The following is a 288358-nucleotide window of genomic DNA, read 5'->3' on the forward strand; positions in this document are numbered from 1 at the left end:
AAGCCTTTTGGTCAATTATTTTTTCCCTACATAATTTTTGACAGCTTAATGACTAAATATCTGGGCTGTTAAACGATTCAGCATGAGACTTAAAATAACATGGAATAAGCTATTTAATCCCAGTGGCAAGATTTGTGAGATTTGCTAGGCCTATATTCATTTAATTAAGGAATTTTTTTTTATTTTTTTATTAGTTATTACTTATTATCGTATAATTAGTTATCTTATTTTTAATTCATTTTAGTATAAAATATTTGTATTCACTTCTTTAACTCAAAAAACTCAAAAAGCAAACAAAAAAACCCACATGGCAATAGAGATGTTCTATAGAAGTTTCTAGAAATTGGGAAATAAAAATCAATTCTTTAATCAATTAAACATTTTCACACACAAATGCAATATGGAAAGAACATGACTACACACAGATCACATACAGTAGGCCTGCACACAGAGACACATTCAAACAAACAGGTGTGACTGAAAAAGAAATATTTTTTTAATTGGCAAATAAAATCAATAATTCCAGCATGAATCTAAAAATGTTCACACATAAATGAAGGCCTGGCACTAAAGCAAAAAAAACAAAACAAAAAAAAAACAACAACAACAATGCATGATTACACACACACACACACACACACATGCACGCACACAAACACACAGGTGAGATCTTCTCCCCAGTTGTTCCATGAAAAACCCTCAAAACACGAAAAGCGGTGAAGTGATAAATATGGTTGTTTCTTCTTTGGTTTGAAACATTAAAAGGTATGCAACAGGACGGACCGATTTTAATCTCGGCATTTGTCCTCCGACTGCAATTGCTTGCGCTTTCACCGGAAAAGGTTTTACACTACTTCCGGTCTCGGCGGCCATTTTTGTGAAATAGGCGCAAAGAGAAGAAGGAAGTGAATAGTTGAATTAAAGTCATTTATGTTTGTTTTTGTGCACAAAAAGTATTCTCGTCGCTTGATAAAGTTAAGATTGAGCCACTGTAGTCAATTGGACTATTTTAACGATGTCTAGTTTAATAACTTTTCGAGGCCGGCAAGTTTTAATCCCTCAAGAAGCCTAACTTAGATGAACTATGGAGGAGTGATCCAGCTTTCAGATTTCATCAAAAATATCTCAATTCGTGTTCCGAAGATGAACGAAGGTCTTACGGCGTTTGAACTACATGAGGGTGAGTAAATACTGACAGAATTTTCATTTTTGGGTGAACTAACCCTTAAGTGAATAATACTGTGTGAAAATAACATTGTGTCAATGGTATGGTCACAATAGACCGATCATATTGTACTGCTAATTATGTTTACAGTTTTGAGAATGTGACTAGATTGGACAAACGAGTAGCAGTTGTAAAAAAACTAATAAACAGATCTAATATAAACATGCGATGTGCAGTCTGACATCCTGCTTTCTGTGTGTGTGCTTGTATTCTCTGAAAACCATATATATGAACTATTGACTGATGTCATTAAAAGGCATGCACATAAGTTATGTGACGCTATAGAGATGATAAACAAAACAAATAAACAGATGTTTAATTTTTGGCAGAGAATCTAAGGCTCCGCCCTCTTCTGGAATGCACGAAAAAAGCATGTTTTTCCTTCCACTCAAAAATGTGGCATTTACTACATGGGACAATAAATCTGTGGTGTGTTTTGAGCTAAAACTTCACATTCTGGGGATGCCTACATCTTGTAAAGATGGTCATAATAATAGTATAAAAGTTCCCCTTCAAGTATAACAGTTTTGAAAAAAAAGTATGTAAACGTGTACAAATTGTTGTCTAGGTGCAGAGTAATTGAGAAACAAATTATTGTAAAGTGAAATATGTGGTCAGTAAATGCATTTTAAGCTAAAGCAATGCTAAGTAATGCTCAGTTTAGCCCAAATAGACTAATGTTAAGTCGAGAAATGTGTCCTATAGCGAAAAAAAATGTTGTATGTTGTTATACAATGCTGCCATCTGCTGTTCTAAACTGTCTCTTGCATGATCTTCCATCAAACATTCAGAATCTCTAGCTGTTATTTGAATTTATTAGTATATTTACCGTTACTTTTATTCCCAATTCATTTTTCTTTTATTGTACAAACAGGCTTTTAATCATGGGCTTACATGAAACTCCCCTAACACATAGGAAGCTACATTGTGCTTTACTTTCATACAACCATGATGCCTCTCGATTCTGTTGTTGTTGTTACTTTAATTCTCCACTAGGAGGGTTGTTGTGTTTGAAATGCATTTAAAGTAAAGATTTAACTCCACTCAGCCAAAGAGATTTGATTTAGGCTACCTTTTACTACACGTACTACAATCATTTTGTAGCCATAAGTATCACAAAAACTAACCATTTAAATAATTTGAAGACCTGAGCTATGATTCCCCTTTTATGTGGTCAGCTTTTGCTACAGGATTACCTCCGTGGTGTTGATTTTTAATAGAACACTTTGACAGCTCGATTGAAGAAGTGTGTGTGTGTGTGTGTGTGAGGGGTGGGCTGGTCTGGTAAAGCCTACATTATGGTGACAAAATGTCCCCACAAAAAAATGTCAACATCCGAAATCCTTGTGAGGATTTTTGTTGCTCCCCATGAGAAAACCAGCTCATAAATCAAGTGTCTTGAAAATATAAAAATGCAGAAAGTTTTGTGTGATGGGTAGATTTAGTGTAAGGAGATAGAATACAGTTTTAAAATCGGAGAGTACCCATAAAACATGAAAACGTGTGTGTGTGTGTGTGCATGTGTGTCAAAAACATTAATAAATGGCCCCAATTTCAGAATTGTCTTATTCTCAGTCTTATTTTTTCCCGCTCAATCTTTGGCTCATTGCTTAAAGCTAATTTAATTATGGCTTCCTATCAGCTTTCTGTTCATACAGTGGGATTTTTGCGTTAGGGGAGACAAAAAATATATGTCCCAGAATGGAGCCAATGAAGCAGCCTTTGGCAAGAAAACCCCTTAGCTACACAGGGGAGAAACAGAACTAAATAATGACCTGCATGTGGTTATAGTTAAGAGATTAAGCTGAAATAGCTTACACTTGAGAAATTCTATAACACAGTGGGGAAAAATGCTTTCCTTTTAATATTCCTTTAAAATAATACCATGGTGGGCCTATGCGTAGTTAATTTTTCTTGTGCTGAATATCAGAGAAGAAAAATGAATACATTTATATTACAAAAATAATTTCAGAGTGCCTAATTAGAGGTGTCATAATATGCAGCGAACAAAAGGGTTTGATTGTGTTGCTGTAAGGAGAAAATTGCAGGTAATTTTACAGATTTCCTTTATCACATGTATGCAATACTGCACTGTTCAATGAATCAAAGCACTTGGTGTCTTTAAGCATGTCAGCTGTATTAATCTTTCACAAGGGTGATACACCACGATTGAGTAATGGGAAAATTGTGGTGCATTTCATTGTTTATAATTGACTGAATAGCAGTAATAGCTCATCCCTTTAGATCGTCTTGTGTTATGCAAATACTTGTGTGTGTGTATTCTGGCTTATGTCTCGAAATGAGGAAGGAGTTGGTGTTTCCCGGTGGATGGCAGGTCTGAAGCTCTGACAGCACTGAGTCTTTCATTACGCCTGAAGTGCTGCTGCTCTTCACTGCATATTTAATGACTCTTTTTCTGCCTTTTTCTTGTCTCCTGTTCCTGTCTAGTGTAGGTACAAGAGGGAGAAGAAAGAAAAAGACTGATTACACGCTGTTAAATAACGGGAAAACAATGCATGTTTCAATGTAATTAAACTGTGATCTAAACCTTTTGTCTTAGGCACAGTCTCATCAGTAAGGCCCTTTCATCAACACCAAACCAGACATGCGTTTATTTAAAAAAACAAAACTGGTTTTATACTTGATATAATTTAGCATTATCACCAATAGGATTAAAATGCCCATTTACAAGATTCACTATTTAAATAAAAACATTGGGAGAAAAATAGACTCATCAAGTGGCTTCTTTAAAATTGAAGTAATTCACACTTGCTGCGTTCCAATTCATCCGACCTAAATAGTATTCAATTTTTCAAAATGATAAATTAGTGTCCCAAATCATACTATGTTAAAAATGAGTATTCCAAAGATACTCGGATGGTGTACCTTTTCCCGCTAGAATCCAAAGTGCAATTTATGCAACTGGGCAGAGATCCATGCACACTCTAATGGCAAATATTGGCCTCAACCCATTGCACGTTGGACTAGGATTCAAATTAGAACTACAAACATGAAAAAAAAAACAAATATTGTGGATGTGCAAGACTGAAAATTAAGTAGGCCTAGACAGGTTTAGATAAAGGGGGTTGAATCAGTATCTAACCTGATGGAAATATATGTTATCCACATTATGTTTAATCTGCAACAGCATTGTGAACTTTTATAAAGATCAATTTGGTCATTAACTGATGAGAGTTCTCTGCTTGAAAGACCCAGAACGTGGCAGATCAAACATGCTACTACATTTCTCTGATAGCAACGGTAGGAAATTAAGTTAACTGGATGTGGAGGATTTTCACTGAGACAAGATGATTGACATGGCAGTTTCACCCATGGTCACCCAATGACATCATTACATCATTGATTTAGCAGCAAATCGACTTGTCTCTAGCAACTACTGCAAATTTGTTGGCAACAGTGGGCAGTTTAAACGATGTAAATAGGCGACAGTGTGGTCTGAAGCTTGGCTACACTTGTAGGTATGTAATATGCTTCGCAAAAACAGTAAATACTTTTAGAGCATAGCATAAGAAGGCGAATTGGGACGCAGAAAAGTTTGAGTTGCAACTGTATCTGCGAATATGCCAGCGTGGAGCTCTGTCCAGTCCAAGTTTGTCATGGAGCTGTCGGCATTTAGTGTGTGATGCGAATCACACATGCCAATTACATTGTCTCGTAATACTCGAAGAACATAGGCTCTCTGACGCGATCCCCATTCAGTCGACCATCGACTTTGTCCAACGTCATTGACTGAAAGGGAACCAGGGAAAACGCGGATATTACATCATTGACAAGTGACGAGCACTATTTAAAAGTGTGAATATTTCTGAATTTACAAATTCTTGAAAACATTTAGGACAATATAAGTACACAATTGAAAGAAATATATAACACTGCGTATACAAGTGGTTTTTGGATATTTTGATACAACATTCTTACATATTGAACTTTTAAGTGTTCACAGGTCATTCTGGAGTGAACTAGTCACCATTATTCTTGTTCATTTGCTCATTTGGAAATTAAGATAAGACTCACCTTAGAATGAGAGAACTTGACAGTGCAGATGTAGTCTTTGGTGTCAGTGCTGTTCTGAATGGTGTTGTACCAGATCAAGGACCAGTGCGTTAAAGCTCTATATTTAGAAATAATGGTCCTCTTAAACCCAGCTCTGTTCTAGAAAGGGGTACAGAGAAGTAAATGGCAGACGCCTGCAGCATGCATGTAAAGATGCTCTCAGTGTAGCCTTTGATGAAGCAAACAGAACTGAAAGATGACTGAAGAATAAGTGATGGGTTGTTGTGAGTAGTTCTTCTGATCAATAAGACCTGAGGACCTGTATTACCTATGATTATAGAGCTAAAAGTCTGCATAGACGTACATGAAGGTTCCTTCATCATACTTGTATACAAGTGTCCTTTTCATCAGATTTTTTTCTTATGAACGTGGAAAGAAAACAGTGGCTGAGGGAGAAAAAGGCAGAGACTTGGAGTGTTTTAATATTTTAGATAGCTTTTCGACTAGCTGTAAGCATTGACCCACTGACATGTCACACACCTTGTCATTTTCCCACTCTGCCTTGTATTTTCACATTCTGAGTCTGAACAGACACACCACATTGTTCAATTATGTCACATGGTGAAGAAGAAAGGCTGGGCTTTTTTAGATGTTCTGTACTCCATGACATTAGAGTTTTTTGGGTTAAAGCAACACCAAGTAAGATTTTTTACCTTAAAATAATCTTTTCAAAATAATTTCAGTGGTTCGTCAAGTCGTGACATGGTGAAATGCACTTATGCCTCCACTTTGCGTCCCTATATCTGCTATAACCACACTATGTGAGATTGCCAGATCAGGTCGCGTTTCTGTAGTCCGAATGAGACGTAAGAAAACTACAAATTTGACTTGCTTTATGGCAAACATTGCAATTGTCGATAGGTGGAGCGTACTCAACATAGACTACAACTACATTAAGATACCTAGCAGCCGGGTAGATTTTGAATTGTCATCATGATTCCAAAGCTGGTGCTGGATAAATGGAGAGCATGTGTGTGCGTGCACGTGAGACAGTAGGATGCGGTAGGCTAAATTATTCACAACAGCAGTAATGGACAATTCCGCTTCCAACCTGTAGGGCAAACGCAGAGGAAAAGTTACTTGGTGTTGTTTTAAAGAAAACATGAAATGGCTTGAAGAGTGCAGAATTCTTTCTCGTATTGATGTATTTCCTATTGAAAATGGAAGATGTGGGCAGGGAGGGCATAGATGGAAAATAGCCAATAGGTTTACTTGATATTTGGTTGCTATATCTATCTGTTACTTAAAGGGGATACTCCACCCAAAAATGAAAATTCTGTCATCATTTACTCACCCTCAACCTGTATGTGTTTCTTTCTTCTGCTGAACACAAAGGAAGATATTTTGAAGAATGATTGGAACCAAACAGTTGTTTGGCACCATTGACTTAGCAGAAAAAAAAATACTATGTAAGTCAAATGTGCCAAAGTTCCTATTTGTTCTTCAAAATATCTTCCTTTGTGTTCAGCAGAAAAAGAAACTCATACAGGTTTGCAACAACTTGAGGGTGAGTAAATGATGACAGAATTTTCATTTTTGGGTGGAGTATCCCTTTAAGTAATAGTATGCGCCCCTATGTGCAAGATATCAATATTTTTCTGCTTTCCTGAAGAGTGAAAACTGAGATGTTTGAGACTGTAACATCTTTGACAATCTATTTGTCAATACATGTGCATATGTTCACTGTTTAAAATCCATCATCTGGGATGGGGTGGGGGGTACTTGATGAATATGCAAATTATGGTTGTTCAATTGATTGATTACGAGAACAGTGCACCTCTCCCCACACTCTCCCCTCTCTGTTGTTTCATTTCAGATCAGTATAATTGCATTACACAGAGTGAGTAAACAATGTTTATAAGGAGATGTTTGTAGAATGAACGTGTCTGGGATGTCTGATTCTTGTACACAGATGTGTTTACACTTTGGAAATTTGTTTTTTGTTGTAAGGGCAGAAATAGGGAATATGCAGCATTGATATCCTATTAAAATTAAGGACTTCACACTTAAAGAATGTAATGAATTACCCAGATCTGCTACAGTCTAAAAAAGCATATTTTCACTGAAGCAGTTATATTTCTTCATGACTGGGAGCTTTTCATTTGATTATTATTTGTATTGTTAGTTTCATTAGGTTGTTTTAAAAATAGTATGATTTTTTTTTTTTTTACACTTGAATTATTTCCTTGACCAATTTTAACACATTTTAACTGTTTATTTATATATTTATTTTAAACTGAACATTATTATTTTTATTATAAAAAGTTTCCAACTTAAAGGGATAGTTCACCCAAAAATAGTAATTTCACTTATTACTGAACTTAAATATACAAGCTTGATAAAAATGATCATTTTAGAAGAAAATTTCAAATGGCATTTAGAGGCTTTTGCATCTGAACTCTTCATATATATATATATATATATATATATATATATATATTTCAATTAGAAGTCATATTCAACATCCACATGCCACAAAAAAATCTGATGGGTCATGTGATTAAGCATGACACTTCTCAATGCTCAGCATTAATTACAGCGTTATTTTATGTATAGAGAGCAAGAGGAGGGACGAGGACTTGTAAAAAAAAATACTGAAAATACAGCAAATATGGAATTTAAGATATTAAAGTCAAAGTAGACTGATGGGAAAAAGAAAAGGAGAGGGAATTAAAAAATGGCAGAGTTAAGGCCAGCTCAAATCATTCAGTTAATAACCACATTTATTAAAACAACATTTGAAGAGAACTAAATGAACTGCTTCTGCATCTGATGTGAATTAATCACTGACATATTGTCAAATTTTAATATCTGAAAACATGTAACATGCACACACATGCACATACTAAATAAATAATAATAATAAAAAAACATTACACACAGCACCCTCTTTGACTTTATATTATTTATTACTGTACATAGACAAAAATGTTTAATGCATTAGACAAGTCAATATAACGGCATAGCACAAGCTAACCTTACAAATATAATATAAATGCTGGAACAACTAAAGAATAAAAAACATCTCCAGAAATGTATTATTCTTCAGCTTCCAAGTCAAAAACACTGTAAGCCAATATTAGCTTTACCATACAACTTCAACCTACAGAGAAATTGGCGAAACATACATTGAAGCTGAAGTAAAGCAGGGCAGAGAGAAACTCAATCAATTATTGATGGTTAAGACGCAGAGAGTGCTGCTGCAGATGGAGCAAGGGTGGGTGTTAAGGGGGATCTGGAGAACCATTTGTGCCAACATCCACCTAAAAAAAGCCTGAACCGGAAGTGCTAATTGGTTTTTGGTTTGATCAATTAAAAACACAGTGACAAGTGTTGGTGAAACTAAAATATTTATTTACAGTACTTGGTGAGCTGGTGATTGTTTGGTAGGAAACTTTGGTGTGTTGTTGTGTGTTCTGGTATAAGTGCTTTTTTCTGTAGCAAGATATTTTCATATCGGTTAGGTTCATCGCCACATTCAAGAAGTGTGATTATTCTAAAATAAACCAAGCACTTAGCTATTTAGCAAATGTGTGAACATGCAGACGTGTTTTTGGAGAGCACCACTTTTACTGAACATCTGGTGTGAGAGTCTGAACCCTTGGGACTTTGTATTTATAGTCTTAACTGCTAATTCTCCGGCAAGCCCCGTAAAACAATATGCGTGTTACTGTTGAAGGGCTGGGGTATTTCTGTTTGGCCATTTTTTTAGATTAGGATATATTCTTTCCCCTCTCTCTTCCTCCATTTCCTCCATCCTCTATAATTATTATGCAACACAGTATATAGCTTTAATTATGATTTCACACTAGGTAAATAATCCTAATGAATGATTAAAGGTCCCATGACATGAAGGTTTTTTTTATCAGTAATATGAGGCCCCTTGCCTGTAGATGGTCCCCCAGTGGCAAGAAATTTAAATCGGTGTAAACGATCTTTAGCTATCTTTCTCTGCTTTTGAGAAAATTAAAACTCAGATGGGCTGATCTTGAATCTCCCCTGTACGACGTCATACGGAGGAAAGGTAACCTCCTCTTTCTCTGCTTTGCCCGTTCAGAGAATTTGGCTCGCCCATGAGAAAATTAGTACAAACGAGTTTTTCCTCGAGACAAACAACAGATATCATGGCTTGCAAACGAGCGAAGCATGGCAGTTGATCAGTGTTCGGATGTAAAAATGAACTCAAAAGTATTTTTTTAGCTCCTTTATCCGAGTCTGAAGAAACAATGGGTTTTGTATGGTCCAAACATTTCATCGACGACTGTTTCCTCAACTTTGACCAATCCTATGGTGGACAAGAGAGCTCAATGTGCTGCACCTAAAGCAAACACATGCAAATAGAAAAAAAACCACTTGCAAATAAAAAAAAAAAAACATAGTGGGAACATAGCTATTTCCTTGTGCAGTGTCTTTGATAGCTTTCTGTATATAATTTGTTCACAATTTAAATAAGATTATTTTCATATACAAAAAGAAACGATGTGAAGTTGATATTTTAGTCACTGAACAATTCGGCTACACATCAGAAATTGTTGCTTGGTGGCTCGATCGTCAAATATACAGGAATGATAATCGGCCTGTTCACATCAGCACTATTTTGACATCGGAACGATACCGATGTGTAAAAAATTTACCATATCGACAATATTATATCGGTGGCCAATATATCGTGCACCACTACCTTTTATTTCTAAATGATGACTATTTTTGATCTAAAAAAAATACTAATATTATAAGCGCAACCCAGGAAATATTATAAAATATTAAAATAACCTCATGTCACGGGACCTTTAAAATGCATTCAATATGACTGGAGTACATTTCTCTTATCCATCAGAAAAATTGACATAAGCCTTGGGATATATAGTCAGGGGCTAATTCTGTAGTGTGAAGATGAAATTTATCATAGGCACGCGACTATCACTGGTCGCGAGAATGCAAGCCAATAATGTTAAAAAATGATATGCTGTCAAAATAACTGAAATATGTATTTGTTTTATAAGACAACAGATCCTAAATCTTTTACCGTGAATGTTATTCGACGTGTCAAATAGTTGAGAAAGAGCAGGCCTCGCATAAGGGAGGGGATCGTCATAAATCTGACTGTCCTTTTACCAGCGGCCACTGTAATTTATCCGATTTTCTTTCTTTGTGTCTGCTGATTATTGATTTTGTCTCTGGCTACAATTGGAAACACCTTATGTTGTGGTTTTGTTAGGACTAAGCAGTCTGCTCCTTTGCTGCTCCTTCAGAAATACCCCCAAAACGACCTTAAGACTTGCTACTTTCAGGAAGAAAACTACGAACAAAACCCCCTCCCACCCATGTGGCCTTGAGTCAAACACTTAACCTCAGGTCGCTCCAAAGGGACTGTTGCCATAGTAAGGGAACTCACATTGGATAGAAAAGCTTCAGCTAAATGGCAAATAGCTTGTGAGGACTATATGTCTTTCTGTGGAGTCAAAGTTTTCCATTTTTTGCCAACTGTGCACAAACTGCTGGAGGATGTCATATCTATTAAATATTAAAGGGTTAGTTCACCCAAAAATGAAAATTATGTCATTAATGACTCACCCTCATGCCGTTCCAAGCCCGTAAGACCTTGTTCATCTTCAGAGTTCACAGTTTAAGATATTTTAGTTTTCTTTTCCTCCATTGAAAATGTGGACGGTAAACTGTCCTTATCCGGAAAGGAAATAAAGACATCATCAAAGTAGTCCATGTGACACCAGTGGGTTAGTTGGAATGTTTTGAAGCATCGGAAAAACATTTTGGTCCAAAAATAACAAAAACTACGACTTTATTCAGCATTGTATTATTTTCCAGTTCTGTTGTCAAGCCACGTTCAATGATGCTGATGACGTAAGATGCTACTGACGTGTTCTCTGGTGACTGACTCAAGATGTTTTTTTTAATTTTTTTTATTTGCTGGTGTGTTTTTTTTTTCTATTTGCACGTGTTGTTTTCTATTTTTGTAAAAATATCTTAAACTGAGGTCTTACAGGCTTGGGACAACATGAGAGTGAGTCAATAATGACATCATTTTCATTTTTGGGTGAACTAACCCTTTAATGTCACAGTTACGCTCAGTTTTGGTTTTCTGTCTTTGCTTTCTCCCTGCCTGTGTGTTTCCTTTGATTAGTCATTCAGTTCAGTTTGTTCCTTGTATTTAAGGCATCGTGTTTCATTTGAGGTTTGTCTGGTCTCGTCAGGTTATCACGGTTGTTACCTTGCCAGCTTTCTACCGAGTTTCGTGTTGTGGATTATTTATTAAAGAATTTTTCAATCATATTATCATCTTCGTTGTGTGTGTGTGTGTGTGTGGTCAATAATCAGTAAATCCTTCTGGAGCCTTTTCTATCTGATGTTTAAAATCCTTTTCATTGGTGTAACCTAATATTCAGGTTGATATAGCCACACCAAATAATCATATTTTGTAAATAAAAAGAGTTAGCAAGAAGCACATTTAAATAAAACCAAGATCACACAATACATATTTTAAATCTTCTACTCTGCATGTGTGATTTTGGTTTTATGGTGTTTAATTAAATAAAACAATCATGTTGGTTTGTTGTCTATATAGTTCAATTATATGGTAACACTTTGCAATAAAGTTTCAATTAATAACATTAGTTAACAACATAATTAACATGAACTAAGAAATAACAATACATATACAACATTTAATATTATTAATGTTAATTTAGACATTTACTTATACATTATTCAATCGAAAGTTGTAATTGTTAACATTAGTTAATGCACTTTGAATTATACTTTTATTAACTAATTTTACCAAAGATTAATAAATACTGTAAATGTATTGTCCATTGTTAGTTCATGTTAGTTAATATATTAGCTAATGTTAACAAATGAGACCTTAGTGTAAAGTTTTACCATATATAGGCTATGTTTTATGGTTTTACGGAAAGTCAAATAATTAGGCTATATTTCAGATATTTGATAATGACTTCTGGAATGACAGTTAAATGAAGCAAACATTAGGCTACATGTAATATGGTAGGCTAATGTCCTATGGCAAGTCCCTGTTTTGCGAGTGAAACACTAGAGGTCAGATGAAATAACAGCACATTCTCGGTGTCAACCATCCTCACCATTTTTGCGACCGAAAGGACCCGCTCTCTCTCATCCAGCACCGCGGACAGCGCCTGCGTCTCACGCGAGCCTCAGCAGGAAGTGGCCATCATTCGCTCTTTTCATCGCGCGCGCCCCTCCCACCCCCTTTTCTCTCGAGTCCCTCGCAATGACTGGCGAACGGAGGCACAGCACAGAACACGTATGCAGCAGCAGTATCTTTACTCTGGGCTAGTGAAGAGAAAGAGATTGCAGTGTCTGCTTCCGCACCCGAAGTGTGTCCGGATATTCAAAATTCACCAACAGTCGAGCAGCCCATCTGAATGCCGATCACTACGTCAACAAACTGATTGCCTACCTTTCCACGCCGTAAATACCCCATCGTGCGTTTAATTCGCTTGTACGGTTAAGGCGAGAGCAAAAAAAAAAAAAAATGTTGGATCCATCCTCCAGTGAAGAGGAATCGGACGGGATAGTGGAGGAGGAAAGCCGAGAGGTGATGGCTCCTCAGTCCGGATCCATTCGCATCTCCCCCAGCAGGACCAGCGAGAGCTCCGATAGGCTCCAACCCGCCAGTCGAGGCTCCAGCGCGCGACCATCCAGCCCGAGTCCGTCGGCCGTCAGCGAGCCAGAAAAGGAGGACGTAGAGAAACTGCAGAGGGAAGAAGATGAACGAAAGAAGAAGCTTCAACTCTATGTCTTTGTAATGCGATGCGTCGCCTATCCTTTCAACGCCAAGCAGCCTACCGACATGGCAAGGCGACAGCTGAAGGTAAGAGCACGAGGTGTCCGGGTCTCACCTTGAGAAAAACGTTATGGATCATAATGTTGTTTTTATGTCATGATATTATAAGCAAACATTAGATTTAATACTCTTTCATAATGTAGGCGATATTACTCATAAAGTGAGGGAACATTTGGGGAAAAAAAAAAACAGCCTTCATGGGACACCCATAAAATCACAGTCTTCATTGTCAGTCTGTTTTTTATTTCTAAGCTCGGAAGGTCCTGTCGCGAGCCCCCCATATTCGTGCACACTCGGTCAAATTCGCCCGCACGAGACGAGCTCTAATTATAGATATTCTTCAAGAGGCTGATGGACCAAAATAAAGCGGTGTCATTGCCGTAGTACAGTCATGTGACTCGTTTACATTGGAAGTCTGGTTGTGTGCTGTCTTGCGGCTATAGGATATTCAGTTCCTTTTGCGCCATCTCTCGCGACACTCGTTCATTTTCCAAGGTGACTTTTGGCGTTACAGATGCGAACGTTGTATCCGCTGTTCAGAAGGTCAAAAAGCATAACGAACGTATTTGTCATGTCACCTGATTTATGTAAATACTTAATCGTATTATTACGCAATTATTTTATTAAGGCATTTTTACTCAAAAGCCTGTTGATAAAAAACAAGTCTAATTGAAAGGCAACGATTCTAAGGTGCATGTGTTTAGAAATGATCCCGAAGGTTTTATTTACAGACTTGACCTGAGACTGGAAGAAACGAAAGAAACCTGTTTCACTTACTAACATACAAATGGTTCCTCGTTCAGAGGTATATCTTTAAGAGGTCCCAACCAATCCCCTCAGTTATTGATCCACGATATTTACAACATGCTCTGAAACCACAGTTAAGTAACACTCCAGTCTTGTACTTACATTCCTATTTGCTTCAATACCCTTTAAAATCGTTTAAGAAAAAGCTAAAATATTTCGATAATTAAACATTACATGTCTAGAAAGACTGACGTCAGTGTATGGATTTGACTGGACATTATGTTAGTGTTATTTTCATAGTATATGTAAAGAAAAGAAACAAGTATATGGAAATTTAATTTCAGGCATATACATGTAGCTAATGTGTAAATATCTTGTTCTTAAATAAAAAAGCTATTTGACATTGTTTGTCAACGTGGCTGTAGATTTGGTTATGCAATGTGGCTTCATCAGATGAGAACACAATAGACTCGTATGAACGAATGGGTCCCAAATTATTATTCAGTGCAGCATTACGTGAGTTCGAAGAGGTCTTGATAGATGTAAAAGCTGCGATCAATAACATTGCATGGAATACCTGCTGCTGTTTGTCATTACAAGATGTCAACCCTCTGATCTTCACAATGTGTGCTGGTTCAATCAAGTAAGTCAGGGCTGGTGGCTTTTGGGTCGCTGAGTTGAGTCACTGTTGAGGTCCTTTAGGTTCAATAAAATCACTCCAGTCAATCACCTCAGTGACTCAGAATCATCCATGTGAATCATCGACATGAAGAATGTCTATCAAGAATAGGGTTGAATGAATTTTATAACTCTGTTTGTGTTTGACAGCATTTGAGACAGCACTAACATCCTTGAGATGAACATTGGTGAATGGTAAAGATCAGTGTTTATTAAAAAAAAAACTTCTACATAATTTAGATTCATGCACCATCAAACTGGAGGTAAAGGGTTCCAAGATTAAACAAAGTGAGGCTGAAGCACTCTTTTGTGTTGAATTACACTTCAAATGAAAAATCAAGAGTATAAGCGAAGGTGTTGTAGTGTTGTAATTGTATAAGCTTATTGGAGTTGAAGGGAGTGTAATGTATAGTTTTGTGTTGATGTAAACATAGATACTGTCATGCAAGAAAGTATTATATCATACAATAAAATATTATATTCAGTGTAATAAAGTAAGTATTCATTCAGTGAATTCAGTTAAAAAATAAAATGTGATTCAAAGTTGCTATATGATGGCTTGATGTTTACTTGTTTAGTAAATATAAATCTGAACAAACTCCTTGCATATGGGCCTATTGATAACGGAAAATAAAAAATACCAACATTAATTCCAATTATTACTATACAAAATAACATACTAAAGATAAAAACAATAAGATTCAAACTATCAATAACACTATTGTAGTTTTTTTAACAAAAAATAATTTCTTGTTAAAAAATAGCAAAAATTAGATACACACATTAGCATTTTGGGTTTAAGATATCATATTTTTTAATCTCTTCAGGCTGCAGTAATTTATTTGCTGACAAGTAGTTGTATGAGTGCTTATTCAGCTAATGTGATATCAGAGGAGTTCAGGGAATTGAAGGTAATGGCTGTAGCATATGTCTCATTAAGTAATCAAATTTTTTCTATCAAAGAATATCCAATCCTTTATGCATTATTTCTTATGTGCATGTGGCAGCTTCATGTTCTTTCTCTGCTATTTGACTGCGAAAGCAGGTAAACAATATATGTCCTTTATCAGGTTAATGCTCACATGTTGATGATGTTACCTAAAATATAATGTTGTACTATAAAGACAATTTGGTCATGCAGGTGATTTTGTTGAACAACTTGAGGGTGAGTAAATAATTTTTTGGGTGAATTATTCCTTTAAAGGGGCTATATGTAGAATTCAGAAAGCCTTGTCATTAGCGCACCAGTGGCCGTTAAGTGAACTGTAGCCAGCAACTTATTTCTCATGCTTATGGTGAACGTGATTCAAGGCCCCGATATACCCACAGCGAAGTTAATTTTGGTTCTTCTTCACTTAGAAGTTATGTGCCCTTTCCTCTCAATAACAGAATAATCGCACAACAAAAATGACAGCAGTGCGATATGGATATATTGTTTTACATTTTTGGTATAAGCTGTTCATGCATGGACAATAAAAATGTGATTAATATAAAAATACATGAGAATTCTTACAGCCCCTTTAAATGTTAACTAAAGCCATATGCATTGGACATTATAATCTATTATGATATAATATTTTCTCCTTTAGTTATAAATCACATCATATGTTGGGGATATAATTAAATTTGTTGTCAATTTTACATCCATACTCTTGGGCTGTACTCTTACATCCATCCTCTAGTGTAGCTGTTGGCTAATGACAAAACTTATTCGATTTTTGCTCATTCGCAAAATACCTAGTGTGCAGTGAGTGTTTACTGTGGAAAGCAATCAAATCCAGAATTAGATTTAAAATCTTTGCTCTTCTAAAAGTTTGTTTGGGTTTTTTTTTTTTTTTTTTAAGTTTGGTGCATCTGAAGGGCTTATCATGGTTTATGTCTCCAGCAAACTGCTCATTAGTTAGCTGTCCTCTGCTCCACCAGTCCATTATACAATTCAATAATGTTGAATGAAAGCCTCATTGTTTCTATAGCATGTGAATCACTTTTCATTCTCTTAGTTTTTAGTCCTGGAGGTCACTTTACTGTTGATTTTGGCTTAGACTAATTTGTATGCTGTCAGCAGCATCTCCTGTACTCACCCTGGATCTGCTCTCGTGAGCCTCTGGTCTGGGCCGACAGCCCTTGCTTGAACCCCAGATGATACTGGCACATGATAGAGATCTCTCAGCAGTTTTGTTCATGGGCCTTGGGGGAGGGTAGAATTTCAATTATCTGTATCCTTCCCGTCTTTGATTTCATCACTGATAGATGGTAGATGTCCCCCCATTTCAGCAGATAAGGTGGTCTCATAACAAGGACACACCATATACGGATGAGGCTCTTACAGACTCCTGACCCATTAGCCTTTTGTTACACCTATAAACTGAAACATTAAGATTTTCATCAGATCACTACACAGTGTGTACATCCCGCTGAGGTATCACTCCTCGGAGAGTAATACTGATGGTGACAGCTCGTTGTCTTTTACTTAGCTCGCTAAGCAAATCTTTCTGTCATTTCAGATGAATTTATCTGCAGATGAGGTCTTCTTTCCTGCCCTTTTCTCCTTCAGCTTTATTTCCATCTTTCTCTTCTAATGTGTTTTTCCTAATTACCTGCTATTTTAGATCGCAATTACATGTTTGCGTAATAGGATCCGCTTTTAAAAGATATTAAGGTAGGAATCTGTAGCTATTATCAAATTTCATTAGGCCTGTACTAATTTCAACTGAGATGTAAAGTAAAAATATGGCATCATATATTATATTTTGAAAATCTCTTATAAAACATATCTATAAATAAAATATAATACATATGAATTATTCAATTTATTATAAATATACAACAGTTGTGCCTCTTGTATTTGATACTTTTTTTCAGAGACTACTTCTGCAAGTTATATAGTTACACCAGTAGGTGGCGACAAGTGATTTTAAGTGTTTTTTTAGGGGTAATTTGAATCATTTTCACTCAAACAATTCGTGATTCATTTAGGAACCAGCCAAGTACGAGTGAGTCATTCAATTGTTCACTCAAACAATTTGGAATTATGCAACTGTATTTTTACTGTGGCTTTGTTCATAACTTTTTGTTGGCGAAGCAAAAAATAAACAAAGTAACTGCCAATGTTGTATCTAAAATGAAAGTTTGAGTGGAATAGTATTAATGTCTTGTTTATAAAACTGGTGTATTAAAGCACAAAGTGGTATTAGTGTAGAGAAGATGTATTTTGTAGAATAAAATAGTTTAATAAAATATTTGCAATATAGTTTTGCAGACCTGCATTATTAGGTTTATTATACATTGCTTTATTATACAACCCTAAATTAAGTCAGGATAAGGCTTTTATGCTCAGATTAAGAGATTCACGGCAGTCTTGAGGTCATCCGTTGGCGTGTACATGTGCATGTGATATCACACGTTGACAGGTTTAGCTTGACTATTGTTTGTATTGCACTGTCACACCTTTGTAAAGGCTTTTGACCTTGTGGAAAACAGCATAAAGGGACTGCTGTGTAAAGGTGTTGTACTGTCACTCACAGCTAGGCTTTTTTTTATCCATGTACAAGCCTTTAGTGGATGCCTATTTGCAATCTAAAACCAATGGCTTTATTTAGATGTGCAGTGGGTCTGCTGTTGCATTGCAAGGACACATATAATTAATGGAAATATACTGAAATGCTGGTTTCAAATGAGATGCGTCACCTTGAGTCTTTTATTAATGCAATGTCTGGTGTTCACACATTAAAATGTGCCTATCTAGGAGAAATAATGCCTGCCCCATTTAAAAGGCTTTACAAACCAGTTAAATGTCTGCATTGCTCTAGGGCTTGCAAAAGGAGATAGTGAAAGTTTTTTTCCCCTTTATTGCAAGAGGCAAGCAAATGAAAGATTAGCGAATGGGGAATGAACTCAATCAAACACTGTGTTTCAGAGTATTTAGCACAATCAGACTCAATGAGAATGACCCTACAGGCCTTCTCTATGGTCTGAGAGCCCCTCTGGTTTGGCCTGCTGGCCACATGATTTTTTTTCTTGTTCAGACAGGAAGGCAAATCAGAGCAGCTTTGTGTGATTGATGAAGTTACCATGCCTGTATCGAGTTGCCAGGCTCAAAATTTCATTCTCCACTGATTTCCAATTGAGGTCTTTTACGGAACGACACTACCAACATGTATTGTGTGCTGTGCGTGTGTATAAAACCTCTGCCGCAATCCCACACTCACGTGTTGAAAGACAGGCAAAAGGAACAAGAGGAGAGGACAAGACTGGAAAGAGAAAAATCAAGATAAGGATAGACAAATGTGTAATTGGTAATAAAATCAAATGTATAAATAAATTAAATGACATATTGAGGATTTTCATTGCAACAACATATTTAAGAAAACCTCTTGCCATTTACTGACTGAAGCATAGGATGAAGTAAGAAACCAACCATAAATCAAATTTGTAGAGCAGTGAAAGCTGAAAAATATGAGGGAAGAAAAACATACAAATCACTCAAAAAACAACAACAACCACCAATCCCTTTTGGTCTTGTCTGTGATTGGCTTTGAAATGAAAAACAATATGTAAAACTGCATTTGCATCAATAAGCCCAAATACATATATTAATATAAATTATAATTCGAGTGATGCTTTGTTTCGTAGCAAAAATAAAAATTCCAGGCAAATGTTGCACACATGACATGGTCTGTATGTAACATCAGTAATGCAGTGTGGGTTGTGATTTTCATTTAAAACAGGTCAGTGAGAATGGGAGAAATTAATGGATCCACATTATATTTGCTATTTTGGTTTCTGTGTCAAATCACTGACAACTGACATTTATAGAATAGTTATACAGGTATGCATAGCTGATATATATAAAACTGGATTAACTAGCAATTTCCAATTCCAAATACTTAATTCTAAACAGAGATTCTAATTATTGGACAAAAAAAAATTCCTCACATAATAACCTAGAATACTGTCTAACACTTGGCTGCTCTGTCAAGTCCTCGTCGTCGGTTAGAAACCTGGGTGTGCTCTTTGATACCAATCTTTCATTTGAAAGTCACATGTCTAGTAAATGTAAAATATGTTTTTTTCCATCTAAAAATATATATCTAAATGACGTCAAATGCTCTCAATTAAAAATGCAACAACACAATTAGTTAATATGTTCATGACATAAATGCTAAATTATTATAATGCTCTTATGGGTGGTTGCCCTGTACGCTTAATAAACAAACTACAGCTGGTCCAAAATGCATCCGTTACAGTTCTTACTAGAACCAGGAAGTATGACCATATTATCCCGGTTCGATTACAACACTGCATTAGCTCCCTATTAAACATGGTATACATTTTTAAATATTGCTGATTACTTACAAAGCATTAAATGGTTTAGCCAGTACTTGAGCGAGCTCTTAACGCATTATAGTTCTTCACGTCTATTGTGATCTCAAAATTCCAGCCAGTTGATAATACCTAGAATATCAAAATCAACTGCAGGCGGTAAATCCTTTTCCTATTTTGCACCAAAACGTTGTAACAATCTTCCTAACATTGTCCAGGAAGCAGACACACTCCAGACTAAAACAAGCTTTGGCACTTTGGAAAAAAAAAAAAAAAAAACCCTTTGGCCTAGCACACTCATTGTAGACTTCTAATAATAATATAATAATTAAGTTAAGTCAATAACTAATGATCTTCGCAATGGAAGTGAATCAATCAAAACTAACTTTAGTTGGACAATAACTTTACAACTAAGGCTGTTGTAAAGCCTAAACAATCTATTATAGTAATTTCTATTATAACTGTAAACCTACTTTGAAACAATCCATACTGAGTGTTAAAATTGCTTTATAAGTTAATGTGACTTGACTTGTGTAAGCAAACGTTTTTGCCAAAATGCTTGAAACAAGGCTTTTACAGTAAAAGATGGCCAATTTTTGAACAGAGACGCCCCCATCTTTTCTTAACCACACCCTCAAAGATTAATTTGAGATGGAGCAGGACAGCACATCTCCTAAACAACAGGAGGAAAACAGCATTCTCGCATGGTAAAATAACAACTGACAACGGCTTATGAAAACAAATATGGCATTTAATGAGAATGATCTGCTTCAACTATCACACAGTCGCTTCTCTTTTATGGACTGCCTGATCAATCACTCAGAATGATTGACAGGCAGAAAGCACCTCAATGTCTTCGGATTGACTCAGAAAAGTATTTGACCTCAGAGTCAGTAGTTTTTTTTTTAAATTAAATTCAAAGGTGTGATGATTTTGTCCATTAAAAAACATTATATTAAAAACACCTATAGGTTCGACTTCCCTATTGTGACTTATCTGAGTGAAATAGCCTATAAAAAATGTAGGGCGGGACTTTTTTTTGTCCATAGGGAATTGATTGGATCATTGTGGTTTGCTATTGCTGTGATCTCATGTGAGTGACAGGTGAGTGTCCTCGCACCTGTGCATCATCAGAGAACAGATGTCGCTGCGAGAGGGAGGGGGAAGTTATTTTGATGAAATATCAGGAGTACATATTCATTTTTTTAAAACAATGTTGTGAACGGATAATACTACATGGACTATTGATGTTTGCTGGTTGTTTACAGGGATTCTAATACTTCAGGAAAAATGTATTTGTTTTTATTTAACATAATAATAAAAAAAAACATTTAAAAAACATACGGAAATCATAGAAACGAATGTTTAATTCGAAAGGGGGATATTAAGGTTGAGGCGAGACATAAGGGTCTGTAGTGAAGGGAACAAGTTGAGGACACAACAGACAGCGACACTAATAGAAAGAGAGTGGAGGTCAGACAGCAGATTAGAGCTTGAGAGACTGCAGCGGTTATGGCAGCTGGATGGAGAAGGAGTTAGTTATGAGAGAGGTTCCTGTGGAGATAAGAGGATGGTTGATTGAAAGGCGGAGCTGGATCTCCTCTGATAAGATTTGGAGATTCTGAAATTACCTTATTAATATAACAGGGTGATAGGGATGAAATATATCGGTTCATTAAGCACACTGAGAGAAAAGGACAGGTGAGGAGAGGAAGAGAACGCGAGAGACTGGCAGATTCGTTTTGTCAGAAGTAATAAACATCCAGCTGAAAGGTTCTTAAACCTCTTTTTAGCAGGTCATACACATTTGAGCGTGAATTATTAATTAGTGGAATAAATGGTGGCTATTTTTAGTGCTGCTTTAATTAACTTATGACCCAGAGAGTAAATTTAGCCTAGCACTCTTGAATATTAAAAATTCGGATATATTAATATTGATTTATCAATACATTGATAAATGGACGCATGCACATCATTTTAATAATATACATAGATGAGTAGCATGATATTTCAAGGACTTTATGCATCCACATTCATTAATCAAAGCTCGTTCTGAAGGCGGTGATTGAACTTTTGAAACAGTATTTTTTGCATTCCTAAAGAGCCAGATGTGTGTTTGAAAATGTTTGCTTTTGCTGAAAAAGGGTTTAGTTTTTTTATGGTCATATTTTTAGGAGCATTGCAGTATGTGTGGAAGTCTGTATTTGTATACATATTCTTCAAGGCTTTTTAAATAAATGTTGCTTCGAGGGAAGTCTGAGAAAGACGCTGATCTGCTCAAGCTTTGAGCACTTTTCTGTAAAGATTAAGAACAATAATAGACTCAATAAAGTGCATTTACACTACAGAGATCAGACAGAATTAGGGAGAGGTGATGTGAGTTTGTCTTTATTTTGGGTAATGAAGATTATACCTAATTTCTAAAAGTTGTTGACAGTATATTAATTATGCAGCTGTTGATCATGAATGTGCGTTCACACACTTACCATATTTCAGGCACTATGGGTAACTTACGTCTGCCCTAATAAAGCTCCTAATGAGACTTCTAATATTCATGGAAATAAAGTGTCCTGCCTATGATGATAAATTAGAAGCAAAACTTATGTGTAATTTATTTTGCTATTCAGCACTAATTGGCTTCTCATATTTATGCACTTTGAAGATAGATGGCTCAATTAACAATGAGAGAAATAACAACAACCCTCTCTAGTGCAGAAGCAACCCAAAAAAACACAACTAAACTTTGATTGGGTGCACGAAGGAATATATTTAATTTTTTTTATGGTTTTATTCTGTTTTAATGCCCAACTAAAAGCCCACATTTTTACCCAGAGCTGAAAAACAGAACATCACAAAACAACAAGGCAACTAAAATTGTGTTCCCCATATTGTAATTTTTGAATTATAAATTGTAGGACGTTTGCGTGTAATCTGCGAATGTGCTACATTTGAAATAAAATGTATTTTTGTATTTTAATTAACATTTCAAATATTTAGAGATTTTATTATTATTATTAATATTAAAGGATGTTTGTAGATTTTGGACACAACTGACAAGGGAGAGTTAATTAGTCAAGTGGGAACAGTTATTGGCTGTCTGATGCTGATAATCTCAAAACAGTCTGGCAAATATTTATGTCCACTAGCCTTGAGTCAGACCATGGTTTCGATAAGTCTGCAGGTTTTTTTTTTTTTTTTTGCCTAAAGGCATGGAGAGTAGGATGGAAGGAAGTAGTATTAGCCAGAGTGGAGGAAGATTGTGTCACACAATATAGTGTGATGAACAGCAGTAGCTAGTTGTTGTGGCACTACAGCCGTGTCGCTCTAGGAGAGCTGCCTGAACCCTTATTCTAAAGCATGTGAAAGATTTTTCTCATGCCATCGCTGCCACACACCCACTCTCCCCCTTGTGAACTAGAACACACTCTCTCTCTCTCTCTTTCTCTTTCTCTCTCCCTCCCACCGATCCAGCCTTTTCCATATCCTATAATCCATTAAGCAGCACTAGCACTCACTCCCTATCTCTCCCTCTCCCTCTATTTCCTGGCAGACCGGCATGACCTTCTGTTTTTCTCAAGGTCTCTATTTCGACATTGAGTGCGTGAAGAGAGCATCTATTACATTTAAGCATGAAAGATACCTCTAACCGCCTTTCATCCCATAATTTTTAAGGGGTTGGGGAACACTTTTTAGCAATTTAAGATTATAAGAGCATAGCTATTGTTTTGCATGCAAATATGACCTGGATTCATATCCTGACTTATGTATACACTCACCTACAGGATTTTTAGGAACACCTGTTCAATATCTCATTAATGCAATTATCTAATCAACCAATAACATGGCAGTTGCTTCAATGCATTTAGGGGAGTGGTTCTGGTCAAGACAATCTCCTGAAGTCCAAACTGAATGTCCAAATGGGAAAGAAAGGTGATTTAATCAATTTTGAGCGTGGCATGGTTGTTGGTGCCAGATGGGCCTGGTCTGAGTATTTCACAATCTGTTCAGTTACTGGGATTTTCACGCTCAAACATTTCTAGGGTTTACAAAGAATGGTGTGTAAAGGGAACAACATCCAGTATGTGGCAGTCCTGTGGGCGAAAATGCCTTGTTGATGATAGAGGTCAGAGGAGAATGGGTCGACTGATTCAAGCTGATAGTAGAGCAACTTTGACTGAAATAACCTCTTGTTACAACCGAAGTGTGCAGCAAAGCATTTGTGAAGCCACAACATGGACAACCTTGAGGCGGATGGGCTACAACAGTAGAAGACCCCACTGGGTACCACTCATCTCAACTACAAAAAGGAAAAAGAGGCAACAATTTGCAAAAGCTCACCCAAAATTGGACAGCTGAAGACTGGAAAAATGTTTCCTGGTTTGATGAGTCTTGATTTCTATTGAGACATTCAGATGGTAGATTCAGAATTGTACGTAAACAGAATGAGAAGATGGATCCATCATGCCTTGTTACTACTGTGCAGGCTGCTGGTGGTGGTGTAATGGTGTCGGAGATGTTTTCTTGGCACACTTTAGTACCCTTAGTGCCAATTGGGCATCGTTTAAATCCCACGGCCTACCTGAGCATTGTTTCTGACCATGTACATCGCTTTATGGCCACCATGTACCCATCCTCTGATGGATACTTCCAGCAGGATAATTTACCACGTCACAAAGCTTGAATCATTTCAAATTGGTTTCTTGAACATGACAATGAGTTCACTGTACTAAAATGGCCCCCAGAGTCACCAAATCTCAACCCAATAGAGCATCTTTGGGATGTGGTGGAATGGGAGCTTTGTGCCCTGGATGTGCAGCCCACAAAACTCCATCAACTGCAAGATGCTCTCCCATCAATATGGGTCAACATTTCTAAAGAATGCTTTCAGCACCTTGTTGAATCAATGCCGCGTAGAATTAATGCAGTTCTGAAGGCGAAAGGGGGTTAAGCACAGTATTAGTATGGTGTTCCTAATAATCCTTTAGGCGAGTGTCTGTATATGTATATATATATATATACACTTTTTTCCTTCAGCCTGATGTTATTCTTACATCAGTAATATATACATTTTTCTATATTTTTGGATATCTGGATAAAAAGCACAATATTGACATATTGGCACCATCGAATACCAATATATATACACGTGCACACTGCTTTAGAAATGTATAAAACCTTTATACTGATATTCTAAATATATTTACAAGGCACATTGGATTATTATAGAAACATTTTTGATCCCCTAATAACACATGTACCTCTAAACCTCTAACCATAAAATATAATGGATAAATGCACAGTGAACACTAAACATATTTAAAAAATAATAATAATAATTTATTAAATACAATAAATCAAGTTATTAATTGCAGTTATTCAGTATTATTTGATCCTAAAAGGATTCGTGAACATTTGTACATCTTTATGTCGATACATAAATTAAGTGTTTCATTGACTATTCAAACATATAAAAATGTGTGTTCTACAGTAGCACTTTACGTACAAATACTTAGAATTACGAATTTTTTTAAAATATATTTTAAATAAATTTAAATTGTTACATTCAATATCCATTTAGCTAAAGAGGAACATGCGTGTCGTTTTTGTCATCGATTGTCTGATCTGACTGCATCTTTTCTGTCAGTGTAGCATTAATTCTTCACAGGAGGAAGCCATCTTACAGAGGCTGTGTGTCACATGGCACAAGTTCTTATTTTTAGCTGGATTAGTGGAGTTTCAGGCAAGTGCTTTCACCCATACACACACACACACACACACACACACGTTAGCTCTCTCTGAGACAGACACACACATGCCCATTAACTCTAATACTGAGCACGCTGTAGCTTTTTTCTGTCACACACACACTGTCTCATACTTCCTCTCAGCTCACACTGAAGCACCAAAAACCTTCTAAAGGCACTCTGTCTTTCCATCACACAAGACTTTTTACTTTTCCCATCATTTCCCACACTTTACTCCCTTACTCATTCTGAACGTGTCTTTTTATTCTCATGCGCATAAAGAAAAAAAGCTGGCTGTGGGCTCTGTGATTAAAATGCTACGGTTTCACAATCCATTGAAGCGCTACAGTATATTCTGTTCTGCCGAAATCCTACTACGCATAGTCTTATTGTGCTGTCAATATGCTGATAGAATGTGAGTAAGACAAAGTGCACACAAAGAGACACATACACACACTAGTAAAGGTCTGGGGATTGAATTTAACATATTTTAAGAAGGCATTTTGGTGTGTGGTAAAGTTTTGTGTAAGCAAATGCAAAGTATTCCTTTCGCATTTCTTCTAACACTACTGCTCTGAGATGAGCTTCTCTTGCTTAAGGCTTTCTGTTTATTCTACAATTCTGTATATGCTAGAGGTTGTTTCGAAGGAATGTTTTACAGCAGTGTTTTACAGCAGCAAGAGAGCTGTTACTGAATGCCAGCACAGCTGTTGCTGAAAGTCATTTTTAACAGTTTTATAAACAACAGATTCTGCATTATTTTTTCCTGTAATTCTTAAAATTGTTTTAGCAAGACTTTCAGACAGTAGAGCAACATTATATATATATCCTATTATTATATAAAGGTTAAAAAAACATTTACATTACATATTTACATATTTACATTAAACATTTACATTTACATATTTACATTAAACATATGTGGCCTACATACTTTTTAAAATATTTAATATAAATTTTTTTTTTAAAGGGACAATGCACATCAATTGACATTTTTTTTGTTTACACTCAAAATGTAAATGCACCAGAGTTGGCAGAAAAGCAAATTTTCATCTGTAGTCCCTTGGATTCGATATGATCCTTAAATATTCCTGAACATCTGTCTTCAAAATTTAAAAGCAATTGCTAATTTCTCCATATTTACATTTATGTACTAAATTCAGATGATAGCAGTAGCAAATGATAATATTCAGACTGTGAACACACTATTTCATTCAAAAACGAAACATTCAATCATTTACTCAACTGATTCATTCAAAGCGCTGTTGTTAGAATGAGTCATGAATCATTCGCTCATGATTCATTTAGGAACAAAACTCACCGCCGTGATAACGCTGTGACGTGTCTATGTTTGGAAATATGTTCGTTGTCAGAGCAAAAAACGACTAGCCTGCTTAAAACCAGACTATTCTCAGTTGTTATTGAGTTATGGTCTGGCAAAGCGTCATAGACAAATCATTTCCAGAGGGCGCGTCACCAGCGGACAAATCAAAACGATGAAGGAGATGACGTATGCAAAGCGGCGGCTGGGGGAGAAACATCTCTGAGTGTTGTTAACAAAAACAAAAAGGAAACGTTCAAATCGCTTAAAACAGACGCGATAGCTGATCCGAACGAGTGATGTTCGACGGCAGCATCCATCTTTGTAATGTAGGCTACAAAATCTGCTTCAAAATCCCAGCGCTGTCGTCATTGTGTAAAGCCCGCCTCATCGTTTCTGATTGGTGCCGCGATTTCGACGGATTGGAAATGGGCTTGAATGAGCTCTTTTCCAGACTAACTTTCAGAGGCTAAAACCACCAGACCAATTAACTGTAAATATTGTGTCTAAAATGTTTTTTTGAACTGGTATATAAATGCAATGTTAAACTCACAAGGGTGCTCTTTTTCTGAATAGCTGTTTGGATTTTTCTTCCGTGACCTCAGTCCTCCTCTTACTTTAATAATGCTTGCTTGACTCAATCATCCTAAGCAGAGTTGATGTGAAGTTCAGTTATGCTGAAGGACACGCATTTAAATGGTATCCAAAACGGAGATATTAGCATGCCTTTCAAACAGCACTGATGAGGTGCGGTTATTCATTCATTTTCGAACTAATGTGCTACTGGGTACTGCACAGCAGAGGGCCGGTCTCTGCCTTGTGGCTCAGAGACACCACAACTAACCAGCTGCTATCTTCAGCACTGGCCTTGTGGGCCCATAACACTTCTGCGCTCCGAGCATCATGCTAAACATAGAAAATGGCATGAAGGGACGCAGGGAGGGGAGTGGAGGAAAAGCGTTTCGGGCTCCAGGACAATGCAGAACATTCTGTTCCCCATTGGCAGATCAGTATCCCTGACTTTCAGTGGTTCGTTAGGGCAGTTTTGCAATGCTGATGTTGCTTTAATGATTGAAGCCTGTATTCAGAGCGCTCGTATCATTTGATGCCATATGTGTTTTGTATTACTGCAGTGCTGCGTGTTTTGTTTTCTTTTATTTGTTCAAGGATAGTGTTTCTGTAATGTGGTGTGGGGTTTGTGTGTAGATGGTTTTCTATGTGCTTGTTTGCTTATTGTCCTGATTTTTAATTGCATCCACTGTACAGGAAGCATTATGAAAGTACATGACTCTTTTGGTATTTGATGTCTGGATATTCTCAATGGCACACCATATCATTACAAACAAATGAGTTTGTGTATGCATTATCCTAACTACACAATCTCATTTATTCAGTATTTCATCTTATATAATATGTGTGATTCTATGATACAAAGTATGTCTTATGCCATCAAATTGACATACTGTATTTTTATTTAATATTATATTAAAATGATATGTCATATTTTTGCAGACTATAAAAGTGAAAATGACTGTTAATTAGGCTGTTCATGTTACATAATGTGTTTGCATTGTGGGTAACGCCTACGCACATAATTACTCTTTATTAAGTAGAATTTATATAATTCATATAATATAATACTTTGTCTCTACAACAGGACAGTGTAATCAAACATGGAAATAGCATGTTGTCTTTCAAGTTGTTTTAAGAACTCTATAATACTGTTCAAAAGTTTAAAGTCTTTTTTTATTAAATTAATTATTTTATTCAGCAATGGTGCATTAAATTGATCAGAAATCACAGACTTTATTACACCGTTACAAAAAAATCTTTATTAATAAGTACTTTCTTTTAAACTATCCATTTATCAAAGAGTTCTGGAAAAAAACTGTATCATGCTTTTTACAAAAATGTTTAGCAGCACAAAATATATTAAAATAGAAAACCGGTATTTGAAATTGTAATAATGTTTTATAATATTGATTTTACTGTATTTTTAATCAAATAAATACAGACAAAAATGGTAACTTTAAAAAAAAAAAAAATTTGTCAAAATGCATAAATATAATTAATTTTGTTTCTTTTGTCTCATACAAACTTAACATTAAATTTAGAATTTAGATTTCGAACAGAGATGGTGACAAAGAGGAAAACCTGCGGACTGCAGCTTTAAGTAACACTTTTTTCCCCCCATCTACCCAGTTTTCGGTGCCGATGCTTGCAAGTAAGAAATTAAAACCCCAAATCCAAAAACAAATTTACATAGAGATAGCTTAAAATTAAATTAGGTTGATTAAATACAATTAGGTTAAATTAAACATTATTTTCTTTTTTTTCACGGAAATAATTAAGATGCGCAATTAAGACTGGATGCAAACGTGATACTTCCCCCTCTGTGGATTAACATTGAAATCCCCGTCCACATTTCCTATCTTTTCCTCATGCATCATCTCTGGCCCACAGCTAAAGCTGCTGCACTCATGCAATTATCATAATTACTAACGACTCTGCAGTCTGCTGCTGAGTGTGCACATGCACACACTGAAAGCTGCTTCTTCATTCACACAAAAGAAAAGGAACACTTTTGTTTTTCCCACGAATGAAATGTAAATGGCTCTATAAATAAGATACTGCTGCTGAAATGATAACGTTATTGCAGGAGAATGGATTCATCAGGAGAGGTTGAAGTAAAAAGCACTGTTGTTGATGGTATATCCAAAGAAAGAGTGTCTAGTCTGATTAGGTGAAGCTGAAAAAGACAGCAAGTCAACAATGTTCAAGGCAGATGAACCATTTTTTAAGTCTTGTTAAGTGATTCTGTCGAATTGCTCATTGGAGAAATCACGTGACTAGTGCAGTTTTTCGTCCTGTGTTGACATATGTCCTATTGAAATAGGAAGTTAGGGCTTGATACATTGGTTTTTGCCTGTTGGTTGCAGAGGAGGGACATTCTTATAATAATAGGACATGGCAACATTGTTTCACAATTCTGGGGGAAAAAAATGTGATTGTGATTTTAAAATGCACTATATATATTTTTAAGAGATCCAGGTTTGCTGTGCTTGTTTGTTGGGCAGCATTACTTAAATCTTGAACTTGCATTATCCCCTGGTAGTGACATTTAGAGGTTGAAATATGTGTTTGACTGAGTGTGTATAAATGAATCATGCTGTTACAGGGTAATCATGATAAGAGGGAATCTATGGGACTTCTACTTGGGAGACTGGGGGTGGATGTACCATTAAAGTATTAATGGATATTGGTCACTTTGTTATGAGAACTATAGGGGTGCTTTCTACAGACTAATGCAGTTATGAAAGTAAAAAAGGTGATAATCTGTACTGCTACACCTTTAAACAAAAAATCACAATTGCTATTTTAGTATCATTTATATACTATTGTAGTATTTGTTCATATTTTGAATTAGCTTTGTATATTTCAACTATATAACAATGATTTAATAATATCTGGATAAAAATAATGCAAATACACGTGTCAACAAAATAAAATATAAAAAAAATTGAGATTAATTTTTTTCGAGAAATTCTTTATTTCTACATTTTTATTTCAGATTTACGTTTATTAGTATGGAGGAGCTAAGGTTGATGATATATATAAAAAAATATGCGATGGGATGAAAAAACAATCAAATTTATTAGCTGTTTTCCTCATGGGGACCAAAAATGTTTCCCTCAAGGACAAGGATTTTGGATATTGCCATCTTTGTTGGGCATTTTGTCCCCATAATGTAGGATTTACCTGGACTACAGCTGTCAAGTTTGTGTTAACATGCATCACCTCCTGTATGCCTGTACCCAGCCTTCATAAAAACTATTCTTGAAATAAGAAAGAGAAAAGCACACTCAGAAATATTGAGGGCTGCAAGCTGTTCTTCAGGGTTATAGTATTCTTTGTACAGACAGTTCAGAAGGCAGATAAAGTCAACTGCTCTATGTGTATGTGAAGTAGAGAGGACAGTAGCAGAGAGATGAACACAGATGGTGCTGTGATGCCTCACAGGCACATGCTACTTTGTACTTTTCCACCTTCCTCCTACACACTTGCTCACAGAAAACCCTGTTTTCTTTAGATTTTGTCACACTAGTGGTTTCAAGATGAACGGACACAAAACATCTTGCTAAACTTTTTTATGTTGGTATGCTTAGCAAGCCACCATATGCATGACAGCACAGTAGAGCACAATTAAAACAGGGATATTAGCTAGAAAAAAGGAATACAATAATGCATATCATTGTCCCATTCATTGTATAATTACACACACTTTACAATATATTTAATAATATAGTCTATGTTCTGGATAATGGCCTGTCAGCCAGTCATGGGGGGATGGGGGGTGTTATATTTTGTGATAATGACTGGCTCACTGAAAAGTCTTCTGCTTATTACACTGGTACTTACCAAATGAATAAATAAAAAGTCATGAAATATTGATTTGATCTTATTTTATTGTGTAAGAACTAGAACGAGTTGAGGAATACGAGAGACGTGAAACTAGCATAGCTGTGTAGAACAAAAGTTACTGATAATATGGTCTTATTGACATTATATGAAAATGTTTGACCACAGGATGATCAGAATGATCAGATCATGTATTGCAGTGAGCCATAGTACATGCAACGCTTTTAGTGGTGCACAATATAGCTAATATAGATATAATATCGCCAATATAGCACATTTTTTACACGTCCGATGTAAAAATAGTGCCGATGTGAACAGGCCGATAATCATTCCTCAGTTCAAACATCAAGCACAAGAAGACTGGAACTTGCATGCTGTTTTCTGTCAGCCTTACTAAGGCGTATTTTTGTCCCACGTATAGTGGTTAAGATGTAAAAAATAGTGGTTTTCTTGTAGTGAACCTAGTCTGAGGACATGGATAAGCAGTACTAAATGCAAATAATAAAATTCAATTAACCATATACAATTGTGTTTTTAAAACTTTTCAAAAGATCAACCCTTAAAAAACAAGGGAAAAATATTGAAATGTTGATGTCAAATGTAGTGTGTCCAAACGAAAAGAAAACACGACCCAGGCTAGATTAAATACTGGTTTAGCAAGGATTGTGTGTGCAACCACAATGTTAGGTATTGCCTCTGTTGTAGGTATAGCACTGACATTACATTACAGCCATTAAGTGCATCTCAATGGCTGTTCCCTTCACATATTCGGCAGCCTAATACAATATTTGGCCCAATGTTTGCTCCATGTGTGGTAGGCTGATAAATCACACTTTGCTGTTTGTAAGTTTACAGTATTGATATTTTCCTATTTAACCTGATTTCACATTTTCTTCTATTGGTCGACCGATATGGGTTTTTTGATGGCCGATGCCGATATCTGAGAGAGCAGGGTGGCCGATGGCTGATATAAAGCCGAGATATATATATATATAAATCAATATTTAATAAATTAGATAAATTTAATAAACTTATATTTTAAAAAAACGCGTCTCCTGTGAAGCTGATCTTCTATTCTCATTCACTCACTGCACAAAAATTAATCGGCCGATGCCGATATTTAAAAAAAATGCCAAATATCAGCTGATATATCGGTAGATATATCGACCGTGACAATACAAATTTTAAAAAATACAAATTACTCTAATCCTAAAATGTATATTGTAAAATGTAAATTAGGCTATTATGTTAAATAAAATTTTGTGGATTTTTCATTTTTGAGTGAGGTTTTTTATTTTATTTTTTATTTTGTTTGCTTTTTTAATAATAAAAAATAAATAATAATCCATTTTATTGTGTTGGGGTACCGCATTTTATCTATTGTAAAATCTGGGTCCTGAAGCAAAAGCGGTTTATATCCACCACTGCCATAAAACACAGTGGCACTGTAACTGTCAGGGCTTTGCTCTTCTGCTTTTTATGAGGAGGAGGAGGATACTGTTTGGCCTGCTCTTTTTCTCCTTCACAACACTTCTCTCATTCTGTTGCTTACTCGTTCGTCACTCTGTCATCTTGTGCCCTGATGACATTCAGGGAGAGTGATGAATCACATCGGGAGAGAGAGAGAGAGAGAGAGAGAGAGAGGGAGAGGGAGAGGGAAGTTGAAGAGGCGTTCAGTGAAATACAAGATGTATTATGCATGAAAAATCAACATATTTAAGAAGTATGAAGGACTTAAGTACACAATTTCTGCGAGGGAAAGTTAAAATTAGAGCGTTCAAGTGAGAGAACTAGTGTGAGAAAAATGTAGCTAGAGATATCTGGCTGTGAGAATAGAGATAATGTGTGTTATTGAGTTTGAAGGTGGGTGTTTTTTTTTTTTTTTAAAGCAGAAAGAGTATTTTTAAGTGTAGACTTGAGAAGAGACTACTTGTGGGAGTGTTTTGGTAAAAACAAGGATGTATTATCTCTTGCTAATAAAAAAAACCCCACTGTCCTTTGTCATTTCTTCCTGAAAAATCCCTTTTGTGGCGCGGCAGCACTTAATTTACTTTACTCTTAAACCACTATAGATCTGGATCCATACCTGAATGTGCAAAAATCTGATTACAGATTAAACGGAAACCATTTAAGATTAAGTCACTGATTAAAAAGATCTCATTTATAATGTTGTATTATCTATAATAACAACAAATAAATGCATTGTCTTGTGAAATATTTCTGCGTTTTCACAAATTATCTGAATTTTGACTATTTTTCCTTTCATTTCCCCTTGTAGATCACCAAGCAGCAGCTGCAGACCACTAAGGACCGCTTTGAGTCTTTTCTCAAAGGAGACACACAGATTGTGGCAGATGAGGCCTTCATCAACGCTGTTCAGAGCTATTTTGAGGTGAATTCATTGCAACAATAGAATGATATTGACTCTTGTCTTGCTCAATTCTTGCCCAAAATATTGGTTTGCATTAGTTTTTTTTTAAACATCTACCCTTAAACATTTAAACCAGCCTCAAACTAGTTTGAGAACATATCAGACTTTTTTTAATAAAAAGTACCAACCCCAAACTTTTGAATGGTAGTGTTTTAATAAATGATTTTTTATAAACAAAGTTGAGGAGGAGCACGTTCCAATAATTGATCCAATTATCACATCATTCCAACCAGCTGTCGACAATCTGTAATCAACATGTCTATCCAATCAGCTTGAGTTGGAGATCTATATATATACTCATTTGACTCACCAATGTTCCTCAACAGTTTTTCAGCATCCCTCCACCATCCCATCTCCTCACACTCGCCTGGTTACTTCTTAACCAGCAATATGCAATATGGAGGGAGTACTCTGGGTTCGGGCCAAATACCGAGCCTGGATCTAACAATCTAACAGTTAGCATCTGGTTTAAGACGTGCATATTTTGGGCGGTAAATTGCGCCGCAAACAATAGTAAATTGACTTGCAAACATTAGTAAATCACCTTGTATGATTCATTTAAATATTCTCCTCCGATAAATGTTGCATCTGAAAGGGAAACTCCTACAAATGCATATGCAATAAGGTCAGTCTCAAAATTTACTGTCCACACCTTTTCAGCGCTAATTTTTCACTGCGTGTCTTTAGTAAATCGGTAGTTATTTGACAATGGTAGTTTTTTTAAAGGATTTGTGCTGACACAAGCTGTTAGTAAATCTGTTAGCAATAAGTGCTTTGCCATTAACATTTTTCCCGTGAATTCACCAAAGTGCCCTCTATAGAATAGGGCGCTGAATGAATGAAAATGAGTTTGGTGTCTCTGTCCGTGTGAGGTTGTGGCATGTTAACCTCTCCTTTAGGCGATTAGCTCGGACTAATGATGCCAAACAACAATATCACGAACCCGTCCCTTGATTATTGAACTGTGTGTCTTGAAATGTTTCATAGCCAGTCAAAACATTTAAATGATCACATGCCTTCGTAAGTGAATTATCATGGAGATGAGAGTGCCTAAATAGCCCTTCAGGGCTCTCCTTAGCTAAAACGCATCTCAAATACAAGTGTTTACTTGTGCTCTGTTAAGAGATTGCTATTCTAATGGATTCAAGTATTGTGGTAAGGTCACTACATTACTACATCCTGTTGCTGCGCTTTGAGCTTCTGTGCATGCTAATTACTTGTGCACTATGGCTGAAAGTGGCTATTAGAACACTTTAGACCGCTTCGCATATGAAATTGTTAATACAAATGCTTTGTTTAATTGTAAATAATTATTTCATGTGGCCAGAAGCAATTTCAAGATTTTTAAGAATGTGTATGAGTGAGAAATATTGATTTATTGTACTGTATAAACATGTATAGCACATCTGAAATGTTTTCTTTAGTGCTAACAAGTCTCAGCTTTAACAGGCAATTAGTTATGAAATGGGTAAATTGTGAACTGCTTGTAATATTCCTCTGAAATCAGACTCCGGTTTCTGCAACGTTTCAACTAGAAGAGTCATTGCAGGGCCTGCTTGCATAACTGTTGATTTCCAAATCAGTGTCATAGCAGGCCAAAGAAAGAGAAGCTCACTGTAAACTGCAGTCTGGATTGGGACCAGACAGCAATTTAAAGCTCTATTTGTCTTCTTGAATGGAGAACGGTAGAAGGCTTTTAAATGGAACGAAGAAAAGCAGCTGGCAAGAACACCAATTGTTCAGAAAAACATAAATCATGTTTTACTCTCACTTCTATTAAACCGGATTTGAAACGAATAGGAAACGAGGTGGCAGTTGGAACTCAATAACCATTTCGTGTGGACTAAAGAATAAAATCACAAATGTTCTCTTTACTCTGGTTTGAATTAGGAAATATCTTCTGAATAATTCAGAAAGAGAGAGAGAGAGAGAGAGAGATGGCCCACTGCAATATTTTTGCCCACACTGATCCCATCATTTCAAAGCCGTGAAATTTTACAGTTACCATTGCTTTCCATGGCTTTAATGGCATTGGTTATATTACTGCAGTATATCACGTTAGATGATGTTGTATCTATCACAGCATAGAATATTAAAGCAAAGCACTGAGACATAATTTTCTCTAGCAGATTGGAATGATTGAAACGCAGTTAATGTTTTAAAGTCACCCAAGAGAAACTTTTTTTAGGACAAATTGTTTTTCTGGCTTTATCACCACCTCACATTTAAAGGTCCAATGAAATGTTTTGGCGATTGCAAACATTTTCCTTATGTTAATTATATTTCTTGTAGAAACAGGAAGTCTTGATGGGACTTATCTATTGACCCCTCTCTTTTTTTAATTGCCTGGAGTCTTTAGTTATTTAGCCTACTTACATTACAGCCATAAACTATACTTGGTAGTCACAGTCGCCTATATATTGTTTTTTATATTTGGAAGAGAATAAACTTTAAATGTGCATATTTAAAGGTGGGGAAGGTAGAAATTTTCTACCTTTTTAAAAGTGAATTAGGTCAATGTTTAGGTACTGTAGCATATAGATGACTAGCACTCCAATTTTGAATATGTCTTGAATTATTTGTTGCCTTCCCTTTGTCTGTATGACCTGCAGGTTTTTCTAAAGAGCGACCGTGTCGCTAAAATGGTCCAAACAGGAGGTTTATCCGCTCTAGACTGTCGTGAGGTGTTCAAGCGCCATATCGAGAAACGTGTGCGGAGCCTGCCAGAGATAGATGGTCTGAGCAAGGAGACTGTGCTGAGTTCCTGGATGGCTAAGTTTGACACCATCTACCGCGGAGACGAGGACCCGAGGAAGGCGCAGCAGCGCATGACAGCCAGCGCCGCTTCCGAGCTCATCCTGAGCAAAGACCAGCTCTACGAGATGTTCCAGCAGATCCTGGGGATCAAGAAGTTTGAGCACCAGCTGTTGTACCAGGCTTGCCAGGTGAGTGGGAAACAAAGGAGCGAGCAAAAGAGCTTTTTGAGCCAGTAGACACAATTTGACCATAAAATGCTAGGAAAATTATTACAGTATTTTGGTTAGATCAAATATTTTGGTTATACATACACTAAGAGGTCTGACACTGATTTTCCTTCTTATTTCCGTTGTTTTGCATGAAGTTGTTTTGCATGAAGTTGTCTCTTCACATTAAACTGGTGTAACAAATTACAGTTTAAAATGTTTATATATTTTTAATTATGATTTCCATTACATGAGAGTAGATGTTAAAACTTCATGCTGATTTGTACTTTGCTTTCGCCATATACGAATTATGATTAATTAAAGATATTTAAATGTTTTAGAATTGACTGTTGCAGAATTAATAGTATAATTATTTAATGAACAGAAAGCATGTCTAGAAAATTTGGTATATTCCTGGCCAAGAAAGTATAACCTTCTTCCAGCTAAAGTAAATCAAGTACTAGCAGGGTAATAGTATAGGTAGCTAGGTCAAACTTTTTAATTGACTTTGATATTTTTGTGAGTCAAGTCATCTTCATTTATATAGCGCTTTTTACAATGGAGATTGCTTAAAAGCAGCTTTACAGCTGTGCGCTGAAGCGTTCGTTTGGGTTCTTGGGGTGGTTCCTAAGAAGGTGTTGAATCCTAAGACGTTAACTTGCAGTTGGCAGAGGTGAGTGGGAGAGCAGAGTGCTGGGGAGAGGGAATGTTTTCTGGGGACTAGGGCATTTGATTAAGGCCATTCGCTACTATGGGTTATGAGAATGTATTTTACATAAAAACTGCACACTTCACCTTGAGATAGCATCGTTAAAAGGTGCTAAGCCAAAAGGTACAGCCGTACAAAAACACTTATTAAGCACTGGGCTTAAAAAATGGCAGACTCTTATAGTCTTATTCATTTTTTAGCTATTTTTCCCTCAGCTATAGAGATTTCATCTGTGCCTCTACCATTAAATCTCTCTCTTTCATTTGTGCTTTGAAGATGGCTAACCCACTTTTCCTAGTCTACTTTTCCTGCTAGCTCAGACTTCAGGGTGGGGAATTAGTATACAGCCTCTCCATGTTTTGTCACTCAGAAACCCTCCCAAAAAAACCCACACAGCTAAATGACAGAAAGTCAGTGTTTGTCTATTCTGTTTTTAATGGATTTTATATTGCTCGGATGGGATGCCTCCAAGCATTTACTTGGAGACTAAGTTTATTTCCTAATTAAACGTCCTCAATTTGTAAAAATTGGCGAATAAGCTTTTGTTGAAAGCACTTAAGGGATCTATAACACGTTGAAAAATGCCTTCAGGGAAATGTGATGTAGGAAATTGTTAATATATTAACTGGTCTTCTCGATGGATGGACAAATAGTCAGAGAGTGGATGAGAGAAGTTCAGCATAAAATATAGTCCTGACAGTGTTCGTGCCAGTGTAGTCAAAACATCACAGTGCCGTCAGGGGCAAAATTGCTGCATCTGCCTGTAAATAAGCCCAGAACCAGCATTTTTCACCACTTCTGTGACAAGTATACCTGCAAGCACTGTTTCCATGACAAACACTCAACCATCACTTGATTTTCCCCCAGTTTCATAGGTACTTTTTTATGCTGTTAAATGCAGATTGTACATACTTTTAAAGGAATAGTTGAAAGTTCTGTCATCATTTCGTTAGACTCATGTGCTCATCACTGTGTTATCAGACCCATCTTCTTATCTTTTTTCCTTTTTCTTCTGGGGAATGAAAAGCAGAAGTCTACCATGTTCATGCCCGATTTTTTCCATACAATGTCAATGTCATACAAAGTCATAGGATGTCAAGTTACAAATCTGCCAATAAGTTACTTATGACTTATGGTGAGTAAATATTCTTTAACAGTTTGGGTTCAATAAGGTTTTTAAAATAAATTAATAGGGGTGTAACAATATATCGTGCCACAATATATCGCAATATATACCAGTATTGGTATATATTATATATCGTAACAATAACAATATATCGTGCAATAACAATATATATCGTGACAATATAACAATATATCAGTATATCAATATAACAATATTATATAGTGTAACAATATATCGTGCCACAATATATCACAATATATACCAGTATTGTGGATAGTGACAATATGTATCGTGGACAGTTCCCCCACTATAAAAATTACTGTGTGAGGAAAAAATTCAAGTTTTCAGAGTTTTACTGTCAGTACTACATTAAACTACTATATATAATGTTGAATATAATGTATAATAATGCAATGGGGGAATATTTGTGGGTCCAAATGTCTTATGCTACCTGACATTTATTTAAAAAATGTCTAGTCAGTGACAGAGTGCAAGCATATTCATCTAAAATTATTCTGTATTTTCAGCTTCAGAATCATGAATATTGTTATTCTGTAGTCACCATTGTCCTTTTTTCCCCCGCAATAATATAGTATCGTGAGTTCAGTATCGTAACATGTATCGAATTGTGACACAAGGGTATTGTTACACCCCTAGAAATTAATACTTTTATTCAGCATGAATGCATTAAATTGATCACAAGTGATGATAAAGCCGTTTTACATTGTTGCAAAAACAAAATTGTATTTCAAATAAATGCTGAACTTTTGAACTTTCTATTAATCAAAGAATCTTGAAAAAAGATTACTTTTTTCCACAAAAATATTAAACTATTTTGTACATTGATAATAACAAGAAATGTCCTTGAGTAGCAAATCAACATATTAGGCCGTGTGTCCACCAAAGCGTTTTTAGCCAGCTGAAAACGCTAGACGCTCTGCTGAAGACGCCGTGCATTGGGCGCTTGAGAGCGTTTTGGCAGCGCAGCGTTTTTTCCGTTGAGACGTTTCGTTGCTATGATACAGAATACCCGCAGCACAGTTTGAATGTTGACAGTTGGTCGGTGTGGTATTAGTCCCGCCCCTCCTCCACTGTGATTGGACGGCTGGGTAAAATGTGACAGTGATGAGCGCTGCGTTTTATCCAAAGTTGAACATTTTTCAACTTCAAGCGCAGCGCCTCGGTACGCTCATGGCGTTTAAAAAACGCGGCGCTCCCATTGAAAACAATTGAAAACATACGCCAGGCGCGTGGAAAAACGCTTTGGTGGACACACGGCCTTACAGTGATTTCTGAAGGATCATATTAAAATAAAAAGCAGTTTTAAATTGTAATATTAATTCACAGTATCACAGTTTTGCTGTATTTTTGATCAAATTAATGCAGCCTTGTTGAGCATAGGAGACTTTCCCCCCCCCCCAAAAAAAACATTTAAAATGAACCCAAACGGTTGAATGGTAGAGTACCCTGGGACCTTATTTAATGATTCAAATTCATAGGCTTAGTGGATACAAAAAGAAAGGGTCATAAATCTATAGCTTCAGGATTTTGCAACATCCTCCAAGGCATATGCTTTCTGGTGTAGATGGAGAACTCAGTGACACAGCTAAAAGAGCTATTTCAAACCCACATTGAATATATCACAGGCGTACATTTGGGATGACTCAGAGGCTTGGGTGTCATATCATCCTGTTGGATAGTTCTTTTATGATCAATAAGCCCTTGTAATTGCTTTGGGAGATCATCAATTAGCTGGTAAATCACTGCTTTATACTAGCTTTGAAAAACTAATTTGATGAAAGGTTAAAAATAATTTGATGATTTCCGAAATGTTACAACTTGAACTCTCAGCTGATCTCAAAGCAGCCATTTCCGAGCCAGAAACGCGTCTACCATGAGTTTGTTTACACATTAAACAAGAATCGATTGGTCCACTCCATATAAAACCAAACATATTTTGCTTTTGTAGAGTTACGTTACGAAAAGCCTCTCTCTTGCTCTTTCCCTTTATCCTCAGGAAGGACTCTGTTGTGTGGGTCGCAAGGCCATGTGTGGGAGGCGTTTTCTCTTGGCTGCCAAAAGATGCTTCATACACCACCTGCAGTGTATTTAATGAAAGCACAATCACACGTAATTGGCAAAAATTGTCTGGCGCTCTGTGCATTCAGCTGGAGCAACTGCGCTGTTGACTGCCCTGAACATACAAATAGCCAACATCGCAAACAAAAATAAGCAATCCATTGCATTTACTTCATAATCAGCCTCTCCTCTGGCTCTGTTTTACATTTTTCAGACCTGAAATCATACATACAGATACCAAAAACATATTTGCACACTTAAACACTTACATTAAATAGCAAAAGTTAAATCTAAACAAATTATGCTTGGTTTTACTTTTATCATTTAAAACCTTTAAACAACTTTTGGTAACACTTTATTATAGTAATTTAAATTATACTAAAGTAATAAAAACTATACATTATGCATAATTACATGCAACTAACCCTAAATCAAACTGCAATCCTAACCCTATAGTAAGTACATGTAGTTAATTAATATTACTCAGTAGCCTATTTAAACCAATTTCTTCAATTTGTCTTTGATGGGTTTGATACTATCTTGTCTTACACAGTGGCAGACACACAAATATTCAAACATTTTTGGGGTTACTATGTGTTCAGATTTGCTGCAGCAAACATTGCAAGCCATTTGAATTTAGAGGTACTGAACCATCTCTAAAAGAGTGTTATTATCAGCCATTTGTGCATTAATAAACAGAAACCTTTTACAGGAAACCTGTCAAATCAGGTTGGATGAGTATGAGTTTAGGATTCCTTTCTGATTATTTCCCCACACAAAGGTTAATGAACCGTGGTGGGCAGTTGTGGCGGGAGTGTTTTGTCTAATAGTATTTGCAAACAAAGCAGCAGAGATGGCGTATTTAATGTTTGCTAGTGCCATAGCGACTGAAAGCAAAGTCCACATGTCTTTCTTTAATGCAGCCTTTGAATTCAGCTTGAATCACTTCTAAGTGAAGTTAAATTTCTTCGAGATTAGTTTTGGAAAATAGTGAATGTCTTCTGCGCTGTAGTTAGTGCTAGCTCATAAACTGGTCCATTCACGCTTGTCTCCAGGCTGTCAAAAATAGATTTTCTTTGTGATGCTCACCTCTGGTGCGCTCAGAGCCTCCTTATTGAATTACTGAACAGATTCATTCAGCCTTTCCTGTTTCTTCTCTCTCCTTGTTGTCTGTTTTTTGTTGTTTAGGGGACATGTATAACTTTGAATGCTGGCTTCTCTGACAGCTTAGAAAACCTATGTAACGTTGCTGTCTGATGGTATTTACACTCATCAGTTCAAAGATAATCAATACAAAATATCAAATGTTCTGGAATAAAAAAAGAATGATGAACTCGACATGGGGAAAACAGGCTCATCTGAGGTACAGAAAAGGCCCTGATCCTTCTGCTGTATTTCATTATTTAGTCAGACCTCAGGGAGCACAAGTTCAATCCCTAGTTTAACGGTGTGCGTCTGTGGAGGGAAAAGTCCACTTTTTGCACGGATGCAAAATACGAATGATACATGCGTCGGTGTACAAAGTCAATTGCGCTGGATCCAAGATAGGGCCCTTGAAGTGCATATAACAAAGCCTTAACATAGGTTTATACAATAACAGTGTGCTGTCTGCCTACATAGAGTAATTGATGTGTACATATGTAAACAGGCAGTGATATTGAGCTGTCAGACTTATTCTTTGTGTTCTTTCTCTCTCTGAAAGCTCCTTTAATTTGTCAGGCCCACTGCTTTGCATTTAAAGCTCCTGTTCATTTCCTCAAAAGCAATTGGAAAAAGTTGATACAACTCATAGCAGTCCAGCTGACCCAACATCAAATGCAGTTTCTTAATGTGTGTTGGAAACAGTAACAGTGGAGGAATAGAGAAAAAGAGAGGTTTTTTCATTGCAGCCGGTGACAGGAGCTGATTATGTGCTCCACTAATCAACAGCTCAGAATGAACCAGCAGGGTTACAGCATACGCACACACACACACACACTGCAAATTATCATTCATATTTCTATGCTATCATGCACCGAAACGGTGCATTTGTTCTATATAATAATGTGCATAATTGGCTGTCTTTTTTTTCTCATTGTCCCTCAAAAGAATGTGTCTGCCTCTGCCCTTTTTAAAAGAACAGTTCTGATGTTCTGTCCTTTCATTATTGTACAGGACATGACAAACCGTGGCATATTTGACTCTTAACTATTAAAATGAAAACCATCAGTCAGCGTATCTGTCTACGTGTCTCTTTTTCTCTCTCTCACTTACTTTTCTTTCTGTCCTATGGGCATTTTACACAGTACATGCTAGGCAGTAAACTTTTTTCTATTTTTTGGGATTTTCAATAGACAGGAAATGCACACGGCTATTAAATACTAGCACACAAAAACATTGTGCAATTATAAATGAGGCAAATGCTCTAAACAGTTTATTCCAAGTTGCATGTTAGTGATAGCCGATTAAAAAACACTTTTCACAACTAAATCGTTCCCATTATAATCATTGAAGTGGTTTACACTGGAAGCGAAACGTTTAAGTAGTCTACTTGGAGTTACTACAGCTATCATTGACAAACAATGTTTCGTATAAACAAATTATGAATGAACGTGCCGATGTTTGTCACACTGTCATTCTTATATTCATCGTTTTCAGTAAAGTGAGTACTTTACATATCAGTCTATCTGTAACAGAAAAAGCAAAATTGACACATGGTATTTTATCTTTTAATGAAAAGTGTCTTACTAATAGGATCTAAACCTATGTTAAAAATAAAGTTTATCCAAGCTTTCTTTAATCACAAGAAAGGCAATGCAATGGAAAGACTGCAATGGAATGTCTTGCTATCGATATCGATTTGTTTCTTGAGTAATCCTATGTTTGCGTCTCACTCATATTTACTCACCTTTTTCTACTAGTGTGAATCAGTGGGTGGGGCTAAAAGGTAATGATATCGGCATTGATCCTCAACAGAGGCGGTCTTTCGTCTCACTATGATGTCATACGGAGACAATATCCGAAACGAGTCGTTTTTGGCAGTTTGGTTTCTATAAAAGTTGTTTTTGGACTAGCAAGGAAGTTTTTAATGGAAACTTAAATGACATTTTATAGTACAAGGAAATTGTGATAATTTCACACAAACAACAAATCAGTAGGATTTTTGAGCAGAAGCATGCCAACCACTGTGGCTTTCAGCGCCGCCTCCGTTCTGCCGCCTCTGTCTCATTGAAAATGAAATGTAAACCCTTTGTAATTGTGTACTGTGTAAAATGCCTTTTTACATGGCACACCAAATCCTTCCCTTTCTTCCTTTTTTGTGTGTTCTTTTGCCTGTCTTAATACCCCTGCCTGCTTTTGCTGACCACTGCAACATGTTATCTAATCTACCACACACCCACACTAACACTAAACCTCTGTCTCTTCCTATCTGCCAGACTGACCAGTAGATCAATAATATAGTAGCCAAGATGTTCAGTCTTTCGAATATATCAGTGGACAGCCAAAGGTCACGCTGTAGGGTTTAGTCACATGACTCGATCTTGTGCTGTCTGTCCTATTACACACAATGTCATTCTCCCACACGCAGCAGAGGAACCTTGAAGGGAAGAGAGAGAATCAAGGCAGGTGGAGAGGTGGTTGAGAGAGGTGCCATGATGGTGATAGCAGAAAACAGTGTGAAAGAGAGCGAGGAGGAAGAAACGAGCGAGGCTGCCATCAGCAAATCTAAATGTGAATGCATTATTGATGCAGCGAGTCTCTGAGTTGTGCTTGCCTTTCGGTGAGGAGCAAGAAATCGGGGTGACAGCTGTTGGGAGCTCCCTCTGCTGAGATGCCGTCTAACTCCATCAGATCACATCACTGAAGCGAACATTGGCTTTCAAACCTTGTGCCTGTTGTGTTGGATGGGTGTGTGCTGTACTTAAAACTAAGAGGGATTCAGTGTCTTTTGAATTAAAGGGTACACACTAACCCAATAACAATGCACTTTATGCTGCTTTATAACAGTAATAATCCACTTACGGCTGCGCATTACAGTGATTTTAGCAAGGTTAAGATTGACTGCTTTAACATGACCCTTTTTTCGGTGGTAAATATATATATATTATTCGTGACTTCTCATGGCTTGTTGCTTTAACATGCTTTGATGTGAAATGTTTTAATGTTAAACATAGACTACAACACCAGAGCTACCGCTGTTAAATGAAGAACTGCGGTAAATAGACGAATGCTGACCTCTATGCAGACACCCAACCTCAATGTTTTGTTTTCCATCTATTATTAAGGCCAGGCTTTTTGATGAAAGAGACGTTTACCTCCAAACAGAACAAGAGCGTGCAGAATAAAGACAGACATTGAGCTGGTTTGTACTCGGATCTACCAGGTGATTCCTGACCAGCATTTCAGCTGTGTTTGCAGATGTCTCCTGTAAATTATTTATAACGGCTTATTTGTTAGCTACGTGCATAAAATGCTCAAGAACTGTGGAGAGATTATAGTCGTTTAGCATAAACTGAGGGCAGAGGTTGCCTGTTTCCATTTATTATGGCACGCCCTTCCACAGCTACTCTGACCCGAGCAGCCCGGGGAACAATGCGATCATGAAACTGGTCATTAGGTCATTGTAGAGCTCTCAGTGTGTCATTAAAGTTCATTCTGGTATTTTTAGCTTTAAAACAACCCACGTGAGAGAGTCAACATTTTGAACACCAAGGGGCTTATGATCAATAATTTAAACAAAAGCTTTTAGTCGAACACAATGCAGCTGAGAATTCTTCTCTGTAAAAGTGGAAATACGCTTCCTCTTTTCATTGGTATCGCAATGCCATCTTTGATGCTGTTCTGGGCACAATTGCACACACAAGAGGGTTCCCGTATTTGCTGAGCCATGCTTAATTAGAACACAGCCACTGGAGAGCAGGGCGGGAGATAAACAGGGCTCTGGGGACGAGGACTCAACTCTGCCCCGTGCGACAAGGTTTCCCACTCTAGACAGACTGTCGCCATGGCAAGGGTTGCCGTGGTGCTGTCGCCCATGGATTCTGTGTGGACAGGAGCAGGAGAGTGACAAAGACAGGATGTGATGGCTTTGGATGGGGAGGCTTCAGATGTCATAACACACAAACAGACAGTGACACGCTCGCACACCCACACACTCGCAACAGAGTTATCAGGGTTGAAGCGATTATTTCCTATTCCATCACATCAGATTTTCCTCCATAGTAGGGCTGCAACAACTAATCGATAAAATCGATTATAATCGATTATGAAAATCGTTGTCAACGAATGTCATTATCGATTAGTTGGTCTGATTACGTCACGGGGATTGTTTACATGGAACATGCGCTTCTTACATGCGCTTCATGAGGCGCACATGCAGTCTCTCTCCCTCGCCGCTCTTGTATCGCGCGCGCCACACCGACTGTTTGAACGGAGCACATTATCTTCTGTCTCGCGCGCGCAACACGGACGGTTTGGAGCACATTATATTCTGTCTCGCATGCGCACTCTTGATTCCGTGAGTTTGAACTAATTTGCGGGCATCAGGAAACCGCTATCGCAGCATACACGAAAATCATTCACCTTTCGGTAAATTCGCCGTTTTAAAACCAAAATAGGTGACCTGCGTTAATCGTGTATACTTTATGAAGCCATACTATAGTATAATGTGACGTGAGATAGAAATGTATATTTAAGTCATTAAATTCAAGTTAACCTAAGCTTTTCCCTCCACTGCGGCTGTCAGTCATTCTCTATTCGGTGTTCAAACAGGCGTTGCGTTACAACAGTTAACATGATGAAACTCTTTCCAAGATGATTCAATGTTATTATTATAATTGATCCGTAGATAAAGGTCTATGATGGTTTTTCTATCTTGCTAGACTTTTATTGCTGTAACTTAATCACTTTCTACTGAGTGTCTGTTAGATCACAACACTATAGAGTCGGCGCAGTAATAATTGTTCTTCACGTGCACAGTAGCCTAACTGAAATTTAAAACTGTTAAAAGAAAAGGCTTAATAAACTATTGCATAGATACTGTATAATACACAGTCAGTATGTCTTTCTCTTTCCTTGGTGCTTTGAACTTTAATGCGGCGGACACTGAAGAGCTGCGCGCCGCCCTGTGACTCCGTGTTGCTTCAAGCGCATCATTCAGCGCTCGCGATGCGCATAAGCACTTTGTGCAGCTCTTTCATGATCATGTCATAATACTTTTGCGCAATGAAAGCTTATTAATAGCCTTTCTTGTTCTGTCCTATTTATTATATTTTGCTTCCTCACTAAACAGCTGTGCTTTACATTTAAAACAGTTGTGCAAGTTCTGATTTTTACGATGTTTTTCATGAATGTATAACAATACAAAGAGCAATGTGTACGTTTTACCAGAGTTAGTGCTACACTTATTGTCTCTTATTTGTTCCCCACTAAGGAATGTTTTTTTCACTAAATGTTCAGATTTTATAAAATTATTGTGCACTTGTGATATTTGTAGGCTAAGTTTTGCTGAGTTATCCACTAATCTAGTTTACAATAGCATTTTTGTCATAGGTTATGGTCATATACATTTTTTTTTACTTGTTGTTTTTCTTTATAATGAAGTTGTCTGTATTAAGTAGATTGTTTAACACACAAAAGAGTGTGGTTTTTAGGGTTTTATTTTGTTATAATAAACAAAAAAAGGAATATAATTTTTTATCCGATTAATCGAAAAAATAATCGTCCGATTAATCGATTATCAAAATAATCGTTAGTTGCAGCCCTACTCCATAGGGGTTCTTCATCTTTCCGGGGGTCCTTGTGGATGTGATATAGTTTATGCTTTACAACAGGATTTATGTCCATGTATTTATGTATGAGAGGCTGTATATACGAGCAGTGCAAAAATTGGTTACAGATGGAATATATTAGATGTTTTATTGATGCTGTGTGGGTTGGAAATTCGGGCACAAAAAATAAAAATGGATGTACATTTTGACATGTCAGTTGTAAAAATGAAAAATATTATTTTAATTTATTTTATTTTAATTAATTGAAACAATTTTGTTATTCAGCTCTTATTTTAATGAAATGAAATGAAATTATTAAGTCCATAGCTTTTTTTGGGGGTAAAAATTTTAAAAATAACCAGCAGTGTTCAAAACTATCTGCTTGCCTTAGCTCGATTCAAAGCGGTAAGCTTGTAATAATGTTTTTAATTCCAGTGATACTGGTGGATTTCCGCAGGAGATTCGAGCATGTCTTTGCCTCATTACGTCACATCTGTACACATAAAGATGGAGTCTCGGCTGTTGGAGGTGGAGATTTATAGCCTTTTTTCACAGCACTTGACATAATTAAACTTATCAATTTGATGGTGCAGGCGGATCCAGAAAGTTTCAACAATCACCAGTGAAACGACAATCACCAGTGATCACCAGTCTTCTCTTCCCTTCTCTTCTCTTCTCTTCTCTTCTCTGTTGAGTTTACTGGTGTGAGGGCAGGACAACTTTTCACTCAGGCCCTGTTTATACCTGGGATTAAAACACGTTTTCGTCATTAGGATCACAAGTGGACAATACAGGTGTAGATGGGGTCTAAAACATTTTGAGCTTATCCACTTTCACACGTCCTGATTCTATAGAGTTAGACACGTTGGGTCAATATATTTTGTATTATGTTGATCCTAGGTGAATAACACTGATGTCGAAGCACCTAGCCCTGGTTTTAAGCCTAAACTTGACATAAACCCTCAAATCTTGCAATTGTTTTCAGAATGCGTGACCATTAATCTTTTCAAAGTGTGACCCCGGTGACCCCAGCTATGCCACATGGGATGCAGGGAAGCGTTAACATGGATCAGAACTAATTAACTGCCTTCTGGAGATGTATTGGTTGGTGTTAGAGTGTTGAGTTGTGAGGAATGATGGTAACCAATGTATCTTTGTGTGTATATGTGGTTGCAGTTGGATAATCTGGACGAGCAAGCAGCTCAGATCAGGAGAGAACTGGATGGCCGTCTGCAGATGGCTGATCAGATTGCCCGGGTAAGTCTCATCATTTGATCACTTACACATGGACAGAGATGCTCAGGAGGTGCTGTAAACAGAACTGGGATCCGTTCCACTGCAACTCTGTCAATTCAGTTTATGTATCTACTTTCAATTCATAATTTAAACCGGGATTTACCTTCGACTAGACCTGTTCGCCTCATACATAGTTCAGTGGTTGTAGCGTTTTCTATAGGGACCCCATTTGTCAGTCGACATAACGTTGTAGTGACCGACTAGTACTGATGTAACCCTCATACCCTGATGGAGAGTCGTTATGTCCCCCCTGCCACAACCCTGAATTTCCAGCTGAATGGCCGTGACACCAGTCTCGGCTCCTCAGCATAACCCTGAACGAGTGGATGCGTGCCGCCATCTTATAAGTACATATGTTCGGGGGAGGGGCTCAGCATGCAAATTCCACTTGCCAATTCCATTGGCCGTTTTTCTAAAACTCAGAGGTGATTGGGGCTCCCAAGTGAGACCCATTTGGCAGTCAACACAACCATCAGGGAACAAGGGTTACATCAGGAACCAAGACGTTTTCAATTTAAAGTTTTAGTCATTTTGTTATACGCTTTTTATTTTATTTTTGGTTTTGTTAGCTATATTTTTTTATTTTTATTTGAGTTTGAGTTTCAGCTAGTTGCAACATTACTTTTTTTTTTTTCATCTTTTATTTATATTTTATGTTTATTTTATTATAACCCCAGTAACAATTTCTCATAAAATAGAGTCATAAATATTATCTCGAACACACACACACAGTGTGATCAGACTAAAATCATAACGTTATACCAGTAAGTACATTTTGTGAAGTGAATTTTGTGTGTACAAACAATGACATAAAAGATTACTTTAAATACTTTGTCAATATGATTCCATCCAACACCATGTAATCTATAATAACCTCTTCCTCTAAGCTTTGAGCTTGAAAGTACTTTTTTTTTCATAAAAAATAAACGAAAAATAATTAAACATAAAATATAACACCAATGATAATTTAAAAATAAAGTTAATAACATTAAGTTCACATTAATAACATATTAAAAATGTTATGCTTTCTTTTTTGTTATTCTAAACTTCAGGCTGGCAAATTCCCCAAGTTTGTGTCGAAGGAGATGGAGGCTATGTATATAGAGGAGCTGAAAAGCTCAGTCAACCAGCTGATGGCTAACCTGGAGAGCATGCCGGTTTCAAAGGGAGGAGAGTTCAAACTGCAGAAGCTAAAGAGGGGACACAACACCTCCATCATTGATATGGGGCAGGAAGATGAAAACCAGCTGTCCAAGTCTGATGTTGTCCTGTCTTTCTCACTTGAGGTAAGAAGGCTGTTCTAGCCTACAGGCAGTGTATTAGTTGTGTGCTCAAGGCCAGGGTTCAGTATAGTGTGCCTTTTCATCGGGCCCAGGGGAGAAAGAGTGATTTTTATTGGTGGCCCTGCTCAAGGCTTCCATTTTTGAATTTCTTTGGTGAACGTTTGTGGCATTTCGCCTTACTTAGACATTCTTGATGTTTCGCACACAATTAACTATTAAGTGTAAAACATATAACCAAGATTGTGAGATAATAGCAGATGCAGAAGGGGTGGCAGAGGTGCTTGAGAAGCCCTTTTGGGAAACATTAAGCATTTTTTATGTTAGTGGAATAGAAATTACAAACATTAACAAGTACTTTCTTAAGGATTTAGATTTTTTTTTAATCATTTTAACCATTGAAACCATTGAAAAGTGCCGATTTAAACATTAAGTATTCAGTAGCCTGTGTTATATAGTCGAAAACAAATTGCATTTTTTTTAAATCTTTTTGGAGTCTAAGGGTTTGCCTCTCTTCATTTCGAATTAATGAACACCCCTTAGTTTTGATAGAGAATTTAAATGAGAAGTAATGATAAATTTAGCAACATCAGCAGCTGCAGTGTTAGTTTAACACATGCGTCTGTGAGATTTGAACCTTTACTGAATTTCCAGCCTTTCCTATTGCATAAATTATAGACAGAATGGGCTGCAGCATATTAGAAAAAGGTTATAGAGCATTTTTGATAAATGATTCCCGAGGATATTGAATGCCTCTGAGAAATCTCCCCTCTCAAGTCTGAGGTTTTGCTATAATTATACTATCTTGAGCTAGCTCATTTTCAGGGCAGTTGATAATAACTTGGCATGGCTTTAGTAGTCACAGAGGCTGACAGAGCAGTGTTTTTTGTATTTGATAGCCTGACTTGTGTCTTTGGAGTCTATTTTGTTTTGACGAGCTACGAGCTGGCAAATTTTATAGGTGCTCTGGGTGCGTGTGGATTGATTTTCGGTCCAGACGTAAACAATGCTTATTCAGTGAGTGTCAAGAGCAAGAAAGTTGAGTGATAATAAAAGTTTATAATGTGGTCAAAAGGTTGAGCTGAATCCTGATTGGTTAACGGCATGGTAAATGACATCATTCTGTGAGTATTACACACATACCTGCATATGAAAAAAAAAAAAATGTTCTTTCTGTGTAGGTGGTGATTATGGAAGTTCAGGGGTTGAAGTCGCTGGCTCCCAACCGCATTGTGTACTGCACGATGGAGGTGGAGGGTGGAGAGAAGCTACAAACTGACCAGGCTGAAGCATCCAAACCAACGTAGGCCATTAATGTCAAGTTTCAAACAATTTTGATGATCATAATTAACATCTGCACTGCTCTTTCAAAAGATTGGGGCTGTCAAGCTTGTTTTTGTTTTTTTGTTTTTGCAAGAAGTCTCACCAAGGCTGCATTTATTTACCAAAAATACAGTAAAAACTTGTGAAATATAATTACAATTAAGCATAACTGTTTTCTAATTTAATACGTTTTAAAATGTAATTTATTCCTGGGATGGCAAAGTGGAATTTTCAGTATACTTCAGTGTCACATGATCCTTCAGAAATCATTCTAATATCCTGATTTGCTGCTCAAGAAACTTTTCTTATTATTATCAATGTTTAAAAAAACTATTAAAACATGTTTTTGTGGAAAGATTTATTTAAGGAATAGAACTTTTTTTAACATTATAAATATCTTTTCTGTCACTTTTGATCAATTAATGCACCATTATTAAATTCTTTTAATCTTACTGACCCCAAATTTTTGAATAGTAGTGTGTATTGTTATAATGTTGCATCCATGTGTTAAATTGCCTTTAAAATATGTGTAAATGAATGCAGATACAGGTCTTTCATGGGCTAGCGTCGATATCTGGGGAGCAAGTTTGACGGCGTTAGCTTACTACCTAGTATTATAAAACAGTTAGTTTCAATCCTTGATTCTGATTGGTCAATAGCTGTGCTTTATTCATGATAAAACACGGCTATGACCGCTTCAACCAACGGTTCTCTTTATCACTGCGCAACACTGCAGTTCCTATGTTGTTTTTATTTGAGCTTTCGTGCATATTACACATTGTTGCGGTTCACAGTCAGGCACTTTTTCTTTTCAGCGGAAGGAAGGTTTTTAGTGATTTTACTTCATGAAAGATGCTCTAATACACATTTTTGGTACTTTCATATTGTTATTGTGTGGTAACCGTTTTATAAAAGCAATAAGGTACTCGAGGCAAGTGCTGTACCGTGAATAAGTAACGGCTGAAGGGCCTAACAACGCCCTTCAGCCGTTACTTATTCACGATACGGCACAGCCTCTCGTACCTTATTACTTACATAAGCTATATTTTAGTTATATGCTCTACAGATTTCATTAAATCCATAATATGGGACAGTTTTCGAATGGCAGTGCAGTTTCAGGTGTTGTGTCCTCTAACTAGAAGTCTCTTATTTGACCAGAGGTAGTTTCTCAAGGGATGAGCACATGATTTGGTGCTATTTTTGGGCCCTACGTTCCATCATTGGATCGGATGCCAATTTATAACGAGATAAAGAGCAAGAGGGAGCCTGGTAGAGTGAGAGAGAGAGTGAGAAAGAATCAGGAATACAAGACACAGCCTCCATGTCCCCTCAGAAAAGTAATCAGCTGTGGAGAAACTGATTAGGAGTGCGCATCCCAGCGGAGGGTGGAGAAGGAAAGAGAGAGAGCGAGCGAGCCTCCGGCACTGCTGAAGAATAATGACGTAACGTGAGAATTAGCATTTCAATTCTGTCATCACACACAACAACCTTGTGTGTGTGTAAGTGAGAACTTACACACACACCGTATAGCACACTTTTGACAGGAATAAAATCTGTTTGATATACAAGGTCACCTTCTTTCCCCTCATAGGGAGGAAAACCTACAACGAGGAATCGTCTTCTAGGACATTTTATTCCCCCTGTTTTATCCCTTTCTCCTTTCAAGCCTTTCCTTATAAGGCTATCTCAATATATTTTTAACAATATTCAGTATACATGTTTTCACTATTTGATCACAAGGAAGAATTCATCTATTCATTTATTTATTTTTCACCAATACATATTTAAAGAGTAATATACTGTATTTTTTTAATCATATGAATAATACCATGCAGAGACGTTTTAAATGCAAATGAATCAGTTTGGAGTTGATATATTAACACAGATTCATTTGGTTTCATTTATTCACTAAATTAATCACAAATGAACGTTTTTGCTTCTGAAGTTCGAATGAAAGATGCTATTAAAACATTCACAATGTTTCATTTTACGTGAACAGCAAAATCATAAATGTATCTCCCAGCTCTATTTCTCTTATCAGAGCTTTTATTCTGCATTCTTTCCCTATTTTCGTAACTTAATTTTTGCTTCTCGCTCTCTCTCTCTCTCTTCTTCTTTCAACTGTAAAGCACTTAGCTCTTATAAAAGCCTTATGATTATGAGTCATAGAACTCTGTCTATATTCATGTATTCATGCTGTCACTGGCGGTAGGAAACGGAGAGAATTGGCTCATTTTGGCAAAGCATAACAGCGCTAATGGACACACAAGAATGTGTCGCATCGAACAGACATGCTGAAGGAGAGAGATTAAGAGGAGGAGGAGATCAAGGAGAGCGAACGAGGCAGAATGGAAGAGAAATTTGACATTCAGAAGTTCTCAGAAAATGTCATTCAGTCAGCTGTTCAAGAATAAACCTGTCTTGCGCTGTCCCAAAGGCGATCTCACACATACACACGGTTCAGTCATGCTTGGCCTTGTGCAGTGTCAGCAACCTCCCTGACACACCGTTAGCACTGTTAGAATGCTAACCCATCCGTATCCATGGAAGCCATACAAATACTTGCCCAGAAACTAAACATGTTTCGTTCATTAACATAAGGCTTCACTATTATTTGTGTTTTATCTGTGCAGAAACCTGCTGCTTATTGACTAAGCATCTGCAAGGTCAACCAGATGCTAACTTCACTGGTATAGAGCTGCAGTGTATTTAAATTAAGTGTTTGTGATTAGTTTCAGTGATAACAAGTCTTTTTTTTTTCTATATAAAAAAAATAAGTTCACCCTCTATTTATATTAATTGTAGATTGGGCCTAATTCACAATATTTATATTTAACATTGGGCTGTTACTCTCTGCAGAAAGTACAGTTTTTAGGATGTTTTGCGCCATTCCCTTCAGTAACTTGCATAGTTATTTTTTTGTGAATCTGGTGCTACAACAATGGAGACAGAATGTGAAAATGATCAGCAAGTACAAATCATTCTCAGTGAATTCTTCCCTCTGTATTTTAAAATATTGAATATCCCTTGTATGCCCTTAGAAAAATATGGTGGCAAACATTTGGCCTACAAAATTTTCCATATAGCTCATATTTTCACATGCAAATTATGCATTTGCTGATTGCTGTTGATTTCTATCCATCCTTAACCGCCCAGCCGTTACATGATTATCGCCCCCTGGTGGTCATCAAGCAGATTGACGATTGTGTTCTCCCATCTTTCAGTCTGCATTTGCCACTTCTCTAAGTGATAAATCACACTTCCCACCACACACACATCAGTTTTTTTTTCTCCCTTTTTTTTCCCTCTTGCGCTAGATTCCCCTTTTTGCCCTCTTTTTCATTTCTTTTTCTCTCCCCCTTTTTCTTTCCGTCTCATTTGTCTGCTGCCTCTGAAACGTGCAGCCTGTTTCCACGGCAGCAGATCATGTCACGTGTTCCGGTTTTACTAGGCCAACTCTACCAATCACCGTGTGTGTGCAGGAGAGAGTGTATCCGTGTTTTCTATACTGTTGCGTCATATTGTTCTGAGATAGTGTCCATTTATTATTTATAATATCAATACCGATCATATAAGGCATGGTGTGAGCCCTGCTACAGTGCGATCTCTCATACCTGCATGAGTTATAATATTTCTCCCTTTATGACAGCTTTATACTACATGCATATGGATTAGTGGGTGGAGTGTAGAGAGATTAGCCTATAGCAGGTGTGTTTTCTTCAAGCAAGAAAACGAGGCTGCGCTTCCTTAGATAAATTTGGATGAAAAAATAATCAATCTTAAAATATAATGAAATATGAGATCTAAGACAGTGACAGATAAAGTGCACCACCATGATGCACCATCTCTAGTCTGATACTAAGGCGCAGTGTTTGGGGGGGGTAGTGCATTACAAGTAATGCGAGTTATTATGTAATCAGATTCCTTTTTGTGATGGAACTAGTAAACATTACTTTTAAATTTACATCAAAATATCTAAATTAAGTAATGCAAGTTACTTTGTTTTCCCAATTATTAATGGACCCCTCTCTTGTCCCCATGTTGAGAGAAATTGGGAATTAGGTGCAGTTTGTACGCTATAAAACAATCATAATCAATGTAGTTCTAGAGTAAATGTGAGCATGCATTTACTTGCTCATCTCACTTGCACAAAAAAAAAATCTGAAATCCTCAAAATGAATAAAAACAGTGAAATGCAAACCTATAGTAATTAAATGTAATTGTTAAACACAAATATATTTAATCTTACTTTATGACCTTAGATGATCCAATTCAACCATACTAAGCAAAAATGACTGTAGTTAAACATCATATCTGTGTTTTTATTTTTTTGTTTTTATTGCTGAAGTAAGAGTGTTGAACTTTCTTCTCATGCTCTTCTGCGTAGCATGAATTTGAACACTGTAATTTCAATTAAGCTGAATTTAGTTTAAGAAAAAAGTTGCCTTATTTTTGCCAATCAATCCTAATGAGAAATTCGAAAACTAAAAAGCAAAGAAAGCAAACTCTTCCTGAGTAAATTGGTAAATTAATGAATATCAGTTTAATTTAATGTTCCAGATTCAGTTAATATACTCAAGAATGTATTAATTTAATTTAACATTGTAAGAATCTATACTGCAAACATTCTAAATACTTATTACTCTTTCTGACTTCTCAATTTGGATTTATTACAAATCTGTGCAATCATTTTCCAACTTTACTCCTAAAAGACTCCAAAGTAAAGTGAACTTGTTTTAGTGCAGAACGCACTAAAGTTTGACATGCCGAACTGCAATAAACTTTTTTGTAATAAACAGCTTGACAACTGTTTAAGAATATTAAAATAATAAAACTATGCTTCTAGAACTTTGCCTCGGGTCTGCCACACGCCATTGGACTCTGATAATGATTGGGTAGAGAAAGAGTAAATAATGGTGGTCTGCGAATGTGAACTCTCAAAATCTTCTTTAGGTTTTTCATTTATTTATTATTTTCCAAATGTCAGACTTGTCTGATGTGGGCGAATCTCGCCCCAGTAATCACCAGAGAATATCCTCGACTGAATGCGTTATGCAGAAAACGTCAGATGATACACTTTACCCACTGGTCTGTCTCTCATGCACTTGACTTTCGGTATTAGATTTTTACGACCTTATCAAATGATTTGTTGGCAAACTATTTCATCAGCCCTGCCGTGTAGCCGAATAGGACTGCAGAGATTGTTTTCCATGCTGATTAAAGTAATACAATGAAAACAAGGGTTGCGAGATGTCTCTGTGCTCAGCAGTTAGGCAGTGATAAAGTAATAAAGAGTGGCCGAGTGTCAAGGAGATCTATTATACCTGGAGAAAGCCATACATTCCAGAGCCCCAGGAAGTATAACCCTTGGTGGCTGTACTTTTTGTGGGGTTTTTTTCTGTGTGTTTTGTGTGTGAGATGGATAAAAATGAGTGTTAAAGTACATAGAAGCCTACCATCAAAGACATGAATGGTGTTTTTGTGTATGTGTGTTCTCAGTTGGGGAACCCAAGGAGACTTCAACACCACACACCCTCTACCCGCGGTCAAAGTGAAGCTCTTCACAGAGAGCACAGGGGTTCTGGCCCTGGAGGACAAGGAGCTGGGCCGGGTAACACTCAATCCTTCTTTTCTTTCTGGTGGCTTTGAACATCAGTCATTCTGTTTTGTTTTTTTTTTGAGTTTGTATTAGGTTGTTATGGTGGAGTTGTATAAGTGATGTCTTACTTTGTAATCCTCGTTTTGCTTCATTGATGCCTGTGAATCTCCAGTTTTGAAAATCCCCTTAACAGGCTTCCTGAGTTAGAATTAGAATTGAATTAACCATGCCACTCTGGGCGTTGAATTGTTGTAATAAAACAAATATTTTTACCGAATGACAACTGATTCATGCCATAATAAGAACAGAACTGTCAAAACAATTAAACAATGGCATCAAAACTCTTAAAACTAACCCTAACTCTTTATACATATCGAGTAAATTATAGCATTCTGGCAAATGGCATGCTTTCCTACATACAATTAATACCAAAAAGCTATGTTATTAAACAAAATGGATACATTTACTACTGTTAAAAATTTGAGTCACATTCAATGGCACTTCAAGGGCACATTCAATTGATCAAAAATGACAGTAAATGTTAAAATGTTTTTATTCAGAGTAAAAATTCAATTATATTTAATAATAATATTTCAGAATATTACTTTTTTAAATGTATTTTTAATCAAATCAATGCGGCCTTGGTGAGCATTTTTTCATTCAAACTTGAATTTCAATTGGAATTCATGTTAATATAACCTTAATAAGAAATCACGTATTGGAATTTAAAAAGCATTACATTCAAGGAATCAGAGGTCCTCTAATTATGAAATTATTAACATGGTTTTTCATCTTGACTGATGCCCGATGTTTGGTACATGGTTAATAAATGTGTCTTCATCAAGACTGAGGTTGGCAGGCATCTCTAAGCATTCAACTCTAGCTAAGAAATAGATTGAGCCAACTTATCAGAGAGAGAGAAGAGAGCAAATAAAAAAGCACAGGAGAGAATAGAGAGAAACTGGCTCTTCTCTGATAAGGTGCCAAGAGAAGAGCTGCACATCCCAACTCTCAGTGCACAGAGGCATGAGCCAAAATTAATTGAACGTTGAGAATTTCACTAAAAGCGCTGACTGGCAAAGTAATATGTCATTATCAGCTCACACCCAGACTCAGGGAAATTTTCCCACACCCACACAACCTGTTTATCCGTTTACTGAATCCTTCATGTGTGAAAATGTCTTAGCGTTTCTAGGGCAGACACTGGCTATAGGATTGCCTGTTAAAGGGATAGTTCACCCAAAAATGAAAGTTCTGTCATTCCATCATGAAAGAAGGTCATATGGGTTCGGAAAGACATTTGGGTAAGTAAATAATGACAGAATTTTCATTTTGGGTGTGCTGTTTTTAATGAATTGTGACCATATGGACGGATAATAATCATGGTTCTCTAATGTTGAATGATTAGGTGGTTCTTCACCCAACTCCAAACAGCCCAAAGCAGGCAGAACTCCACAAGATGACCGTGACCAAGGCTTGCCCTGATCAAGATCTGAAGATCAAACTTGCCGTCCGTATGGACAAGCCTCAGAACATGAAGGCTTGTGGGTGAGTGCTTTTGAGGGTACAGAAATACTTCTCTGTAAAAGTTTTCTGTTCATATGGAGATTATATTCTAAAACAGTATAATCCTCTCATATCAATTTTCTCATGTCATTCTGCTTAATGTTTCGGTGGAAACCAATACTTTTTTTTCAGGATTCTCCAATGAACAGAAAGTTCAAAAGAGCAATATTTATTTAAAATAGAATTTTTTTTATTATAAATTATTTTATAAATGTCTTTAATATCATTTTGATCAATTTAATGCATCCTTGTTGAATAAAAGTAAATTTTTTTTTGACCACACACTTTTGAATGGTGGTCTATCAGTTAAATTAATAAAGGAAAATACTGATGAAGCGTGTGATTATTCCATCAGGTATTTATGGGCTGTTGGCAAAAATGTTTGGAAACGCTGGAAAAAGCGCTTCTTTGTCCTGGTCCAGGTATATCTTTTTATACATTCAAATTTTGAGTGGAGAATAGTTTGACTCTGAAGTTTATTGTTTTCATTGTCTTGATGATCCATGTACAATTTTAGGTAGTGCATATGGCATTGATTTAACCTCAGAACCTAAAGCCAAGTATTTTAAAGGATTAGTTCACTTTTGAAAAAACTTTTGCTGATAATTTACTCACCCCCATGTCATCCAAGATGTCCATGTTTTTCTTTCCTCAGTCGAAAAGAAATTAAGGTTTTTGATGAAAACATTCCAGGATTTTTCTCCTTATAATGGACTTCCATGGGAACCAGGTCCAACCGAGGTCCAAACGACAGTTATAACAGTTACAGATGCAGCTTCAAATGTCTTTAAACGACACCAGACGATGAATAAGGGTCTTATCATGCGAAACGATCGGTTATTTCAAAGCTTATTCCAAAAATGTAACTTTTCTAAGGACGAGGCGCTCCATTTGTCCTTAGAAAAGTTACATTTTTGGAATAAGCTTTGAAATAACCGATCGTTTCGCATGATAAGACCCTTATTCATCGTCTGGTGTCGTTTAAAGACATTTGAAGCTGCATCTGAAACTGTTATTAACTGTCGTTTGGACCTCGGTTGGACCTGGTTCCCATTGAAGTCCATTATAAGGAGAAAAATCCTGGAATGTTTTCATCAAAAACCTTAATTTCTTTTCGACTTGGACATCTTGGATGACATGGGGGTGAGTAAATTATCAGCAAAAGTTTTTTCAAAAGTGAACTAATCCTTTAATACTATTTGTTTCTCTTCTGCTATAGGTAAGTCAGTATACGTTTGCCATGTGCAGCTATCGAGAGAAGAAGTCAGAACCGCAGGAGCTGCTGCAGTTAGATGGCTATACTGTGGACTACACCGACCCACAGCCAGGTAAAGCTCTCACATTCACAGATTACTCTTATGTACCACTCCTTTATGGAACTACTATTACTTTCTGGTTGTCAAAACGTTCCAAAGTGTCCATTGTAGATGCTATTTGAAATTTTGTTTATAATGCAGCAAAAGTGCATTTTCAATGTCTCTTTTTTTTCTGTGTGTGCAGGTCTGGATGGAGGACGGGCTTTTTTCAATGCAGTGAAGGAGGGTGACACTGTGATCTTTGCCAGTGATGACGAGCAGGACCGCATCCTATGGGTGCAGGCCATGTATCGAGCTACTGGCCAATCACACAAACCCGTCCCGCCCACCCAGGTCCAGAAACTGAATTCTAAGAGTGGAGCTGCGGCACAGATGGATGCCCCCATCTCTCAGTTCTGTAAGTAAACATACCAGTAAAGCATTTCATTACAATGTCAATCAGGACAAAAATTTACCGAAGATGAGATGGCGAGTAAATTAATAAATAGCTAGGCTTGTTAATCACCATCTTTTATAAACCGCTCTGTTATTCAGGTTAGAGCCCACTTATGGACAGTGACATTGTTCCCATGACAACATGTCACAAAGTGGATAGTAATTAATAAATGAATTCAGGTTGTTGTCAGGTTGAGTTAATAACTCATAATGTCATAGTGATGTCACCTTGCACTCTCAGCACACTGCACAAGTAGCAGGAAAAGGTAAGAGCGAGTGTGTATAGTGGAGCAATGTGTTTATTTCAATGTCCATGTCTTCGTTTCTGCTCGCACGCACTCCTGATTAGCTTTAACATTTGCGTGTAAGAATTTTCAGCCAATTTACAATAAAATGGTCAGTTTAAAATAGGCCTTTCTTTTTTCTATAAAGATATCAACCAAAAAATGAAAATTATTACACCTTTTACTCACCCTCATGTTGTAAAAAAAAAAAAAAAAAAAAAACTCTTTCTTCTGCAGAACACATACATTTGGGTCAGTTTTTCACACAAAGTTATTATATAGCTTTAGAAGATTTGGAAATTAAGCTTGAACCCTGTTCATTTGCATGCAAAAACTCATATTTTGTCCTTTTGTTTTCCGCAGAAGAAAGAACATTCTAGGTGTTTGGAATGACATGAGAATCAGTAAATAATGACAGAATTTGACACCCATTTTTGGGTGTACTGTCCCTTTAAGACGGAAATGGCACCTTTCGTTGCATTACGATTCTGCCACAAATGTTCTCACCAACGATTGAAGCATCTAAATAATAATAGATCCTGCTATTCAGAACCTTGTCTTTTGGTGTGCATCTACTTCAGCATCTGTCCATAGCTATGTCTTATATCATAAAATGTCTCTTAACAGAATTGATACACTGTTAAAATAAGTTCAATCAAATATAGCTCACGGTTTAACCTCATACAAAATCTAAAGGTAGAGGTTCTGTGTTGTTTTTCCATTGATTTATTTGTCTTGTTTGTGAATGTTTCTTGTGGTCAGATGATTCCCTCACAAGTTCAGATGCCATTCAATTTCCTCATTATAAGACAGACCCTCTCCCCTCTGAAACATTATTACACTGTGTAAATGTTTCACCCACCACCTTAACACACCCCAGGTGGTCTTGAATGGCACAGAGTAGTGGAATATAACATGCTGTACACACACCCACGAGCAAACATTCCTTTGCTGCAGAAGGTTTTCACAGATTCTGGAATACTATGAAGGTTCTGGCAACAGTGTATATATTAAATATACATTAATTACTCTGATTGAATACAGAGTATTGAATACAGTATACAGAATACGTTTATTCTGAATACAGAATACATTGAATACAGTACCTGTATCACAATAACATACAATGATTAAGGTAATATTAAAAGGGAAATGGACACCCTGTAGAGTTTTGGGAACACTTTACAATAAGGTTCACTTTGTTAAATATAAAATTCTGTCCTGAAACTCTTGATGGCGCAGGCTAATAGGTCCTTTAACTTAACCTGCTCGTTATCACATTATCTATATGGCACAGCTGATTGGTTCCTGCTGTATTAGTAGCCAATGAGCTTCCATGCTCAACCTTCAAATACTTGTGTAGCATTTGCCTTAGTAATGCAGTGCGCTTTTAGAAAGGCTAACTTTATTTGCTCAACTTCCAACAACACTTTTTTCCAAGGCTGATGTTTTCATTTAATCGTGGCTTTCAGGCTGGGTTCAGCTGAATGCGTGTTAGGGGGCTCACACACTGGCAGTTTTTTTTAAGGACGGTGCATAGTTTGCATGAAAAATCGCTAATGTGAACGCTGTCATGGGACCCGGGTGCGCACTGGGGTACTGAACCTGAGACTACCAGGAGTAGGTGGTCTGAGTTCGGTGGCTGCTGAACCGTGCATGTGATAGCAGCACCGACTTGGGGGCGCACATGTTCAGGAAGTAAAGTGACCTGTGAATACGTTTTAGCTTACTGTGATGTATTCAGTTAAATAAAACACTTCTGGACCGCAGCAAACGAGCCCAGTGTAAAAGGCTCTTTTGAGAGCTTTTGCTACGTTTGTAACTCCCGTCCAGACTAAAAGGAAAAAAACGAAGTCCTAAAACGGAGAAGTTTCGAAACGCTGCAGCTCTGTTTTGAATCTCCGGAGGGCGTTTTAGTGAAGACGGGACAAAACCTCGACAAAACGGAGGACTTTTGAGACGATGATGCAGAAGCTCATGCTCGGCTCTATGATTGGGTGTCATCAGTCATGATGTGTCCTTCCCTGATTCGTCAGCCACCCATTACATGTCAGTCGTTTTAATGTGGAAGGAAATGAATTCTAATAAGCAGATAAAACGCTGGTGTGGATTAGAGCCCAACCGATAAAGGATTTTGAAGGCCGATTTTAAAATCCGATATATCGGCCGATATTTTATTTATTTATTTATTTATTTTTTTCAAATTGGACATGATAGTCACACATTTTTCCATGCTTATTTGAGTTAAGAGAACTGATGGGGATGATCTTAATTGTTATTCAAGCAATGTATGTATCGTGATTCGTGCCCAATTCAATGAGTGTTGCCAACAGGAACGGTGTAGAGTGCCCTCTGGTGGACAAACTATACAACTCCAACACTCATGACATGGTTCAAGCGTGTTTCGTCCGTTTTTATTTTATTTTTGAAATATTCATTTATCGGCCATTATAACTGCCGATACCGATAGTTTGGAAAATGCCTAACATCGGCCGATAATATCGGTCTGCCGATATATCGGTCTGGCTATGAGATCGTATTTGTTTTAATTCTCCATTTTTAAACGAAAACGCAGTAGTGTGGACGGGGCCTTAGAGTCATGCTCCATTATTCATCCGTTGTCCAAATGACCTCCACATTTACAAAGAGGAGTATAGAGAGTTTTGACAATGACGATTATAAAATTATGCTAAATCATCATACTATTAGGCTCTATTAGCCTGCAACGTGTATTTCATTCGTTAAAGCCACACATAATGCACATTCTAATTGGATAGGTTTGAGCCTTTTGGCTCAAGCAGACATAGTTATAGGCCACTTGAGTTAAGCCATTCGGCATGGTAGCCCAGGCACACAGTTATGTGATAGGCCAATAGAGTTAAGCCATTTGTTGTGATAGGCCAGGAACACAGTCATAGACCAATAGAGTTAAGCTATTCGGCAAAGCAGGCTCAGGCGCACACAGTCTAATAAGCCACTAGAGCCAAGCCTTACGGCCCCCCTTACGGCATGTCTGTTTTTAATAACAAATTAATAAAAGTTTAAACGTGCTAAGTGCCTTTATATAGTTCTACTGTGTTCATTTTATGTTTGTTCTGAGAATAGAAATGAATTTCTTTTCCACAGCGGAATTCTTCAACAACTTCTAAAGCAACATTCGGAGGCAATAAACACTACATTAAGGCAATGTGCCTGTCAATCAACATTAGTGCACCACCCTCAGATCTCACGATTAGAATACAAAGCTTACACAATGTTTATCGTAAACTAGCACTACCTAAATTTACGGTCAGGAGCCCCCACTGCTAACTGGATTTATTTTCTAAGCAGTTTATTTGCTCAATTGTTTTTACCGGATTCAGTACCTTCATAGAATCAATTTAGAAACTGATACTGGCATCAAATACACATTTGGCCAACTTTCAAATATACTGTCTAATGTCTGAAGGTAAGTGTATTTGCCAGTACAGTGTTAGTATATGTTTCAGTGATCTTGAGTCTGATCTAGATTGTATCCTGTGAGAATCTTGTCAAAATCATCTGCAGCAGAGAACAACGTAATACACCGAAATATAGTCTTTCTTTCTTTCTTTCTTTCTTTCTTTCTTTCTTTCTTTCTTTCTTTCTTTCTTTTTTTCTTTCTTTCTTTCGATCTTTCTTCCTTTCGATCTTTCTTTCACTCGATCTGACCACCCACCAGTTCAAACTGCACTATCATGTCGGTACAGGTTGTTGTATTTTACGTTGTGTTTTTTCTTCGTTCATGCTTTGCTTGTACCCTTCTTTAGTCCTGCAGCTGTAGTGGAGTCAGGGTTTTCGTGTCTGCTTTCTCCTTCAGCCTTGTTGCTAGTCTTTATGTTATTCTGGTTTGTCCCTTCTTACCCTGCTGTCTTCTAGCTGGACTCAAGGGTAAGTGCTAACCTGTTAGCTAGCACCAGTCAGATAATCATAAAACCATTATCTGACCTATGCAACGTGCTCTCTTTATCCTTTTTCTCTCGTTCTTTTTCTCCTCCTTTCAAATCTCACTCCTCATGCTTTAGACCTAAGTAGATTATTTTACTTTTCCGTTGAACTTTTATTTTGATGATGGCTAAAACTACAAACCTTCATTATTCTTGCCAGTTTAGGTTGCATGTAAATTAGTGCGTTTGTACTTTATTATTTAGCTAAGTTAATATGGTTTATGATTTATTTGCATAATTGCCTTCTCTACATAAACATCACTAGCATCACAAGACCCCTCAGAGTAAAGTAAAAGATGGGATTTGACTTGTTTTGGTGGCAGTTCATTCTAAAAATGTGATTGCTAAACTTATCGGACAGTTATGAGGATGACTGACTAAGTCAAATTTGGCCATTCCTAAGTTGGACCATTAAATCTGTCTACAGTAACAGTGAAGCACTGTACGCGTTTGACCACTTGGACTTTACTCTCGAGGGTTCAGTTGCCTTTCAACTGATTTCTTTATTTTTGAACTTGAGCTTTACAAGAGTTGGCAAATATGTAAGTGGAGTATTCTGAATGCCAATGTGAAGGAGCAGGCACTGCCGTCCCTCCTCACCAAGAAATACTCCTAATAATCTTTCGTCTGGAGGAAATGGGCCTCTTTGAAGTAGTCCCTAAACCCAATGTAGAACTTAGCAAAGATATAGTTCATTATTTGTGTGTGTTTGCCCTTATACTGCTTGAGTAGGTGAGCATTTTGATGTCATTTTATCCATTCAGATGCTGATGGAAAGACAAGTTCATGTTCTTCCTTTTTGATTATTCTCCATTTTTTTTTTACAGAGAATGAATGAATTACTTTTTAGACTCTGTTGGCTTCCCGTTAAAGTCGTGTATCTGCAATAGAACAGTAATGCTAGCCTGTTGGCACGCCACTGAAGTGGCTTGCTTGTCAGTGTGCTCAGCAACCCTTATGAAAACACTGAACATTTCTCCAGTATTGTCAACTTGCAAATGCTAAGAGAAAAATGCGGAATGCTAAAAGATAGGCAAGCGGAAAATTCCTTTTACTTGCATGACATTGGAAAGCACAGTGGAGTGTCTGTGTTCCTGCATGTAAAATACCTTCATTTTCAATGAAATATCATATATAACCATTAAAAAAAACATCAGGAGTTATTTTTTAGTAGTAAAATATTATTAATAACAGGGTAGGAAATGGTTCCTAGTTTATTAGTATCCCCATAAGTCCTAGTCTTATTTGAAAATAGCACGGCGGTTTTTGCACAAGCCGATTTAAAACTGTGGAATGTGGAAGCACATTATTTTAATTCATGTATAATTATGAAATATAAAAATGCAAATGAACAAGGCACATCCTTTAATCCTGTAATTAGGACAACTTTGCTTATTTCTTCCCTTTAATTCCACGGTTCATATAGCTCATATAGTCTGTTATGCATTTTTACACTTTCTTTTTCTCATTACTTAATTATTCCGAGTTTCTCAGTTATAAGGCTTCTTTGCCATTCATTCTGATGTTGAACTTTTCTCAGTTTGTCTATTGTCTATCCTAGCTCATTTCCTCACTGAGTTCTTCATCCCTACAATCCCGTGTCTTTTCCTGTGGCTCTATTCTTTCTTTTTTTTTTTTGTCCTCTCTTTTAGTTTAGTCTACGTTTCTATAATTGTAGCAATATTTTACTTGGCCAAAGGATAACATAACTTTATCCAAGTTCTTCTAATTAAGCAGATCTTTTTTTGTTTGTTTTTGCACTTTATTTTTAGCCATATGTATTCACATATTCACATGGTTATTGTTGTTATCTACACACACTCACCCTGATCATTGGTGTAACACGATGCACATTCTTTCCTCACATTTTCTCTCATTGGACCACCTCATCACTGCACAGAATTAGATTATTATTCTATTGCTAATAAAGTAAGTCATTAGGGGGTCAGTTTCTTTTTTAGAAATAACTTACCTTTTCTTTTACTATTTTCTCAAGCATGTGCATAGAACTTAAAATACATAGACTGTTTAGAGATGATTTTGGTTCCAGTTTTTCAGTTTATGTCTTTTAGCATTGAGTACATCTACACTACCAAAAGTTTGAGGTCATTGAGGTTTTTTTAAATTTGCTTTAAAAAATGTGTTTATTAAGTAATTAATGTTTATTATAATTAATGTTTAAGTAATTAATGTTTATTATTCTGATAATTATTTATTAGAAACTATGCTTTAAAGGGCAAGTTCGGTATTTTACACTTAAAGCCCTGTTTTAAGATTGTCTCTGATGAAATAGAACGGTTAAGATTGAAATTTGGACACATGCACATTTCGGTATTTTTACATTAGAAAATACCTGGTTAGTTAATTATTAATTATATATCAAAAATGGCAAACATATCTCACCTAGTTTCTTTATTCGGCATTTGCACTTTTATGAGCACACAATCCATCTTCTCTCTTAAAATGAATGACACAGAAACCGAAAATTCTCGGACCAGGCAGCATGTGTCCTAATTTTAATCTTAACTGTTATATTTCATCAGAAAAGGATCTTAAAACAGGGCTTTAAGTGTAAAATACCGAACTCTTGTCTTTTAAATGGATCAAGTGACAGTAAAGGCATTTTTAGATAAATGAATCCTGATTTTTTTTTTATCATGGTTTCCCCAAAAATATTAAGCTACACAACTGTTCAATATTAATAATTAATTTATTGGGTGGGTCTAAATAAATCGAACTTCTTCCCACTCAGTTTCAAGCAATTGACTGATTTTATGCCTTTTTTATATGTCAATAAAATAAAATAAATTCATTCATTTATAATAATAAAAAGTATTTTTGAGATGATTTCTGAAGGATCATGTGACCCTGAAGACTGGAGTAAAATTCTGAAAATTCACCTTTGTGTCAAAGGAATAAATTACATTTTAAAATAATATTACATTAGAAAATGGTTATTTTAAATTGTAATATTTCACAGTGTTGCTGTTTGAACTGTTTTTTTATCAAATAAATGCAGCTTTGGTAAGCATAAGGTATTTTTTTTATAAAACCCAAACTTTTGAACAATAGTGTATATGCTTGTAAATATTTACAAAAAACAACACTTTTAACAGTTTTTTTTTCTTTTAAAGGAAAACAGAGCAAAAATATTCATGTCCCACTCATATATTTGTCAATTGAAAACTGTGCTTGTCAAGCCATTTCATGGGATCTTTAAATATTATCTTAGAGATTTAGTTGATGCTGTTGTACTATTAAATTACATTAAAAATAAAAAATATAAAATACCTGATTAGTTAATTATTCTATATCCAAAAGGCAAACAAATCTCCCCTAATTTCTTTTTTTTCGGCATTTGCACTTTTATGAGCACACAATCCATCTTCTCTCTTAAAATGAGTGACATTAATCAATCGCGAATGGCAGAATCTATTGTATTCATGTGAAAGAAACTACATTTGGAATTACGCCACTTCCTCAAGGCCATCGGTGGCCTTTTACTTACAAAAGCTTTTGATTGATAGAACAGGAAGAGACCAGGCCCTGATCAGCTCATGCATGCACGTCCAGAATGAATGTGAGCTGAGAGATATCCCTCAGTTCCACATTTGCTAGGTCCGATTGAACTGCTTGACTTTTCCTGCAAGTTGACAATGTGAAAGCTCAATGTCCTTGATTCGCCATAGAGGGCTCATTCTAGGGGGTTAGTTTTTTTTGTGGTGAGAGGAGAACAAATCATTCTCCTTGCTGTTTGCTAATTTCATCTTCCTTGAACCCACCCCCTCTCCCTTCCTCTCCCATGATTGGCTGGAATAGATGCTGACAGAGCACAGAAGCACGGCATGGATGAGTTTATCTCAGCTAACCCATGTAGCTTTGATCATGCCTCGTTGTTCGAGATGGTGCAGAGGCTCACGTTGGACCACAGGCTAAATGACAACTTTGCATGTCTGGTAAGTATTTTTTCTGTAATAATGGTGACCTAAATGCAAAGCAACTAAATTCAACATGGTTTCCACAGAATGTTAAGCAGCTCAACTTTTTCTTTTTTTTTTTCTAGGGATGGTTTAGCCCAGGTCAGGTGTTTGTCCTGGATGAGTACTGCGCTCGGAACGGGGTGAGAGGATGCCATAGACATCTGTGTTATCTTGGCGACCTACTGGAGAGGGCAGATGCCGGGCACATGATTGACCCGACGCTGTTGCACTACAGCTTCGCGTTTTGTGCCTCCCATGTTCACGGTAACAGGTACAGGCTTGCGTAAAGATACACTGCGTTATTGTGAGGTTAAATGTCGGGAGAGATACAATCATGGAAGCAGGGTGAACGAGAGTGCAGAACCAAGGGCGCTTTGCAAGTCATCAGCATATTTTAGTGTTTTTTTTCTTTAGCGTTTATTATATTTTCCCCTGTGAATGCTCTTTATAATTTTGCCAAATTTTGTTTGATTTGTTGTCTTTTGTTCTCAATCATTTTTTCATTTCTTTTCCACTTTCCAAAGCTCAGCAGTATTCTTTCAGCCACTATACTTTTTCCATTCTCCCCTTTTTTGTGTGTTATTTTCATTTCCAAATCTCATTGTGTTGCTCATTCATTACATGTTCCTGATAGTCAGAAGGGGTCTGAGTTACAGGGGGCTGGCTCAATGTCAGGAGGGAAAAAGGAGTCTAAAAAAAAGAGGAAATGTAAAACACAGCTGGCCCCTGAGAGCGCAAGGTAAGAGGGCTTATCAAGGATATATTCATATCAGCATCATATTTTATATTGTGCGATAGCAGCAAATGTATCTCACACAGGGTGACATTGTTTATACAGCTTAGGATATCCTAAAAGTATACTGTAGCTTACCCCAAACTAATTGTTTTTATTTCAGTTGAACATTACAGTTGAAACCTTAACATACATTTTTTTTTGGTCAACTATTACTTTAAAGTCATTAGGATATTTCATAATGTGACATATTTATCTTGATAATAAGACCAAGATCCTGCATCAAGAAGATTTTGATTTCATTGAATTCATCCCTTCGAAGCCTGTATGCACTTGTACAGCACGTTTAGTTCAGCTTTCTCTTCCCACTGACTTGTTGAAAGCATATTTATTATTGTGCTGTAGCTAGGTGTGTATTACATATATTTTAATGAAATATGGTGCCCAATTGGAGTTTTGTGACATCAATAGCTGTAAATTTAAAAAATGGGTTGGAAAGAATGTCCCCCATGTGTATCACAACAGGGTCCCATCTGCTGGGTACAAATACATTTAGAGCCAGTGTATTAGATTTAAAAAAGCCAGACATTGCTTCTGGTTAGATGTTCTTTTTGGGCTGTTGTTCTTATTTTATTGTTACAAGTGTGATATAGAGCATACTGAAATGTTAATGTGGTTTGATTAGCTTTCGCTGAGAATATACAGGGCTTTATAAAACAATTATGTTGTATCATAAATCAGTAATAAATCAGAACAAGGCTTTCTTTTGATTTTATTGCTTTCGTCTTGGCTCAAAATTGATCTTCCTAATCAATTTGCAAATAATGGCATGTTTTGCTTGTAAAATAGGCCGGATGGTCTTGGAACAGTAACGGTGGAAGAAAAAGAGCGCTTTGAGGAAATCAAAGAACGATTACGTGTCCTTCTGGAGAATCAGATCACAAACTTTAGGTGAGTATGTAGACGTAAGGCATTTATTGAACATTTCACAGCCTGTACTATAGCAAGAAGACTGTGTACACCAGTGGTTCTCTTGGTTTTGTTTCAAGACACATATTTTATATTGAACATTGAGTGCCTTCCAACATCTCATTACATTTTTAGTGTACGAAAGTTGACAAAAATGTTCTTTAAAATCGTACATTAAAATTTATATCACCGCTGGCTGCGTAGTCCCAACAATATCCAAATTATTTGGCAGCGCAGGGAAATTGACAATTTTGTAAACACATAAATAACAGCAGAAGTGATTTATCAGCTTAATGCATGCAACAAATGCTGGGACAGATATTGTATTAGGCTGAACATGAGAGATGCACAGCCATTATGTGCATAAACATGTCAATGTTATTTCAACAACAGAGCTCAAATTATAGCCTGTGCAAATCAAGCGAAACACTCGCATGTGGTTTTATTTTTCTCAGTGCGTCTATACAGTTTTGTTTGTGGTTTTCAGCATTTGATGTCAGCCACAAAAGATATGGGAAGCATTTTCTTTAAAAGAGTTGCATTGTTTTTCCCCCCTTACTGTCCATAACCCATTTTTGGTTCTCTTCCCACCAGTCAAGAATCACTGATGTACACCGTTCTGGGTTTTTTTCTCAACGCTGCATCCAAAAATATGTGTATTGTATATAGGATTTTCTACAGACACAATGTAATTTTCGTTGTTGTAGGTATTGCTTTCCGTTTGGTCGCCCTGAGGGAGCATTGAAAGCCACTCTGTCTTTGCTGGAGAGGGTAATGACAACATTGCTTATATTGATTCAGAGTAGCAGCAGTAGAAGGAAAAGAGAAGCAATTGATGGTATTTTGTTCAGTACCGCCTGCCTCTGTTTACTTGCTCTGCCATGCATCATTATTTCAAATAAATAAATAAAAAGTTTTAAAAAGTATGACTCATTCATACCTGGACATTTATGTCACTAGATAAAAAAGTGACAAGTGTTTTTTCACAGGTGCTTATGAAGGACATTGTGACCCCAGTGCCGCAGGAGGAAGTCAAGGCTGTGATTCGTAAATGCTTAGAGCAAGCAGCTCAAATTAACTACCAGCGCATCACTGAATACGCCAGAGTAGAAGGTGACTAGCGTTACGCTTTTCTTTCACAGCATTATGATTTTAAAGCACTTAACCATATGATGATTTGAACCAGAAGGGAACCTCAGTGCTTTTAACTTTTTTAAAACTCTGTTTACTTTCATTTGAATCAATTTAATGCATAAACTGTGGTCCATATTTGAATAATGTGCTTTGAGTAAATTATCTGTTCTTCTACTTTCAGTTTGTGCAAAGAAAAGAAATTTAGGTTTGGTTAATTAAGATTTTGTTTGAATTGTAGATGAATTAGTAAGTACAAGGGCTTTTTTATTTATTTAAAAAAAAAAAAACATATATAAAATGAATTGCCTGCATTTTTATTTGATTTGATTTGATTATTTGATTTCATTTTACACCAGAGCACATTCTTGAATTACGTAGCATCTGTCTTGTTTGAAATAATATACTTGTTTCTTCTACGGTCAATTACTGCTTTTGTTTCTTTCTCTGTTTTCAAGAAAAGTTTCAATGTCTTCTTGTCCATTCTCCTTTTGTGGACTTGTGTGTAAAAATGCATTCAAATCCACACAAAGAAGAGCTTCTGACCATTTCATATGTGTTGCGATAACATAGAAGATTGGATATTGGACATTTTTCAGATGCTCTCCACACATTCTCTTTTCTATTATAATGGCTGAGAACAGGTTGATAAATGACATCAGGGTAGATAAATGGTTACAGAGGAGGAAAATGCAAAATGAGTCTGTGAACAGAAAGGAATGCAGGAATGGGGAATAATCTTGCAGTGAAATAAATTAAGTATGTGGGAAGGAGCGGTTGAACGGTGGAAGAGTCCATTAGAGGAAAATAGTTTGAGGGAAAGAGCAATGAGATGAAGAGGAAGCATCCACATGAAACAATGCCAGGCTGGGCAGCAAGTGTGAAAGAGGATTAAAAATAAGCAAAAGATTGGCAATAGCGATGGGTTTCTGTTTGTACAGATGTAGGAGGCATTGAGAGCTGGTTTTGAGGAGGATGTTTGTATTTAGATGTTCGAAGATATTTTTAAATCATCGCTCTGAATAAATGCTCAAATATTTGGTTCTGACGCCTATTTCAAACAAGGTGATAAACCAATGATACAAATGCCACAAATGGCTGAAAGTCTTTTAGAACACAGTATCAGTTTACAATTGTGCGTCTCTAATAGGCCTTAACTGCTTCTTTCCTGATTAAATAAAGTGACACTGTTTCCTTAAGTATTTATTTTAACAGTTTTTATCAATTATTCATTCTCGTGTCAATTGAATTGATTTTCTTTTCTTTAGTGGACTATTTCGCTCTTTGTCTGCTGCCCTTTTCCATACAACAACAGTGTCTGAAAAATAGTATAAAATCAGTCAAATTTTGAAACAAGAGCTTGTTTTGGCATATTAGAGCTTAGTGGTTTGCTATTGGCTAACCTCAGCCTATCGGATGCTTGCTTTCCGGGAGGCGGTGTCGGTATTGGGTCTGTCGTCAGTGGAGTGTTATGCTTTAAGGTGGGATTTTATACAGTTCCCATGGCATATACGACATTCGTAATGTCAAAGTTCCGTAGCCTTGATAGGGAACGTCTCCGGTTACTTTCGTAACCTTGGTTCGGCAAGGAACGAGACATTACGCTCGCCGCCGTGTTCGCTACTTATTTTAGCATTTGTTCGATTCTGATGATTATCGAGGCTGCATCTGCTTTAATAGAGAGCCTAAGTCCCGCCCCTCCGCTTCCGGCTCATGGGACCTTATTTCGGAAAAAATATGAATGGTAGTCAATGGCGAGAGACAACTTATCTTTTTATTCCGTCTGAACTGTGCCCTCAATTACACATATGATGTTTGTGAATTTAAAAGATAATTCTGAAAGTCAAAAACGTCGCAGTTTGTCATACAACAGAAGAGTAACATTTAGTTTTATGTGAAAATCGCTATGTGAACTACATCTCCCGGGAAGCGAAACGAGATCCGCTGCTCGTGTGTGTGCAGTCTGGTACAAAACACTTAGGTAGGACGGCGTAACGTTACGATTATAACATAGAAACAATGACAGACAGCCTCAGTAAAGTTAGCTTCATTCATTGAGAGAAAATGTGCGCCTTTGGGGTTTGTAGTCTTTGTAATTACGTATTTATACCTCAACGATTTACATCAAACTGCGACTTTCTTTACTTTAAAATGTATCTTTTAAATTGACAAACATCATATGTGTAATTCAGGGCACAATTCAAACGAGATCAAAATATTTGTTGTCTCTCGCCATTGACTACTATTCAATTTTTTCCGAATAAGGTCCCATGGTGGTCGACCGGAATGGGAGGGACTTAGGCTCTCTATAGACGAATCCGGCGAAACTACCGGAAATAAGCGGGGCGCCATTACTGAGCTGTTGCTGGGTAGCGTTGCGCCATTGCCTCCTATTGTTTTAGTTGCAACTTGCGTCCACTGGAATAAACAGCCCGCGATTTACGACTGTCACTAACGTTACAACGTTATCCCTTGTATAATGTCGAGTGGGTAAACAGTTTCCGTTATAAATTGTTTCAATGGTGGCAGTAAAATTTCAATTTTGAAGAGGAAACACTGTGAATACCCCGGGTCGACTGGCCCTGTCTGGTGCCGTACGGTTTACAGATTTCCTGGGCGAGTACAAGACGTGGACATTCGCGTATAATAACAATTATTTAATGACATAAGTAAAAAAATATAATAAATATGTGATATAGTGATCAGCAAAATCTCCTCTCTTGCTATTTTTTCTATTAAACTAACATGCTATGGTCATTAAATGGCTTTCCTGAGCTAAATGTAACGTTATGTGACATAATTGTTCTCCCGCTGTTATATTGACCTCTTTCCATGGTTTAAAAACACTAATTGGTCGATATTATGTATACTTTCTATCTGTAACGTTACCTTACCCTTGCCTGTTGCAATGTGAAAATGAGATAAATAATGGACACAAATGAAAAACATGAATTTGTTTATTTGATTTCATTTATTTATTTATTGTTGCCAAATGGACAGATCTTTTTATAGTTTCCTCGTTAGCAAACGTTAGCCTAGCTAGCTTGCCAAGCTATTTTCATAAATAACGTTAATCTGTAAGATCGTTTGTACCTTCATCTATGACTGGAGGCCACTGCAGTCACAGATCAAACCAACAAGTCATTCTGCCTGGCTGTAGCTGTCATCGAGGGTGAGTTCGCGTTATCACAGAGGTTTGTTTACATACCGGTGCATATGTCTATATGCCTGTGTAACAGCTCAGTAATGGCGTCGCCACAAGATGGCAGCCTACACAGAACGCTCGTCGGATTCGTCTATACTGCAACGTTGTCAGTATTTGCATATTTGCGTCAGTTGGCCAGCTTGGCTGGCGTTAGCCTATACGATTTCAGCAGAAGTGGAGAAGGAGAGGAGTTCCCATATACGACATTCGTAATGTCTCGTTCCTTGCCTCTCAGACGTTTTCCACATCTACTTTATTATTAATTTTTGAATTTAGAATTCAAGGGTGATTGTGGTTTAAGGGTGATTGAAGGTTTTAACCATCAAATCATGTTGTATTATCGAACGTTTTCCAAAAACAGTTTTTATTATTCTTAATGAGAACTTCCCTTAACACAAGACATCCCTTCACCATAACCGACCCTTCACCCCCTTTCCTCTGACCCCAAACTCTTGCATGCCGAAATCCTCTTTTTCTTTAGGAAAAAAGAGGGAAATGTATGATCATCCTGTCTACTCCTTGGCAACACAAGTTATGGATTTAACCATCCGTGAGTAACAACTCCTCACCCCTCGTTCTTTACCTCTCTTCCATCAAATCAACCCTCCACCTCGCATCCTTCTCTGAACTTTTCTGTTTTGCCATTGTCATACAGATGACAGACACTGAGTAGGCAACGATACGTAATGTTGCGATTCAAATTTCTTTGGCAGAGATGTTCCATCTGTTTGTAATACGACATGACTGATGCATCCGTTCTGCTTTCTCGTGTTCATTTTTGGTTGAAGCTCCTGTTTGTGACTTGAATGCATTTTTACTTTGCTCGCTATTTTACTTTGTCTGAGTGTATATCGTTACTGTGGTGTGGTAGGTGATTACACTGGGGGGTTCCAGACACATCAACAGGTGACTGAGCTACCGGGAGAGCAGGAGTTAGTAAACGCGTACGAGCTATAACTTACGTGTTCCAACATCACAAGTTTGTCTTGTTTGTGATTACTACAGCTGTGTCCAATTTGTCATGCAATCGAACAATGGCTATTGTCTCTTTGTACAGTATGTCCTTCAGTTGCTACTGTGCTATGTGTTTTTGTTCTTGTCGTTCCAGGTAAATATCTACATGTGTGTTTATTTGCCTTTTTATTATTTGTATTATTCTACATGAAATATATACTAATTCTCTGGAGAGCAACCAAGAGTGAAATGACCAGGGATCCTGCAGTGACTTTTGGCTAAAACATGCCACCTTGAGGAATAATTTTTTTCCCTCCAGTTTTCCCTTCTCTCTCTCCCTTATTTCTTCCTCTCCTTATGTTGCTCTGACTCTCTTTTATTTCTTTCTCTCTCTCTCTTGCTCTCTCGCTCTCTCTCAAGTTGAGAAAACTCTAAAGGATCAGAAGGATCCAGGTGAAGCTATGTTTGACGTCATCCCCTGTCCCCTTCAACACATCCTGGCACATGACACAATTACAGAGAACTTTTTTTAGTCTGAAAGTCCTGTATTCACCATGACACAAGGTCCACTCTTGTGCAATTTTTTGTGAAGATAGTATTCTTCTATCAATATATGCACAAAATTTGGGTAAAAGCTTATTTTGTGTTATTATGCCTTTAGAAAATGAGAAGAAACACAGTCTGCCTAATGGTGTTTCATTATGCAGACTTACAAGAAGTAATTCTATCTTTCACAAATGTTTCAGTGGCATTTTTTTCAATGTGTTAAAATGTGAACGGAGAATGATTTGCAAATATTTCTCTCTAAAGCACTGGGAATAAGATAATTAAAGTATATCTGAATCTTGACATCAGTGGATTTTCTAAATAAATGGTTCTCAATTAGTTTTGCTTCAGAACTTAGATGTTTCATTGGGCACCAAGTGCTAAACCCACATCATATCAAAATGTTTTGTAAAAGTAAAAAAAAAAAAAAATAGAATTTTATTATTATTACTCCAAACTTAATAATACTGTATTTAGTTATTTTATTTTATGTTAGGTTGAAAATATGCCAAATGGTTTGTCTAATTTTTCTACATTTTATCCACTGACAGATGAATTAGCTCTAAAGTTTGATTTTACACTCTACATTTGACATCATCAACAAAATGGAATGCCAGTTTGTTGCATTTAGATTTGTTGCAAACTGTTTTTGAGTCAAAACCCACCAGTTGAGAACTACTTTTCTAAATCACCATCCATTTAAGAGATATTTTGCTTCTTTAATTCCCAGTCCTGGTTTTAGAAATGTGACATTTTGGACACATTGAAAATAGATAAAGTATGAAATTTGGATAATGGTAATCATAGATTATCATTAGATCCATTGTCATTACTTTATCATGTTGTGTTGATGACATCATGGCCTTAGGAAGAGTTAGAATGAGCTTCTATCAGATATTAATGGTTCAGAGTGTAGTAAATTTCAGTACAGTGCCCCACAACTCCATTAATAACCCACAAATTTAACAGACCAATAAACCATTGCCATAAAAGTGAACATTTCACACTCTAGACACCAAGATTAAAGAGTCAGACGAGATGATTAATAAGTAATGTCCTTCATGTCTGAAGTAGCATTTCGCTCAATAAATGAAAGATTTTTTTTTTCTCCTTCAGTGGAGAACTCGGCATTGCTGAGTTGGTCGGTATTTCTTTATTTCTTTAGCTTTTTTGGTTTTCTGTCTTATTCATTTCATCTTGTTCAGACAAAAGTTGATTATATGTTAAAATCAGAAACACTATTGTGTGTCCTGATGTCCTCATTTCATCAAAGCGTTGCATATGTCTGAGAATCTGGTCTACTCTTTCTCTCATGTGTTGGCCTTAAATGAGAAGTCCTACTAATTAATAGTAATATACTGAGATAGATTAAAAATACAGTTTAAAGATTAAATGTATATAGCGTACAGTGGGGTCTAAACGTCTGTGTCCGCATTCAATATTTAGAATTAAAATCCGGAATTAAAGTTTTAGGCTTTAGGAAATGTTATGGCGTAAAATAAATAAGGTATAATAATGATTTTGCATTTCTTCTGCAAGATTCTGAAATTTGTGAGTGACATTGATCAATTTTGTACAACTCTAAGCGTCAAATGTTTTTACTTCATGGAAGAAGCAAAAGATAAACACTAAGACACTTTATGTTGATTTTTATTTTATTTTTTCATTTAAATGATCGTTGATAATATTTGTGATGACGAAATACAAGACTCAAGACTTCTCAAGACTTTTGAACCCCAATTTAGCTGCAAACATTTTTGCCTCAAAGATTACTAGGAGCATTCTAGTGTCTCTGACATCAGTTAGGCATCTTTTCTTGAAGTGTTATGAGTGTCATCAACAGTGTTGTCATTTCTGCATGCTCAGTTAGGTATTTATGACCTTAGTTTCTTTAGACTGCATTGTAGTCCTCATGACATCACAGATTCATAGAATAAATATATTTATCAACAACTGTAATATTAACCATCCCTCTTCTCCCCACAATTCTGCTCCAGAGAATGTAGCTAACCTAGCTACGCCTGCTAAAAAACTGGAGCATGCCATCCGCCTTGCGGAATTAGTCATTGAGGTTCTACATCAGAACCAGGACCACCACGCAGAGGTGAGTCTGGACTCGCTCTCTCTTTCCCTTACGTTCCCTCTCTTTTTTCTTTATCTAGTACAAAATAAGGTTGATTTAAAGTGCCAGTGGCTCCTCTCTTATAACGAAAAAGGCAGCTGTGCAGTTTGCAATGTGCAGTTTGTATTAGTGTAAATTAGTGAAGTTCACTCTCCCATGAGATCCAGGTCTCTAAACCACTTTCCCTGGATCTATACTCAAAGAAAGCCTCAGAATACAGATTGATTCTGTGTTCTAAATGTTAGACAGATTCCTTTGGAATGCCTATGAAAAAGAAAACTGAAGATGCATTATAAATAGTGAGCCAAGTACAGGTTTCAACTGTTATTATAATAATTGGCCTGTTTCAACAGTTACTACTCTAAGAACAAATGCATTTTTGGCATTATTCCGAGATGCAATTTGAAGTATTAGGTAATCCATGGTCTTCCTGAGATTTATAGATTTACTGTATCTTTCTGAATATGCTTAACAGGCTGCGGTCACAAGTACAGGAGACCAGTCGGTACAGTATCATGTTTCTTTTTTTCTTAAGTTGTCATCACATAGTGTACCTTTTCCCTCAAGCATGTCGATTCACGCAGCTAAGGGCTTTTCTGTTATGTCTGGGTGGATGGGGCAAGGCGATGCTTAAAGAACATGATGGAATTGACATAAAGTGTTTAGCTTTGGTCTCTTGGATTTCTGGGAAATGAAATACCTCCCCCTCACACACACACACACACATACATGCACGCACTGAATATTTGAGTTTAAGCACTTTATCTTCAAGACATTATGATAGAACCATCTGTAAATCATTCTGTTAACATGTGTGAAACTACAATGCTAGAGCTTTGTTGCTGCCCAACTGGTGGCATCATACTATATAACTATTTGAAGGCCATTTCAACCTTAGAGTAAAAATATCCCCCAATTGTGACTTCAAATCTCACCATTGCGACTTCGCTTCTCATTATTGCGAGTTTATGACTCACAAATTTCGCAATTGTGACTTTTTGTCCAAATGTTTTGGAAGAAAATTGTCTATTACCAACACTTTGCACATACATCACTCTCTACATGTTCATGTTTTTCTTCACCATTCACTCCATGGTGTTGTTGCAGGGAAAAGAGGTATGTGGCTAAAATGAATGCAATGAAAAAAAGGCCCTTACTGGCTTGTGCATGAGCTATGAAGAGTTCCCTTCCCCTGTAATGTCCCATTCCTCACAACGTGAGGGAATGTATTGCCGTGTCCGACATGGGTTTGTCTTAATTCCTCAGCATTGTGCCTGTCAAGTCTCACTTCAAACTCCTTGAAAGGCTTGCATCCCCCATTGGCGCAAAGTCAATGCTCAATAATTCCTTTGCTTCCAGGGAATATGTTTACATATTTACGCACCCGCAACACTATGTTAACCTTTCCCAATTTGACGTGTTCCCTTCTGCTAGTGTATTTGAACTAGAGGTCTTCTCAGGTCCTACCCAAACTGAAACAATTCTTTCTTGAACCCGACGTGCATAAATAAAAAAAAAAGAAACAGAAACCCGAAACAGACCATATAAAATTTGAGTACGGCCATACCTTTTTTAGACAATTTTACTCTGTTACCAGGCAGAAACGTCTGCACATGCCTGCAGCCCAGCATGCCAGTGGCAAGCGGTTCATTTTTCTACCTGGATTTACACAGGTTTTAATTAGAGACGACAAATGAAACACCACAGCAGGTGTAGATTTAAAAGTTTTACCATCTTCCGACCTTATTTGTTGATAAACATTAATTATCCGATTTATATACATTAGATGCATTGGTATATACAGTATATATAACACATATTGATTGATAAATCTATATTTGTTTTAAATAATATATTGATAAACGCATGAAATAAATAATGGAAAGTTGGCCATTTTTTAAACAAACGCAGGCACATTTATTTCGGCTACTACTTTCTGATGTGACCCATTTCCCAGGCACTCGTCAAAGTTTTGGACCCGCTCTGTCGGAAGTCGTGTTATCTGATTGAAGTGGATCCGTGAAGACCTCTAACTTGGACTTAACAATCCCTCGAAATGACCAAATCAATGCCATAACATAGCCCTCTTCCCAGGACCACTCTTGCTGATTTTAATTTACAGTAAAGTTTTTGCATTCAATCAGTATGTCAATGTAACACCTATCCAGCGCTCCCAGATTAGCAAGAAGGGCCTTGGGGAAGGATTCATGGGTTTCTTGGATTTGGTGTCTCTTATCGCTCTTTACCACACTTTACTTGTCTGTCTGGTTAAGCTCAGCCATATGCATTGCCCTGCTACGCTAGCAATTTTTATATTAAGTGCTAACATTATGAACCAAGTAGCTTTTTCAAGATTTAAATATGAAGTATGCAGGTAAGTGCTATGGTAAGTCTGGTCTTAGAGCTTGCTATCCCTTTGTAGCAGAGCGGATTTGTGTGGGGAAAAAGTTTCAGCGCTCTTTGAAGCTGTGGGTATAAAGGGGTAAAAAAAGGAGGTAGCATGCAACCAAAAGGGAAGGATTAAGCCTCTGATCAGATCCCTGAATGGGTTTATCACTGGTCGGTTGTTTTAATTAGAAGAAAAGGGTTTTATGCCAAGACTGCAAGTAAGCTTGATTGATTTAAGAAACTCCTGCTCAATACCCCACTTCAGGCCCAAAATTTATGGTCACTTTAAGAAATTAAAGAAGAAATATTCATCAAACCATATGCTTCGCCAAGTAAAGAAGCCTGCTGCTTGCAGTCTTTGGCGTATCAGGGACAGCAATGTTGCATGATCGCAAGACACATCCCCATCCCGACGGTAGGGATGGAGTGATGTGAACGGTTGAACTACATCTTCCATTTGGAGGGCAAAAGCATGCAGGAATTTCTACCTCACTTGCATGAGAACTACACCTCCTCTGGCATCTTGACTCCACTGGGAATTGAGCTTGATATAGGAAAAATGGAATGACCTCAGGTCACAAATATACAAACATTTGCAACACAAGATTTAAGGTGTATCGTCATTTTTTAGATTTGAAGGACAGGCCCTCTTATTAACAGAGTTTTAGTTTAATTACTCTTATTTTGATTAAAATGGTTACTTTAGAGGGCCTCATAATTCTTGAGATATGCAATTTTATATAGAATATTCATATATTTCTTATGGTGAAATGTTTTTTCACAATATTTAGACTTTGTTTTGAAAGCTATGTAGTAGAATTTTCTGTGTTGCAAATTTATAAATGGTTTAATGTAAGTCCAGTTTTAAAGTCCATAATGCTTAACTTTTATAATGCATAAAGGGGAGGTTCAGAATTTTGGACATTGGGCCTCATTTCCAAGTTAGCCTTAGTGTTACCTGGTGTTATTTATCAGTGGAGACAGTTTTCATCTGAAAAAAAATTAATGTGCGATTAAAACGTTCCACCAAGTCGTCTGTTTGTGGGTTCAGTTCGCGAATGGTGCGTAACGTCGTGCCTTGATATTTCTGCTCTTAGCGGAAATATTGCGAAGCGGCACTGCTTCTGGGTATCTCGTTGCATAATCCACTAGGATTAATGCAAAGCAATGTCCCCGTGCAGATCGTTCTAATGGCTCGATGAGATCCATGCCAATTCTCTCGAAGGGGACCTCCATTAAGGGAAGAGGGCACAAAGGTGCTTTTGGGTTGGCCGTGGGTTCACCAACTGACATTCGCGACAAGACGCGAATGTCATCAAACGATTTAGTGTAGCTGCCTGCCCTAAATGCCCAGCCATCGGATTACAGTGAGCCGCCTGGAAAAGCATTTCCCGGCGGCTCTTCAGAACTAATAACTGAGTTGTATCTTGCATTGTCTGGGTGTCCTGGGTCACCCGATACACCTTATCTTTTATAATTGCAAAATAAGGATATGTGAGCGGCCGGTCAGTCAGGGTGGAGGGGCTGCCCGTCGATTGTACGGATCTTTTAAGTGTCTCCCTCGACGTTGTGTCCGTCGGCCATCAGCCACTTGCGGCACGCATCCCAGAGCTGCTGCGCAAAGACGAAGGGTCGGCTGGATTCCCCTAGCGCAGTCGCATCGGCCAGTCCACAGGTGGCCAGCCCCAGGCCTCGGCCAACCTCTCGAACAGGTTCAGGAAGCCCTTCGGGTCGTCCTTTGGACCCATTTTGTGGAGGGACGTGGGCGGGCCGAGGCTGGAACTGGTGATGGTGGGGTCCGAACCTCTCGAGTACACTTTAATATACTCAAAAACAATAAAACAGTGGCTTTTACATAAACTCAGATCACGTTCAAAGGACACTCTTTCCACTTTATAAAAACTATCACTCTTCCTGCTGCATCAGCTACTCTTTCCACTTCAGCTTTCTCCGCTCTGACGGCGCGTTGTGTACGAGTTCCCAGGCAGGCTCTGCTCTCTCGCACCAGTCTGCTTTTATGTGGTCTCCTCATGCCAATTACTGCAATCAGTGGGTGGTGATGGCACATTGGATAAGACACATGCCTTTGGTGTGAGAGACCCGGGTTCGAATCCACTGTGAGACACCAATGTATGTATCCCTGAGCAAGACACTTAACCCCTAGTTGCTCCAGAGACGTGCGACCTCTGACATATATAGCAATTGTAATTCGCTTTGGATAAAAGCGTCAGCTAAATGTAAATGCTCTCCTGTTTCATATTTCGCTGAACCACGCCCCCCTCGCCACAGCGGCATAATACAGGGAACAAAGTATTACTATTACAATGCGATGAAAGGGTAGTTTTATTTCTAACATTATTCTCTCAACAGACATTTACATCGATAGTCTGGGGTTATAATTTATTTGCTTTGGTGTACTGTGGACCATACTGTGTATCCTGCCATTAACTTTTTTAATGGCAGGATAGCAGTTACCGTTGACTCATGCTAGCCTAGCACTAGCGAACTATGCAACTGGAAGGACTGGATGAAAATTTTTGAAAACTGTCTCCACTGATAAATAACACTAAGGCTAACTTGGAAATGAGGCCCAATGTCCAAAATTCTGAACCACCCCTTTAACCCTTTAGCTGTGTAAACTGGTTATTTGAATGCCTTATCTATTTAATACACATTATGACCTCAAACAATAAAGCAAAACATGAATCCCTCAGAACAAAACTCTTACTTCAACCTTATGGCTCAAATGAAGGGCTATTTACTTTACAAATAGATTTACAAAGTGAACGAGTGAAATATTATATGGCGGACACTTAACCAGTTTACAATGTTTTTCTTGACAAAGATTACGTTTTACACTTGCGATTTCTAACTTTCTGCTTCTTTCTCCATTCTTTCTTCCTTTACTGGACTATCAAGGCCTTTGCATGGTGGTCAGACCTGATGGTGGAGCACGCTGAGAACTTCCTGTCGCTCTACGCTGTTGAAATGGACGCGGCTCTTGAGATCCAGTCTCCTGAGAGCTGGGACAGTTTCCCGCTCTTTCAACTTCTAAATGACTTCCTCCGTACTGACTGTAAGCACTTCTTCCATCACTTGGTTAAGGGTTCTGAAAGTAAAAGTGTTATAACTCTGGATAAAATAGCTATTTTAATGTAAAGGTTGGGTATGTTGTAATTGTCACAACCTGATATTTTTTTTTGTTTTTATAGATCACCTGTGTAATGGAAAGTTCCACAAACATCTGCAGGACCTGTATGCACCTCTTGTGGTGCGATATGTGGATCTTATGGAGTCCTCCATCGCTCAGTCCATTCACAGGGGTTTTGAGCGGGAGTCATGGGAGCCTGTAAAGTAAGACACCACTTTCTCAACAATGTGCGGTGACCGGGAGCCAGGGCCTTTTAGGGCAAAACCATCACCAAAAAAATGTAAAAATCAAATATACATGAGATAGCAGGTGCAGGCATATCCTCATCCTTTGATGGATATTGTTCTCTGAAAAATCTATGCAGCTAATTGAATGAAACCCTTTAGGATCCACTTAGATTTTGTCAGGTAAAATCTAAAACCAGTTTGTTTACGCCATTGGAACCATTAGAATCGTTAACTAAATAGAGTGACCTTAACCCTGCGTTACATGAGAAAGCTGCCAAACATCAGAGGAAGTTCACCAAGTCCACAATCTATCAGTCTTCAGTCAGTGTCTTGCCGGTTTCCATCTTTTTTTTTGTGATCTAACCCTCATATTGTGCGCTTTAAACAAAATGCTTTTTATCTCCTAATCAATTGTTCTGTCATGCTTGATTTTGGTTTGCATGTTCATTTTAATAATTTTGAACCAGATCCCAACGAACAGATAACAATGTTTAGATGACCTGCTATCTTTAGAAAAGATACAACCTACTCAAATATTCCCAGCCTAACACAATACTATTCTGTCAATTAAGTTGATGCCCCTTGAGAAATATGTCAGTATGGTTTTCTTCATTTGTTTGCTGTCTGTTTGTATGTATGTGTAAAACCCGATCACCGTCCTCTAATCTTTCAAGCTGCTGTTTGTACTCGCCATGGAGAAATTCTGCTTTTACTTCCTTTTTATACAAGTGTGCTGTTTTGTCTATATTATTGACCACAAGTTTCTACTCTGTTTAAATGTGCCGTAGATTCTCTCCTTACATTTAATGACCAGTTTTATGTGTCTGCTCTTTATGTGTAAAGATGGTCTTTTCCATTTCTCAGTTTCTATTCTTTTGTATTGTATGTCTTACATTGCATTATTTGCAGCATTCCACACTGCCACTGTTATGGATTTTTTTGTTTCTTTTTTTTGTCTGTTTCTGCAGGAGTTTAACAAGTAATCTGCCCAATGTGAATCTACCAAATGTGAACCTTCAAATTCCCAAAGTACCAAATCTTCCCGTGCCAGTAGCAGGACTATCTGTTAACCTTCCACAAATGCCTAGCTTTTCCACTCCGTCCTGGATGGCTGCTATTTATGACTCTGAGTGTGTATTCAATGCATTTACCTGAGATCTGATGCATTCAAAAGGCTTCTTGGCATGAAAATGTTTTGAGTGGCTTTAGTTAACTTATCTGCAGTTGAGTATTATTGCGTTGCAAGATATTTGCTACATTTGTCAATAGATAAATAACATTCGGATTATGGCTATACACAAGATAGCTACTTGACTTGCCTCTAGAATCATTCTCATGTCAAGTAGCCTGCAAAGGGTTCCAGACAGGCTCATGTGATTTTGTTAATTGAAATGAGAACTGAAAAGCTCCTCATTTTCCTCAATGTGCATGCCATTGAGGTTAAACTGTGGTGTTGAGATCTGGATTGCAACCCAAACCTACAGTCAAGACAATAGTTTTTTATTCAAATACAATTCTATACAATCCATACAATATATCAAGTAGTATAGATGGCTTTAAAGCCAAGAAAAACCACAAGTAAACAACTCATAATGGAATAAAGCTCTTTTTGATATTATGGGGTCTTTAAGTTTAGTCATTCCTCTCATTTCTTCTCTAAGTAATTAGTTATTTGAAAAAAGTCATTCCCTATTTCTGACCAATGCCATTGTAATCAATATTTAGCTACTGTTTCGTTCTCTTTTGCAAGTGATTTCTAAAAGTGGGACATTAGGCTTCGTTGATTCTAGATTCAGAAGTACTGGTAGAATCATGTCAATGGTAAGAACAGATGTTCCCTGAGAATAGCGAGGCAGTGAGGTGTTCTAAAACAGTAAAAGACATTGGGTTTTTTTGTGTGGAAGGTACCAGTGGGTATGGGTTGGTAGAACTCCCTGCCTGGTCATAGCTCTGTCACTGTGTTGGTAGCTGATGCTCTGAAGTAGAGGTTACTTCAGTGTAGCTGGCATCCAAGGCAGTAGAAACTAACACCCAAAGAGTTTAAACATCAGAGTGGGCTTTTTTTCAACAAATACACTAGAACGCCATCACATTTACAGTTAATCACTGAATCACACTTACAAATTTCAAACTCAGTTCATACTGTACATTTCTTGAACCTAACCAATTCCAAGATTGCAGCATGATTGATTCACTCTTATGTTTTTACTCTAACCTGGCCCTTACGACACATCTGTCTACTCACGATGGCAGCGTCCACAGAGTCGACTGCATGGTGTGTTTTGATCTTGGGACCTCCAAGTCTTGATATAGTCTTGGTGGGCATGGGTGGTGAGAGAAAGCCTTTACACATTTTAATTATTTGGCTTAATTGTATAGTTCGCACAAAAGTAAAAAAAATAATTTACTCCATGTCATTCCAAATCTGACTTTTATTTCCTTCTATGAAGCACAGAATGTAATACAATGAAACTCAATATTTTGGACCCCATTGACTTTCAATATATTGACATATATAGAGATATATAAAAATATTCTTTTGTGTTCCAAGGAATACATGAATTTGGAATGACACGAGGTTGAACTCTTTAAGAATTATATTGTGTATATATTGAGACGTCTTTAACATTTACTCCAAGGAGGATTGATTCTCCTACAAGGTAACCAACATGTCATTAAGAGCATTGGCTTCATCTTAAAGCACCATCTTGGTTAACGTCTGTAACTATACTTTTGCAAGCCTTCTCTCACCATGACATACCTAGACCCCTGTCCTTTAGAGCAAGTTGACAGAGCAAACTATGCATGAATTTAGGCCAGTCCTACAGGGTTTAATAACCACGCAAAAATGCAAGTTTATTGATGTGTTTTGTAAACACACCAATCTTTTATTTTGCCATGCACTGATTGTGCAATCACATTCCCTATCAAGTACTCAATCCATTTCTGAGGGTCAAACTTTAGGACTGCCAGTTGGTGTATGGCTAAAATAAAGCAATATTAAAGTCTTAGATACTCTGCATCTTCCTTAATACCTGAATATCTTGAGCTCTTGACATCTAACATCTTACTATACCTGGCAGTAATGGCTCGGGAACATCAGAAGATTTGTTCTGGAAGTTGGATGCCCTACAGACCTTCATCAGGGACCTACATTGGCCGGAAGAAGAGTTTGCCAAACACCTGGATAACCGTATGAAGCTCATGTCTAGTGACATGATTGAGACGAGCGTTAAACGGTAAAATAGTGTCTCGTAACTAAACAGACTCAAAATGATTGATGGCACACATGAAGATTTGAAACGTCTGTTAAAAACGAATGATATTTAATGCAAGATGACTCATCTATTTCACACACTTTGCTGGTCAACAGCACCAAGGGAGCGTTTGAATCGAAGCTGACCAAAAGCAGCCGTTCCACAGACTTTCGCATCCCACTGTCCTTATGCACCATGTTCAATGTGATGGTGGACGCCAAGGACCAGTCTGCAAAACTATGTGCCATGGAAATGGGCCAGGAGGTAATTGGCAGAACTTTTTCTGATTGTTGTGACTGACAAAAGCTTGATCTATGTTGGTACTTTGACATATCACATCATCCTCGGGAATGCCAGAAACTTTATGCAGTTGTTTATGAGAGTTATATATAACAAACTGTGAGTGAAATCATATTATATACATAATTTGGTTTCCATTAATTATAATTTTCATGTTTGGTCAACCTCATTAGTTATTAAAACATGCAGCCTTGCAAAATAAATACTGTGTAAACCAGTATATTTAGTGACATCCACACTCTCTACAGCTGTCTTTATATATGCACTGAGTATTTACTATATCTGTCTTCACCTTTTAGAAACAGTACCACTCTCAAATCGATGAGCTTATTGAAGAGAGTGTAAAAGAGATGATTTCTCTTTTGGTGGCAAAGGTACGTTTTTGAGAAAATGGCTGATATTACTGGATTGTTATGAGTCTAGTTGAATTGTTTGGTCAATAAGTTATTGGTTTTGTGCCGCCTGAACAGTTTGTGGTCATTCTGGAGAGCGTACTTGCCAAGATCTCCAGGTATGATGAGGGAACCCTCTTCTCCTCCTTCCTCTCCTTCACAGTAAGAATCTCTTTTATATTTTAGTACAAATTTTGGACAAGTAATTGTTGTTTATCTATTTCCGTATTTCAATATGACAGCAGTGCTGCTGAGCTTTACTGTAAATGCTCGAAAATGTCTTTAGGTGTTAAACATATTTGAGAGCAGCACAAAATTCTTATTGTACCTTGAAGGAACTTTTTATTAATTTCAGGTGAAAGCCGCATCAAAATACGTGGATGTCCCTGTGAGTATTAAAAATTCACTGATATTTCTCCTTATTTTCAAATCTATTTTATGCAAAACTAACATTTTCTCTTTACTTCCCCCTTCTACAGAAACCAGGGATGGACGTCGCGGATGGCTATGTGACCTTTGTCCGTCACTCTCAGGACATTCTGAGAGATAAGGTCAATGAGGAGGTGTATATAGAGAGATTATTTGATGTAAGTAAGATGCCGTAGCCGCCTAACAAAGGAGGGCCCATCCAAAATGTGGCAAAACAATGGGGCATACGAGGGATAAGTCACATTTTGAGTGCCGAGCCTGGAGACCTTACATCCAGACACATAAGGCCAATCATGACCTGAAGCTTTCAGTCAGCTCCCTAATGTCTCATTGCTGTGACTTCCTGTTCCAGCTCTCTGTGCTCTGGTGTTTCATTAGCCAAAATGCATTGGACCTTTGTGCTCTGGTGTTGTCTTAGCTAACGTTCGTTGGACTTTATGCTCACAGCAGTTTCTTGTTTAAGAGGCAAAGTGTCACCAAGTGGATTATTTACAAGACAGTGCTCTCAAAAGTGTGAAATGTGTTTAAAACCCCAAAATGACATTACACACTATTTTTTACATTTATTTTTGAATACTAGCAACATCGCTGACACAAAAACGGCTTCATATGCTTTTTTTTTTTTTTGGTTATACATTTTTTTATGAAAAACAAATATGTAATATGGCAATAAGGGAATTTCAAAAAACCAAAGCAATTCAAGCGTATAATATCGTTTCATGTTTTTTGCAAGTCCAAAAAAATAATTCCTAATTGCTTTATTAATAATTCCTTTATTTGGCGAGTTTTCTCAGCAAATATTAAAATACAGCTAAATCAATGCCCTAATTTTAAAATATCAACTATCGAAGGGTATAAGAGAGCACTGTTCAATTTAGAAAAATAATCCTTTGTGATTTTGTGAACATGTGTCTTCGTTACACAATGGCATATATGTGTGTTTATATATTTTGATAAGAAATGTAACAGATGTGTGGACCAGTGGTTGTATTGGATAAGTGAGTGTGTGTGTGAGGGGTTCGTCAGCGTTTTTTATTATTATTATTATTATTATTTCGTTTTCTGTTTTTGTTTCCAGTATAAATGTGCATCTGAACATTTAGTTGTGTATCACACCATACTGTAATCAGATGTGTGTATCAGAATATTGTGGGGGGGAAAGCGTGTGTGTGACTGTTAGGAAGAGTATTGCGTAACGTTTTGCAGCTTTACTTGCTTGTGTTTGAAGCATTTGTGACACACATCTTATGCATGCCTGTTGGATCTGCCTTTTTATTTAAAATTCAGTGCTTGTTATGTGCATTGTGTGTTTTTTTTGTGTGCAAGTTTGCAATAATGCAGCTAACATCCAACCTCAAAGACCCACAATGAATCTAGCATGTTTTTGCTCTATACTTTCAGTCTGGTGCTGTAAAAATGTCTTAAGAATTCTGTCCTAACTAGTCATCATCAGTGAAAGGCTTAGAGGCATGAAATCATAAGCCATTATTAAAATAGTAAAATTTAGAATGGCAGCTGCCATGTAGTAACAATTGATATTGTACATTTTGTACAAGCCAAGAACAGAACAGCATATATAAAGTTAATGATTCCCTGAGTCATTCCGGTTCGAATTCTTGCTTGGACATTTGCGTCAAAACAGACTGAAATTGTGGAACTTCGTAAGGTTCAGTGTGGTCTTATGAGGTCAATTGTCAAAAGGGATATTCAGCTGAGGGGAGGGCTGTACGTCACTGTTAATTGCCAATTCAACTATTACAACAACTAACTTTTTTAAAACCGCTCACCCAAAGGGTTTAATTTTGTAAACATAATTTGTAATACATAGTAAAACATATTTTACAGATTTTTTTTTTTACAAGAAAATACTATTTTAAGTCTGTCTATGCTTAATTCAGTGTGTTACTTACCGTTTCTTTGTAATTATTTGTGAAATTAGCAATTTCTGAGTGAAACGTTTCAATGTAAATCCTACACTACATTTTTTTTTCGGTTTTCAGTGCATGGACATGAATGATACTTCAAATTGAATGGCTTGATGGGGAATAATATCTTGGGACTAGAGCATCAAGGGGATCTACAACCCTCTATCTTACAAGCTGGATATGTCTCTCTCAGTATCATGGTTTGAATGGGGAACCATTTTATTTGTAATAAGCAATTTGTTTTACAGATTTTGGCTGCATGCAACTATTTTCTGTATGTCTGTGATCTCATTTTCATTACATTCTCCCTCTCTAAACACTTTGTACTCACGTTATCCTAACCCTAAGATAGCATCCTGACTCATTCTGCATTCCTTCTAGGACAAAGTGGAACTTATCTCTAAATGTCCTGATGTTTGATCACATTCTGTCGAGTGGCATGAGTTCTAATCAAATAATCTTCCTGTGTACATCTTCTAGCATGACCCACCTCCTAAAAATCCCACCTCATGCACAAACACACACACACAGCTCTCAGCCCCGTGCACTCACCTGCACTCTTTGCATGCACTGCACGCTCCGACCAGTCACCTCTTTGAAGAGGACAGGCCAAAACAGAAATCAAACCATCGAATGACTCTAATAATACAGCAAGAAATCTGATTTAATCCAGTCGCATATCAAGCAATCATTTGTATAAACTTAAACATGAATTGGCAAGCCTTCAGTTTAATAGGAAAGGCTATTTGTACCTCTTGAGAACTGATAATAGCCCACTTCAAAACTCCCAGATTGACCTGTTCACACAGAGTAGGAAACAGCAGTTCCTCTTCGAGATGATAGTTTACCTCATTCATTGAACCACACATGTGCTGTTCTCTTTGAACTACAAAGCATTTAGGTCATTCTGAATAGGCATGGTTCTAAGATTTAGAGATTTGCATAAAGATAAATACTTTCGAGATTTACATAAATATAAATATGGTTTAAGATAACAGTACAACACTTTTGCCTGCAAGTGCCGTATTCTCACTTTTCTTTATTTTATTAGTTTGTTTCTGAGAATTCTGATTGTGATTGCATTAATTTGTTTTTGCATTAATCTTGGGGAGGTGCTTTTGGGTGATTTTTATTCATACACGAGTGCTATTTCATAACATTAAGTATGGTTAATTATTGGGCATTCTCGTTTGGCTTTTAAAATCAAAATCCTTATTCAAATCATATGTTACATAACCAGAATTGTTGAAGTTGTTTGAACCTTAGGTTATGGGCTAAGCTGTTAACGTAGGGCATTGTTTTGTTATTAATTATGCAGTTTTTTCTAATGCATGATTTATTTTTTCAGATGGTCGTACTGCTGGCTCTTGAAATTAATTTCAGATTCTCTGACTAACCTTGGTTCTAAGTGAGGGTGTGATCTTGTAAATGTTGGTGTGTGTGTATATGAATGGTGTGCGTCGGTTCGTGTTGTGTAAGATTACTTTATGTCTGTTACGTCTTACACATGCTGGTCTTTTGCCTGCGTTTGTTTGTCTGTCTGTGTTTTGCTGGAGAATGCTGTGTTTTTGTGCTTTGCAGCAATGGTACACAGCCACTATGAATCTGCTGGCGACCTGGCTGACTGAGCGCATGGAACAACAGCTTCATGTCTATCAACTCAAAATCCTCATCAGGGTTGTAAAGGTATTTTTTTTTCTAACTTACATGGAAGTGTTAATGCTCTGAAGCTGATATGATTCTAGTCAAGGTAAAACCACACAGTCTAGATTTCATTATGTGATTCGGGTTTCGCTCAGGGATGCGCAATATTGGTCCCATATCGTTTATTAAATTTAGGTCTACTGGATATTCGCTATATTGTATTAGATATTAAATTATGCATGCTCATTTCCCTTACCTTTGCTGCCATCTCTCTAAAGTTAATCTTTAACTCTCAACATGGCAAATCTCAACAGTAACATTCATTTTTCTTCATACTGTACATCGTATTATTGTACTTCCTTAGTATTACTTCCTATGTGTGCTTTCTAAATTCACTGGCAGCATTTAAAATGACTGATTTGAAATTAATTTAGACACAATATTTGTACCATATTGGCTAAATTTAGGTCTATTAAATATCAAATTATGCATGCTCATTTCCTCCATTTTTAGATTACCTTTGTCTGACTTAAAGTTCAGCTTAACAGTAATTCAGTAACAATGCAAATCCATTTTAATTTTAATATCATCTATTTATTGATATTGTCTAGAATTTTAATATCTTGCATCCCTAGTCTTGCTATTGACATATGGGTATTATTTACCATTCAGGGGCTGAATGAATAAGTCTGATAGTATGTACTGAAACAAAAGAAATACAGTGCTTGAGGAGGTACAAAGCCGGCTGATATCTCTCATTCTTATAGAAAAAGTACCGAGATTTTAGGCTGCAAGGCGTTCTTGACTCCACACTGAACAGCAAGTCGTACGATACGGTACGGAACCGGCTGACCCTGGAGGAAGCCACTGCCTCTGTCAGGGAGGGGGGTATGCAGGGCATCTCGATGAAGGACAGCGACGAGGAAGACGAGGACGACGATTAGAGCATCGAGCCATCCGGTGCCACCCACCACCCTGAACCTGACCCATCTATCCAACCCAACCCTACCCTACCCCAACACTTTAAACTTAGCCTGATAACGTAAGATGCATGTAACAACTCTGATTACCCAGTTAGCCACTCTAGGATTTCCCCCCCATCAGCTCGAATTGCCCACAAACGAAGCTATAAAAAAAACAACAATAAAAATCAAATAATTGTACTAAAGAGTAAAAAGAATGTTGCAAAGACCATGATTGGCAATTTTAGCTGTGTCATATCATAATAAAGAACAACTAGCACCAGTTTTTCCAACTCATTTATTTGAGGAATTTGTTTCTATGTGTTCCTAAGCAATATGGAGTACCATTTGTTTGATAATGTCGAGTGAGATTATTAGGTGTGTCCCTGTCCAATGCGATAACATATATGGCGCTTCTTTGACGTACTCTTACATACATTAATGGTACATTGTTGTGGAGATGAGTGTATGGACCCTTTTCTTTGTCTTGTCTGTTTTTAAAGTGGATGTCAACTGCTTCGAAACTAAAAATGAACCACTGTATTTAAGTTCAAAACTGTTAACTGTAAATGTCTTCTGTGTCTGCTCACTTCCATTGTACTTTTTTCCTTATTTGTGTCGAGGCTCTGTTGCCCTATGTTGCAAATATCCAACTAGCCATTGTCTCACAGGCATCTTAAAATGAAAATGAATTGGTATTCTAGAAATGCAATATTGTCATACCTCCATTTTGATATCTCTTGGAGACGTCTTTTAATTCGATGTCAGAAATGACAACAAAAACGGCTATATTTTTGGGTTTGTTTCACTTTTACAGAGGATCTCTCTCTCTTATCTCTCTCCTTTTTTTTAAGTTTGAATGTCCAATTAAAGCCATTCTATTTATGTAGATCTGTTGAAATTGCTATGTGCCATTTTTTGGGGTCTCACTATTATTTTTGTAAATACAATGCTGTACATTGCATTCTGAGCCATTGCTGCATGCCTGTGGGATCCACCTTCTCCAAAAGCTTTTTTTGTTTTGTTTTTCTGTGTCAATTAGCTGGTGGATTCATTCTTGCGTTTGCCTTATCAAAGCCAACAGTTGTAATATGCAAGAGCTGTGGCCTCTCAATAAAGATAACATGATGTACTAATTTAACTGTAGATTTTGTTTCTTCGTTTTCAGAAGTGGCCCTTAAATTCAGGCTGGAGAGTATTTAATGACCCATATTTAGTTAATAGTATTCTCTTAATTGGCCTTAACCTTTTATTGACTTTTTTTTTCATAGAACATATTTTTATTCCCAAGCTTAAACACTCAGAATTCATCATGTGAAATCCGTTTTGTAATCGGACTGTGCATTATGTTTTATAGCCTTTACATAATTTAAGCTACTGCCCTTTTATAGTCAGTAGCTTATATATTTATATATATACTTTTATATTTATATATACTTATATATTTTATAGTCTTTTAATGTTTAATCTTGATCAAACATATCGTTGGAAAGCTCTGAGAATGTTAAATTTAGTGAATATTCAGTGATAAGTACATGGATAAAAGTGACAATTTGTGACAGGAGAACGCATTTAAAGAAAATCAATGGAATGTGGGTGTCACTCGGTGGATAGCTCCATGAAAGTGAGGCTCTGAGGGGGAGACTATTTCATTGGCATCCACAGAAAAATGTTGTAAAGCTTAGAACATGTCTGGAGTTTTTATAGGCTACTGAAATTTCTTGGAAAGATACTTTTGCAGTGTTTCGTAAGCCAAAAACATTAAATAACAGAACAACCCACAGTGAGGGATATAGATGCTTCAGTGCCTCGCTTTAATTTCCATAAAACCCTGTGAAAATCTATATAGTGTAAAGAAAATCTAATACGAACCTCAGTTGTTTTTTACATCTTACATCAAACTTAAAATTTGGAACACAGCTTGGTATTGCTTTGATTTTACAGTAATTTTATAGTAAAAATTTTATTTTTTAAAAATAGATATATTTTCAATTTCTATTTCTAAACTTGAACGTTTTTAAACTCTTTTTCCTCCACGTTTTCTTTAAAAAGAGACCACTGTATTCCAATGTCACGAGTAACTATTTAAAGTACAGCAGTTATCAGGTTTTTCCTCGTTGGATAATGGACTTTTATTTTGACGTATTTTATATTGGCGTTTAACCTAGTCGGCTTCACGGTCGCCCAGGATAATATAAAACCTATGTATAAAACACAATGGTCTCTTCATTTATATAAATAATAATGTCTATCCCACCTGGATCCATAATCGTGTCGGACTGGTTCCACTGTGCAGACAGCAGAGAGTTTTTCAGCAAAATACTGCATAAGAAGACACGGCGAAAGTTTGGTACGGATGATTACCATGGAGACAGAAGTTAGGTGTCACCATGTACTTTGGGTCTGGTATTTCTTATTGTGGATTATCTAAATGAAAAGAAAAAGAACAACTAAATGATTATAACCAACGTATTAAGTTCTTAATAAATTATATGATTTTATATATTGTGAAGGGCTCTTGGAGGCACCGATGATGCCTCCTCATATGAATGTGGACATCGTTCGCTACAAGGTTCTTATCTCTGGTAAAAGTGGAGTTGGGAAGAGCGCTCTTGCTTCCCGTCTCGCTGGCCTCGAACTACCCAAAATGCATTATGAAACCACAGGTAATTTTAACAAGCCAACATATATATATATATATATATATATATATATATATATATATATATATATATATATATATATATATATATTTAAATTCATAGGAGCCTTCTCAATTCGTTTGAATTGACATTGATCCATAAAAAGTTATTCTTTTGACCTTGGGGCGGGTTGCCCACGGGTCATTCCTTTAATATTACAATTGTTTGTAACATATTTTTTAATTCATTTTCTGAATGCCCCATATCATTAGGCACATATCAAACCTCAAACAATTCACATTTTCCCACCTCTGGCATAAAGACCTTGTATTATTATTATTTCATATTTTAACTCATTGTATTCTCAACTCCATAACAGACCAAATTTAAATGTTTTTAAAAGATTTTACACAAAACTTGTTAAAAACAAACATATTGCTCATGCGTCATATCCCTCATAATAATTTTTATAAATTTATTGTGTTAGTCCTTAACATATCAGGTGTCAATCAGCAAGAAATCGCTTAAATTTGAATCGCCTTTCAGATTATTTTCCAAAAATATTAATGTGACAAGGTTGAGAATAGTGTGATGGCGGTTGAAGACTATAACAGGTTTGAGGGGACATCCGCCATTGCCTTCAATTTTTATATTTTTCTCTCTCTCTCTTTAATATTGTGCCCTTCTGTCTGCTTCAACATATTTGCATATACATATAGACCCTGTGCACATTTTGTAAAATATTTTCTAAACAAGTTAAGTGTCTCATGGACATGTCAAAATGCCTAGTGTAAGGTAGAAATAATATTGGAGTTAGAAATAAGTAGATATTATGATTAAAATGGTTTTAAAGCAAATAATTATTTTTCTTCATAATAATGAACATATCAAAGTAATGTGAAAAGCTTTTAAAATTTAATTTGTTAAATTATTGAATCCCAGGAATTTCTCATATACATAATATGGGTCACTATAGCTGAGCTGTACAATGGCATTGGTAATAGAGGGTTATGCTGCTTTCCATCCACACCAATAGGTGTCAGTATGTATCTGTCAGTGATCATTGCCTGTCATTGATTCCTCTAGGCATAGAGACAACTGTGGTCTTCTGGCCTGTGAGACTAAAGGACAGTGGCCGTGTGCTGTTTTTCCGCTTTGAGCTTTGGGACTGTGGGGAAAGTGCCATGCGAAGATTTGACCACATGTTACCAGTGAGCATCTCCAGCACTTACATTCCTTTAAAGCTACAAATTCTGTTTCACATTTAAATATAGGCTGTGATGTTTATGTCAATCTTCTCTCTTCAGTCATGTAAGGAACAGGTGGATGGCATCCTTTTCCTGTTCTCCTTCACTGATCGTGGCTCCTTCGATGATCTTTCAAATCAGATATCACGGATCACAGAATCTTCAGATCGAGTGGTTAAATTGGTGGTTGGCACCAAGTATCCTTCAGCTTTAGCATCTATTTACAATCAAATAAATATGTTGCAGGACTTATATATATATATATATATATATATACACACATTCATAAAAGCTACTTCAATGTCCAAACTGAACTAAGGCCTAATCTTGGCTTAATATAAGCCCTGTCTGTGAAAGCACGACTAAGTTGAAAATGGAAAATATAGAAATAAAAACTAATTAAAAATATTAATAAAAGCTATTATTGTATCTTAATTATACCAAAGCTAACATTGATATGTTGTTATAACATCATAGAGGTATATTGTTATGTGACATTGTCTTGGCCCTTAACAGTGAAGATTTGACTTATTTATGCACACAGACGTGACAGAGAGTGACGTAGCACATTTTCAAGAGGTGTGGGGTCTTCCGGTCTTCCGAGTGGGAGGTGATGTTAGTGCGGGGCTTGGTGAAGTAGCACCTCTCCTAAATGCTCTTGCAGAAAATCTGTGGCACCAGGACTGCATTGCTGCTTCAACTGTCTCCATCTCCCCACAGGCTGCTCTTAGAGAAACAGGCTCAGAGATCATTGTATAGCTTGTATAGATAGATCAATTTCACATGTATTGGTCAGTATAAGGTAAAATTCATGGATGGACTATGCTGCTGAAATACCCCGAATACCCAATTACTTGAAATAATTTTTGCTTTCTAAATGCCTACAAGTTTATTAGCCATTTCAGTCCAGTGACAAGTGCAAATATCTGTGAGACAAAAAATAGTCTTGTAAATGGTGATAAAAAATGTCACAAAATTAGTCTGCTGGTGTTTCACGACAGCTGCAAGAAATAAATTGTTATATGCATATATTCATTGACCTCAGATCACATATATTGAAGTCAAAAAACATTTATGTTTTTGTTTGTTCACCCAAATTATGACATTTAGTAAATCAATTTAAAGAAGAAAAGAGATTCAAGTTCCTAAAATGCTCAAACATAGACTCATGCATTAGGTCTTCACTTCTTTTATTGAATCCATGATTACCGGGCCCTTTGCTGTGTGTTTTTGGGCTTTAATACTCAACAAGCCACCTTTCCCAATGGAAGATGTGACTGACATCGGATCCACATCAGCAGGGAATTGGCACTTCTGACAAACAGCGTCCACAATTGTGCCATCTGATGCCAACTGATTCATCAGGTAGGAAAAATGGAAAAGAAATTGATTTTAGTTTCATTATTAAGTAATTTAAGAAATGAAATCAAGCATAAGAACTTAGGAAAAAAATAAAAACATGCCTAGAGATTTCAATCCTATCCAATATTAAATTACCTATTGAGCCATTAGTTTATTTTGCTTACCTTTTCTGCACATACTTGTATAGAATTATTGGTGGAGGTTACGATAACTTCTTCTGGTGCAAACTCACTGACATTTACTGTGAATATATAAATATCTCCAACAGTGGAAATCCCCCCCTTTGAAAAACAGATATTCATGGTTAATTCTTTATGTAGTTCACATGAATATGATTATTGTGTTAGACGTTAGAATACATTATTTGCAGAGGCCGTCTACAACACAATATTTAAAATAATTTTTTTTTCTTTACAACACTTACCTTTGAAGCACCACTTTCCATTGTAGATTTGTTTGGCAGAAAGGAAACAGGACACTTAATCCAGCTCTTTATTTCATTTAAGATTTTGTCTGAACAATGAACAATGAAAGAACAATGTGATGCTTTTATACCACAGGCTGGTTTTGGGTGAGGCTTGTATGATGTCTATGTGCAGAATGTATCATATAATAGAGAGAAGATATTTATCTTGTAGGATGAAAATAATATCCTCTGTCTGGTCAGCACTGCATTAAAATGGTCTTTTAGAGAATACCTTAGAATTTTGGAATAAAAAATATATATTTTTTAAAAACGGTAAACGATATATTGATTGATTTCAAATGTGAGATTTGATAATGACTAAATAAAAATGTGTCTCTCAACCTAGTAACTAATACAAACAACGGAGGGCTGATGTGAAATTCCACATCCACATTAAAGCTGTCATATCAGTACTAAATAACCAGAAGGGCCCTTTTTCGTGTACGTGATGGAAAGTTAATATAAAAGGGTAGAGTAAACGGACACAGATCCCTAAATAACTTAAAAATATTCTCTTCGCTCCTACATTCAACTCAACTCGACATGGGACTTTTATTCTAAAACGCTCGCAGGTATGGTGGCCATTTTGAAAACAGCCTTACTACCTCTTGCTTCATCTCGTCTTCCGTGATCCAGTTCATTGACGAATTTTGTCGGCGGGCTTTTTTAACGTGACAGAAATGCACATCTGAAAACTATTTTCATTTAAAAATAACAATTTTACGATACACTCGTAGCCCACACAGCTGATTAACCAGATCCAGACTCGCTGTTTTTAACTAGACGACCCCTAACGCCTGGCCAGGCAGAAAGGCCACCATGAAACTCACAGACAATGTGCTGCGGAGTTTTAGGGTTGCGAAGGTTTTCCGAGAGAATTCGGACAAAATCAACTGTTTTGACTTCAGTTCAAACGGTGAAACAGTAATATCGAGTAGCGATGATGACTCTATTGTCCTATACGACTGCCAGGAGGGAAAGTAAGTCGCTTATAAATTACTCAATGTGATTCTACTACAAATGCGGTGTTGTACTGATTCGGTCTTTCAAAACTGGAGTTTTAAAACACTTAAGTTACAGGCGCATTACTGTTAGGTATGGGGAAAATCAAAATCGTCGACTACCTCAGTAATAAAGGAGACATATTAAGTTTACTGTTCATAGAGAATGCTATGTTTTGAATGTGTTTTTGCACACTAGAGATGTCCGATTCGTGAAGGATCATTTTATTTGAGTCGGATCTTTTCAATGAATCATTTGGACCGGTTCACTGATTCTCCATTTTTATCCACATACCAAAACCAATTCTCTTAAATATCAATTTAGTATTGTTTATTACAAATGCATATTATAGTTTAGTTCCAAGTTAACTTTTTAAATAAAATGACACGTTCGGACGTCAATGACCACGTCATGACATAAAAGAATTGCTGATCCTTTAACCGGATATATTTGAAAGAACCGATTCGCGTAAACGAGTCGAATGTACAGTGTAGGTCGCGTGCTAAGCATCCACGCCTTCTTCTGAGATAAATGCCCGCCTTCTGACTGTAGTAAAATGTATTATTTTAAGGTGAAGTGTTCCGTGTATATATACAGATATTTTATCTATCTAAATAAGACCATATTAACATTTTGTTCCTCTTCTGTTCTCTAAATCAGACCCAAACGGACGCTTTACAGTAAGAAGTATGGTGTGGACCTCATCAGATACACCCATGCCGCCAATACTGTCGTCTACAGCTCTAACAAGATTGATGGTAGGACTCTTTATAAAATCTCATTATGATGTTGTTTTTCTGTGCCTATGCAGTTTGTTACGATGTTTTTGCAGAAGTATGTTATTGTTTGTTTAGTATAATTATTATTTTCATATGATAGCACTGTCCTGAAACGTGATATGTTTGTATCACGTCATATGTAATTATGTGCAGTTGTATGACTCTATTAAATTAGAAATATTTATATTATATATTTGGCATATTTGTAACTTTTTGTTGTTGTATTAGTGGTTTCCACCAGATGTTTGTTTGAGGCTGTCTACTTGTGCCTGCTCTGGGTTGAGGTAGTTGTTTGTACAGTTTTTAGGGTCTGTTATTCTGCCCTGTTAAGGAGTTAACTGTACACACTACTGCCTTGCCCAGGGTTGAGCCCATTCATCCTACAGTATATACCATACATTTTACATATTCACTTATAAAGTCTTGTTTTTGTAGCTTTACTTTGATATTTGATATTTTCTTCTCACTACCAATGTGGTTCTACAGATACTATACGATACCTGTCTCTACATGACAATAAGTACATTCGCTACTTTCCTGGACACAGTAAGAGGTGAGTTGGTTTCATACTATTTTCTATTTGCTTATTGGCTTTTGAGTTATAGTGCTTATTATATTATAATGCTATTTCAGGGTTGTCGCTCTGTCTATGTCTCCTGTTGATGACACATTCATTTCTGGCTCGCTTGATAAAACTATTCGCCTGTGGGACCTTCGCTCACCTAACTGTCAGGTAAGTAGTATTTTTATTTTGGGTTGGTGTTTTTCTTGATGGTTTATCTTTGATTCTAATCTTGGATGTGTTCACAGGGCCTCATGCACCTCCAAGGGAAACCTGTGTGTTCTTTCGATCCTGAGGGGTTGATTTTTGCTGCGGGAGTGAACTCGGAGATGGTCAAACTTTACGATCTACGGTCCTTTGATAAGGTAGCACTGTATAAAACTGCATTCAAGAAGCTGTAATGATATCCGACTTTAAATGGTAAATATTAATACATTTGTATCCTTCCTCAGGGCCCATTCGCCACATTTAAACTACAATATGAGCGAACATGCGAGTGGACTGGTCTCAAGTTCAGCAATGATGGAAAGCTCATTCTGGTCTCCACCAATGGAGGAACGCTCAGAGTGCTGGATGCTTTCAAAGGAGTTGTGCTCCACTCGTTTGGGGTGAGAAAATAGTTCCTTTTTGAATAAGTTTCGTCCAAGTTTGTGTTTTAGTGTTTAATGGAGTGTGTCTCTTCCTCTCTGCAGGGCTATAACAACAGTAAAGGTGTCATTCTAGAGGCTTCTTTCACACCAGATTCTCAGTTTGTCATGATTGGTAAGTCTTCACCAAGGCTCCTCAACAGATTGAGAAGGACTAGAAAATAGTTTACAGATAGTGATGCCTGTCTCCTCAACATTTGGATTTTCAGGATCCGAGGATGGGAAGATCCATGTGTGGAATGCTGAGAGCGGGATGAAAGTAGCACTTCTTGATGGGAAGCACACTGGTCCGGTCACCTGTCTGCAGTTTAACCCCAAATTCATGACCTTTGCCAGTGCCTGCTCTAACATGGTAAGGCTTAACCATAAGGTAGAAACTTATCTGATATAATGGTTATAGCCCGGCACAAATGGAATACTGTGCACTTTTTCCATATATTCTGCACTGGTTTTGAAGCAAATTTGTAAAGGTTTAATATATTTAGAGGGAGTTATGCATTACCATTCCTATTTATCTCCATAAATTAAAGTGATTCATAATTTTTATCGATTTTTAGAATTTATTTTTTAGATAGGGCTGCACAATTAATCAAATTTTTAATTCCGATTACGTATGCCACGATTACGTGCAAATTCGGCGGTGCGCGCTGTATATTGCTTTACTATATATAAAGCGTAAAATACCAATAAATCACATTACTGGTACGTCATGTGTTGTCTGAGAAGGATTTGCATGCACGTATGATGCTTATTCTCTACATCAGGAGCAGTTACCATGTTTCATTAACAGTCTTTGTTAGTGCTGTGTAGTCATACTCTTACAATTTATGTGTATGTTAAGTAAAGGGAGACATTACTTGTGTGTATGTCAACCATTTTTGTATAAACAATTTTTTTTTATAATAGGCCTATATAATTCCTAAAAAAGTAGTTTGTGGCCGCTTGATGACCATGGGAAAATGTAGGTCCCATGGCCAAACGAGAACCACTTAAGCTATTCAAAACATCATTCAGTGGAAATTGTGATTATCTTAATTAATCGGCATTACAATTTCAAGGGAATAGTCGACAATTACGATTTTTTTTGTCATAATCGTGCATCCCTATTTTGAGAATTCTTTTCCATCATCCGGTTAAAATTTATCATTTAGGGCTGGAATGACACGCCTTATCTCCCGATTCGATACCATCACGATACTTGGGTGCCGATGCGATATTTAGGGTATTGCGAATTTAATCGAAGAATTGCAATATTTTTTTTTACACTAGACCATCAGGAATAGTTAAATCACACTCTTATTCAGACTGTACATGATGTCATATTTACAAAACAAATCATCACATCTTTCTGACTTTATTTCAGAAGCATCTGTACAACACTATGTTCTCTTGAATAAATGATTCAATAACAAATACATTTAAGTCACTTGTCGCCGCTTAGTGTTGAATAATGTAATTTATAAATGCGTTATTTTAAGCGGCAAGTTATTGTAGACATCAGTGTTCATTTAGAACTTTAACCTTTTATCCAAGTACTTCTTTGATCATTTTAACTATTGCATCACAGAAATAATGAGGTTGAAGATTGTTTGTGAGTCTGTTTCATGACAACTCTCTCCGGGTCAGCGGCAAGCGCCAACACAAATTTGACAACACATTTTTTTCTGTAGATTAATTTGCACGAAAGAACAAATATTATAGAATGAACACAAACAAGTGAAAAGAGGTTCCAAAGCATTGCAGTATATAAATATGAGGAAAAAAATACTTGAATTGAAATTTTCTCACAATTTTCTGTGCCATATTCCACTGGAGGCCTGGGTAACTAACAATGCAGTAGTCACCGTGCGCCACCAGTCGACTATAACTTGTCCATTAAATTCTCTCTACCACAGGCGTTCTGGTTACCCACGATTGATGACTGATGGGCAGCGGTCAGTGTCGTGTTCTTCCAGCAGGTGGCAGCATTCACTCTTCTCTTGGCACACATGGGTTTGCTCACCCTAGGACTTTTGAACTGTAAATAGATTGGCCTTGATGCCAAGTTGTATTTCCTTGTTGTTTATTTTATATCTGTATTAAAACCTTTTTTGTAAAACATTGTAAAGTAATTTGTTAACATTTTTGTTTGAGGTTGCAATAGTCCTCGATAAAATTGACTTGTGTGAGAGGTGATCTTAGCTAATCAAAATAAAACAGAACTCTGCATATGTAGATTTAGTATCTTGTGCAGTCTGAAGAAATGGCAATGAAACTTGTTTTTTTAAATAAACGTGTTTATACAAATGTCCAAAGATATGATTTTGAAGCGTTTCCAACATTAAATAATCATAGCTTGATGATTGTACCTGTCTGTGAGTGAAAATTGCTTGTATGCAATTCTTTTACATTCTTTTCTTTTATACCAGCATTCTTGTGAATTGCTTATAAAACAGAAATCAGATAACCAATATCCAGTGATCAACCTACTCTCAAGTTTGATTTTATTTAATTAAAGTTACTTTGCACTTATCGAGGCAACAGTAGTGTTTCCTTTAGTTGTGTGGGGGAAAGGGGAGAATGTGAGTTAATTCAATACTTCAAATGAAGATTGTGCAGTTGTAGCTATCTGTTTCCTTTTTAAATTTGTTCAATATTTCCAGAGGTTATTTTGCATCCAAATGGGTATATTTCATTAGTTGTCAGAATTACCAACATGGGCACTTTAGGGTTAAGTTTTATTAACAGGCTTCGACTTTTTTCTTTTAAGAAAGTCACATTTAAAAACCCTTCCGAACGGTTTAAAATGACTGCATTATTGTTGTTTTCTGTTCTTTTTCAAATTCCAGCCTTTTAGTCTTAAACTATGAAATCTATTATATAATTTTTGTTTTTAAAACTGAAAATATACACGAAGAGTGATTTAAACTGTTATTTTATTTTATATGAATAATATTTGCCCCAATAAAGAGTTTTAAAAAGTGTGAGAAAACAGTTATTAAAGTACCAGCTGTGTCAGTGAATAATTTTTGAAATATAATATATTTTGTGAAATATTCTGTCCATAAAGAAACATTTGACATGGCAAGATGAGGATTTGGCCATGTTATTGAAAAGCACAATACTTAATTTGAAATGTAAGCTGTCAAATTTATTGTTATTCCCTCAGCCTTTGTGTTAGAAACACCCTCGCAGTGCTAACTAGGTTTTGTTTGTAATTTAATGCTAAGGTAATATAATTAAGTATAGTTTCAGAAACGTTTATCAGTTTTAAAAGGGAAATGTATAGATATTAATAATGTGAAGCAGGTAAATCACATAACGTTCGATAACTTTACATGCAGTGATACCAGAAAAGAGAGTTGTTATTGAGTAAAATTTACGAATTACGTCAGCACATGAGTTTGTAATCTCGCTGAATAAAAGACGACTTTTGAGCACTTTTGAGTATCATGCCGTCTATTAACAATCAAAAAAATGTTGCCTCGTTTTATATATATATAACGTTTATAAAATATTAGAAACAAAGTCTCTCCATGAATGAGTGTGTGATATAGTGTCGTTATGGTGGGAAGATGCTAAGCAATGACGTCACAACAAAGTGACACATTCAGTTATGCAGTTCCTTACCTGTCCAATAGAGGGTGGTATGAGATTTGAAATGAGTCTAGTTGTGGTTTTGGTGAATGAATGGGCTCTATGCACGGCGTTATTTCCGGTGAAGGATTAAGGATGCTCGATAACTTCCGCCGATCATAGAGTCCAATGCAATACCGAGAATTTATATTGAATTTTATACTCCATGGTTATACTAATGAAACGTTAGTCACAAAAACGGATAAAACAGACACCCCTCGTTGTGTTTATGCTTCTTTTTAAAATTATATTAAATAAACATAACTATATATAAAATGACATCTAAACGTATGTACGTTTCGTTTCAAAGACGGGAGGACAGTAAATATTGAAGACTCTGCCATAATCCCGTTTTCTCCGGTTTTCCTCCGCTTTAATCTACACAACCGGAAATGGACGAGCATCCTTACGTCAAATGCGGAACGTATGCGTGCATATAGCCCATTGATCCTTAATGCATTATTTTCAAATCCAAATCAAAGGATTTAAACGACTGGCCCCAGGGCTGCGCTGGGGGATGGTCGGGCTGTTACCCGAGGCCAGACAGTGTGCCTGCTAAATTTGGGGCAAGAGGGATCGGGTTCCTTCTGCAAGCACACACGATCCTGTCCTAGTTACAGGAGCCTTCTCTCACTCATTTGCTGCTCTCACATGCCCTCTCACTTGGATAGCAGACAGTCTCTCAAACACCAAACTCTTACATCACTCTTACTGCTGCTTGTATAGGCCAATATCGTTTAGTTTCTGATAGGTTAACGTACAAATCTGGCACTGACCATCCCTTGAAGATAGCTTGTAAAAAGAAGATCTTCCAGGTGACCTGACCTGTCCAGCTTCAATCAACTTCAGAAGGATCCTTGGCGGGTAGGAATAAAGGCACCACACTGACCCGCCATGTTTCTGGTTCTGGTGGTTACAGAGGAGCTGAGGGAGTTCCTGTCCCGGGCACGAAGTGGAACCGGCCGCCTCATCCAGGTGTTGATCAGAGACGGTGAGTGAGAAGGAGGTCAAGGGAATTTAATGAATCAGAAAGGTGAAGGTGCCAATATTGCTGAGGACTCGGACAAAACAAAAATGTTGACCAATAAATCAAATTTACTCTTTTAATTTATATATTTAAAAGAGTACTACCTGCTTGTAGATTAACTCTTAATGAATCTAAACCATCTTAATCTTAATTACTGTCAACACATTAACACGCTATTGTATCACTGTGGGTGTCAGAGACTTAGCTAATATTGGTTCTTAATGATTACCATATTAATGTGTCATTTACTTAGTAGCCTAGTCCAAGGTTGACTTCAACAAATAGCCTTTATTTTTCTAGTACTGCCATGGTACCTTGTCCAAAAATCGTGGTTGTACCACTTTTTAATACCTTTTGTTAGTGGAAGATCAATATTCACTTATTTAATGGCCTTAATTTTCACTACATGTTCAAGAGCCATACAGGAATATTAAAATGGTCATCAATCAAAATTGTGTAAATATGTAACAATATTTCCCCATGTAGCCTATGATTCAACTAAAATCTGTAGGCTACTTTAGCAATAATTAGGCTGTTGAAAATAGAAATATGTTCAAACCATTAAATCAATTAATGGTAAACTAAAATTATGCCAATAAAAAAGCTACTTTACTGATATTTACTGATATAGCCAACATAAATGGGTGATTTTCCTATTTTAATTTAATATTATTTGGTTTGTATTTGTTGAACTAGATTTTTTTTTATCTAGGCTATGTATTGTTGTTTTACCGCCCAGGTATCAGCTGACGTGAGGAAATAGGACCAAAACACATTTCACAATGTATTTTGATTCTGCATTCACATGTTGACAGTAGGTCGGTCGGATGACGCGTCAATTGACGTGGAAACTGAATGGTTCTGGAGGGATTAAAACTGTGCAGAGGTCACGGAACTATAAACGGTTTCTCTGTTGCAATAAAAGCGCTTGTGTGAGAGCGTGCGTTTGCGTACGAGGCCGAGTGTCAGGTAGGCTACTGTTGAAATATTAGCTCACTATCAGATGACAAGATCCAGTTGCTGGGAAGGAAAGGGCAAAACACTATCAAATTTGAGTGAAGTCACTCTGCCATTACCCAGCATGCATGACGTATTGGTGCACGTAGCCTACTCAGCTCCGAGCGTTTGACTGCAGTAGGCTACTCCGATCAAAAGTTCGAGGTCAGCATTATTATTTTTTTTCAAAGAAAGAAAGGGACGCATTAAGCTGATCAAAAGTGACGGTAAAAACATTATAATGTTACAAAATATTTGTATTTCAAATACATGCTAACTTTCTATTCATAAAGAAATCCTGAAAAATCTCTATCACGATTTCCTCAAATACTAAGCAGTAGCCTACAACTGTTTTCAACATTGATAACAACAATAGGCTAAACGTTTCTTGAGCCACAAATCAGCATTTTAGAATGATTTCTGAAGGATCATGTGACAATTAAGACTGGAGTTAATAGCTGCTAACCAAATTCAGCCTTGCCACCACAGGAATAAATTAGGCCAGTTTTTAGAATATATTAAAAATAGGAAACAGTTATTTTAAATCGTAATAATATTTCTGGTCACACTTTACAATAACTGTTTTGTTAAGTTAGTGCATTAAATAACATAAATGGTACAACAATAGATTGCTATTGTTAGTTTGATAACCTTTCTCAATGTTAGTTAATAAAAAAAAAAATCATATTCATGTTCCTATTAGTTCACAGTGCATTAACCAATGTTAAGATATATAATGTATTAATAAATGTTGAAATTAATATGAACTAAGATTAATAAATGCTTTAGAAGTATTGGTCATTTTTAGTTCATTTTAAAACTATAGTAGTCATCTAGTTACCAAGTAAAATCTTATTGTAAAGTGTTACCATTTTTCACAATATTACTATTTTACTGTATTTTTGATCAAATAAATGCAGCATTGGTGAGCAGAAGAGACGTCTTGCGAAAACATTCAAAAATCTTACTGACCCCAAACTTCAGAAGAGTGTAAATTTCTAGAAGCTAATTATTTGGAGATTTTACCTTTGAGTTTACATTAGCTTCAAACTAATTGTGATAGTAAGGTTACTTTGTTAAATTAAACTAATGCAGGACAGTTTTGTCTAGGAAAGATGATGGCTGCTAATAGATTTCTAATCAGGTAGACTGTGTGGCCATATTAGACCGCTCCAGCCATTCCGACATCTAATGGATAGAATTTAGGCTGGTTGTTGATATGGCTCTTCCACTGTCTGTTTGACGCCTGGGATGCATGAAGACGTCTGGATCTGAATAGATCGGCTTGTTTTGGGTTCACATGTTGCCTTTGAGTCTCACAGAGATGATATTTCAGGAAACATAAAGCAGGTCAACACAGTTTTGGATCTTGTGTATCCCAACCCTTATTGGTGGGTAGATCAGACCACATGGTCAAATGCTAGTTAGTGTTCATGGTGATCGAAGCCATAGCTTTCTTGGCAGTGCACCGTCTTACGGTTCAGACACATTTATTTAGCCTGATTGTGTTTATGTGTGATATTTTTTGGTATGAATGGACTTGTATGACAGAACTCAGGGAGGTAGACATATGGAGGTAGACCTTTTCAAATTGGCACATATGTGTGTGGCTGTGCAAACAGCTTTCTGTACGTGTGTTTTAGGGGTGAGTAAAAGGCTGATGGAAAGTATGTGTCTGTGCTGATAGCTGGAATGTGTGCGACCTCAGAATAGCAGCTGCTGCAAAAAGACCATCAGGAAATCCCCCTCCAAGGTCATTCAGACTATGTATGTGGATGATGTTTGCATTAGATGTGGTTATTGACGCACTGGCTGTTTTGATGGTGTGCTCATTAATGCTTTATTTCAGTTAGGTGTCAAATCTTTCACTCACTCTGCCCAACCTTTAGATACTTTAATCCACTATTGACGAAACTGTTGTTTGGACTGCTGCATAAGACTGAATGAAACAACATTCCAGCCATAGCAGGTTAGACGAGTGCTATCAAGGCCATTGGATTAAAAAATGGCGGGGAAGCGTTTTCCCAAAAATGACGGAAATTTGTCAATGACGAGGAAAGAGTTAATAGCGAGAATCAGACTCTAAACTCAAGTGTTACCATTTGGGGTTAGTAAGATTTATTTACATGTTTTTAGTATCTTATGTTCCCCAAGGATGAACTTGGATATATATACATATATATATATATATATGAAGAGTTCAGATGCAAAAGCCTCTAAATGCCATTTGAAATTTTCTTCTTTAATGATGATTTTTATCAAACTTGTATATTTAAGTTCAGTAATTTCACTTAAATAACAATTAATAGGTAATTATCAATGCCATTTAAGTGAAATCACTGAACTTAAATTTACAAGTTTGATAAAAATCATCATTAAAGAAGAACATTTCAAATGGCATTTAGAGGCTTTTGCATATAAACTCTTCATATATATATATATATATATATATATATATATATATATACTCAAATCAAATTTTACATTTTTGTCTTTTTTTTTTGGAGTGAACTGTCATCTTTTAACATAGCATGACTGACTGTCTATTTTTTATGTCCAGGAAAATTAAATTTAAAAAAATTATTTAAAAAAAAGAAGTGAAATATACTTATATCCTACATTTAAAATTGAAATATAATCATTACGTTTTAAACAAAAACAGAATTTTTACGTCTGTGTACAAAGAAAATCTGAGGACAGCAGGGAGTGAAGTGAACAGATGTACTAGTAAGTAGATTATTGATGTGATAAGCGATGCGTACTGAGAACATCGCTGTTAATCTGAGTGTTGACGCCTGAAAGCAGAGGGTGGATGAGAAAAGATGAAGCCTATACCCATTAGAAAAGATGAAGCCTATAAACGTGCTTCAGTACAGGGTGTACTGGTCACACTCTTCAGGAATTCTTCTATATCTCACAAGTGTTACAATGGTCTCCATTAAACAGTGCACTGTATATAACAGAGCATTTATAAAGACCAAAGTCTCATAAATATGGCCACTTCTTTTCATATGGGGATGAATTGCTTCTAAGAACAGTTGTAATGAGCACTTTATGATGGCAATTTCAGCTTTTCATAGCAAAAGGCCCACGGTATCATTCTCGGGTGGAACTATTTCATATAATTTGTCCTCCCAAGTCATTTTTATTATATTATATAACATCAGCAGTCAAAGTCACCATTATACCATTGAGCAATTTGATCAAAAACAAAGTGTTAACAAAAAGATACACTAAATATGGTTCAATTCAGTAAAGACGATATGATTATCAAGAATATATTGTGATATTAGACATTCCCCAGTAGTGGATTGTTTAATACAATTGTCTAGATAACTGAAGATTAAACTGATGTGTATTATTGTGAATGTGTCTCTAGGTGAACTAAGCATCATGTGCTATATTGGGTGTAAGATACAAGGTGTGTCATGCTCTTTTTATAGCATGATGTTGATAATGGATAATATTTCACTTATTTGTTATCAGCAGTAGGCCATTAACCAAGTCTAGCCTTGTAAACACATATAGATTGATCTATTTGATGCAATATAAAATTACGCGTTACGCAACAGGTTTTTGGAATCGTGTGCAATGTCGGTTGCACCAGGTTTGTAATGAGAAAACTTTTTTTTATGTGTGTTTCAGAGCAGCTGGTGCTGGGGGCATATAGAGAGCCACGCCAGACCTGGGACAAAGACTATGACCACTTCCTGCTCCCCCTGCTGGACCCTCTCGAGCCCTGCTACATTTTATACCGGTTGGACTCTAAGAACGCTCAAGGCTATGAGTGGCTCTTCATCTCCTGGTCACCTGACCAGTCTCCTGTAGGTTTTAACATCCAGACATGAAGATGTAAAGCTTGACCTGGTTAGCTGGAACAGCTAAAAACATGCATTTAAATAAGTAAAGGTGATATATATATATATATATATATATATATATATATATATATATATATATATATATATATATATATATATATATATAAAAGAACCATTGGAGAACATTTAACCTATTCATTTTAAATTGAACAATCGAAACATCGAAATCAAAACAATCTTTCTATTACCAATTAGAACACCCCTGGACCACTCTTAAACAAAAGGTTCAATGGGTTATAATAGATCCCTAGGGTTCTTGGGCCTCATATATAAAATGTTGCTTAGAAACTGTACATAAGATCATTTCTCAAAAGTGTGTACGAGTGATTCAGAGAAAACAAACATAGCCTACACATAAAAAACGAACATGCTCTCACAAAAACGTGCGTATGCATCTCATCCAGATGTGGAACACAATTTGGCCAACACAATTTACAAGTGTCGTTACGCTAACAGGGTTTTATTATTATTCGCGCTTAGATTTCCAAATACCTGCAGTACTCCAACTCTGCCACAAGGAAAAAGTCCCGTACGGCTGCTTAGAACCTGACGTGGCGCTAAGAACATTTTCACGTCAAAGACTGACTATTTTTTAAACCAGCGCAGATTTTAGCACATGTACACTCTATGATCAAATCTTTTATAAATGAGGCCCCAGGACTAAATTTTAAAGAAACTTTTATGTCAAAAAGGTTCTAAATAAGCAGAAATGTCTTGAATTACTTTTTTTTCTTGTGACAATGTTTTTTTTTCCCATACAATTTGTAAAAAAACTAATAAAAAACAAATAAAAAACTAATTAAAACTAAATGATTTAAAATTAAATCTATAAAATGATGGGAACCCCTAAAAGGTTATACATGAAACGCCTGAAAGGAACCCTTTAATGTTCTATATAGAAACTTTTCTGAAGAATGTAGCATCCACAAAACGCTAGCAACTGCATAAATGTATTTAAAACACTCATAAGCATAATCATTATTTATTTTTATTTTTTTCAGAAAATGTAAAAATCAAATTCATTGTAATAGGGTACGCTTTATTGTGGTTAGAAGCTGTGAGTATTTGTTTTGTTACTGTTTATTTATTTCATACACTGTAAAAAAATATTTTCAAGATTTATCAAAACATTTTTTCTTTTGTCAAATCAACTTAAATAATTTATTTAGTTGAGATAACTTATTATTTTGAGTTTCTGATGAATAAATTAATCTCCTTCATTGTATTAACTCACTTTTTCCAGTTCAATCAACTTCAAATTTTAAGGCAACCAGGTTACTTACTTTTGTAAGTTAAACCAACAATATTTTTTTAGAGTGTAAAGTGAGCATTTGCTTTTGCTACAGGTCAGACAAAAGATGCTGTATGCTGCCACTCGTGCCACAGTTAAGAAAGAGTTTGGCGGTGGACACGTCAAAGATGAAATTTTCGGCACAATTGAGGTACTATACACAGCAATATCAAGAACAAATAATAGTGGTAGTACAACTGGTAAATGGTTTACGTTAAACTCTCTCTGTATGGACCACAATTAATTTGGTAATTAATTTGTTCAAACAATTTTGCCTTTGTGAATAGTTATAATGATCTGCTGATAAATGGACTCGGTCAATCTGTCATGTCTTCAACTGTCAGTCAAATACCCTTAAGCGGTATTATTTTACAGTTGAAAAAGTTTGAGTGGACCACCATGTTCCTTAATTTAGAAACTGGACAACTTGTGGCTGTTGGCAGTGTTCTTGGAAATGCTTACCAGGCATGGTCAACACAGAGAGGAGTCAGACTAAATATATACTCCAAAAATTGAACTAACAACAACAAAGTTTAATGGGAGGAAGTCTACTTATATTTTTACATATTGAAATGACTACTTGGTTGTGTGGGAATTAATAAACTATATTTATTTCATTTTTGATGAATTAATAATGAACTACATTATAATAATGGCTAAATACTAATGAAATTTGTGAGTACATTTTTTATTTATTTTTTCCCCATCACCAGGAGGACCTTTGTCTTCAGGGCTACCTGCGACATGTGACTTCATGTTCTGCACCAGCTCCCCTGACTGCGGCCGAGCAGGAGCTACAGCGAATCAGAATCACGGAGGTGAGAAACGACTGACAGCATAATTATAGTATACGTCCATGAAGTACTTCAGCTCTTTGTTTTATATTTCTTCATTAAGATATAATGAATATAATGAAGATATATATTTTCATAACAATAATCACATTTGACATTTGTCTTTAATGTAAGGCATCTGGATATTTTACTTTAGTTTTTTGATTGTTTGTTTGTTTTTGTAATTCTCAATTATGATTTTCACTCATTTCTCACGTTTTAAATCAGGATAATATAAATAAAATTAAATGTCATGAACATAATTAGGATCTTAAGGGTCTTAAAAATAAGCCTTTTCTTTAACATATATATATATTTATATTTATTATGGTTAGTCTAATATGGAGTGGATATTTTCATGACTGGTTTTGTGTGATCCACGCATATGGACATTGTCATCTACACTCATACTCTTATCCACCATCTCTCACCCTCATAAACAAACAACAGAACAGTCTTCCATGACATTCTAGGGTAGCTCAAAGGAATTGTTTAGGAAAATGTTTTTAATAGATTGACAGGAACTGTTTAGGTCATAATTTACAGTGCTGGAATACAAAATTGGCTGTGTTTGTGTCTGTAGGTGAAAACTGAGATCAGTGTGGACCCCAAACATCAGACTCTACAGGGTCTTGCCTTCCCGTTACAAGCCGAGGCCAAACGTGCTTTACAGCAGCTCGCAGAGAGACGCATTAACTACATTCAACTAGTACGACGCAGACATACACATTTATACTTCAGTGTGTTCTTACCAGATACTTTCTCACCAAACTGACTAGAAATGTTTGGTTTCTATTTAGAAGTTAGATACGGAGAAGGAAACAATTGAACTAGTGCACACCAGCCCGACAGACATCCGTGATCTACCCTGCCGGATCCCCTTGGATACACCCAGATACCACTTCTTTCTTTACAAACATTCACATGAAGGAGACTACCTCGAGTCTGTGGGTTAGTCACTCCGTCCACCATTCCTTATCAGTATCTCATCTATATCAATCTGTGTAACAGTTATGTAAAACTTTTTCACATGTCTTCCTCTATCACTCTCCATAGTGTTCATATACTCCATGCCAGGATACAGCTGCAGCATCAAGGAAAGGATGCTGTATTCCAGCTGTAAGAGTCGTCTTCTGGAAGGAGTAGAGAGGGACTTCCACCTAGAAGTGGCTAAAAAGGTAAAACACGCTCTATCACACTTCTCACATGATTTAACCCCTTAGCTGTCACCCCCCTTTTTGAGAATGGGGGTTAAAATGCACTATTCAAACTTAAATGGTTGTAATTTAAGAATGCTTTAGAATATATACCCAAGTTTGGTCTTGTTTTAAAGAAAACACTCAGCAGAATATTGCTGAAGTGAAAACACTTCAAAAAATGGAAGTATGAAAAAGTTATGGAAGCTTAAATTTACAGTAAATTAAATATACTGTACTATATATTTTTTATTTTATATAAAATAGATATTTTATAAAATATTTTTTACTCTAAAATTTCTATAAAATCAAAGCCATACCTCTTATCAAGTTATGTTGCAAATTTGAAGTTGATAGCACAAAAATTTAAGTTCCCATGAGATTTTGTTTAGGCGTAGTACCACAAATAGCCACCGGGTGCCATTGAATTCCATTGAATTTAGTTGTATACATTCTGCCTTAACAAATTAATACATTTCTGTCCAAATATCAATTCTGTCACAAAATTTGGAACCTTGAGACTCTGACCTTTCTGACAATATCAGTTTTGTCAAGATTACAAAAGGTTTTGATCATAAATTATGAAATATAATGATGCCCAAAAGGGGAGGAGCCTGATAAAATAAGTACCGTTTCTATGGTAACCCAACTTTCAATTATAAAACAGTTTTCACACGATGAATTCTGAGTTTATAAGCTTTCAAATGATACCTAATTTATGATAACTACTAAAATATGTGATATAATAAAAAAAGGCGATAAAAAATAATATTATATTTTAGAGGATAATAAACTTAAATATGATCATTTTTAGAGGATAATATTGTACTATAATTTTTTATTTTTTATTGAAAAATACTAGATTATATGTTTATTATGAACTTTTAGCATAAAAACCAGAAGTTTCAATGATTAAAAGTGGGTTCATCGACTTTTTGTGACAAAGGCCAAAGGGCTCCTCTTATGATGCAGATTTTTTGAGGTGCACTCTTGTCATAAATTCATCAATTACTCTTCCTACATAATTTTTAACACAAAACAGGAGTAGAATATATATTTAGAAGTCTTAGACCTTTCCAACAATATATAATATGTCATAATTAGATTAGGATTTAATAGAAATATAGTGAAATAAAGTTAGGCGTCCCGGTACCAGTTAAGGGGTTAAAATCACAACACTTTGGTTAAAGTAAACATGCAAATAAAGGTAAAAGAGCAACCACCGCTTTCATGTTGACTTTAACAAATAAGAGACAATTTATATACACACTGACATTTATTCTGATTTTTTTGTGTGTGTGTGTGTTCTTGTTAATATGTTCATTTAGTTGGAGATAGATAGTGGAGAGGAGCTGACAGATGAATATCTGTATGATGAGGTCCATCCTAAGCAGCAAGCCCACAAGCAAGCATTCGCCAAACCTCGTGGCCCTGCTGGGAAGAGGGGAAACAAACGTCTAATAAAGGGAGGTGGAGAGAATGGTGACAACCGCTAGGAAGGACATAAAGTGGGAGGAGGAGATAAATGAACTTCAGTGGTACCCTAAATTTTCCACAGTTCCCTATTTCCACCTGTTTTCAGGCTAATTTGCTGGTATAGTAATGGAAAAATTGGGATTCTGTGCTCAGTTGTTGTTAAAAACGTTCTTTCTTTGGCTTGTATTTACTCAGTGTTATCAGATGCGTATTCATTTGGTGTGTTAATGTGCTTATATTTAAGAGAAAAACTCAGGAATTAATTTTATCTCAGTAAATTTTCTGAGCATATTTTTGTTACATAATCTCGTACATGCATACACACTCAACTCAACAAAATTTTAAGCATATTAAAAGTGTTTATTGTGAAAGGTGGTGGATCGCTCTTATTTTGAAAGTGTTTTTTAAAAGTCTAGAAAAGAAGTTAGAAGAACCCACAGCCATTTCATAGAAAAAGGCACGCTTATATACACGTAATCACCAGAGCTAAATGTGACATGCAGACAGAATGTTATACTGCGTGAGAACCAATCAAGTTACTGTTAAGTAAAAGATATGTATGCAGGTTTAGACTTGATTCAGATTCATATTTAAACATTTTATATGATGATAACCTTTTGTGTTTTTATAGCTGCAGTTGAGTGTCTTCATTTTTTTTCTTACAAAACACAAATATGTCTCATAAATCCGTTCTTTGATTTACATGGCCCCATACTGTGAAACACATACGATATACTATGTGTATAAGCTTCTATTAGTAATCAGAACATTTCCAAATGAAATATTTTTGTATGTTAAATATTTAAAAACAAAATCAGGATTGAAAATATAATTGTCTAATTAAGTGAATACTTCAGCTAGTGAAATGTTTAAAATCATCATGGTTAGCATAAACAATCTAATGCTAATATCTAAACAAAAACATGATTTAATTTGTTTCATGTATGTTATTGATGGTTGCCCCGGACTATGTTGACATGGATCATTTATATTATTATATCCTCCCCGCCTTTTTTTTCTTAGAATTTTTGTCTGTCAGTGATTAGAGTCAAAGGTCATACACAAAAGATAATCATACCTTATAAAAATGAATTGTAATTAACAGTAAATTAAAATCAACAGCCCTCTCTTGCATTGTTTATGAACATATTGTTGCATAAATAAATAAAAAACTTTCACTGAGTGTTTGGTGGTAATTATTATTTGGCAAATCGATAAATGAATGTAAAATCACAGATGAAAGGAGGGCATCCCTGCAAAAATACTGCAATTTACAATGGGATACACCAGATAGCCTCTAGATGGCAGTCAAAAACAACCGTTTAGAATAAACTCGGTTAGAAGCGCCAATAAATCAAGTGGCTACTAAAATAAAAAATTGAGGAAGTTCCATATTAGCCTGACTTCCTCATACTCATATTCAAGAAAGAATATTCAAATTCAAAAAATATTGTGGGCGGAGTTCGGGCTGGCATCCAGGCTAGAAGTTCCACAGACATACATAAGAAGAAATGGTCAAGCCAAATTTCATTCGTTTTCTCCAGATCATCAAGGACTACATCACTTGTTTGGATTGTCAATAAAACAAGCTAAAAAGACTTGTGATATTTAACTTATACATTTTTGATTATGAATGAAAGTTTTCTGTACATTTCTGTATACTGTTGTTCTGTAAATAAATAAAAAAAACTACAATACATCAATCGCTAAGAATGCCTGGCTGCGCCCTCCTACGCACTTCCGCTCAATTTCATTTGAAATGTACTAGAGTCTGGTGGATATGCATATGTGGACAAAATATCACAATGTTTTAATGCAAGGGCCTTAATGCAAAAGTTTAAATTTCACATTTAAAAGAAATGATCTTCCTCGAGATCCAAAGCGGATAACTCATTTCATCAGTAAACAAATGGTTAATTCAGTCAAGTGGCCGCTTTAGGGGGCGGGGCCTCGTCGAATGGGAGGGACCTGATTGGCTTAACTCAGGGCAGGCGCTCAGTTTTCCTGGAAAGTTCTTGGAACGCAAGACATGCGGTTTCACGAGAAACACCGGCTTTATCCTCGAACGTCAGTCACAAACATCAGGAAGCAATTACCGACCATCATCATAATCAAACTCACAAATAAGGCCAGTGCTATTTCATTACTCACAAGACTGCTGTATGCTTGAATGAGGTAGAAGAGAGGCGATTGATTCTGTGGGTTTCGCAGAGCTGTACTTGCCGATGGCGTCAGAGGCGCTAAACGCGGGGGGATTCTGAGAAAACCAGTTCTGGGAAGTCAGACAGTCAGAAATGAACAAGCCAAACCCTGCAGTGTTCCGCTTCTGGCTCAGTTTTAGGGCACGGGCTGAATAGAAACGCCGCTCGTTTTCGACAACCATGTCCGTCTGATCTACTCGCGTAGTTTAAACAAATCCGTCGACAAGTCGCGCACTTATATGACAGAATCACGACCCTCTTCAACAACCTTCCAGAACGACAGATCTCATTATTGATCTGTTTGTCATCGCTCAAGAGAGAACATATTATTTTCTCAGCCCGAGTAAAACCTCAGGAACAAAGAAACTTTAACTGGAATCGGTCAGATATCTAACCGGACATCTTCACAATGATTCTCTGCGTCCAAGGGTGAGTTCTGGCGGCTCTTTTTTCTTTAAATATCACAACAAAATATGTAACATACTATCTAATAGTTTATCAAATAAATACAACACATTCTTGATGATTGCACTAAGCATCCCTGAAAGATATGTGGACTCAAATTATTTAGCAATTATCTTATTATTATTTATATAGTAAAATTGTACATATAAAAATACGTTGTTTATTGCATTAAACTTAGTGCAACACTTTAGGCAGGTTGCATTAATCTGATATTTAAAGCTGTCTGCAATAATTAATATAATCTTGTTTATAGTAATATACAATAAAATGTGTTATAAGGTAACAGGGATTTTTGTTTTTGCAGTATGTCTAACATTTTTTCATTATGCTTCTTCTGTGAACTGAAAATGTTTAAACCCATGGCTCAGAATTAAATTGAACGAAATTATAAAGCTTAATTTCTGAAAATGTGTATTAGTGTGCACATTTGAACATACAGTAATAAGTCAGCATATAAACAAATATTGTTAATAAAATTATATGTGCCTTCAGTATTTTGACATGTTTATTTTTGAAAGGATTGTAAATGTTTACAGTAAGTCCCTAAAATAGTTTTGTTTTATCATTATTATTATTTTTTTTTCCAGCCCAAGAGCTCATTTGACCGATACCCCTGATCCCACGGTCAGGTTTCCGGTGGTGACTTTCTCTTCTCCTCGCCGCATTCACTCGGCCATTACCTCATGGGACCCTAGCAAAGATTTAAACGTTATCTCTGAAAATTTCTCCTATCTGGATGCATCAGGTAAGACAAAAAAAAAATGTTTTTAATTATTACATATTTGTTATTATAATTATTTTTGGCAAATCCACAAATTATTCAAGTGTCATTCTGTAAAACTGGTGCCTTTTCCAGTATGTCTACTCCCGTTCACACACGCATGCACACACACGTGTATACACACTGCTTTTAGAAAGGTCATTTTTTAGCTATTAAAATGTACCTTTCTGAAAACATAATTATCAAAATGTGTATATACATCAATGAGAAGTTGGACATGCTTATAAAAAAACAACAACTTTTTTTAAAGGGCTCTAAAAGCACCAATTTTCCAAGACAGTGGTTCCCAACCTCTTTTCCAGGTGACCCCTACTTTAACATTCAAAATCCTTAACGGTCCAGCTACCCCCATCACAAATGCAGACACACGTTTTGTTAATGACATTGATTACAAAATCACTTACTTTTAATAAATTCAACAACAGCAGAAACATTAAAATGGTAACATTAACAACTACGTCCGGATTTGACTTGCAACATAATGTTATCTACTAACATGTACAATTAAAGTATTGACCAAAAATGTTTTATAAAATGATAAACCTAATATTCCAGCTTTAAAGCATTTAAAAAAAAACAGAATGAGTAAAAATGATTAGTTATTTTATCAGCTCAATGAATAATTCTAGATTCTTTATTATCTGAATTTAGATGTTTAGAATACGCATTAGCTTATATTCCATTAAAGTCCCCGTGAACCGGAAGTCGCAAACGATTTTTCTCCAGTGCTGTGACGTATTTGCAAGTGAAACGGAATATTGATCAGAGGGCAGGGTTTTACTCTAGCGCTCCTCCTCTCCATCTCTCGCTCATAGCAAACTAACGGTTTGAGGGGAGTGGTTAAGCGTTTCCCCACCCAAACTGTGAAGCCTACGTCATCAGAAAAAGAAACCGTTCCAGACCGGAAGTAACTTTTCAGATTTTGATTAAAGATTACCAAGGTAAAACATTTTTTTAATATATTTTTACTTGCACGAATTATTTGTTCACCACAAGACTAGTAATATGCGCTAACAAAGTAAATAGGTTCAATTTTGATTTCACGGGGACTTTAACTGGTTAAAGTTTTGACTGAATGAAAACGTAAATCCAATTTCTGTCAGTAGGTGGTGCTTATTATTTCTATATCCATAAAAGTCTCCAGTAATAACTAATTCCAATAATCCCTTCCTTTTTTCCAGGTTGGTACTGGGGTGCCATCTCTGCAAACGAGGCCCACTCTGTCCTACAGGAGGCACAGAATGGTACTTTCCTGATACGGGACAGCAGCCACCCTCTCTATATGTTGACACTGTCTGTTAAAACCAGCCGTGGGCCCACGAACGTACGCATCGAGTACAGCCATGGACATTTCCATCTGGACTCCAGTTCCCCGGTCAGATCTCGAATGCAGTCCTTCCCCGACGTCCCCAGCCTCCTACAGCACTACGTGGGCTCCAGGAACAAAGAGGAGGGGGAGAAGACTGAGGAGTCTGATCACATAACTTCCTTAAAACCCAAGGAATGTGCGATGTTGCTAAAACTCAAAAAGCCGATCCATCATCCTCAAGCCTTTCCTTCTTTGCAACACCTCACTCGCTTGGTAATCAACAAAAACACAACTTGCACAGAGAACCTGCCTCTACCCAGACCGATACTTCAATATCTTAAGGATTACCCTTTCCAGCTTTGAGGTCACCATGGAACCGCACACCATGGCCAATCACGAGGTGGATGCTGATGTTTTTGAAGGAGGCAAGATAAATGCACAGCCCCGACGAGAGGTTCGGGGTCAAACAAGAAGTGTTGAGACTTGTTTATGGACGAGAAACAAGTTTTTGATGGTCAGCAAGTCTATCTAAATGGAAAGCTAGATACTTTGGTTATACCCAAGTGGGACTGAGTCAAACCAGATGCAGAATTGACTCAATGAGAAGCAAGTCGTGACTCGACCTTCATGTCATACTGTTAAAAGTGTGACTGGGTGAACCACCGGCTTGAGATGATGTTCGTTAAACTTTTGTACAGGTCACATGACCCCTTTTAAAAATTGGTTTGAAATGAGATCACACAGCTTGTCTGAAACTCTCGAGAAGCACATGCGTGGCTTGATCTTCAGCACTCTATAAAGGCGAGCTTAGTCACTGCGCTGCCTTGACTGGAATAGTTTCTTTCCTTGAAAGTGTAATGCAGTGAAATTTTTTTTTTTTTACTATTTTAATAAAGATTTACATTTTTTTATGCGCACAATGTGGAGTTTGTATGTATTTATGGATGAAAGATCCTTTCATTTTATAATAAAAGTGACAATCAAATGTACTTGACGTCATACTGTTTTTCATTTGCCACCTCCGAGAATAATGATAAGAATTACATATATAAAAGTATAATCAAGTAAAATGGAGGAAGTCTAAAATGATGAGGGCAGGGGCTTATTACTTGGAGAACACAAAAGGAAAAAAACAGATTACTTGGGCGCTTTAAGAGAATAAATTGGACCTTCTCTCAGAATGAAATGGAAGTGATACACCGGTTCAAACAATCTGACTCACTCCACTTCTAAGTACTGGCTTTCTAGTAAGACTATCAAACAAGGTCATCCAGAACTGTAATCTCAGAATAATAGCATTATTGGATGAACAAATGTGCATAAAATTGCTGTTCAATTTCAGGACAAAATGTGTGTTATACAAGATTATTAGATGGTCGCCGGCCATAAAGGTTTCACAGCTAAACCATGTCAAAGAAAAGATGAACATTTCTGTGTATTTATAGCATGTAGTCATTTTTTAAATGCCTAAAATTGATGAACGAGAGTAACAAAACATTAATGAGAAATGAAAGACAAGTCTGTGAACAAAAAAAGCATTGTTTCCTCATTCTATTTTCCTCACAGTGAATCATTCTTACTGCACACCGTGATTAGTACTTCCCAGAATGAGAGGCAGAGCTTTTTCTGAAACTCGATCTCAGTGCTGCGCAAGCTTACATAAATTTGCTGGTGACGTAAATAATCTTTTTCTGCAATAATATACGTTAAGAACAGTATTAAAAAGGGTGCTCGATAAGAATTATTTTAACAGTTGTGCTGCAAAAGGTTCTTGTTAAATGATCTAAACAATAAGATTGCCAGAAATGCCAATATTGATTTATCAGCATAAACTATTTTAAATACATTTGTTTTTATTATGGCATTGAATGTATACAAGAACAATAAATATAAAATGTCTCCGCAATACTAATTTAATACACATTTTTAAAACAGAGAAGAGAGGCAGTGCATGTAAAAATCGGTTTCACTCATTTATAACAAAGAGAACAGACAGAATTGGTGTATACATTGTGGTAGTGGAGCATGTCTGGTTTGTCTGACTGTCTATGTGGGCTAGCAGAGCGAGCGAGTTAGCGGCAACGGGCCAGCTGTTTCGCAGAATGAGTGCATTACTTCCAGGGAGTGACTAGCGCAGGGTTGGGAGGGGGAGTTCTTAGAAAAGGCCTCAATAATTACCTTCAGCCTACTGCACCCTGACACTTGCACACTGAGCATAAACTCACAATCAATGCAATCTCATCACAACAAACCACAGCCACACACATGCTTATCAATTAAAAGGAAAGCGAATATAAAAGATATAACAATAGAAGGTTACAGCTCAAGACAAATAGAAACCCTTGGTCGGCAAATTTGACGAAGGAGCTTCTTGGTAGGATTGGCAGATGCATGATGGGAACATGTGTGCCAACTGCAATTTGACTGAAGGTCTTTTAAATGGGCAATTGCTCATGGTAAAGACTCTACCATGTAAAGTAGACATGGTAGCTCTACTTGGTATGGTGTCATTCCAGCCAAGATCAACTTCCTGACTGTCTTTCCTAATGTATTTTTCCTCTGTCCTTTGTTTCAGTCATCCTCTTCTTTCTTCTGTAAAATGCAAAATCGAGGCCTGTAAAATAAAAAGCATGGTGTGTTTACCAGTATACACTGTAAAAATATTGTTGGTTTAACTTAAAAAAAATGAAGTAACCTGGTTGCCTTAAAATTTTAAGTTCATTGAAATGGAAAAATTGAGTTAAACTCAAAATATTATTTTATCTGAACCACATAAATTATTTCAGTTGATTTGACAAAAGAAAAAATGTGATTACAAATCATGAAAATATTTGTTCACAGTGTATTGTCGATGGGATAATGTTGACTCGTCATCCAGAGATAACGGGGTACTTGAGTTGCCTGAGGTTGCATCAGTTTTTATTTACAGAGTCACTTTTATTATACCAAATTCTGGAGTGATGATCCAGAATGACTTGGACAGAACCTTTTGCACATGCGCACTTTAAAGGTGTAGTTCCCATTTTAAAGATCCTCATAATTCACACATCCCGGTGGGTCGAGGGAGCGTGTCTACTCCGACGTACACTTCAAGCAGCTCCATATCCCACAATTCAACTTGATTGTGACTTCAAAGATGATCGCACGTAAACTCAAGTGGATATTAATTATTTTGATAATTAACTGAAAATATATTACTAATATAATATATTAATTGAGTTTAGATTTAATCACATTTGTTGATAGCTTATGTTCACAGTCAAAGTTTATAGATGAATGACATCAGTACGAAATCACAAACATTTATTTATTTATTTGGATTAAATATTTTAATCATTCGGTGTCATTTTTCAAAGTCAATCTTTTCATATACATGTTTACGCCCAAAATGCTACAATATTCAAAGTAGTTGACTGTCATTCTCCTTTACGTTGTTGAGTTATTTTGATTATAGCCTAGCCTATTTAACATCGTTTCAGGCACTCGCGACCCTTCAAAAAACAGAAAAAAACAGCAGCGCACACATGCAATCCTTTTAATAGTCAATTTCATTTAAAAATGTAAAGTTTAAACCCAAAGAGAAAAGACAAGCATATAGGACTTAGTGCTAAGTGGATACATGTATTTAGCCTATTCATTATTCAGAATGTACATTTGGAAAGAAAATATATTTATAGGAACGTTTCATCAGGCTCAAGACAATTAATACAGAGATAATTATTCATTGTTTTAATCAATTGGCAGCCATAAAACAGTGATAATCTGCATTCTCATGTATGTAGGTGCGCTGAACGCTCTAACCGAAACTCCCGGTATGTAGTCCATTTAAACCAAGGGGGTAATCCATCAGCCAGAAACTAAAGCCTCGCCGCCATTGTAGCAGAACTTCACCTGCTGTTAGCATTTGATCGACTCCCATTCATTTGGCGTCACTTTGACAGCGAATAACTTTACATCTGAGGCGTTTACAGACTCCATTTCTCCATTGTTTATTTCTAAAGAAACATGACTCCATTCCCTTATATCTTACGTTATGGCCCCGTAGAAGCAGTTTTTGTAAAAATAATAGGCTAACGTTAGCGGCATAACCAGAGAAATAATGGTATAGACAGAAGTAGAAGCTTTCGCACAATCGGGGGGACATGGAGGCATAAAGTCAAGGGAGAAGCCCATAGAGAGTCAAAATATTGATCCTGCTGCTAGCTTATGGACAGCTAATACTCATGATCTTTAACTCTGCAAGATTAGGAAGGGAATTATTCAGATTTTTGGCACAGCTACTAGAAGACGTACAACTGTGAGACAGGTTGCTCATGTCACATTTACGTCGTCAAGCTCAGTTTGAGCATGTGCTGTACGCTTGGCAATCAGGAAGTGAGTGCTTCAAATTGGCTTCACTTTTATCCGTTGAAATTTATGGGGTCGCTGTGTCCATTTCTTTTACGGCCTATGATTTAAACCTTATACACGAGTTTTGCCAGTAATGGGCGTTCATGCAACCTAAGCAATGACGCACATCTGTGTCCATGAGACGGAGGGAAGTTTGTGAGTGAAGGAAGCTTGCGTTATAGCTAATATATTTGGTTTCATGTGAGCACATTTTGGGTGTGAGGAAAGAATCTGGGAGAATCCGTAAAATGATGCACAATACGTGTAATCCCATGCCGAAATTCAAGCCCTGTAACCGCAACAATATTCATCTGCAGTGAGTGAGGGGAGGAGGGTGTGTATGTCAACTCGCTGTCAGAGAGCTGAGATGGAGAAAGCACAGTTAGTATTGTGTGTGTATTCAGCGAAATAAGAGTATTAGAAGCGTTTCAGATATAAGCCGAAGCTATTCAGTTAAGGTAAAAAAAAAAAAAGCTTTAAAAATCTTGAAATTAAAAATGTAAAAATTACTGCTTTAAAATCTTGATCAAACAAGGACAAAGAAATTATTCTTGACTAAATAGGCTACCTTTGTAACTTCACAAAGAGATCCATTTATATTTAATTTATACAGTAATGAATGTGCAGTGTTTTTCCCCATTTGATTACTCAAATTTCTGATGGCTACCTAAAAACACTGTTTTTATAGCTGATTATTTGTTCTTATTTTATTACTGACTGCATAATTCTCTTTGATAATGTTTTACATTTATTAGGCTGGTAGTTTTTGTTGTAGTATCAAAATTGGAATTAAGAATTGATATTTCACTGGTGTCTAAACATTTGTACCACTTACCCAATCCTCAGAAGTGAACCCTGATGGAGCTGCTCTAAATAAGTACTGTGCTATTAATAAAAGATAAAATATGATAGAGCAATAGAATGAACAGTGAAAGTAAAAGAAGCTCATTCAATGCATTTTAGCAGGCATGAAAATAACTGAAGGAAACATAGATTTGATAAACAAATTAAGCTATCTAATATAATTTATATTCTTTTGGGTTCTCTACCAATACATTTAAAAATTAAAAATGCAGTGAAAAGTGATTTCAGTGCATCCCTAGTTATAACATTCCACAAGAGACAAATACCATGTAATTACACTGTAACATGGACTCGGTTTAAGAACAAACATTCACGGAATGAAAATGTATTACTTTTGAGGGAAAAAAAGTCCTCATTTGACAGATGTTTGAAGACATCTGTCAAATGTGAGGATTTTTTCCCCCCAAAAGTGATACATTTTCATTGAAATTAAGTAAACAACAACAAAACAAAAAGGACAGGTCATGTTAGCATAAGAACCTGACCTGTTGGTGAGGTCACAATGGGTTTCCAGATAAAGCAAGCGTGGCATCATTTCCTCTATCAGCTGCTGAATGACTGGGGGATGGCATGGAGCAACCTCGAGGTAAACCCGTCTGGGCAGACAAAGGCATTTAAAAAGTAAGGGAGGAAAAGGTTTGGTGGACAGGATGTTTTTCCAAGTAAACAATCTTATAAGCCATTAGTCATGAAGAAGAATAGTAGGTCAGAGACAGAAAACCTGAAAGCTAATGCTAGGGGCTTTCAGTATCTATAAAAGGACAGCAATGTGTCATTTCGGCGAAAGAAACAAATCTTGAGTGGACACATAATGAGAAACCCTCAAGGAAATCTGAAACCCTACCACTAAGCAAGTTCTCAGCACGCACTGACAAGAAAAACAACACGTGCAATGCTCTCCAGCCTTTACAAGCGTATTACTTGTATCCATTCGGTGAAATGCTTATTGAATTAGTAAATTTACGGGGCAATGAAACATTCCACAAGACAGGTTTTGCAACTGTCCTCACCAAAAGCTAATTGTGTTATTTGTTATTGTGTATGCATGTGCATATGAGTGTGTTTGTGTGTCTTGGGAGTGATAAGGGTGGGGAGGAGTACTGGGAGAATGATCTGGTCCCTGGAATACTGTTATCAACTTAACTACAGAGAACTGTGTAGCACTCGATTCCCTGAAGCATTTAAGGTATGCTGGGAAAGCTTCTTAGCGCGATTTTAGCGTATTTGGCTGAAATACATGAATATTCAAAGACAACCAGACATTCTGCCTATCCACATAAGATGGCATTAGACCAACCACACTTCTCACTTACCCTTGCTTTGTTAAGAGCTTAGAGCCCAGATCCAAAATCGGGCGAATCACAGACAGCCCGTCCAGACCCCCGTCCAATGCGGCATGGTCTTCAAACCTTCCAGGAAAGAGATGTGGCCGTTTAAAAGGTTACATGAGGAATTTTCAAAAACACACCAAAGGTTAAAGCACATGTTGAGTGTGTCCGCATGTTGGCCTAACCTGAATATCTCTGTTTGTAATGTTTTCATGTCCTGACTGAGCAAGTAGGGAGGGTTGCTCACTATAAAGTCAACCGGGTCACACTCTTTTAGTATCGCATCTGCATCTGGGAATACAAAACACATTTTGTTCTCTCGCTGTCATATGCAAAACATATTTGCACTGATGTGGCGATTTCATTGAATTACAAAAACATAATTTATATGGAGAATTCAAAGCTTGAATCTAAACAACAATGATGACCAATGAGGAAAATAATTACATTAATGTTGAATTACATATTTGTAATGTCTTGGGATATATTCAGTTGTTGTTGTGTTTGAATCAAACACTATCATACTATATATACATAAATAGTAATGTTCAAAAGTTAAGGGTCAGTAAGATTTTATTTTAAAGGATACATTTATGTTTTTTTTAAAGAATCCTAAAAAAAAAAACATGGTTTCCACAAAAATTATTCAAAGCAAATTAAATTATCAAGCAAATATCAACGTTTTCAACATTATAATAATAATAAGAAATGTTTCTTGAGCACCAAATCAGCATATCAGAATGTGACACGAGGACTGAGGTAATGATGCTAATTCAGCTTTGCCATCACAGGAATAAACTAGATTTCAAAAATATTTGAAAAAAGATAAGTTTAAAATAGTAAAATAAATTACTAAATTAGTTTAAAATAGATCATTGTTGTTATTATTACTGTTACTGCAAAACAGTAATATTTCACAAAAAACATTTTACTATATTTTTTATCAAATAAATGAAGCATTGGTGAAGATAAAATACTTTTTTTCAATATTTATTAAGCAACAGTGTAATATTATATTATATATATAATATATATATAGACCATTTTGCAAGATGTAAACAACACTGGTCCAGAAACTGTTTCAGTTTGTAACTGTTTTCTTTATTTCACATGTAAAGAAAAAATCTTAAAGATGTTTGTTTAAAATATATATTTTTTAATATTTAAAAATTTCCCCACTACTGTATATACTGTACACACAAACAATGCCGAAACAAATATATTTGTTAATGATCCATGAAATGCCTCCATTTATGTCTTCTAGCTCAATAAACACAACACTTTCTGCAGAAGTACCTTCATTTATGCAGTTAGTGCAGCGATTAAAGAGAAAACTACTTCATCACAGAGTCTAATAATAGTAATGTGGTTAGGAACGGAGTTAAAAAATTGTTATTTAGTGTTCAGGAGAGCCGTTTTTAATGCCATCTAGTGGGAAGAGAGGCTCAAGCTTTAACAGGAAAAGCCCAATAAATCCCTGGAATTAGCTGAACATTTCCATGTCACTGCCTTAGAGGCCCTTCTAGGATTCGGGCTGAACCGTCTGGCTCGATCCCTCAAAGTCTTGTTATCTACTAGCACACAAGTCGAACTAATGGTAAATCAATTATGAATGTTATGACAAGGTCCACAATGAATCTCGGCACCTTTTCAGCTTCTTCCTGGATTGTGGGTGGAAATTGTGTGTCATGGATTTATGGAAAAATAGAAACGGAGATTATTTCTGGAGGCTGAAAGCATGATGAAATTAGTCAAAATATTTAGTAAACAAACATACAAGGGGAGTGGGATGCGTGGAATGGATGACCGACATTCAAGTTCTACAGAAATCCGCGAAGCTTTCTGGGGAATTCACTTTGGCCAGTCGTAACAAACCAACAGGAAATGGGACAATCAAAATGCCAGTCACTCCCTCATGCTGCGTTTCCTCTCTTTTTATTAATCACTAATTTGCAAAGAAACTAACTATAGAATCAAAATAACATGTAATGTACATCTAGTCTAGACATGGCTTTAATCACTCATTGTGCTTGCATAACATCATTTCGTAAAGAGAGAAAAAGAATGACACCTTGGCTGAGAAGTATTTCCATTCTGTCCACTTCTGACATATTCACCTTCATGTATGCAAGATCAGCATGGAAACACAAACAGCACATTCTAAATAAAAATACACGTTTTATTCTACACTTTGGGTTTTTTGTTCCGTCAAAATTCATTATCATTTGGATCTAAATGCGTTTCTCCTCCTAAAAAATAATGAAATTTCAGTAGTTCTCAATAGCTCATTCTGGATAACCATTTTATAACCATTTTTAAAGGAAATATTCAATGTGGTGACCTATCATGTTATTATCTGTATAAATATGCACATATATGTGTGTGTGAGAGTGTATATATATATATATACACGTGCATATAAATATATAGTTATATTTATATTCATAATATGTAACTACACCATTGTTAAGTTTGCAATAAAATGTTTTTTTTATGAGATCTTGCATTTATAAGTTATGTTAAAAAGCTGTTAAAATTTTATCTTCAGATTACAGCCAGTGACGTAAAATAGACAAGATGCCCAGAAATGACGTTTTTTGTTGTTGTGTGCTGACCAAAAGTTGCCACTTTCACAGACCTGTCAGTCTTACAATATTCACTAACTGTTATGACGACTAGTCATTGTGAAGTGTGATTTTTCATCTCATTTCCATCACTCTTACCCTTAATCACATCTAAATGGTGAACATCTAGTCTGTCTTGTAGACCCAGTCTGGAACAAACAAAAGAGGATTATGGTATAGTCAACATAATACATCATCAAGTAATAAAGATTAATCTATACAAGCTTTATAAAGTCGACTGGGAAAGGTAGTCACCTGTTTGCATTTTCCGTTGTAAGACATACTGCTGTCTGGCTCTGATCCAAAGCAAATACCCTGAGCTTAAAGAATCATGGGTACAGATGTTACAGATGACATGCTACATTACTCAGAAGAGCAAGATAAATAATTAGGAGAAAGACACAGTGCGAACCTGTGGAATGCTGCGTAGTAAACTAAGAGAGATGGCTCCAGATCCACAGCCCACCTCCAGACCTCGTAAATCAGTCCTGTGTGATTCCCCCTGTTTCAACCGGAGGTCCTCTAGAACCAGACTAACCAGCTCCTAGATGCACATAAACCAGCGAGTCCAAGCGGAAATATATGTTTTCAAACACACAGTCTGTGTTTATCCATAAAGTCACATCTATTTGAAGTCCACTCTCAGTTTGTTGCAAAATTCAGACATGTGCTAAGAAGGTCACTGAAGTTGTTCACCTCTGTTTCAGGACGGGGTATGAACACGGGACGCTTCATCTTAAGGGTCAGGTCTCTGAAGTCCCATTCCTCAATCACATACTGTACAGGCATCCTAAAAAAAAAACATGCGCAAAGGCTTGATAAGGGTCAACAGGCAATCTATCTTCTCAGAGGCGTTTAGAAATTGTTTTCCATGATTAAATGCATCAGGTTCTTTTTCACGAGTCATTGATTTATTATAACCAGTTTAAGGGTTGGTTCACCCAAAAATGAAAATTATCCCATAATTTACTCACCCTCACCTCATCCTAAGTGTATATGACTTTCTTCTTTCAGCCAAACACAATCAATATCCTGGCTTATCCAAGCTTTATAATAGGAGTGATTATTGCTTGAGTTTTTGAAGCTCCAAAAAGAGTATCCATCCATCATAAAAGTAATCCTTAAAGGCCTTCTTAAGAAAGCGATGCATTTTTATAAGGAAAATATCCATATTTTTAACATATAATCACTGACTTCTGGTGACAGCCGTTCGCAAGTCTAATTCCGATATAACTCCGATTGTGTTTGGCTGAAAGAAAAAAAGTCTTATACACCTAGGATGGCTTGAAGGGTTAGTAAATTATGGGATAATTTTCATTTTTGGTAGAATAAGATCTATAAATTTTACTACTAATAACAGTCTAGTCTACAAAAAACATGTTTTTTTTTTCTTTTGGGAATTTGAGGAAATATGTGTTAATTTAATTTATTGTTTATATCTCATTGCATCTCAATTTAATTTGTACACTTTTGCACTAAGGTTCCATTTGTTTAACTAACTAAGTTAACTAATGTTATCATGACTTTAAAATGAAAAATATACTTCTAAAGTAATTGATAATATGTTCAAATTAAAAAGTTGTCTCTGTTATTACTATTTAATGGACCTGAGCTAATCAGTTTGGTTAAGTGTTAATCTTAGAACTTAAATGAATAACAAATAAAAATTAGACAAATTTGTTGTTTGCTGTGAAGGCCTTCACTTGTGCGAACAGGGTCTTACTCATTACAAAAGTTGCAGTGAAGAGTGAGTAAAAATGCCAAATGTAGTTTTACCTTGATAGGCGTTTGGAGCATAATTTCCACACTCTTTCTATTTCCCTGTTAGTCAGGGTGTCTCTCAGCCTTTTCCTCGGCACACACTCCAGCTTTTAACAAAGAAAGACAAGGACAGGGTGTCATGGAAAAGGAATGAAAATGTGTACAACAATTCTCTCTTAAACAATTAAAAAACCACATACTATGCCTCCAAACATTTTCAGTTATGTATTGGAACAACGTCTAAAACGATTTTTAAAAACATGGCGTGAGAGAAAAACTCACAGTTTTTTGGCCAAGTACATGAGATATTATATATTGACTAGACAAGAGAGGCTCGGAGATGCCGTGCAGTGTGAAGTGTTGAGCCCACAGTCTGACCGCCTCCTCTGCTGTGATCCTACAGTTCGCCGGAGGAGCAACAGCGCCCTCTGCTGCACTCGACGACGACCTCACAACACTCTGCAAAAATCATCAACAGCACATTCATTGCAAGTCACACACACACAGTGTACATTTTTGAATAATTATTTTATTACAATAATAGTGATCTTAAAATACAAAGGAGATCAGGCACTTACTGTATGTTTTGACACTCCATTGTATCTCTGCATTAATCGAGAACAAATGGTTTTGAACAGCATAGTTTTTCACTGTAAGCTAATCGAGCAAACGGATTGAGCTGCTTTAACATTCGTGGAATAGCTGTCTAAAGCAATTAGATAACCTGCATGTGAAAGCTCTTGATGGTTCGAAGTAACATCGCATACATGTGCTCCGAGTGTCCGAATCGGGTTTTTTGAGTCAGATCTTTTGAATCGGTTCAGCGGCAACAAAATGATTATTTGAATAGTTCGTTCAGAAATCGGACTGAATCGACTTGGTTTCTTAATAATTAAATTGAAATGAATTAAATTATTCCCTGTTTCAGAAGACAAATTTAGGTTTGGAAACACCTAAATCACGCATAGCCTAAAAACAGAAAAACGGTATTTTCGTTTTATAATTTCAAACGAATTACGGATTATCCATCCCCTGACCCTCCTGCCCCTATTCTCATGTTGCTTTTTAAATATCATACATTTCACTTATTTCAACTGGACATCTTGCGTGATTAAGATTAAGATGTACCCAGAGAACCGTTCGGATATTAGTTTGATGAGACGATAAAGATTTTTAGTAAACAAAAATGTGTGTGTGCCTATTAAATGACTTTATTCGAATTCCACTTTGACGGGATTCGCTTAATTAAATTTTAACATAGAAGTGAATTTTAACCAGTTCTTTGAGCTGTTCAAATGAACCGATTCGCGTTCATGAAACGGACTTCCTGCCACTAATGCGTCATGAACATGAACGCTTTTACATAGGCTATTTCAAAATAAAAGCCACAATATGCCAATTTTATAATACGACAACCAAACGAAAAGGAGAAACCTTTTCATTGAAAGGGCATTATTTTTTTTTATTAAGTTTATGCTGAACTCTGCAATTAATTGTGTTAATATAGATGTTACGTTTACACTTTATCTCCAAAAGTGTGATTTTGTTATTGCCACTTGAGGGCGCATTAGCTTCAAGTAAAACTGCTACATTTAGTGGGTAGCCTAATTGACTGGACGTAGGCCTACTTAAAACACGTAAGTTAAAAAAAATAATAATAATAAAATAAAAAATCTGGTCCTAAGGTGTATTGATAATAAAAAATGTTTATACATAATTAATGTACAAATAAATTTAAATAATTTGGGCCACATCTTTTCCTGGTTGATTTCAATTACTTTTGTATTTTATAACATACAGACTACATTTTGGAACTACAGAATGGACATCATGGATATCCCATAGTTTGACAGCACTAACTTCAAAGACAGAAGTTCTGAAAAGACTTGTTGTCTGCAGTCTGAGCTGGAGAAGAGAGCGATCACGTGAGGAGAGACTGGATTGGGGGATGGAGAACTGGTGCTGTCAGCCAGATGGGACTGATTGTTATTGTGTGCTGCAGGGGTTGCAGTGTATAGCCTCAGTCTTTTTGTGAGCACCACCACACATGATTTCGACTAGACCTATAGCCCTGTGTTTCCCCTGAAACACTGATTTTCAGAATGAACACTCTACTTGTATGAATAAAGAGGGATGAGATAAATCAGATTGAGAGACATGTGTATAAGTGAAAGTAAATGACATGAACGGAAAGCTATATGGGAGGTTAAAGTACAACATAGAAGGAATAAGATTATGTCAAACTATTGAAAGAAAACAAGACGTAAAGAGCTTTTTAAACACATTCTTGTCCTTGAAATAAATCTGTGATAATTGCTCACAGTGTGTGTGTGATTAAGGCAAACTGGTGATGCTTGCCACTTGCCAGGAAAAGTGAGTCCTCACCGGTTTGATGGCCTGCTGTGATTTCTTACCATTCAGACAATTTTCCAAGAAACTGCAACAATGCTGAAGTTAATCAACCTGCAACTGCAACATATTAGGGGTTTTTATAGCTTTTTTATGCCTATATAACTGGCTACATAATGTTTTAAAACCCATTTATTTTGTAAGAATGTTATTTGCAAACTTAATTGTTTTTATATTGTTACTGTAAGGAAGCCAGGACAACATTTTAAATATTACGTTGAAAATACTGACTTTGGATATGATTATGGATATATAAAGTTTTCAATGCAATGTACATTTTTTGCATAGCACTTTTTATATTTTATAACTAAACATTGTTTCAGAGCTTTTGTAGCTAACTTTGACAGCACTAAAAATACATTTTCATGCTCATCAAAAAAAATAAAATAATAATAATTAATTCCCTAGTTAGTGTACTGTCTGCTGTGGTATGTCAGTTTGAACTCAACTCATCTCTAGTCTTTTATATCAATCCATCTCTCTCTCATGCTCTTTTTCTTTCATTTAAACAAGTAGACAAGGCTCTTGTGAGCAGAAAGTGTTCCACATGTACTGGAAACATGATATGGATTTTTTTTGTAGGCCTATAGAGTTTTAAAGTTCATATGGAAATTATATCATAAATAAAAAGGTTAAAAAAGTTAGAGTTTAAAAAATGAGAGTCTGAAATTGGCCAGAGACATTTCCAGATGCCATTTCCCCATCGTTTCCATGCCTCCTTCTAATAAAAAGTGGGAAGGAAAAGATGTGTTAGTTCTTTTACATCATAATTTACATTTTTTTATCAACGTCAGAGCATTACATTGATTTTTGTTCATGCTATTTTTGTCTTTTGCTTAAATGACAGAAATACTTTATCCTGGATTCATTGCACAATGACAGGGAATATCCCAGTGCAGCTGAGTACCAGATGTGGATGATAAAAGAATGGGAAGTATGCAAGAAATATTCAGGATTTCAGTAACACTTTTCAATAAAGTTCATCAGTTAATATTGGTTAATGTATTAACAATGAGCAATACATTTGTTACAGTATTTATTATGTCAGTTAATAAAAATAAATCTGTTCATTGTTTGTTCATGTTATTTCACAGTGAAATTAAATATGCTATTAACTTTCAAATACAACCTTTGATTTGATTTGAATAATGTTTTAGTAAATGTTTAAATAAATATTGTTAATTCTTTATTTAAACATAAGTAAGGCCGAACACTTGCGCAGACCGAAGCGCCCCCACCCTCAGATCACTTGGACGTGGCTGTGGTTACAAGAGGTAAAAACGATATAAATAATATTCATTTTCTCAAAAAAACTGCTTGTTTCATGTCTTAGGCCGTTAATGTGTACTTACATTTACGAGTCATTAAATCGTGTTTAATTTGGACTTCTCTGTGCATGCTCTTTGAGGTGGTGACCATAGACCTGCATTATATGACTGACAGACAAGAACGGTTTGACCTAAATTGAAACTACTGCGGAAACAAAGACACCTACGTCTTGGATGCCCTTGAGGTAAGCTAAAACATATCAAAAAATAATTTTAAAAGTGAACTATCCCTTTCAGTAACATAGTAATTTAGTATTCATTAGAACCTTATTCATTAGTAAAGTGTTACCAGGATTTCTTACCAGCTCTTGGCATTATACTTTGGCATAGTTGTGATTGTAATGTAGGATTTTGTCTTGTTTCCTCTCGGTATGTGCTACAGTGAATCTGAGCAGCTCAAGGCAAGATTTCATCTTAATCTTCTCATTTCCGTCAGATAAATGTGCAGCATGCAGATGTTGGACTTGTAATCGAAAGAAAACATAAAACTGTACACCCTAACATATTTCCCAGTTTCTTAATGTGTCCAAACTTCATTCATTTTCAGTCGCCTAATACCCTGGCATTGGTCCAGACAGAATCCTCTATGGCACATATATTCTCAGCAGTGACTCATTCTGGTGTTTTGAGCCTCCTCTCTGAGGAAGCTCTCTTTCTCTCTCCGCCATTCTTCAAGCTGAAATACTGAGAAGGACTTCACAATGCTGCTTTGTCCCTCAAAAACACTGAAGTCATAGTTTCCCATGCTGCTGCCCCCTGAGATGCCTAAAAGTGATGAAGCGAGAGGAGGGGCACAGAGCTTGGTAAATTGCTTGGTAATTTTTTTTTTTTTTTGCCCTGAACTAAAGGATACAACACATTATTGTGCCTCTGTTGGGATGTTTGTTACCCTGGTATAGCCCATGATGTTCTATAAAATGTTCCCCAGCCTCCTGATAAAGAGTTATGCAAAACTATAAATTGAAGAATATGTCTCTGTCTGTCTGTCTGTCTGTCTGTCTGTCTGTCTGTCTGTCTGTCTGTCTGTCTGTCTGTCTGTCTATCTATCTATCTATCTATCTATCTATCTATCTATCTATCTATCTATCTATCTATCTATCTATCTATCTATCTATCTATCTATCTATCTATCTATCTATCTATCTATCTATCTATCTATCTATCTATCTATCTATCTATCTATCTATCTATCTATCTATCTATCTATCTATCTATCTATCGCCTTGCTACAATTCAAATTCAGTAATTGAATTGGAGTTTACAGTAAAAGCATTCTCAATTGATAGTGATGCTTCAAAATACAAAAATGTGACCACACATATGGCGGCATTGATTATGAATCATTCAAATATCAATAATTAATTTCACCTGAAGGCTGGATATTTGTATCATAAAAAGTCTATTTCCACATCAAAAATGCAAACCTATAACCCTTCTGTTTGCATATCTGATTATAAATTCCTACGGTAAGTGCGCTTTGAAAGGTCAAATGTCCTGTATGTTAAACACAGCTAAAGAAGCTTGTGCTGGTTGGCTGTAGGAACACTTAACTTTTAGGAATAGATCAGTGATAATATCAAAGGTATGTTAGTGACACGCACAACCCACAGCTACACATATGAAGTAATGCAGCCGAAGATGCGTTGAAAATAAATCACAACATAACAGGTGATATGTAGGCCCTAGTATTTGTGTTTTTTTGTGTAAAAGCTATTGTATGGCTCTGATGCCCATTGCTATTGATTTTGTAACTGAATTCTAAGCTCGCATCTTAAGAGTATTTTTCAGTGTCACTCAGACCACGACCCATTTCACTAAGAGCTTTTCTCTTGCACTGCAAGATCACAGATAAAATGGCATGATGACAGAGCTTTGATGTGGGTTTCTGAGACCACAGGCTTAAACACCTCGCTGACAGGAACTGTCAGGCCACCGTTTCTCTTCTCAGAACATCACATCTTAGTTTGAACATCTCTGACACCTGAATGAACAGAGCTCTTGTCAGGCTCGTTGCTTTTGGACATATTCCTAAATTCATCTTGAGCATCAAGGTTATAGATGCAAAACAAATTAGATGTTAGATTAATATACTTCCAAACGCATTAGCACATGCTGTCATATTATGCAACTCAAACTAATTATGAAACACCCACAGAATAATAATAAAAAAAAAATGAGTGTGAATTGAACATCTGTGCTGTTTGTTCGCTAACACTTCCCTCCATGGCTACTGTAATATTAGACCACACAATGTCCTCATGAACGGCAAGTTTGAAATGTTAATCTTAAGTAGTTTAGCAATTGACCTCCATTGCCCATTTTCGAGGTAACTGCCACCCTTTTAACCACATTTCTGTCTAAACTGTCAAAGGTTATGTAGTGAATTAGAGATACTGGTGATTGATAGACAGTATCCCGTCCCCAAAGATCCTTTCACCCACGTTCTAACTTAAAGCTATTATCAATGCATTTTTTCACCCTCATCCATTGCAGCATTCAGTGCCTGTGTATGGCTGTGCTTAAGTTTGATGCCTCTACAAACAAGGTATGATTTAAAGGGATAGTTCACTTTGAAATTAATTTTTGGTACGTTTTAGCTTACCTCAAGGGCATCCAACCAAGATGTAGGTGTCTTTGTTTCCACAGTAGTTTCAATTTTGCTATTTTTAGGTCAAACCGTTCTTATCTGTCAGTCATATAATGCAAGTCTATGGTCACCACCTCAAAGAGCATGCACAGAGAAGTCCAAAATTAAACATGATTAAATGACTCGTAAATGTAAGTAGGCTACACACTGATGGCATAAGACATTTATTTATTTAGTAGGCTATAATGCACAATCTGCTGGTTATTATTGCAAAATAACCCTTCAGGATTATACAACAAGCTCATCTTGACAGGGTTTGATTTGCAACAATGACCGATTGACTGTACATGTAGGACTGTTTCTTGCAATTTATAAGGAGAGATGGATTTATTGCCTGATGGTCTTACAGGTCATTGTCTGAAGTATTGATACTCACAGCCCAATTCATTTTTTTTGTGTGTATCATGTTTTAGTTAACGGGTATTAGGACACAAATACAAACATGCTGATACCTCTCTGAGGAAAATGATACCTTGAGCTAAATACATTGGCTTTAGAAAATGTAAGTGTAAACGAAACGCCCAGTGTGTGTGTGTTTGTGCCGAGGGGTGCATATGGAAGTGATTGGATTGGTTGAGGGAGTAAATTCGACAATAGGAGGAGTCACATACGACGCTCGGGCGCTATTCTGTTCTTTGCTTTGCCGCTGAGATTCTAATGCAACGGAGCTCGGTTACTCAGATTATGCCATCTCAACTCTTCCTTTCAGAGCATGCGGACCTGAGGACCACTTAAACGGCATGGGCACAGACACAACGCCGCATCGTTCATACCCAAAGTTCTTCTTGTAGATAGGAATTGTATTTTCTTCAGACACTTCAGATGGCAGATCTTGAGCAAGGAGGAGCAGCCTCTCCCCGAGCCCAGCAGCTCATCTGAACGCGAGGGATCGGATCTGAGAAAGCGCAGGTGTGCCCGGGATTGCTTTCAGCTGCTTCTTTCTGAAGGGGAAAGTGTAAGGATTTACCAGCCGATGTAACATCGAAGGACACTTCTCAGAGTAACTGGTGAGGAAAAAGGGGGAAAGCTGCAAACTGTGACAGTAGCTCGCGCGCAAGCTCAACACATCACTGGATTCTACATTTATACCTCAAGAAAAATGTCATCTCAGACGAGGATTAAGAAAGACAAGGAGATCATTGCGGAGTATGAAACGCAAGTGAAAGGTATGTAGGTTTGTCTTTTTATGCATCGATCTGTGGAGTTTAGATGAAAATGATTTCACATGGCCTTCAGCGAGATACTTGGATGTTTACTGATCCGATTCATAACCTGCTTCTCTAAATAAACAAAGATTAGGCTACTTTGTTTTGCACGCTTGTGTAAAAAAACAAGCTGTTTTTACAGTGTTCCCTTCAAATTAGCAGCTATGTTTGTAGTTAGTAGCCTAATCCGATGTTTTTCAATTTAGTAGCCTATCTATTTATTAAACTAGCTACTTAGATTCGATGCTGGTAGTCTTATTTCAGTCTTCAATCTATTTCACATGGCCTGTGAAATAGATTGAGTCATTAGTAGCCCATTTTTCCCCATTACATAGGCTTTTACTAATTCTTTTATTCAAGGCGTCACTAGTCAGCTGTAACTAGTCCATTGTTACTGGCAACACATTTGGATCTGTGGTTCTAATATCAACTATTCACTTCCAACTAGTATGTTTTCAATGGTTGTGGTGCCTATTGCATTCGTGCTAGTAATTATTCTATAATTTTGTGATTAATGCAGGCCTATTAGATATTTCCTGTTTAACCTTCCAAATAGTTAGTTCTATCGACTTTACTAGCACTTGTTAGACACTATATTGGTTTGTGCTAGTAATAGTTATGATTTTTCTATTATGTACTGTAACTATAGTAGCCATTCTGGATAGTCTTGTGAGGAGATAACTACTGAGATAAGAAATATTACTTGTAGAAATTATGAGAAACACTCTTGTGTCTCATTTTTGCATAGCAATGAAGTCCATGCAGTGGTCTGTCATTTTTTCATCAAGACTTGATCGTCATATTCTGGCTTCTTCCTGTCAGTTTTTACCCAAATGTTTGACTTGGTGTTTGTCTGGCTGAAGTTGCTGCTTTGTAGCTTTCCTCATGTCAAAAATGTGTCCAATTATAACAGCATTAATAACTTTGATTCAATTGACATGGGGCTTTGTGCAACCACATGAATGGTTTAATATGTTCAAATGTGTTTTATTACAGACTCTTGCGCTGTTGCACATAAATTCCTGCTATTAATGGTCTGAACATTAAGTGTTCGTGTATTGTTTTGGTGAATACCTAGAAGGTTGGGTGAGGGTTTTTGTTGCTGGCTGGGTAGAATGGTGTATTGTATTGTCACTTTCTCTGCACAGATGGGTGGAACTTCAAGGCGACCAGTGAGCACAGTTAATTCTTCTCCTTTGTTTACAATTTTTCTTTTGGCAGATTTAGTATTAAAGGGTTAGTTCACCCAAAAATGAAAATTCTGCAGTATTTTCTCACCCTCATGTTGTTCCAACCATGTAAGACTTTTGTTTATCTTCAGAACACAAATTAAGATTAAGAGCTGGACCACTCCTCCATAGGCTTCTAGGCAATTTCATCCTGCCGGGCCCGTAACTACAGTGGCTCAACTTTAAGTTTATCAAACAACAAGAATACTTTTTTTGCGCAAAAACAAACAAACATAATTAGCCCACAAAAAGTATTCTCGACGCTTGATAAACTTAAGGTTGAGCCACTGTAGTCACTTGGACTATTTTAACAATGTTTTTACTAACTTTTCTGCAGCCGCAGAATGAAATTGCTAGAAGTCCATGAAGGAGTCAGAGAGCTATCAGATTTAATCAAAAATAGCTTAATTTGTGTTTCTAAGATGAACGAAAGTCTTACGGAGTTGGAACAACATGATGGTGAGTTATTACTGACAGAATTTTCATTTTTGGGTGAACTAACCCTTTAAAGGGAAGCAACAAAGCCCATTAATACATTAATACAGACACGTATTGTAGTGATTAAGTGAGTATGTTTAGATGGCGATCTGTTTTCGTGAACGAGATGCTCAGATGTTATGTTGTTCCCTCCTATTTACAAGAATCTTTCCACCTCAATAGAGTCCAATGTCAGTTTGTGTTTAACCAAATGCACCCATTCACAAAGTATTTTAACAGCTCTAGAGTGTGTAGTGTATATTTGTTGTTTGTCTGACTGAGCTTGTTTAGAAACTAACTAGGTTTGGTTTGAAAGGGCGTTCCAGAAGCAGTTCATTGATTGGCCACTCAACAATGACAGTGAAAAAAGGAGCCTATCCATTGAAATGAAAAGGGTGGATAATTTATAAACTTCAGAGAATGGGTGGATAATCACAGGGATTTGTCATTAATTATTAATGGTTAATAGTATGTAAATAAGACTTACCATCCATTTAAAATGAGTTTCCTTATGCAGCAGAACAGGGTTTGGTATTTTTCTTTTTTTTAAATATTCAACATTTGGTGAATTCCTGGGATTAAGTGTAATGTGATGCACACTGAATCTGCGGTGGGATTTACAAAGTCTGTTTCTCTACTCAAGGATCCCTTCACACTAAACGCCTGTGATTCTCGCTTGAGTAGCTTTTGTTAAAAGAGAGTCTCTTGCCCCTCAGTGTTTGAGAAGGCCACATGGCTCTCAAGCATAGAGAGGCCCGTCCCATACTTTGGATTTACATAACTTGTGATCTATAATACTGGCACTCTTTTCTTGAACAAATGCCATTAACATTAAAATGTGGCTCACCAGACCACCCCCCCTTGTCTAAAATGAAATGGTACCCAAGAATTTTGAAAATGACAGAATATATCGACTCTATCTCACAACCAATGTGTGCACAAATTTTTATGGGTGATTAAAAGGTGGCTAATTCGTAAGAATTCGCATGACTTCAGTGTACAAATTTGTATGATTTGTCTAAACCTACGTGATGGGTAGGTTTAGGGGCGAGGTCAGGGGTAGGTATGGATTCATACGAATTTGGTAACTGTTTTGGCAACTATGTACGATTTAGCTAAAATCGTACTAATTCGTACGAGTGAGGTCGTACGCATTGTTACGAATTAGCCACCTCGTAAAATTCGTACGAATTGCCGTGAGATCGGGTTGATGTGTGTATGATGAATCCAGCTGGACCTGCTTACATTAGTTGTGATATAGTTTTTATTAATAGTAATGATAGTCAAATATAATACAAACACAAATAATTCATATTATAATGAAATATTTGTTTGATACTGTATTTGCTTTTGTAACACATTTGGTTGGGTCATCTTCAAATTCAGACGGTCACAGACCATAGTCAGTCTTTGTCAAGAGCAGATCTGGTGGTTACACAGGGGAGATGTAGTCTGGAATAGTAATGAGCTTTATCTTCAATCATTGGGAGTTTGAGCAGCAAACTACGAATGACACAGATGGGCTTGTTAATGGTTGACAGACCCCCATGACACAGACCCGTTTTGTGGCTCTGTTAGTTGATGGAGACACTTTGATTTTCTTTAATTACACCAAATTAGCTACACTATGCACATTGATTGGATAAAAAAACACCAACAACAATATAATCGTGATGTGGTCAAAATCATGTAGCTCATTTGACACATTTCTTGGTAACAGTCAGTAAAGCGTTTGGTGAATGAGATCCAAACATAGATTAACACAAACTGCCCTACTGTCTGGCACCTCTTTGCTGATGTAAACCCAAGAGAACGGTAGTGAAGTAAAACATGTGAAGTGGAGATCTAGAGACATGAGCTGGTGAAGGGCCGCATATATAATCATAATAGAACATTTCACCTATCATGTACGAAAAGGAGGTTGGAAACGGATAAGAAACTTAAAAAAATATAAATTCTGAATAATTGAAGGCACAATGAATTATGTAAGAATGAAGATTGAACTGATGAAGGGTAAAGAAAAGAAAGAAAGAGGTAGGGTGGAGAGACGAGAATGAGGAGTAATTTGCACACACATCTTTTAAATTGGTCATGATATGAGAAATCAAATTTGCCTTGCTCTTTTGACATATACAAGGTCTTTGTAATGGTACCATTAGAAAATCCTGCAAATTTCATAGATTAAAACATCCTCCCTATTATAAACAAAGTATTTTTTTTAATCAGGCTTAAATTTGTTTCTACACTATCATTTTCGATGTTTGATTATTGAAATTTATCAATTAATAACAACTTCAATTTTAGCCCTCTAACAAAAATATCACATGCGAGTTATTAAATGATTTTGGAACTTGTTGAACCCCAGGGTCCGCAAATGCTAACAACACACTTCAGTGTTCTTTCATGATGTCAAAACGATATTGAGTCCAATTTTAGTCCTCATTAATGCATACTACAGTCAAATCACCATGTGAATAACAGAGCAGCAATCACCACACTGTCCTGATAAGTTCCATCTCTAGCGTATGAATCCAGCCAGGTAGCAATAACTCACACCTTGACACTAGATTTAAGTCTGCATTTCATTACGAGCTTCCTGAAACGGCCCTAAAGAGACCTAACCATCGCAAACCAATCACTGTGCAAAAAAATAGCATAATTTGCATGCTGGTAAAATCCCCTGTTAGGGTGATAAACAATCCTTACGAGCAGCTGTGAGTAAATTAGCATAAACCCTCCCACTCTCTGCTCATGCATTTTTTTTTTTCATGTGGAACCTTGCTTAATTAAACAGAAGCACCGTGCCCCTGACACATGCACATGCAAATTGCATAATTAATGTTTTGAAATTCACAGGAGCCTTTCAAGCTGTCAAGATGAGTACAGAAGAGGGTCGAATGTAAATTCAATAAATGTACTTTTTACATGTGTTCAACAATCAGATTATCTCACTCATCAAGATCAAATGAGATTATTAAACTATTGTGTGCCATATCTTAAAACCAAAGACAACATTTTTGCCCCATTATGCTATTTTAACGTTGCGTTCATGTGCTATGGTAATTATGGTAAATACCAAAAGCCGACATGAAAATTGCACATGAACACCCCCTCATGTGGTATTTTCTACTGGGCAACTCGTAGAATATTTTGATGGACGAGTTGCCGAGATGAGATAACCTTTGACCATTTCAAAATGGCGGAGAGCACCGCGAGAGTCGTGAATGGTAAAAATATATACTATACATGATCTAGAAAATATATTAGCATATTATATTCCTTTTGAGTTTTTATAAATCATTTTCTTGCTGTTGCAGATGACTTAAGCAATCTAAAATAGTTTTAGCTAAATAACAGGTCTGGATCTCCATCTTTTTACCACATTACGACAACAAAAGCACTTGAATGCAACACACTGGTAAATACCAGTTCACAAGTGGAAAATATCCTATTTTCCATAGCACGTGAACGCAGCATAAAGGTTCCTAATTTTTTTTTGGAGTTCTCCTACAATAGGTTTACATGCATCCAAGGTCAAAAAACTAATTATTTTTCTTCCAATGTATAAATTGCACATCACCTCATTTCTCTGAGAGAAAATGGTTGATTTGAAGCTTCAGTCTTTTTAAACTCCTCCTTTCCAAGGGCCTACTCTGATTAGTCAGACGTCTCAGCCTGTTATGATTGGTCTACCGCTCACAAGATGTGTCAGAAATGTAGCGCCTATTACCATATCTGAATTTCAGCTCCAGAGTAGTCGTGGGAAGTTTGGATCATTTTACTGACTCGGATCTTTTTTCGTTCTTCACCGACCCATCACTACTCCAGAGGCTTCCTCAGCACTTGACACACATTGAGCATGTTTACATGCACACCAGTACGCTGATAACTCACAAAAATCAGTTTATTGAAATAAACGGTTGTTTAGATGCAAAACAATAACTCGACAAATTAATACATCAGGTTATTTCCCAGTAGTGACGTCAATGACGTTGTGATGTTAAATAAAGCATTAAAAACAGAAAAAGTATATTGCAACATGTCTGCGGGAAACTTACGGCTCATATATCATGCTCTCTTGCAGTTACAGATGTAGCATTTTGTACCACTTTCCTCTTAAAAAAGAGCATTGTCATAAATTGCTTGGGCCAATAAAGAGTGTGAGTTTGCATTATTGCAATATATATTTTCTCCTCCCTTGTTCCAAAACGCTCTGTCTGCATGTGCTTAAATCCACAGCAAGGACGTGTTTCGATCACATATCGAGCCTGTTCTCATCCTTTGGCGTCATATAGGTGACATTTCGTCAAAATACTACGCACATGGCACCCTTTAGCGTCAATACAACACGCAGAACCCAAGGCGTCATACAGGTGACTGGCATCCTTTAGCGTCAATATGAGACGCAGACCCTTCCCGAGACCTAAAACTACCCATAACAGTGCGTGTTATTTTGATGCTAAAGGGTGCCATGTGCGTAGTATTTCAACAAAATGCCATATGGCGGCACCTATATGACGCCAAAGGATGAGAATGTGTTGCACATATCACATGCGCACTTCAATAAGCTTGACAGAAAGCAGGTTAATGCGCCATTTACATATTTAAATTGGCGTAAGGGACAGAAATCTAGCTGTGACGATCGGTTTATGACCTTACATGATGAAGGAAAACTGGTTAACGCGTTTACATGATCACAAGCATTGTCGGATTTTTAAGCATAATCAGGTTAAGAACGTCCATGTAAATGCACTCAGTGATAAGTGCATGCTTCAACCCCAGTGTTTGGCATAATGCAAATTTGTTACAATTGGATATAGGTATGTAACATGAAGTGATATTGGAATCAGTTCAAAATTGATTATTTCTTTTAGGAGACAATACGTTTATTTGTCATGCACTTTTATCTTTAAAACTTTGCAGACATTGTACATTCACAAACAGTTATAATAGTGCATGAAAGGATAATATAAAAAAGCATGAAAGGGGCACTTTAAAGGAACTTATATATTTTTTACATTTCTTTCTGTGAAACACAAAGAGATGATTGGCCAGAATGTCAGAGGTTCAAGCTGCTCTTGGAAAGTGGATGATGATTGGTTCTTCTAAGCCCCAAAAAGGACAAAAAGCAACATAAAAGCATCAGGGAGGTTGTCAACAGCAGTCACGCGCTATAATTCTTCTGTAGCCACGAGAAAGCTTTCTCTTTGTTTAAAATCTTTCATCCTAAAATCACTTTCATGATCGTAGATCACATTGGTTCCTTGAGATGCTTCACTCCAGATTCAACATTTATGACCAATGCTGTTGGTTCTCATGTGTCTAGTGTCCACAAACATTCAATTTGCACAAGCTCCTTTTGTAGTTTAACAGCCCCTGGTTGCTGTCTGTTTTGTTGTATGTAAAAAGAACAGCTTGGACATCCTTCTAAACATTTACTTTTGTGATACACAGAGAAAAGAAAATCGTATACAGAATCAGATTTGAAATGACTATATTGTTCATTTAAAATCAGTTAAAAGATTTACTTTGGCTTATTCAAGATTTTATTTATTTATTTATTTTTTAGAAAAATATGATGTATTAAGTTTTTACTATATTGCAGAGTTTTTCCACTCCTGATTATTTTACAGAGCAAATTTTTTGGTCATGCATGCATTCACTGAGTTCATTGATCGATAATGACACACACAGACACACACACACACACACACACATATATATATATACAGTATATATTTAACCTTGTTGGATAGTATTGCAAGACACAGAACCATAATAGGGAATTTAATGATGTAAGAAAAAACTTCTGAAATGTGACAAAGCTATCATATGAAGGAAGAAATACTTTACAAGTTCTACCATTTTTGTTGTTGTTAAATGTTTAGGTCTTTGTCTGAGGTTTTCTCAGAATTCCTACCACAGTAATTCAAAACGTTTGAAACTGAAAGCATGCATGTACTAAAAAAACAGGTTTAGCTTGATAAATCAGGTTTAGCTTTACCACAGTTACTTGTTACCCTCAATGTTAAGAGTCAAAATGAACGATTTGTCTAGCAACTTTCCTATGATATACTTCCTCAGGTCAGGTGTTAAGAAGATTCCTTGTAGATTGAAATGATTGATTGACATGCCTGTGCATGTCAATGGATTGCTAGTTGACCATTTGGTCTTAATGAAACAAAGTATATTTGGCCCTGATCAAACATGTTTTCAGGGGGCGTTTGCACACATATTGCTTTCAAAAATTGCTTGAGCAAGTGCAAGGGAGTGGAACAGACAAACGCAACAGTTATGACAGGAAGCTCAAACATTGTGATATCCCAAAGATGGTTGAATGAATATCAATGATGCTTTAAAAGGGATAATTGAAAGGTTTTTAAATACAAGAAAACTAGTAGACCTAGTTTTGTATTGTAACACAACTGTTTAAACATATGTGCCTTAGTGTCTGTTTTTTCTTTTCCTTTTGTTTGAACAACTTTTCATCATTTGTGGCTTGTGAATTGGTCTACCTGCTCTAAATACGGGTTGTAGACCCTGCTTGACCATACATCACACAGCAGGAATGTAAATGACAGGTTAATGTGATACAGGCCGAGTGGCCAGCAGTGATTCATGGTCCTACCACACACAAACACACCACTCAATAGTTTGTGCAGGGCTGCTTAGTGCCGCACAGTTATGTGATTCATAGAATGCCCTTCCCATTCACTTCCCATTCAGTGCAAGCAGACATTGACTATTGCCATAGCAACTGTCCATTGGACCAAACCAACACTGACCAATATTTTTTAAAAGGACTATATATATGATAGATGTATATGTAATAATAATAATAAATAATACAACAATAATGTAATGAAAAGAAAAAGAAATGTAAGAAATGTAACCAAATTCCCCAATTTTTTGGGGGGTTACCTGACAAAATTATTTTCAAACTCTAATTGTATTTTTATTGTATAGAGGACTGAAGGTAGTTCACAGCTTTTATGTCCTTTAATTGTAGAGACTATTTTTTAATTAATTTATATACTTCAATTTTTTCGTCACTGCAGGACCAATTAAAATGATCTAGGCAAAAAGGCAATTAAAATGTTGAAAATGGCGACCTTTTAGAGGACACATTTTGCAAATTATAACTCAAACTCTTGATATTAAAGTAAAAGGGACACATTATGCATCAGCTACTGACAATCTTGAACTTGTCTGAGACCCTTGATTTTCTATCAGCTGGTTGCTTATTAATAAACATTTTTAAGACCCAGCGGATGAGCGCCAGGCCAAGGGCCCCAGAAGGACCGGGGGCTGTGCACCTCACCTCCGTCCAAGCTGTTCAGCTGCCACACAGCTTTATTTGCATTTAAATAGAGAGGCTCTGAGAAGTGGAGAAGTAGCTGGAGCTGTAGAATTGGACTTTTTAGTCTTTCCCTTCACGCAGAGGAGCGAGGGATGGGGAGGGTGGATGCGACTGTTTCCTGCTTGTCCTCTCTCCTTTTCAGGCTCGTCATAATCAGGGAGTGTGTTATGTAATGGGTCAGGATTTGGCAGCGAGGGTCTGCCAGCTTCCCATCGCCTCTTTCATTAGCAATGCAGGACAGCCCAAATGCCTCCTGTTACACCCCAAGATAGGACGTTAGTGATTTTATTTTGCTTGTGAAATGTCTCATTGATTTTGAATGGCAAGAAGAACCTTAGATACTTTGTTTTCCTGGTGGTTTAGAACTATATACATGCATGTTTACATTATATTGGTAATCTCTTTCACAGTTTTGAGTTTTCAGATTTTGGACTTGACACACAGTCTAGACCATTTTGAGAATGTTCAAGAAGTTCTGATGAACTATAAAGGGGAAAAACATGTTTCTTTTGCCTTTTAAGCCAGTAGCACCTCATTGCAGTACACAAGATCCAGGGGGCGGAGTCGAATCCAGATCTGAGGGGTGGAGTTGGGTAGGTTTAGGGGTGGGTTTAGGGATCAGGGGGTGGAGCTGGTTAGGTATATGTAAGGTGGGAGGAGTTGGATCTGGATCCAGTTACCTGGAGGTTCACTGTCCAGCATAGTTTAGCTTCAACCTCAATTAAACTGAAGCAGCTAATCTACTTCAGGATTACTAGGCTGTGTTCGAAATTGCCCCCCATACCCTACTTTAGTCCACTAATATAGTCGAACAAGTGAATAAAAACAATGATTGCGCCGGAAGAACTGAGCTTTTGCGTAGTTGGTGCTTGCTGTCTAAAAATCATTTGACATTTACCAAACTGGCAGCTCTCTTAGTTATGAAAAGATTTATCTTGAACTTGTCTCGAAAACTATGTATAAACCTCTAACAATTTAATAATCAATTAAGAAAGGAATTTTTACATGTATGATATTACGCTGTACCCACGTTGGACCAGCAGTTTGGAAAATAGATGGGTCGATGATTCAGCTGTGGACGCCATCTTCTGGTGGGACACAGGATTTTGTTCGGCGTGACCCTCACAGTGCATTGTGGGTGTTCTCTAGCCATTGAGCATACATTGGTTGTACACTCATTATGGGCTCTATGCACGGCGGTATTTCCGGTGAAGGTCTAAGGATGCTCAATAACTTCCGCCGATCGTAGAGTCCAATGCAATACCGAGAATTTATGTGGAATGGTTATACTAAAGAAACGTTAGTCACAAAAACAGATAAAACAGACACCCCTCGTTGTGTTTATGCTTCTTTTTAAAATTATATTAAATAAACATAACTATATATAAAATTACATTTAAACATATGAAAGTTTCGTTTCAAAGACGGGAGGACAGTAAATTTGGAAGACTCTGCCATAATCCCATTTTCCTCTGCTTTAAACTCCCCAACCGGAAACTATAGAGCATCCTTGCGTCAAATGAGGAACTTATGCGTGCATATAGCCCATTGCGGTGCATAATGGGATTGCACTTGGTAACATCCACTATGGTTTCGGACACCACTACAAATGGCTGTTCTCTCAAATGGTGCCCTGGGTGCGATTTCGAACACAGCCCTAGAAACATTCAGACAAATGTGTTTACTATAGGACTTTTGCACTCCAGAAGCTGGATTAGACACCCCATGGGCTATGGTTTATCTGAAATAATTGATACTACAATAATGGGTGTTTTGCTCAACAAGTTTCCTTTAACAAGTTGCATTATATAGTTAAATGTAGATATAAACTTGCAAACATGTCTGGTTGTGGAAATTTGGTTTGCTTGCTAGTACCAACATATCTTATTTCAAAGATTTGCACATTGTGTTAACTTTGTAAGAACAACCCTACTCTAAAAAATTGCATAAAGCTAAAATGAAAGTGCAAGTTTTCAGACAGTTTTTGCCATTTTTGTGTCAGTATGCAATGCATCAGATGGTTGTGAGCAGACTGTGGGTGGTCCGTGGGTGTGCTGTCTGAGTCCGAGTCTGGCATGACCATATTCAGGTCTTCTCTTCATAATTGCATTGATAAAGCCCAAGACGCATAACAAGACACTCAAGTGTACATACTTCAGTACTTCTTTAAAACACTTATTGTGGTGATGTGTGTTGGTCATGTCATGTGATTTGAGCTTTGAATTTGATGTCTTTCTCTGTCATTTTCCATGAGTTTCCTCCACTGTGATCTGAGTTAAGGGGAGAGCAGGTGGTTTGTGTTTTTGGCAGGGGTCCTTGGCGCCAGACAGAGTTTTAAAACCTCAGCAATGGCTGGGGTTCAGGATCCCCTTAATTTATATTGTGCACGCTCACTAGAAAGATACGGACCCAAATTATCACTGATAAGCTCCACACAGCCTGAAGGTAGATGTAATCATATTTAAATACTAATTGTGTATAATTGTTTATTGCTGACTAGATAACTTGGGGTTGCAAATAAACATACATGCATAGGCTGGCTTGTTAAGATTTTGCTGTTGAATTTTCTTTCATGGTATGCTGGCTGCCAAGGAATGTATTTTCACACCTTTAATCTTTGGTTTATGCTTTGTCGGTTTTCCTGTGTCAAAAAGTAAAGTCTTTTTCATCTACACATGCAAAGTTGGTTGAAAACAACAGCAATAAAGCCAACTTTCATACTGAAAGTTCAACCTTCAGACAACTTTAATCCAAAAAAATGTCTTAAAGAAGTACTTAATAAGCTTCTTAAGTTTACAAGGGCAACACAAAAAATAAAGAAAATCAGATTTATGAAGTGGCACATACTGTATGCCTCATTAAATGGAGCTCATTAGTGACAACTGAAGCAGAGTTGCATGTCATGGCACTTAAAAAAATAGCTGATGCCCAGCATGAGTAGGCTATGCTGACACTCATTTTAATTACAGCTTGAATCCCTTCAGTTACATTATTGACTGGACAGCTTTAGTTTTTGAGTGCGAGTATCGACAAACATGGCAGCACATTTTAGTTTAAGCTAAAGTTCAATGCAGAATTTTCTGTCAAACCCATTTTCTATGGCAATTTGTGAATCGACCTCTTTGTTCCTCTTTGCAGAACTGTTGCTACGTCAGACTGATCTCCAGAAAGGGAGCTATTTTTACATGCCAGCTTTCTGGAATGAGGTAGTCAGTGTTCTGAAGAATATTAATCGTATCCTAAATTATTCCATTGTGGTGAATTGCCCCTCTGTGCTTGACTGCCTGTTAGCAGCATATGTCATGCTATGTATTGAATTTTGAAAGTGCAGGGTTCCTCAAATCCAGTCCAGGAGGGCCACTGCCCTACATAGTTTAGCTCAAACCCAGATCAAACTCTCCTACCTGTGATTTTCTAGTGAGACCTTGATTAGCTTGCTCAGGTGTATTTGATCAGGGTTGGAGCTAAACTCTGCAGGGCATTGGCCCTCTGGGACCGGATTTGAGGAACCCTGCTGTAGTGAATGTTTTAAACCAGAGTGTCTCAGCTGGGTTTGCTTAAAGATGCTGTATGTAACTTTTTCACTCTACTAAAGCATAAAAAGTAGTGCTGTCAAATGATTCAAATATTTAATCGCGATTAATCGCATTAATGTCATAGGCTACGCCCATATTAATCCGGATACAACGGCTTTTCCGTTTTCGTTTAAAAACGTTCTCCGTCCACACTACACTGTAAAAAAATATTGTTGGTTTAACTTAAAAAAGGAAGTAACCTGGGTTGCCTTAAAATTTTAAGTTTATTGAATGGAGAAGTGAGTTAATACAATGAAGGAGATTCATTTAATCATCAGAAACTCAAAATAATAAGTTATCTCAACTAAATAAATTATTATAAAGTTGATTTGACAAAAGAAAATATGTTGTGATAACAAATCTTGAAAATATTTTTTTACAGTGTAGCGTTTTCAGGCGTTTTCCGACTTTTCAGTGTGGATGAGAAACTTCTAATTTCACCTTACTGCGCATGCTTGTTGAAACTTCCAAAAAGCTCATGAGATGATACAGATGGAAAAATAAATAACAAGAAATAATAAGAAATAATTCTTCTAACAGGATAATTTTATTTAGCAAAGTATCTCACCATCACTGATGCATCCAGGTCGCACTCAGTCACCATGTGTTTGGTATAAAACATGTTTGGCAACCGCTCTCCTGTATTGCCGTCATACTCATATTCTAGTCAGAATGTGAGTCTGATACTGCTCCATAGGGCTTCGGTTATGAGGCGTGTCTTAACCAAACCAGAAAAAAAAACCTCTGCACTCAATTGGATAGACCTAAAACCAAACAGAGCAACGCAGTAAGTGACGTATGTTGAGCTACGCAAAGTTGTCAACAGAACTCAACTACACGGCACACTGGAAGATGTAGTAAAATAATGAGTGTTGCTTCTTTTACTTGGTCCTCCATGAGTGCGAACAAAGGAGAAACCATAACGACAACAGGGTTTTCAATGCATCCCATCTTCTTAGCGACCATCGGAGCCAGCTGATAAATTAAACTTTTGCCGAATCCTGTGGGAAGGATGGCAAACAGATCTTTCTGATCGACAAATGCCTTGGTTGCAGTTCTCTGTTCGTCATTTAAAATGAATGCACGGTCAATTTCTTTTACAACAGATGGGATAGTGGAATACATATCAATTCTCCAGCTGCAGTCATCTTTGAGGAAAACCAGTTTAACCCAAGCGTTCTTTGATAACGTGATGATTACGTAACCGCAGATCATCTGTCCATCATCGTATAAATCCCGCCCGGCAATTTGATTGACCCGGCTAATTCTGAACTGATCATAATTACTCCTCAATGGATCGCGTCCAGTAATAAATGATAGCATCCCTCCACCACCCCTTCTCCACTCTTCTAGTCCTAAACATTTACATACAGGGGGAGTAATTCCGAGCTCGGAGCCCTCCCCCCGGACTGCACGCCAAATACGCATTAAACTTTACTCCCTTTAATTGTATGTAAAGTGTGAACTCGTGAAAATAATCTATTGAGACACTGAATCTTGTTGACATTTATTCTTATATGAATATTACATTTTTTTGCCATTTTCCATTGTTCTCGGCTGTCAATTACTACTAAAACAGACCTTGCTACCCTCCAGTTAAAAACCACTGCAATTGTGACATTTTGTACAGCCAAGGGAATAAATTCTAAAAATTGGTGCCACACAATTGGTAGCCAGCAACAAAAGAGGTCAGATGATTGTCTTGTCATGTTGCCTTGTGTAAATGTGCACGTGTCAACATCTCGGCGGCGCCCTACATCTCTCCTCAGACCTTTTCCCGGGAGAATACCCGTGCGTTGCCGTAGAGACAGTGTACAGTCATTTTTTTCTCAGTGAGTGGGACTGGCATGGAGACCGCTATGATTGAAGGCACGGCTCTAAAAGGGACATGTCTCGAATTTTCTAAAGACGCCAGATCATATAACATAGACACAGGATGCTGATGGTAATACTTCAGCTAAGGAGGAGAAATCAATGCGTTAAATAGATGGGAAGCTGGATGGTGGTGTTTCTGTGTGCGTTTATGTACAGTATTTAGTGTGTTTTTTTGTCTGCTTTGAGAAAAGGACAGAATTGCATTATCTTCTTCCGGGACAGTGATGTTGTATTGTCTTATGTACCCAATTTCAGTTAATTGATGTTTCAGGCATTCAACCATGTAGGGCAGATGTTAAATAGACTTTCCATGTGGAGGTAGAAAGACATTTGCATGTCTTGTCGTAAATATAAGCTAGGCAATCTAAAGATTGGCCGAGACTATTCGGCTATGATCAGGAAATATGACTGAGTGAGTGTGTATGTTTGTTTCTTTTGCTTAAGATGAAGATGATGATATTGCAATTTTTAAATAACCTGCTACACTGTTTTTACATTTAAATTGTTTTTGCCATTATTGATCACATACCTGCAGCCTTGTTGAGCATAAGGGTCTTCTTTAAAAAAATGAAAAAAAGATTTTTTTGACCTGTAGTTTAGATGCTCTAATTATGAAAGCAAATCGTAATAGCTTTTTGCGTTGTAGTTGTGTTTCTGATTCTGTACTCCATGATAGCAGGACAGTTATGATCTAGCTGTCTGCCCTTATATAACCACACATCAAAGGTTGTTCGCTCTGAAGAATGATGCCACTTAATAATTTGACTGAGGCATTATGGGAAATGGCATCATATAAATGCCATCATGGCAGCTGAATATAATGTATATCAGTCCATTATAAACATAAGCATAAATCTGTGGCCTTTTAAAGTGACTCTAAGTTCTGTTGGGCTGATGATGGACCTCAAAGTCTGTTACATTTATAGGAAGATAGTTTTAAAGCTCAAATGTCACTAGTTCTGTTCTCTGGAGTGCTGGACCTTTTACACAAGAAAGGTCCATATGTCACACCCTATGTCTGTTCTCACCTTTTCTTATATTGGGGTAATCAGGTAACTAATGGGCTCAGAAGGTCAGATTTGCTGTCATTATGAATGGTCGTTAATAGAAACGATGGGGGTCTTTATCAGATTCAGTTTGAAGTTAATTGCCTGCGGCGTGTGTTATGTAACCTTCGGTGTGAACTCTGCAAAACTGCTGTGGACTTGCTTTACAGATGGCTGAAGAAAAGGGATGCAGAAAGGTGGAGCGAGAGGGGAAAAACACTTTAAATATTGTCCAGCAATGACCCCTGCTTAACTCATGCCCACTCATTCATCTTGTGGCTGGGCTCTTATTGCTAAGCAGTGATTGGAAAAGATGCTGATTTAGCTACTATTTGCTACAAGTTGTATGCATCTTGTGTGATGCATTGGTGTAATAATGTGGATAATGCAGTTTTTTCCAAGGTGTCTGTATTTAAATGGACTGTGCTCTCTGTAATGTGATAAAAGGTGTTTTACTATACTATCCTCAGAACAATTTTAAGGACAAATGATCATGTGCTGCTGGTACTGTGGATTTTTTGGTCATGCGGTATTGCTGTAGCTGTAATGCTATGCTATCCATAGTAATGCTATGGCATTTAAGCAATTCAGGATTGAGAGGTAGGCCCAGTTCTTGGCAGATGTAGAAGTGTGAGCTGGCAGAGAGTAGGAATTTATCTCTTAATTTCACTTTTTAAAAAAAAAAAAAAGTTACCATTTTCACTTTTCTACTGTCCAGTGAAAATTCTGAAAGAAAACGCAATGGAAGCCTATTTGTTGCTTGCTATAATAACAAACACAACCTTAACATGCAAGTGCCATTTCCCACAGAACACCATTTTCCCATTCCACTATACAGTACTTTTGTTTTTCAATGTAAACTTGTGCTGTATTAGTTAACATTAAAGGGTTAGTTCACCCAAAAATTCTGTAATTACCGTAATTACTCTCCATCATGTCGTTCTTAACTTATAAAACTTTCGTTCATCTTCAGAACACAAATGAAGATTTTTTTTTCTAATATCTGAGCGATTTCTGTCCCTCCATTGATGCTTCAAAACTTTCACAAAGATCGTAAAACTAATCCATATGAATTGAGCGGTTTAGTCCAAATTTTCTGAAAAGATGAAATTGCTTTAATTTGCAGTGACAGACAATCGCTAAAAAACAACCTTTCTTTTCTGCTACTGATATGTTTTCTCTGATTAGATTTCACTCCTCTCTTTGTCCAAGGCACGTGTTTGCCCTTTTACAGCACAGAGAGTGTCTCATTGACACAGCAGCATCTGAGTCGCTGTGTATCTAAAGAGGATAATCACTGTGTGTAATGAGCGAGAGACTGAGAGATATACGGATGAGTAGCACACGTGATAATACACAAATCCACTTGTGGAATGATTTGAAGGCGAGGGGTTAGAAGGCAGAGAAGACTCAAAGACGGGCTTGTCTGAGAAAATAAGACCACAGAACAGAGAGCTTTCAGCGTCATATAAAGACCACGTCACTGGTATTATGTTGCAGTAAAACTCTTAAGTGCTTATTACGTGGTGGAACCATTTGGTATTGATTTATTTTGCATGAAAAGGACCCGAGTCTCCAATTCACCATTGTAAAAAGGTGAATTGAATGAATTCTTGTGCAAATGGCACATGGAAGTATTTCCAACAAGATGTACTTGTTGAGACTGCGAGGGTTTTGTGAAATGATGCTATAGTTGAGAAAGTTTCTCATTGTGTCACAAGCACAACAGGACTTGGCATTTCTTGACTGTTTTGAGATTGTGCTGCTGCTGGAAAAACATCATAGACTTACATTCTAGAAGGAACCCATGGCATATTTAGGGACCAGAGGATCATATCATTGTGGCTGGACTCTTTTGACTTTAAGTGGTTTCTAGAGTCTTCTGGATGCTAGCAACCACCCATAACACCCTAGCAACTGCATAGCTCCTTAAAACTGCTTATAACTGCTTAAAACCACTCCGAATTTTTAGCAACTGCAATTGCAACGCCCTGGCAACTTTCCATAGCAGGGCTGTGTGATTAATCAAAATTGTAATAAAATTGCGATGTGACAGCATGATTTTTCTAGCAGCCCCCTAGTGTGCCATCTGAATGCAGGGTACAAATCTAGAACAAAACAGAGCGGTTTTACCATTACCACATGGAAGAAAGCACCGAAACAGGCAAGGTGAATTCAGGGCAGGATAAGTACTTGGCCAAAAAAAATCAACATCTGTGGTTTTTATTGGGGATACAGGAGAGGTTATGTATCATAGAGACATGTAATTTGCAAGATCTGTCAAACTATCGTTGCAGCAAAACAGAGTAGGGGCCATTCACACAGAATGCGTTTCTCCGGTTAAAAACAGTCTAGAGACGAAATTTTTAAAAGTTGAACTTTTAGCTTGAGCGCTGCGTGCAATGTCATGTCGTGCACGAGATGCTGCAAATGACGCGAGACGTGCAGACTGATCTCATGAAGTAGCGTGTGTATGTAACGCCAATTCGTATTTCCATTTGGCGTGCTATCAAGACGCATAATCGCTTTTCAGCGTGTTTATGAACGCCGTTGACTTAACGTTATTACCTTATATAAATTTATGACTTACCTCAACCCCGTCCCTAAACGTCACTGGGGTTAATGGCATTTATGACTGTTCCCTTACCAACCTAGGGAAACAAAGATCGCTCCCCAGATGTAGATCTACATTTTGCTTCGTTTCGCGCGGACATTTGACGGCGTGTACAGACACACGGAATCATTTGGACGTTAATGGCGTAGACATACACGCGGATACACGCGGATAGCTCAAAATGCGTAGAGATAACACGCCACTTGACTCGAAAGTGGCGTGTATGTTTACGCAAAAGTCATGATGTCATGTTGTGACGTGAGTGCAACATAAGACATCCATCTAGCACGCTTACCTTGAAAAACAATGGCTCATTCCAAATCAGGTGAACAAAAATCCATAATACAGGCATTTTCAAACTGCACAGTATATGAAAAGTGTTCAAAAAGGCATAAAGAAATAACCTACACCGTCATGTGACATTTATGCAAAGAGATGGATGAAGCAGGTTTCCAAAAAAATTATACAGACAAGTATGACTGGGTGGCAACACCGTAGGGTTAAGCATGGTAAATTGAGTTAAACAAAGCTGAGAATACTGCCGTCTTGATGTCAACTGAAAGCATTATCAAATTAGACATGATATTTAATAAACGAACACACTGAACGAACTGTGAATGGTGGGTGTTTTATGAAAGATTGGGGATCACATAACTCCTCAAATCTGGGAGAAAATACAAACAACTTCTAAACAATTACCTGCAATTTTAAGTGGTGTGCTTAATTCTTCCAGACTGCTGTGTTCTGTCTTTTTACTTTTTTATTGATTTTATTTATTTAACTAGATTGCTGACTGCTCTTCAGGTGAAACGTCGGACCAAACACTTATGTACAAATGAGACAATTAAAAAACGTTACCAGAAATTGTTAGGCAGAGTTGATTGATTAGCTTCCCTCAACACTACTGTGTACTAAAGAATACTTTTATTCAGCAAGGATCCATTAAATTGATCAAAAGTGACAGAAAAGACATTTATAATATTACAAAAGAATCCTGAAAAAATATCATGGTTTCCACAAAAATGTTGTATCAAATAAATACACCCTTTCTGAGACGTGCACAGACCACCAGTGCTCCGCAGAACCACAGCTCTAGACCAACACCTATTGAGAGCACGTCTTGTGAGTTTTAATTACAAAGAACATTTCTGGAATCTCTATTACACCCTATTCAAGTCCCCCCATAAACAAATGGACCCAAGGCTCAGATGGAAATGGTTTGGGGGGAAAGGGAAGTAAATGACGCACAGTATATAGGATAATAGATAGTATCTTGATAGATAGTTTCTGTTAGAAAACCTTTAAATTAAAGGTTAGGCTTGTTGCCTGTATACTTAGATGATCTTTTGTGTATTTTTGGCTCTTTACCCTACTTTTCATACTCTGTAATAGGGATCCATCATCTCTATTTATTCAGATGGCTTAGTCATCATGTTTTGCTAATATGAGAGACGGGCTATTTGTTTTCATTGAAATCAGATGGTCTCAACTCGTGTGTTTGTTTTTAAAGTGTAATTCAGGGGTACGTCGTCAACCTTTGTGTTGACATAATCGTTCAGCTATTTGCAGACAGCGGTTGTGACAGAGTTCGGACACATCAGATGAGGGTATTCCAGAGAGATCCTTCCGTTAAGTAATTCCTTGCTTCTAATGTAACCAGTTCACAGTGTTATACGGGGGCCGAAGGGACGTCAGGCCAAAATTCACAGCATTCCTCTTCTGAGAGAAGCTATGAGTTCCAGCCATCAAGTGAAGCCACAGAGTGAACACAGCGCACTTAGAATCCTCTTTCTTGTGAATAATTCTGTGATGGCTTAGGGTCTCTGTGAGAAGCTCACTTACTACGTGACCTATTTTTCGGCTCTCGCACTGCTGCAGGTTTTTAAACCTGCTCCTTTTACAAGAGTGTTTTCAAAAAAGTCCTGCCTACCATTCATGCGAAACGGTGTCAGATGTTTCTGGGGCATTCCTGTAGGCTCTCTTGTTTTGTTACACGAATACATGCTGAGAAAAGAGTTTGTGAAAAAGCAGAGAGAAAGAATGAAAAACAGAAAAAGGTGAAGTTTTCAGGGAGTCTTGGTGAACGGTATCAACCAATAGGGGTTCGTTAGCTTTCTTCTTCTTCAATAAGCTACCTCTAAAGAGGGCCCACATGGGTTTTAACTGCAAATAGTGCCAGCAGGCAGTAGCCCTCATTTCTAAAGGAAAAGCCAGGTTCAGTGGTTAACCAAAAATTGTAATGCTAAACTGCGGTTCGGTCAACCCAGCACAATATCACAGGAGAAAGAGAACACTCTCCCATTTCAACAAGTTTTTGCAGTTGAAAGTAATTGTTAAATTTTCTCTTGTAGCGAGGGCTGCACGATATAACAAAATACAATCAACGTTACGCTATGACTTAGTGTGTTTGTGAAAATGACTTATTGTGATTTATTTAAATGAATATATTCAATACTGGCTCCAGAGTGGCATTTCTGCCCATGATACAGTCTGCGAGCTGCCCACATGTGCCATGTTTCACTCTGAAATCGGCAGAATGTAAAAGCTCAATGGTTTAATGTTTGAAAATATGGAAATTAAAGGAGCTGTATGTAAGATTGTGACCAAAACTGGTACTGTAATCACTTTCAAATTACCACAATAGTACCATATTTTACATTTTAAATATTAGTACCACAATAGTATCACATTTAGCACCACATTTTACTAATGGTACTAATATTTCACACTTTAATATTTCACCATTAGTAAGAAGCCCACAGAATGCAGTTATTTGACACTCTCGACAGCTTGACTGGGTTAGCTCTGAGATGTTGCTTCGTGTTAGCAGCAGATCAGAATTTTCGACCCGAGCAGCTTTACACAAGTCGATCAATATCGCAGTGGATTTATTTTGTTTCCCGTAAAGCTATCTACCTTAAGTTGTGTTTGATTGTTAGCTTTCTTTTGTGTCAGGCTTGATTTACTTCATCAAGCTACTTTTTCTGTTGTCTAATTGTTCTGTTGACCTTGGTGCAGGGAACTGAAATAATGAAATTTTCCTTCAAAGGGAGTCTTTGAAGGAATAGAGGCGTTTTTGAAATGGCACATGAAATAAGCTTTGCTTCAACACTGTAGAAACTGGCTGCCTTGAGGGACATGACTTACTGTACAGCCTACATGTACTTCGCTGTTGTGTTCGTATAATTTTCGCTTTTCTCTCGCTCTCGCTAAGGGAACAGGTTGTCAGTTCAAGCACACACTATTTGTGGCAGGAAACCTTTATTTGCAATTAACTGCAAGTTAGTGATTTTTCTGTGAGACCAAGCTCTGTTCTTGAATATTAGTTTCTCTAAATAGCAGCAAGTGCTACAACACAGAGAAGGAAAATGACCACCCACCCATCCATAATATAAAAACAAAAACTCTAGGTAATCCAGTAAACCTCACTAATCAACCACTACTTCAAAATTTGTAACCTTTGCATAACATGTGGATGTTTGATAAGGAACAGCTGTACAGCTATTGCCTAAAGCTTATATTATGACAAAACAAGTGTGGATTTCAAACTCATTCATTTTTATTAAAGGACAAAGCATCGGACTTGGTATACTGAATATATTTGAAATTTCTCCATTTCCATTTACCAATTTGAATGCAAATTTTCTATTAAGTGGTAGGTTGTTTTCCTTTATATATCTATATTGGATTGATGTATACCCTTGGAATGATGTAATGTATGCGTATCCAGTAGTCAAGAATGACTGGAATAATTGTGGAAATTCTTTGGTCCGTAGCTGAATGGATTAAATGGATTCAGCCAGTTTGAGAAGAGAACATCTGTACCTAACTACTTTTGTATACAGTATGTACACATAGAGATTTGTGCTGAGTCAAACTAACGTGTTTATGTGTACTCTGTTGCTCAGAGATCCGTAATCAGTTGGTGGAGCAGTTCAAGTGCCTGGAGCAGCAATCAGAGGCTCGGATCCAGCTGTTGCAGGACCTGCAGGAGTTTTTTCGGCGCAAGGCTGAGATTCAACTGGAGTATTCTCGCAGTCTAGAGAAACTTGCCGAGAGGTTCTCCTCAAAGATTCGTGGCCCGAGGTGAGGCTTATTTGATATGTGCTAATGTGAATAGTTCTACCAAAAATGAAATTTCTGCCATTATTTATTACTTTCCTTGGAACACAATGCCTGATACATCTTTTAGGAGCTCTTGCCAAAAAACCCTACAGAAGTTATCAGTGAGAACATATTTCATGTTTATTATTACACAAAGATATACATTATGGTAAAACTTTTAAGATAAATGTTTTATGGACTAGGGTTGTCACAGTACCAATATTTCAGTAGTCTGTACTAGGGCTGGACGATATCATCACAATAAAATCGTCAGAAAGTTTCAAGAAACATGTCAAATCTTTATTTTTTTTTCTTTTTAACGGCAGATTTTTGCCCCTAAGTAACCAGACTGTAAATTGTGGTTTTAAACTACTCCTTATTGTCAGAACATCACAAACACATTTTGAATTCTTTACACTTTTTCCAGTCATTTTCCCTTACTGTGCATTCACACCAGACACGAAGAGCGCGTTAAATTCCCGCCTACCACGTCTAGTTAAACGCGTGAACACTTTGAATCCATTTGCCAGTTGATTGTGAGCGAAATTGATGCGTGTAAAAAAAGTTTGAAGCGAAATTTATGCGCGTCATATTTGCTTTGATTGGCATTAGAACCACACCAGGCATTTAGTTATATTACAAAATAATTTATTGAAGCATCCAGATACTTCTCCACATGAGAAAGCAGCTATGGCTCCTGATTGGTTAACATGGTGCGAATTGACGCCAAAGTTCAGATTTTTCAACTTGGGGCGGCAGGCGCGAATTCGTGTCAAACGCGTGAATGCACAAATAGCACTAACTAAATCATGCAACGCGCTTAACACGCCAAATGCTCCATTCGTGTCTACCGCGTCGCGCTCTACGTCTCATTTGCGCCGCAGGAATTTTTTACATGCGCAACGCGTCTTTCCATTGACTTAACATTGAACTCATTCGCGCCTGACGCGCTATTCGCGTCCGGTGTGAATGCATCTGGCATAAAAAAAACAAATACCGTAAATAGAAACCTTTGATGCAGCGTGTACCGAAAATATCCAGTAATCATTACTAGGGGTGTAACGGTACATGTATTCGTATTGAACCGTTTCGGTTCGACGCTTCCGGTTCGGTACGCATACAAACCGAACGATTGCTTGGACAATTTTTCCTGCCGGCAAAATTCGTGCTGACACGGCCAACACAACGTTGCGCAACATCAAATGGCAAGCGTAATGAAAGCAGAACGAAACTGCGCTACTCGTTATGTGCTTCACGGATCGTTTATCAGTTCGGACCAGCAACATCTGTGCAGCGCGAGCCGATCTCGATCAAGCAACACTGTTACTACACAGCGCTACGAGATCCGGTAAAGAACACATTTGAATTCGCCACTGAGGTAATAATAACATCGCTGCGAGATCTAGTGAGAAGCATTCACATTTCTCCGTTATTAACCGTAGATCTCTATTAGATCAAACAGCGCTGTCATGGAAACCAGGAGAAACATTGTGCCGTGAATGAACTAGTAATACTTTCGTCCACAGACCAGCAACATTCACCATGGATTTAATATAGTAACACTAACTGGAACCAGTTTGGCTGGAATGGTGAAATGCTTTCAAGTACTTCACACATCTTTTTTCAGCACTTCAAAATTCAAATATTATATAAATAAATATATATTTAAATGTTATTTTTACTGTGATGACCAAAACATTATTTGTTCATCCTTCAAAGATGACCCCCATTTATAAACCTGAAAGTTTCAAGATCTAGGAAAACTCACACTTATTTAAAAATATTTTTTCTTTAAACAAATAGGAAATTTCTCTGGCATTTCTTTCTTTTTGCTGTATCGAAAACGTACCGAACCGTGACTTTAAAACCGAGGTACGTACCGAACCGTGATTTTTGTGTACCGTTACACCCCTAATCATTACTATAGGCACTGCACTACTTTTTGTACAGACTGATGCTAGTGGTTGTATTAGTATATTATGACAACCCTAGTATGGACCATTTCTATGATGATTTTATGATGCATTTTGGTCCTTGAAAGCCATGAACTGTTCTTGTATGAAAAAGAGCTGCATTAAAAAAAATACTATTTATTGCTTGATGGAAATGACACCATAAACGTTTCAAACATCATGATTTTAGGTATGTGATGACAGAACTTACATTTTTTGGTGAACTGTTTCTTTAATTGTGCATGCCAGATTATGTCTCCTCTTCATTTCTCAGTCTGTTTCACTATTTGTCTCAGTGCTCCTTCAATCAGAGCAGAAATAGCTGCTGGTGAATTTTAATCTCTCTCCTGCTGCTGGACATAATCATCCTTCAGACAAGGGTTGCTCCTTGTTCTCTACTTTCTGCAAAGTTTAAAGAAGTTGTCAAATGCCTGTAGTATTTTGCGCATTAGGATGTTTTCTTTGGTTGTTCATTTTTCAATGAAATACCCTTTGGAATTAAGCGTTTTCTCAAAAGTAAACATACATTTGCTTCACGCTTATCCAAGATAGTCCGTTCTGTCCTCCAATTTTAGACTAATTTACCCTTTTCTAACACAAGTTGAACAAAGCAACTGTTCTTATCAAACAAGTTTTTCTTCTTTCAACCAAACGCTTTCATTCCAAACCCGTGACTGACATTTTTCTGTGCAACACAAAAGGTGATTGTAAAATGTCTTTGTATTGTCCATACAGTGAAAGTTAATGGTGTCCAATATTGTTTTGGACTCTACTGACTTTCATTATATGGTCAAGATATTGTTCATAATGTCTTTTTTGTGATTCATAGAATGATGACAGAATTTTCAATTATGCTGGAACTATCCCTTTAAGACTATGGGAAATTTAGTTTGAATATTTTTAAACAGCATTTTATAGAATATAAATGTAATACGTTGATTCCGGTGACTGTAATGGCAAAAGAAACTTATTTAAACTTATTATATCATACACTTATAGAAACGTCTTAGCAATGCAGTAAACTGGTACAGTTTTCATTAGGGGTGATTATTGGCTCATGTGGGATCAAGCCAACAATGGATTCTGAGTCTGCAGTAAAACTTCTGCTAACAAAATCTCAATTGGTCACTGTGGGATGTGAAAAATAAAGGATTCTACCAACGCTAGCTCTGATATGGCCGTAGAAACACATTGTGACAGCTTGAGATAGATTTCATATTTTTCTGGGAATGATAGGAAAATGAAAATATTGAAACAACAACTCTTAGATGTTAAGTGTTAGAATATGTACATATTCGGGTTGTATCATGAATGTAGGTAGGTTTGTTTTGTGAGTTTTGCAGCAGGATTGGTGGGTTTAATTAAAAGCAGCTGGTGGAGGAGGGCCGTCTGCTGGCTCCCGGGGCCAGTCTCACTGCACCATTGACTACATTACTGCAGACAACAATGAGGAACGGCAGCGCCAATGGCTGCTGCTCTCTTGGCCCTGTGTCTGGCCTTGTCATTCTCTAGTTATTTTCTGTTTTTGTACTTCATCCCCCCCTTCCCCTTTCTTTAATATTTTGTCAGCTTTTGGGTTATAGTTTTGCTGATGCAAGCCTCACCACAAGCTGAGCTGACACATGCTAAGAAACAAGCACTCACAAATGCAGACACAAACACATGCTTACATTGACAACACAAATTTGTCTTTTTCAGTGGATAGATGGACTAGGAATCAGAATCTGTTTTATGGTCTCTTGATGAACAAAATGCATACAGGATCAAGGAACATCTCTTAATTCACTACACATTTTTGCATGTTTCTTTATCACTCTAAAGTGTCAATAACTTTAAAGGGATACTCCACTTTTTGTTGGAAATAGGCTCATTTTACAACTCCCCCAGAGTTAAACAGTTGAGTTTTTGAATCCATTCAGCCGATTTTCTGATATTTAGAAGAATATCAGTAACCAGACAGTTTCTGGTCCCATTGACTTCCATAGTATATATTTTTTCCTGGTTACTGATATTCTTCTAAATATCAGAAAATCAGCGGAATGAATTCAAAAATGGTAAAACTCAGCTATTATTTCCAAAAAAGTGGAGTATACCTTTAAGTACTACTGTGCTATGTGTATATATTTACATAAACGATATAGCAAAGTCAATGCATTTTATACTGTCGCCACAATATATATCGTCAGCCATAGTATAATATACACTACCATTCATAGGATGTTCATCTTTTAAAAAGACTTCCTATGCTGCATTTGAACAAAATTTGAACAAAAATACAATAACAGAAATATTGTGAAATGTTATTACAAAAAAAAAATCCTGTGATGGCAAAGTTGGATTTTCAGCAACTATTGTTCCAGTTTTCAGTGTCACAATAACTAATATGCTGATTTGGTAACACAATTCACATTTCTTATTAAAAAGTTTTTGTTGTGACTGACTTTGATTCTTTGATGAATAAAAATATCAGAAGAACAACATTTATTTAAAACAGAAATCTGTTGTATCATTATATCTTTACTGTCACTTTTTTTATCAATTTATTGCATTCTTTCTGAATAAAGTTTTACAGATCCCAGACTTTTGAATTATGAAAAGAAATTGGAAAAGCTGAATCATTGGAAAGTCAACCATACTGTTTGCTTGTCATTATAGAAAAAAAAAACTTTTTTTTTTTTAATTACATGATTTGCAAATCCGAATCAAGTATTCCGTTCAGGAGCACTGTATAATAAAAAAAATACTTTATGGAAAATTACTGTATATCTTCCTCTTCTCTGCTTTCACTGCCCACAGCGCCCTTCAGTATTTCCTTCAGTAATTTTATACATTAACTTTCTGCACTGACAAGTAATATTTAACAAGTTTAGCAAGATTAAACACAAAATTTTCATCTAAAAATATGTCATACCAATTTGCTCATCTCTTTATTTATAGGGGTAAAATCCATACCTCCCAAAAAACAATGTATTTCTACACAGACCATGACATGTCTTGAGGAGATAAGAGTGTGTCTACATTAGTGTCATTATTGGCCTTTAGTGTGTGTGTGTCCATGTGTGAGTCCCCCTATCATTACATAGCAGACTTGTCATCCACGCTGGGCTTTACCAGTCAGAACACTCTGCATACTTGTGCGTGTTTATATGAACACGTTTTGCTTTATTCTTACCATATTTCCTGTTCTTATCTTGCCTCGTTCCATGGCCTGCATGTGTTGTTATTGCAGTCTCATTTGATGCGTATTGGGGCTGAGACTTGCAACACACAGTACCTGAATACTAATCCAACCTGCTTGCAGTTCAGCTCTTTCTCTATGCATTAAACCAGGCATAGATTACTTCTAAAGTATACATGAATGACGGTTGAAGCTTCTGCGTTTGTTTTGCAGGGTGGCTTGGCTGATGGAAATGAATGTAAACTAAATTACCTCTAGGTTGTTTTGCTTGGCTGAAATGAAAAAAGGCCATTGCCCACGCAGGTTTTTTTAATGCAAAGATTAGAACGCATTGAGAGAATGCATTGAGGGCACTGAATGTAAGGTGTGATGTTTGCATGCATTCACAAAGCTACTATATTTTCCCCATATTTTGCTAATGACAAAACACATTGCTGGTGCTACTGTTTGTACTAGTCAATTGACCCCAAAAAGAGGGGAAAATACATTCTCCTGATTACAATATTCTCTTCCATTATTAAGAAGGTCTATTTCTGCCAGATGTTTCAATGACTGAACACTTTTGTGCTGTTGCAGTGAGTTGATTTAAATATCATTTTAGTAATTCAGAATATTAATATAATTAATGACCAGAGGACACATAAGTACTTTCTGTTGATGAACATGAATATATATTCCAGTATTCCAGCATGTAAACCAGAGTATAGGAAAATTAAGTGCATGGTTAAGTATGTTCCCTTGATTATGTGACAGGCTTATTAAATCAGTGCTAATTTACATAGATCTCATTAAATATTTCTCACTATGGCCATTTCATTAATATATACAACATATTAACCCAAGTCATTTACATGAAATATTTTATACATGCTAACTATAGCGATGTGGTGTTATCATTAAAATATGAATCCATACATATGTGTTATAAGTTATGCCTAGTAAGTAGTGCCCACAATACTAATCTTCACACATTGAATCCAGACTGTCAATAGGGATGTCATTGTACTGTTTGAATAGGGTTTGGTATTAATTCTTACATTTATTTAAAGCTGCCCTTACATGCATTATGTGATCTGGAGCAATAAATAATAATATGTGAAAATTTGAAAACGGATTATCATTTTAGATGATTAAATATGTAGCCATTACCCTAACATTTGGGATTGTAAAAAAAGCGATGATGTTTTGGGCTAAGATGCAGTTCTGGTAGATTTGGCAGCATGCAGACTGGATCTGCTGCAGCCTATTGGACAGAAGCCTGAAATCAAACTGCCCTGCAGTAAGTTCCTGCTGCATTCCACTCCTCGCACGGCAGCACCTGCCTTCCACCTCCGGCCTTCATTCACTCACTGCCAAGCCTCTCAGAGAGCATGCTGAGACCCTTGGGAATGTATGTGCTTGGAAAGTCAATCTCTCAGACTTAGACATTAAAGGATTAGTTCATCCAAAAATGAAAAATCATTATTTCATTCTCATGGCATTCCAAACCCATATGACTTTTCAAAATTATATATTTGAAATAATTGAATGGTCTTTTCAATGCAATTACTGGTGCTTTCAAGTTTCAAAAAGGATGCTAAAGCCCCTTGAAATACATTTAAAAGTTGCTTATATGGCAGCCCTTCTCAAGTCAGACAGTAGCTCTGGCCAACAGACTGAAACTTAAGTTCTTATTCACGATTATTTTTCTGTTCATTGGGCTGTTAAAGTTATGATGGATCTGAAGTAGTCATTTTTCTTCTTGTTTATTGTGAACCATTGCAACCATTGCTTGAAAAAGGTAAAATGTAGGTTGGGACTTGGTTGAATCCATTGGATATTAAAGGGATACTTCAGGATTTAGCATTAGGCTTTGTATTTGTAGAAAACCTGTAGTATTTTCAAATAACCATGCTTTCCACTCTCATATCCCCCTGAGACGAGAGATTTATGAATTTTTTTTGTCTGGAAAATACCCTCCGATGACGTTTTTTGCGTTTTTTTGTCATCTGAGAATTTTTTGGAAAGAGGCTAAAGACTACAGCCAGTAGAAGGAGCTGTTTCGCATGTTTTCAACCCGCCCATAGAGGGTGGGATCTCACTCACAGTGAGATGTACACAATAGTGTCCATCTTTTTTGAAAGCTAAGCTAGTAGGCTCTTGTTCTGTGGAGAAAGCGGAGTAACTTAGTTGGAGATGTCCGTCTGTCGAGATCATACAAAATGTCCGGGATTCAGCTTTTGCTTTCTGCAGTCGCCATTCGTTGTTTACATGCACACCTTTTGTTCCAATCTAACTGAATTCATTCCGATTGGTGAATCTGAATGTAGTGTTTACATGAACGCTAAAAAAGTGAACGGTTGATGTGCGTTTTAACATTACTAAGAAAATTCTCGCTCCACCGTGAGTGAAACAAGACCGGTGCATCTCACAGATCTCACTCATGGGTAAGCACTCCACAGGCCTCGCGCCCTTCTCCACACGGCCATAGCCTCGTCCTGCTCACCATAGTAAACATACGACTACTATACAATAGTCGATACATGACACGTCAATACATGACGACTATAGAACGCAAAAGCTGAATCCCAGACATTTTGGGCAATCTCGAAATCCTGAGCAGACTAATCACGGAGACTCACTAGTAGCCTAGACTTGTTGTTTAACTACTGCGCTCTGTTACCGGTAGGCGTGGCCTCTTAGGGCAGATGAAACAAGTGCATTCTGGAAGTTGTTGTCTTTCATCCACATAAGCCAAAAATACATATTCTGGCTTTTCTCAGTTCTAGAAATCACATTACTTTTACATAAATAACCCCTTTTAAGTACACATCCATCTTTCCAGAGGTGAGGTATCCCTTTAATTGGATTTTGAGGGATGGGTATTCGGTGTTGCACTTAAAAATGAATGTGAACTTGTGGTTGATTGTGGAGGGGTGGGGTCTGAGTTGACTAAATGATTGGAGAAGTCCAGCATACAACACCAGAGAGAAGTCTGTCGAGTTAGAAACAGAGTTAAAAATTTTGGTTGAATCGCTCATAATAAGATCTACAGTATAACTTGTATTTACAAAATGTTGAATGAGCCGTCACTACTTCTCTCAAGAAAATGAGAAACAGAATGATATTTTCTGTGAATAATTACTTAAATTTTGGTCTGTTTCTCACACAAAGCTTTCATTTGACATTCGAAAGGACACGTGTCTATTTGTTGTTTTGTAGTTTGACAGTCCCAGTTCTCATTCACTTAATTATTTACAAAACAAATGTTTGAAAAGTGGCCAGAATATTCTTCCAAAAAAAACCCCCAAAAAACATATTTGGTGTTATTGACAGAAGAAAGAGAGTCATATGGTTTGGAATGACATGAAGGTGGGTAAATCATGACAGAATTCACTATTCCTTTGCTATAGAAGCTCAGTGCAAATTAAACGTTCAGATCTTTTGGTTTTGGTTCCATGAATATGGCTAATAATGTAAGATTAATGAGGTCAGAATCGTCAGCAGTGAGCTTTTGAGCTAATCCGTGTCCTACCATTCACTGCTCTGAGGAAATTCTCTGCTCTCTCTCTTTTCCAGCCCTCTCATGAGGCTACAGCTGGGAGCAATCATACATTGGTGGCCTCATTTTGCGTGTTTGTGGATTGGGGGGTGTTATTGGGGGTTGGTGGGCAGGCAAAAATCGTGCAATGTATTGAAGCTTACTTAAAAAGGCGGAAATACATTTGAACTGAGAAGCGTATGCCCCCCTTTCTCTTTCCACTACGGTTCCTGATTTGGCACTTGATTCCTTCCCCTGCTTTTCCGTCAGGAGATAAGCTTGAGCAAGCCACCCCAGACTGGATTAAAAGCTCTTTGATAAAGCAGTATCGGGCTTGGCTCATAAAAAAACCCAAAACACTTTCTTCTTGAATGAATATTGTGGCAGGCGGTGAGAGCAATTGTATGATTATGTTTCATGGCTTGTGCAGCTATAATGAAGCTAAGTGTGAAGTGATTTTGAACCCCACTCCACTCTGTGTGGGTGTTTATAAATACAATACAGATAACCGCTTATCACTTCTTAGCATGGGATTAGAGATCTTTAGATCTCTTGCATAGGCTTAAAGGTTAGAAAAGACACAATAATTTACACTCAATATGTAACACTTCTTTTTGTCAATATAGACCAAAGCTACTTTTGTGTCATCGAAGGGTAATGCCCCATTTTGGGGGGAAACAAACAGACTCCCCTGAGAACAGAACTTGGTCTAGCTCTGTCAAAGTTTCTTGATAGCAAAATGGCACAAACTTAAAGAAGCTACTGGATACGAGGTTACAGAGATGTCCCTTTAAAATGGTCAAAAACTGGATTAATGGTCCAAATCCACTTTAAAGGGATACTCCACTTTTTTCATCCGGCATTGAACTCTTGGAGATTCTGGAAGATGTTTTCCGTAAAATGCGCAGCATAGAGAGCTAGATTAAGATCGTCATTTTCAGGAACATAATCAAACATAAATTGTATCCATTGATGACGAAGTACAGCGTCCGTGGGAAGCTCGAACACAGAAGACCTGACAGCTGGGTGAACATAACACACATTTGACGTGCCGCAGAAATATGCGCATGCCCTTTTTTTGCATATTCCGGAGGGAGGGGTTGATGCAAATCTATGGGTTGGTGACGTCTAAAACCCAGCTGTAGTAGTCCCAATCGAGTCGTTTTTGTAAGCAATATACTGTAATTCCTGATTTTTTAAAAGACGATGTCTCTGCTCACACTAAACTTTCAGCGCTGCAACTTTGGCGATATTGTTCTTGCACCAACAGCAACATTACACACTATTTAAAATGAAAAAAAGTGAAATCGCAGTCAACCCCCCCTTTAATTCTTTCTGACTTGCCGGGGTGCAGAGCTGTGAAATACTGGATTCTGAGAGGGTTTGAGAGTGTTGTTTACAAGGATCCAATATGTGGAGATTAAGAACAACACTCTGCTCAGTTCTGACTCAACCTCTGAGGATCAGTCCGTTTTGTGGATCAATAGCACTCGATTGAAGCTGCTTATCATGTGTGCTTGTATTTATGTATGAGTTACTGCAATATACCTGGTAGAATTAGTGTCTAGAGTGATATGAAATAATAAAAGCTTTATCTTTCATTTTTTTTTTTTCTATTAAAAAAACTCACTTTCATCTTGTTCCAAACCAATATGAATGTCTCTCTTCTGTTGAAAACATGAGAGTGAGTTAATGATGTTAGAACATTGAAAAACTCTTTTAAATGTGTTACATTTTTTGTGTGTAGGAAAAAAATAGTTAAACAAATCTATATACCGTAACTCAACAAAAAAACTGATAAAACCATGCACAACAGTTTACAATCAAACCCAAAAACCAAAACCATGAATCATCACTCAACTCAGATTTACTATTTACTATTTAAGAAAATGCTCAAATGCTTACTGAAAAAAACCTGGCGTTTTGAAGCAAACTGTTACTTTAGTTATTGAAACATCACAGGCAAGTGTTTACAGCCAAGCTATGATAAGAACTTTATTTAAATAGTATTATTGTGCCAGAGGCTTTCTGGGGACTAAACTGGCCCACAAAAAGGATATCACCAAATTCCAGAAGCCCTTCTCTCCTGTCACAAACAATCACGGCACAACGTGTTGTGTAGCTCGCCCAAGGCGGCTGTCATGTGTTAAAACAGCTGACTATATATTTTTATAAGCTGCAAAAGGCTTTTCATCGGCAGATAAATATTGTAAGGTTACATAAAAAGAAAATCATATGCTATCTGTACAGATTTGTGTTTCTGTAGTTGTGTTAGTGTTTGTGGTCATTGTAGGCATGAGCATTCTGGTCCTTAACGATTCTATTTATGACTATTCTGAGGACATGACAAACATAATGACTTGCATTTAATTCACTAAAACAGTTCAGTGGATCAAGAACCACTCTGTAAGATTCAGTGAGTTAATGGTTAGAATTATTCAGACTGATATCTAATGAGCAGACTGATTTATGAGTCTATTTCACCCATTCATTTGAACAGAACTGGCTTAGTAGCCTCATGAAGATAATTGGTTTTGGTACTTACTTTTGTTTAAATGGAACTAGCAGATTTATAACCAGTTTTTGATCTCCAGCCCTAGTCGGATGTGCACTACAAATGCCTTAAAAAAACTAAGCATATGAGAGTCTTGCACTTTTGTTTCAAAGTCTTTGAAATTAGATTAGGAGTTCTATGTGATCTTTGGCCCTTTGTATGGATTATAGACCACGAACATTGAAAATGTTCTCGACATTGGAGAAATGTGATTATGAATCATATGATCCTTTTTTCAGGCCTTGATTGTAGAGTCGGAGCTGTGCTTTTGATCTATTTTCTGAAAATTGGGGGGAAAAAAGTATAAATGCAGGCCAGAGAATGTCTTTTCGGCATTTTTGGATGAAATAAGGTGATTTCTAATCTTCAGATCCACCCTATAGCCTTGTGCTACAATTGCCAGTTTCAAAAGATCTTTAGAATAATTTTGCACAGTTTAAATTTTTTTTCACCTCAATCTGAAAGCACATTCTTATTTCCTTGCCGCAGCCATGGTCTGTCACATTGCATTAAACTCCTTCCTCTTCCTCTTCCTCATTCTTTTAAATGCAGTGCAAATTTTCTGCATATAAAGCTATGAACAGATACTGTAGCACTGCTTATTGCGTGTGTCTGACAGGAAACTGGAATGCATTTGTGTTTTGCAAGTGACACATTCTCTCTCTCTCTTTTTTAATAGTGGTGGGGCACAGTTATCTCCAAAGCAGCAAACTTTAGTAGTGCATTGGTAATACCTGTGCCTTAAACAAACCACGTTTACGTTGCATTGGCAAACTCATTATAATTACTCCTCGTTAGTATTTCTTTCTATATGGTGAATTACTGTATGATACCAGGATGTTCAATCAGGCGAAACATAGGATGGGTTACATCACAACACAAACGTTCATGTGCTCGTCTGATTCAGAGATTTTGTCCAGGAGAAATTGTATTGTTGAAATTCTCTGCATCTCTAGCGTAGATGCATGACCTGCATGACCGCAGCGCACAGCGAGAGCATAGGCACCAGCAGTCCGCCCAGCTCGAGCCAGTCCGGGCTCCTCGACCGTAACAGGCAGCCGCCTCCTGTTCCTCCATTAGCCTCAGCTGCTCTTTACTATATTGCGACTCGTAATGATAGCAACGAACATCGGATTCGAGCAGCAGAATTTCATAATCCTCTTCTTCCATATAATGTTAAGTTTCTTCCGTCATTGTCGTAACTTCCTATCTCCACAGCACTTGTTAGCTTAGCTTCCAAACAAGATGGCTGATATTGATTCAGTATCTGCAAGTGAAGTCCCACCCACTGATCTATATTTTGGCCTGTAGGGTGAGTGGGTCCCACACCCTGGAATAATGAGAAGCTAATGTTTGTAGTCTCTACACTTTTCAATGAAATGTAATTTCCTGCTTATTATGACGCAAAATGACGATTTTTACGTCACAATAAGCTGGAAGTAAAACACTTAAATCGATACAGATACAAAGTTTAATGCAAATGGGTGAAGTGTCCCTTTAACAATGAACAAAATCAATGAAGTCATTTTAAAAATCAGATTCGGTACAAATATCGCCTTAAAAATAATGTCCGCTTTCAAACATGCTGTCCAAACAGCTGTTTCCTCTTTTGGGAGGGACTTTAACTTTAAAGTAAAAAATATATAGGCTTATGCTAGTGGTTTTTTTTTGGTAAGCTTGTCATTACTCCAAAGATCGACATTAATAAGGTGCTGGTTGGCACGTGCTTCTTTGTTTACTGTCTATCCTTATTTCCGGGCAGATTACAGGGCTAATAACGTTCACCACATGCAGCAGGGAGATATACGTTCCTCATTAGCAGCGATTAGCATTTCACTAACTCTTGCAAGAGGCCACACTTTGATGTTCTCCCCCTAGCCCAAATACTCTCTCAAATAATTGACTTTGCTCCTTGTGTCGTTTATCCAAATCCTCATCCTGCTATCTCTCAGCTTTTCAATACTCTCCACTCAGTTATTTATTTTTTGCACTCTTGTTCTTGAGCTTGTTGACTGGTTAAGGAGATAGGACTAAGGAAAGTGAAGGGTTAGAACAGAACATAGGCTTATGGTCACCAAAGCTGATTAAATTCAAGCTAGGACGATTTCTGTCGCAGTGTTAAGGTATTAAGTGATCAGTTTGCTGTCAAGTATGTGTGGTGTGAAGGACTGAATTAATGATTAATGAAAGAGTATGTTTATAATGTAAGAGTGTACTGTTCATATTTGTGATCAGGCTTACTCTAAATCAGAGTTTCAACTGGTGGACAATAAAACCCATATATTAGGACCGAAATATCATTGGGTGTGGGCTCCTATAGTAAGAACACCCTAGCAACAACCCAGAACACCCTAACAACTGCATAGAAACGTGCTGACAAAGACTAGCAACCACCCACTAAATCCTAGCATAACGGTGATGAGTTTTGTATGTTTATGTTAATGTGAAAATCAAGAGAATTGCATCATTTGAAATATGTGTCTCCAACAGTGGACGATAGCAGTGAGGTTGACTGGCTGCCAAAAACACAATTTTTGCTGACAAAGTCACTAATAGTCATTTATTATGACTGCATTTGTTAGTTTTTTTCAGAAAATGATGGCTTTAAACCGAATTTATGTGTTCAGCATAGAATATTTTACAGGCATTGTGGATTTTCTCTGACAATTATGAGCAAACGAGACTTTAAATGGAGATGGAGAACGAGTCAAACATTTTAGCTGAATGAATGCAAATGCAAAAAAAAGCACGTAAACCAACCAACCAACCACATTATTTAACATTATTATCCCTTTCTCTGCTCTTCTAGGAAAGAACAACACCTTCTCTCTTCAGTAAACTGCTGGTATCTGGTTTTAAACCAGACTCGAAGAGAAAGTAGAGATCACGCCACTCTTAACGACATTTACATCAACAATGTCATCGTTCGCCTGGCTCAGATCAGCGAGGACGTCATCCGGCTCTTCAAAAAGGTCTGCATCTTTGACACCCTTCTTCTTTTCTCACATCGTTTTAAATTCTATCACAATCTGATGTGAACTCTCTGCTAATAGAAGTGGAAAAAAAACATGTGACTGTCCGCTAACACTTTATTTTGATGCTTCCCCAACAGACATTCTACTAACTTTGCAAGTATATCAATTTATTCTACTAACCCTAACCTAACAGTTTACTGAGAGTTTACTAAGTTGCAAAGCTAAGTATAATCAATAGAATGTCGCAAGGGACTATCGAAATAAAGTGTGACCACACATGGGTAATTGACTCATGCAAACAAGACGAGTCATCTAAATTGTCGGGTCTGTTCATTGTCGCTGAAAGTTTAGTAGTGAAGTTTTTCTAGCAGAAGGTCTACTGGTAACTGGCAACTTTTCCAAATCGTAACACCCTCCGCTGCACCAAAATCATTATGTATTCTTTCACACACACACACACACACAGGTGACTTCATACATTTGCATGCATTTTCTTGGCAGGCATTCTTCTAAGCACAGCGACGTCTACCTCCTACCTACTTGCTTAACTGTTGTAAATTTTAGGTTGTGGATTTTAAATGCCTGCGTCTGGTGTATACGGATGGTATGCGACAAAATGAATGGGCATGTCTAAATGCATGCTGTCTCACAGTGTGACTACTGCCTATTTATGCACATCCTCTCAGAGTAAAAGTCATACTGTTGTGAGGAGTGCCGCCACTGGCTGTATTCTCCATGGTGTGACTTCTGGGCTATATGAGTTGGAACGATGTCAACACATAGCCTGGATTCCTGTGGTGAAATCCAAACACTACTAGCGTGTTTACACCTGGCTGCTTTTCCTGTAGGTGAGGCCCTGTGCTTCCAGCCACCATTCATAGGAGAGTCGGTTCAGTGAGGTGACTGTGAACCAATAAAACACACCGAGAGCACCTTGGGAAAGTGTTAATTGGCTGGAGTGAGTGTACTCAAGGTCACCTAAGATACCCTTCTCTGTTTGAATCTATGTTTGACTGATGTTGTGATGTGACAGGCTCAGTTCAGTTGTATTTATAATGACTGAGAGCTGAGAATACATCCTATTTTGTGTCCAATTTGATTCTGAATCACAAGCTTTCATTTCGATTCAGATTATTGATTTAGTTTGATTTAGTTTTGATTTATTTGATTTATTTCACTGATAATGCCAATTTTGCTCATTAAAAAAATATCTCACAACTAATACTGTTAACAAAAGGGAACCTATGGAAGCTTGTTTCCGCCATAGAATGAAAAATATAAAAGGTAATTGCTTTGACTTTTTATTTCACAATTCTGACTTTTTTTTCTCACAATTGCAAGTTTACTTCTCGGAAATCTGACTTTATTTCTCAGATTTGTGAGATGGAAAGTCAGAATTGTGAGATATAAAGTCAGAATTGCCTGATATAAAGTCGCAATTGCGAGATATAAAGTCAGAATTGCGTGATATAAAGTCGCAATTGCGAGATATTAAGTCAAAATTGCGAGTTATTAAGTTTGAATTGCGAGATATAAAGTAAGAATTGCTAGATATAAAGTTGCAATTGCATGTTATAAAGTCAGAAATGCATGATATAAAATAAATACATTTATTTTATAAAAAAGGGATAAAAAGTCGCACTTCTGTCTTTTTTTCTCAGAATTGCGTCTATGTCACCCAAATCTGACTTTATATCTCGCAATTCTAACTTTATATCACGCAATTCTGACTTTATATCACGCAATTCTGACTTTATATCACGCAATTCTGACTATATCATGCATTTCTGACTTTAAATCTCACAATTGTGTCTTTATAACATGCAATTGTGACTTTATATCTCGCAATTCTGACTTTATATCTCGCAATTCTGACTTAACTCGCAATTGCGACTTTATATCATGCAAGATAAATGTCAGATTTGCGAGATAAAAAGTCACAATTATTTCTTTTATTTTTTTATTCAGTGGCAGAAAACAAGCTTATAAACCCTATAAATGAGCATGGTAATAAAAGAAAAAGATCACCATTAATTAATTTGTAAACAACATAAAATTAATGTCAATTTAGTAAACTGAAGAAATCTTTAAATTGCATTTCTAGTGAAAAAGTATTATACACATATGATTTATAAACTGAAATTTCACTTTAATTTAGAGTTTTTTTTAAAAAAATGATTCATTATAAGGACTGGCTCAATTGAGTAATTTGTTCATGAATGGGACATTTACAGTATGTTTTTGATTTCACCGAAATGAATAGATTTGAAAGAGATAATCAGAAATTAGATTCTTTTTTTTTTTTTTACAAAGTCACATTTATAACACTGTGCCAATAAATATTCTGTGGCATTTCTGTTCAAATTCTGCTAAATCAATCACTTAGCAGAAGCTGATGAAACTATTTCGAAACCAGAACGAACATTATTCCTATTAACATTTTTGCATGTTGAGGCTGTGTAGTTCATGGTAATATTATAAAATGTAATTCTGCGATTAAGGACGTTTTTCCTTACTTTTGGTACAGTTGTACAGTTGAATCACTCCTTGATGTCCAATGTAAAATATCAGTCTGGACTCCTGAGGTCTAGCAACATGAGTCTGCCATCTGGAATGATAATGAATAGCCTTCCTTACATCCTTAAGCTCTTATTTGAACCTTTTCTTTATGTGTTTGGGACATTCAATGGCAGTTAGTAGACCCTAACAGCAGTTTTGTCCATGCTAAAGGTTTCCAGCACACATTAAGAAACCTAGTCCTGAGGTCAGTGAAACCTTTCACTGGTGAGGATGTACGAGCAGCAGAGACAGCTGGGAAACATGTAATGTATAGCTTGACAGCAGTTTTACGGTCTTACGCTAACGTTACCAGTGGCAAGATACTGCAGTGTGTCAGTGGCTTTGTCTCTTTCATAATGTTGCATCAGAGAATTTCACTGAGAGCTCTTCCTATATATTCTATGCTCTTAATTTGATGTATGCAATAATACTGTTTCTCAGTCACCATGGAAATCAAGAGCAGCACAAATTAGCCTCTGGTATGACATTACTTATTTTAAGTGTTTAATTTTAATATTGTACATCCCTCAATTTGTACATTTCTCATCAAATTCTTTAAAAATACTCTAAGCTGTTCTATCCATATACTACATTGTTTTTCTTTACTATACTATAAAGTATATCGACAATTGTATAATAAAAAAAAAATGTTAAGTTGATAATTTCATAAAACATAACTGAGAGCTCAAATAAGTTTCCTGTGCAGTGAAAGACATTATTTTAGCAGTTTCACATGTTGTTGTTGCTTGTGTGTTTATGATTTGCTTGACGACTTTATTTGAATTTATTCAGCCATTTTATCTGTTTCATTGGATGCTGTGCAATGTTGAGTCTACGTGTCACCTAAAGACAAAATCAATGCATTCGCATGCTTATCCCATTAGAGTGGATGACTAGACTTGTAAATTGGTTGCAGGGATTGTGTGTATGTACACATTCATGTGTAGAGAGAGATTATTTTTGATCCCTAAGCACAGGCCTGACTATACTGACTATACTTATGCTGAAGCTTTTATTGATCACTGAGACTTACGGTCCATTATGTTTTACGAACATAAAAGGGTTTCAGAGGGCTACTGGCGTAATTCATTTAAGTAGACTGGGATCATGCTCACTCGCTATGTGCATTTTCAAATATGACAGCAGCATCAAAATGTTACAAAATGTCATTTGTGAAGGACTTAGCTTTTATTTGTATGTTTTTTTTTTTAGTTATAGAAATTTCTTTATGTGCTTTTGTTTTTGTATTTGCTGTATATTTTTATTGAGCTTTGGTTTGTTTTTATTTCAGTTTTAGGCCCCGTTTACACGAGAACGATTCCGGGTGAAAACGTAAAAATATTTTACCGGATGTGCCTTTCGTTTACACGGCGACGGCGTTTTTGAGGCTTAAAAACGCAAAAAAGTGAAACCACCCTCCAGAGTGGAAATCTTAAAAACGCTCCACCGCCGGGTTCCCGTGTAAACGGTAAAAACGCAAAAGTCTGCTTGATGGTGAAAGTTGTACGCAGGCGCCTGGACTTGGACTTGTTGTTGTAGTATGCACGCCTAGCCGCCTGAAGTGCATACTTCATTGAATTTCACACACTTTTGCGTCATCATTTGCACACAGATTTCCCACACAAAACGCTCGTCTAAACGCAGAATAAAAAGTGATGACGCAACGCCACTTTTGCGTTTTCTCTTCAGAATCGTTTCCGTGTAAACATAGCCTTAGTAACTTTAAAACTTCAGGTAGTTGCCAAGGTACCATTTCTAAACATTTTTTTTTAAGTTTAAGGTTTTCCATCTAATATATATATATATATATATATATTGTATTCAAGCTTTATTTCAATTACTGGAAATTTGTTTTATTCAACAGTAACAACACTACTCTTGGACAGTTGATCTTGAACGGATGTTTTACACACTATTTGATAACCTCTTTATGTTTTTTTACGCTTTATGTAGCTTGTATTTTGTCATCTGATTTTTTTAATGAAAAAAATGTGTGCTTGCAGTGAACAATTTCCAGCTTCCCTGGAGTTCTTGCCCTCTTGTTTCTGCCAGATTGTCTCACTTACTTTAGAGTAAATGCAGTATATTCTCTCTATTTCGGCTACAGGTGTGTGTGTGTGTGCATGTAAGCAGGAGTAGCTTAGCTGTGTGGGAGGAGGTACAAAATTATTTCTTACCCACCTAGGGTTGTCTTCTTTCCCGTTAACTAGTTTATAACATTATTAAATTATTATTTTACCACAGGAATGCATAAGCAATTTTCAGTGTCACAGTCTTATTGTGTCTGAATCAGCCTGTCCCTGTTTGAAACCACTGTTTGCAAAAACGCAGGAAACAATGCTGCAAAGCATTGAATCAAATGAGCGATCAATTGAAAACATGAGCCTTTTTGCGTCAATATAATGCGGTCACCATATAGTGAGAAACATGAAGCCACCAGCCTGATGCTGTTAATAGCTTACTGCACACTACGCCGTAAATATAGTATGCAGTATGATTTATTTACTAAGTTAGAAGTAGGTATTTCATCAAAATTTCCCATGCATAAATTCTTACAGCTGGCAGTGTACTGTATAGCAGAAATAATAGAGTAGTTTAAAAAGTATGCTATTCTGCACACATTCAAGCAAAGCCATAGAAAGAATGTGAATGTGAAATAATAAAATACTCTTTCATTAAGACTTTTTATGTTTTTTTTTTGTTTTTTTTACTTGCATTTTGGATGTTAGTCGTGACTCTTGGCAGGTTACAAAATAAAAAAAAGCAGGTATTTGTGCCGCATAAACCAGTCTATAAAAACGGGGAAAACATCTTTAATATGACACCATCATAAAACTTGCAAGTTTTTAATGGAACTGAGCGAGCTGAATGAGTAACTTTTTGTTGTTGTTTTAAAATCAGTTATTGAGTTTGACTAATTTGTGACCCATTTTGTATTTGCAGAGTAAAGATATTGGCATTCAGATGCACGAGGAGCTGGTGAAAGTGACGAACGAGCTGTACACTGTGAGTATAATGTCTCTCAATCTCTCTCCCTTTATTTTTCCTTCTCGCTCTCCCTCTGAATGGAGCTCTCACCCGCTGTGTCCTGCCATGCTCCATGGAAACGCTGACTCTCCGGCCAAGAACAAAAACAGTTTGGCAGTGCGACAGTTTGAAGAAGAAAGAAACTGTTGCTTCACATACTTTTCTATTAAAGGATGGGAAACTGAATCAAGGGATGTTTTGGTGAATAATGAAAGTGGTACTATTTGTGATTGTGGTAGTCATGGGAAAATAGTTGATTGGTAGCACGCCTTTTTAAGCTTCATAGTAGTCACTTCTTCAAACGCTTCCACATTGCATTTTAATTTGCTTCAGAATCTGGGTCATTAGGAGCTGAAATCCTTCTTTGATTCCATCGCTTTAGTTTCTTTTACATCAACAGTTTCACATCAACCAAAATGCATGCTCTTTCTTTTTTTCATTCTGGATGAAACCCAAGTAACCTCTGCAGAGAAGCAGGTTGAGATTAATGTTGTCACCCATGACAAGACATCAGAGAAGATTCTTCTCCATCGCTTGACCTGTTCCAGATGTCCCTTTTGCATCTTTATGCAGGTGGCATAGTAATATGTCTCCCCTGGATCCCTGAATGGAACTAGCTACAGTATAGCTCATGTGGTCACTCTCCCGTTGTCTCATCTCTTGACTGCGGCTGTTCGTCAGAGTCAAACAAGCCTAAAATATGAATGTACTCCACCTACCATAAAATATATAAAATTATAGATAACCATTCTTAAGAGCACAAACATAATACTTATGAATCAGAGAGACACAGTTTCTTCCTTTAAAATGTTGAAACGTACTAACTACTAATATGCGGTTTGGGATCTGCTGCTCTGACGCTGATGTGTTTCAAGGTCACTGACAGGAGTGTAATGTATCGCTGGAGAAGACATGGGAGAGGATCATTATCCTTTCCCTGCCACTCTTCTCTTTGCTCACTTTTCCTCAGATAAAGCCTACCGAATCCCCGCAGAAAGATGCAATTTATTATGTTCTGCATCATTTTGGTCACAAAATATTTAGGATGTACTTTTTCTCCTAAGTAGTTACAGAAATGTGGGCTTTTAAATGTATTATTAGATTATAGCCTGTGTGCAATATATATATATATATATATATATATATATATATATATACAGTATATATTCATACATATACTGTACATACATACACAAAGTTATATATTAGGGCACAGCTGATTGGTTCCTGCTGTTTCAGTAGCCAATGAGCTCGCTGCTCAACCTTCAAACACTGGTCAGCATTTTCTGTAGCGGTGCTAGTTTGTACAGCAGCAGTAGCAGCATGTGTTTCTTGTTCTCATCAGAGTGTCGTGTGTGTATTGGCAGTTGCAAGTTCAATACTTGCTCTGAAGAAGTAGCAACATAACAGATTTATTCCACCTAGACCAAACATATCAACATTGACTATGTTTTTGACTATATCCATTACCAAACCATTATCCATAGCCAAACACTCTGAGAGTTGTTATGACAGAAATATATATTTATACTACACGGTGGTTGAATTTTGGTTTCTAATTGGTTGATGCACATTCTTAGGTGTGCAATTATTTTTTAGGAAATGCACAGCAAAAGTAGTTCCAGTCACTTCTTGACCGCATTACAGTTTCATATCCCTTCGCAAAATTATTTCAGCTATTTCAAAGGGCCTTGTAAGACATTGACAAAATAAATAAAAATAACAAACAATAGACTTTTTTAAAATACAATTTGACCATATATAATTTCATATTTGGGCACTTTGAGATTATTGACATACAATAACAGCACTCTATTGCCAATGTCAATAGAGACACATTTTCTGTTATAAATTTTCAGGGAATAATGTATAAAATATATGTTCAATTCCAAAATTTAGCTTTTTTATTTTAAAAATATTATATACACTTTAAATTTCAGTGTCCATGGGATTTAAATTCCCTTAGGTTGACAACTAACTTCAGTAGACTGAGTTATACTAAACAGTGTTATGAATATAAAACAAATCGAGAGACTTTGCAAACCTTTACTTTAAACATGGCTTGCTTATGATCAACTGTTCTTGATATACACTTTGACCATAACAATAAAAGCGAGTCTGCACTAGACGCTTTAAGTATTGATCCTTATGCCTCTCTTCTGCGGTTTGAGTTATGTGTTCTGCATGTAGAATAATAACAGTCCCAATGTGAAATTTCTGCATTAGTTTTGTGTTTTTGTGTATTAGAGTGATCAATGCTTCTTCATTTTCTTTCTCAGTCATTAAATACGCAATTTCTACAGTATGTATTCTGCCAATCAGACTGGATACCAGAATTGCATTTATTTATTTCTACTTCCATCTCAGAAGTTTAAAGTTAAGGTATTGTTTGCTGTTTTTGTAATTCAAAGTACTGTGAGTTTTTCACATTTGTGAAACGCATGTATTTTCAGCAGCTTTGCCAGGGAACAGGCCTGTAATAGAGCTGACGTACATTGAATGATGGCATAACAGCTCGTTATAAATTCTGTAGCTTTAAGGAAATTAGTCTATAGCGCAGTGCCCTTGCACAACTGCACTTAAAGCCCTATTAAACATGCATCTATGCATAAGAATTTAACTTTTGACTTTGGGTGCCAAAGACATAGACATGTGACAAGTTGGAATTGCAGGCCTTTGATGTAATAGGACATTGTTTCTCTTACATTTTCAGCAAGGTTGCAGCTCTTTCCTCTGTTATGGTGTGGTACAATGAGAAATCACAATATATTGATTGCAGAAACTGAAGTCCTGCCTTTCCTTCCTGTTCTGTTACATTTTAAACAAGATTGTCATTCATTCTCATGCATCATGGCCTTAAAGGCATCAGCCGGCACACAGTGAAGACCATCGATCTGAAATGATGAACGAGTCAGCGCTGCCCACTTAGCCAGTTGAACCTCATTCTTCTCGTCGATCACAAGGTCTTACAAAAGACAGTCTGTCTTTAACCAGTTGACATGGAAATACTAGTTTACTTGGAATTTCTTGAAATGGTAGCAGTTAGGGTGTGCACCGCGGTACAAAAGCATGCAGACGTGCTCCAGGCAGTTTGTGTGAAAATGGAAGTTACAGATAAATCATTGCATGTTACTGTAGTTTAAGGTCTCTGGCTAATGCTCAAATGCTGAGCTAATGCGGCTTAGCAAAGGATGACACTCCTTGCACAGCTCTTGGACAAACCTAAGTGGCCACAAAACCTCAAGGCAGTGGCGCTATAAATATTTGTTCTGTTTTTCAACCTAATGGTGAGAATTCACTTCATGTGGTAACAGCTAAAATATATGACTTTTTAGAGGCCAGTTTCATTGGTGCTAAAATTATTTTATTTCATTTCATTAAAAATGTAGGCCTATATATTTACAGCAACCATATTTAGTTTGGTGTAACCATGAGGAGGAGTTATGAGATTACATGTGGTTACTACTGTATGATCTTATTACAAAATACCTCGGTTATTTTGCAAGAACTGCAACAAATTTTCATCAGGGCTCTACCAGAACAGAGTCATTTGAATGAGACTGTTTAGATTGTGTTTAAAAATTTTCCCTCATCATAATAACAGGGTTGTGTACAGAATTGCACGTTTTAATATATCCCAGAGCTGTATCCAATGTCAGCTTTGCCCTAGCATTGCTCTTTACAGCTTAGGTCATCTCATCTCACCTCAACATGCCTGTAAATACAATTTTGATGCTGGAAGATTGCCAGTCATGTCCATCAAACCTGCTTGTAAACATGTTGCTTTGCTGTGTTTTCTTTGAGGGGAATGGGCTGATGGGTGACAGCTTTGGGAGGAGCGGAGTGCTAACCTAGATTTTTTGCACTGGTGTACATTGATCTTGTCAAAATTACTCACTAGCATAGTATTTTTATTCACGATTTGCAGTTTCAAGAATGTCACTGTGAGTGTTGTGGTCTTACTGAGTTTGTAAAAGGGGTTTTAGCCTTTTGTGTTATTATTATTATTATAATTTTTTAATTCTGATGGATCTGTTCTAAGCTATATTATTTGGACGTCATGTAATGGTGATGTCGGCAAGGTTTCTCATATTTTAGACTAGTGCATTCATTGTAACATTCAAACATGCATGCTACAGCTTCTATCACCAGATCTTGCAATGGCCGACTCATTTGCACAACCACATGTGAAACGTGAAAAAAAAAAAAATCGGTTAGCTTGAAGACATTTCACACATCTGTGCATGTTTACTAGACCTTGTTTAAGGGGCTGGTGATCTGTCCTGGGGCCAGACACAGCTAGCACTACTCTGAGAAACATCCTTTGCATCCTCTTCCTAATGAGATTGAGGAAACAGCTTTTTCCATCAGGGAATACTAGGGACATTGGGCCTGGATACTGTGTAACAGTTAATGACTGGAACATGTTATATTAGTTCGAAGAACAAGGCTAATTGTGTAGGTGCATTGAATTTAGAACATTTAACATGGCTTCGACATGGTCTGCATGTGTATGTCTACCTTTTGAATAATCTGTGAAATAGTCTACATTTTGTGGTTGATTATAATTCATAAAAAAAAAAAAAATGTTTTGACCGTAAAGACATTCCAATTTTTTTTGACAGTAAAGACATTTACTAAAAGAAAAGTATCACGGTTTCGACAAAAACATTTTTCAGTGCAAAATTTAAATATTAATAATATTAAAATCAGCTTATAAAATTATTTTTGAAGGATTATGTGACACTGAAGACATGTCACATTGCCATCACAGCAACACGTTACATTTTTAAAAAGTATAAAAATAGAAAACATTTATTTTAAATTGTAATAAATTAAAAAATAATTTTTACTGTATTTTGGTTCAAATAAATGCAGCCTTTGATGACCAAAAGAGATCTTAATCATAAAACAAAATCATAAAAAACAACAACTTACAGAGTCCAAGCACCAGAGAATAGTGTGTCATATTATTGAAAGATAATGTTAATTTGCAATTATATGTAATTTTAATGTTATAATGTTAACATATAATTTTTTCATGTTTTCATGTCAATGTTCAGAGTTAAGTAATAGGAGTGTAAATATTTACGCTGATGATGTTTGATTATTTATTTATTTTTATTTTTTTTGCCAAACCGTTCACATTTTTGTTAATCATTGATTATATTACACCATAAATCGTATGTTTTGGTGATAAATGTATATGGTTGGGCATCATTATAGTAATTGTAATCTGTTATTGAAAAAATATTATAAAAATATGTAGATAGCTTGCTACCCTCCTGATAAGCAAGTAATTCGCAGGTTGACATACCTACACGGAAAAAAGTAAGTAAAATTGAATTTATATAGCACTTAAACGCAACAATGCACAAAGTGCTTTACATAATCATTAAAATACATTAATGAAGAGCTATACACAGTACATAATGAAACAAAAAAAAAAATCAATACCCAAAATACACAGAAAACTTCACAACATATTAAAAGCATGTCTATACAAATACGTTTCGTTTTCAGACAATCTGACAATACTATGGTTTCATATCCTACCACTAGTAGCACTGACACATTTAATCTTTAAATCAGAAGAAACAGCACTAAAAGCATGCATAGTGCCATCGTGCGGACGTACTTGATGACCTCCACTGAAGAGAGCTGATGATCTGTGCGTGTAAAGTTAGAGTGAAATAGCTGAGTGCATGTACATTAATGTCAGGGAGGGTCGCTGCAGATGAGCAGTGAGCAGACGCCTGCAGGCTGGCTGATTTAATAAGCATTTTATTGAAAACATCGTCTGACATGCATCTGCCGGCTATAAGGCGAGGAGTAAAGCAGGGCAATGGTGCAGAGAACCCCCTCTGCTCTGTTCTATTGTTTAAGCAGAGAGGATAATAGGTTGAATTGCAGAATGGGTCACACCAATCAGACACGAGGTTAAATATTTTGTATTGTTGTGAACACCTATGTTATACACAGGGTCGGTGTAATGACGAAACAATCAGATTGTGCCACCAAAAATATATTTGCATTCTTTTAAGGGTAGGTTTTGTTTAGGGGTAGGTATGGACGTTAAAAATATGATGCTAGTAGCACAATCTGACAGCATTTTTCTATCCATTTGTGCTACCTATCCATTTTAATGGGATCCATTTCACACACACAATTAAAAACGATCTTCGACATGCATGTGAAAGACTGAAGATTTCGTTTAGTAAAATTGAACTAAAATAAAGGCATACACAAGCATATTTTCTGATGCTACAATTTGAAAAAAAAAAAATCCACGTGCGACATACAGTTGCAAATGCAAATTTTGTATTATATTTTATAATACAGTAAGTATTTGCAGGCCTGGAGTTGATATCGGAAGATTCGGGAGCTACGATCGGATTGGGTTAAAGTTGCTTAGGGGTCGATTAATAAAATACTGGAATATATTTTTAAAGTATGTCAGTGAGCCTCCGTCTTGTCTTTAATCGTCTTATTTTACGTTAAAATATACGCATTATGAACAAAGAGCCGTCAAAATTTCCAAGCTATTTCCTGTCGACATTTAGTTCTGAAGGGGGTCTCCCACACTCCTTAGTCACGCCCATCCTTTCTCCCCTCGGCTTTTAGATTTTCGGGAAGAAAAAAAATCCACTTCCCCGTCCAAACTTTTAGGATACTGGGTATCAGATTTGCACAATCCAGATGCACAATGCTATGGCATGTTTCCCTCACTCGAAAGCTTGCCAGACCTCCCGCGCCTAGTAACGGTTGCTAAGTCACGATTGGCCAGGAGCGGTTTTCGGACACATTAAGATGAGCTATGATTTCTCCCCCACTTTCTGTCACACACACACACACATAGGCACTACTAGGTAGAATGAAGGAAAGTTAAGGACATTTAGATTCAGAATAACTAAGGAGGTGATAACTTGTTGATTTAAGTTAAGTAATTCCAAATGAATGCCCTAAAAATGAAGGATACTGTAAGAGCTCAGAGCTCCAAAAATAAGCTCATACAGGGAGCTCTGTAGTCGAAGTTAGCAAAACGTGCAGTTTTCTTTGAATCAGCTTTGTGTTTCACACATTTCCTTCAGAATTTCATTGTCTTTAGATCGCCCCCTCCTTCAGCCCGTCATCCCGGGCTTGAGTGGAAGGTCTTGGACTCGTGGTGGAAAGAGGCAGGATTATGGCTGGTATTTCTGCCAAGTTCATATACTCGTGCATATTCATGAGCTGGCCTGTTCTGTAGAGCTGACGGGAATACATCTGATCCTCCTCCCTGGAATGAAACTAGTCTAGAAACCATTTCAATGCAGTCTTGGGATTGAGTTGTTTTGTATCACCATAAAGAAGTATAACTTTTTTTTTCGATGTTATACTTTCTTCTATCTCAGTTTAATGTGCAGAGATGATATTAAAGGATTAGTTCACCCCAGAATGAGAATTATGTCATTTACTCACCTTCATGTTATTCAACATATTATTATTGCAGTCTGTTCACACTGCACTTTTCTATATAATCACTAAGTAAACGCAAACGGTAAAGTAAAAAAAGGACTATACATGTTTCTTATGCTCACCAAAGCCGTATTCATCTGAAAAATACACTAAAACAGTAATATTGTGAAATTTTTCTATATTGTAAAATTGTATTTTATTCCTTTGATAGCAACGCTGAATTTTCAGCATCATTGCTTTTTTTTTTGTCACATGATCCTTGAGAAATTATTCTAATATGCTGATATGGTGCTCAAGAAACAATTATTTTTTATGTAGAAAACAGTTTTGCTGCTTAATATTTTTCTAGAAACCGTTTTTCAGGATAATTTGACGAATTGAATGAAAATAAAATCAGTATTTGTTTAAAAAGGAAATATTTTTTAGCATTATAAATGTCTCTACTGTCACTTTTGAACAATTGAACGCATCCTTCTGAATGAATAGTATCAATTTCTTTAAAAAAAAAATATTTTTTAAATATATATTTTTTTCCTGAAAATATTCCCTTGTTCCATTGGTCTCAAATCCAATTTGTGCTTCCAGTGTTCCAACAGATTTGATGCAACACCCATTATTGTAATTATTTAGAAAATGTGAAAGAAATTGGGCAGTACAATGGAAGATTCAGTGAATAATGTCAATTTTCTGCTTTTTTATATATAAAAAAACAAAACATTTTTTAAATCGCATTTATTTGGAGCAGAATTTTGGACCAATGAGATTTCAGAGTGGGCGGGGCTACCAAATGGAACACAGCACAAATGAAAAATAGCTGCAAAATATCACTTGCCTTTTTTCACAGCAAGATTTTATCACTAGTATGTGTGTACACTATGTGTGATGCTGTTAGACTAGTCTTTATAGTATTTTTTTATATTATCTTACAGGTGATGAAGACTTATCACATGTATCACACGGAGAGCATCAGCGCGGAGAGCAAGCTTAAGGAGGCTGAGAAACAAGAGGAGAAGCAATTTAGCAAATCTGGAGACCTTAACGTCAACCTCCTGCGCCACGAGGACCGACCCCAGCGGCGCAGCTCGGTCAGGAAGATTGAGAAGATGAAGGAGAAGGTGAGATTACTCTTGTGAGCCAACGGCCAAGCTCATAATGCTTGGCAGAGTGACTCATAATGCAAGCCTGTTTTTATAAAACCACAGGGCCGTTGCAACCTAGAATCACATTCATTTCATCTTCTGACACTCTCAAGCAGAATTGCGACCCTTTAAGAGAAATGTTTATCTTATTTCAAGTGGTGTATATATTCTGTGCACAATGGAGGATAGTTAGCTATTTGTCATTACTTGACCCACTGTGATAGGAAGTAAAAGCCTAAATATTCTTTTCTTTTTTTTTAATGCAAAGTGACTTTCAGTACACTTAATAGATAGATAGTCCCCCTGGAAGAACCTTAGGTGAGGTGCCCTTTTTCTTGGTTAAGAGTTCAAGTGCACAACGGGGTTTCCTCTTTGCAAGAATCAAACCAGAAACCTTGCGACAGTAAACCTTAAACTTCGATTCGAAGTGCTAGTGCTTTGCAAGTGCTTTGAATTTGAGAAGCTTATAGAGTGTATAATTTTTGTTAATATTATTATTTATAGATTTACTGTAGTTCATACAGCAGAACATGGCACTGGCAATGTCAAGGTTATGGGTTCGATTCCCATGGAAAGCAGGAACTGATAAAAATGTAAATGCCTACAAAAACGTATGCATAAATGTAAATATAATTATTATTAAACTGATACAGTACATATCAAAGTCATATTGATATATATACGCATATATATATATATATATATATATATATATATATATACAATTTGATAAATTGTAACTAGATTTGTTTCCCAAATCGTGCTGCAAAATATTGCAAAATACATTTAGATGCATTCTCACCTTCTTTTTAGTTCACCGCCTCATCAGCTCTTAAAAACAATGTAGGAACTAAGCTTTAATTGAACCTGATGGATGGGTTTATAAAATGAATGTGGGCTGAGATTTATCTAAGAATGGACAATGAGGTCAGTAAGACTGGAGACAGCCTGGAGACTGATTGGCTGACTTCTCACACAAACCAGATTCAACATTTCAGGTCAGTAACTTCAGCTGTAGATCATCTAATTCGAGCTAATTCATAGCTAGTGATACGCATTCACAGGAAGCTAACTCAAAATGAGGGTGACACTATATGAGGGTGACACTATATGTTGATTTAAATTATAAATCAACATACAGGAATATTGTGCTTTTCACATGAGGCCTTTTTCATGTGAATGAATTCTGTGCCTTCAGCTAGCCAGATAGCTCTCTCTCACTCTCACTTTTGCTCTTTGTGCCGCTTTCTTTCTCCCTCTGCTGTTCTCTCTCTCTCTCTCCCCCTCCCTTCCTCCACTTTCAGGCTGCATTGCGTAGAGATGTTGGCATGAAAGCCACTCAGCCTCACACTATTTATAACCATGGTAGCCATGGATGCTCTGTGTTTCTCTCTGCAGCCTGACCTGATTCTGCAGACTCGGTCATGATCTTAGCACACCTGCAAACCTATACGGCCTCGATGGACTATCAATTACTCAAGTGTAGTTTGATCATGGGGAAATACATTTTAAATTGCATTGAGAGACTGCAATTATAATGCAAAATAAACCTGAATAATTGAAATTGGAGAATGATCAGAATTGTGCAGCCATAGATTTAAGATTTAGATAGTTAAAAAAAGGTGAATATTACAAACCAAGAATGATGAAACAACATACACTGTATAATTTATTCAGTTTATATTCTGGAACCATAAACACCACCATTATTTCAGGTAGTATTTAAATTTACTCGCGATCACTATATACAAACCCAGCTAATCATTGTGGCACAATGATTAAAAGGCCTTATATCTAGTAATAGACTGTTTAAGTTTAAATAATAGTCTGCACCATATATTGCTCCTGTCATAACATATTCACACAACAGTGATTGTCAACCACAATGCATTTGATCAGTAGTTCAAGCATTCAAGCATTTGTACTTGAATGTGTGCTGGTGTTTGTTCTTCGTTTAAGGATTTTTTTTTAGTCAATACAATTATGTAGCAGTCAGCTGTCGTTAATGGTACTAGAGCAGCTGTCTGCTATGAGTACTCAAGGTTTTTGATGAAAAATTCAGCAGGACCCAGCTGGAACTCATAAGCAGATGAGACCCAGGCTGTATGTCCTGTTTCAATTCACTGCAGTGTTATTTTAGCGTCATTGATATACTATTATAGTTTTAATGTTTATTGTAGTTACTATTAATTTTTTTGTTTGATTGGTAAATGTGCACTCTAAAAAAATGCTGGGTTGTTTTAACCCAATTTTGGGTAAAATATGGACAAACCCAGCCATTGGGTAAAAAATGTAATTTAAAAATGTAACCCAATGGCTGGGTTTGTCCATATTTTACCCAAAATTGGGTTAAAACAACCCAGCATTTTTTATAGTGTGTATATATATATATTTTTATTAAGTTTTCACTTTTAGTTTTAGTTAATGATAATAACCCCAATTCAGTGAAAACTCATGTTATACACTGCATGAGATTATTCATTCTCTCAGAATGTAGACTTTTTATATGTGTTTGTTGTTCTATGCCTTTTACGTACTGTTAAAAGTTGTAGGCTGCTCATTCACAGCTTTTAACCACACTTTCTACTTTATTTTAAAGGTTTTGTTCAAGGTTATTGTGAGTTATGATATATGTACACTCCAAAATATATATTGTATTGTGTTTTTGAGGAGTCACTTCGATGTAATCGAGACTGGAGCTAGTTTCCTCAATGGAGAGTTGTCACAAGGGCTCAAACATGGCACAAGGTCATGGGTTCGATAACCTTAAATGTGTACCTTGAATAAAACATAAGTCACTTGGGATAAAAATGTCTGCCACATAAAGTACATAAATGTGAAGGTCAATTTTGAGTCAAAGAAATCGAAAATAATAATGTTTTCGCAGATTCTATCCTACAAAATAAAAAAAAAATCATAATATTTTTATAATAGCCCCTGGGTAAACAAGAAAATAAAATTAAACCACTCATTCAGGGAAGAGTCCTTGTGAAGGTAAATGTAACTCAAGAAGTGTTACATGTATTTTATATGTTTTAAATAATTTTATTGTTCATTTAATTAATTTATTCCTGTATTCATGTATAAATAATGTTTTAAATTGGTTGTATATTGATCTTTTAGCTGTTAGCTAAAATAACATTTAGAATATATTGTAGACATGTTTTTTTTTTTTACCTCATTCGAATATTTCAAGCAACGGTATTCCTCTTAAATCAGTGTCAAGTTTATATTGTGACGACGTGCCACAACAAGCCTCGATCACCACATTGCTGAAAACAACCACTGTTGGGGAAAGTTACTTTTAAAAGCAATAGTTTAGTTTTGTTTGGTAAATAAATTGGCTATCTTTTGACTAAATTCTAACATCCCATTTTTTTGTCACAACCTTGGTTATAATGTCATAGCCGGGTTATAACTTAAAAAAAAAAGGTGAGTTGGTCAAAGTGCTTTCCATTCCATTTGTAATGCGTTACAATATTGCGTTACTTCCTAAAAAAGTAAGTAATTTCATGACTTTTTGATACAAAAGTACAAAAGTATTTTTGGCAAATATAAAGGCCCTTTCACACCAAATGTGAAATGAATAAGCCTCAGGTTTATAGAAAGGCAAATTCACACCTGTACAGCGCTAAAACAGACCTTTAAGCTGTGCTGCCATTCTGAAGAATAGGACGCAGTAGTAGAGAGTTCAACAATATAATACTTAAAATACTTTAGCAATAAAAACTAAAAAAATAAACACAAATATTTAAATATGATGTTTAGCTAAAGTCATTTTTATCGGATCATAAAAGGTCAGCTGCAAAGACATTGGTAAATAAAGTGAGATTAAATGTATATTTGTGTTATTCAACATTTAATTATTGCATTGTTCATTCATATTTTGTTATAAATTTAAAAGTAATGCTTTACTTTACTAGTTGAAAACAGTAATCTGATTGCGTAACACTGAAAAACGATTTATTATATTAACCGATTTCTTTTTCATTTTGTTTCCTTCTTCCAGAGGCAAGCCAAGTACTCGGAGAACAAGCTGAAATGCACAAAAGCCCGCAACGACTATTTATTGAACCTGGCAGCCACCAACGCCGTCGTGGCAAAATATTACATCCATGATGTTTCGGATATGATTGATGTGAGTATGCACAATGAGGCATGGGTTTGTTTGTGTGTGTATCAGCTGGGATTGAAACAGTTTTACTGATGAGGGCTCTGCTCCATCTGTTTCTCTTTGCATTATGGGTAAAGTGTCTGCTTGTTAATATGGTTTGTCTCATTTCTTTTCTCTAAATGTTTTTGTTTTGCATCATTCTTATTGAATTGGATTTGTGTACTGATTTTATTCCTCACTCTCTCTGGTATTTGTGTTTTTATTGAAATATTAATCACCATTGCTGTAACCTTCTAATCTGTTTTGCAGCTTTGTTCGGCTACACAAAGGATGATTAAAACTATTATTCTGCAAAACCAGAATGATTTTTTTTTTTGTCAGATCTATAACAAGAAAATGGAATTACCAGCTTAATTGCACATAAACCTATGATCTGGATTTAATTCACAAAATATTGTTGCATATACAACAACAGGCTTTCTGTGGCACTGGTATCATCCTATCAAAAATATGCTGAGACTGAATTGTTGATGTGAAGTATACTGAAATATTTCCCCTCCTGGCTTGTCTCTGCTGTTTCTTTCATGTTAGCATCAGTATGCATACTGTAGATAAACCAAATCTCTGTAACTTTTGCTGAGAGATGCAAAGAGTGTCACATTGTTGTCCATCAATACGCCTCAAGCAATTTCCAAAAATACAAACCCACACACACAGTTGTACATCTGATAACAGCAAAAAGGCGAAGAGGAAACCTAAGCTATTATAAATAACTTTTGAGCCAAGATATTTTCCTCTATGCAAACTAGCAGTCACATAACGTATTCATATCGTTGTATTAACTGCTTTGTTAGGGAATGTTGTATTGGACAATAAACCTGTAGGCTTTTTCTATACTTTTTGAATGAATTTGAAATAGAAACAAATGTTAATCTCTAAGACAGTTGACAGGTTGAAGTTGTAAGAGCTCTGTAAGGGCTCTCAGTTAGGTTGTTGACATAGGTTTACCTTTAAAACCACTAATTGGTAGAAACCACTGAACCAAAACTCACAAACTCCCACACCCACCACTGGGTATAGAAATTCATGTGGTACTTGTGGTGGCCTGTCGTGGTGAATCAGGATGCCGTGTTACCTTGAACTTTTCCAGGTTACCTTATACCAGAAATGTAATATTTGCTAGCCGATTCGAATGACCACAACCCATAGTACTGGTGCTTCAAAGAAACCAGGAGGGCTTTACATACCCTCTGTTAAAGGGATAGTTCACACAAAAATGAGTTCTGTCATCATTTATCCTCATTTACCCTGTCGTAATTTGGTTTCTCTGTTGAACACAAAAGAATATATTTTGAAAACTACATTAGACCCCACTGACCTTTATCGTATGTGGACTATACATTTTTTACCCCATTTCAAATGCGGAACCCTATACAGATACAAATTATTTTTGATAAGACAAACCTTTATTTTAAAGAGTGCATGGTCAGAAGTAGGGCAAGTCTGTCATACTTAAAGGAGTAGTTCACTTTTAAAAAAAAATGTTGCTGATAATTTACTCAACCCTATGTCATCCAAGATGTCCATGTCTTTCTTTCTTCATTCGAAAAGAAATTAAGGTTTTTGATGAAAACATTCCAGGATTTTCTCCATGTAATGGACTTCAATGGGAGCCAAACGGTTCAAGGTCCAAATGAAAGTTTCAGTGCAGCTTTAAAGGGCTTTAAACGACACCAGACGATGAACAAGTCATGACTCGAAAAAAGATTTGTTCATTTTGATGAACGAGTTTGAACAGGAGAGTCACGAACGCTGATTACAGAACAGAGCAAGGCGAGCATTTGTGTTTATAAAACTTAAATTTTTTATTTATTTTTTAAATGGCCAATCTTTTCGCTAGATAAGACCCTTATTCATCGTCTGGTGTTGTTTAAAGCCTTTTGAAGCTGCACTGAAACTCTCATTTGGACCTTGAATCGTTTGGTTCCCATTGAAGTCCATTATATGGAGAAAATCCTGGAATGTTTTCATCAAAAACCATAATTTCTTTTCGACTGAAGAAAGAAAGAAATGGGCATCTTGGATGACATAGGGGTGAGTAAATTATCAGCAAAAGTTTTTTTTTAAAGTAAACTACTCCTCTAATAGTTTTCAGAGAGACTGACAGTGATCCGAAGGTAAATTCATCATGGCAAAACTGTCTAACTTCTATACACATTAGCAATGTTGTGGTTTTCTGCTTTAGACTGAAATATGTTTGCCTCAGGGACAATAGTGGTTTCAGCATTACTGATGGACACAATAAATACCTTTGAAATGTCTGGATGTACTTCTATTCATGGTTATGATCTATGGTTATTTGCAAATACTGAGAATTAGCACCATTGCTGTTATTAGACCAAGAATATGAAAGTACAGATATAAACTTTGAGCTTTTTACAAATGTACACCTACATCTCCTGCAGCTTTGTAATGCTAAATAGAGTATGCCACAGGCTATGACCGTGTTGTGTTTGCACTCAAACACTTTAGAGCATAATATATGGATTTACAGTCCAATAGAGCAGTATCTCCCTCATCACAATGACTCACAGAGGTTTAAAGTTTCCCTCAAGCAATTTTAAACTTGCTCCACGTTGCTAAAAGAGGTTAGTTGCACATTTGTTGCACGTTTAAACTAATTAGCTAAGATATCCCACTGCGCTTGTTCTTCTAATTATAGATACTGACAATCTCGAATCTACACAGGATAAATTCACTCATTTACATCGCGCCATTTTAATGACACTTCTATCCACGGAGACACAGGAGATGCTACCTGTCTTGCAGTTTGTCTTGCCAGAGTGACATGTGAAATCTCAAGACTGCTAAAAATAGACATCACCATAGAAACATTTTGGCAAATAAAATTTCATTTACACTGTCTTCATAGGAAGAAAGATCGGATTGGTGTTCATCTAAATGTCATGCAGGCTCGCTGTGAGATATTTGATCTCTTTCTTTCATTTTTCTTCTTCTTTCCACAGTGTTGTGACCTCGGATATCATGCTAGCTTGGCGCGCACATTAAGGACGTATCTTTCTGCTGAGTATAACCTGGAGACCTCTCGCCATGAGGGTCTGGACGTCATTGAGAATGCTGTCGACAACCTGGACCCTCGCAGTGACAAGCACAAGATCATGGACATGTACAATCAGGTGTTTTGCCCACCCATGCGCTTTGAGTTTCTGCCGCACATGGGAGATGAGGTATCCATCCTTCAACTTACTCAATAGTATCTTATTAACGGAACAAGTCAACCAAAAATGAAAATCCTGTCATTATTTACTCACCCTCATGTCATTTCAAACTCAATGACTTTCTTAAAGTTGAGTTCTTTGATTATCCTGGCCACTTCTTTTCAATATAATGAAATATTTCATAAAAATACCATAAAACAATCAGTGCAAGCTGTATATTAGATTTGCATAAAAAAAATCGTCAGGTTTTTTTTTTTTTTTTGGGTTTAGAACCAAAGAGAGTAAGCGATGACAGAATATTTATTTTTCACTGAACTATTCCTTTAAGAATAATGCAATACTAAATGTTTAGTAAAGATCTAAGCCATGTCAAGACATTAATGTATGATGGTGATAAACTTCAGGTGTGCCAGGTGAGTGCGCAGCAGCCCGTGCAGACAGAACTTCTCATGCGTTACCACCAACTGCAGTCCCGCCTGGCCACACTCAAGATTGAAAACGAGGAGGTAAGAATAGACAGTTACTACATTCAACATTTTATCATGGACATCATCATGCTATTCAGCCTCAGATGTTACACCCACAAGACCGTTCACTGACTGTGTGATGCATATTGCACACTAACATAACAAGGTTTTACAAAATTGCTACTGTAGCTCTAATGTGATTGACTGGTTTTATCGAATTTCCAAAAAGGCAGGGTGTGCAGGTCTTTATCAGTCTGCTGGGTAACTTTACCGAGACCGTGCCAAGCAGCGACACTGAGCTACACTGGCTACAATAGTCAATTTAATTTGTGGATTATATAGTTCAAGGCATTGAATCTTGAGAGCTATTCAAAGTTTGTTAGAGCACAACTGATATTGCACTTTGTTCTCAAAGTCATTTGAGATTTCAGATTCAAGCCCACCTCCAAACATACAGAAAAACTGATTGGTTGATTTACCTTGCCAATCAGAGATGATCCTGTCTAAGTGGGGTTATGTTAGAACAAGCTACAAAGTAGACCCAATACATCGAACCCATAAGATGAAACATGAAGATCGTAATATACCCTATTATTTTGCTCAGATCATTAAAGGAGAACTCTGGCGCAAAATGAACTTTTGGTCTAATAAAACATTGGTTTTCATGACAGTCGAATGTTAAGAGTTTTATCTCTAAAAACTGTCTAGCGTATAACACTAGTAATGGGGGCATTTACTAAGTAAAAAGAAATCGCTAGTTTATACCACTGACAAGGCTCAAAATAGCCCCACACTAACACAGGAACATAATGAGGGTCCATACATGCAAAACGAAGCATTGAGAACTTTGTAAGTGTACAGACCGTTTGATAAGAAGATATTTTATAAAGACAGTTCACTTGGTGTATACAGACAGGAGCCATCTTGGGGAAACAGTCTCAACAAGCCGAAACACGAATGACGTGCCAAGTGAGCTGAACTGTATGAAGTTCAGCGAACTTCTAAACTGTATGAACGGCGTTCGTGGTTCGACTTATCGAGTCTGATTTCCAAAGATGGCTCCTGTCTGTATACACGAAGTGAACTGTCTTTATAACTGTATATAAAACTCTTTACATTCGATTGTCATGAAAACAAATCTCAGAGAACAGTTGACTAGGTTCCAATGTTCTAATAGACCAATGGTTCATTTTGCGCCGGAGTTCTCCTTTAAGACATTTCACGGTCAAAAAATCCAATCAATAGTGTAGAGATATATGAAGCATGGCTCACACAAGTCACTTTTAGACCAAATAGCTTTCTGTTGGTCATTGTGGCAAATCCACGAAATCTATTACCTATACTCGAAATTTCAGATCATGTGGATTCCTTTTGAAATTAATCCAATTTTCTTTGCGAAAATTGTAGGAATATGACTGCACCTTTATTACGAAGATAAAAAATGTGTCATTGTTAATCTTTGAAGGAAACAAATGTCCTTTTGGGCTGATGTCATCACGCCCTCTTATAATTTCCAATCCCTCCACTTCAAGCACTTGACGTCATATTATAGCAGTACAATAGTTTGCGAACTTCAGTTCCTGTTGACTTTAACACCTGCTGGGGCAACCAAATGCTTTAGAAACTGTTTAGTTTTATTTACACCTGCTCACTAAGATTCATCAGCTTTTTTAGTGTGAGTCACAACTCTGCAGAAAGCCCAGCTGCCTCTCTCACACAAGTCTTTAGCACTCAAAGAGCCCTCAGCTTTGCTGACATACATTTTTTTTCTGCCGTTTTTAAAGTACTCAAGAGAATACTTCAGCCTAGCAATCAAACTCATTGCAATTTAGTCCATGTTTCCTGGGAACTGTGAGTGTATTTTAGTGTACTCATCTGTTAATGGTGTTTCTTTTGGGAAGGTTCGGTTTTCTCTTTGTTTGGTCTTTAGTGAGGGTAATTCTTTGTCTTGGGAGAACGAATACAACTCAGGCGCATTACCAACCAACTACTGTAAGTGTATGCAGGTGCTAATGAACTTTATAATTGCTCCCGACTGTGTGTATTGATGACTTCATCTTGCCCTTATCACTTTGTGTCTCATAATCAGCTAGTAATGGATGATTTTGTGTCATGTAGTAAATGTGCCACATTAATCTGTGAGGGCCTGGGGCCAATTTAATTTACACACCGGTCACTATGATCTTTGGTCCTGGGAGGATCCTGAAGAAATCAATATGATCTTTTTGAGGGAATAGAGGTTTAGGAAGTTTTCAAGCTGTATACCACTGTACATGAAAAAGATTCGTTCATTTTGATGAAAGAGTTCGAACTGGAGAGTCACAAACGCGCATCTCAGTACCGAGCAAGGCGAGCATTTGAGCTTATAAAACTTAAACTTTGTTATTTATTTATTAAATGAACGATCATTTTGCTTGATAAGACCCTTATTCATCGTCTGGAATCATTTAAAGCCCTTTGAACAGTTTGCACTGAAAGTGTCTTTTGGACCTTGAATCGTTTGGTTCCCACTGAAGTCCATTATATGGAGAAAAATCCTGGAATGTTTTCATCAAAAACATTAATTTCTTTTCAACTGAAGAAAGAATGACATGAACATCTTGGATGACATGGGGGTGAGTAAATTATCAGCAAAAGGGGATCAAATTTGGTTCCGATATTTGAGCCAGCGTGTAGTCTGGGCAATTGCTCAGTTTTGAGGTTTTAAACAATTTACCTGCATAAGCATTCAAATAGGCTGCAGCATACAGTGGGATTATATGCATCAAAGTGACACGTACTGTAGATGCTTTTGCAGACATAAGTTTGGAGCTTATTGCACACTTTTTTTCTTTCTGTGATTTGTTTTCTCATCCAGTGTACACATATTTTGAGTCTTTCAATATTCTTAAGCTCATATTGTGGGTTTGAATATATCATAATGCCACGTACCTGTTATTGCAAACCTGTTATTGCAAAACAATAAGCATTTTTTTTTTCAACTACAATGGGCACAGAAAATGTTATTATAGAAGTTCCCACTATACAATTTTTTTTTATTTCAAAAGAAACTTACTGTGGAAGCCTCTTTCTGCCTCATAAAAAAATTAAAAAGGAATTTACATCTCATTTACGTGTTTTCAGATTTATTTTTTATTTTAATCTTTTTATTTTTTTGCTTTGAGACTGCTTTAAATTCATGAAGAGACTTTTGCCGGCAAACCATGAAATATGGTGTAAAAAAATAACTTGGGTGTCATTCATGAAAAATGTCATTCCATTTTATTTATGTCACTGTCAGGGGTCCAGAAACATACACTACCATTCAAAAGTTTGGGGTCAGTAAGATTTTATGTTTTTGAACAAAGCTCCTTTTGAAATTACAGTAAAACAGTACTATTCTGAAATTATTACAAATTGAAAGTAATTGCTTTCTACTTGAATATTTTTTAAAGTGCAATTTATTCCTGTTACAGTTTTTAGCATCATTATTCCAGTCTTCAGTCTCACATGATCCTTCAGAAATCATTCTAATATACTGATTTGGAAACATCTTATCATTGTTGAAATCAGTTTTTCGATTTTAACGGTCACTTTTGGTCAATTTAAATGCATCCTTGCTGAATAAAATAATTGATTTAAGATTTTGCACGCTAGTGTAAATCTCTTATGTAACTTATATTCTAAAAGTTCATACTGATCTTTTCTTCACCTTACTGAGTCCCTGCTATGCTTTAATTAGGTACGCAAGACCTTGGATGCCACCATGCAGACCTTACAAGACATGCTGACAGTTGAGGACTTTGATGTGTCAGACGCCTTCCAGCACAGCCGATCCACAGAGTCCATTAAATCCGTGGCTTCCGAGAGTTACATGAGCAAGTTAAACATTGCTAAGAGACGAGCCAATCAGCAGGAGACAGAGGTCTTTTACTTCACTGTGAGTTTTCTCAGGCTCATGACATATAGTAATATATGCAATTAAATGTGATTTAAGTTATTGACGTATGTATTTTATTCGATTGTCAATCCTAAGTATTAGTTGTTTCAGACATAAGAGGGCAAAACCCGATATCTTTCATTTATAAGTTTAAGCCCTGGTCCTCAAGATCTCTGGACTATCAGTAGATCTTTTAATACATGGTTCTCATCAGAGTTGTCTCTGCCAAACACTGATATGAAAGTCTACTCGGCCTGTCCTATCTATCCAAACTTAGTCATCACACATGAATCCGCAAAACATTCGTGACAAGGCATATGCCTCACCAATGAGACGGAAATTAAATCCTCCTATCGGAACAGATTGAATTTGCAGCGTGCAAAGTTCAGCGAAATCTGTTCTTTGTTGCCCACAGCACACATCACTCCCCAGTTTTAGTCACATCCCATTAAAATCATTAGCTCACTGACGCCTTCATCTGTGTTGCAGAAATTCAAGGAGTACCTGAATGGCAGTAACCTCATCATTAAGCTGCAGGCCAAGCATGACCTTCTGAAACAGACTCTGGGGGAAGGTGAGTTGTCTGTTTATTAAATAAGTTTCTCTCGGTCTCTGGAAATGCTGGGTGTCAGCTAAGCGTCTGGCGCTTAATTGCAAATTTGGTCACTGTTGGGTGCAAAATTGAAATTTGTAGCTGCACAGCGAGTTCAAGAAGTTGATATCTAATCAATGGTTCTGAGCTAATTGGACAAGACCTACAGAAGTGATATCTAAAAGTTTAAGACCAGACCACTAGCGAAAATTCTTCTTTTCTGCATCAACTTGTCTTATTGAAAGCTGGTAGATGAAAGTTTGGGTAATTTTCAACCAAATATTTACAGTAAGTATCACACCTATATCCCAATGTGTATCGCCATAGTCAATTTAGACCTGTAGTTTGTTAATAAAAATTGGAGGGGGGCAGATAAAACTCTGTTGTAGATTTTGTTGATTTATTAGATACCAGTGCCAAAGACTTTCTTCTGATAAATAATAATGTTTCCGTCAAAGACCTTTTTGAAGCAAATGCCTCAAGAAAATCTCTGACTGATTGTTATCTAATAATCAGTGTTTTAAAAGAATCCATTTAACTGATTTAACAAAAAAGTTAGACTGCCATTGTTCGCATATTCGTGTTAACACGCTTCCTATTTGTTTTTACAAACTGAAGGTTAAATATTTTCATTTGGTAAAAATTACCTTGAATATTCCTTTAAGTCTGAGCCCTTTTGTTGTCAGATGATTATAGAGATCCTTCTTTCACGGCCACATTTCCCATAAGGCCTCTTGTCACTTCTGTTACGGGCAGTTTACACCCAATCAATCAGCTAGTGGCACCAGGGGGGAATTTCAGCAGCTGCCTGTGCGGCAGCTCATAATCTAATGACGGCTCACTGTGGGACGCCCCAGCTGAGTCCAGCCATCTATGTATATGATAGCTGACCAGTCCTGGCCTCTTCCGCTCTCCAGACTGTGTGCTCAATTACACTTCACCTCTTCGTCTGAGTAACCAGGCTAGCCAAGGTGTGTGCGTTAGTTTGTATTGTAAGCTGCATATGTATGAGTTTATCACATATGGTTGCTGCAGGTACCGCCCATGTTTTTAAATTATTCACCTAATTGACCCTCAATCCAAATAACCCTAACCCCCTAACAATCTAATTCTCTCCGTGGGTTGCCATGGCGCCAGCCAACTGGCTTAAATGCTCACTCTGATGTAGAAAAATAAACTGTCTCTGTTTGTGACTGTCCTGTAGGTAAACCAGATCCGCCCTAATCGCTATCCAGAAACGTGTTTGGAAAGGATTGAGATCATTTTTTAACCCCTCAGCTGGCAAGACAAAAAGCCTTTCAGTTTTTGAAACGATTTTAGAGGGCAAAGCAAAGGCACACGGGAACCACTCCATTTGATATGCAGATTTAGTGAAATGAAATGATTTGAGGGGCCACTTCAGATCACTAAAGTACCCATGTAAAAACATTAGTGGTTCCACCTCATTACATGGCGAATCAGAATTGAAAAAACTTGATCTGTGTTAAAGGCAGGTGCTCTTGAGATGTGTAATTTTTGGTCTTTTTACCTCATTTTTCCCCAAAGTGACATTTAAGATTTAACAGTTTTACATAATCTGGGATTTTTGTGACATTCATGTGTGTTTTGGTTTGTGGGCATGTGTATTTTTCATTGTTTGTATCGTTGCGATATCAGGGAACCCTTTTGGGCGCACTGAATATTAGGACAAAGAGCTTTCGCTCAGTGTCACCAGTGTGAAATGAATCCCTTAATGCACACCCACTCTTTACATATCCTCATACACACAAATACAAACACACACACACTCATTTAGGCTCTTTTAGTTCCCTTATGTGACCGTCTGACACCCCGCAGGGCCCTTCCGAGGTTTCTACGGTGACCAGTGCTCCTCTTTGTCCCAAGCGCAACCCATTCATCTTGCCTTCAATAGTGTTGGCCAGTCTCACGATAGCCCTCAGTACACTCTGACCGCGCTTTAGAACCCTGTGCATGAGATCATACTAATAATGACATTTCTGACTCCTCCCTCTTTTATCTCTCATTTTCAGGAGAAAGAGCTGAATGTGGAACTACAAGGTAAGAGTTCTGATGATGGTGAAATTCCCACTTTTCAGAAGCAAAATAAAGGTTCTTAATTGGCATCTGTGATTGCATGAAGATCCATGGAACATTTACATTGTGTGAAACATCTTTTATAGTGGGAAAAGATTAAAATATTCTTTGCACTAAACAAATTTTAACTGAAAGTTTGTTTGGGGAACCCAAAATTGCAACGCCGCCCAAACTCCATTTTGGAACCTTTATTTCCAAGATTGTATTGCTGTGAAGATCCCATTTTGGTACCTTCGCTTTTAAGATATTCTCTAAGCTTGCTTTTGCTACAATATCTAAAGTTTGTTCAATTAAATGGTCTCTAAACTTGTCAGGCCGTGGGGTCATTATACTTTTCATCCATATTCCTTCTCAATATCCATGATTATTCTTTTAAATAAAAAAAGTTATTTTTATCACAATCACAAATCTTTTAATGGAATATTTAGACTAAAACGAGGTAAAAAACATTATTTGTCGGTCCATTTTCTGCAGGTTCAGCTGAGAAAACAAACTCTAAATCACACAACAAGTTCTTGTGAAAGCAAAAGAGGGAACATAAAACTTTTTTTTTGATATTTCTCAGCGGTCAAAAGGGGACTTGTCCTCAAGCTGTCACTGGCAGGGGCTCAACTCTTGCTGGGTTATCCAGAATGTCCTCTGACAGTCTGAGAATGCTGAGAATAGAGCCTTCCTGGTAAACAGATGCAGACCTGTTTTGACCTCTCAGTTGGATGACATCTACCAGTGTTGCCATTGATAATCATATGCCCTTTACTTACATTTTAAACTGAAACCCACTCTATACTATTACGCAATTATGTAGCTGCGAATGCTTGGCCGACACATATTATTGCAGCAGCATATAAAATTGTACTTGCGTAGCTAGTTGCATATGAAGAGTTCAGATGCAAAAGCCTCTAAGTGCCATTTGAAATTTTCTTCTAAAATGATCATTTTTATCAAGCTTATATATTTAAGTTCAGTAATTTCACTTAAATGGCGATGAAGATCACCTATTAATTGTCATTTAAGTGAATTTACTGAACTTAAATATACAAGCTTGATAAAAATGGTCATTTTAGAAGAAAATTTCAAATGGCATTTAGAGGCTTTTGCATCTGAACTCTTCATATGTATTCAAATACTTATATACTTGTTTCAGACCTAAACATTAAATGAAGTGGTATTTGGTCACAATGTCTATGCTTAAGAATGCATAGATTCTCTATGGACATCCAACTCGTCCATCTCTGGTAATGATTAATCACATAAGCAAATATAAACAACAGCTTGCGCTATGCCCTCAGAATTACAGCCAAAGTGCAGAGCCATGTCATGTTTGACTTTGATTGCATATTTACTAATCTGTCACAACAGGAATTGTTTCAATAAGGGCCCGATTCAGGGGTCCTACAGGGAATAGAAAACTCCCTGCAGTTGTTATCGGTTAATTTGAGGTCAAAAGCATTAGGATGTAATTACGATCTTTTAAAAAACAACAATGAATGCCTGTTGCTTATTTAAACCCTTCATTATTGTCCGTTTCCTCCACTGAGACAAATGCAAGAGTTAATGGCACGATTGTGTAGACAAGAAAGGGTTGCGCTGTACAGATTTAAGGTCTTTGATATATACTTCAGTGATTCAGAGAGAACTTTGCTTGTGTTTTTGTTCCATCTAACCATCTGCATTCCTCAGACCCCCAACCCTTCCCCCGAAACCACAGAAATTGCGGAAACCAAGGCCTCGTTCCATCTATAACCATAAGCTGTTTAATGGCAATATGGAGAGTTTCATTAAGGTACCCACTGACTTCGGTGCTAACAGTGCCCTCTGGTGGGCTGGAGGGATGGCTGAACCTCTGTCTATCTTTTCTGACTGACTCATGCTCTCACACCCTCTATTTGCTTCTGTTAATTTCCGTCTTTCGCCAGGTGGCGATGATGCAGATGATAAGGGTGGCAGCTGATGCCCTCCTGCCTTAGTAGAGATTCAGCAGGGCCCATTAGTTGTTAAGGAACTGCTTTTTTGCTTAATTTACGCAATTAAGTGGTCGATTACCCATTAAGCTTAAACTATTTTGTTTAAAAATACATTTTAAATAGCCGAGAAAATGAACTGAAGGGCATCACGTTCTCCACACGTCTCCCTTTACTGCATCTCAAGCCATTTCAGCAGCCGTCTTAATGCTATTCCACCCAATCACCACAACGACACTGTCGTCTCCATGGCAATTCTGTCGTCCCTTCCTCTCTAACTGTGATTTTTCTCACCTCTTTCACTCCTCTGCTCTGCTGTACGCTGCTTTGTGTCCTAGGGGAAGACGGAATGCTCGTACCCGCAATCAGGTACTGTAGAATAGGGCCAGCCATGGACTGTCTTTACCTTTCTGATAAGGCTGTAATAGATTTGCTTAGACAAATGGCTTGTCTTTGTTTCTTTCCACAAGAGTTCAAAGAGAAATTCTAATGAGCTTTAGGATGAGTTTATTACTTTTAATACATTTTTTCTATTGTGTAATGCTCTCGAGGACGGACAATGCTTAATGCTTTGCTTTTTTCTCTACTAAAACAACCAAAAAAAGACTACTTTTTTGTTTTGTGGATATATTACTTGTTTTTGAAGCATTTCGAAAATTGTTTCTTTCTTAGAGGTGCACCAAACAGTTTAGCCATTTAAATAATTTTCACATATTGATATGCAAATAAATATTTTTATTTTGTTACACAATTACTGCTGTCAAATCAATTAATCGTGATTAATCACAACTAACATAAAATTATTAAATATATTATGTGTATACACACACACACACACACACACACGTGTATATATACTGTATATATAAACAGTATTTACACACAAACAAACTTTTATGTTAGATGTGATTATTCGCAATTAATCGAAATGACAGCACTATACACAATAAAATCAAAATAATGTACACTCAAATGAGATAAAAAAGCTATTTTAATTTCTTTATTCATATTCCCCAAGAAAGTATGTCACTTAACATGAATTACAGAGAAAGTAATGGCCCAATGATGCAGGGTTATCATGACTGAATGTCATATTAATCATAATTTTAGCTACTATTATTAGTACGTTTCTTTTAAATCAGGGGAAAATGTGCAGGTGCACCTTTAATAGGATAGTTCACCTAAAAATAAAAGCTCAATTTTGTCATCATTTACTCACAATGTATGACTTTCTTTCTTCTGCAGAGCACAAAAAAAAAAGAAAATTGGGCCATAAAGTGAAAGTTAATTGGGTCCATTGTTTGACTTACATTGTATGTACAAAACTGACTTTAAAATATTATATTTTGTTTTCCCTGAAAGAAAAAAAAGTTACAGGTTTGGGGATTACATGAGAGTGAGTAAATAATTTCAGAATTGTCATATTTTGGTGAACTATCCCTTTAAATCTCAGTCGCTGCTTTAAAACTGGTGCCATTTTGTAATGATTGTTGTCATTTCAGGATTCAGGTCAACCCATTCCTCTGGTGGTGGAGAGCTGTATTCGATACATTAATCTATATGGTAAGCGGTTCAAGGAAAGGTCACTAATTGATTGCAGATAAACCTGCTGACTCAGGAGCTACTGGAAACCATTAGAGAGCTCTCCAAAAACAGCACAGCCCCCTTATCATTCAGAGAGCGATCAACACTCTGAACCACAGAGACACAGATGCTAATTTGAATAAGGACTCATCTGTTGTAAGTTTTAGTGATCCCGTGATGCTTTCGAAAAAGTTCCATATAAAGTCCATCTGTCAGGGTGAAGCTGAAGTCAGAGAATTTAGAGAATGACATCGGTTTGGCTGCTAAATATGCTGTGGATAGATGATTTATTATTCTGCTAGAGACTATAAATGTTTATGGATGTCAGGGCAGAAAATAATAATGCTATAAACTCTCAATTCTCTGTGCTGCCTCGAAGATTGCTAACAGGGACGTAATCTACTCTTTCTGTGAGATTATTGCTTTAAGATGTAACAGGTTTTCCTTCAGGATCTAGTGGAATCTTAGAAAATGCCTCTTTAACAAAACTCATATGTGCCAAAATAAAGGATCCCTTAGAGGGGAATGTTGCAATTTCTTCAGTGCTCATCTTGTTTTGAACTAAGATAATGCAATATCATGTCTTCACAAGTTGTTTCTATTTATTTTCCTGTGCCAGGGCTGCAACAACAAGGCATATTCCGAGTTCCTGGATCTCAGGTGGAAGTCAATGATATTAAAAATTCATTTGAAAGAGGTTAGTCCCCCTAAACATGAACTGTAATTCATTTCCGGTTCTCTTTTTTTGTACTGTATCTGAACTGTGAATGTTGTTTTCTGAGGGTGAAAATAACATCATAAAATTAGATTTGAAAGCAGGTTTCAATTTGCAACAAATTGGTTCTACATTTAGCTCATGTTTGCAGATGCAATCATGGGATTCACATATGGTGTCCGTGTCTGTCATTTCTTGGGCTTTACCATTATCGAAATCGTTCCATTACACTCAAACATTCACTGCCTAGAATTTCCCAGAATGCACCGTTGAAAGTGTGGGTTGTTTGGTATATTCTCCCTTTTTTCTATTTAAGTAAATTGTGAGAACATGTACAAGATGAAGTACTTTTTTACAATTTTAAACATATTGGAACATTAGCATTAGCAATTTTAGACCCACATAAAGGTCTAAATCAGATTGTAACATTAGAAAAGAAAAAAAAAGACTAAAGCATCGCAAGCAAATAAATATAAAAAAGGAATAATTAGTCAGATATGGAGGACGAGCGTATATATCTACGAGTGAGATGCAAGCTAAACAAATGGTAACAGAAGAATATCAGTCCTAAAAATTGTGCAGTGACCTTGTTGACAAATAGCTATGTGCAACCTTGTCACAGGCAATTGAATCATCAGCATCCCAATATTAAGTGGATCAAGGTGTCTGCTGGTGCCCAAAGTGATTCATCATATCATAGGGAATTTAGGAGTGGAATAAGATGAATCTCTTTTTTGTAGACTCTCTTAAATGACTTGTTTAATTGAATTACAATTTTTCAGGGGAGGACCCACTGGTTGATGATCAGAGCGATCAGGACATCAACTCAGTGGCAGGTGTTCTTAAGCTGTATTTCAGAGGGCTGGAAAACCCTTTGTTCCCCAAGGAGCGTTTCCTGGATATGATCTCCACCATCAGTGAGTGTTGCATTTAGCTCAAAAGCTGCATTTACACTGCAGGTCTTGATGCCCAAATCCGATTTTCTGACTTTATCCGATTTTTGTTGACGGCCCGCTTACATCATTTTTTAAAAGTGACCTGTGTCCGATTTTTGCATTTACACTATACACTGCTGGAACTACCAAATGTAGACGTTCTGACCTGGAAAACGGAGTAAATATAATTTTGTTTTGTTTTTTATTTTGTTTTTATTGATCAAAAGTGACAGTGAAGATATTTATATTGTTAGAAAATATTAATATTTCCAATAAATGCTGTCTATTCATTTCCTATTCATTAAAAAATCCTGAAAAAAGGTACAGAAACATGAAGCATCACAAATGTTTTCCACTTTGATAATATGAAATATTGCTTCAAATCAGAATATTAGAATGATTTCCGAAAGATCGTGTGACATTAAAGACTGTAATTAATGTAATGATTAATGATGCTGCATTAATGATGATTGCATTTTACAATATATTAAAATAGATAACTTATTTTAAGTATATAATATTTCACAATATATCTGTTTTTACAGCCATTTTGATGTATAAAAGTCTTCTTTCAAAAACACTTTTACAAAATCATAACGACCCCAAAGCTTTGAGCAGTTTGTACATTTTGAATGTGGAGCTGTGGGTTGTTTTATTCGAATGTTGGTTTGTCTGTTGCTTGTTTCAGAGCTTGAGTCATCCGTTGAAAGAGCCCACCACATCCAGCAGATCATCGTCACCCTTCCTCGCACCGTCATCATTGTCTTGAGATACCTGTTTGCTTTTCTCAATCAGTAAGTGGCCGTTTCGTGTAACATACTTTGAACCAGCGGATCCACAATCACACGCACACATACATTCTCAAAAGCGGGAGGCTAATCTTTAATTTTACCGCACCGTCTTCAAAGCTTCTCTGTATTTACACTGTAAATCTCCTAGTAAATCACCATTAATATGAATAGCAGCAGTCTCAAGCAAAGACATTTATTATATATACAAAGAGCTATTCAACTGCCCCCACTGTTCTTGTCTAATTTATGACCATGTCTGTCAAGGAGTGCTTTAGAGAATATTTACGCTTGGATAAAATCCATCCGTCTGTACTGTACTATACCTGTCCTCTTCTCCTGGCTTTTTATTGATGCTTCCTGTCCTCCCCCTCCCCCAGACCAAACAGAGAATTTGATTTCACATCATGAGTTTTCCTTTTGACTTCATCCCCTTTTTCATTTGCTGTCGGTGCCCGCACCTCTTGCAGCTGTGAACTTCACTTCTTCTTCAGTCGAGAGATCCAATGAGAGATGAGCTCTGCTCTGTTGAACGATAATGCACTGTACATGAAGATGAATTCTCTGGAATAAAGTTATGAATGAATTTATTGAAATAGACAGCAGGTTTTTTTTTTTTAAGTTACTCCTGCAGTATTACGTCATGTACTAAGGAAACATAAAGCTTTTTCTCTCTCTGTCTGTCTCTTCATCTTTCTAGTCTGTCACAGTACAGTGATGAGAACATGATGGACCCATATAACCTTGCCATCTGCTTTGGACCCACTCTGATGCCCATTCCGGACGGTCAGGACCCTGTGGCCTGCCAGGCTCATGTTAATGAGGTCATTAAAACCATCATCATGCACAATGAGGTCATCTTCCCCAGTCCACGAGAGCTGGACGGCCCTGTCTATGAGAAATGCATGACTGGAGGAGAGGAGTACTGGTGAGCTCGAAGATTTTAGCTGGATTTTGTTGTTACTGAGGAATGTCATAATTTCTCCATTAGATCCAGCTGTGGCTTAACCTGAGCTCTACGCCAAATGAATGGGGAGTTTAGCACTCAGGTCACATGACGATGAATACCTTTGGATGACTTTTGGAACCTATTGCTAAAAGCAATATTTTTACTTATAAAATGTGATTGAACACTTACAAAAATGATTGTAGCATTACAGTGGTAGTAAGTATCAGATGGGAATATAATATTGCTCTAATAGATTAGCAGATTAATATACCATGGCTTTCACTAGATATTCCAGGGCACTTAATGGAGGTTTGCTTTGATTATATTTAGTAATAAATGCAAATAAAGTGTCGTTCAAAAGATTTGAAAAATCAAAATGTGACTCTTGTGAGTTTTAGTCCTCTATGCTGGTCAAACCAGTCTTTAATATTGATACTAACTAATGGCGTGACATTGCAAAAGTCTAATTGCCATGTTTTTTCCAATGCTGGCATTATCACATGTGCAGCTATTGTGCTTACTGTGTTCTTAAACGTCTCCCTCTCTTTGTGTTTGTATATTCACACAGTGACAGCCCTCATAGTGAACCAGGCACCATTGATGAAGCAGACAACTGCACCGAACCACACACAAGCGATGATGGTACAGGCATTTTTTTTTCATTCATTGCTTTATACACACTCTTATTATTGTCTCTTATGGAAGGATGTTGTATTCAATTCTATTGCATTAGAGACCACAAATAATCCAAAGCAGAAATCAGCATTTGTGTTTTTTTAGCTTAGTCAATAGAAGAATAGAATTGAATAGAATATATTCTATATATTATATACAGTCCGATTTTTATGCCAGCATTTGGAGTGAATGGAATCAACATTCATCTTGTGTTATTTTGAAGATGATGTTCTGATTAGCATTGCTCTGTTGTGCACTGGCTGACCTTTCTCTCTTTCTGTGTGTGTGTGTATGCGCACATGCATGTCAAACACCTAATTGACATCAGATGTCAAAACTGGCATTGAAACATCTGGGCCATATTCAGTTTGATCTAAACAGTTGATATACAGTATATATATATATTTATACAACCAGAGCCAATATGGGACTTTGACTGCTAATTCTGTATTGGTGTCGTGTTTTCCAGTAATACATCTAACCGTCCTAAAATGAAATGCATTTACTTGAGCAGCAAAAATGTCTCAGATGTTACATGCTTTCAGCAAGTATGTCAAATTAAATAGATTTTTATAACCCCTCTGGTAAATAGTTTGTTCTTATTTTTTGTATTAATAAAACATTTCCATTTGGGGTAAAAAAAAAAAACAACAACAACAAAACAAAACGTAATTTATGATATATTCTCTGAAACCAAGTCATATTGTCATTTTTGTGTGTACATTTTTGCTTTCAAGAAAGTTTATTTTTTTACAGGAAAACTAAAAAAAATACTGATTTAGAAATGCGTCATACACACCAGGCTGTGGTGTTTGGTGAATATCATGATTGACATCCAGCCAATCAGAGTTGTGCCCTTTAAGCAGTGTGCATCCTTATTGGCTGGTGGGCTATGAGGAGATAAGAAAGATGAAAACTGGCAGCACTGATTCATAAAGGGTTATGTGAGATTCCAAGTCTTAAAAAAAAAGCCATTCCCTCTGCTTTTTTTCCTCTCCCCCGCCTCACCCTCTTAATTTCTCACATATAAATGATAACAATGTCTAGCAACGTTTCCGTTGCTATATTAAATGAAGAAGCAGACGGAAATATCTCTTTCGGCCCAGTTTCAGCAATCTTTGCGCTTCATCACTCTCTTTCAGCCCCTGGTTTTCTCTGCTTAATTGCCTCCTCCTTTGGCTTTTATCAGTTTGTTTTCCTTCTCTCCCTTTCTCTTGCACACTCTTTGTTCAGGGTGAGTAAACAGGTCTCACAGGGCTTCCTGCGCCTGCTCCCTTCATTTACTGATTGATGGAGCTGCACTCGCTCGCTAACCCAAAACACCAGCCACATTGCTGATACCATCTCACGCATACAGCATGCTACTCATTAAAGAAATCCTACCAATTTTTTTTTTCATTTTCTCTAAACCAGTTCACCCTTTAACTAATGAATTAAGAATTGGTCTTTTTTATTACAAAAAAATAGAGCATTGTTTGATTTTCTATTTAAAGGTGCACTTTCATCCCACTTTAAGGTGCAGTAAGCAATTTCGGAGTAACACTCTTGATAAACACCCTCGCTTCATTGCTCCGCCCCCAAAATTAATGAACACGCAATGCAAGTGTGGACGTCTCTTTATCATAGGTGAAGCCAAGATCAAACGACAAGGAAAGTTTGTTGTTAGTCGCCAGCTACACACCAGCTCAAGACAATGACACTTCAAACTGTCCTGTTACAATAGCTAACATTTAAAACAACAGCATATCCTGGTTCTGGTACTCCTGAATGGAGCAGAAACAACACAACCTTTGCATCTGTTTTCAGGCCCTCCCGCTTAGGTCCCTCTAGTGCTGAAAAAGCTTGTCTAATATTACCACAAGTCCTATAATCCTTCTTTTTCAGTGATATTCCTCTGAGCTTTTTTGTAATGTCTTTCAGCCATCTCTCTTTCTACAGTCTTTCTTCAAATCTCACGCTCGCTTCTCCCTCATCATGAGTGGACACGCCGCCTACTGCTGATTGGCTACAAGTGTGATGTGGTGCTCAGTCCGATCCACTTTCAGCAGTGTGTCTCAGAAATCGCTTTCTGCACCTTTATAAAGTTTTACACATAAAGAAATGATTTCTACATTTCCTTTCCAAATGTTTAAAGTCGGCATGAAAGGAAAGTTACGAAATATATCGAGTGAAACAACTTTTTGAACAAGAAAAAATGTAGGGCGGGACAGAAAAAGAAATTAGGGGCGAGACTTGATTTTGTCCATCGGGAATTGATTAGATTGTTGTGGTTTGCAATTGCTGTGATCTCAGGTTGTCCTGTTGTCAGGTTTTCCTGTCCTCACACTGAAAAACACATCAACAGAGGCAAGATGTTGTTGACGGGAAACTATTTTGATTAAAGAATACGATGGCACATGAATTAAAAAACTACTGCAATATTCCATAAAAAAGGAAGAAATGTCGATTCTGATTTCATCGTGAATTTAAAATGGAGTACATTCAGATAATGTAAGTGACCTAGCGGGCTATCTATTTTTAGTTAAAATGTGGAAGGCTTCCTTTACAAAAACAGCCTTTTGCTGTTTGCAAACTGTTTTTTGTTATCCTATTATTTTAATTTATCTTCATAATCATAAACCGACTGCTTTGTAGCTCAAATAGTTCCACTGTTTACTTCTTCTCATTCTTCTGGTGATTTGCCTATAGCACCGAATTAATCAGAAATCCTGCACATTCACAGGAAATACCTTACTTTTGCATTGAAAAATAAGGTGGATTATAAAAGACAAATTGTGATTGAATGACCAGCCATGACTTGCAATTTTGAATTAAACACATACTTCAGGATAAATGAACCTTCCCTTTGGAGCTCATCAGCTAAAGCCCGCCTTATGCGTGACTCAGGACTGTTTGAAGTCACAAGCTTTAGCTCCAAAACATCGTTATCTTAACTTTCCCTGTAACCCTCGACACATGCTGAGAAACCGCAATCAGATTCTGAGCTTTCAATCCAGCCAATCAGGTGCAGTCACAATGGAAACAATCAGACGACATACAGAATAGCAAAGGCTGATTTTTTTTTTCTCTCTCTCCATTTCCATTCCTCCTCTTTCCTTCCACTTCTGTGCCATGCCTGGATTTAATTTCACCCCTGGGTGGAGACCCTAATGAAACTGATTGTTTTTTTTTTTAGTTGACTTGGAGATTTCTGCCAAGCGCTGATTTGCTCTGTATATCTCCTTAACCCTGAATGACCCCACTGTCTGTTTGCCCCTGGCAGTGTCTGGGGTGTTGGGACGGGGGGTGAAGCGTGAACTGGTCTGTGGTCATATGATGGCAGTGGTCACATTAAATGGAAGCTGGGTGCAGATTTAATAGGATTTAGATAAAGTCCACTTTGCATTTTAGTAGCCTGTATTAGAACTGCGCCTGTTGTGGTCCTGATGAGATCATATCCTCTGATTTGTAAGACCATAATGTGATGAAGGTGAATATTTATGATATGGAATATGGGGTCTATTTGAGAAATAAACTAACATACAATCTTTTGCTGTGCATGAGCCTGTTAATATTGAACTGTATTTTTGTCTTAGCAATATTGCATTGTTCAAAAGTTAGTGTTGTTCTTGCGTTGAAGGGACATTTTGCATTGCAGTGTTTCATGTTTTTTTTTTTTTTGCTTTGATTTGCCTTGTTTTGTTGTTTCCAGAGATTTACAGCAATAATTCTATGGATTTTGCAGTTTTTATGTTGAAAAGTGACATTTTGTCAATCGATGCTCAGTAGCCCCCCTCCCACCATGTCAAAAGGCATTGATCTATCTATCTATCTATCTATCTATCTATCTATCTATCTATCTATCTATCTATCTATCTATCTATCTATCTATCTATCTATCTATCTATCTATCTATCTATCTATCTATCTATCTATCTATCTATATATCTATATATATATATATATATATATTTATAATGTATTATATATCATAAAGTGTGTGTGTGTGTGTGTGTGTGTATATATATATATATATATATATATATATATCCAATATTTTGGTCATTCCAAATAAAATAATAATATATATGTAGTATGTGTGTGTGTGTTCAGTGTTGTGCAGTAGTTTTGCATTAGGTCTGGATAGTCAAATTGGAAACATGTTTGGACATGGTGTTTGTGTGTGTGTGTGTGTGTTTTGGAGAATGACAGATTTGAGTCTGTTGCAGTGCTTTGAAGCTCTTTGAAAATTTGTTGACATAATTCTCTGTGCAAACATGCTAATGAGCCCTAGTTGCACTGTTCCTCTCTCTCTCATACACTTACAGAGGTGGAGCAGATTGAAGCCATTGCAAAGTTTGACTACATGGGTCGGACTCCTCGAGAGTTGTCCTTCAAAAAAGGTGCATCCCTTTTGCTGTATCATCGTGCATCTGAAGACTGGTGGGAGGGCAGACACAACGGGGTTGACGGCCTCATACCCCACCAGTATATAGTAGTACAAGACCTGTAAGTAAATAATTACTTTTTTAATACAATTCATTTTAGTTATTTCATTATTTGGAACGTAACACAAATGTTTTTTTTACTATGGACATGAGTGGTACCTCATTGCAACTTGTTAAAGAAAGTTCCTATTATTTATTTTTTTGAGTAAGACTTTTAAAGTTTGCATCGAGAGTGATCAAATTGGTTTATTTGACCTGGATTATTTATGGTCCAGGGGGTCTATTACAGAAACTAGCGTAGACTTTTGACAATCATTGTTAACTTATCCAGAAAGCAAATCAGTCATGTAGTGTACGGTATTCCAGCCTTAAGTAACCACATAGCAACATGCTAAAACTAATCAGAACATCTTAGCAACTTAGCAGTTGCACAAACCACATTTTTGTCATAAAAATGTAGTTCCTACTATATGCAAGGGAGTCTTGGCACTAGTTACAGGACATTCCAATGCATGTTGCCTTGTGAACGTTTTGCCCTCTGGGTAATATATGACTAATCAGACAGCGAGGCCATCTGGCCTGAGTTCATACCTTAATAGCTTAAGTGAGAATCAAATAGTTCTCGCCATTAACACTTTCCACTTTAATTAAACTTTAACAGCACTGAGTGGCAGTTAAAGAATGCTCTGAAGTCTTTGGCAAGGGCCTTTGCACTGTATAAGCTTAATTGTGTTTCTGAAGTAGCAAGCATTAGCGGCATTCTAATGTGCTAGGCATGCATTTATGTCAAAGCCTGTTGTGTGCAGTGGGACATGACATTTTTCAAAATGAAAGTGAGCTGATAGAAAGACAATCTTCTCTCTTACTTTTATAAGGTCTTGAGATGACATGAAATTGCAGTGTCCTTGAGTTGGTCATATTTATATCAACGGCTGATATTAACTGTCCTACCGCTGTTTCAGTAATTACTAAAATGATGACATGCTCATTATCTCTTTGTATGGTTTAACTGATGTCAGTTTGATGAATGAGTTTATTAAAAAGGGTCAATCCATGCCCCATTCCTAATATTGTAAGATATGACAGCAGCAAACAAGGAAAATGGAGGTTGCTAAAATGAAAAGAGGATGGAGACAACCAGCTGACAGTTACACTACAGTGAAGGTGGGAGGAATAACCAAAATCTTTAACACAATAGTTATTTTTGCTGTAAATTCAACCCCAACGTGCTTTAAACACAACATAGCCATATGATGTTTATTTTCAGTAATGACTTAAAGGGATAGTTCACCCAAAAATGGAAATGATCCCATAATTTACTCCCCCTCAATCCATCATAGGTGTTTATGACTTTCTTCCTTCCACCAAATACAATCAGATTTATATTTAAAAAATTCTGGCTCTACCAAGCTTTATAGTGGAATTGATAGTAAACTGGGATTTTGAAGCCCCAAAAAGTGCATCCATCCATCATAAAAGTCATTCATACAATTCTGAAGCGAAGCGATGCTGGTTTGTAAATATAAAATATATGCAATGGAAAAATATCCATATTTACTGTATAACTTTATAAACTGTAATCACTGGCTTCCGGTAACAGCCGTACGCGAGTCTAGGTCCGGGGGCCTAAACTATCCCTTTAAATGCTTAAAAAATGAAAGATACACAAAGTCTGGGATTTAAATATTTTGCAAACTGCGTTAAACATTTAGTGAAAAGCCATACCAGGGGAATGAACAATGTTTGAGAGGATCAGCTTCTTGTTAATGGCAATGGTTTTGAAATTAAGTGTTCAACAAGCATGTACTTCAGTGCCAAAAGGCAGTCAGTAAACAGGACTGCTGAAAGATTGCATAATGAAACACTTGGGCTGTTGACTTTTTCTGAGACTTTTTTTTTTCCATGAATGTGACGTTCAACAGCTTCAGATTACCAAACACCTTCTGCTGTCGTCTCCCAAGAGAACTGTAAAAGCAGGCCGAGAACATGCTGTGAAACTGTGATCAGTGGATGTTTGCTTGCTGTGGGCTGAATGAGACATGAAGTGAGAGGGATGTCGAGACTGCTGGGACTGAAAAATAAGAAACCAGAGGCTTGTTTCATTGCCAGCTTTATGTACATTTTTTGTGTGTGTGTGTGTGTGACAGTTTAGCCGGTGAGCATTATGATGTACTCTAAAAGTTGACTGTCTTCATGATGTCTTCATGAAAATTCAGCTATGCCATCACAGGAATACAATTACAGTATTTTTAAAATATATTCAAATAGAAAACTGTTTTTTTTTTTTTAAATATATTTCACAATATTACTGTTTTTACTGGGAGACGAACTAGCATGTTTTAATTTAAGTAACAGCACAAAACAATTACAATTTTAAGTGTACTTAGTTTATATATCCTACATTTTAAAATGACTTCACTTATATAATCCATAAATTTGCCTGTGGTTTTGTTTTCAAATTATTGATAAATAAGTCTTTTATTTTTTTTTATTTTAATTATTTAGGTCTATTTGTTCCCTCATAAGCCATCAGTGGTCTGAAGAGAAACAAAAAAGTTTTTTGTCTCTTTTTATTCAGGGATGATGCGTTCTCTGATAGTCTGAGTCAGAAGGCTGACAGCGAGGCCAGCAGTGGACCTTTACTGGACGATAAAGCCTCATCCAAAAACGATCTGCAGTCCCCGTGTGAACCTTCGCATGATTACAACTTTGGCGGGGTCATGGGCCGGTCAGTGGCTGATTACACAGAATTCGCTTGTATTTATTTCACAAATTTTCAGTCTCAGAAAAAAAAAAATGATGATCTGAATTATCATGTTTCTCCTCACAGCTTATTTACTCATCTTTTAAGGCTTGTTTGTCACATGAATATTTAACAAAAATCATTAGACTGTACTGTATTTGCAGTTAGCTTTGAGTGTGACTGTCGTTATTTAAGCTTGTTACAATCTCATTGTGTATTTCTGCAGGGTTAGGTTGCGTTCGGATGGGTCTGCCGTTCCTCGTCGCCGCACTGGCACTGACTCTCACAGTCCTCCACGAGACACACCGCCACGGGCCGCAGCCTGCCCCAGCAGCCCACACAAAGTGGCGGTCACTAGGGGCCACATAGAGAGTCCTGAGAAGAGACGTTTGGGAACCTTTGGCAGTGCAGGAAGCATTAACTACCCTGAGAGGAAGGTCTATCCTGAAGGTCACCCGCTCAGGCCTGTTCCTGGAGCAACGAGACACAGCAGCCTTGGGGACCACAAGTCCTTGGAGGCTGAGGCTTTAGCAGAGGTGAGTGAGAGCACACTTTTTAGATTCTCATTCAAATTTATTAATGCGTTATTTTAGAAGTTTGATTTTAGAATCACTGAGAGACTATTATTGTTCTTATTAATATTTTGAATTAGATTTTATCTTTATACTTTGCATTTTTATTGTCTATATGTATGTATGTCTACATCGTTTTTATTAATTATTTCAGTTTTAGTTTAATTTTTTAAGGTAATAAAGTTACACTAAATGAAAATGAGTGATATAGTAAATCTAGCTGAAATAAAAAAAGTTTAAATTGTTGCATATATTATTTCAGTTATATGTTATTTCAAGTAATGAAAATGGGTAACGCCTTATTTTATGGTCCTTTTTACACGCTAAATGCAGTTACTGTCATCATAAGTGTATGTGTATATATATATATATATATATATATATATATAGTGTATGTATATATATAGTGTATGTATGTATGTATGTATATGTGTGTCTGTGTGGGTTTGTGAGAAATAAAATCACTATTTTAGGTATCATTCAAGTCAAGGCAGAGTTTTGTACAGAAAAATAATAAATAAGCACCATTAGTTATTCACAGAAGTTATTTTTGAATTAATTTGAATTAAGATTTTCTAAAATTCACTAATTTTCTATTAGTGCTGTCAAATCGATTAATCGCATCTAAGATAAATGTTTGTGTTTATATAATATATGTGTATTGTTTATATATATATACACACACACACACTTAAAACAGATTGTTTTTGGATGAGGCTTGAACTGTATACACATTTATTATATAAACACAAACATTTATGTTAGATGTGATTAATCACGATTAATCGATTTGACAGCACTATATTATATAGTGCTATATAGACATATAGCTCACAGCTCAAAGCTCTGATTTAGACAGCTCTATACAATCTTATTTAAATTACCCTGATTTAAATACATGATTTTTAAACATTAATGTCTATTGCTATAAGATCAAACATTCAAATATTTTCACTAAGTGTGCCATAAATCCCCTTTTATTTTGTACCCTTATAAATCAAAGCTCAAAAGGATTCAGAAATACTTTTAAGTTGTAGTCATGAAAGCTTTTTGGTCTTTCTCTTTGAGCCTTGCAATTAGCCTATAATTCTGTGCCTGACGAAGCTGGCAAGATTGAGTCCAGCAGAAACAAAGAGCTGGCACTAAAAACAGAGATCAGCATGAACGGGATAGGCTGGCACTGATCCATCTTTTTCATTTGCACACGATTAAATAAAGAAGTCTGTGGCACATGGAACAGTTAATGATCTTTTGTAATGGCCCCTTTGTGTCTACACTCACCTAATGAAAAGAAAACTGCTTATAGACATCTGAATACAGACATCAAAATGAAGGCATGATGGATATTGTTGGAGAGAAATCTGTTGTCTTGTGAATTGATAATGAATTATAATCCCAGACTACTGTACATGATCTAAATAACATTACTGCTTGATGTGTTTAGTTTGAGGGTGTGTGTGTGTGTGGTTATTGATGACGTCTGCTCAGTAATAAGACCTTGCAAGGTACTTTTTTTTGTGTGTGTGAGCATGTGTCTTCATGAGCCTTTTATCTCCCGAGCATTAAACTTTTATGGCATGCTCAGCTGCAAGACAGAACGGAGATGGTCGGTCTTGAAAGAGGAATGGAAAGCAGTGAGTTTATAGTCTATCAGGACGGCAGCGACGCTGTGTGTATATCAAACATAATCTGCCTCCGTGATATACTAGGCCGCTCCCGAAGAAAGTAAGATGAATCCCCAGGAAAGATGAGCGATTTCTAAGGCCATAGAGCACCATAAATACTTTCTGTGCAGAAAAACAACAAATTGAAGTTATCGATCATTTTCTTACAGCATGGTTCTTATTAGTGGTGCTAGAGGATTTAAACAAGTCCCTAATGCTTGACTTTGCTATATATTTTTGTATATATTAGAGCTTTCAAACGATTAATCGTGATTAATCGCATCCAAAGTAAAAGTTTGTGTTTACATAATATATTTGGGTGCACTGTGTATAATTATTTTATACACATAAATACACACACATGCTTGTATGTATTTAAGAAATATTTTCATGTATATACTGTATATAGATTTATAAATAATTTATATTATATATAAATATAAATATTTTATATATTAAATAATACTAATAATTAATAGTAATAATAATAATAATTATATAATAATTAAATAATTTTTTTTTCTTAAATATGTATGCATGTGTGTATTTATATATATATATATATGAAGAGTTCAGATGCAAAAGCCTCTAAATGCCATTTGAAATTTTCTTCTAAAATGACCATTTTTATCAAGCTTGTATATTTAAGTTCAGTAATTTCACTTAAATGACAATTAATAGGTAATCTTCATTGCCATTTAAGTGAAATTACTGAACTTAAATATACAAGCTTGATAAAAATGATCATTTTAGAAGAAAATTTCAAATGGCACTTAGAGGCTTTTGCATCTGAACTCTTTATATATATATATATATATATATATATATATGTACGAAATAATTATACACAGTGCACCCACATATATTATGTAAACACAAACTTTTATTTTGCATGCGATTAATCGCGATTAATCGTTTGACAGCACTATCATTATGTTAAAAATAGCTTTCATAGTGGTACTTCATTAGCTGGATTACATTCTATTACCTGAATATTTTTGTTACAGGACATTGAGAAAACGATGAACACTGCACTTCATGAGCTCCGCGAATTGGAGCGGCAGAACACAGCCAAACAAGCTCCCGACGTAGTTCTGGATACGTTAGAACCGCTCAAGAACCCAGTGAGCTCAGAGCCAGCGAGCCCCTTACACACCATCATGATCCGGGACCCGGACGCGGCCCTCAGGCGCAGCAGCAGCTCCACCTCCGAGATGATGACCACCTTTAAACCGGCGCTGTCCGCCAGATTGGCCGGAGCCCAGCTCAGACCTCCACCTATGAGACCCATGCGCCCCCCTCCCACGCAGCACCGCTCCAGCAGCTCCAGCTCCTCTGGGGTGGGAAGCCCTGCCGTAACCCCCACAGAGAAGATCTTTCCAAACAACGCAAGCAATGCTGCAGCTTCTTCCGCCAACTCGGGAGAGAAACCTGGAACCATGTAGCCCGCCGTGTGATGCTGCTACCTGTGCTGGTGAGGGCGAAGCGGGGCACGATGCTCCAAGTTCAGGAGTGCTTTTCTTTTCATTTTCATTTTTAATGTATTTTTTGAGCCTAGAAGATTTCGCAACTGAAGCCTAGTGGTCTGACGCGTTGAGCCTGGTTGTGGATGATGCGAGTTGAGTCTGGCTCAGGTGATCTCCTACATTCCATTCTGTTCTTCCCATAATTTCCTGTCTTCTCTGCGAAAGAAACAAAAAAAAAATATAAGAGTAAAATACGAGGAGAAAAAATTACTTTTATAGGGTAAATTTCATGCAACTGAACTGCATTATATAAAGTATGATTAAAAAAAATCCTTTTGTTTTTATATTATTATTAATTTTACCTCAGAATTAATATTAAGTTGTCCTTTTTGGCCTTCTGATTTTTATGTGAACTTTATTTAGAGCAAGATTCTCTGCACTGGTTGGCCAGAAGAGTTCTGTAATTCATTGGAGGACTGTTCTAAGATAAGCGATAAGTCCCTCCTTCAAGAACTGGACTGTACATATAATAGAACCAAACGGTCACTCAAAGACTGTCTAACATGGCCACCTTTGAGCTGTTGTAAATAGAGATATACTGTACTTGAACTTGTAATGCCTTTCGTTTGTAGAATAAGCGATATACATATAAGTAACAACATAGCCAAGCTGTAAACATATATGAGATGCAGAAAACCAATATACCAACTAATTTTAAGAAACCTGTGGTAAAAAATGTAGTTTTACTTGTATATAAAGTTTGGGTAGATTCTTTTTTTTTTTTTTGTACAGCCGAGGACATGACCAGGCAGGGAGACTAGAATGGCAAACGCTTTTACAACAAATGAGCAAATAAATAATGAATCAATAGTCAGTCTGAGCCATTAATATTATTATTAGTTTGAGGAGTTCTACCTTTTTCCCAATTTTTGGATCACATCAGTTTCCTAATTCAAAAAGCAGTTCTTCATGCTGAATTTATGCATTCTCTAAAGTTGGTTTTAGGGTATTCCTGTGAGCTCCCTCCATATTACTGCAAGCATCCATCAGTTACATTTGAATCCCAAAATATATACTCTGTCAACTGATTTTATGAATTATATGAATATGATATTAATTCTTACTAAGTGGCCAGTGTTTTTTTGACCTCAAAAGGGTGAATCAAACAATGTGTCAATCAATGCCATAGTGATATACAGTAAATCTAGGGATGCACCGATATAAAAATGTTGGCCGATATAGATAACCAATAATTCTTTATATTTGAAAGCTGATAAATCCAATTTCAAAATTAAGCACACAATTATAATGTTCTGATTATAATTTTATGTAGCTTATATGACAGACTTGTGTTGCACAGGTTCATTTAACTGTTATTTTCCTTTATTGAAGCGATTCCAATAATATTTCAAGCAATTCAAAACGGTGATGGCGAACAGTGCGCACCTGAAGTGTCTCATCTGAAGGAAAGAATCCATTATTTATCGGCTTTAATATATCAGCCAAATTTTAACAAATTTGAATTTTTTAACAATAAAAATGAACATATATCGACCGATACCGATATGTTGACCGATATATTCGGCATCCCTATATAAATCTTCAAAATAGGTCTAATTTTTTTATGTTCCCCCAAAAGGTGTTTTTTTTGTATATCAAATACAAAGTAAAGCATATTCCAAGTGTATCTAATACCACATTTATAAATCCATACCACTCTCCACGCGATTTAAAATATTCAATAACCCACACAAAAATGTCATAATACAAATATCACCTAAAAATAGGCCTCATTTTCTTATACAAAATATATTTTTATAATTTTTTTGTCTTGGCTTTGGGATAATCCAGACATCATGTTGTGAGATTCACCCAAAACAGTCTTGTTTATGTCAGATATATGGTGCAAAGCACTGCACATTCTCAGTGTAATGAATGATACATTTGTAAATACATACCGCTCTCTCTCTCTGGTGAGAAACACAACCCTCCTCCCAATATAAATTTTCAATAGCCTAGAGAAACCAGCTCCAACAAGAGAAGCTTCACTGCCCCCAATCTGTCATATCATCTCTGGTTCATCCTCAGCGTTACCCCTCCTCCCTGAGCTGTGCTTGAAGAGGGAATACCCAGTCGTGAACAAAATTTGCCCGACTGACCTAGATATCCACTTAAATGCACTGAACCCAAAGCTTTAATCTCATCTTCACCGATTTTACTTTTACAGTTTGCCTTAGGATTTGCCACTTCATGCAGTCCAACCAGAGTGACCGTATGCGAAAACTTGTGTAGCTTTGAAAAAATAGATTTAAAGCCATGCTTGATTTGTTACATCACGTGTCTGAGTTACAGTAGTCTAACATTTCTCGTTGTTGCCATGCTGATTTGCTCTTGCGTTAGGAGCATAAAAAAAAATTGTAAATCAAGACTCCATGACCTGTTGCTGCCATCTTGAATTTCCTTTAACAAATGGTTTGGCAAACACTGGTAATTAGCTTCTGTCTGAATTCCTCAGCATGAGCCTGTTGTCCGCATGTGAGGGAGATAGACAAGCACGTGCTTCTCTTTACCAATAAACAAAACTGTTCAAAGAATAATAGTGCTGCCTTTTCCTAGATACAATGCACTATATTCCCGAAACACGTTCACTTTCAGACTGGAACTGGGTCTGTAAAGGCTGCCTGCAAGGATTAGGCTCATCTCAGGAAGGGACTCTAATTTTGTTCTACTATCTTACCATATCACCTCCCAGTAGGCTCCATTTAAACGTTTAAACCACATGCATAAGGACTATTCTTCACGATTACTAGGACACACATCTATATCACTTCGGCATAATTACATCTGGATGGATGAGGGCTTAATTCAATTTACAGTAAGAAAACATGCAGAATATTACAATGCATTTAATAATCATCGTAGTCATCCTTCTGTGATTTGAAGTACAGGGTTTCACAGGTTGAAAACCTGGGATTCTTAAATTCCAGACCTTCGAAAGTCATTTACATGAAAGTCGGTAAAAATTTCTAAAGTGAACATGGGTGTTACTGTTCTTCTCAGACCAATAATAATAAACTGGCTAGAAATAAAATGTTATTTTAAAAAAATGGCTTGATTATATTTACAGTAATGAAGTAATGCAGAATTAATCATTCAATGTATTAAAGAGACTTAAAGGGCCATTCTTTTGTAATTTGCAGTATATGGTTTCCATTGCCATAGATAACTGGGAAATATCAGGGAATTAAATGATTTTCAGTCCTCGTAATTACAGGTATGCAATAGTTCACACAGGTATGCATTTTTTCTTGTTCTCAGCTGGAACATAAATTGATTGGCTAGAAATAAAATTCTGTGGAAATGTATGTATAATAATATACATATATTTTTAATATTGCTATTTACTACTAATATAACCTCATCATCATTTAAAAGAATAAAAATAAATGTGTGAGAACCCTTGCCCCTGGTTTTACAGACAAGTCTTAACCCTAGTCTAGACTAAAACGCATGTTTTAACTGAAAGCAATTTGCTCTGATAAATCTTAAAATATGTCGGTGCCATTGTTTTGTCTCAAGATGCACATCAGGAATGATTTTTTCGAAGGCACGCTGGCCAAATCCTGGCTAAATCTAAGCCCTGTTTGTGAAACCAGACCCTACAATACCATCTTAGTCTTGTTTAGTGTGGATTTACCAGATAAACCTTTCTTTACATATAAGGGCTAAGACAGATACTGCCCTCTGGTGGCCTTATTTGGCCTGTCCCTTCTCATAGTCTCCCTCTGGTGGTCATTGCTGGTATCGCTCATTTATTGACAATGCGCAGGAAAAATCTAAATTGTTGGCAGAACTTGAAGCTCTTTGGTACAAATGTGAAATTGCTACCACATTTCTGAAAGTTTTACAGCATATCTAGTCTTACTGTCATTCTAGGCATTCCGAACTCTAGCTTGCACTAGCAGCCATGCACCAAAGGTTCACATAGATCAGTGTGTGTTGAGAAATTCGCACCCTTGGATTTTCATACAATGTCGTTACTCGTGCTGTAATCATGCCTTTGAGTGTTATGAATTTAAATACTTGAGTATCAGACTTCTTCTCGTTCTTCTGGGAAGAACAGTGCATTATGTTCTCACATATCTTTGTTGTACAGCTCATCTATATACTGTATAGTAGCGCTTATGTAACAAGCCGATGTTTGATAATAAATGATATCGAGTTTACAGAATCTGCCATCCATAACATACTTAAATAGTCATGGCCTTTCAATCCATGTTGCGTCATTCATCTCTGTTTATCTCTTCTCTGCAAGTGAACGCAAGGCTGTGCTGTGAAAAGCGTATACTTTTGCTGTTAAGTTAAATCTTCTAATGCATTGCAGTATTTAAGACCGTGTTGGTCTGATAATAGGATGTTGTATGGTACTTGCACGATTTCTAAGGCACTTGGTGCATCCCTGTACTTAATAGACTGTGTGTGATGTTACAGGAAGTATGTTTTGGGAATGTATGCAACATTGGGAGTGTATTGTACGTATGCCACAGTGGGTCTATATTGTATGTACGCTAAGATAACAGGGAAAAAAAAAGGCTTTCTCCTTCTCTGGACACAATGTTCAACAGGACAAAAGTGCCGTCTGTCTATAGTAGTTGGTTGTGAAAACATTTGTCGTTTTTTTTCCCGTTTTTTTTCTCTAAACACATTTTGTCTAGTGATGCTGTTCTTAAATGAGTGTTTGAATGGTTGGATTACCCCTCTGTGATGTTATCCTACACCATCCCACTGTTCGGATGTGAACCATTCTTAAGTCCAAATAAATACTTTTTTTTTTTTAACCTTAGATTCAATTGTTGTCTCTTTTTTTCATTTTAGTTGAAATTGATTGATTATATGTCATATAATGCTTTTATTCATAATGCAATAATGCAACACAGATGAATCACAATTGCTTATCTGTTTGAAAACTTACAATATCCTGATTTTTCAGCCCAAAGAACAACAATTTTAATATTTTATAAACACATTCTTATTACTATACTCGTATTACTATAATACATTTTTAACATTTTAGAATATATATGTGTGTGTGTGTGTGTGTGTATACACTGTAAAAAATATTGTTGGTTTTAAATAAGTAACCTGGTTGCCTTAATTTTAAGTTCATTGAAAGGGAAAAAATTAGTTAATAAAATGAAGGAGATTAATTTAATCACCAGAAATTCAAAATATTAGGTGATCTGAACTACATAAATTATCTAAGTTGATTTGGCAAAAGAAAAAAATGTTGTGATTACAAATCATGCAAATATTTTTTACGGTGTATATATATATATATATATATATATATATATATACATACACTGTAAAAAATATATTATTTATATATTAAATATATATATATATTTTACTGTGTATGTATATATACACTATATATATATATATATATATATATATGTGTATATATATATATATAAATTATCAGTGTTTGTTACATTTTATATTTTTTTATACAAGTTTTATACTTAATTATGTGTGCTTAATTGATAAGTACCTGTGTCATATCACAAAATTCAAGAAATTAACAACATAATTTTCTTTGTGCAAATTAGAATGCAAATTTTTTTGTTCTAAATGGTTTTTGTTTTGTAACTTTACTATATGGTTCCATTTGCTTACAATAGTAAACTAAATGAGTTAACAAACTAACAACGAAAAATACTTTTAAAGCATTTATTACTTTTAATTAATGTTAATTTCAAAATGTACCAATACATTATTGGTACCAAAAGCTGCATCTGTTAGGCCTATTATTTAATCGGCCTGAGCTGACTTGACCTAACAATAAACAGTTTTACTAACTAATGTTAACAAAGATCAATAAATAATGTAACAAATATAATGCTCAATGTTAGGTAATGGAAGTTAATGAATTAGCCAAGTTTATCTAACGGGACATTATTGTGAAGTGCCACCATTTTTTTTTTAAACTGTAACCAGGACATGTTTTCGTGAGATTTCTCAATGTATTTACTGGAATGTAGTGCTGCACCTTCTTGCAGTATTGAGTCCGGCCACTAGATGGCAAGAGAACTATGGACTCTAGATGGTAGTCGAACGAATGAAGGCTTTGAAATATAGAACATTTTTGTATGGGTTATTATTTGTGACACCAAATGTGGTTAAAATTGTGACAATAAATGGAAACCATTAAGCCCGCAGTAAGTCTGGTGTCTTTCAAAGTGCATTTTAATTTTCTCTGAGTGCAAAAGCGAGATAGGCTACATGGTCAATCAATTATTAATTTTTGTCATAATGCTATATAGGCAGCCAATCAGGCATGAAGTGCAGATAAACAAAATCCCATATGTTACACCTGAGGGACTCTTAGTAAACAAGACGTAAACATGAACAATATAACTCTCATGTCCTTTCAGTCACTTTATTAGGCCTATATCCCAACATGCTTCTTTTAACGTCACACTTTTGTATTGCTTGCTGTTAAAAACGTATTGGTTTAGGCTATTTTACACTGTTAAATATGAACTTAAATTGTCACAAAGAATATTAAAGGCAGGGTTCTCAAGTCTCACGCATTGGCCGTGAGACACACTCATTTCGACCGGTTCACACGCTCACACGCCACACTGTGTATTTCTCACGCTGAAAAGGCAATGCCAACCAAGTTGTCCTGGCTGAAAGCTTTCTAACGTTGTACACGAAGCGCAGGCAAACAAAGTGAAGTTTCCTGCCGCCAGCGCGTATCTCCGCCAGATTGCGTTCGTTACTAGGCAACATATATGCGCGCTGCGTGCACCACTGATCTATACATGACATGTCATTCAGTAGCGCGAACACACGGAAATGGACGGAACATCCTCGGTCACCGTACGTTCGTTACTAGGTAACCAACAACATCGCGCGAACACATGTGTCGTGATGGAGAAGAAGGTAAGTTGGAAGAAGCTCGTCTAACATTTTTGGGCTAGAACATTTAATATGTAGCCCATCGTACATTATTATTGATGCAGTCAAAAACTCTACAACTACTTTGCAACCAGGCTCAGTTTACGTTATCTGAAAGTAAGAGAAATGTTAGTGGGTATGGAAAGGAATGAAGATTTACTGATTTTATTTTAAATTATATTATACTGTAATAATTAATAGTCTTTCTACACTCTAAAAAATGCTGGGTTGTATTAACCCAACTTTGGGTCAAATATGGACTAACCCAGCCGTTGGGTTAAATTTTTACATTACATTTTTAACCCAACATTTCGGGTTTGTCCATATTTGACCCAAAATTGGGTTAAAACAACCCAGCATTTTTTAGAGTGTAGTTACATTAAGGATGTATTACAGCAGATTGCTCTGGGTAATATTTAATCATTGTCATAATGTTGCATTTGTATTTTTCAAAGATGTCAGGAAAAAAGCAGAAAGATATTTTGTCATTTTGGGCACCAAAGGGTAAGCCCCCTAAAAAGGTTGCCAGATTAGAGGAGGAGACAGTGGAAGAGGTGGTGCACTCTAATCTGTCCATTTGTTCTCAATGTCCCACCACACAATAAATCATTCGTCTAGATAGAAGACGCATTCAAAAATCAAAATGCAATTTTTAAAGATTTGTTTGAAACTGTTTGGAGCAATTTGTTATATTTTTGGTTAGCTATATTTGTAATACTGCATTAAAGAGTATTTGATGTGATGAATTGCTCTGTCATTTATCAGATTTACTAATTGTTATAATTTTAATTTGTTCTGGTTAATTATGAACAATGGGTAAAATTGGGGGCGGGGATGGGTGGGGCGGGGCTTCATTATGGCTCCTCCCCTAACCGCGTGTGATCTCACTCCAAGCTTTTGCTCAAACTTGAGAACCCTGTTAAAGGTATTAGACAATTATAACATGCTCATTGAATAATAGTATAGTATTTATTACATAACACTGTCAAAGAGCATAGCCTAATGCTTGCCTTCATAATGTTTTTGTAGCCTAGATAATAGCATCGTGAAAAATACAACAATTATGGGCTGTTCCTCTGATGTTTATGAATAGGTAACACACATTTATCTTTTTACATTTGTTTAGGGTTTCCTCATATTGCTGCCTTGCACTCGATCCTTTTATAAAAAAATAATAAATAAAAGCGTTTCCTCTCTGTTGTTGTGATTGTGAAGTATGAAGTGTTATGACAGCAGGGCTTGGTAGGGTGAATAAATGTTCCGACAGAGCAAGAACCCTTCAAAACAATGTGAAACTGACATTCAAGATCAACACACAACACCAGGAAAGAATAGTAGACCTAGGCTACAACCTTATATGCCTTATTTATAATGCATTCCAGCCTACTGAAAATGCAACAGCTCTAATTTCAGAATGATCAAAACAACTCCAAATTAGATTGCTTTTTACGAAGCAAGGAATGAAAATAACCAATTGCATTTTAATGGGATGAGTATGGCTGCAAAAAGGTTCAAATTCTTTCTTTGTGTTTGAATTCTTTCAAATTTTGAATTCTGTTCGAATTCTTTCTTTGAATTGGCTTAATTTTCCTCTGCGTTCATAATGCCGTAGGGCGTGGCTATAGACGTAGCCCCGCCCCTTTTCAGCTCTGCGCTCGTTGTCTTTTGACTTCCTGTCTGTATTTTCGCCGCGATCTTGCATAGGTATAAATGAACTGCTCGTAAAAAAAATTTACAAAGTTTTACAATGCTTATGATGATAAAGATTACAATGCTCATGATAACTTTTATTAACTCTACAATAAGTAAACCCACTTCGCCAGCTAATTACTCATGGACAGGGATAAGGTTATAATTAGGTTAAAGGTAAGGGTTTGGGTTAGGCAGTTAGTTGTGATGGATAGGGTTAGGGTAAGGAGCTAGAGATTGCTTTTATTGTTTCAATGAATGTCCTCAAAAAGAGGAGCAAGAATGCAGAGGTGGAGTACTGTACTTTTTGAGTAGGCCCTATCTGTAGGCCTACTTTACTTGAGTATTATTTTTTTCTTGAAACTTTTTACTTTAACTTCCACTACATTTATGTCAATGTCCTTGAGTAGAAATTATTAAGGTCAGTCATCAGTCAGGGGATGATTTTGGTTGCAGGGGTTGCCTTGGTTGGAAATGAAAGTCGGGTTGACGTCAGAACCTGACTGATGTTGGATTCTGAATTTCTGACATTAACCTGATTTTCATTTTCAACGTTGGATTTGGTCTTTTAAATGCGAATTTTGTCATTGTTTTGGCGCACACTAGCTTATAACAGTAAGGCTAACATATTGTAAAAGCCACAAAACCTTTCATAGACACTATTTGAGGGAACAGCCATTTGGGTGTCCGGAACCATTGTGGACGAATTGTAAACCATTGTGAGCCATTGGTATTGAGTGCACTTATTCAATCTCAAATTCAATCGCTCTAGAAATAAATTTGATATTGGTATGACTATGAGTGTAGATAGGAAGCAGATTCAGAGGCATAAGGTACTGTAAGTATTACATACAACAATGCAACAATAATAAAACAATGCATTGACATTTACTTTTGATACTTAAGTACTTTTAAAAACTAAGTAAAAATTGGCCCTTACAACTTTTACTTGTAAAGGAGTAGCCTAATATTTGACCGTCTGTTCTCTCACTCAAATATGGAAGTTGTGTTTTGTCCAGCTCTGCGTGTGTTCAGTAAACCATTTAAACTAGTGTGTGTTTGTGTGTGTTCAGCCCTTATAGGGGTGCTAATATAATGGCTTCCTCTTAGGCAACAACTCGACATTCTGGGCAGCTTTCTGTAAACATTTTGACTAGATCCGTGCTCTGTAAAATAAACCAGCATTTAAATTGCGGAGCATCATGCCAGGGCCAGTGAACAGAGCCAATTTTTTATTATTTGAATGAAACAAGTAAAGCCAATGTTTGTTTATTATGTTTATGCTCTTATTGTGAGGCAGATGATGCAGTTATCTTGGCTAAATTAAATGTCTCATTCTACTGAGCTTTAACTGGACAATCAATGTGAGTTTTCTGAATCAATGTGTACATCCTTTTCCAGGGTTGTGGTGTCTGCTTGTAGAGGCGAGCCTATAGCTTTTCTATAGTAAACTCTGTCTACCAAGTGGTTTTACTGATTACATAGAGCAGTAGCAAGCTGAGGTCATGGAAACCAGATGAATCGCACATAAATTACTTGTGCTACATCTATGTTTGCAGGGCTAGCAATAAACATGTTCGACGTATATATATATCTATGGACTCGGTGCAGTAATATCATCACTCCGGAGAGAGAGAGGATTTTTCACAAGTGATGATATTACTGTGCCGATTCGAAGTGCTCCCAAGCACTTGCTGTGGTATTTCGCCATAGTTATTTACTTTACATGCTTAGAAAAGCGCAACGTTTTATTTTGTGTCACCATTCTTGGTCGAGTTACACTACACTATTTAAATAGGGAAAAGATGGAGGTGTTTGTTCGCTTCTCTGCTTGGATCCTAATGAATGAACTGGGCTAGCTAAGTGGTATCCAAGTGTCTTGTGCGCCAGAGCGATTGAGTGAACGCACTGAGACAAGAGTGTCACAGTTCTGACACAAGTATTCTGGTTATTCTTGGTTTAGTGACAGAGCCTCCTTATGTATGATCTTGTTTACTGTGAGCACATGGCTGTTATGGATTCTCTGTGTGCCATGTGCTCTTGTAGATATTCTAGCCCCTCCCTCCTTGTTACCTTGTTATTGGGTTATATGTTCCACCTGGTTTTCCCTTGTTACCCACTTTGTTTGCCTTCATATTTAGTCTCCCTGTGTTAGCTGTCCTGTGCTCGTTCATTGTTAATGTTATGGGTGTTGAGTCGTGTGTAGTTCTGTTCCTGCCATATCATGTTCTTGGATTTAATTAGCTCATGATACCTGGACTTCCTTCCTTCCTTCCTTCCTTCCTTCCTTCCTTCCTTCCTTCCTTCCTTCCTTCCTTCCTTCCTTCCTTCCTTCCTTCCTTCCTTCCTTCCTTCCTTCCTTCCTTCCTTCCTTCCTTCCTTCCTTCCTTCCTCCCTTCCTTCCTTCCTTCCTTCCTTCCTTCCTTCCTCCCTTCCTCCCTCCCTCCCTCCCTTCCTTCCTTCCTTCCTTCCTTCCTCCCTTCCTCTCTCCCTTCCTTCCTTCCTTCCTCCCTCCCTCCCTCCCTCCCTCCCTCCCTCCCTTCCTTCCTTCCTTCCTTCCTGCCTTCAACTTAATTAAACTTCACCTTAGCACTTGAGTCCTCACTTCATTCTCCGCAACCCAAAAAAACCCTGGATTATGTGACGGCAGCCATGTTGGGCCAGGATGCCCACCACACACCAGCTTATTGGTGGAGAGGAAACCGAGTGATGAAGCCAATGGGCTATATGCACGCATAAATTCCGCATTTGACGCAAGGATGCTCGTCCATTTCCGGTTGTGGAGATTAAAGCGGAGGAGAACCGAGGAAAACGGGATTATGGCAGAGTCTTCAAAATTTACTGTCCTCCCGACTTTGAAACGAAACGTACATACGTTTAGACGTAATTTTATATATATTTATGTTTATTTAATATAATTTTAAAAAGAAGCGTAAACACAACGAGGGGTGTCTGTTTTATCTGTTTTTGTGACTAACGTTTCTTTATTATAACCATGGAGTATAAAATTAAATATAAATTCTCGGTATTGCATTGGACTCTACGATCGGCGGAAGTTATCGAGCATCCTTAATCCTTCACCGGAAATAACGCCGTGCATAGAGCCCATTAGTATATGGGAATGATTAGGAGGCCATGATGGACAGAGGCCACTGGGCAAATTTGGAAAATAAACCTAACCTAACCAACCCATGCGTATATGCATGTAAAAACTCATTTTCGCATATAAATTGCATGATAAACACACTGCGTGATATAGTGACGCATTTAGTGTGATCTGGGTTGATGTATCAAAATCCCCAATAAAAAAAAATCAAGTGAACCATTCACACTTTTTAAAAAACAAGTTGTGTGGTTCATGTACATTCCACATGCTGCTACGCAAACAGCACTTTCTAGTCAATAAATCTGAATGAATCTACATGATTTAAGTAATTTGGCAACACTTTGAGGTATGGGTTCAATGTATTATCTTGAATTATTTAATGCTATTTTTCCATCAATAATACATCAGCTGTGTAATAGGATGGCCTGGTTTAAATCCACATTGTTAATCCGTGTACAACTGCTAAGAATTACAAGAGGATGATTGTGAAAGTTTCTCTAATTTGGCTTTTTCTCTGAGATGTTTAGCAAGCAAATGAGGACATTTACTGTAATTAAAATTAATTGTTAGTGTTTATGTCAGAACATGTCTGACAAACACTATATTTATGTCTTACTGCCTTTCATTTTTACTTTATTGGGGCAAATGAACAGTTGGCAGTTACTGCGCTGATATAAAACCCTTGAGGAAAATTGCCATCAGAATTGCATAATTTAAAAGGAGATTGCGAAATCAAAAGATTGTAAAATGTGATAGATAGTGTGTTTTGTTTGTTTGAGGGTAAAAGAATAAGTGCCTATATTTTCTTTTGATATTCAAATGCATTAGGTATATTTATTTCCTGTATTCAGATTGTGTGATCGTTGGGACTGTACAGAAAATAATTGAATGAATATCACGTTTGAAAATCTAGGAGATTACATATTCTACTCAGCCATATTCTAATGGGAGCTGTTTCATTATATGAGCCAGGGCCTTGGGGACATTTTTTTTTTCCAGAGAAAACGATAATTTAGACATCTCTTCATCTTTGTCTTGATATATATTTAGGTTCTGTCATGTTTATGGGATCTGGCAACATCTTTAGATTCCAAGTTCAGAGAAGGGCAAGAAACACAAAAGAGAAGGATAAAAAAGTGGAATGTGAAGGAATTTAGACACCACTGTAACATTCATTTTGTACTAATGTATTGGGGTGAGAATGCGTTGTGATTGATTGTGTAGCCGGCTGGTGATATACTGTAGTGAAAATGTGTTAACTATAACAAAACAAACCACTCTGAAGGTTTATTGGCAGGGTATCAAAAATAGCATGCAAAAAAGATTGTAAATGTGTTGTTGTTGGCAAAGGTGGAGCCGACATAACATAAACTGTAGATTGTCATTGTAAAGCATGCGAGCTTAGACCAATGTGAGATAGTGTGAGGTGAGCAGAGCGGTAAATTGATTTATACATCACTCTGTGAGAGTTTCATGTCATCATGATTTTTTTCATGAGACAGCTTTAATCACATAATGTAACGGTGTGTTGGTTCAGTGTCTTCATATCTGCTCTCTGGATAGACGTTGACTATTACTTCTCTTGTTCATTTTTACTGAGGCTTCAAAATTACTGCATTTTTCATTGACATATTTAAGTGGATCAAAATGCATGGAAAATGGATTTTCAAATGTCCCATTGTTCTCATAGACCTTACATGAATCTTTCACAAATATGTTATTTCTGTTGTGCAGTACAGTAGTCACAGGGCCAAAAATAAAACTTTGCTGTTGATTTCCTCACCCTCAGGCCATCGAAGATGTCTTTTCTTTTTAATTCTGTAGAACAGTAAAGAAGATTTAGCTGAAGCCATGATCCTTAAAGACAAAAGGCAAGACAAAATTAATAACCATGGCTCCTTACGATTCATTGAGGTCTTATGAGGCGAAACGTTTTACTGTATTTCTGAAGAAGAAGAAAAAGACACTTACATCTTCACTCAAAAAAAAAATAACTCTTTGAATGAACATAAACAAAATCATTATTATCCCTTTAAGTTCAACCTTTTAGTTGGCAAGGCAAGATTGTGTGTGAATAATGACTTATCAGGTGAAATATGGGTGAAAGAAAATGATACAACATTTTGAGCAACATTAGGGTGAGTAAAGGAAGACAGAATTTACATTTTTGTGAAATATTACCTTAAATTGTCTACTTCATCAGGTAAAGTATTATTAATTAGAATTCTGAATTCATTCTCACCAACACATTTGCCTGTCATTTCAGCATCCCTAATTCAAACCCTTATAAGGACCTGCAGGAAGTTGTGATGCTGTCTGTCACAATACTGCTACTACGGTAACAGCTGTGCATTTATACTTGCTTGTGCATTTTGCTAATGCTGGTGCAATCAGTCTGAATTAGTGCAGTTTGGCAGATGGCTCACTGCATTGTATTTCACATGCACTCAACGGATCGATACAGTACCTCATTACAGAGTCCAAAGCAAGAGACAGATCACACACCAGATAAAGGGAGCAGATTCCAGAGAGGGCGTATTTCAATGATGATCAAATACTTTGAGTGGTGGTTTGACTTCAGACAGTGGACATCTTATTGAAAGAACTTTCTTGTCTATACTTGAAGCTAAACTGTGATGAGCTTGCACCAGTCACTTTGGATAGACAAAGTGTGCCAAGAAGTTACTTGAGCTGTTGTTCTTCATCATACACAATTTTTTTTAACCGAATACTTGATTTTACTCAGTTGGTTTACCAAGAATAAGCAAAACATCTCTTTAGACATAATTTAATTTTGCTGATCGTTACAATTTAAATCTAAAACCTCACAACTGTATAATATATATATTCTACACAATCTTTGGTCTCATGGTCATTGTTTAATATAATAATAATATATATATATATATATATATATATATATATATATATACGTATGATGGAAGTTTTAGTTGTCCAAAAATTACATATGGCTAACGAGTGTTTTATTTAAAGGTTGGACCCTTACAAAGTGTCTGCATCATTTTAATGAGAAAATCTTCCATCTCAGTCTGTAAAACTAAGTAAATATGATAATATTTTAGCCTAAATGTGGGGGGAAAATACTTTCAACTGTTGTTGCCAAGAGATTTTGCTGTTTAAATACATTTATAACACAGTCAGTACCCAATGATTTTTCTATCCTTTTTACACCCCTGGACTGTGGTAAATGTCAATGTAAACCTAAAAGGCAAATTAGCACATTACTGGTCTTGGCAGCATTATAAGTGACTCCTGAGAGGTTTAATTGCAGTGTATTTTAAACCATAAAAAAGAAAAAATATGTCTGTACTTTGCACCCTTCCAGAACTGTGCACTTACAGCAAAATGTCACAGCAGATGCTACCAATTCCTCCTGTCTGCAAAACTGAAGAAGTACTTGTCTTTAAAACCCATGCTGTTCTGAAGGGACCATCAAGTTTACTTGCCCCAAATAGTCTGCCTATGCTGGTGGTGAAGTCTGGAGACAGCAAGACTCTAATTCTGTAAATCTCTCTCTGAGGGTCAGCCATAGAGTGCCTCTCTGAGTGGGCATCAGGGGCTATAGGGATGTGCGTGTACCCATAATCCAGCAGAAGTCTGTTCCTAAATGCCAGGGTCTGGCTAAAGGTGATGTGATAGAGCAAAGCAAAAAACAGGAATGGGGCTTTGGAAAAATCTGACGACTATTGAGCTTAAGAAAGAAGCAAATAGTTAATATTTGCAAACAATTTCACTCCTAAATACTTAACATTGAAAAGTAAATATGCCCGCAAGCATCATTTCATGTTGAAAAGCAGAACCAAAAAAACATTGTGGCTATTTTTTTTTGCTAATATTTGTGTTAATACTCTATAGAGTATTCTGTTTTTTAAGAAGACAAATATGGGTATGCAATATTTTGAATGCATTAAGTATGCATTGTAACTGAAATATGATTTTTTTTGTACAGTTATAAACAATTAAATATTTTCTGTGCAGTCCAAAAATGTTGCAAGTCCAATTTTTGCCAGCAAGCATTGGTGATTCTGCCCATGTTTACAAATAAGTACCACGAGGACATTGGATCTTTGCTAATGCAAATTGGCCAAATTACACACTGTTGCAGCGAATAAAAATGCATAAGAGCACACCGTGAGGCCGAATGAGGGAAACAAAACATATTTGGGATAATTACTAAATATTATCCTTGTGGTTTTTTTCTTTGCATCATTGATGCGAAATGTTCCATGTTAACATATTACCTGAGAGTTAAAGAAAATGGAGTCCTTGGACTAGAGAGTGAAAGCAAGCAAGAGTAAAAGATTGTTTGCATTCACTGCTATTCAATCATTGAAATAAACCTGGAACAGTTGTAATTTATGACTCGCATATAATGGTTTGTCATATGAAGCTGATCACTGTGTAGGAGACATTAAAAAGCGAGATTACTTATGTGCTGCTCATTTTCCTGACATTTAAGAATTTTAAAAGTGAGCTTCAAAAGTATTAATGTAATCATAAGTGACTGAGCTGGTCATTTCCTTTTGCCTTTTGTCCTTCAAATAAATGCCACTGAAATTTGTCCTCATGTAATTTGTTTGAACTATCTAGTTCATTATGTGACACACAACAAACAGGACTTGGGTCATATTCAGATACAGTCATTTCAATTACTTGAATGTGTTTAACTGGCTTTTCATACTGGATTCAGTCTTTAACCTGAATTGCGGTACAAATATACAAAATTGTTATCGTCTTAATTCTTCATAAGGAATTTTTTTGGGACTTTCTCTTTTTCAACACCAGAAGTTAGAGATGACAATGCAGATGAATTCTGGGTTGAATTTCATGCTTAGAAAGCATAAAATTCATCCTTTCTTAGAATACCAATTGGTTCTTACCGTATTAATTATATCATTCTACAATTAATTAGTGAAATAAATGTGGAGGTAAGGTTAAGCAATAGTTTAATTGCTCACTTAACATCCAATCGCATATTTAAAAGTCTGTGTCTTAGAGGTTAAGAGCTCATGCAGAAGCCAAAGATGACTTTGTGCTCGGTTTGCACGAATGGACAAGAGAAGAGCTACAGAACAGTAAAGGCCATAACTTCCACAAACATTGCTATTATACATTAAAGAAATCCTGAAAAATAAAGTCTCATTTGCATTCTTCCAAGCATGCACTTGGGAAATGAAAAATGAATATTAGTTGACAATTTGACAAAACTGCCAGAAATACCTAGCCTATTTTTTAAATGCACTATTACAAATTTGTTTTATTTGATCATACTCCATATTTGGAATTGTTTTTTTTATGATTTGGTTTTATTATTTCCGTTGTCTCTAATATGGTTGCTGTGTAGTTTAATTTAGCAGCTGCAGAGCGCCTAAAACAGGCGTTCGTGGTTGGTATTTCTTATGTTTCTCTAAACTGACAGTCTAAAAGCTGCTCTTATATAATCTCATATCCTCAGATCTGCACATTTGAATTCTGAACAGTTTCTGAGAAGAGATGTTTACTATATGTTGATGTTAGTGCAGTGCTGGAGGGGAGATTTGAGAAAATGTTAACTTATTTTTGGTTGTTTGTAGCAGTGGTTCCCTTTCAGTCGCTCACAATCGTCGTAGTCGGCATGCCAACTTTTAAAAGGAAGAGTTTTTAAAACTCTTTTGTTGTTGGCGTCAAGGCCGTGTGACCGATCAGAGCCAATTCAGCTTGCCAAATCGAACAGTTGGTTGCTTGACATCCCTTTATTCTCAAAAACTATGAACAAAATGTGGAAGGTAAAAGAAAGGATGAATCAGACTACATTAAATACAGGGTCACATCCAGCAAGGACAAATATGAGTCATCAATCCAGTGTAAAATCTGTTCTGAAGCAAAACATTCTGAAAACCACCAGTTTTGATAAAATTATTATGTATTCTTGATCTGTATTATACAGTATGTCTCCAGTGGATTATGTAGCAAATTCAAAAACCTTATCTGTTCTGCAATAATTTATCACCTGAGATGTGCTGTTTTTATTTGCAATGTAAATAAATGTTTTAATGATACCAGCTATAATACTTGGTATAAGCATTTTAAAGTGTCAGGGTGTATATTCAGCAAAATATGTTTTGTATATCTGCATTTAGGTCATTTTCCATTCAAGTCAGTGCCTTGCTGTAACAGAATATTTGGCTGCCTTTTTGATTGAAACCCAAGCTATAGCAGCCACAAGATTGCTGTGTGACGTGTTTTTTAGTAATTGAACATCATCCTGTTCCAAATGCGATTGCTGCTTGCAGTGGAACAGCTCTGAATAGTTTAATATCACCTTCTGAGCCCAAGGCAATGAATGTCTGGTTGACAAAGAATCTGGTTACCTTCAACATTGAGCGTTTCTGCATGTGTAGTGTGAGAGAGAAAGCATTTTTGTATGCAAATAATTGCTTTTGCAGGTGTTTTTGTGATCTAATGCCTTTCAGAACCTAAGAAATGCCTATTTTTTTATGCCACCATGTCTCTGTTCATGAGTTGTCTTATTTGTTTGATCTCGAACCAAAAGTGTTTCTAATTCTTCTAAAACAAGGAAAACAAATGAAAACTCCCTCAAAAACATAAACTAAGTGAGCAAAGAATGATCTTGCCTTCGAAATCCTAGTTAATGAGATTGAGCACTGAAGATGTATTGGTTTATCCTCAGGTATTTAATCAGTCAGACTAATGAAATGAATTGAGCCCGAGAACTGATTGCCTGTGACATTTACAAGTCCCCTGAGAGCATGTGCATGTGTTTGTGAATTGACCTCCATAATTATTCTTCAACAATCAGAGGATAATAAATAAAACTGGGACTTTTGCTATTTAAGTCATCTGTGTGATTCAAAGATGATATCTGATATCTATTGTATTAAAGGATAGCTTGCTCAAAAAGGATAATTCTGCTTTAATTTTCTATAAATGCCAATGATTTCCCCCCCATGGACCGCAAAATAGTGGAAGGAGGCTCTTTTTATTCTGAAGGTGAATGGTGACCATGGTGTTTTGGTCAAGCTCAAAAATGGACTAAACAGCATAATTTAAGTATCATAAAAGTAGGTGAATTATTCACAAAGTTCTTTGGCGTAGGCACCGTCCATAGTTCATAATCCGAGGGTAGTGGATGAGCATCTCCTGCCTGAAGACGAAGGGACGCAGCCAACCCCCCCGGGAAGTACCATCCTGGTGGTGGTGGGGAGGATAGAGGTTGTTGTCGTGTCGGCATTTGCGAACTCAAACTCAAAGTACCTCTACAGTAAGAATAAGGACGTGATTGGATAGATTTGAAGGTAATTATGTGACGCAGTAATTAAGTCTTCCTGGCAGAACTTATGCTAAAGCTTTCATTTCTATAGCATTAAGTCTTTGCATTAATTTTCCACCCCCAATATTCAATTATAACAGCCCATTCTCACCCCCAAGGCGTCACTTAACTGACGCCTTGGGAAGCATTTGACCATGCTTCAATATCTGACGCTTTAGGCGCCCTTTAGCGTCAGTTAGATGACGCCCTAGGATCGCGTGTACCCTACCCCCACCCCACACCTAAACCTAACCACGTCCTCTAACTGACGCTTTCCTTTAGCGTCAGTTAGATGACGCCGTAGGATCGCGTCATGTAAGTGACGCTAAAGGGCGCCTAAAACGTCAAATATTGAAGCATGGTCAAAGGTGACGCCTTGGGGTGAGAATGCGTTGATTATAATTGCCATACTGTAACTGTACCAAGATTTTATTCAATCTGCAATTTTCAGGTCATTCTACATATTTTCCCCCAATTAGCTATAGGCTATATTTGAATTAGCCTACAGTCTGGGCTCTGCGCGTCATTTCAGAATATTTCATTTCTTTTTTTTGCCGGCGATTTCTTTATTTACTTTTTGCTTAAGGTCATTTGGTATCATTCATGAAACACGAGCAGAACACATTTGTGTGTAAATCGTGTGTAAAATGGTTCTGGAGTAAATTTTTGGATTCATTAAAAAGTTCGTATTTTCCAAATGTTAGTTGGTATGCAAGAAATCTAGAGGTGCGTTCCATTCGACAGGGTCCCTGCGCAGTGTTCACTGCTCCCTACTCCCTGAACACGGTATATAAGTTGAAGTGGACTTCACTGACTTCCTGTGAAGTGATGTATCGATGTCCCCTTATTCCCTATGCCGTTTGCAGTGCCCTTCGAACTGAACATGTTCGTTCCCTTCGAATTGGAATCTCACTTAAGATGGCGAAATACCATGTGAAGTCCACTTCGCAGTCCACTTACGGTCGAATGAACGAACCTCTTAGGTCTCTAGGCCTACACCTGCTCCCAGCCACACTGCGGTGCGCTTAACATCCGAACGTTTTGCTCATTAGGCTGCATTTTAATTCACCTTAATCACATTTTGAACAGCATTAACAGCATTTTGAAAAAAACTATTTTATATAGTAGCTAATTACATACGGTTTTTCTTTTTAGGCTACTTTTATTATGAGAGCCAGTAATAGCAGATCTGGTGATCGATGGCGGACTCCAGTTTGAATACTATTTTTCCGAAGTGAACTAATTCGTTTTTTGCTGTCAAGCTTAATGTCAAACCATTTTTTTCTCACTTCTGGGACTGTTCGATTAACAGATGAAACTCCATTAACTGCATCTGTAATATGCTGCCAAGCTTCCTTTTGAGGACCTGATGTGCCAAAATAAAATGTGGCATTTTGAATGAACTTCTGATAATAAAACTTCAATTTCTGCATCCGAGAAATCTTTCTTTTTCATTCGCATTCATGTTAATATATGCATATACGTAGATGTCAGTCGGATATAATGGGCCTGATTTATGGTATAATTGAGAATGAACGTGGACGCGCATCCCATTTACGACTGGTTGGAATTCATTAACACACACATTTCACTATCACATCTGACGTTTACGAAGTATTTGTGAATCAGGAGAAGAGTTTTCGGGAAGTTCTTTTTCCGCGCAAATCACTCTCTTGACACCCATTGTCCTTATGGAAAATAAATCTTAAGTGAAATCTCTGGCTGACTGCAACAGAATCTCTTTAAGGATTTGGATCTGGCTCTATCCATATTACCCATGGCTCCATAAAATTTTCCAGTTTCTTAACAGAAGCCCTAAGGTACAGACGTTAGCCTGCGTCAGCCGTTCTTGATTGATGATAGAGGAGGTTCAACAGTTGTCCAATTTAGTAGGAGAGCCAGGTTGAAGGCTGAGATGTGTCAAAAATACTTCATAATGCTCCAAGAAAAACATGTTTTTACAAACATTGTCTAGATTTATCTGAAAGTTCCAGATGAAGCTTGGTCTCAATGAAATCAATGAAATTCTCAATTAAATGTGTTCTGTCCTTGGAGAAAAAAAATTGCAAGCTATCTTCTTTAAAAAAAAAAAAAAATGAAAAAGTTTTTTAGAGCCAAATTGCAATTACGCTATAGAACACTACTGCAATATAAAGTTACAGCGGTTATACATTTTTAATCATCATAGCAGTAAATTTAAATTAGGAAGTCAATAAAGTGCCACCACTACTTGAACTTGATAGAATGTTTTTTTTTTGTTTTTTTGATTTAGATAAATAAAGAAACCTTAGTCAAATGCCCATTGTGGATATTAAATAACCATCTAACGCATTTTGTATAATTGTAACTGCCAATACACAAAATGGTGAAAGCCCCCCTTTTCTACCCTTACAGGTTTTACAGTACTCAGCAATGTATGTCAAACTTCCAAACCTAAAATGTGCCCTGGTGGTCATGGTCTGTTCATTTGAGAACCCATTGTTTTCATGTCTTGGCATTTAAGACTGCAGTCACACTTTGCTTTTCATTACATTTTGCCCAAACACTATTCCCACAAAGAGAGGCACCTGTACACATTGGAGAATAACCTCTTTCAGGTTTAAGTCATTTGCAACATATGAATACTTAGACTTGTCAGTCAGCCTGGTTTGTAATCATATTGATCTAAAATAAATATCTAAAAAATCCAATTGATCCTCAAGGTAGCATCAAAATGTGTGTTTTACTTTTCCATACTCGCATGTCAAGCTTGGAGCACTTAGGTTTGATGATGGCTATCCAAGTCAAGCCTATAGGTAATCAGTCATTGTATGTGATTTTACTTAAAGTAAGCAGTAGTGTTTTTTTTTTACTGCAATATTGTATGAAACCCTCTTTATTCCTACTCATGTCTAAATCACTCTGTTATGTTTTGTTCACATTGTGAGCAGATTTGGCCTCAATTCTTCTTTTTGTGCAATAATATTACTCTACAAATTCCTGTTTGCATTGAATCTCTTTGTTTGGTACAGTAAGTAGTACACTAACCTTTCAGAAAACACATAACAAATTGACCTTAAAATCCTAGATTGTATTTGCCTATAGGCTATCTACTTTTCCCCCCTTAGCCTTGACATTCAGAGTTATTCATTCAATCTCACACCTAGCACCTTGCGTCTAGCGTTATGATCACTGATTTGGTTTAGTGACACGTGATCTGCAGCCTCACTTTTACTGTCAAAATATTTATAATGTATTTTTTTTTCTATCTGCAAATCTGCAAGTCATTTTGAATATTTAAAAGGGAATGCATTTGAGCAAATTACACACATGTGTAAGGGGAAAACAGGGGTAGGCTAGTAGACAACTAGTTTCCGTCTATCTCCATGTTGAACTGTTTTATGTGCTTACTGTCTCCACTTATGATTGTATTATTATGGTTGTCTCGCTGCCTTATCAGGCATGATTTCAAACTTCTGAAGAAGCATAGCAGTTTAGCATACATATCTACACCAAAAAGTGAGCTTTGGTGAAAACTAAACAAATATTTAATTTTATACATTTTTTTCACTAGAAATGTCATCAGAAGTAGAAAACTTTGGTCAAAAATGTAGCCACACACAAACTGACCAGCAACTATCCGCAACTTTCAGATGCCATCTTTATTTTTTAGCTCAACTGTCACCGAATAGAATGCACATTGTGGGATATCAAAGGCAGTGAAGGATACATCTATGTTGCCTTCAAAAATCTATCAGATGACGTTATCTCAGGAGACAGGAAGTGAAGCCATCAGCCATCTCTTGCTTGTCATAGACTGACAGTCGGTGGGCAGATATTAGGCACGTTTGAGATGAGCCTTGCCTATTCTGCCCAAGCCGTCAAAGTGAAGTAATCCACAAAAGAACGGCATTCCAGAGCGAAAGCTATTTTTTTAGGTTTTGATTAAAGATGCTAAAACCAGGACTTTTTTTTTTTCTGTGTAGGTATTAACTTAATTATTTACTAACATTTATTTATTAACATAGATTAATTGTTCACCACAGAATGTGAGCTAACAAAGCAAGGCCTAATCATTAATATTATGGATTATATTAAGGATTAATATAAGGATTACACTGTGGCTTGACCCCTTCAAATGTTTGATCACCAGGCAAGCATGACGAAACAAGGCCTTTTTAATAAAATTCAATAAATATACGAATTATTTGAAAGAAGCACATTTATAGCCTATCTAAAACATAAATTACTTGTTAATTATTGTTTGTAATTATATGCTATTGTTAAATATTTTACATTTTAAAACACATTGTATTCTAATTTAAGGATTATGTTCCTTGTTACTTTAATCTTTATTACTTTAACATCTGGCTTTTGCAAGTGTTCCATCCTTAGTAAAATCTCAAGTTTCTGTCAAAATACAAACGTCATACTGACGTTACGTGAATTCAACCGGAAGTGACGATATTGCAGGAAGTGTTAGCGATGCGCGGGAGTTTATTGTTGTTATCTAGAGAGCTACAGTTCTAATTATTTTGTACAGATTTTTTTTTATCGTACTAAAGCTAATAACAACACAGGGATTTGCATAGATGGCTCAGCTAAATGAAGTGGATTTACCGCCGAACCTGTCATGTCTCAAAGTACGTTCATATATTCAACTTTACTTAACGTTAGCCCTGTTAAAACCAAGTTTATCCGCTACGAATGTGTTGTTTGCTGCTCACATGTGTAACGTTAACGTTATAAGATAAACGCAATGCAGCAGTCATCTGATGTTTTTCTGTTTTCAGTTGTTGTTTGTCTAGATATAACACACACCAATGTGTGTTTATGTTGTTTCATGCCAGCTGCATGCTTCCATGAAATTGAAGAGAATAAATTGCATTGCGTGCATCCTTGTACGTCATTGAGAACATATCACGAAGCGCAGTGTCATAGATTTCCAGTTGTCAGGACTCAGGAGGGATATGCAGGTTTGTTTGATATTAGATCTTGTATATTTTTTTGTGTGCATCAGGGTATGGACACTCTCCTCCGATGTCCTATCTGCTTTGAGTTTCTCAACATCACCATGATGACCCAGTGTTCACACAACTGTACGTATCATATCACTTTTACAGTTCAGTTTATATCCTGTTATGTTTTAATTGACATAATTTCTCTTAGCAAGATACTTAATTATTGCTTATTTTCTTTTTTATATTCCAAACAGTTTGTTCTCTGTGCATACGGAAGTTTCTCTCCTTTAAATTGTTGTGTCCTGTTTGTAACTCGGTAAGTATCAGCATGTAAAAATAATATGAACTCTAATCCAGCTGTCTGTAATATTTTAAGTTTAGATTTTCAATAAACAGTGAGTTTCCATTAATCTTAGTTCAACTCTCCTTGCAGCCGTCAACAGAACAAGACCTGAGGAACAACAGATTATTAGACGAATTAGTTCAGAGCTTCCAATCAGCCAGGTAAAGTTTACATCTTTTTTTAAAAATATAAGCATTTATTTCATTTAGATTATCAGTGAGTCTGATCTTCTTTTTTTGCATTGTTTGTTATGTGGGAAATTGGAATTATGCAAAATGGATTTAAACATGGTCAAATGATATTGGGCATATTGAGTCAATGCATAGAAAAGTAATGTAGGAGTAAAATTCCAAATAATGTTTAAATATATCTCCAAAAGTAAAATTAAGTTTCATGGCATCTGACACACAGAAGCCAATGGCACATGCCACTATGGGTATTGGCACATCCGATCTTCATTGGCATGTGCCAGGGGATAGTGGCATGTGTCACTGACATTAATGGCATGTGCCAGTTAGTGATGCACCGATGTGAAAATTGTGTCCAATACTATTGCTGTTATGGCAGATACCGATATTTACCGATATCGACAACTCTGTATAGAAAACGCATAGTGAGGATTAGGGCTGCACGATATTGGTAAAAAATGGCATTTTGATATTTTATTTTTCTGCAATATATATTGTGTTATAAAAACAATTTCACGAGATGACTTGAATAGCTCTATTTGGAAAGAGTGAATCATTGTAGAATGACTGGGGTGATTTTGTCATGGAGTAATTGGCATGTGCCAGTAGATAGTGGCATTATTGGCATGTGCCAGTGGATAGTGGCATGCGTCACTGACATTATTGGCATTTGTCAGTGGATAGTGGCATCACTGACATTATTGGCATGTGCCAGTGGATAGTGGCATCACTGACATTAATGGCATGTGCCAGTTAGTGATGCACCGATGCACTGCATGCCACAATTCTCATCTGTTGCTTTAATATTGATGACCGGATGTGCCAATATGCATAGTGACGTACCATTGGCTTCTGTGCGTCAGATGCCATGTCACTTAATGTTAATACAGCCTCTCTATAAATATATACTTAAAAACGCTATTAAGGTGTTTGGAGTCGTTTTGTTAGAATTTTACTTTTGCATTTGAAAACCACCCAACCGGAAGTGACGTAACGGGAGGGAGTGCGGTTAAAGTAAGCAATAGGAAAGCAATGGATTACAATGACGTTTGGACACTGAGGAAATTGTAAATTTTTACCCGTATGACGGACCTCAGTCATATAATTATGAGCCTGCTATGCGGCCAAGAGAGCAGTGACGGGTCAGGATTAGACAGAACAACGGTCAGAGGAGACAAATTGATTTGTGGTGTGAGGAGAACAGGGCAGGTGTCTTGGTGAGAGACCAGTGTTAGCTTATGGATAGGCCCATATCCACGTTAGCTGACGATATGAAGACAAAACACATTTTGTAAAACAGTTGTACAATAAGTGATCTCTGACGGATCAGTGACTGATCATGTTTCCCGCCGGTGGCCGAACCACATGACCTGATGAAGGTGCTGTGAGTGAGTGTGTGCACTGGCGGAACCTCACCAGCCCGGCGGAGTCTCACTTGGTTCTTACTTTGGCATCCCATGTTGAACTCCATCATATCACCGGGATTATAATCATCCGGTCTATAGTAAACGCTACAAACTATCAAATTTTTCGAAGCAGATGTAGAAGTGATGTCCCATCTCTTCACCTGCACAAAACACACCCAGGCACGGAAGATAGCACCATCTTTTTTCTTGTTAGGTGACCTGTGGACTTAATTTCCTGACAGGCCATAATTTACCATGAGGTTGAAAATAAATTGAAATACAACAACCACCGAAAAACACACTGAATCACGGCCACTTCTACTGATTACCAACCTACCCTGCACAGAGCCCGGCACACGACTCCCTCTTGTGACGTAATATGACGTGATGTTGGGAAAAAAAAAGTTTTTTCAACACGGACAATGAAACTGTCTCGTTTTCTACTAAATTTGTACCCTTATCTCTCGCAAAATTTTAAATCCTGCATTACTTTTTATATGGTATTTTCATACAAGGTTATATATTTGTTTTGAAAGAAAGAAATCCTGCAATATGCACTTTAAAGCTCCAGTTTGTAACTTACAAGTACCAGCCAGTGTTCAAAACTATTTCCTTGCCTTGGCTCGATTCAAAGCGGTAAGCTTGTAATAATGTTTTTATTCCAGTGGTTTTATTTTTTACTGGTGGATTTCCACAGGAAATTTGAGCATGTCTTTGCGTCAACGTCACATCTGTACACATAAAGGAGGAGTCTTGCCTAGTAGACTGTATTGCGAGTGAGGATGTTGGAGGTGGAGATTTATAGCTTTTTCTCACAGCACTTTATTTCCTGTAATTAAACGTATCAATTTGATGGCAGATCCAGAAAGGTTCAAACGACAATCACAAGTGACAACAGATTCACCCGCTGTAAAATGCAAAAGACTTTTTAGTCTCTAGTCACACAATGCTTTTGTTGTTAACATGAACAATTTGACAACAAAGTATAATTTGCATGGTTTGATGTGATATGATAAGCGATCGTTAGATTTAATCACCTTGATTTACTGCAATGCTTTTTTCCCCTTAGTTGGGCAGAACAAAAGTGGATGTTACATGTTCAGATGATAATTTAGGGAATTTATAACATACATTCTTATGTTGGTCATACTTCCAAAAAGCAGAAGTGTGATTCCAATTGACAATATCCACGCCACCGTGGCAACTTAGTCTCACATTCTCCTCAAAACATCGGATTCATTCTCGCTGTGCTGTGCCGAGGCACAACTCGCGTAAAGTTGATAAATCCGCGAATAACTGCAATTGCAGATTTCTAATAGAGATGGCGACAAAGAGGAAAAAATGCGGACTGCAACTTTAAACTCTTTAAATGGTATTTTCTTATATGATTAAGAAGGCTTGATCACTCTGTGAATTATTTGCAATTAATTTCTGCACTCCAGATTCTACTGCTGCACAAAATGTGTTGGCCTGAATATCCGTCTGATAGAAAGTCAGTTGTGGGTTAATAAATGGGTAGTGATAAAATTGAACAGGAAAAATTCATTACTTTAAATTCAATGGAAAATACTTTGATATTGGTCCGTTTTTGATATATGGACAGAGTGTGAGGTCATATTCAGTCTTCATTTGCTCAAGGATTTAATCTCAGAAGGTAAAGGTTGAATCTGGTGCATGTCACTCAGTCTGCATATATAGAGACTTCTGTTATTGGAATATGTTGGTAGACATGACTATGAATAGAATCCAATGAGTGACTTAAAAAGTAAAATAAACTATTATAAATTATGATTACCTTTTAAAACTACATAAATTCCACATACATTTTTTGTCTTTAGCTACAAAGTCCCAAACATGCTGATTGATGTTTGGTCACAGGAGTTCTCTTTGAATTGGAACTACAAATGTTGTTCCTATGAAAGATAGCTTATGCTTCAGTTCTGCCATGTGCATGAAACTACTATCCCTGACAGTAACTCTATATCCATCAATGTATCCTTAAGTTCAAGAACTTGCCTGAAGGTACAGTATCAGAAAATCAGCTAATTTATTAGAATTATGAGATTTACTTAAGAATTAATGTTAGTGCTTTATTGATTGCAGTGTCCTCCATCTCTTTCTCCCAAACTTGAAAATGTAATTCATTTGACCTAACGTCCAAGTCTGCCATGAGATTTGGAATTTTCAACAATCAAGTGGGATTTTATTTTCTATATTCAGGTCTATATTTGGCATACTTCACCTGCTGCAGGACTCAAGGAAGCTGCTCGGCCATATTTCTCTCCAAAGAGTCTTAAGTTCTCAGACTGTAGAAAAAACAGACATACAAAGTCTTCAACTTACTTAAGAAACTTGACAAAAAATGAACAACAACAAATGTATATGCTGTTTATTGTAAACCTACTATCCTATAGTAAGACTTTTCCCATGTGTACCACCTCACATTAAGTGTAAAAGTGTAAGTCAGTAAGTAAATAGCCAGAGTGCACAGTAGTTTTTTTTGTGATATTGGGTTTTCAGTCTCTCTATGTGCTATCAGTCTCCAAATCAGTCTCTCTATGTGCCATCAGTCTCCTCTGTGTTTACCCATGAATGTGCCTAGTTTCAGATGGCCATCTGTATGAAGAGAAAGATGCCTTATGGGACAGTGTTTTAATTTCCTGCTTTTTCAGAGTGATGATGTCAAAGGCATGTGTCATCTTTTAGGACAGGGCATTGGGGACAGTTGTTAAGGGCTGTAGTTTAGACATACCATTGTTTTTTTGTGCCTTTCTTTTTGTAGTGTATCTTGGGTTGAATATCTTTTTGTGATTTATTACATTCATATATGTGTACATGGGATTCAATTTTAAAAGATCACAATCTCGATTCAAACATCTTATTCCTAAATGAGAATGATTTGTCTGTCTATTAAACCTTTGACAAGTACGATCACATTGGAACATTCATATCTGCGCTGACGCAGAAGCAGCAGCTGTCATCATGTATAGGTATGAAACAGCGTCACAAAGCTGTGGTCTTTCAGCCACACAGTATCATTATTTAGTTTACAGTAAATCAAAATTGTCACAAAAGTACACTCTGATAAAAACGCTAGAGGTCGTCCGATTCATCGGTTTTGCCGATATATCGGTACCAATAGTTGATTGGTGGAACTATTGTTATCGACCAAAATCCACGCCGATAATTTTTCCGGGTTGTGTCCGTTGCTACAGAGCGAGAGCGTCCTCTAGAGGACTAATAACAAACTATCAGTAGCTAAGTTGTTTACGAATCAGAAACGCATTCGATTTCAGTTATTTTTTAACACTTCAATATATGTTGTTATTTCAATTTGATAATCATCAAGTGTTCTTAACGAGAAGAAAATAAAGTAAGAGACTATACATCTAATATAGGTCTACATCTATGTAATTTTAATGCTATAGCCTTTGCAGTTTTTTTTTTTTAAATATGGCCATCTTTAAGCATGACTCTTTGGATTTATATGAAATGGTGACACTTTACAATAAGATTCCATTTTTAGCATTAACTAAGGTTAATACGTGTTATAGAAGTATTATTCACTGTTTGTGAATTTCAACATTTAGAAATGCATTTTTAAATTAAGTTTTCATTTAAATTTTTTATTAGATCTGTTATTACCTTAGTCAATGTACTATAAACTAACATGAACGATCAAGGTAAAACTGTATTGCTCAAAATAAAATAATGCATGCAGTAAAACTGTAAAGTTCATGAAAGCTATATTACATCCTTGTTAACAAATGGGACTTGCAAAGTGTTACCTATGAAATTTACAAATGTTCTAAGTTATAGCTAAAAAAAACACATATTTGGCCTGTAAGATTTTAATGTAGAGTTTGTTCTGTAGAAGTTCTCACTTTAATATATTCATTTTTATACATTTATTTCGTTTAGCACATTTCAGTTCAGCACTGTTTTATTTGGAGTGTTTGTTTTTAATCCAGTATCAATGTAAAAAAAAATATCAGTTGAATAATCGGTTATCGGCATGCATGGTCAAACCTAAATACTGGTATCGGTAAACCTATAAAAAACTCAGTACTAGCGATCCAAATTTAATGGAAAAAACAAAACAAACAAAAAAAAAAACCCTGGCTAAACAGAGGAGAGTCTACTGGCAAAGAGAGAGCACAACAGAGCTTCAAAATTCATCAAAAATCAACATTGGTTTGGCTTTTATGATGTGGTGAGAACTTAGGGATTTGTGATGGTGTAAAAGCAAGCGAAGTGAGTTAGGTATTTTATTGGACAGATATATTGCCATATGTCGCTCTCTAACAAAGTTCATTAAAACATTGTATTTTCTGAACGGTCATTTCATTGCACTTTTTTTAGCGCTGTGTTGGAATTTATTTTCCCAGGAAGTCCCGTGAATATTTTGTGAGTAGTAGGATAACCATTTTCATCCACACAGTCAGGCAGAGCCGAAGCACAACCAAAACAATGATCTTCCACAAAACGCATACAGTCTGTTTAACCCCTAGAGGGCCAAAAATTTCATTCATTTTGTCAGAAGTTGAACCTCTAGTAAATTACATGTTATTGAGTTTAGTTGTCTATTTAGAATCATGGATGAATTGTAATAATGTTTTTTATTCCAGTGGTTTTATTTATACTGGTGGATTTCCGCAGGAAATTTGTGCATGTCTTTGCGTCAACGTCACATCTGTACACATAAAGGAGGAGTCTCGCCTAGTAGGCTGTATTGCGAGTGAGGATGTCTCTATTTTAAACAAAAACATTGTGATCCTGCTGTCCTCTGCTAGGCATTGAGTTTAGTGGGAAAGCTAGTTTTCTCCCTATATTATAGACCTTCTTTGTCACAATGAGTGCAATTAGCCTTGTTCTTCCAGGTCTGAATATCGACCCGTCTGAGCTACTGCTGCTGCAAGCACAATGTCTTTGACTCTTCCTTGTCTTGTTGTCAGAAGATCAAGGAGCTTCCAAAGAGATCCAAGTTTGAACAAATGAGTTTCCACTTCCATACAAACTAGAAAAGCCTTTTTTTTGCCTTTGTAGGCTTTTTAAAGTAAACAAGGCAAACTGATTTTTTTAAGCATTACTGAAGAAAGGCCAAACAATTAGGACAGTTTGTTGTTTATAAGTTAAAGGGATCAAATAATTTCTCTATTTTTTTTTTTTGCATTTTATTTTATTAGGATAGTCAAGACTATTTCTCCAAAAAACCATTTGCCACCATCTGTCTGATTGTGTTTTGTCTTTTTTTTTTTTTGTTGCTGTGTCTTTAAGACTTCTACAAAAAACAGCCTGTAAAATGAGTAACAGTGCACCCAGTGGCATAATTTACACATGATGATATTTCAGAAGCACATATTACACACATACTCTCAGATACTTTGAACACATTTTCCTAATTTGGTCTAGAGTCGGTGCATAAAATGTGCATCCTGAATCCTGTTATTTAGGCTGTTCGGCTCTTCTTTTTCTATCTACATTTTCATTTAATCTTAACTGATTGGAAAGAACCTAGAAAAGCACATTTGTTTATTCGTTAAGGGGCCAGATGTATTGTTTTGGGATATAGATCCACATAGTGAGTTTTTAATGACCTCAATCTCGATTCCATCCTGTAAGTAGAGCTTTCAGGACATGTATTACATCTAATTTTTAGCTTAACAGGAAGATGGGGATTGAGGCTTTATCTCTCCTTTTTTTCTTAGGGTAATGGGTGAAGATTGGAATTTATTTCCTTTTTTAGCTTTAGTCTGTTTGTGGGTTTAATGAGATGTTGGATCTTTTGTAATAGCATTGACGTATAAGGAGGTAAAGTCACTTTTCAGATGTTAATTTAGACCAAAAATGGTCACCACCACTAATACCAATTGGGACACCTTGTTTCTTTTTCTTAAACGTTTAATTTTGTGTGCATATATGTGGACTAACGGTCAAACAAAGAGAAATAAAAGGTTTCAATATGGAAAGTGGCATTTGCACACCTCATTGACTCCACTTTATGGCTCTGTAATGGCCTTACAGCCACTCAATGTGTTTGTTGGCTTTCCACTGTCATTTCCACTGGAATTGTGAAACCGACAGGTGCTTGCCTGCATGCATTCACTCCCTCACACTCTTCCTTTTATGTACTTCTTTCTCGCTCCTCCTGCCCTTCTGTCGAAATGATTTTTCACAATTTCATCTCTCACTCTCCCTCAGTGGGAAAGGGGAGATATTCGAAGGCTTACACATCGTACAGAGAAGCACAGTACTGCTGTCAAAAACACTTTTACTGACAAACTTAGTGTCTCAGATGAAGGCTGCTCAAACAGCTTGTTTTGTGTCCTTGGCCCAGTTTATGTTCTTCAAATGTGTTTTTATATAGATATTAGAAGTTTTTGATATTAGATATTGTATGTGCCTTGCATATACTTCATGAACCAAATTACGTGGAAGACAAAAATATATAAAAAGCTAGTGTATATGCACAATTCCAGTTTATAGAATGCTAACTATTTTTGAATGGCCAAAGTATTTATAAAGTGTCAATTTAATAAACTTGTGTTAACATGACTACATTACTATATTTAAATTAGAGTGAACGTTTCATAATATGATTAAAATATGAGTTAACTAGAAACTCCAACACCATTGTCAGCATTCACACTTTTATTAACATATTGTTTGTAACTCTCCATCTCCAGGCAAACGTTGTGTCACTCAAACTTGGAATCACCCCCTATTTCACCTCAAACTCCAGCTATGATGATCAAAGGCAAAGCAGCAAGACAGAAGGGCATCAAAAAGGAAACGAGCACCCTCAGTCATTTTTTCCAAAAGAAGAGCATCATGACCCCAGTCAAATCAGAACCCGTGGAGATGTGCATGGAATTGCCAGGCAAGATCAAACTAGAAAGTGTGGAGGAAACCGCAATGGTAAAAGAGGAGAAGATGGATATATCAGCTTTTCCTTCAACATCACAATGCATTAAGCCGGCGGTTAAAGGTAACTAATGCCACATATGCTATTTTATTGCATTTATTTAGATTGTATGTTTGGTATAATCATGCATATTAGTTAAATGTTAAAAATATTGGATTTAAAAAATATGTGGATTTTATTCATTGTCTAAGAAAAAAAAACCTAGTTGTCCCCTAATGCATTATATATATATCTTTAAATCCTTTTATTCACATCTCATATTTTTTTTTAATTTAAATGGCAATGTCTTTGTGTTTTGCCTAACTGTGCTTTTTCTAATAAGATATAATCTTCAACAATTTGTTGCAGTGGAATGTCCTGTCTGTGAAGTGTGTGTGCCTGAACAGCACATTAATAAACATCTGGATATGTGCCTGAGCCGAGACGACAAGAAAGAGGGATTGAGAAGGTATGGAGAATATTTGCCCTGTAATGCAATAGCACTATGAGAAGTTTGATGAAAAAAAAAAAAAAAAAAAGTATTTTCTTTCTTTGATTGCAGGACGCATTTAGTGATTTTCTAGAGAATCTGCTAATTGACCTGCTGTTATTTAAATTCAGAATCGTCGGTTTTTGTGCAGTAGGTCAACAAAAAACAAATGAATAATGAATAACTGACATAATGTTGAAAGATATTGTTCATTTTTGTTGGCGAAAATTATTTCAAAAAAGAATCCAATCCAGGATTAAATGTGGACAAAGGGGAGTGATGCAATAAATAATGGATAAAGTTTAACAAATGAACTGATTGCTGAAAACTTTTCTTGAATAGATAATTAAATTTAAGTAAACCTCGTTCTGTGGGGTAAAATTATGGCCACTTATAAAGTAGCTGAAGAGTAGTTGTGGTTAAAGAATGGATTCAATCCTTATTAAATAACATTTCCTATAAATTATAGCTTGTCTGCATCCCTCCCCCTCTACTAAGCCACCCCTTTTCACCTGAAGGGCCGACATTTGGTGTGCATGTCTGATTGACAGAAAGAGTGATTTCATTTACTGGACACCTTGAGGGTAACGTGATGAATGAGGGTGTGTGTCAGCACTTCTGTGGTCTTAAGACCATCCTGACATACTAATGCTACAGAGATGAATGAAATGTGCAGCTTTTCATGCTTAGCTGTCTATATTTTTGTGTAATAGTGTTGGGTCCGATACTTATATCTTATATTTAATATTAGGTATAAGTAATAATTCAAAATAATGTGGAACACAAAAGATATTTTGAAGAACATTGGGGTCCAAACTACATTGGACCCCACTGACTTTCATCCCCCCAATGTTTTGTTTTTTTTCCGCAAAAGAAAGTCAGTCATACAGGTTTAGAATGACAAAATGATTTTCATTCTTTGGTGAACCGTACCTTTAATTGCTACACCTATTTAATTGTACTGCCTGAAGGCTGTTGTATGCAGTATAATTGAAATTGAAGAAATGTTGCTGTGTTAGTCATATTCAAATGTATACTACTAAAAGCTATTTGATAAAAATAAAATTATGCATCATACCAAATAAGATACAAATAGGATAGAAAGTAGCCTAAAAGAAAGTGTTTCAATGTATATCATGGACATGCCACTTGCCTCTTCCTTTAATTGTAGATCTGACACATTTTTTCAAGGATGTCAGGGAAAGATTAAACAATTTATGACCCCTATACAGATTAGAAAGATGAGTTGACGAGTAAATAGCAATACAGCCAACTACCAGAGTCATGCCATCCTGACAAACTGAGCAAGGACTTTTCAGAGAATTGACCATAGGACCAGCAAAACAATGACAGAGTTGAAGAGCTATTTGGCTGACATCAGAGAAACTGTCCCGACATCAACAGCCTCTTCACCACTTGAGATTCACCTCTGGGACAGTGCCTAGGAGAAAGACATTTCTGAGAAAGGCCGGCATTAAATCATGTTAAAGCCACGGGACAAAACCTGAAATATTTTGGTAGTAAATTTAGTGGTCTGACAAGAAATAAGTTATTTGGCTTAAAAGCAAAGCACTATGTTTGGTGAAAAATGCAACCCAGTACCAGTTAACACCTAATCTGCCTCGGTGGCAGTGTCATGTTTGTGGGATTTCTTTTTCAGATGGTGGAACTGGAAAGTTTGTTGGCATCAAGGCCAAAATGGATTACGCCGAATGCATGCAAATCCTTGTTTCAGTCAGCCAGAAATTTGAGTTGGTTACTTTCTCACATGACAGTTGAGAACTACACATCTAAACTATAAAGTTATGGGCTTTTAGTATTCTAGACACAGAATTTGTGCTATGACCTGAGCAGTCACTCTCCAACTAAGTAGCATTTTTACATGTTATAAAAATACGATAAAAACAGCTCAAACACACTCTTGAGGCACTTGAGGTGCATTTTATATTAATGTGACAATTTGTTGCTTCTCTTGAAAAATGTTAATAATAAATGGAATTTCAATTTGAATGGTTTCTAATAAAGTTTCATCTTTTTAGAGGCCAAGCCCCAAAAGGGCTGTAGCTGTTAGTTTTCTTCACCATTCTTCTTCTTCCCGAATGGGAAATCTATGGCAGCTCTATCAACGGAACATAATGAAATCTGCCACACTTGTAGTAATGGTCATGAATAGTAATCTGACCAATTTTTGAAGTTTATAAGTCCAACTCTGAAGTTCCTCCACCAGATCAAAATTTCACTTTTCTAAAAGTTTTAACTTTTGGACCATTTGTTCTAGAAAAATGACATTCAGTTCACCCGATTCCTCTCTTCATGATGATCCCATTCAATATCTTACATTAAGACTCCACCCATTACATTAGTGGCCATTTTGAAAAGTACAGGATTCAGTTTTTTTTAACTGCTCCTCCAAATTTTGTCCAAATCTGACCAGGTGATCTTTGAACTTTTTTATTATTTATCTTTGTTCAATGTTATGTCACAAGTCTACCCAAAGTGGGTTCAGAGGCTGTATCTCAGCCAAACTTTGATCAACCAAAATAGTCTCTCATGATTTCTGGACCGAGCTGCACAGAAATGACTAAATGTTTTTTTTTTTTTTTTTTATATTCGCTACCATTTCCAAAACATTCATCTCCGAATGTGACCTTGCCTGTTATTGTGGTCTTATTCCAGTTAGCTTAGCATGCTAACCATTTCTTTCTAATGTGGTTCTTCAGTTATCAGGTCAACCATAAATTACATTAGCATTAAGTTAGCTTAGCATGCTAATCTTGTTAAAATATTAATCCTTTGTGCTCATTATCACACTGAAAGTTCTCCTCAGAAGCCTGGTGAATCACATGTCCCAAACCTACATGCCCCAAACCTTTTAGATCGTAGGTTTGAATCCCATGTGGCACATGCCTTGATTGCAAGAAATACTGCGGTCAGAATTGGTGTAAAAGTTGCTTTTGTTCCATTTTCTGAGACAGATCTTATTAAATATAACATTAAATACAATATCTTTGGTTTGAGTTGATTCTCACTTGAAACTATGTAACTTTGGCATCTCTGTGAACACGCATCTTCCCAGTGGCACAATGAGTGGGTTTGAGTCCCATGTGGAACAACTTTATAAAATAGTGTGTGTTATGTGTCATTTAGATTCCCTTATTGTCCAGGTAAGCATGGTTTCCTCTTAGAAATAATGTGTTTTGTCTCTAAAAATGACTCTGGGACTTGTGTATGCTTTTGTGTTTCAGTGGTAGAAGGCGTAAGGGGATGCCTAAGCTCTTGTACACTTTGATTGCTGTTCCAAAGCTTAAGAAGATGCTTAAAGAATGCCACCTGTCCGCTCAAGGCAGCAGAGATCAGCTCGTGCGACGCCACCAGGAATTCACCCACATCTATAATGCACAATGTGATGCACTCAACCCCAAATCAGGTATAAAAACAGAGATCAATAACCAAATCAGTGAATGGATGGTGAGATATTCCTTTATAGGCCTTGAAAAACCATGTAACTTGTAATTTACATGTAATTCAAAAATGACAATGAATGACAACTATATGCTGTGGCCAAGCCTGTATTGATGGTAAAAGAGAGTTTAGCTGGGTACAGTTTCACTCTGTCCAGCGATTGTAGGCAGTAGAATATAATTTATATGCTGGAGTAAGTCACCCTGTGGGGGACCCTGGTAGAAAGATGACAGGTCTGGTGGAAAAATACAGTAGTTTCATCCCTCATGTTTTCTTTGAGTTACTGCTCCGCTTCTCACTGACCCTTTCAGTGCGGAATTTATCTCTTTTCATTGAGCTGTCAAAGGTTTTGTGGGAAACCTTCTATTTTTCTTTTATTCACCCATGGTTTCTGTTTAAAAGCCTCACTTATTTGAGTGTGGTTTGTGTTTTTCCCACATTACCTGGGGTTTTGTTTTCTCATATACAATAGCAGATTGAATTGATAAATTACACTACTCAAATTGCCTTGGATACCACCAGTTTGTGTGAAACCAGATGGTTGTGTTATTAAAAATGATTTGTAAATGAGATTCCTCCTGTGTGCTTTAATCAATACAAGGCAACCTAGAGGTAGATGCTGTATATGTATTAAAGGGGATCTTTTTATGTATTTGGATAAATCTATATGTTAGTCATTAAGTCTTCTTCAGAAAATGTGGTTGTAGTTTATAGTTCATTTGTTTGCTTTTTTGTTTGACAACAGCTGAAGAAATTGCCAGAGAAGTTGAAAACAACGAGAGATTAAAGAATCAATTGGACTGTAAACGGAAACCTGTATGTACTACTATGGATTGTAATTTCTAAAGTATCTATATTTATATATATATATTAGTACTGTGAAATCGATTAATCGCATCTAATTAATTGATTAATGTGTTTGACAGGTAATCGTCACCACGAAGAATCAGACAGCTGAAGAAATTGAGGAATTACACTCAATGTACCGTAAGTCCTGACTTAAAAACTGACATTGAATAACGAATGAGACTGTTGCTCTTGTCAGTTTAGAGGATGTGCTGTCCTTGCACTGTTGGAAAATTATGTTTGAGTGATGTCACAACAGGGTCAGATTCATTCTCCTGCTTGTCCTGGGCATTATAAAATAAAAATGTCTGTTTTGATAAATGAACAGAATAACATGGACTACTTTCCCCTTTCTCAAGGTTGACTGAGAATATGCACTTGTATTTTTGCGGTTAATTATCAGCTAAGGATTTTTGCAAATGTTTAATGCTGTGGTTCCAGCATACTATTTTTACAGTCTTTGGGCCGTTGAAGATATTACATAAGTTGCAAAGTGTACACTAAGTCTTTGTGATGAGGAGGCAGGCTGTCTATGTGTAGTTAAGGTCTGCCATCAAATTATTTGAATCATAAAAAAAAAAAATCTTTGTTCTAGTTTTAATGCAAAAAAATGCACAATTGCAAATTTGATTGACCTATTTCACTTACATCAGCAATGGTTTGATTTTCATTTTTATTCTTTACCTGACCCAGAAAGTCAGAACTGAAATCCTGCTATTAATGTCAAAATCATTTTCAATATATAAAAATATTGTTTAATTACAGTGAAATTTTTAGGGTTTCTGGGGAGAAAATGGCTTTTCAGATTGATTGAACAGCTACGATCATAATCAGTAAATATTTATTTTCTCATCGGTGTGCTCTGCAAGGGCATTTGCAATTTCCGTTTACACCTCGTATATCAGATCTTGTTGTTCAAGTGCAGTTTGGACTCTGTGCAGATTTCTAAACTGAAAACATTTGAATGGAGCTGCACAGTGCACACTTTCATTTTAAGTTTCTCTCCTGATAATTTCGATAAGAATAATCTCACTTCAGTTACTCTCAGTAGTTCTCAGCCAAAATGTTTTCCAGAAACCTTTGCCTTTTGTGACTCCAAGTTCATTAAGCTGCTGAGCGTGTGTATGAGAGAGTGAGAGGGGAAGGTAGAAAGATCCCTTGAGAAGGTGGTGATCAATAAGACAATCCCAACAGGTTCCCAAGATCGATCTTAAATGGTAAATGGACTGCATTTATATAGCACTTTCACAGACCCAATGGCCACCAAAGCACTTTACATTTTGCCTCACATTCACCCATTCACTCACTCATTCATGTATGATCAGTGAGTGAATGAGTGAGTTTAATCTTGCCTCATTAAATGTTCAAATCTGCTTTAGAGGCCCATCTTAGAATGCTTACTCCAAAAAAAAAAAAATAATAATCAGATAATGGGCTCCAAGCTTTAAAGATACTGTCCACTGTTCAATGAACTTTTTCTAAGAGTGCTTACCTTTATCCTGTCTTTAAGGAGATAATTTTGTGAATGAGTCATCATTTTAAGTCAGATCTTTTTATTCAATTGGTTGATCTGCTTTACAAAACTGATCCGAAAGGTTAATTCACAATTAGCCTAAAAACTTGTTCAAGTTGTAGAAGTTAACAGAAATCCTCCATTTGTATGGGGACTAATGACAAAAGTGCCCAGTAAAACATTTTTTGGGGTTCCATGGAAGAAAGTATGACGTTGAGGGTCTGTAAATGATTCTTTTTTGGGGGGAACTATTCCTTTTAATTGTTTCTGTTTATGGATGTTTATCCTTACATATGTCTTCACATTTCCTAAAGCTATGCCCTCTGTTAACTTCAACTCTTAAGGTTGCAACCTTAAGAGTTGAAGTTAACAGAGGGCACAGTTACAGCTGCTAGTCCTATTGGCGTCTCTGCCATAATGAAAAGCCACTTACCCTAACAACCTTATCCGAGAGGTCAACATTAGAAACAAAGCCGTTTAAGGTGGATTGGTGTAATTTTGTGTAAAAAAAAAAAAAAGTGTAAAACGTGGCCCATATTTGTCATGTAACATTGACCTAGCTGGAAAATACTAAAAAGCCACTGTGCGATTAGAGAAGCCAGACTGTGATGTCTGGGACAGGATGTTGAAATATTGATGCGCAGCTCGGAGGGGTTCTATAAATAGAGCCATGCTGAGATAAACTCTTGATTAATCATCAAAAGGGCTTGATGATTCACCAGCCTCATGGAGTGTCCGATGACTGGGCAAATGATGCGGGGTGAATAAGACAAACACACAGAAATCTAGCTTTTCTATACAACAGGTTCATCTTAAATGATGAAACAAAAGTTCACCGTTAAGCAATAGCGTGGATATCTATGAAACATTCATTTGCTTTTGGTTTCATTCAATCATTCATTTCATTCCTTCATTTTTTTTCCATTCATTCATTTTTTGTTCCATTCATTCGTTTTTTTATAGATGTTTGAAAAGTTCGATCATTTGCAGGATGAAAATTCAGTATCTGAAAAATTCAATGTGTAAACACCACAGGAATAATAGGGAACAATAGGGAAACCTAATTTTAATTGTGGAGAATAAATGTCTTTTCCCATAGAATGTGTTAACGAGGGCCCAATTTAGTTTTTTTCTTTTGAAACATACATATAGCATTATACATTTTATTTACCCTTATTCAGTCCAACCATCATCCAGCATGTCTGTCAGAAAGGATCTGTTTTCTTGTACATGCATTTAGAATTTTGGCTCACATGTGTTTGCATGGAGAGATTTATTTTGTTGAAAAGATTTTGATGCAGATTCTCAGTTTTGTCTGTACAGTATAATATTGTTTATAGATGTGATTGTTTATTTACTTTATTATCTTTGTGTTTCTATATTCTAACAAACAAAGATAAACTCAAGAGCGTGTTGGGTGACTTATCAGATTTGATCCTGCTTTTTTCTTAGTAAATAACTTTAGTCTTCCACGAAGAAGCCTCAGATTTCTGTTCTAAGTGTTCCGAGTATGATGCAATGTGACCCGAGTAAGAAAAGGAATATTTAGACATATCTCTAAACACTGTAACACTAAACCCACTTCTTGGTAATGGTTTCAAGATGTTCACAGCATGTTCATACTTGTAGGCTATGACCAAATAGGAAAACCTGTTGAATACAAGGTCTACTGTCAAGTGTTGTTTTTTGCATCAGAAGATATCTGAAATAGCAGGAGAAAACAATCCTGTTTTTGTGGTTCAAAGGATTATAAAAGGACGAAAGTTCTCTTTGCTAGCTACCCATAGGTCACTTCTTCAGTTTATTTTATTTTTTTTTAGTTTTTATTCTAGAAGCTCCATAGCCCTTTTTGACTATAGTTAAAATGAAAAAAATCAAGAATTATCTGTTCGATATGACTGTTTTCACAATGTAAAGTGGGGTTGGCTCTGAAAGAAGGGTCTGATTTCATTGTTTACTGAGTGTCTTCAACATAAAGAATTGTGCAAGAAGAAACAGATCAGTTACAGCTGGTTGATGGCATGGCTTGGGTTAACTTTTTTTTTAAGGTCTGCATCCTGTACAGCATGTTAGATGTTAGATACTTTTATTGATTCCATGAAGGAAATTGCAGTGCAACAGCAAAACAGCAGTTTATCAACACAGCATGGTACAACATACTACAAAGTTGTGCATGTGCACCTAATATATTAAAAATACAGGATGTACAAATGCTCAAAACAATTTAAAACACGCAAGACAACCAAATTTACCAGTCTACTTAATGATTCTGGATCTGAAATTCATTTTTATTTTTTTATTTTATTTTATTTTCCTATTTTCGAAGCATTAATAAATGGAGCTGTTTAGGCATGATATCAGTTTGCAGGTTGTTCCCATAGACTATAAATAAAGATGGACGACGCCCCTTTGCTCTCTTTCATTGGTCTGAAGTGAAGCTGCCATTATCCCGATATGGCGCTGACATTTTGGAACTTGAGTCTGCGCAGTATGATTTCGGGACCAGACAAAAAGCCGCAAAATCAAGACCCCACTCTCACTCTCGCAGAATCAATCGCAAGAACATGCTCCTGCACTGTTTTAAAATTAATTCTATAAATTTAGATATTAAATTTAAAGTTCTAATCTCCTCAATCCTCCAGAAAAACGTGGTTCTTCAGGGACTACTTCGCTCAGAGAACCTGTCAATTATGACGTCACCACCACCGCATCAAATAGCTAACTAAAAACAAACTTATTTTAAAAACGAACACTTGAAATTATATCAGCGTGATAAAAACTACAGTAAATGACAGAAACCATATTTGGAAAAACGATTTTTGAAGTGTAATGTAATTGTTTAGTTGGTCTCATGTGCCGTTGATTAACATGGGGAAGCAGGGTTTATGACCTATATATACTAGGACCGATCGAGACGTTTTGGCTTTACTTTTCAGGGCTTGTCAAGGGCACGCTCCTAAAGTGTATCACCATGGGTTCTCTGGGGATTTTAGAAAAAAAAAAAAATTCTATAATGGTTTTCGGTTTGAAAATTACATTGAAGCTTTGCCCACATAAAAAGGTAGTAATTGCTCCAACAGTTGACTAAAGTCAACAAGTCATTCATGAGATAAAGTTCCCTATTTAAGCAATTCTGTGATTACCCAGCAGTGGTTTTTGAAAAATGGCACTAAATAGGGTTTCTAATGGAACTGCCAAATTGGACTTTCTGCTTTTGCAGGAAGTATTAGGATATCAGGCTACCTGGAAACAAAGCCTCTGACTTATTAATGCACACCATGTTCTATTGAGATGAGTGGCAACCAACGTCAGCGTGGTTGAGGTGAAATTACGAAGTAATTTAGCTAATTTTTCTGTTTTAATGTCTCAAAGTCTAACAGGCTCCTGCTGCTCAAATTTGTTGTATGTAAAAATACATCCTCTAAAATGCATTTTTGTTTAAAAGTGTAGATCCAACTTTATGTACGTTTATGTAAGACCCCCTTTCCACTAAACATTTTATTGGATTGTCCTGCTTTTAATCCATGTAGAAGGCATTTTTGGACTTTTAACAGAAAATGTTTCAGAAATTATATCATGTTAATGTTAAAAAGTCTTGTATAATAATAATTTCTGTATATTTTTCTGTTTGCTTGGTTTTTATTTTTATTGTGTATATGCATCTCTTGAAAATTCAGTTTTTGCCAAGATAGCCACAGATGCTGACATGGCATTACATAAAATTATACCGATACTTATCATTTGCTTGTGTTTTTAAGCCTTGGCAGTTTAAATGTTCAAGCGAAAGAGAACTCAGTTTTGTACTCATGCTGTTTGAAAAGTTTTGTGCGCACACATCTGGGATGTGTGCTGAATGGAGTTCTACTTGTTTACTTGCGTAACCTCAGTTCCCTGAGTTAGGGGCTGTTGGACGGCTCTCATCCAACAGCTCCTGTAGGAATGTAAGAACCACTGATATCTCACATGACTCTGGGTCTACATGTTTTTTTTTCAAACACCAGCTGGAAAAAAACGGCCATTTAGAAGCAAAAAGGCGCCAAGTCGACAGGGCCATAGCCCTAGGAAAGCGTACAGGGGATGGTTGGGCCAGGTGTGGGTGGGCCAACTTTGGGTGTGTGTGCTGAGGATAGAATGCAAATGTGAACTATTTAACCCTTAGACCTATTCAGTTATATCAAATATTCGAGGAATAGAAACAGGATTTATATGCTGTATTAAAATCAGACACAGAAGCAAGTCAGGGTCTGCTGTTGTCTGAAAGCAATTTGATGCTGCGATAGTGAGCTGTGCTGGATATCTCTGGATCTTTTATCCTACAGTTGTTCAGTCGTCATTATTTCAGCCGACCTCTTCATGGGCCTTTTGGTTGATGTGATTTTAAAACCAGGCCACATGGCACTTCATCTGCTTACGTTGGTTTTCGCCACTACATTCATCATGGTATGCCTTATGCCAGCGCTTTCAGAGTTACTGTTTTTTTTTTTTTTCCATGGCAAGATTCATTCTTTGTTAGAAGAGAAAGCTAAGGTTGAAGTATAATACTCTTCAATATTTCAGTATGGTATTCAGTATTTTCTTCCAAGTTGCTTTCAGATTTTCATTTATTTTATTAGTTGATTTTGACATTATGCAATAATTTATTATTTAAAGGAATATTCCAGTTAAATAAACAAGTCAGAGCATATTCACATTATTTACTTTAATACACGTCCCTTATCTTATTCACCAGTGCACATTATTGCAAAATAATTAATAAATAAATTGTATGCTTTGCCTCCTGAAATATTCATTGGGATATAGAATGCTTCTTTTTTAAGATTCAGAATTTGATTAAATTTACTTATTCCTTAATTTCTTATCTTTATTGATAAAGTACGGTTGAAATTGGCACTAAACACTGTAATTATTTTTTTAGGGAAGCAGCACAATAGCGAATTTTCCCGTTTGATTGCCCAAGTCAGAGGTCGTATGGAGTCCAAGAGAACACAGATCAAACAAGAAGAGGGGAAGTCAAAAGAAGAGACAGACTCCAAAGGTCCCATCTCAGTTTCTTTTCAGATTGTGTTTAAAGATGTTACTTAAGCCTCTTTTTTGAGAATATGCTTGTTTGAACATTGATTAATCTTGACTGATTGATGATTTAGTGATCAGCAAATTTATTTGAAAATATGACATTTGGTATGACATGTCTACTTAAAAGCTGGTTAAGGAATATCGCATATAATAGCAATTTGAATACTCAATTGATATTTAATTGGTATTTAATTTATAATTAAATTAATGTTGACACTGTGTTGGAAATGGTTGCTGCTACCATAGTGATCCAGGGAAATTTAACCTATTTTCAGAATTTAAATGACACAAATATCAGATGTATTTATGAAGCCGTGAGTACGAAGGAAGAATTGAGACTAGTGTACATGGCAGGATAAAGAGGAAGACAATATTGACCATCTAAAGGCTTCCAAAGACCAGAGATGTATAAAGTACTAGAAACCCGGACTTGAGTAAAAGTACAAGTACTCTATCAAAAAAGTGACTTGAGTAGAAGTTGAAGTGCTCTTTAAGCACCACACTTAAGTAGAAGTACTAAAGTGTTCAACATGTTTTGTACTTAAGTATTGCAAGTAGTTTATTTTAAAATTCACTACTTAAGTACTAAAAGTAAAAGTACAAGTATCGTGTCATGTAATTATTAAAGAAAGCAGTCAAAAGTTTGAACTAGCAATCAAATAAGGCGCTTTGGCGGGATACAAATTTGCTTTGGTGGCCGCCAAAAAAATGTCATTGCAGGACAACCCCTGCATTAGTTGTCAATGTGTGTGTCAATCAATACCAGTACCCTATAAAACTGGCGTGTGATTTAGGCAGCATGAAAGCCAACTTGCAACGAATGATTCGTAAAATTTTTATAATTGCTATTTTTGTGTTCTTTGTTTGATTAGACTATCTCTGTATCTAGTTTTAGGACCTGGATAATGATGAAATGTATCCAGAAATAAAGAAAATGCATAAACATCTCAAATCTACAACTACTGTACTGATGGTGTTACTATGTACAGACCATTCCATTCACAAACACTGTTTGAAACTTAAGTACTTTTGTGAGGCACCTTGACAATTGCAGTAAACAAGAGTCCGTAGACCCCATTGCCTACTCTGATGATAAGGTGCCAGCCTCATGTTGTTATCACCAAAGCATTAATGGCTCTATAGATGGATTTCGGAGTCAATAAGCAGTTTGCAGTGTAGAAATATATGGATTGGTTATCTCTTTATCAGTCAGTTCCAGTACAATAGGATTAGTTTCAATAGATTTTGGAATTGTCAGTTATCTAACAAAGACTGTGTAAAAATTGATTTCTGAGGTATGTTGATTATTACAAAAACCTTTTATATGATTTTTCAAAAAATATCAAACTGTGTTTACCAAAACACATTATATAGGGTGTGTATCAGTAAATCCAATGTCTGTTCGTTTTCATTTGTGGAAAGAAACGCAGACCTTTGTTAGTGTGACTTTTGATGTGACTCAAATGATGCGTAACCATTTTCTAAGCTCAATTGGCCCTTGATGAGGAATTTTGAACCCTGACTACATCTACTTGACAAATAATGATTAATAAAAGTAATAGAGCTTATGGTTGTCCCAATAAATTATATCAAAGGGGAATATTTCACAAAGTTTTACACATTATTGTATTCTAGTGGTGTGTACAGTATATATCTGATATGCCTTTTTTATTTATTTCTTCCATGTCTTTGCCACAGGTGCACACAACAGCATCCTGAACACCCCCCAGCCCCCCAGGAACACCCCCCAGGTTTCTGCACTGCTGAAAGTAAAGAGTGAAGAGGTGGAGGGGGTAATTGAGCTTCCATCAAGCCCCACCTCTAGCGACGTCTCAATTAGCAGGTACTTCTGTTCGAAAGGGAACCCATTCCTCCCTTGTATTTGGGCTAATTGTATGTGGTTAATACTTAAAGGGATAGTTTACCAAAACATTTAATTTTGTCATTTACTCACCCACATTTTGTTTCAATCCTAAGACTGGCTTTCTTTTGCAGAACACAAAAGAAGATATGTTGTAGAATGTTAGATACTAAAACATTTTGATCACCATAGTCTTCAATTGTATGGGCAAAAAAAAAAGACAATTAGACATTTCACAAAACATTTTTGTTTGTGTTCTTTATATATATATATATATATATATATATATATATATTTAATGTTTTTAATGACTTGAGGGTTAGTAAATTATAATGAGAATTTTGCGTGACCTATCCCTTTAAGCCCAAGGTATGTGAGGCTGCAATTTAATCATACATCAAATCTTACTGAGAAATAACCCCCAAAAGATAATTTAAAGTTAATATTTTTTTACTTTACTTTTTCAACTTTAATAATCCCACAAGGGGCAATTAATCAAGAGCAGCATAACAGTACATAACACCGATCACAAACATTTCTCACAACATACGCAATCTAATTTTACGTAGCGCTTGCAAAAACAGACTTAAGGCTGTATCTCCTCAATGCTTTATCGTATTCAGACCAAACTTTGTACATGTCATCACAAGTATGACCTTGAGGCTACATGCAGCATTTCGATGCAGCGCCACCTACTGGTCCGGATATATGAAAAATGTCTATTTTGGATTATAACTTCTGAACGGTTTTCCCAAAAATCATAAAAGTCTCATTAGATTCAGGGCATCATGCTGAGTCGAATGATATCCAATTTTCCCAGGTAGGCCATTCTCGCTGTCTGCCATTTTGAATAACGTGCTAAAATACTGTATTTTATGAATGCTTTAACGGATTGTTATGAAACTCGGTATGGGTCATCACCACGATGCCCTGAAGTTTTAAAACAGCCCCACCTAGTGGTGAATTTTTTTTTTTCTCCAATAGATTATAATGCTTATAACTTTGGGTTTGGCCTACTTATTCTCACAAGACTCATCTTGTTAGACTCCTAGTTCCTTACCGAGTCCAACGATATCAAACATGCTAGGTTTCGCCTTATGGTTTGTGTAGCGTTGAGATCTAGTGCTTAAAAATTAATTTGCCAATATCTTTAAAACCGTTAGACCAATCGAGACGAAACCATCATCAGAAGTTTGGAAACATAGGTCATTGGCTATATGCTAATGCCCAAATGTCAAAATATTGATAGTAAGGGGTTGTAAAATCCAGTCAAAGTCAGGTGTCAATCATTTTTTACGTGTTTCTTCATATAAATGTCTATAATTCCGAAGTGAATTGAGAGATTTTCACCAAAATTTTGAGACTGTGCCACCTTTTGGTCAAAAGTTATAGTACAATTTCCTAAAATGCTAATAAATCTGCCTATTTTAATGACACTGGTCTTAATAGATTTCTTGGGTTATGATAATGAGAACATCGATTGCAAGTTTGCTGTATTTGGCCAAACTTCCCATCCGCCATCTTGATTTTCATTCAATATCTACTTTTTCAATTTCCTCCTTGACCGTTTGTCCGATTTTTACCAAAATCGAGTAGTGTCATTTCCAGACAGTGCCGAGTAAAAGCGACGGATTTCGCGCCGTTAGACAAAACTGTTTTTGTATACCGCAGCAGCAAAAATTACGATTCAGCCTTTATATATACAATGCCTTGACATATTGACACCAAACTTTGTATGTCACATTTTGTAACTGCGCCACCTATTGTTCGAAAGTGATAATCCATTAAATCATATTTTTTTTATTACTTTTTATATGATTTTTCAGCCATTTCGCCTAAAATCCTCCTCAAATGTCTTTAATTGCTCCTTGCTCCAGTTGGTCTGACATCTGTTATCCTCTGTTATCCCCCGCTAGTTGCGGTTTGCAGCTATATTGTTATATTTTAGAATCAGTTAGGTATACACCTAAATGTGATCTTGATAACAAGTATGCATTTCATTTAGACACAAAAATGTAATAGGTCTTTGGACTTGCTTTGATTGTCTTGGGTTATGTGATGAAATTAATACCCTTCGACCACAGAAAGGCAGGGAGGAACTGCCCTCAGGTTTAGTCTAGTCCACTTCAAATACGACATACGTCAACATCTCTAGTATTAAATATCACTGTTATTGAGAACACTTTCAGGTGTGGAAACATTCTAAATCATTTCCAGTCCCCTCTCTATGCTCTGTTCCTGACCGTCTCGCACAAATTTTCTCTCAGAGCAAATAAGCCTATTTCATGCTGTTTTTAAAGCAATATTGACAGGTCTTTTGCTCTGTAATCATCACATGAGCTCTTTAGGTCATGGTGGGATGTTAACTTTGGCAGAAAAGAACCTGTCATTCCCTAGGGAAATTAATTCAGATAATTATTTTTTTTTGTCTCACAAGCTTTCACATACTTTGATATTTTTTGTATTAGCTTTGCTTTTTGAAAACGTCGTCTTCTATTGTTTTTCACAACAAATACAAAAAAATCATTTAAGCTCACAATAAAGATAGCCGAATAATGGGACTGTCATCAATTACAAATACTAGTATTTGTAAGTATCAAATGCATTGAATATACAGTAGAGGAAATGATTAAGTATCGAACTTAAGTATTTATCCTATGAGAGCCTCATTGGCTGTTGTCCAGTTATAAATTGGTCGTTGTGATGCATTTTGGAGCCACGCTGTGGCAGTGACGCATTTCAGATCTAAGGTAAAGAGCCAGGCTTTTTTAATATATCAGTCTGGCATTACCTTAAAAATGTTTTTTAGATGCTGTTAAGACTTCCATTACCACTCTTTTCCAATTACATAGTTTCAAAGATCAATGATGTACCATCATCATTGCTCTCAACTAGAGTTGTCGCTACATTTTCGGTACTTGATACAAAAAACATATTTAATTTATTCATTATTTCATCTTGTTAATACTGTTAAAAATGATTGAACATTTATTAATTATCTGTATTAATGAATTCATAAACAGTGGCAACTCTGTTAGACAGGCTACAGATGTAACTAATGCAATTTATGTGTCCTACTTTTTACATTTGCTTACAAAACCGACTGTGAATAACGCACCTGATTCCCTCAGTGTTTTCAATGTGCATTAAAGATGCATTTTGGACCACATTGTCCTTTGTGACACTCAAAATGCTCTTTATATGATGTGATGTGAGCAGCTTCTGCACGTTGCAAAACAATGCCCCTAATAGTAATTTTAGTCATTGTATTTGGTGCAGTGCTGTAATTTGTTGCGGTGCCAATGTTAGAGTCTCCTGAGAGACTTTAGACGGGAATTCAGTTTTGTGGAAGAGGTAGAATATGTGATGAAGTTCAATCAGATGGTGTTGTTTCATTATCTGTGTGGTTTTGTTGACTGAAATGTAGTCGATGTGCTAATAACTTTTTAACCAGATTTCATAAAATTGAAGTTCGTCATTGAGGGAATTACAAGAATATAACCTTTGTAATCAATCTCAGCTTGAATAATCATTTGAAACTGAAAAATGAATACTCGCGTGTTTACTCTAAAGGGTCTCTCATTGTTTGACTGTGCATGTCACCTTTTAGGACACACAGTATTTATTAAACTCATACCTGGAGATTAATGTAATCAGTTGGTGTGTGTGTGTGTGTGTGTTGTGCATAAGGGCACTATAATCTGATGTATATGTTTTATTAATTTGTAAAAAGCCTCCAGAAACAGATGGTCATCATTGTGTTTTTAAGAAGTGGGTTGATTGTTTTACCAAGGTTGTCATGAATGATAATGAGAAAAGCATTTTCATTTTAGTTGGCTTGCCAGACAAATTATGGATATTTAATGTAATGTATGTATGATCTTTCACATCTTGCTGTTTTTTCAAATCAGCCAGTGCCTGATTTAGTTGATTTTTGAGAATATGTAGCTTTGGCACATTCTTATATCTGAATGTTTTATTTGTTGTCAAAAGTTAAGGTAAATTTTCGAGATGCATCGGTCAATTACTGGCTCACAACTGCAGCTCCTACTGCAGTCATGGGATTGATGGTGTTCTGCTTATGCACTCTGGGTAATTAACCGATAGGATCCTATTCACATTGATGGTTCCTGTATTCTAGGGATTAGTTTGTACATGCTTGTTAAAATATTGCTGACCATGAACTGCATTTTTTTTTTCTTGAATGCACTGTCCTTTTAATTAGCACTTTGCATCCTGACATTTTGAGCTCATGCTGTAATGCTTAAAGCTGTATTCTGGGGCTAGTCCTCTGTTTTGTTCTACATTTCAATTGTTCTCTCAGTTTGTAAAAGCACATTGTTCTTATAATTTAAGTATTTGTCAGCCTTTAATTTTGTTTTGTTTCTGATTGTTGTTGAAGTCTGAAATTCCAGCTTCAAACGATGAGTTGATCTGCTTTGTGACGTTTATTCACCCTGAAGTTCTGTATTTAAGTGCTTTTGTCGAACTGTGACATTGAGGTGATTCATAGGTGTAGTAGAACCAATCAAATTTCTGCAGGTAGAAATGAACTTCTTCTCATTTGAAGTTTCAGTGGTACCATGACCTCTGAATGTGATTCGGCAGGAAAATGCCACTTTACCTTTTTTGTGGGTCTTTTTGTCTGAAGAAGTATGTGGCCGCATGTGTGTAAAATTAACAAAAAATGTATTATTATTTTGTTTTTAGTTTTAAGGGGTTTGTATTTGATTAGTAGAAATATAGAAAGTATTTGTCCTGTATTGAAAGTGTCTGTCCTGTAGATGTTTATGAAATTGTACATTTGGTGAACATCAGTATTAGCTCTTCAGGATCTACTTGATCCCTGAATCTAAAACAAACTTTGGCTTAAACTGTGACAGAATGTATTATATCCCATTCTTATTCAGGGCAGAAACAGATGTGTGTGTTTGCCTTGTTGTGGTTTTGTAAATGCCTTTGATACATGTGGCTCCATCTCTTTTCCTTGGTTCTCTCTTCCACTAAATCATCTCGGTCCTTCTGTTTTAGTAAATTCAACTTATTTCAGACCTTGAATGTTTACAGCTTAAAGCTGCATTAGGGTGCTCTTAAACCATCACTCTACCAATTCAAATTTTAAAATTAAAACAAACCTACTCTTTTGTAGTATTTTTTTTTAGAGATGTTCATTTGTAAGCCCAATTTGTGTCTACAACTGATCTTAAGCATTTAAGAATACAAATATTAAAAATTATAAAGGGTGAACTTGAACCTCAAAGTTTGAACTTAAATGCTTGCCTACCTCCTCTTCCTAACTGTATAAGAATAAAAGTAAAGGGAGCACAAAATTTAGGTTGGCTTATTCAGCATATGCCGCATTAGCTTTTGATTAGTATTTTATGTATATGTATATATATCTCATTAAAATTAAAGTCAGGGATGACTGTGGACTTTTTACAATAATGCTTTTTTCCCTTTCATTTCCCACTTCCTTCTTTGCAACCAATTCCCCCCATGTCACCGCTCTCCTCTTTCCATCACTGCCTCCAGCTTCACAATTTCCGCTCTTACTACATGACAGATTACTGGTTTGTGTCCCCCATGCTTTTCATCAATAGAGACCACTTCTGTAATCATTTCTCAAGCAGAGTTGGACCAAAGCTCCAATGTGCCAGAGACAGGGCCTTGGGTCTTTAAGTTATCACTGTCTCACAATGATGTCCATGCCTGCAGAGTCACAATATTTTTGAGTGAGGAGCATGTGCTTTCAGAAGACACTTCATTGTGTCGACTGTCTATACCTTGTCTAGACGTGGATTTTGACAGCATTCTCAATCGCAGTGCAGATATCATGTTAACATGCTCAAAGATCTGTTTTTGGCCTGTTTCTCCTGATAACTTTTTGTTTGCGAGTGGGGCTATTTAGAATAATAAGATTCTGAGTCAAAATGCAACAAAGAAAATTGCCATATTATGAATGAATATGAATGTAGATATATCTCAGTTGAGGGGCTAATTGGTTTCTCAGATTTCCTACAACATCTACAATACAATAAAACCTCTGAGGTTTTAGAGTAGAAAACCATTAAAACAAACAAATTATAAACACATTATGCCTTGGAAAGCTTTTTAAAGGTGCATTGCGCAACTTTTCATGTTAAAAATAGCCGTTTTCTAACCCATACATGCTTAAACAATCGCCTGATGGGCTGAATGAGCCCTTCTTTGATCACTGCGATCGCCTCTATAACCCTGTACAGTGAAATATATAAGAGGGATTCGGGCTCGAATCTGAGACTGGGCGTGACGTCATGCGCGTTCACGCTCGCCTGGCTATGTCTGGCAGGTTCGTGTTCGCCGCCGTTCTCCGTATCAGAGAAGACAACTCGAGCGACACAACTCTAGTCAGCTTTCCACAAAAGTAGACGATGGATTCAAAGGGGCTGTTTACACCTGGTCACTTCATGTGTCTTCTGTGATCGGATAGCTATTCGATCGTGAAAAGACCAGGGTGTAAATGCCCTCCGAAACGCATTCGAGACGGATTTGAATTCGATCGCTCAAACCACTTGAGGACGTGGTCTGGGCCGCATTCCAGACGAAACTGGACAAGTGTAAATGCATCTGGTTGTTGAAACCAAGCTATATGTCATGATATTTTAGTCATATATGACGACGCGCATCACCTGAGCAGCTGAGCTGAGCCCCTTCATCAAGCGCCGCAATCTATCGCAAATCAAAGTGAAAGTAAGTCGCAGACGCTTAACACTACCATCTTCATTAAAAGTAAAGAAATGAAATGATCTTACCAGTTCTGTTGCCGATCTCTCTTATTGCTGTCTTTGCTGATTTTGAAATTAGCCGATGATTAATAAAATCCAGCTCATATCTGTTGCTTTCGGTGACGTGCACTTCATTAAATCTGTATATGGCGCGGAAAGAGACCGGCTTGTAGCTCATTACAAACCCCAACGCAAACTCCACGTGAGACAGAAAATAAAACTTCTGTCTGTCCAGTGCCATGCGTCGGAATAAGACGAGAGTCAACATCGGGAAGCTTTCAACAAACGGAGAGATCTCCGGTCGTCTCTATGGCTCAAACGGGTCATTACCTATACAAAGTGATAACTGAACGTGTTTCCATAATAATTCAATCATAAGTGGATACAGTAAGCACAGGGAGATAGATGGAAACAAAAACCGAAGTTTTCTACTACCCCCGTTTCCCCCTCTTACACAAGTGTGTAATTTACTCGAATGCCTTTCCTTTCATATATTTTAAATGACTTGCAGATTTATTACTGTATTACCTCATTATGACTGTAACAAAAGATGTGTGCCGCACAGTGTGCGGCTGATGCTCCTTAGTTATGAACAGTCTATGGTTATGAACAGCTCGTGCAAACGTGCGTATGTGTGTGTGTGTTCCTCCATGAACGCGCACAGCTCTGGTTGCAGTTTCGCTTGTCGCCAGAGGGGGCGTAGTTCTGCAAAAACTTAGAGACTTGCGTTTAGCTCCTTTAACAAACTCAAAAGTGTTTCACACTGAGTTTATATTAATGTATTTGACAGTACAAGTAATTTGTTATATAGTTTATGGAATTCCCCCAACCCACAATGTTTTGTAATTGACCTGGTTAGACACTCGTACTGATAAACAGGCCCATGCTGAATCTTTACAGTTTTTATTATATTACATATAATTTTTTTTCTCTGTCTTTTATTGCAGTTCCATTTCAGATATTTTCTGTTGAAGACACAGTATCCAATACTCTAGTAAGTAGCTCTTTACACACAACAAAATAATTGTGTAATTCACATACACAAAACACAAATAGTTCAATCAAAATGTTTGCACATCATAAACAATTATTTTGCTTTGTTTCTTATTGTGCATGATTCATTATAATATGTTACCGCCCAATATTTCCATAAATTCTTCTTTATTATGCAAGTTGTAATGTAAAATATCCTCCCTTGTATATTTTTGGACATATGCCACCATTCAATGGCACAGTGAAACTCCTTAGTCATCAAAAGATACAGTGAAACTCCTTATAATGTTACAACATTTTTGTTTTTATTAAATGCCGTTTGTTTGTTTTCTATTTTTTAAAGAATCCTGGGAAAGAATTAAGAAGCACAACTATTTTCAACATTGATGATAATAAGAAAAGTTTCTTGAGCCCAAATCAGCATATTATCATGACACTGAAGATTGGAGTAATGGCTGTTGAAAGTTCAGCCTTGCCGTTACATGAATGTTACATTTTAAAATATATATTAAAAATGTTTATTGTAATGTTTCACAATACAACTGTTTATACTGTAATTTTACTGTCAAATAAATGCAACGTTGATGAACGTAAGAGACTTAAAACATACTAGAAATCATATCATCCCAAACTTTTGTTAATGATTGATGATTTCAAATGTTTCCTTTTCTTGCTGAAAGTTCTATAGTGACTAGTCTCAGACACTTAATTTCAGTAATGCACTGCTGATTTTCCCATGTTAAATTTTTGCTACTTTCAGCAATAAACATGCGGTCTATTCTTTGAAAGGATCCCTGAATCCGTGGTCATCTAATGAAGACCTAGATTCTAGCTAGCTTTTGTTGGCTTGGGTTGTATCTCTCTAGTTCCAGCACATCTGGAGTCTATAAGTTCTTTCAGCGAGGGATTGCTCTTCTTTGATTGAGTAGTGCCCCCCACTATGAGCCACTCATTGGGGGATAAGAGTTCCAGGCAGTAGCTGCTCAGTTCTGTCTAGTCTAGAGACAAAACACACACACACCCACCCATTACCCATAACTCTGCTGAGGATCCACCTCAAGACTTTATAAATGTGCTATGTAAAATTGTATTTGTGGGATAGTGTTATGTCAGACATGATATTAAGGCTAGCCGGGGTGCTGGGACGTCTTGACGAGATGGAAAAAAAAAGTATCTGTTGCGTTTCACTGTTTACAGAAATTCTTCAGGCTCTAAATATTGAAGCCAGTGCCCTTGGATTTAAAGACTCTATCAGTATTAATCCATGAAAATGTAATTTGATGGAATGTCAATAAATCAAATTTTCTTCTTAAATACAGTTTTTTACGACTATCATTTACAAAGGCTTAGCAGACATTTGTGTCTCTTTAGAATCCATGTATACATAATAGTTTTTTTTGTTTTTTGCACATAACAGAAGTTTTATCCAGAGCTGATCAGATGGTGATATTGCACTTTTTACAGCTTTTGTATGTTCTTGGATAGTGGAGATCACTGATTGTGGTAGTGCAGCTCATCAACATGTTCGACCCACTTGCTTACAATAGCCCAACCCAGTGCCATCGTAGGTGGGGTGCGAGGCCCTGTGCGAACTTGAAATGCGATTGCCGTTCATCGCCCGCTAATCCCCCACGGTTTGTACGCGATAACACCCTGACCTGTCGGCGAGCTCAACTATTTGCAAATCGGGCTTAAATCTGGCTTTAAATCATGTAGTGTGAACTAGGCTTTAGCTCAGCGTTTTTCGGTGAAATGCCATGTTTGTAGTCGAGCAGCGATATGCAAACTTTGCATTCGACTTTTTTTCTTCATCTATTTTCGTAAAATTTGACCGCACTGCCGATGTCTTTGACATGGTTAAGGAGGACTAACAGTAAATTGAACGCTCATTAAATAAATATTCAGCAAACCTTCAGTCGAAGACCTTCAAGTACTTTCTTCAATCTGTCTGCAGTGGGTTGGGCTAATCTAAAAAAGTGAAAACAAGGGGGTGTTCTGAAGACAGGCTGTTACCTGTGAAACAAGGGTGCTCTAAAAACACCCCCATTAGCAATTAGTGCTTTCCACCTGATGAAATTAACACATCAAAAAAATCGACCAATTAGAATTTTTTTTTTTTGAGAACCCGGCTGGATTGCGAGGCCCCCTAGTGGCGCGAGGCCCTGTGCGGTTGCACATTTCGCACAGCCCTTTGCGACGGCTCTGGCCAACCACATTTAGCCACGTAAAATGCTTGACATAAGCAATATCAGAAATGGTGCATGATTAATGTTCCAGATTTTTTTCTGAAACTTTTCTGTCTTCGCCAGAACAGAACTGTCATCTTACTAATGAAGCAAATTCTCACCACAGTCATCTAAGGACCATGGCTGAATCCCAATTTACATACAGCTACTAAGTACTGAGATTTAGGACATTGTAATCTTTTTAAATTAGTTGATGACCTAAATAGGCAGTTATCCAGACAGTAAGGTTTATTTTACATGGTATTCACCAAAAGTTTTAAGGTAGATTTTGAAACTGATACAAGAGGTAATGTCAAAATGGATGATTTAATGGCTATTAAATCAATATGTAACTCGATGATTCTCAGTCATAATTTATAAATTAACTTGTTACAAGGGCCTAATTTTCTTCAATCAGAATTTAAGAATCTAGCTTGAACTTTGAAGCTAAGATGAAAGATTTGTGCATTCAATTCTCAGCTGTTTCAGTTTCCTCTCAGAAGTGAAATGTTATCTCATAGCTGTCTCTTTCAGCCTGTTCCCAAACACATGAATGGTGAAAGACGTTATGGGTTTCCAGATCAGATCGTCCTTTTAACGCCCTCGTCATTGTTTATGAAACGCAAAAAATCCCTCTAATCAAACTCTGTTTGTTTAAAGCTTCATCAAGGCGTACGGCTGCATTTGTGTCCCAGGCATGTCATTCGTTCTCCTTTTGAACTGGCTATTTTAGGAGCCGTAAGCAAGCGCTCAGTGTCACTCTCTGTTTCTCGAGCGGTCGGTGTGATTCATGAACCAGGAGACTGAAAGGACTGATTTGTTTGTTTTTCTCATTAAGCATATGGATCAAATATTTCTTATGAATAATTTTTATTTGTCTATGGCTCTCAGAAGGCTTATCTGCAGGCCCAGCTCCTGCTTAATTGATATACAATAAATCTTTGTGCAAAGGCATAAAGAAAGAAGGAAGCTGGTTTATTTGAGTAGCATCAAATCCCACACACATTCTGCTCCCAGCATACAACTGAGCCAATTTCCATGGCTCAGGGGGTCTCTAGGAGTCGGACCCCCCTTGGTGGTTAGAGAGATTGAAGCCGAAACCTGTTACATATTGGATAAATTTGAGTGTTGCATTTTTCAGCCTGGCCTTTAAAAGTAAGCATTTAGTTGTACCATATTACTGTATAAACATACAGTACCGTTCAAAGGTTGGGGACTGTTCTTTAAAGATTTTTTTTCTTCTCTTACTTTACAGGGATGCATTAAATTGATCAAAAGTTACAGTAAAGGCTTTTACATTGTTACAAAATGTAACTGTTGTGATAAAAAAAATATATATATTTCACCAAATCACCTATTTCTCCTGCTGGAAATTTAACTTTGCCATCACAGGAATACATTACTATTTAAAATATATTAAAATAGAAGATAGTTATTTTAAATGTAAATAATATTTCACAAAATTACAGTTTAAAAATCTTACTGACCCCAATAACTTTATTATAACTTTGGCTTTTTAACCTAAAGCCAGTTACACACTTAACGACTGTAAGGCCGATTATGAATGCAATTTGATACTTACGAATTATCATACCCAAACAAAATGGTTGCGTTCACTCTGTTTAAAAATCTGCTGCAGTCAATGAAAGCAGTCTTTAAGTGTGTACCGTTCAGCCTTGAAATGTTTCATCTAGTTGTTAAGTGTCCCCAGCTAAAGCTTTAGTTGAAATGAACCTATTATGTTTTTGTTTAAAAACATTTCTATGTAATTTAGCTTTCCTGGAGCTCTTGCATGGACTGTTGGAGACCCCTGTCATAACTCAAGTTCAATTTTCTTTAAAGTTTGTTTAATCTAAGACAAGTGCCACAGTTTTTTTCATTTGACTTTTGACTGAAAACATTTTTTGCAGCCTCTTCATGTAAAAGTGTCTCCATATGGACAGCTGTGGGGTGTTTAAAGGGCTCTCTCTTTCACAATCACACACTATTTCTTATTAACTTGTCTGCATCTCACAATCTTGTTCAAGGCTTGTACCATCACTTTTTGCCATCATTCACGTACTGAAAACAATGTTTTACTTTGTGGACACATGCAACATTCACCCTCATTTATTTATTTGCATTATATGGATTGTTTCTTTCCCTTGCTGAATAACACTTCCCAGAAAAGCTGAGATGTTTACATACATCGTCCAAACTTGCAGTACCCTTTTGACAGTGAAGGTCCTTGACACGCATTGGCTTGTGTTCAAGCTATGAAGCCACCTTAAAGCTCCTCCATTTCAGATGAGACGAATCAATTAGTTCCATTTGCTAAGAGCTGATCTGGAAGATATTAGGATCATTGGATGTTTGGATAAGTCGTTGCAAATGTCATGCTAGTAATCCAGAATCATAAACCAGAACCTACGAAGAAATCATTGCATTTTTCTCATTCTTTTGAGAGGTTTGTTAAGCTTATCCTGGGGGTTGCCTTTTGGCATCTCTAGCTTGAGTATATTGAAAACATCTGCTTTAATCCTCTCAGGTTCTTACAAAATCATTTGGTTGTGAGATGTTTGATGCATCTGTCATTAAGCATTGGATCTTTTTACCAGTTTAAATTCAGTCTGTAGTCATCTCTTGATGATTGCTTCACCTTTGGACCTATTCAAATTTATCATTCAGGTTTTGAGTAGTATGGGTACTGGATCGGAAAGGGCCGCAAGCTGAAATTCGGGTACAAATTCAGGGCACCCTTTTAAATCTTTAAAATCCAGGATGCATTTGTTATTGTCTAAGGCAGGTCTTCCGTCATCTTAAAGGGATAGTTCACTTTGAAATTAATTTTTGATATGTTTTAGCTTACCTCAAGGGCATCCAAGATTTAGGTGTCTTTGTTTCCACAGTATTTTCAATTTTGATATTTTTAGGTCAAACCGTTGTTGTCTATCAGTCATATAATGGAGATTTATGGGGCCCACCTCAAAGAGCATGCACAAAGAAGTACAAATTAAACATGATTTAATGACTCGGAAATGTAAGGACACATTGAGACACGAAACGAGTGGTTTGTGTGAGAAAACGAACAGTATTTATATCATTTTTATCTCTTGTAAGCACAGCCACGTCCAACTGATCTGAAGGCACGGGCGCTTCGGTCTGCGCATGCACCGGAAGTTATCGCTTGCGAGTGTACGTCACTCTTTGTTAACAGACAGATTTCGGAAGTTTTACCTTTCACTGTGAAGATCTAAACATATTTAGATATACAGGAAATAGCAATGGAAGACTATTTCGATTTATCGAAATATACTGTGGAAACAAAGGCACCTACATCTTTGATGCCCTTGAGGTTAGCTAAAACATATCAAAAATTAATTTCAAAGTGAACTATCCCTTTAAGGCCAATGATACCTTGATGTCATAATTAATTTGTATGCCGTTTATGTACTTTGGTTACATGAAACTAATTGCCATTAAAGTAAATTATATACAGCTATTATAAATATAAATATTATAACAACCAGTTAAATTATATACAGATGTATATACTTGTACAGTTTAATTTTATTTAATATTTTTGTGATTTTAATGTGAGATGACACATTTAGCTGAACATCACTTTTTGTTAAATTGAATATTTTTAGTTAATTCTAAAGAACAAATGGATGGATGGCCATCTGCAGTATCGCTGCAGACCCACTTTTGGATTTCACTCAATTTCACAAGTGCCCCTCAAAAATCCTTTGTACTATTGTTGGACGAAAAAAAAAGAAAGAACATCAATGTTTCTGAATTTTAAGAGAATTTATTATCTAAGAAGATCAGTTTTTTGGAAAAGAATAGGATATTGTAAAAGACATGGGCTTAACCAGAATGGACAAAGAGAAATTGGCGTAGAAACTTGATTTACAATAACAGAGACACTTTACTTACTGACTTGAAAGCGAATCCAGACCAGTCCTTCTAAATGATAAAAGCATGTCCCTGAGAAGCCGTGGAATTACTCGTCCATAGAAATAGTGGTCACACTGTGAAATTGGACTTCATCCTTGATTTTGTTTGTGAAAAGGCATTTGTCTGCAGACTCGGAAGGAGCTTTCTGACTATTAGGCCTTACAGCAACTGCAGTCAGGGATGTACAGGATCGAAAACACTTGCCCAGCCAAGCAATGCATGCGAGCTAAAACATTCTTGGGAGTTTTTTTTTTCCCTACTTTGGTAACAGACACGAGCTTTAATGAACGCAGTCATCACCACGATTTGTGCAAAAATGGAAAATCGAATGACATTAACTTGTCTTCCAGTCACGCTGTAGGTCTAAAATTGTTACTTCATGAGTATCACAATTTTAGGCAATTATGTGCCTTTTTCATTTTAACTGGATTGTATGCAAAATGTATTATAATGTTAATTTATTTAGACATCTTATTGACCTGTAAATAGCTTACTCAGTGTTCATTTTCTTAGCAGAATCATGATTTTAGCACCCTATGCAAAAAGCAGTCAAGCAGATGAGAGAAAATGGAGAGACTGAAGTCTGTCTAGTTTTGAAAGAACTACAAAAAAGTTGTACTGTGGTTTGCATTACGGGGGGCACTGAACGCAAATTGATATAAACTGGCTAAATGAACAAGGGGCTTAGTGAATGATTGTCTTAGTGTGAGCTCTAGAGATTAAATGGCTTCAGTTGCAGGTTTCTGTTGCTGTTTTTTCTTTAGGCTCTGCCATCTCTGTGGACACCATGCTGCTACTCTAATGCTTTTAGTTATTTAATCATCATTAGTCTTTGAATTGTATTTTCACCCTATATGTATATTTAAAAAATATTAAAAAACGATACCATGGAGATAAAATCGATGCAATTTGAGTAATGTCATGACATGCAACTGAACGCGTAAAGGGGAATTTTTACAGTCTGCAATTTGATTATGCAATAAGCGTCTTTTCAGCAGGGAGATCTGTATCTCAGCTGTTTTGTAACACATGTTTTTGTTCAGTTTAACCTGTGCTAGTGCCAAACGAGCCCATTTCAACCCTGTGAATTTCTCTCTCTAGCAAGTCCAGAGCAGCCGATTATATCCATTCCGGCAGGGAACGTGCTTGAAGACCCAGTGACGAAACATCCCTAGTTCATGTAACAGAGTATCTTTTCTTTTTATCTTTTTTTGGACTGAATGTGTGGTCTAAATTCCAATTCCCAGCATGTTATGTACAATACTTTAGCATTTCTTCATATTCCAATAAAACAAACAACAAAAAATTATTTTTGAAATGTATGTAATTCATTCATCATTCATATGAAATTCATTATATAATGAAAATCAAGGATATCTGTCTGTCTGGAGAAATACCTGAATAAATCAATCTGTTAGAATAATCATTCATCTCAATCAGTTGCTTAACTGATGCAGGATTACCCAGAAGCATGCGGTTTGAAATTGACGTCTTTTCTTCTGAGCTGATAATTACTTTTGAGCTGGAGGAAAGGGACGTCAGGAGCAATAGATCTGTGGCGCAGATAGGTCTATTTTCTTCTCTTAAAAAGAAAATATATATATATATTTTATATTTAATTCTTTTTTCCAGAATACCCAGATCTTTTTGGTTTGGTTGTGCTTCGGCTCTGCGTGACTGTGCGTATGAATTTTTTTCTTCTCATAACTAAAAAAACTAGAGAAATTATCCTGCTGCTCATAAAACATTCACTACTAAAGAGAGAGAACCAGTTTAGATGGAAAAGATCTCTATCGTACTAGCTTAAGACGTTACTGTGGCTATACCCTTTAATAGACTTCCTTAAAATTCCAGCTATACCCCTTTAATATAAGGCTACAACCACGAAAATGAAATGATCCTTCACAATAGATAGATAACACTTTCTTACAATGAACTCTGTTAGAGAGCTACATATGGCATTGTATCTGTTTAATAAAATACCTTACTCGCCTGTTGAGTAATAAAAATGTAATTTTTACAATGCAAGTTCCTCGGTTCTCACCGTCTCCGAAGGCTAAAGCCCTATTCGCATGGGATTATTATTATCTGGCGACTTTGTGTGATTTAGAAATTACCCCGCCACATCTGAATTTCATGCGGCGCATTCGCACGCGATAAACGAAGCCTGTGATTTTACTCGAATTTACTGACTTATCTCCCGGATATGACGTCAATAAAGCGTTCTGATGATTGGAAATGTCTTTTCATTATAGGTCTAGCTTTATGATTAATTATGACATTAATAGGATAAAATTCCTTACCACATGCTGCTATACACGTCACTCATCTCCATCTAATCAATCTTTTTGTTTTTGCTCTTCTGGTGATTTTTCAGCTTTCTTTTTCTGCAAATTGTGTAGTTAAAATTAACATTTAACAATTTTTTCATTTAGCTGACGCTTTTATCCAAAGCGACTTACAATTGCTATATATGTCAGAGGTCGCACGCCTCTGGAGCAACTAGGGGTTAAGTGTCTTGCTCAGGGACACATTGGTGTCTCGCAGTGGATTCAAACCCGGGTCTCTCACACCAAAGGCATGTGTCTTATAAAAATTATATAGCCTATATGATCCGGCCAAATCACAGAGATTCGCACAGGACTAATCACAGGACCTCGGTGCGAAATATAGTGGGTCATTTGCGGGGGAATTTTTACTTACAAATTACAGACATGGCCAATTCTCACGGGATTAAGATCTCAGACATCCTCCACAATTATTACAAATGATCCCGTGCGAATAAGTATTAAGCAAATGTTGATTCTTGTTTTATTACGCGCTCTGTTGTGTTCTCGTCTTTCCAACACTGTTCTGTGTGTTTTTTTAACGGTGATTCCCTGTAAGCGTGACCTTTCTCACTCGTTATGGCTACTAACTACTGCTAGTCCCACACCACACACCTGAGCAACTTTTCTCTTTTCAACTTTTCTATATGACGAGACACGCACGGCCGAGTGACGTACGCAATTTCCAGCGAAAAAGTATCAATTCAATCGATTTTTTTAATGTTCATTTTGAACTGAAAATAAAAATCACATACAGTAGTATCATTTTAAGAGATTATTTTACCACCTGCTTTTGAACTGTTCCCAATCGCGCTGTCAAGTGTAATCAATAATTTCCTGAGCTCAAGGTTTTTGGTGCTCGTCTAAGCAGATAAACTCATAAGCATGCACAATCACTGTAAACTTTTTTTTGCATGCAAGTCTTGTTGCATCTTTCTTGTATCAGAGCTCCACTCGACACAATTCTCTTAATGACTACACGACTAAAAACATTCTTTCGAAAGGATTACACTTATCTTCAGTGCCAAAGCTACACTGCACCTCAAAATGTTTTCAATCCACAGAACAATCAGTTGTAATCTCGAGGCCAGACTATAGTACATTAAAATTAGATAAAATTAGCGTAATATGTAACACAAAATGTATTCACTTTTCTAAAACAGTTGTTATATCAATGTATTTGTTGAATATTAGTGATAATATATTTTATATGGTTATTTTAGAATAATAAATGTTGCATATACTAGTAGTGACTGAAATAATGTTCAGGTCCTATAAGAATTGCTGTAATTACTAGATTGCTATGAGCTTCTATGCCAGTGATGAGCTTTCTTTGTTCTTGCCATAAAAAAAAATAAATAAAAAAATGTGATAGGCTTAAGAAACTTGCACAAAAACATGTGGCACCATTTGTAACCCTTTAATGGAATTAACTAAAATTATTTGCATTGGACACATGGGAAAAAGTCATTCACTGCAGTCATATTTGTTGATTCTTCTAGTATTTTACTAGAAGAATATTCTATAGTTATTCTTCTAGTTTACGCTTTAGCCCTTAACATTCCCCCCCCCCATTTCTTCATATGTAATATACAGCATTGCATCCCCTCTCCTTGTCTAGGGGACAACAGAATTTGTCTGTCATTTGTAATTATTGGTCAAGTGTTCACCATAAGCTGCTTTTGAATTGATTTTGTGTTTGAATGTGCATTGTAGGGGCAAGATAATTCAATCTACTCAAGGTCTAAGGAAAAACAACACAGAAGAGCAGGCAAGCCTCTAAAATAGGTAGATAGACAGATTTCACACACAGCGTTGTGGTGTACAAATGTGCTAGCCTCCATTTTCCATTTTAGTTTCATATCTCTAATATTATTCCTTTACTGTTTCTTCTTTCAAATTCTATTCTTCCAGCTTTCATCTCCTACATTGCTCTTCTACAGGCTTATCTTTGTCTTCTCTGACTTAACCATCTTTCCCTTTTCCATGTGTCTTGTCTCTTTACCCTCTATTATCTATGTCCCCTGCTGTTTCAGGCTGGAAAGCTCCTGTGCTTGTCATCCAGTCATAACACTCTGACTTTGGGTTGGGAAAGGCGCTCAAGCAAGCAGGGGGCTTATCATCAGAGCCAAGCATCAAGAGGGATGTGCACACACTGACACTCCCACAAATCCTTCTGAAAACACTACTCGCACACACACACACAGACTCAGCTTTCCATAGCAACAGAATGCACATACAGCATTTCTGCTCTACTTAATGTGCTTTTGTTTGTTCTTGATGCACTGTGCAAAAGGAACAATTCCACAAATCGGTCTTTTAAAACTCGTTTCTCTCTTTTTTCCCCCCAGCCGATTCAGAAAAGTGGTCATATTAAATGTCCTTTTTTTGCATCTGAGAAAACAAGAGAACATAGAATATGTTTTTAAATTATTATTATAAATTAGATTAGTTTGTATCAGGATGATACTTCCTGATCTCACAAGACCTGATTTGATTATGATTATTATTTATCTATTAATTCTCATTTAATTTTTCCATCCATTCTCCAAACAGCTAGCCCTGTATTTAGGGTTGCAGGGATGTTGGAGCCTTTTATTTATGTATTTAATTAGTTATGCATTTATTTTCTGCAACATGTTTTTACTAGGGTCAGACTAACTCCAAACAAAAACATAATTGAAATGAATTCATTCCGGTCATATTACAGAAATGTGCATGCCTACTTAGTGGTACCATAGAGAGATAAACCTGCAAATAATATTTGACTGGATTTTAAATAGGTTATGGAACTTTATTTATGAACATTTCGGGGGTTAAGTAAGAGTTAATTTCTAAATGAACATTATTTTTCATGATTTTATATATATAGAATATAAAAGTCTTAAAATAAAATAAAAACACATACTGATGTTCAGATAATGAGCTCAACCCAAGAATGCAGATGCAGAAATCTTGCGACACTGTGATGTAGGCAGTACTGCAGTGTTCATCGCTTGTTTATGATATTTTCAATGCCATGCTGATCTCCAGGGCAGGTTGATATTTAGGGGGCATAAACAACATGACCAATCGATAGCAAAACAACACTGAACAATTTGCTGTGATCCCTGAGGTGCTCCACTGCAGTACAGATTTTACGCATATGCCCATCCCTTTCCCAATTTTCCCTGTCTTCTAGTGGTGTCCTCACCCACACGAATCCCAAATGCGAAAGCTCATTGATCTCATCCCCACTGGAATTAAAACCCTTAAGCCTGAGCAGAACACTGACTGGGTAGTTTGTTGCCCGAAAATGCTACCAGACATTC

The 288358-nt window shown here is 36.6% G+C and overlaps 9 protein-coding genes and 1 long non-coding RNA gene across 29 annotated transcripts; 8 read left to right on the forward strand and 2 right to left on the reverse strand.

The window, feature by feature from the left end:
- The first annotated feature begins 12538 nt into the window (after positions 1–12538).
- On the forward strand, positions 12539–93947 carry cadpsb (calcium dependent secretion activator b). 13 transcript variants are annotated; one of them, XM_089134342.1, is made up of 32 exons: positions 12540–13166; positions 33649–33762; positions 36414–36746; positions 48604–48684; positions 49776–50009; positions 51185–51306; positions 56826–56937; positions 58334–58473; positions 58847–58913; positions 59711–59819; positions 59992–60204; positions 68311–68447; positions 68555–68742; positions 69106–69210; positions 70054–70155; positions 70881–70944; positions 71163–71286; positions 74991–75059; positions 75884–75916; positions 78007–78113; positions 78607–78636; positions 83439–83595; positions 83732–83873; positions 84866–85027; positions 86981–87136; positions 87271–87418; positions 87754–87828; positions 87925–88008; positions 88202–88234; positions 88326–88433; positions 91782–91886; positions 92612–93947. In XM_089134342.1, exons 1-32 carry the CDS (start codon positions 12828–12830, stop codon positions 92786–92788), a joined length of 4170 nt encoding a protein of 1389 aa, XP_088990468.1. In that variant the 5' UTR covers positions 12540–12827; the 3' UTR covers positions 92789–93947. The 13 variants fall into 13 exon arrangements, with proteins under 13 accessions (XP_088990466.1, XP_088990467.1, XP_088990468.1 ...); XM_089134333.1 differs by lacking the exon at positions 75884–75916; XM_089134335.1 differs by lacking the exon at positions 74991–75059.
- A 1012-nt stretch (positions 93948–94959) lies between these two features.
- On the forward strand, positions 94960–97726 carry cplane2 (ciliogenesis and planar polarity effector 2). The gene is made up of 5 exons (XM_039689545.2): positions 94960–95156; positions 95320–95472; positions 96535–96659; positions 96756–96892; positions 97217–97726. The coding sequence occupies exons 1-5, from the start codon at positions 95051–95053 to the stop codon at positions 97452–97454; spliced, it is 759 nt and encodes a 252-aa protein (XP_039545479.2). The 5' UTR covers positions 94960–95050; the 3' UTR covers positions 97455–97726.
- On the reverse strand, positions 97280–98984 carry LOC148978112 (heat shock protein beta-7). Its single transcript, XM_089134344.1, has 3 exons — positions 98482–98984; positions 98222–98338; positions 97280–98048 (listed from the first exon to the last, which is right to left on the reverse strand). The coding sequence occupies exons 1-3, from the start codon at positions 98500–98502 to the stop codon at positions 97869–97871; spliced, it is 318 nt and encodes a 105-aa protein (XP_088990470.1). The 5' UTR covers positions 98503–98984; the 3' UTR covers positions 97280–97868.
- A 133-nt stretch (positions 98985–99117) lies between these two features.
- Positions 99118–104024, forward strand: wdr82 (WD repeat domain 82). The gene is made up of 9 exons (XM_039689543.2): positions 99118–99503; positions 100186–100283; positions 100791–100857; positions 100938–101037; positions 101115–101231; positions 101319–101474; positions 101559–101628; positions 101723–101865; positions 103409–104024. The coding sequence occupies exons 1-9, from the start codon at positions 99343–99345 to the stop codon at positions 103436–103438; spliced, it is 942 nt and encodes a 313-aa protein (XP_039545477.1). The 5' UTR covers positions 99118–99342; the 3' UTR covers positions 103439–104024.
- A 1165-nt stretch (positions 104025–105189) lies between these two features.
- On the forward strand, positions 105190–117011 carry twf2 (twinfilin actin binding protein 2). Of its 2 annotated transcripts, none has more exons than XM_039689541.2 (8): positions 105190–106119; positions 110797–110975; positions 112379–112474; positions 113037–113141; positions 113740–113865; positions 113957–114107; positions 114213–114334; positions 115681–117011. In XM_039689541.2, exons 1-8 carry the CDS (start codon positions 106023–106025, stop codon positions 115846–115848), a joined length of 1044 nt encoding a protein of 347 aa, XP_039545475.2. In that variant the 5' UTR covers positions 105190–106022; the 3' UTR covers positions 115849–117011. The 2 variants fall into 2 exon arrangements, with proteins under 2 accessions (XP_039545475.2, XP_088990469.1); XM_089134343.1 differs by lacking the exon at positions 105190–106119 and adding an exon at positions 106976–107124.
- Positions 117012–117838: 827 nt separating this feature from the next.
- On the forward strand, positions 117839–121573 carry cisha (cytokine inducible SH2 containing protein a). The gene is made up of 3 exons (XM_039689546.2): positions 117839–118458; positions 119082–119239; positions 120457–121573. The coding sequence occupies exons 1-3, from the start codon at positions 118439–118441 to the stop codon at positions 120945–120947; spliced, it is 669 nt and encodes a 222-aa protein (XP_039545480.2). The 5' UTR covers positions 117839–118438; the 3' UTR covers positions 120948–121573.
- hemk1 (HemK methyltransferase family member 1) lies at positions 121011–132336 on the reverse strand. Of its 2 annotated transcripts, XM_089134345.1 has the most exons (12): positions 132129–132336; positions 131833–132009; positions 131566–131657; positions 130486–130579; positions 130202–130333; positions 130045–130109; positions 129889–129938; positions 127351–127456; positions 127151–127246; positions 126323–126433; positions 125809–125858; positions 121011–123198 (listed from the first exon to the last, which is right to left on the reverse strand). In XM_089134345.1, the coding sequence occupies exons 1-11, from the start codon at positions 132189–132191 to the stop codon at positions 125843–125845; spliced, it is 1002 nt and encodes a 333-aa protein (XP_088990471.1). In that variant the 5' UTR covers positions 132192–132336; the 3' UTR covers positions 121011–123198; positions 125809–125842. The 2 variants fall into 2 exon arrangements, with proteins under 2 accessions (XP_088990471.1, XP_039545476.2); XM_039689542.2 differs by lacking the exon at positions 125809–125858.
- An 89-nt stretch (positions 132337–132425) lies between these two features.
- LOC148978113 (uncharacterized) lies at positions 132426–136710 on the forward strand. The gene is made up of 3 exons (XR_016169538.1): positions 132426–135233; positions 135368–135472; positions 135670–136710. It is a non-coding gene; the product is annotated as an uncharacterized LOC148978113 (long non-coding RNA).
- Positions 136711–138557: 1847 nt separating this feature from the next.
- srgap3 (SLIT-ROBO Rho GTPase activating protein 3) lies at positions 138558–227525 on the forward strand. 2 transcript variants are annotated; one of them, XM_039689239.2, is made up of 22 exons: positions 138558–139100; positions 161224–161401; positions 175433–175595; positions 181101–181163; positions 189569–189754; positions 193788–193916; positions 196919–197140; positions 197536–197637; positions 201320–201517; positions 202007–202091; positions 204140–204167; positions 205884–205986; positions 207667–207727; positions 208368–208445; positions 209246–209380; positions 210087–210192; positions 210887–211114; positions 211704–211777; positions 216118–216298; positions 218816–218965; positions 219207–219516; positions 222224–227525. In XM_039689239.2, exons 1-22 carry the CDS (start codon positions 139034–139036, stop codon positions 222659–222661), a joined length of 3285 nt encoding a protein of 1094 aa, XP_039545173.2. In that variant the 5' UTR covers positions 138558–139033; the 3' UTR covers positions 222662–227525. The 2 variants fall into 2 exon arrangements, with proteins under 2 accessions (XP_039545173.2, XP_039545174.2); XM_039689240.2 differs by lacking the exon at positions 205884–205986 and adding an exon at positions 206503–206533 and having other exon boundaries at positions 138559–139100.
- Positions 227526–246195: 18670 nt separating this feature from the next.
- Positions 246196–284029, forward strand: rad18 (RAD18 E3 ubiquitin protein ligase). Of its 5 annotated transcripts, none has more exons than XM_089134349.1 (13): positions 246198–246395; positions 246773–246851; positions 246968–247029; positions 247147–247217; positions 255337–255638; positions 255924–256023; positions 259290–259471; positions 260252–260322; positions 260433–260493; positions 266781–266900; positions 268637–268781; positions 276511–276557; positions 283822–284029. In XM_089134349.1, exons 1-12 carry the CDS (start codon positions 246345–246347, stop codon positions 276533–276535), a joined length of 1269 nt encoding a protein of 422 aa, XP_088990475.1. In that variant the 5' UTR covers positions 246198–246344; the 3' UTR covers positions 276536–276557; positions 283822–284029. The 5 variants fall into 5 exon arrangements, with proteins under 5 accessions (XP_088990476.1, XP_088990474.1, XP_088990473.1 ...); XM_039659667.2 differs by lacking the exon at positions 283822–284029 and adding an exon at positions 276900–277870; XM_089134348.1 differs by lacking the exon at positions 276511–276557 and having other exon boundaries at positions 246197–246395.
- Positions 284030–288358: the final 4329 nt, after the last annotated feature.

The sequence above is a fragment of the Pimephales promelas genome, chromosome 8, assembly GCF_988280905.1.
Source record: "Pimephales promelas chromosome 8, fPimPro1.hap1.1, whole genome shotgun sequence".
NCBI classification, from domain to species: Eukaryota; Metazoa; Chordata; class Actinopteri; order Cypriniformes; family Leuciscidae; genus Pimephales; species Pimephales promelas.

Excerpts from the sequence above, each read along its gene's own strand:
- cadpsb (XM_089134342.1), top strand. The coding sequence starts at position 12,828 with ATGTTGGATCCATCCTCCAGTGAAGAGGAATCGGACGGGATAGTGGAG. Across the intron at positions 68,448-68,554 it reads ATGACAACTTTGCATGTCTG|GGATGGTTTAGCCCAGGTCA; the intron begins GTAAGTATTTTT and ends TTTTTTTTCTAG. Across the intron at positions 88,235-88,325 it reads CAAAATACGTGGATGTCCCT|AAACCAGGGATGGACGTCGC; the intron begins GTGAGTATTAAA and ends CCCCTTCTACAG.
- cplane2 (XM_039689545.2), top strand. The coding sequence starts at position 95,051 with ATGTCTATCCCACCTGGATCCATAATCGTGTCGGACTGGTTCCACTGT. Across the intron at positions 95,473-96,534 it reads AATGCATTATGAAACCACAG|GCATAGAGACAACTGTGGTC; the intron begins GTAATTTTAACA and ends TGATTCCTCTAG. Across the intron at positions 96,893-97,216 it reads AAATTGGTGGTTGGCACCAA|ATTTGACTTATTTATGCACA; the intron begins GTATCCTTCAGC and ends TTAACAGTGAAG.
- LOC148978112 (XM_089134344.1), bottom strand. The coding sequence starts at position 98,502 with ATGGAAAGTGGTGCTTCAAAG. Across the intron at positions 98,339-98,481 it reads TGGAAAGTGGTGCTTCAAAG|GGGGGGATTTCCACTGTTGG; the intron begins GTAAGTGTTGTA and ends TGTTTTTCAAAG. Across the intron at positions 98,049-98,221 it reads TACAAGTATGTGCAGAAAAG|TTGGCATCAGATGGCACAAT; the intron begins GTAAGCAAAATA and ends CTGATGAATCAG.
- wdr82 (XM_039689543.2), top strand. The coding sequence starts at position 99,343 with ATGAAACTCACAGACAATGTGCTGCGGAGTTTTAGGGTTGCGAAGGTT. Across the intron at positions 100,284-100,790 it reads CAGCTCTAACAAGATTGATG|ATACTATACGATACCTGTCT; the intron begins GTAGGACTCTTT and ends GTGGTTCTACAG. Across the intron at positions 100,858-100,937 it reads TTTCCTGGACACAGTAAGAG|GGTTGTCGCTCTGTCTATGT; the intron begins GTGAGTTGGTTT and ends ATGCTATTTCAG.
- twf2 (XM_089134343.1), top strand. The coding sequence starts at position 106,983 with ATGACGCGTCAATTGACGTGGAAACTGAATGGTTCTGGAGGGATTAAA. Across the intron at positions 110,976-112,378 it reads GGTCACCTGACCAGTCTCCT|GTCAGACAAAAGATGCTGTA; the intron begins GTAGGTTTTAAC and ends CTTTTGCTACAG. Across the intron at positions 113,866-113,956 it reads GCATTAACTACATTCAACTA|AAGTTAGATACGGAGAAGGA; the intron begins GTACGACGCAGA and ends GTTTCTATTTAG.
- cisha (XM_039689546.2), top strand. The coding sequence starts at position 118,439 with ATGATTCTCTGCGTCCAAGG. Across the intron at positions 118,459-119,081 it reads ATGATTCTCTGCGTCCAAGG|CCCAAGAGCTCATTTGACCG; the intron begins GTGAGTTCTGGC and ends TTTTTTTTCCAG. Across the intron at positions 119,240-120,456 it reads CTCCTATCTGGATGCATCAG|GTTGGTACTGGGGTGCCATC; the intron begins GTAAGACAAAAA and ends CCTTTTTTCCAG.
- hemk1 (XM_039689542.2), bottom strand. The coding sequence starts at position 132,191 with ATGCTGTTCAAAACCATTTGTTCTCGATTAATGCAGAGATACAATGGA. Across the intron at positions 132,010-132,128 it reads ATGGAGTGTCAAAACATACA|AGTGTTGTGAGGTCGTCGTC; the intron begins GTAAGTGCCTGA and ends TGATTTTTGCAG. Across the intron at positions 131,658-131,832 it reads ATGTACTTGGCCAAAAAACT|CTGGAGTGTGTGCCGAGGAA; the intron begins GTGAGTTTTTCT and ends CTTTGTTAAAAG.
- srgap3 (XM_039689239.2), top strand. The coding sequence starts at position 139,034 with ATGTCATCTCAGACGAGGATTAAGAAAGACAAGGAGATCATTGCGGAG. Across the intron at positions 208,446-209,245 it reads TAAAAATTCATTTGAAAGAG|GGGAGGACCCACTGGTTGAT; the intron begins GTTAGTCCCCCT and ends ACAATTTTTCAG. Across the intron at positions 211,778-216,117 it reads ACCACACACAAGCGATGATG|AGGTGGAGCAGATTGAAGCC; the intron begins GTACAGGCATTT and ends ATACACTTACAG.
- rad18 (XM_089134347.1), top strand. The coding sequence starts at position 246,345 with ATGGCTCAGCTAAATGAAGTGGATTTACCGCCGAACCTGTCATGTCTC. Across the intron at positions 247,218-255,336 it reads CAGAGCTTCCAATCAGCCAG|GCAAACGTTGTGTCACTCAA; the intron begins GTAAAGTTTACA and ends CTCCATCTCCAG. Across the intron at positions 266,901-268,636 it reads AGAAGAGACAGACTCCAAAG|GTGCACACAACAGCATCCTG; the intron begins GTCCCATCTCAG and ends TCTTTGCCACAG.